General features: G+C 44.3%; 3 protein-coding genes and 2 non-coding genes across 12 annotated transcripts; 2 read left to right on the top strand and 3 right to left on the bottom strand.

Moving 5' to 3' along the window:
* Positions 1-200: 200 nt before the first annotated feature.
* SLC7A2 (solute carrier family 7 member 2) lies at positions 201-18,006 on the top strand. 2 transcript variants are annotated; one of them, XM_040965931.1, is made up of 11 exons: positions 201-576; positions 1,013-1,168; positions 2,969-3,134; positions 4,560-4,693; positions 5,628-5,850; positions 8,234-8,370; positions 10,715-10,817; positions 11,993-12,198; positions 16,033-16,199; positions 16,952-17,060; positions 17,810-18,006. In XM_040965931.1, the coding sequence occupies exons 1-11, from the start codon at positions 201-203 to the stop codon at positions 18,004-18,006; spliced, it is 1,974 nt and encodes a 657-aa protein (XP_040821865.1). The 2 variants fall into 2 exon arrangements, with proteins under 2 accessions (XP_040821865.1, XP_040821864.1); XM_040965930.1 differs by lacking the exon at positions 8,234-8,370 and adding an exon at positions 7,846-7,985.
* LOC121146945 lies at positions 14,886-14,992 on the bottom strand. Its single transcript, XR_005882304.1, has one exon. It is a non-coding gene; the product is annotated as a U6 spliceosomal RNA (small nuclear RNA).
* A 9,648-nt stretch (positions 18,007-27,654) lies between the features above and the next one.
* Positions 27,655-82,762, top strand: PDGFRL (platelet derived growth factor receptor like). The gene is made up of 6 exons (XM_040966099.1): positions 27,655-27,709; positions 37,379-37,676; positions 74,589-74,740; positions 79,676-79,969; positions 80,787-80,926; positions 82,574-82,762. Exons 1-6 carry the CDS (start codon positions 27,655-27,657, stop codon positions 82,760-82,762), a joined length of 1,128 nt encoding a protein of 375 aa, XP_040822033.1.
* Positions 62,288-62,394, bottom strand: LOC121146894. The gene has a single exon (XR_005882273.1). It is a non-coding gene; the product is annotated as a U6 spliceosomal RNA (small nuclear RNA).
* Positions 82,763-84,267: 1,505 nt separating the features above from the next.
* MTUS1 (microtubule associated scaffold protein 1) lies at positions 84,268-177,723 on the bottom strand. 7 transcript variants are annotated; one of them, XM_040966178.1, is made up of 14 exons: positions 175,558-177,723; positions 170,301-170,496; positions 153,175-153,336; positions 145,257-145,391; positions 141,614-141,652; positions 120,639-120,853; positions 110,730-110,796; positions 95,115-95,329; positions 94,311-94,416; positions 93,681-93,754; positions 93,446-93,541; positions 90,496-90,612; positions 87,338-87,435; positions 84,268-86,246 (listed from the first exon to the last, which is right to left on the bottom strand). In XM_040966178.1, exons 1-14 carry the CDS (start codon positions 177,625-177,627, stop codon positions 85,925-85,927), a joined length of 3,912 nt encoding a protein of 1,303 aa, XP_040822112.1. In that variant the 5' UTR covers positions 177,628-177,723; the 3' UTR covers positions 84,268-85,924. The 7 variants fall into 7 exon arrangements, with proteins under 7 accessions (XP_040822112.1, XP_040822114.1, XP_040822113.1 ...); XM_040966179.1 differs by having other exon boundaries at positions 85,969-86,250; XM_040966180.1 differs by lacking the exon at positions 153,175-153,336.
* Positions 177,724-243,793: the final 66,070 nt, after the last annotated feature.

Raw genomic sequence — 243,793 nt, 5'->3', positions numbered from 1 at the left:
TTTGCTTCCCGAGCAGGCCCTTGCCTGTATGCACCAGCTACTGGTCGTTTGTAGGGGGAGCTTTTGGAGCTTCTCTGATTGCTCTGTACCACCCCGCTGTTCACCAGGGCAGAGGTTTTGTCTAGGCCTGGAGACCAGAGGGTTCCGAATCCACCTCTCTCTCACTGGCTCCCTTCTCTCACCCAGGTCGGCCCTTCAGAATGATTCCCTGCAAAGCAGCGCTGACGTTCGCCCGATGTCTGATCCGGAGGAAAATCGTCACTCTGGACAGTCTAGAAGATTCCAAGCTGTGCCGCTGCCTGTCCACCATGGACCTCATCGCCCTGGGCGTCGGAAGCACCCTTGGCGCCGGGGTTTACGTGCTTGCGGGAGAAGTCGCCAAAGCTGATTCGGGCCCCAGCATTGTGGTCTCCTTTCTCATTGCTGCCCTGGCGTCTGTGATGGCTGGCCTTTGCTATGCTGAATTTGGGGCCCGAGTTCCCAAGACGGGGTCTGCGTATTTGTACACGTATGTCACTGTTGGAGAGCTGTGGGCCTTCATCACTGGCTGGAATCTCATTTTATCCTATGTGATCGGTATGTCTCAGAGAGGATCTGCCTCCCTGCAGTGGGGCCCGGGGTTGAGGCTGTGGTATTGCCTTGTGTATCTCCATTCTTTCAGCTACTGGATGAGCTTGGCTGCCTCTCATTCTTTTCGTCTCAGAAACTGCAACGTGATTCTGTTGTTTGGTTTCATCTTTTAGTGTCTCAGTAGGCTTGGAAGTCCTGGAGTTTTTTTGTAGCTAATAGTTTTTTAGTTCTTTACTGCAAACAATAAAGATTCTGCAGTTATGGACTTGAGCTCTTGAGCACTATTGTATAATTGTGAAACTACCCAAGAAATTTTATATGTAATTACCATTTTCACCTCAGCAAACTAACTCCTTTACTCAGCGGTGTGGCAAGTGGTGTTTGTTCTGTTAAGCTTCTGCCAATGGCTTTGTGTTTTCTGAATGTTCTTTGTCTTGGGAAGGTACCTCGAGTGTTGCAAGAGCATGGAGTGGCACCTTCGATGAGCTTCTTAGCAAGCAGATTGGACAGTTCTTCAGGACATACTTCAAAATGAATTATACTGGCCTTGCAGAGTATCCTGACTTTTTTGCTGTGTGTCTTATATTACTGCTAGCAGGTAAGAAAGCCGATTATGCTTCTCCCCATGAGCCAAGCTAACTGTCATGAGAAAATAGGTACCTACTAAATTAGATAATTGAGTTCTGAAGACTTGGATCAGTGTATTTTCACACTTCTGTTGGCTGTGAGGGTTTCCTCCCCCAACCCTTCAAATCATACTTCATTCATATGTGACAGCCATCTTTCAAAAATAAGCCTAAATTGTGTGGCATGATTGTGGCACCTGCCATGCACTAGCTAAAGGAATGAAAATATCCATTTTAAAACTGTGGTTACAGGTTTGCAGGAATGGTAAGTGGAATTCCAGTAAGGAATTTATTGACCTCGTTTCATCTTTTCAGTTACATTGAGGATACTATTTTTGGAAGGAATTCTGATCGTTTGCTGTGTTTTCATCTGAGTAATGGAGACATCTGGCTGAAAAGGAAGCATTCAAGTCACTGATTGTGTTTTGGTGGAGATAACTACTTAATACTAGAAGTTTTTGTAAGCAATGTTTAGTGATTTAGGAAGGCAGAGGAATAAGTGAGAAGCCAAGTTCTTATTCTGACACTTCACTGTCTTTGGGAACACTAAACAATTTCCTTGTTCTTTCCATCAGTTCGCTTATCCAGATCCATAGTAAAGGATTAATAGGGAGCTACAAACGGGCTTCTCAGAGCTTAGCAAAAGATGAACCCTAAGATGGCAACTAGTTTTATTTTGCAGATCTAAGTTAGTTCCTGCTCTTGCTTCTATTTGCTTTAATGATTTGAGCCCATTCTGTCTGGATTACTGCTCTTACGTGCAATGTGCAGTCCTCCTTAAGCCCATCAGGGACTGACCGACAAGAAGATCTGGGATGGTCACTTCAAAAAGGTGATTGAAAATGAAATGGAAGGGTAAGTTTGTTTTGGTGCAAAAAAATTTCTTTTGGAATCCATATGTGCAAGAGATCTTCAAACAATTCATGTATGTTATGAAAACATGAGTTTCAAATTTTTTTTTGCACTGAAATAAACTTGCCCCTTAATTCAAAATTTCCATGAGCATTTTGGTTTGTTCCCACTTTCTACTTGATTTACCCTATTTAACCTTCCCTTTCCCATGCAACCTTATCTCTGTTTTCCCCTTGGGTTGCAAGAATGTGACAGAGCTTTCTATTATGAAATGTTTACCTGCAGAATTACATCATTTAAAAAAATATCCTTACCCTTTAGAAAGTTAGTCGTTAAGTGTAGTTTATAAAGATAGGGATAGGATTGTCAACAAAATTTCTAAGTTTAAAATATTTTTGCTATTTTCTTTAAAGAATTATTTTACTTTTATTGGAAAGTCAGATTTACAGAGAGAGGCAAGACAGAAAGAAAGTTCTTCCGGTCTGCTTGTTCACTCCCCAAGTGGTTGCAATGGCCAGAGCTGAACCCATCCGAGGCCAGGAGCTTCTTCTGGGTCTCCCACGTGGGTGCAGGGTCCCACTGCTTTCCCAGCCCACAAGCAGGGAGCTGGATGGAAGTAGAGCAGTCAGGACATGAGCCAATGACCATAAATATAGGTTCCTGGTGCATGCAAAAATGGATAAATAGGAGTTAGATGCAAGGGAATTCAAAAAGTTTGTGGAAAGTGAACTTTTGCTTTTATTGTGATGCAAAATGTTTTACAATCCATGCATCGTTTTCTTTATAATGCATTCATTTTCCACAGATTTCTGAAGTCATCTTACACGTGAATGATTGTGAAATAATACTTCAAATCTTGTATTTACCGCAAATGCCTTTACTGAATTTTAGATAAAAACTGAAATGCTCTTTTTTTCTAGGACTTTTATCTTTTGGAGTAAAGGAATCTGCTTGGGTGAACAAATTTTTCACTGCTGTTAACATCCTGGTCCTTCTGTTTGTCATGGTGGCTGGCTTTGTGAAAGGAAGTGTGGCAAACTGGAAGATTAGCGAAGACTTTCTCAAAAATGTATCAGCAACTGCCAGGTAGAATATTTGTCTCGGTGTTCCCTTTCTCCCCCTCCTCTCTCTCTTTGCCTTTTAAATGAAATGAAAATAAGTAGCATTTTTGTAAATGGAGTAGGTGTTTGGCACATTAGTTAAGTCACGTGCTAGGATGTTGGAATTCCATATTGGAGTTTCAGGTTCAAGTCCTGGCTTCTCTGTTTCAAATCCAGCCTCTTGCTAATGTGCATGCTGGAAAGCAGCAGGTATGGCCTCAAGTACTTGACCCCTGCCACTCAGTGGAAACCCAGTTTGAATTCCAGGCTCTCAACTTCAGCCTGGCTTAGCCATAGCTGTTTTGGGTGTTGGGAGAATGAACCAACAGATGGGAGATCTGTTTATTTCTGTCTCTCTTTTTCAAATAATTCAAAAATAAAATTTTTTTTGAAGATTCAGTTTTTCCTCTCTTTCTTGTTAATGCTTTTTTCCCCCAGATGGCATAGGTGGCTGCTTTCCTCTGAACAATGGTGGTTAAACTTCCTGCTCCTGAGCCTTGCCTGAGGAGACTGCCCTATTGCAGGCTTCCTTCCTACCTCCTCCAGACATAAAGGCACAAGGATGCTCATGGTCGACCAGCCGTTCGAGGCCACAGATGCGGGTTCCTGACCTCAGGTTCTGCTCCTGCTTTTGGGAGAAGAACCAGGAGTAGATTCTAGTCATTGCTTGGGAACAACTTCATATGTTTTCCCCAGTGACTCTCCTCCTCTAAGTGGTGATTAAATCACACGTCCTTGAGTTCATCCTGTGGAACTACCATTCAGCTCGGTGTGTTCTTTGAGCCTTGTGGTAATTTCCAGGCCTTTTTTTTTTCAATGTTATTAAGCTGCATAAGCAAAACTAAGATTATGGGAAGTATCTGCTTCATAGAGTGAGGTGCATCGAGTGAGCTGTTTCTCTTTATGTTGTTTTTATTCTTAGGAGAAGGAAAAGTTGATATCCCCTGACTTTATACTATTTTTATTATAAAGTATTCCAATTCTGTTCTGTTAAGGAAGCCTTGCGAGTTTGGCTTCACTTTCTCAGGTGTCTCCCTGCTGAGTGTGAAGGATGTGTAGTCTGCCTTACTTTCTGCTTTGAAATCCTTGTGTTCTTACGAGAAAAAGCATCCCCAGGGAAAGCAGGGTTCCTGCATTATCTCAAAATGCAGCCCAGGAGTAGTCTCTGTTCTGGAAATCCTGTCTGCCTGAGTTTCTCACTGGCCTGGGTCAGGTGGCCTTCTGTGGATCTGTAGTGATGTCATCTGGGGATGCTACCATTTTCTCTAGAGAAGAATAGCAGGAGGTTTTAGCTTTAGTTTTCCGAATACTCATTCCAAGTATCCTTCCAAGGAAGGAGTTCTAGATAAGTCATTCCAAGGAGCAGCGTCCTATGAAAATGATTTTCCAATGCATTTGTTCTGTTCCTTAGGGAGCCACCTTCTGAAAACGGCACAAGTCTCTACGGGGCTGGTGGCTTTATGCCGTACGGCTTTGCAGGCACCTTGGCTGGTGCTGCCACTTGCTTTTATGCTTTCGTGGGATTTGACTGCATCGCGACGACTGGTAAGAGCAGTGTCTTGACCCAGGGTGGTGGGAGAAGGTACTCCTAGCCGTGTGTGGCAGCGGGAGTCCAGCAGAGAGGGATTTGGGTAAGGATACTTGCTCCATAGTCAACTATGATACCTGCTACATCCGATAAAAGGAAAGTTGACAAAGCTCGCTCATCCTTGCTTTCTGTATCAGTACAATTGAGAGCAGTACTTACCTTCAGGAATAATGAAGATGACCTCAAATACTGCATAAAAACACCACTGCCAAGCTGCTGAATGCAGTCTGGAAGTACTGTCACAATAAGTAATAAATGACGGTCATGTTCCTCACTTGTCTCTCCTTTAATCAGGGAAAAATGACATTGCGATAGTCCTTTGCCCTTTACAGGAAGCTCGCATGCCAGCATCTCTGAGCGTTTTTAGAAGCACAAGGCCTTCTGGTAGACCAGGCTTTGGGTACTTCAAATGGCAAAGTTTATCAGAAAAATAAAACATCTTTTTTCCATTGAAGCTACAGTTTCATATAACTATACACTATATAAATAGGTGGAATTTATCTGCAGCCTTCAGATTAAAAGATCTGTAAAAACACATTGATTTTAATCTCTCTGGATGAATTGTTTTCCCAGTGGATTAATGTTTGTTATCCCAAAACACTTGAGAGTGATAATTCTGTTATTTTTATTTGATGAGCTTTCCTCTTCTGGAAACCGGAAACCACCTGACATGACTTCTTTTCCCTCTGTGGATTGAAGTTTTATGTAACGGCAGAGTACCTTCAAGAAGAGAGGAAGCATGTCCTAAAATAACTGCTCGAGATCAGAAAGCAGAGGGACAGAAGCAGAATGGAGCTACAACGGGAGGGAGGGATCATGTGATAGAAATTTTGTGTTTTTTACCTGTTGATATCTTATTAAACAGGCACACCTTATTTTGTATTTCCTTAGGTGAGGAAGTCCGGAATCCCCAGAGAGCGATCCCCATCGGAATTGTGACCTCGCTGCTGGTGTGTTTTATGGCCTATTTTGGCGTCTCTGCAGCTTTGACACTAATGATGCCCTACTACCTTCTGGATGAAAAAAGCCCCCTCCCTGTGGCATTTGAGTATGTTGGATGGGGTCCTGCCAAGTACGTCGTTGCTGCAGGTTCCCTCTGTGCACTGTCGACAAGGTACATGGCTTCGACGGCAGGGTGCTGAGTTCTTGCCAAATGTTATCATTTGCTTTGTGTGTTTTAAAAACACCCTAACATGAGAAACCTACTGTGCAACTATGTGTTGCCTGAATAGTTTTCCCAGTACTGCATTTAAGATCCTAAGTCGTTGAGACCTGCCCTCCTCCCATCCCTGAGATTCAGAGTCCATTTTTCAGGACAGTGTTGGTCTAAGCTTCAGCACACATTTGTACACGCATACACACCACATAGAGGTATATCACACCTACACATATATTGGAGGTATTACAAACGCTAACATGTGTGTCCTAATATGTTTCTATATTGACCTTGGTTCTAATGTTATCACTACAGACAGCATGGGAAAATGGATGCAGATTTGACATTTCTTGCTATGTGTAGGAATAATGAGTTCATGTCAGCAGAAGCTGGGTGCACTGTCCTTAGCAGTATTATGTGCTTTTCATTGTGAAACTTGGACATTTGTCTCAGCGCTAAGCAAACTTGGGCAGGAAATAAATTATAATGCTCAAGTTAGCGATAGAAATTCTTAAGATGTGTGTTAAAAGAAAGGGAGGGTTGAATTTCAAGGGTTCAGATATTCAGTAGCTGCTCATTTTAATGCTTTTAGGCTTGCTACTTATGTTTCAAATTCACATATGAGCATAATAAAGATATTTATTCTACCTTTGTACAAAATGTAGACTGTTCTCAAAGAGAAAATTAATCTTTTTACACGGTCTCTAATTTAAAAAAAAATCCGAAGCCAGGACCCCAGAACCTTTTCTAGTCTCCCATGCGGGTGCAGGGTCCCAAGGCTTTGGGTTGTCCTTGACTGCTTTCCCAGGCCACAAGCAGGGAGCTCGATGAGAGGCAGCGGGGCCACCAGGATCAGAACCTGCACCCATATGGAATCCCGGTGCATTCGAGGCGAGGACGTTAGCTGCTAGGCTACCACACTGGACCCGATCTCTAATTTTTAAAGTGGAAACAATTGTCTAAATATCTGAAATTGGAAAAATAGATTTTAAAATATAATTTGTACTTTTAGTTTTGCCTTCTTGTCCCTTTAATTTTTCTACTAAAAATAGTATTAAGTGGCAATTAGAAATTCCCTGTTTCTCAATCATCAACTAGTGCTGGAATTTAAATGGCATTTTGTGGTCCCAGCATCTGGACTGGGAAGGCACCATGCCACCATGGTCCAGAGCAGGACAGAGATTCATGTGTGACCAGGTTCCACCTAGCTCTGGGAAAAGAGAAAGAAAGTGGATTTTTTTTTAAGTAAAATATTTTACATGGCTTTTTGGAAGTTTTTTGGTGATTCCTTTTTATAACTAATTCATGTATGGGATGGTACAGTCAGTAAACACAAGTAATTCAGAATATGTGAAGCAAAAAATGTCTTGGTAAACTTCACTGTTACTAACTTTTTCATTTTGATTACTTCTATGTACTAAATTTATAATTGATATTTTTTAACCTTTCTCTACTTTGAATGCCTTTATCATGCTGGGAATGATCACTTGTTTGTTAAAGATTGGGTTATGGGAAAAATTGATGAATACCAAATTCATAATTATTGAATAAATGAGGCAACTGCTACTATAAAATTAAATTATTTAATCTCTTTAATTGACCATTGATCTAGAAATTTTATTTTCTGAGTGTTTGCCACTAAAATTTTGTCAGTATTTTGCATAATCTTATTTGATTTTAATTCAGTAATAATCATGGGTACACATAAATTGTTGCAATATTGTGTTTAGTCTGATAATTTTTCTTTGTAGACATCTGCAACAGAATAATGAATTGCACAGTGGTCAATATTGACAAATATTTGTAACTGCCCAATCATACTGCATTTGGAAACAATAGGACTTTGTCAGCCCAACTACTATGCTGAGTTTAATTCAGTTATTTTATTTTAATTCTGGATGTAATCTTGCATGAATGTGTCTGCTCTACTGCATGTCTTTGCTTTTCATTCAGTCTTCTTGGATCCATCTTCCCAATGCCTCGTGTAATCTATGCTATGGCGGAGGATGGGTTGCTTTTCAAATGTCTAGCTCAAATCAATTCCAAAACGAAGACACCAATCATTGCTACTTTATCATCGGGTGCAGTGGCAGGTGAGAGAGAGTTGACTTTTATTGAGGAAAAGGAAATCTTTTTTCTCAGCAAGGATTTGGGGGGATAAACCGAAATTTAGGTATTTCTCTATTTTGTTTTATGTGATGCTCAATAACTATTTTGTGAATGTTTTTCGATTTTGAATTCTTTGGTTCTGCACTGTAGCGTGTTCAGGCTTTACCTGTGTATGCTTCTCCAGGATATTATGTAGCGTCACTCACATGGATTATGAATTTTTCTATTCTAGTCTTCTGGGCTCTATGTTTCCTTTACCTCGAATTCTGTTTGCCATGGCCCGGGATGGTTTACTGTTTAGATTTCTTGCCAGAGTGAGTAAGCGGCAGTCACCAGTTGCTGCCACGTTGACTGCAGGGGTCATTTCGGGTAAGCTGTACATTCACAGGCCTCTTCGGCACTGGAGTGGAACGTATTCCACACATGCATGGACTTACTAAGAGGGTCTGCATGCCGAGCATGTAAGTTCAGAACAAAATCACTGATAAATTTGTGTATGAGTCTTGGGATTAACAACTGAAAATTGTGGTGGTGGTGGCGATGGATGAAATTCATGCTTAATTGACTGGGATTTTTTGTTCTTACTACTTTGTTATTTTTAACCTTTTGGGATTATAATAAATGTGCAAATTATTACAATGGCTTTGCACACCTACATTTCTGATGAATGAATTGATGAACAAAAATTCCACTTTGACATAAATTTAATTAATAATTTCTGAAATACTCATTTTAAAAGTAGTCATATATTTTCTTTATATTTGTGTTATAAATTGAATATTGCTAAAGTATCACAGGGCTTTTAAAAAACTCAGTTTTGTTGTTCTTAATTAAGTAGAATAAGCATCAAAGATAAATTATCTTGACCCTTGAAATCATTACCCTCAGGGTTAGCAAAGAGATGCCAACATATATATCCTCTCAACCCTGTTAGAAATCTCTTGTTCCTTTCAACAGTTCTGGGATTAGTTGCCTGTATTTTGGTATATCTTAGTATAAAATACCTTTGTCTAAATTATTTCATGCAAATTGTTCCAGAGATTCCATAGGTTGAATTACCCTAAAAAGTACTGTGACAAAAAGCAAGAGAAACATTAGCAAGTGTTACAGATAAAACAATAAGTAATCTTGGCAATAGAAATCACCTCAAAATAATAATTTGATTGAGGTAATTGTTGGGATATTAGAGGATGCTGATGTTTTCATGACGTGTTAACTAGTTTCTTCCAGATCAGAAGGTATTTGCCTCAACAGTTTCACTTTGTAAATAATGTATAGTATATCTGGCATGTGTAGGACAAGTCACTTACTTTAACTAGGCATAAATTCCTACTCCTACCATGTAGTGAGGAGAAAATCCAACAGTTCATTGTGGTATTAAAAAGTCCATTAATATTTCTTGACGAAAGGTCACATATTTTATTTAATTTGGTGAAAATTTTATTTTTTTTAATCCAGTGAAAAACATACCCCAAATCCTCTACTTTGTATTCATAATCTTTAAACTGTTATCATCCTTTCCCATTTAGGAAGAAAACTATGATAGAACCCTTTTAAAATGCTCTGAAATGCTTTTGTTTTTTGTACCTTTAAACCTTACTTGGCTTGTTTTTAACTTACATCAGAATTTGTACACATAGTTAATCGTTTTCTTTGCTCTTGGCTACCTTATTTGGCTATGTGTGATCTTAGAAAGCATACTGAAATTTTAATAATCTAATGTATACATTTTTATATACTAGCAATAAAGAATTTGCAAAGTAAGCCAGACAGTGCACTTTATGAAACAATGGGATATTTGTAGAAGGAGAATGATGAGTTTGTTTTAGGTGGAAATCTGCCTGTATCTGGAAATTGTAGCTTTACCAAGTTAACCTGTTTTTAAGATGAAGATCTTAGGTCAATTAATATAAACTTGCTGGGTTTGGGGGGGAAGTCAATTATTAGTGAAATATATGGCTAAGCCTCCTACCCATGGACTTGAGTAATTGAGATCATAGACATAGAAAGTTTGCAGAAAGGATTGGAATATCACAAATGGAATGTGATTTTTTTTCTTCCTATGATAGAACTGCATACTAAATTGAGTTAATTCTACCATTGTTTTAATGTTTAAGTAGAGAAAACAACTGCTAAGCATTACCTCACTATTCAGTCATATAAAATATGTTTTATTCTCTGAACATCATTGGGATTTGGTAATGCAGGAGCATAAACAGATCTCTTGTAAACCTACCTGAAATTTAGAGTTTAAGTCAGAGAGAGTAGCATTTAGCCTGTTAGTTGTGAAAAACATTTTATAATATAGATGGATGTTAAAATGATTATGTAACATCTCTAATGAAAGTGCTCTCTTTAAATTTTTATAGTCTTAAAAAAAGGAACTAGTCAATATTTCCAGCAGTGTCAATAGGTATCAAAGGCTGATATTATATTAATATTCTCACTCTTGTCAGGACCACTGTTTTTTAAACAAAGAACATGTGTTCTGTACATTCTAGAAAATGGAAGGGTTTTGAAGTCTCACTACCAGTTTATATGAACAGAAGGACATCTTATGAACTCTAACATATGTATTTCCTGTACTTGTTTGACCTGCTGTTACTGGTACTAAAGGGAAAAGGGCCTGTCCCTTGTCCGTGCCGTGAAGGCACTGGCTGTGTGGGATTCCGCTGCAGGCGGTGACGTCACCTTCCTTTTCTTCTCCCTGCAGCTATGATGGCCTTTCTGTTTGACCTAAAGGCACTTGTGGACATGATGTCCATTGGCACACTGATGGCCTACTCTCTGGTCGCAGCCTGCGTGCTTATCCTCAGGTAAGTGGCTGTGGAAAGTGGGGAGTACTTGAAGTGGACTCAAGTGTCTCTGCTTTCACAGACACTGTGACCACAAAACATCAGTATAAAAGAGACAGAATTGTTCATTAGAAAAAAATACCCTTGATCCTTAGATCAACCCACTCTGTGAAAAGTAGTTTCTTATTATGTACTCATATAGAGATACTAATATATATATATAATAGTATATTCATATATAGTATATATATATTATAGTATACTGTACCTGTACTTTTTGTCTCCATGATGTAATTGGCAAGATTTTTTACAAAGATTTCGCCAAAGAAGAGCATGCACACACACACGCACACACACACACACACACCCCCAATAAATGATGTTCATGGAAAAGCTAAAGGAACTAACCTGAGTGTCAGTAGAATGATTAAATAAATGAGGGAACATCATTCAGTGGATTTGCATATAACACATAAAATGGCATTTAACCCTTTGGAGAAACATGTCAATTTTACAATATGAAGCTATAAATGGCATCTGAACTTCCTTAATAACTCATGATTTTGCATGAGAAATCACACACACACATCTGCGTCCAGGTGAATGGTATCAGAATGTTGTTACCTGGCAATGTTATTATGGATGATTGTCATTTTCTTCTGTGTATGTTTGTGAATTTTCTCACTTTGATGGAAAGGAAATGTTGTTTTCCAAAGTAAGTGAAGGCTGTTCGGCAGGACAAGAGGCCATGTTGAGGAGACTGGGAGCAGACCTAGCAGAGGAAGAGGATGAAATAACAGTGATGCATTGAGTGGAGAGTGGTGGAATGGCTGCAGGAGCTTAAGTGGGATGAATTCAAGAAGTCATCTAGAAAAGTGGCAGGAGCTGATGTCAAAGAGTTAGGCTGTGAGGAGGCCTGTGTCAGCCCAGCTGAAGGAATGCCTTACTCTGTAGCTGATGTTTAACCAGTTCCCTTGCTGTTTTTGTAAGCTGTGTTTCTCTTGAATACGCATGCTATTCAAAATTTAAACATCCTGTTGCATCTAGTCTATAATGAAGTGACTAGCAGAGGAAATTTGAAGTTGCTGCAGGTTCCTAATTGAAAAGCTCTGCTGGTTCAGCCAAATCAAGGATTGGGCCCTGAGAGTGTCTGCTGTTTTTTGAGGAGTTAACAGCACATCCTGCTTTGGCAATAGGTACCAGCCTGGCTTATGTTACGAACAGCCCAAATACTCTCCTGAGAAAGACGGTCTGGGATCCTGTGCCACTGCAGCCTCAAAAAGTGAGTCCCAGGTCACCATGCTGCAAAGACATGGCTTTAGCCTGCGGACCATCTACAGTCCTTCTGCTCTGCCCACGCGACAGTCTGCATCTCTTGTAAGCTTTCTGGTCGGATTCCTGGGTAAGTGTTCCCTGTGCATTTGGTAAAGACCCAGCACGTGTGAGAGCCATTGTGACATGAAAGAGGACACTTTTCTGTGGGATATAGTAACAGCCAGCCTGAACCCTGAAGAGTCACTAGATTTTTAGTTCACCTTCAACTTAGTGAGAGAAAGTCAGCACATCTTCATAACTGAAGAAGAAAGGAAATTCCCTAATATGCATGTAGCAGAAGTGCAAACTGGCACATTCTGTTAAGAGGCTGAGAGAAATCTCCCCTCCACTGATTTACCCTCCAAATGCGCATAGTAGCCCAGGTGGAAACAGACTGAAGTCAGGAGCAAAGATCTCAGTGTGGCTGTCCCATGTGGGTGACAGGCACACAACTCCTTCAGCCCCCTGGGTGTATAAGGACCAAACCCCAGCACTCTGCTATGGGAGGCAGGCATCCTAACCTGCATCTCAATCACCAGGCTGAATGCCTACTGCCCTCGGTGCAGAGCATCCTCTGTGTGCCAGGTACTCTGCTGAAGAAACCAGAAGAGAAGACTCACTCTCCGGGGAGTCTGTGTTGCAGGACAGTTGGGCCTGGGAAGTACATTTTCTGTTAGAGCAAATAGAACAGGTGCTCATGCAGGCTGTCATTCTCTACAATAGAAAAGATGCACGACCTTTTTTACATGAACAATTCATGTTGACAGCATGAAATCGATTGACTTGCCCTTTGTCTCTTGCAAGAGGGGAAATACCCACCTCTGAGAACATTCCATCCATTGGTGTAATTCCATCTAAGAGCAGCTAGTGCAAACACAGGTGGTTTATGGCAGACAAAGCAAGATGGCAGCGCCAAGAGAAGTTAGCTTCTAGGAGATAGTGATGAATGAGCAGTGTTTCACAAATCAGTGACGTCATTTGTCTTCCCCACAATGAACAGGAGAAAGCACAAAAGTTCTGTGTTTGGCAAAGTGTGACATAAATAACTTGATGTTATACCTCAGTAGACCTTTCAAAAAATATTTAGGGGCCAGAACTGTGGTGTAGCAGATAAAGTTACAGCCCGTTGTACTTGCATCCTGTGTGGGGACCAATTGGAAACCCTGCTGTTCCACTTCTGATCTTAGCTACCTGCCAATGTGCCCAGGTAGGCAGCTGAGGACAGTCCAGGTGCTTGGGCCTAGTGCGAAACACGGAAGAGGCTCAGTCCTGGCTTCATCCTGGCCCACCTCCAGCTGTTAAGCAATTGGGCAGTGATCCAGCAGATGGAAAACTTTCTCTCACTTACTCTGCCATTCAAATAAATAAATTTTTTTCTTTTATAAACATTAATTATTTTTATGATTTTTACATAGTTGATTAGGGTGATAAGGGTCAAGGGCTACAGGAAGGTGAGTGAGATTACCATTTCCACATTCTCTTTTTTTTCCTTCTTGTATGTGGGGGAAGTGGGGAGACAAGGAGAGAAGCTATGCCCAGCCTCCCAAACACCTCTGCATCCTGGGATGCAGAGCAGTACCCGACACCACCCCAGAGTTCCCAATGTGGGGCATGCTCTGAGGGTCCTACTCATGAGTTTTTGATAATAAAACAGTTCTGAATTACTGCTGATCTTGCCACTCCAAGCACAATGAAATCTCCAGAATCCACTGGTTGACATAGTTCACCTTAGAGTCTCTGTTTGCCCAGTTATTCACTGACAACACTTTGGTAGTTGATTTGTTCTGTCCTCCATCCTCTGTGATAGTACAAGGTATGCTCTGTAGACTCCAATGTACTGCCATATCCTCCATGTGCACCTGGATATGCTGTCCACTGCTCCATCTAAGCCACTGAGAAGGCATCCATCCCCTTGCTCCCCAACCAGGCCTTTTCTTAGCCACAGATCTCAAGCTTGCCAGTGATGGCTCTGACCCAGCATGGCATAGCCCTTCACCTGTCTTGGTCTTAGCCTTTGGATGCTGTGGCCTGGACTGACCTGGCCTGCCTCCAATCCCAACTCTCACAGCCTGGTCTTGCTCAGGCTGCTCCCATCCCTGGCTCATATAACAGCCAAAGCCAGCATGACCTGCACTCCAGCCTGGTTTTTGCACTTGCCAGTGAGCTAAGTTTTGCTCAGCCCTGCCCAGTCAGCCCCCTTCCAAAACCAACCCACATATTGGCCAACAGTTGGAGCTAGCTTGCCTAGCTTGCCCAACCCCAGGCCTGGACCACATGGTCACCAGTGGGAGTTATGAACCACTAGTGGAGTTTCCCAAGTTCCCTCACTAAGCCCATCCCCAGACCCAGATCTCATGCATGCCAGATGGTGCTAGGCCCTTGCCCAGCATGGCCTGCTTCTCCATCTTGGCCTAGTATGGGCTGATGAATGTTGCAGCCTGGCCCACACCCCACACCCTGTTTTAGGATGCACATGTAGGTGCTACAACCTGGACCTGCCCAGCCTATTTTCGGCCCCAGGACCTGTGAGTGTTGGCAAGTTCCATGGTCACGCCTAGCTCAGCCCATCACCACCCCAACTTTTAAGCTAACCAGCAAGACTTGCGTTTCCAGAGTTGGGCCCACTTATCCCACACAGAATCTGCCCCAGAACCTGGTTTTCTTGCGTGCTGGTTGGTGACCTGCATAATATGACCCATCCCCTGTTTGACATTCAGTAAGGTACTGGAATCCAGTCCTACTAGAAAGGCCACCGGGCCTACCTTTTTTTTTTTTTTAAATATGGAACACTTCACGGATCTGCGTGTCATCCTTGCGCAGGAGCCATGCTAATTTTCTCTGTATCGTTCCAGTTTTAGTATATGTGCTGCTGAATCAAGCACCAGGCCTAGCTTTTGTGTGGACTGGCGTGTGGTGGTCAGCAATGTTCCATGCTAACAACACCAACTCAGGATTCCCATGTGGGCTTGGTGCATGAGTCTGATTAATACAGATCTTCGGTCTTGCCCCTCCAAACCACCAGGTCTTAGTCCCATCACTTACCTGAAAGTATAGTGGTCCTGTTATTACGAACCCCTTAGGATTCATTCCTCACCTGCACGTACTGTGGCCTTATCCATGGGTGTCCTTTGGCAGTCATTCCATACCCCCAAGACCCCAGAGCTTGCCACCTGGGTAGCTAGGATCCCCAGCAGGAAGCCTGGATCAGCCTGTGGCTGGGAGATTCAGACACCCACACCTCTGAGCAGACTTAGCTGGGCTCTGCTCACCAACATGGCAGCAGAGCAGTGGGCAGAGCCATGATCCTGAGCATGCCCAGAGCCGTCCAAGATCCACCTGCAGCATGATCACTGTGGATAGAAGAATTCTCAGACTTTGGGCTTGGACAAGCTCAGGATTCACCCACCACTTAGCAGTGGTGGATGGGGAGCTAGGCTCCCCAGCAGGAAGCCTGGCTTGATACGGCTTCTCCCAGCCACAGCCAGGTAGCCAGGAGATTCAGACACCCACACCTCTGAGCCAAATAAATAAATTTTTAAAAAATCTTTCAAATGTTTTCAAAAGCAATGACAGATTGACATGTGGACAGAGAAAGGGAGAGAAAGATCTTCCATCCTCTGGTTCATTCCTCAGATGCTTGCAAAAGCCAGGGTTAGGTGAAGCAGAAGACCAGAGTTAAGATCTCTGTCCAGATCATCCACATGGGTGGCAGAGACCCAAGCACTGGTCCCATTCCCTGCTGCCTCCAAGGGTGCACTTTTACAGGATCAGAACCAGGACTCAAATTCAGGCACTCTGAGGTGGAATGCAAGAATCCCACACGGTACCTTAACTCTTGTGTCAGATGCCAATCCCTGAAGCAGCTACTTGGTCCCACAGAAAGTGTGACATGTGTTTCTGACCTACCTCATCCCTTTTGCAGCTTTTCTTATCTTGGGCCTGAGCATTCTGACCACTTATGGGGTCCGTGCCATCGTGGAGCTGGAAGCCTGGAGCCTTGCTCTTCTCGTGCTGTTTCTTGTTCTCTGTGTGGCCATCGTTCTCACCATTTGGAAGCAGCCCCAGAGCCAGCAGAAAGTCGCCTTTATGGTATGTGTGAGGAGGCTTGAGTGCCCGCAGGGCAGTGTGCTGTGCACCCTGTCTCTCTGTGTCAATTTTGTCTGTGGTTTCTTTAAAATGAGAGTTTCTGACAAAGTTCAGCCAGTGAGCAGGTGTGTCCGAGCTCCCGAGAGGTTTCTTGAAGTTTCAGCCTCATCACTGCATGAGATGTCTTTGTGCCTTTTTCAAAAACTTGAGTGTGCTACATCACAATATTGTGTGTTCACATGATACTGAACAAATTTCTCATTAGTCCATAATTTTAAAATATGCTAAAAATAATCAGTAAACCTTCATGAGGATGTGCTCCCACCTTAAGCCCTTGTTCTGCATAGTGGAGCATCCCTGTCCCATTTAAGCTCAGGGCAGGTTCCAGCTAGAGGAGAGCAGTCTGGCAGTGAACTTCCAGGTTATCTTTAGTGTCCAGTCTGTTAGTGCCTGGACCAAACCAGTGTCATTTAAATGAATCCCTAAAACTAATTGTATCCTGAGGGTGGTACAGCTGCCAGCAGCTTTGATAAACATCCTGATGTTCTGAGTTTCAGTTAATATCCTAATGTCTGATTCTCCTGTTGGTATTCTCCAGCAGACTGGCTTTTATTCAGATTGTCCTTTTTGTGAGAATATAACCTTACTGGTGTCACAAGGAAGTGTAGATGTCAAATCAGTTGCCACCATGCTGAAGTAATTTCAGGAATCTGTTCTCAAAATAGGAATGTGTTCCAATGGGTTTTGTCTCTTAGGTCCCCTGCTTGCCGTTTTTGCCAGCATTCAGCATCCTGGTGAACATATACTTGATGGTGCAGCTCAGTGCAGACACTTGGGTCCGATTCAGCATTTGGATGGCTCTGGGTAGGTCTTCCCACGTTTGCAGCTTGCTGAAACGGGCTCTCCCGCAGTCTCTTTCTTATGCTACTGCTCTGTGTCTAATGCACACTCTCCACATCCTGGAAATAAAGGCCTTTTTTTTTTTTTAAATTTCCTCCTTTCCCATTTCTTAGAGCATCCCATTGCTTGCTTTTCCAAATGTTTTTAGTTAGCTTTTAAAATTAAAGTCTCTCAGCATCCATGTAGAAGCATGTATGCTCAGTTTTCTGCAGGTTGTTAGGAAGAAAAGTGAAGCTCAGGAAAATCCACTTCAAAACTACTCAAACCTTTTCACCAGTTTTCTGAAATATAACACACTGCCCACATAGAGCATCACTGCTAATAAACTTGAGGCACAAGACCTGCTTCTTCCACCCATTAACCCTTTGTTCACACAGAGCATGCTTTCCTAATTATTTTACCGTGTCTCTTGTTCTCTACCACTTGCTGTTCATAGTATGACATTAAATTTTGTGTCTATAATTTTCCCCATGTAAGCATCATTTAAGAGAGATCTATTATACAAGAAAAATGAATTCTTAAAGTTTGTGTAAAATGACATGCATATTCTACAAGAATGATATTTATCAAGATATCTGCTGTATCTTGTATTTGCATTCCTTTCCTCTAATGTATCACAGAAAGAGGGGGAAATTCTGTTAAGTTCTATATTGAACTTTCTATATTCAGACTTTTCCTGACACATCTAAAACATTGATTTTTGCCCTCCAAAGGTTTCCTGATTTATTTTGCTTATGGCATTCGCCACAGCCTGGAGGGAAATCCAAGGGATGAAGAGGATGATGAAGGTGCTTATTCAGATAACGCGAAAGCAGCCACTGAAGAAAAATCTGCTATTCAAGCAAATGAGCATCACCCAAGACACCTCAGTCTGCCTTTCATATTCCATGAAAAGACGAGCGAGTGCTAATGGTCCTGGAAACAGGGCTGCTCCACAGTCCTACCACACATGCCCTCTGTTGAGTAAACCACATCATGGGTCATCATGGGGTTTGCTGCATACATAGTTCCCCCTGATTTATACTTGCTCATCTGAGTAGCATCTCTTCAGATGGTGAATTATGTGCTGGGGAAACTTCCTGAGCCCTCTCCTCAGTGATGGATTAGCTCCAAAACAGTGGGAATATGTAAAAGATCGTGTGTGAGTGTGTGTGTGTGTGTGTGTGTTTCAGAACATGACCTTTAAAAATCAGTTGTTATTGTATTGCTTTTGCATTGCATTCTCCCAGCCTTGTCTTTGTTTGATGATAGATATGCACATCCTAAAACAGAGGTAAATCACTGAACAGAAAATATTTTGTATGTACCCTTGCGTGGTTGGGGAAGGAATGCTGCTTCTTATTTCTTATTAGGCCTTATAAGTGTCAATTTAGAGCTTGCTGAAAAAGCAGGTCCCCTGCCTGGTGTCGGTCAACTGTCAGAGGCAGAGGGTGGATGGAAATGAGCCTTTTCTGTCAGCAGTAAATGCCAGCAGTCGGCTTGTACAGAGTTGCTTCCTAGGAGGTGTGACAGCCTGTGCCAACTTGAGCCAATGGGACTGTTGGCTTCTGGACCACACAGCGTAGGAACAACACTCAGTGTCACTCATTGGCATCCCTTTGAACTCTCCTTTTTGAGAGCAATAGCCCTTAAATATATGGCCTGCTGGGAAGGATATACCCACTGTACAGCCCATTGTTGGCTTACAGAAGAGCTGTGATCTAGTTGGGGTATTCAAGCTAGAAAGGGAAGGGATCCCCACAGCCTACAACTCATGTAAGTGGCAATGATGTGTGTATGTCTGAAGATTTAAGAGATGCTTGGATAATGGACACCAATCATCCTGTTTTGAAGTCACCCAGAATAAGCCAGTGCAATCTACCAGGTGGCACAGTTGGTGGTATGATTTATACTTTTCCCCATGACTTAGTAACTCATCACTTTAGTGTTTTGACCTCTTAAGGCACAGAATTCACTCCTTTGTTTGTCTTATTTTTCTTGTCCTAGTTTTACAATACACAAAAGAGGATAAGGTGGAGGAATTAAAAGAAGAAAGTATTCTTCTATTCTGATATTAAAGTGCCTGTTCAAATGTTGAATGGCCTTTGGCCTAATTCAAAAATGTTTTGGCTCCAATTTGCTTGGGAATGTTTCTTTTGGAAACATTTAGGTTTTTTTTTTTTCCTCCCTCATCCCGTAAATTGTTTAGCACTTTCTTTTTCATTTGCTTTTAAATGACCATATTGAGTTTATTAATATTAGCACAAATATTCCGCAATAACCCAGAACAACTGGGAAATAATAAAATGCTTTTTCTTGAAAACATGATTCTTTAAAGCCTTAAGCTAAAAGCATAATCAAATCTACATAAACCCAGTAATCTTTGTATATGAGTAAAGAACGTTTCACATGTAAGATTCTCTAGTTGCTCTATGTTACTATGGAGTTCTCTCTAAGAGCAGATTATTTGTCTTTATTGCATTTTGCTTCTAATGGCTTTGCTTTTGTTCTTCAAATGAAGCTAGAGCTAAGGCATTCACATGTGGTGAGTAGGATAGAAACGGATAAGATAGGATAGGATAGGATAGGATAGGATAGGATAGGATAGGATAGGATAGGATAGGATAGGATAGGATAGGATAGGACAGGACAGGATAGGACAGGATAGGATACAAGGGTGAATGTTCCAGACATACCTGATGACCTGTGTAATCCAAAGACAAGGAAAAAGCAGTACTTCTGAGAGCTTGGGTATTTTATTGATGTGTTGGAAGGCAGATTGTGCCTGTTTTGTTAAAGCAGCCAAGAGTTTAAAGTGATTAGGCTGTCAAGTCAGCAGGTGGAATGCCTGGGTTTTCCACTGTTCCTGTGGCAGCATCCCTGGCATACAACTCCTTACGACATTCCACACTTTCCAGGGTGCACGTAGTGAGACCTGAAGCTCAAAACTCTCAGACAAGCTGCTGTTTTTACTGGAGGGTGCAGAGTTGGATAAGCCAGAGGCAAGATATTTGTGTAAGAATCATAGGTGTGATCCTGGGAACTCCTCTGAGTCTAATCAACAAGGAATAGACCCCCTCGCAGGAAACAGACTGTTTACTGTAACAAAATCAAGAGATTTCCGTAGAACATAATAGGCAGCTAAAGTTACTATGCCCACTATGTTCAGTTAGGACAAAATTTTGATTAAAAGGATTTTCCACCTTGAAACACTTCGGAAACAAATGTCTATGAAAAAATGCATTGTTGGTCAGTGTACTTTTCTGTGAATACCCAAATGGATGTGTTGTGTCTATATGTGAGCAGACTAACTTTGTGCAGGATGAGTGTATATATTCATGTTCATATTGTATGCATATATTTTCAGATGCCAGTATGCAGGAAAGTTGGGTTTATGATGGGCTTTGGTATATCATGTAGATAAAAAACCCAACTGAAAGAAATGAAAATCAATGTTGTATATTGGTAGACATGCTGATGTATGACTTTAGGTTTAAAACTTACATATATTTTTTTCTATAGATAGATTCTTTAAGAAATATTTATCATGTTTCTACTATGAAATCACTAGACTCTGTACATTGTAACAGGTGCTTTATAATTAAGTGGAGTAAGGGTAGAGGGCAGGAGACCACTCCTGCCTGCTTGTTTGTGTTGTTCATTTTCTGACACACCTGTCATAGTGTGTGTCAGTAAAAGCCAGAACTCCCGTTTGAATCTAATCCTTTGAACAAAATTTTGTTTTCATTTTCTTTGGATTCCCAAAAGATTTCATATCAGTTTGATTAGTAGTTTCACTTTTACATAAATTCTTCTCCATAAATTAAAACAATATATATGTGTTCTCATTGATTGTGTAAAAGCAACTTGAATCACTTTCTTCTTTTACACTGGGAAATGTGTCAGTATTTTCAGTGAGAAATTATAATATCACCTCAGTTTTTTACTCTTAAATGATTTGTGAAGTGCCATATAAAGGCCATGCCAGCTCTACATTTAAAACTCTACATTTACAAACTCAAGATTCAGAACTATTTCTGGCAAAAATTCATATTAGAATATTTGACTTACACCAAAATAGAGATTTTTTTGCCTAATCACATTTTCTCTGGATTTGATAATTAAGAAAAATTTAAAATTAAGAAAAAGCATTAAGATAAATACATCAGTTGAAATATGTATACTTAAAAAAATTTTTAAGCACTTGTCTAAATAGTGTCTAAGTCTTGAGAGCTGTCAGGTTGCTACTAAATTCTTTTTAATAAACCACTTTGAATTAGAATTGTTTCGCCAAATTTTTTTCTACCTGTATTTGAATGCTTGTTGGCAGGCAGAACCAAGAGAAATAATCCTCCTTCATGCTGATGGGGGCAGAGAACGCTGGCAAGATTCTCTCCTGAATCAGGGTAGAGTCCAGAGTTAGCAGTGCAAGAGGTGGTGCTCAGGCCTGCCTCCCCTTCCCGTGCTGGTGCTCATGGCCCCTCCTGTGCTTCGCCTGAGCATCAGTTAACATCCAAAATACAAGCACTTCTGACTGCAAAACAGTGTTCAGTGGATTTTTAAATCTCAAGATCCATGCAATGTGGTGGGAGAACAGGTGGTAAAAGTTGTATTTTGCTAGTGCCAACACAGTGCCTTCTCTGTTCTGTTTCTGCCTTATAAAATTCTCTAATGTGTCCTTAACTCCTAAGGGGGAAAATACTGACATTGATGTAAAAATGCCAGCAAAGTCATTTTTGAGTCATGTATAAGTGCAAAAAAAAAAAAAAAACCACACAAAAAAAAGGTTGTGTGGTTCCACTGTTTAACTGAGTGTTTCTGTTGTTCATTATATAATTATATTTAAACACTTTAGCTTTGAAGGTGTTGGATTTCGAGAGGCCTGATGTGGTATTGTGACTGTTTTTGTAATGTCCGTTGTTGTTTATATATACTGTATAGCCTTGTTGGTTTTAAATGCATTTTGTTAAAGCTCAACCCAATCGGTAATACTATTTGCTGCGAGCACTATGCTTAACTTATTCACCATGTCTGAATGTCTGAAGCTGCTGCCACGACCCCCCGGGCCTTAAAGAGTCTGTTCTGGACCCTGTCAGCCCTGTGGAGATCCTTACCAGGACTCCAGGCTGATTCCAAGGTCAGGCAGCTAGCAATGTGAGAGCAGCTCTAGCTATCCCTGGTGTGGGGTCTTAGGATGACAGGGTAGGATACTGCTTGATGGACTTCAGATGAGAGTAAGGTGGTTTGGGGTTCTGGATTTCTGGTCTATCATGAGTTTTGTAAAATGAATAAGGACCAAGAAACTCAGTGACTTTTGGAAGGGGTGGCTGCCTCCTGGACCTGGCATGGCACGGCCTGGCCACGTGCCATCCTATGTATGCACTGATGTCATCCAAGTACACAGTCATAACCCAGGTAGTAAAGAGCATAGGTTTTTGTGTTTCTCTGACCCACACCTGTTTGCGCCCTTGATCCCTAGGATCAAGACATAATAGAAACTGTGGATAGGGCCGAAATGCAAAGAAATTCTGTGCCACTAAGCACGTACATTGGGCTTGTGCAAATGAAAAGGTTTCTGCTTCTGAGCTAATTTTAAAGTTAAATGTTTTAATAATAATCATTGTTCCTTTCTACTTCTAAAGTTGGATTATTTTTTAGAACTTGTAATAAAACTATTGCTGCTTTACTACTGTAAAACATGCTTTCTAATGTGACCATGTATTTTTTAAATAAATTTCATGACTTCTAATAATAACATAGCTTGTATATATCTCATACATATCAAAAGCCTACAGGTATGACTTAGCTAATTTAAACTCCTTTTTAAAGCTCAGAAGTAAAATTCATGTTACATTAAAGTAATTACATTGTTTGCAACACTCACCCAACAGCTTCCTGTGTGACTACTCTGTCCTATGACATGAGATGTCTCACGTAGTCTCAGTCCTGTGGCCCATCCCAGACATTACCACTTACCCCTGAAGTGTGCTTCCCTGGATCCCACAGCTGACACCTGCAGCTAGTAGACTGCTCACTTTGGCATCACTGTGATCTGCAGAGGGTACTTTGGGGTCACCCTCCATCCCCCACCCCCCACCAAATCCTGGGCTTCAGTACTTGCTGGGACTAAACATTTCAGTATGGTGAGTGAATGCTTACTAATTTCAACCTTTTGTATCTTACGACAGAGAGAAGTCAAGAGTTTTTAAACATGAGCCTAAATTATTTAAGATGATAAGTCACTTGAATGATCTTGTTTAATTAGAAATGTCTGTTTATAATTAGCTCAATTGATTTTAAACAAAAGGAATATATTGCATTTTTTAAAAAGATTTTTTGGTTTTTTTTTTGTTGTTGTTGTTGTTGTTTTTTGAAAAGGCAGATTTACAGAGAGGAGACGAAGATCTTCCATCAGCAACCCTAGGGTAGGTTATGATGCTGGTTGGGATGCCCAAGTCCCACACTGCAGTACCCAGATTTCGTTCCTATCCATGGCTCCTAACTTCAGTTCTCTGCTAAAGTGGATCCTGAAAGGCAGCAGTGATGGCTCAGTCGGGTTCCTGGCAATCAAGAAACCTGGACTGAGTTCATGGCTCCTAGCTCTAACTCTGGCTACTGTGGGCATTTGGACGCAAAACCATAGATGCAAAATCTCTCTCAAAAAAAATTCAAAACTTAGTAGAAATTCTATCCAACAATAACATTATTTCAGTCATCTACTTGGAAATGCCTTGCAACTGTTAGGTTGGTTTTCGATGTAGGCTAAATTGATATCAAAGTATTTCCGATGCAATGTAGGGACTGGTGCCATGGATTGCTACCCTAGGATTGCTTCTGTGGTACCTTGGATCCCATGAAGGAAAATACTGCCCAGGATCTGTGATTGGGTTGTGTCCAACAAAGAACCTCAGCTAGAGTGGGGGGGGGGGACACCATTTCCTATGTGGTGTTTAAATGCCACAGGTGGGCTTCCTTTTGGACCAAAGCACTCAGAGTTCACAGCTTGTCCAGGGATTGTGCCGAGAAGTCCGCATGTGTCTGTATGGAAACAGTGATTCATTTCATCCCAGAAAAATCTCAAAACATTCTTACAATCACACAAAAATAACTCCCATTAATTTACCATCATTTAAATCACGTCAAAGTATTAGGAAAGCAGAAGAAACTTGGCTGAAGATTTACTGTGGGGAGCCCCACAAGTAATAAAGTGGTTATTGTTTTAAGATTTATTTAGTTTTATTGGAAAGGCAGATATATATAGAGAAGGGGAGATAGAAAGATCTTCTGTCCCAGGTGGCCGCAATGGCTGGAGTTGAGCCAATCTGAAGCCAGGAGCTTCATCTGAAACTTCCATGCCATTTCAGGGTCCCAAGGTTCTGGGCCGTCATCTACTGCTTTCCCAGGCCACAAGCTGGGAGCTGAATGGGAAGAGGAGCAGCCAGGACACAAACCGGCACCCATATGGGATCCCGATGCATGCAAGGGGAGGACTTCAGCCACTAGGCTAATGTGTTGGGTGGGCCCTGGCCACTGTTTCTTAAATGCTTTGAGGCACCAGAGATTTCCAGTGGCAGAACCCTGGGTGAAAAGAGCATGTTAATCCCATGAGATTGTAGCAGTCAACTGGAAGAAGAAGACTCGGAGACTGCATTCTGGAAGAGCTCAGCAGCCCAGTGTGGGTCGTCTGGCCACGATGGAGAGTAGGCTCACTTGGAAGCCCTGAGCCCTGGATGCTGCCACATTGTCACGGTGCAGGAATCTGGGACTCCCCAAGGGCTGAGCCTCTGAGAAAGCAGAAGCCTCCCCCAGCGTGTCCACTGAAGCTTGAGAACACATTTTTTTAGTTCATTTTCATTTTGTTTGAAAGGCACAAACACATGAGATCCTCTCATTCACTCCCCAAATACCCACAACAGCAGCTGGAGTTAGGCAAGGACCCAAGTATGTGAGCTTTCACCTGCTGCCTCACACACTTCACATTAGCAGGATGTTGGATCATAAGCAAAGGAACCAGGAGTCAAATGCAATTTGGGTGTACCAAGTGTCTCTTACCTGTTAGGCCACACTCTAGCGTCCGCAGCCTGTTAATTCTTACATAAGACTCAGGGCTTTGCTGCCCTGGTAAAAACCGGGCTCAAAATTCCAACATTCTTGGGACAGAAACGTTGACTTATATTGGCGTAAGACTGAAACCAACGTTGGTTCTTTGAAGCCCAGTGAGATTGCTCAATGGCTAAGTCCTCACCTTACAGTCACCACTGAGATCCCATATGGGTGCTGGTTCGTGTCCTGCCTGTTCCACTTCCCATCCAGCTCCCTGCTTATGGCCCAGGAAAGCAGCAGGAGATGGCCTAGAGCCTTGGGATCCTGCACCTGCGTGGGAGACCTGGAAAAAGCCACTGGCTTCTGGCTTCATTCAAATTGGCTCAGCTCTGGCCATTATGGACATTTGGCAAGTGAACCTTTGGTTGGAAGATCTTTCTGTCTCCTTTCTGTAAATCTGATCTGTCTTTCCAATAAAAAACGAAAATCTTTTTTTTAAAAAAAAAGTAATTAACATTTAGAGACAGAAGGAAAAAACAGATGGGTAAAGAAATGTGAAGGGAGTCAGGACACCATTAAGTAAAAAGAGCAAAGGCCACAGAGGGTGATGTATGAAGTCTTCGGTTTCAGGTTTCACATTTTAGCTTTTGGCATTGGCCCCTTTTCGCTTAGCATTCAGAGGCCCTTACAAGTACACATTACGTGTGCTCATACCTGCTTTGTCCTGCAGCTAGGAAGTTAGTTGCTTTTTGTGATTTTGAAGAGACGAAGGTGGCAGAGTCCTCGCCTTCTGCTTTCACAGTTTTTCATGAGCTGCTCTGGGAGCATCTTGGAATGAGATTTGCAGTGAGTGCTAAATTTAAAACCACTCAAGCTAGTTCCCGCTAAAGCTTTGAAACATTTCAGTTTTGTAAAATCATCATCATCATCATCATCTTCTTGGTTGTACTTCTGTAGTTATGAAGAGTAGCTAGGGGAGTGAATGCCCGGGGGCAGACATTTGGTACAATGCAGTAATACTGGGTGGTATGCCCACATTGTATCTCAGAGTCTGGGTTCAAGTCTCAGCTCTTCTTAATTCCCTCTTCCTTCGGCTGTGCCCCCAGGAGGAGCATTAAATGGCCGAGTTAGCATGAGATGGCTGAATACCTGGATCCTTGCCACCCACAGGGGAGGCCTACGTTGTGGCAGGCATTTGGAGAATGAAACAATGACTGTTCAGAGCTCCCAACAGAATGGAGACCTGAACCTGGTTCTTGTTAGCTCCCGGCTGACTGCTCTCTCCTCCCTCCCCACTGTAGTCAACTGGCATGACAAGACTGACATTAGAGCTTGCCACAGAATGTAGAATTCTAGATCCCTCCTGTGGGAAGAGGTGAAAAACTGATTTGTCCTAAATTGTGGCACTATTTGCCTTGTGCCCCCTCCTTGTGACCATGCATTGATCTCTCCTTGGTTGTAAATGTTGGTGCTAAAGACAGTAATGAAAAGGGGCTGGAAGCCCAGGTGCTGCTCCCCAGCTGGGGAGAACACTCAGATTGCTTTGACGATATGAAGCTGTGGGCTCAGGCTACCTGCAGAGAGCACAAGACGCCGGAATCTTCTCCAGGACCACAGCCCTACCTGCTCAGTCTGCTTTTTCACTCTGCTCCCACTGTCCACAATGCCCCCTTCCCTCACCGTCCTCTGCTCTCCTAACCTAGGCCATGGACTTCGGATTTTTTATGGGTCTCCCAAGCCTGCATTGCTTCCTTGAGTGAGGAAATGAATCCAACATTTGCCAAGAGCGCAGACGGCTAATGCTGACTCCAACCCAGAGTGGGTAAGTGGGATTGCATGGGCCTTGTTTTTGCTTTGGCTCAGGCCTTTCCAAATCACTACCTAATGAGGCTTGCGTTGGGGGCCATTTGGCTTCTGCAGGCAGGAGGAATCAGCAATGGGGCCAACACCTTCCCCAGACAGGAGCTGGCTGGGCGGGTGCAGGGTCACAGTCAAAACCAACAACAAAGGTCCTGTTGGTGAAGGCAAGAGACCCTTTGGCGGGAAACACAAGTGCAGGGGCGCTTTTTATAGGGCAGCAAGACACCTCCCACCGCCTTCAGAACAGGTGGAGACGTGGGGGCGATTGTGGTGACTTGTGGCCGCTCCGTGGCTGCAGAATGTCGCTCGGCCTTCCTGAACTTGATGAATACTCCAGCTTTGGAGAAACTGAAGGAACGACTTTGCAACCAACTTTTGCAACTTAGCCCTGACTTGCCTCTCGGCGCTCCACGGCTCCGCCAGGGGGCAGGAGAGGTCATTCTACATTGACAAGGAATTTAAAACAAACAACCAAAAAAACAACTCCTTCCCCTCAAACTGCGTCCCTCCTCATGAAACCGAATCCTCCAGCTGTGGCGTCCCAGGCGCCCGCCCCGACCCGCCGAGGCTCCCGCCCGGAGGCGGTGTCCCTTGCCGGGAGACTCTGCCCCGCGCCTGCCATCGCCCTGCTCAGCCCGCAGCGCCTCCGGCCCGCCCGCCCTAGCCGTGCCTGACGATGAAGGTTTGGCTGTTGCTGGGCTTCCTGCTGGTGCATCAAGCCCTGGACAATGGTGAGTGACCCTGGGTCGGGGCTGCCTGGCTTGTGTCCTGAGTTTAGCCCCCTCACTCCTAGTCCCCGTCCAGCCGGCTCTTGCTCTAACGTCGGGTGCCAGGTGGCTTTTGCCCCCATGCACCTGCCCCTTCAAGTAGGGTTTCCTCTTTCCCTCTCAGAGTTCCCTCCCTGCTCTCGAGAGCATCTCGGGGTAAGGGGGCAGCTGCCCTAACCCTTTGGCGCCCACCAGGACGGCTGCTGCCCACCAGGTGGGAGAGGCGAGCATCCGCAGGCGGCGCCTGGTCCAGCCCCAGTGTCAACGTGTCCGCCCGGGAGCGGCTGAGCGCTGCCACCTCGGCGCCAGGGCTGGGTGGGTGCCACCTAGGCAAGGCGGTCATGAAATCCCAAGCGTCTCTCTCGTTTTGGCAGCCCGGGATGTGTTTTCTATACCATCACCTTGAACTTGAAATCCTCCCAGTTTCCTTGAGGCCAAAAATGTGTATGCATGAAACCTCTAGATGAATCTAGACTCTACAATTGTTACATTCCTTATCTGTTTAATGGGAAGAGATGAAGAAAAGACACTTGTTTCAAATGGGTGCTAGCCTGGGTTTATCGTGTGTATATTTATATAATATATTTAGATAGACAGAAACCCTGATAGATACAGATATACATCTGTTATGTCTGTGCTACTGTTGGCACCGAATCACCTTGTTTGTTCCACACTTTATGTGACTTGTGGGGGGATTCGGTCCAGCACAGCTGTCATCAAGTTGCATCCTGATATCCCCAAGCCTCCATTTGCAGCCACAGGGCTGCAGGGCTGCTGCGAGTTGGTTAAGAGCAGCCTTTGCTGTTATGCAACCTCATGCCAGAGCCAGTTTCACCTGACTCACATTTTCTCCACCGCTCCATCCTGACCCGCTCCTTTCTTTCCAGTGAAAGAAAGCGTTTGCCAGGAAAATACCACAGGCTTGTCTGCTGAGACCAAGTAGAGAGCCAGGCTTAGGAGAGTGTGAGCCACGCCTGCCTGCGGAGCAGCACTCCCCCCTGGTCCCAAGAGAGAAGTTGGCCTGAGTTGGGTTTAGAAAGTGCAGTTTATTTAAGCTCTCTTGGCAAGCCTTGTGTGGGACTGCTGAAATAGCAGAAATGTAGCATTTGATATTTTTTTTTTTTGAATAGGATAAGAGATGGACAGACAAAATAATTTCAAATAGTCCGTTAATTTGTTTTTACCTAAGATAGGCAGTTGTCTCAGAAGCGTAGGCATGCTGTCAGACTACTTACCTCCATAAGCCAAATCTCTGAATAGGTCAGTAGCTTTCTGCTAGCATCTGTCTAAATAAATTAGTAACTGTTGTTTCATATAAAAATAAACATTTAAAAGGAAGGAAAACAATTCTGAGCAGAGTATTGTGTGAAGAATAACTGATACATGTTAGGTGTGACAATAACAGTGGCTTGTGCAATAAACACTATTTATGGGTAAATAGGAAACACATAGTTGGAAAGGAAAATTTGCCTCTTTATGTCCCCTCTTTTTCTGCTTTGGGTTTGTGTGTGATTGGGGCCAGGGACAACCAATGAGAGTATATTATACAGAAGTCCTTCCAGAGAAGGTCTCTGATTGGCTAGCTAGGATATGCTACCTGTTGGGGCAGCCTCAAACACAAACTACAGACAGAAAGCCGTTTATTCCACTGCCTTTCAGATGGGGGGACCACATCAAGGAAACGTAAGACATAAAAGGCTTCCTGTGGGAGTGCAGGTCTACCCCAAACCAGTGATGTTGGCCTCGCTTGATTCTAACATGACCTGCTTTTTTTTATAAGTGATGTTATTTCTCCTGATGAAGAGCTGAAAGGCCAGAGGCAGGCACTGAGTGGAAACTGAGGCAGGAAAACAGTTAAAGAGCCCAAGATCTCCCAGCATGTGATAGTCATCCAGTTTATGGAATATGTGCCACTGTGCACTGTTGTGACCACATAAAATATAAAGTGACAGGGGCTTACCCACTTCCGATTGTCTTTATATTTTAAATCAATGCTAGAAACTAACAAAGGAACATCAGTGTTCATTTCTTACTGTGTTTTATTGAATCATACCAACCCCACAATCTCTGTTTTTGCCTTTGGTCTGACCTGGGTTAATTTTGGATTGCACAAAAGAATTTTCCTCCTGGGAAGGCCAAATAAATTGAATATGACATGAGAGCCACACAACCACATGGGCTAGTGTGAAAAGGGCTAGTCAGTGACCCTGAATCTCTGACCAGGACTTGGGTCACTTCTGTGTCTTGATTTAGTCCTTGGAAATAGAGGCAGAAAATTGTTCAAAACTCTGTATGATGAAGAAAGACTTTTAAAATTCCCCATTGTTTTTGAAGGACTTATAATGAATGCTTCAAAGCCTTTAGGATTTTAGTTTATGTGCTTGACATATAGAATAATCCTTACTGCACAGAGCAAAGAAAGAGAAAAACTTGAGGACAAGAAAGAGTGGGCATTCAGCGGAGCAGGCAAAGGCCCCAAGAGTGACAGTTTCCCTGGGTGAGGTTGTGATGCTTGTATCTGGTACAGAGAACAGACAATACATAAACTAGTGGAGACATCAGAAGCTCTGGAACCAATAGTTGGCAAGAATTCCTAATCAGGGTGTGTTGGTGTCCTTGGGTACATAACACAGCTCCAGGCCAAGTGACTTAAAGCAGTGAGGTTTATTCTCTTACAGTGCTGGAGATTGAAGTCCGAAGTCCGAGTGTGAGCTGGACCATGCTGCTTCTGAGAGCCAGGCTGGAATCCATCCTCATCTCCTCCTGGCTTCTGGCGGTAGCCAGCCGTGCTTGGTGTCCTGAGGCCTACCTGCAGCAATCTGGTGTTTGCTCCTGTTGCCACTTGGTCATCTTCTCCCAGTGTGTCTTTGTTTCCTGGGGCATTTTCCTCTTGGTGTGTCTTTTCTCTCCTTGTAATGACATTAGTGACACTGATGAGATGTGCAGGCCCAGTACATGGGGAGCCACGGCTCTAAGGTGAGCTTGCACAGTGGCCACTATGGCTGAAGGATTGAGAAGTGTGACAGCTGAGGAGGAGGCCAGGTGGAAGCTGTTGGAGGGTCTGACAAAGAGGAGCCCGTGATCAGATTGATACTATCAAAGGCAGGAGGGCTGGGGTGGCAGCTGGAGTCTCAGCTTAGGGAGCCTGGGTGATGGTGGTTGGAGGGAGAAGTCCAGTGTAAAGGGGAAGCCAGAGGATTGGCTGCTGGCTGGGCTGTGTCTGATGAGATCAATGAAAGATGGAGATTGGGAATTGTTTGTCCTGAGCATCCATGTAGACAAAGTTGCCATTTCTGATACAACAGCGAAGGAGCAGGTGTGAAGGAGCATCCAGAGTTCAGTTTGGGATGCGTTTAATTGGAGATGTTTGCTGCTTGTCCAAGGGGCAGTGCTGAGTCAACCACAGAATGTGCAGCCCTGGAATCCAACCACAACAACAGAGCCAGACAGGAAGTAGAATAGCTTTCAGTGTAGAAATGACCAGAGGTCACTTAGGGAGACTGGATGGAGACAGAGGTATAGGATGCGGCCTTTGGGGCTTGACTCGGGTGCGCTGGCACAAACAGGGTATGGGAAAGAGCTGTCAGTGAGTGATAGGAATACAAAGTGTACTGTTGTCCCAGGAGCCAAGTAGGTAATGTTTCCAGAAAGAATCACCTATTATTCTGAAGTTCTGGAAAATTCTTCACATTGAGGTCTTTATCCTGGAACAGAGATGTCTGATATTTAGGAATAGCTAATTTAAGAAAGTCGTGCTCAAGAGAGGGTGGGAAGTTTTTCTGGATTGGCATTTTTCTCTTTCTCTCTCACTCCCTCCATCACTCTCTCCCTCCTCTAATTTTTTTTTATAAAGGAAAAGTGACAGAGAGGAAGGGACACAAAGAGAAAGACACATATCTCCCATTTGCTGGTTCACTCCCCAAATGACCACAATGATCTGAGTCAGGTTGTCACCAGAAGCCAGAGCTCCAACTGTGGGTGACAGGGGCCCTCTTCCCCTGCCTTCCATGGTGCATTAGCAGGGAGCTGGATGGGAAGCAGAGCAGCCAGGACCTGCACCAGAGTGCCAGCACAGCAGGCAGTCCCTTAATCTGCTGTCACAACACTGGCCCATAGATGGTGTGTGCAGGAGAGGGAGCAGAGGCTCTGAGCCCATGTCACTCTCATACCTTTGTGGATGTTCTTAGAAAAGGGGTTCCTTCAGAAAGTTCATGACTAAAAGTTTACTGCAGTACGAAATCTGTTAAATCCATACATTCATAATGCACATTCTTATGCTTTTTTTGAAGTCCCATGTATGTGGCCTTCTGGGGGGTTCTGTGAAGAATGGAGGAGAGTGGATGTGAAAGTTAGAACCAACCAGGGAACACCTGCATACCTCCCAAAATGGACAGTGTGGTTATTTGGCTGCTGCCCCTCACGACTGGCCTCCCCTTACTGTTGAGAGGGTGTGAGCACCAACAGCTGTGACTCTGATAAGAATGACTGTGGGTAAGCTCGACTCCTCCTCTCAGCAGCTGTCAATATTCTTTTTAAGGAGTTTGTGTTCTCCTCTCACACCACTCTTCTGAACTCGTCTACTGAATGGGATTGGCTTATCATCCGCAGTTGAGATCGAGTCTCCATCCTTCATCCTGCTGACTTCTTGCTTTCACATTCGTTCTTCCTTTGGAGACTTGGACCGGTGTCTCGTCTCCTCGCTCGGGGAGTCTCATGTATGCCTTGGAAAGGCATCTCGGGCCCTTGCAGGGAGCTTGTGCAATCATCCCCGGCATCAAGTTCCGTTTGACTTGGATGGAACTGCTTGTCAAAGGCCAGGCCCAACAAAGAGCCCACTTACACAACAGGGCTTACATGAAATTTGTGTAAATAAAGTGAAGCGGCAACATTTTGCTAGTCTCTGTGAGTGGACAGGCGCTGGCCTGAGCCAGAGAAAGCTCTGGAGGTAGAGTCAGAGGGTCTAGCTTTTCATTATCTTCTTGTTGTTCTTGGGTCAACTGCTTGACATCTGTGTATTAAAGGAAAGAATTCTTTTCCTCCAGGAAGATCACATAGATCAACCAGAAAATGAAAAGCTGTGTTCCATCACCGCTCACAATGAGTTCAGATATTATTCTCAGCATTTTAGACGTGTTAATTTATTGAATTCCTACCATAATCCATGAGAAGGACCACATACTTCCTAGTTTATAGATGGGAAAGCTGAAGCAAAGAGGGCAAGTTAGTTCCCAAGGTCTCATAGTGAGTGCCAGGCCAGGGCCTGAAATCAGTTATTTATGACTCATGAGTTTCTCTGTAAAATACACTGTGCAGATAAGACCGGGTCACTGATCTGTGTTGGTGAGATGCATCGCCTGTAGGCAGCAAATAGATGAGTTTAGTTTTTTAATCCAGTGTCTAATCTATGACATTTGGTTGATAAGTTTAAGCCATTTATGTTCAGGGTTAATATAAATAGGTGGTAATTTGTTCCTGTTATTTAGCAATGGGTTGTTCATTAATTTAGTCTTCTGTTGTTACTTTACCGGGATGTTCTTTGCATTTGCCTTTGGTTTGGTGGGCCCTATTCCTTTTCTTTGTCAAGAGAACATCTGTAAGTATCATTTGTAGGGCAGGTTTGGAAGGGGCATATTCTTTGAGATCTTCTATACTGTGGAAGAATTTTGTTTCATTTCCAAAGACAAAGGAAAGTTTTGCTGTGTACGTTATCCTGGGCCGACAATTTTTTGCTTTTAGAATCTGGAATATGTCATTCCATTCTCTTCTGGCCTTTAGATTTTCCTGTGAGAGATCTCCTGTGAGCTGAATTGGCATTCCTTTATATGTCAATTACTTTTTTTCACAAGCACATTTAAGGATCTTTTTCTTATGTTTGACTAAAGAGAGGCTAATTATCATGTGTCGTGGTGAAGATCTCTTTTGGTCAAGCCTGTTGGGAGTTCTGTGCCTCTCCTGGATGTTGTTTCCCAGTTCTCTCTCTAGATTAGGAAAATTTTTGCTTATTATTTCATTAAGTACATTTGTAAACCTAGCTTCTCTTTCTGCACCTTCTGGGACTCCCATAACTCTTATATTTGGCCTTTTAATATTGTCTCTTAATTCTCCAATACTTTTTTTTAGCTTGACTCCCCGCCCCCCCAAATACACTGTGCAATAATTTCAAAGAAGTAGAAGACTCTAATTTTTACTTATTTTTAATAGAATTTCTTGTGTCTCACAGGCTTTTGGAAAATAAATTATCTTGGCTGAAGAGTCCTGTCCCTTTAAAAAGTTAATTTTGGGACTTGGGAGTGATTTGATCCAGGAGTGCAAAGTGTCTGTGGAACCATAGGCTGGCTTCTTCAACCATGCATCACCAACCCCAAACCATGGACCGTGCACATAAAGGAGCTGAGCCAACTGTGTGGTTAGATCCTTTAGTGTTTGATCAAAAGGTTGGATTATTGTGCAGGGATAATCACAGCTATTTGATGTGTGATATTTATCGTAGCAGATGGCCTGATGTTCCTGAGTAGCAAAGCCACACAGGGTCTCATGACTCAGATATCAGACACATGGCATTGGATGCCCTGGACTTCATACACGGTGGCTGCCATCATTTCTGACAGCCTGAATTTCTGCTATTTGGAAAAATAAATGCCAAAGTAGACATCAATCCATTGGTTCATGAATCTCATTGCCATTGCATAATGGGATTGAAATATTTATGGGCACAGATTACATGGACATCAGAAAGGTCAGTGTTTATTTTCGTTCCTAAGAAAAAGCATGTGATGTTTAACCCATCACAGAGCTGAAGTTAATGTTTTGCTGTTGATGCAAAATTAGTGCACTGAGCTTGGTCTGGTGTGTTCAGTGAATTACAAGGCTCTCCTTCCTGCTAGGGTGTGAGTCAGTTTCCCTCTAGTGCTATCCACCATGTATCATTGGTGAATAAATCAAACACGCAGGGTTGGGGTAAGTCTGGGTGAGAGCTGGTTCAACAGTAGATGTTGGGTTGGAGACTCCATCTTGGAGACCAAGGGTGCCATGACCCAACTCCTTTCCCTGAAAGGATTGAAAAGGCACAGCAGGCCCCAGAGGGAAGGGTGATGAGAAGGACTCAGGGAGTCAGGCCTGGGGAGGAAAGACTACTACAGATGGACCTCGGGGCTCAAGCTCCAAGTCCAGAGGACCTGCATTCTGGGGCATAAGTGTGGGCACGGAGCTGAGAGTTTTAAGAGAGGAATTAGGGGCCCGGCGCTATAGCCTCATGGCTAAAGTCGTCACCTTGCATGTGCTGGGATCCCATATTGGCACCAATTCTAGTCCCAGTGGCTCCACTTCCCATCCAACTCCCTGCTTGTGGCCTGGGACAGCAGTCAAGGATAGCCCAAAGCCTTGAAACCTTGCACCTGCATGGGAGACCTGGAGAAGTCTCCAGGCTCCTGGCTTTGGATGGGTTTAGCTCCGGCCATTGCAGCCACTTGGGGAGTGAATCATCAGACAAAAGATCTTCCTCTCTGTCTCTCCTCCTCTCTGAATATTTGACTTTCCAATAAAAATAAATAAGTCTTAAAAAAAAAAAAAAGAATGGAATGAGTTCTAGGGTCCAGGTCAGGTTAAGTGGCTCCCATTTTAGTGGTCTTTGGTGCAGTCCACATCCACTGGGCTTTTGATTATGATTCTCTTTGGTCACATCTTCTATTATATATACAAGTTCTGTCATTCCATCAACTGGCCAAAGTTTGTGTAGTTATTTTTTTAAAACACCTACGGAATATCTGCCTGTGTAAAGTAAAGCACACATTTTAGAATGAGTATCAGAACATTCTGCCATTGATCAGCTGAGTGACTTTGTGTGACATTTCTGTAACTTTTTAGGGCCTCCTTTGTTTTTTCAAACCTGCATGATGAAGACTTTAAATGACCTCTAAGGAACCTCTCTCTCTGGAAAGTTTTGCAATTGTGTGTGCATCTACAGAGGCAGCCTTTGAGCTCATGCAGACAAATGACCAAAGTGAGACTGTGTGTCTCCTTTTCACCCCTGCTGGCTGGGGACAACTGCACGCCTGAGGGAGGCTTGGTGGGAAGCGAGGTTTCCGACAAGGGCAGCAGAATGGATAGAGTGAGCAATACATTCTCTTTAGAAGAGGGAGTGACAATAAATCCAAGTTAAAGTAAGTCAACCTTTTATTATCACTGTGTGACAGCAGTTGGCAAAAACCATACATTTTGTCTAAAAGTATTTTGTTTGCTGAGTTCCAAACTATTGCTATAGTTGCCATTGAGCATAAGTAACTGATAATAATACTTCATAAAACTCATGGAAAGTACAGTTAAAAATAAGTTCATGTCTAAATATTTTATGTAACATTTCTGAAATGCATTCATCTTTTTTAAAAAAATCTATTTATTGGAAAGGCAGAGTTACAGGTGGGACGGGAAAGGGTAGGAGTCAAAGACAGACAGAGTCCATCTTCTGATTGAGCCACCAAATGGTTGCACCTGCCAGTGCCGGGTCAGACCACAGCTAGGAGCCTGGAATTCCACCTGTCTCCTGCATGGTGGCAGGGGCCCCAGCACTTGAGCCATCTTCTGCTGCTTTCCCAAGCACATTACCAGGGAGCTAGATCAGAAGTACAGTTGGGATTTGAAGTGGTGACCATGTTGGTATCCCAGGGAACAGCCTAACCCATTGTACCACAGTGCAGCCCCCTAGTTTTCTTTGTAACATGCTTTTCCACTGACTTTTTTGGAAAGCTGTCTGATGCATGGATGTCAACACTTTTTCACATTCCATGAACTTTTTGTAGTACTTCTAATTAGCCTATGTTTAGTGCTTAGTCTCCAGTGAGTATCGTGATCTGGATATTGTCAGGTCCAATTGGAGTTTGCAATGGTTTGAAGCCAAGTATGCATGTGGTGTATCTTGCGTCTTGAGTCTTTGGGGGACTACACCTTCCTGCATTTATCCAATACATTTCATATGAACAGTGAGAACACAGAGGTTGCCAAGACAAGAAAGACCTGCAGGGGCTTCGGGTCCACTCTTCAGTGTGTGCACTTGGAGACTGGGAGACAGAGTATGAACTGCAAAGAAGAATATTTTGGTAACTGCAAATTTTGGCTCAGACATGACATAGTTTGCTAAATTCAAATAATACATTTGAAACTGAACTGTTTTAATGACTAATCCTTTTAAAACTACAGAATGTAGGATAGTCAAATTTGACTCAAACCATTTGAGTCAAATGGTTAAGATGCCAGTACCCCATGTGGAGTCCCTGGCCTTAATATCTTGCTCTAACTCGTGACTCCAGATCCCTGCCAATGCACATCCTGCGAGGTGGCAGTGGTGGCTCGAGTTACTAAAGATTCCTGCCATTCAGCCTGAGCTCCTGACTCTGGCCCCAGCCCAGCCCTGGCTGTCGTATGCATTTGGGGAATGAACTAGCAGATCGAAACTCTTCTAACAATCCAAAACTCTCAAAACAATCCAAAACTAATGAATGAAATCAAGGTAATAATGATTGTTGCATGATTATGAGTGAAACTAGAAATTGAGGAGAGAAGTATGGAGACAGGATCTTGTGCAGGTAACACATGCTCAGGAGGTCATCACTGTAGCACACTGCTTTCTCGTTTGTACAGTGGCAGGCCAACACCCTCCAAAGAACAAGCGTCCAAAGGAACCAGGAGAGAACAGAATCAAACCGAGCAACAAAAAAGTGAAGCCTAAAGTGCCTAAAATAAAAGACAGGGACTCAGCTGATTCAGCCCTGAAGACGCAGTCCATCATGATGCAAGTGATGGAGAAGGGTCACTTCCAGAGACCTGCAGCCACCTTGAGCCTGACGGCAGGGCAAGCCCTGGAGCTCCGCTGCAAAGGGAGCAAGATTGAGTGGAGCTACCCTGCCTATCTGGACACCTTCAAGGACTCGCGCCTCAGGTAAGCTGGCTTGTTTTGTCTTTTCAGGGCTTGTATTAAATCGAGGATTTGGCTTACTCACCTTTTAAACTATTAGGTTGTTTCTGATGGCTACCATTTCACTCTAATAGATCTCTAAAATTGAGTCTCAATGAACAAGACTCAGAAGTTTCTTTTCTTCATCCAGTTAAAAAAAATTGTTGTGGATCCTTCCAACATTGGTTGAAAGCGATATTACAAGAAACCATATGAAAATTATATGGAAAACCACATGACAAGAGTGAGATTTTCTAGAAAGCTAGAAATTTTTTTTTTAAAGATTTATTTTATTTTTATTGGAAAGGCAGATATACAGAGAGGAGAGACAGAGAGGAAGAGCCTCCATCTGATGATTCACTCTCCAAGAGAGCGCAACGGCCGATACTATGCTGATCTGAAGCCAGGAGCCTCTTCCTGGTCTCCCACGAGGGTGCAGGGTCCCAAAGCTTTGGGCCGTCCTAGACAGCTTTCCCGGGCCACAGGCAGGGAGCTGGAAGGGAAGCGGGGCTGCCGCCAGAACTAGAACCGGCGCCCATATGGGATCCCGGGCGTGCAAGGCGAGGACCTTAACCACTTGTGCCACCGCGCCGGGCCCTAGAAAGCTAGTATTTTATAAGAACTTACAATGCACCGAAATGGATAAAAATTGATACTGAGGGGGAGGTTTTAATGCAGCAGTTAATACATCACCTGGCACAACCAAGTCCTGTGTTAGGTAGAGCCTGGGTTCAATTCCCAGCTCTGCTTCCAAATCAAGTTCCTGCTAATGAGCCCCTGCTCATCAGGCAACAGGTAACATTTCAAGTACTCGGGTCCCTACTTCCCACAAGGGAGACCACGATGGAATTTCAAGCTCTTGGTCTTGACCTGTCCCAGCCCCAGCTGTTTGGGCATTAGGAGAGTGAATCAATGAATGGCAGATCTCTGTCTCTCTGACTTTCATATAAGCCAATAAAGATTAAGGAAAAAATAATAATTCATGTTGTGAAAGGTGATGGGTTCATTTTTTTTAAAGCTTTATTTACTTTTAGTTGAAAGGCAGAATTAGAGAGGAGAGATTCAGAGACACCATCCACTGCTGATTGCTGAAGCACTTCAATACGCTGGCCTGGGTCAGGTGCGGGTCTCCCACGCGGATGCAGAGGCCCACGCATTTAGGCCATCCTCTGCTGCTTTCCCAGGTGCATTAGCAGGGAGCCGGAGTTCTTTTGATCATAATGATCATCATGAAAACTGAAATGATCTAAGAGTAGATTCCCACAAGTAATTTGAGCAGAGATGTACTTAAACTACTTCTCAATTTCCTCCGATAACGTTTATTTTCACAAATATGTAACATATTCAGAGGCCTCAACTTGTAAGAATGAAGTGATTTCTCGTGTCTGAATGAGTATGTGTAGAGGGCTGGATTTCTTGTTCAGAAAAAGTGGTTAAGATGATACTTAGGGAAACTGTGAAAAGTGAGAAAGCAGAGCCCCTTCAGAGGGTGCAGGAGGAGCCCTCGCACTGGCGAAGGGGTTACGGCAGGGGCTTGGTGATTTTCTGAGCAGTGTCCTTTCAGCTTTCTCATGCTTGGAATAAAGGGAGAAGGATGATCTGATTTCCAAGATTCTTTCCAGCCTTCATTTCCTGTGATTTATAATGGAGAACTAGAGACTGTTGTGTGTCTGGGATGTCTGGAATGAGTGGAAGGAAGAATGTGCATGGCAGGTTTCCCAACCTCTGAAAGTCCGTGACACATTCATACATCTGCACAGACATCCCACTCGGGGACAGCTCCGCTCAGTGGCTCCGCAGGACAGCGGCTAACAGCTGGACTTCTTCCTTTTTTTTTTTTTTTCCTTCTTTCCCCACATCTGATCAGCCACCCAGGAAAGTCCTGCTTAACTGCCATCAATCTGTCCCCTTTTCCACTCTCAGGTCACCACTCAGGCCGCATCCAAGTCTGCAGTAACTACCTCCAGGTTGTCGTCCTGTAGTCCCCTTTTTCCCACCCCAGCTACATTCTAACGTCTCACAACTCAGAGCTGATTTCCACTGACAAGAAGTCCAGCCTCCTCACAGGACCCATGAGGTCCTCCCTGGGCTCTGTCCTCTCTTGTGTGTGAGTCACTGCCAATTTCTAGAGCAATTCCTCAGCCTTGGCCATTGGCAACTGGACGGAAGCATCAGTTTCTGGAGAGTCGGTGTCTGGAACACTGCCTGGAGCACTTCCGGCTCTTCTCCAGGCTAGCAGCAGCCTTGGTATCACTCCCTCTGGGAATCCTATGGTGGGCCCCAGGCCAGCATCTTTGTGCCACCTGCTATTTCCTCTCCCCAGCACTCTTTGGACTTAAAACTGGCTTTCCAAAAGTTTTTCTATGGTTTTCATGAGACTTAACAGTTTGCTTGAAATTTAACTCCACCTATCCAATGATTGTACTCTCACACTCCCATCTTCTCTGGTGTTCTCTCTCTCTCTCTCTCTCTCTCTCTCTCTCTCTCGCACACACACACACATGCATATACATGCGCACACACACTTTGGGAAAAAAAAGTATATATGTAAGTAATGTCTTTCTGTCAGTCATCTTGTGTCTAGACTCCTTTGCCATTTTTCTCCTGACAGTGTCCTGATGGGTTGCATGAAGAGTTGGATGAAGAGTAAGGAAATTCTTTAACAACACGCTCCACATTTGAATTCTGTGTGTGTGTGTGTGTGTGTGTGTGTGTGTGTGTGTGTGTGTGTGTGTGAAAGAGAAAGAAAGTATACTCCCCTGGAATGAATCTGGAAAGATTCACTACCATATTTATGTGTTCAGGGGTGTTAGTGTATAACATGAATTAATGATTTGTGAGACTACTGTATAATGTTGCTATGTGCATGTATGCAGCAGATTCTAGAACATTCTCATCTTGAATGACTGAGACCACACTCACTGATCTTAACCCTACCTCCTGACCATCACTATACGTGACTTCTTTTAGTTTAACTAGTGGAATACTTGAGTTTGTACTTATATTTTTCTTGATGATTTATTTCACTTAACATAGTGGATACAGAGTTTATCAATGTTGTGGCACACAACAGGGCTTCCCTCTTGTTCAAGATGAAGTAGCATTCTACTGAATGCACAATAAGATTTTGAAAAGCTTATGGAAAATATAGTTAAAATAGTTTTATTTTTTAACAAAATGAAATTTAATTTTTTTAAAAAATAAAAATTTGAAGTCCATGCATATGAGGGACTCTTCAAAAAGTCAATGGAAAATGCAGCCTGTGAAAATACCTTGCATGAAGGACTATCAGCACAAGCACCAAGGACTAAATTCCAACTGCCCAAGAGACCACGGGGAATTGGATGCCTTCGGAGGCCGAGGACTCTGAGGTCACCCGTGTGGGATCTACCACACGGGATGGAAGAAACCCAAATCCTTCCTTGCCGGATCCAAGGTCATCGGAACAACAGCCAGGAACCCTGAGCAGTCCGCAGAAACAGAATAGTAAACTTCCTTTGGGACTAGAGAGAGGAGCTTTCTCTGGTCCTTAGTTCCAACTTTGGATCCCCATCCTCTCTGGCAATGACCATCAGGGTCGCTCCAGAGCCCCCCAAACAAACAAACAAACAAAATCAGAATAGACAGAGAACAATAGGAAAGCTTAGAACCAGACCAGAAATGGTCAGAGTGGATTCACATATACCTTACTAGGTAGGACACAAAGATTAGTTACTCCTCACTGGGGAATGGAAGATTTCTCTGCACACCCCTCCTAAAACTGTTCTGCACCTCAATTGCTGACATACGCCTTGCTTGAGTTATAAGCCAGTTTAGACTACCTGAAAATCTACCAGGTTCAGTAGAATTATGCTTCAACACTATGGAGTGCTAAATACTAAAATGAGGATAGTCACGAGACAGCTGAATAGTAACCTATAGCCACTTTAAGGTGTATAGAAGCCGGTTGTACATAAACTAAAATCAAAATGCTAATGAAGTAGTCACAGGATGTGGTTAAGAACTTGCTTCTTGTAACATATTGGTTACTCAGTACCATGACAATTAATTCCATAATGTTGTAAATTGTCACTGAAGTTAAGTTGGGGCTTTTAATTGATCGGGATGATGTTCTGCCAGCTCTACCTTCAGACCAGAGATGATCTCCCCAAGAAACCATTGAATTTATCTGGACAATAAAATGCTGGACTCTTTGCTTGGTATATGCTTGCAATGAAAGAATCTCAACTGAATTTGATCTGTAATACTGCAACAAGGTGGAGGAATCCACCAGGGGGGAGGGAAGGGAAGGGAAGGGGATGGGGGAGTCCCACAGTCTATGAAACTGTGTCACATAATATAATGTAATTAAAAAAAATACCTTGCATGGGCCCGGTGCGATAGCATAGCGGTTAAAGCCCTCACCTTGAACATGCCAGGGTCCCATATGGGCACTGGTTCTGATCCCGGCAGCCCCACTTCCATCCAGCTCCCTGCCTGTGGCCTGGGAAAGCAGTCAAGGATGGCCCAAGGCTTTGAGACATTGCACCCTCATTGAAGATCCAGAAGAAACTCCTGGCTTCAGATCAGCTCAGCACTGGCCATTGCATCCGCTTGGGGAGTGAACCATTGGATGGAAGATCTTCCTCTCTGTCTCTCCTCCTCTGTATATCCACCTTTGCAATAAGAAAAACTTTAAAAATAAAAAAATAGAAATCTTTAAAAATAATACCTTGCATGTATTCCACAAATCTTTTGCAAAATATAAGCTTATTAAAATACCTTCATGTAGAACACATCTTTAATTTATTCAGCTATCAGAGAACACGAACACTTAGGTTACCTTCCCAGTTTCGGTTATGAATAATGCTGCAGTGAACACGAATGTACATACACTGCGTGATTCTGTTTTCTTTTTATAAGATTTATTCTTTTTATTGAAAAGACAAATATACAGAGAGAATGGATACAGAGAGAAAATTCTTCCATCCACTGGTTCACTCCCAGCTAGCCACAATGGCCTGAGCAGGACCCTCTTCTGGGTCTCCCATTCAGGTGCAGGGTCCCAAGGCATTGGGCCATCCTCTACTGCTTTCCCAGGCCACAAGCAGGGAGCTGGGTTGGAAGTGGATCAGCTGGGACACAAATAAGTACCCATGTAACATCCTGGTGCATGCAAGGCAAGGACTTTAGCCACTAGGCTACAGCACCAATCCCCATGTTTCTGTTTTCAAGTCTTTTAGGCGCACACCCAGATATAAGATTTAACATATTCACTTTAAATGACTTATATTATCAAAGCCAGATGAACACACTCCCTTAAATTTTATTTGCTTGCGGGGCAGGCAGCCAGAAACAAAAGAGAGTTCTCCTCTGCTGAATCACAGCTGGGTCTGAGTTTGGTCTGGGGCCAGGCGCCAGAACCGACAATTCAAGCCAGACCTCCCATATGGGAAGCTAGAACCCATCAGCTTGAGGCATGAGCTGCTGTTTCACAGTGTTTACACTGCTGAGAAGATGCTGAAGGAGCTGAACCCAGAAACTAAAACCAGGCGTGTTAATGTGGGGTATAGAAATCTTGAACTGTAGGCCAAACACCTACGCCCCAGTCATTTAAAAAAGAGTGAGATAAATTTAAGATGCTCAGAACATTCAGTCATTGACTGATACAAAGTATTCTAAGCCTTGAGAATGCAAGTGCTTGGAGGTTTACATTTCTAAGAATATTTTTAAGTTTGAAAATATTTTAAGGACTCAAAGTAAGCAAGAATCCGAATTAAAAAGGAATATCCAAGAGCTGGGGGGAAACCCCCAATTTTCAAAAAAGATTTATTTATTTTCATTGCAAAGTCAGATATATAAAGAGGCTCAGAAACAGAGAGGAAGATCTGTTCAATGATTCACTCCCTAAGTGATTGCAGAGGCCAGAGCTGTGCCAATCGGAAGCCAGGAGCTCTTCCGGGTCTCCCACGCAGGTGCAGGGTCTCAAGGCTTTGGGCCATCCTCAACTGCTTTCCCAGGCCACAAGCAGGGAGCTGGAAGGGAAGCAGGGCTGCCGGGATTAGAACCGGCACCCATATGGGACCCTGGTGCTTGCAAGGCGAGGACTTTAGCCGCTCCAAAAATTTTAACAATAACTAATATCCATCCGAACTACAGTAAGGGCCTCGTAAGAAAGCAGAGACCATGATGGACCCCACGGATCACACAAAACAAGTGAAAAATGTGACAAACGTGAACAACTTCGAGTCATGACTCTACATCAAACACAGTGATAGCAACCTGATTTATTTGACACCAGAGCTTCAGGACCAGCCCTCTTGCTCTCCTTCCCAGGATGTGAGGCCTTTGGATGAGGGTGAGGTGCTGAGCCAGAACTGTGCAGGAGTGTGTGTGCTCCAGCATCAGGACAGATGTGGGGTGGGAAGGTCACAGGTGTGCCTGCTTCCAGCAAGGCTTGGGAGCATTCAACAGGTTCGGTAGCTTTCCGGAGCAATGTTCACATATGTTCCTGCATCTGTCCCCACTGGATTTCTGACTACCCTGTCTTCTCCCACTCAGGGGTGGAAAACATCCAAACCCCTGGAGCAACAGAAGGTCTACAGAACTATTTGGTCTGTCCCAGCCTAGCAATTGCGTGCAGGATTCAAAATTCAGTCCATTTGTAGTAAAATCTAATTTTTAGATTGGTAATGTTGTGTAGCCTGGTATTGACATTACACTTGTCCAAATGGCTCTAAGTAGAAAAAAAGGACCCCTGGGAGAGGTCCTTGCCACTAACCTATAACAGCAGGCAACCCAAGGGAATGCTTTATGGAGGAGGAGTCTGAATCAGTTATAGGGCTCCCCAAAATGAACACCCCCTGCAGGTTTTTCCAGCATATACTATAGCCACTTATGAAGGAGTTGAAGTAATATCTATGGATGCATTCATCAAGGCATAAAATATTTAGCTAAAAAGTTGAAACGTGACATCAAGAAAGGACAACTGATGTTACCAAATTGTAATTTGACTTCTCTTTTGGACTGGAGGAAGCAGCTCTCCATTGTCTGTGCCACCGATCTTTCATGCCAGAGTTTTAGCAACTATGACACTGTCGTGGCCTCTAGTAGGCATGGTCTCGAAGGAATCCCTCAGTTTCTAATTGAATCTGAGAACATGTATTTGTGTGTGGACAACGCTGTTTTTCCCTGAAAGTATAGTCTTCATTATTATTTTTCTGTGATATAGTTTTGTAGGTACAGGGATTCCTCGCTCTGTTTTTCTCCCTCCCCCTTTCCTGCTCCCGCCATTTTTTTTTTCAATATTATCAGGGTAGGATAGTCCTTTAGTACCAGTAGCTTTCTTTGAATGCTTTATCAGTCTCAGACATTGAAACAACAATTTCCTCAATCAAATCATAAGAAGAAACATTTTAGAAGAGAGAGTCCAGGTCAAAGCACAGCTGGATTGAATCCTGCCTTTTCTGTTAACCAGCAAAATAGTCTTCATTCATAATTTCCCTAGAACCTCATTTTCTGATCTCAGAGATGGAACTAACATTCCTACAATGTGAGGCCCACAGTAGGCATTCCAAAAACTGCAACTAATTGCTCTTAGGCAAAGCATCTTTCTTCAACACAGTAATCCAAACCATCTTGTGGGATACTTGGATTCACCAGGGCTAAAATGAAGGAAGGAATTGTGCCCCATCGATGCGGCTGCTGAGATCAGCATCTGAGATGATGTGTCCTCCTTGAACTGATTTGCCTGAGGTCTGTATCTGCTCCTCCCTGTGGAACTGCAAGACCTTGGAGGGCAAACAGCACATCTGTTTGGCTCATCATCAGATTTCTGGCATGAGAACCACTGTCTGAAACATGCAGCATCTGGGAAATATTTGTGGGTTGCCCTGGGGCCTTAGTGCCTACATCCAAAGGCAGTTCCTAGTTACACATGCAAGCATTTCACATTTTAAAATGTACAATAGTCCCTCCTAATCCACAGGGGATGCATACCAACCCCCTGGATGCCTGAAACAGCCCCAAACCATCATCACTCTCTAACCACAGGCTCTGCCTCTGCCTATTCAGCCTGTAAAAAGCTGGAAATATTAGGAGACAATTATACTGAACATGAGCAAATGTCATGGTTCCATAACCAGTTTAATCCAACAGCTATTTATATCGCATTTACCTTGCATTATATGTTACAAATAACCTAGAAATGATTTGAAGTATATAGAAAAGTGCCCACAGGTTATATGCAAATCCTACACCATTTTCTTTACATAGGTCCTTGAGTGTCCACAGATTTTGATATAGGAATCCTGAAAGTCAGTATGTTGACTGTATATGCTGGTTTTTTTTTACTATATGAAATGTCAACAGAACTTCACTAGAAAGCAATTTAAGATGAAAGGGAGACTTGAACTCAGGCAGCGCTTTACAAACTGGCCCTTAAATGTTAGTCAGTGAGCATGAGTGGCAGGTGTTGTGGCACTGCAAGTTAAGCTGTCTTGGTGAGCCAGGTATCCTAAATCCCAAACTAGAGTCTTGGCTGCTCCACTGCGATCCATCCCCTTTTAATGCCCCAGGGAAGGCAGCAGAAGACGGCCCAAGTACCTGGACCTGGCTACCCTATAGGAAACTCAGGTGGAGCTCTGGATTCCTGGCTTCAGACTGGCCCAGCCCTAGCTATCGTGGGCATCTGGGGAGTGAACCAGTGATTGGAGTAACTTTCTCTGTCCTCCTTTCAGTATGTGTGTGTGTATGTGTGTGTGTCTTCCTCTCTCTCTCTCTCTCTCTCTCTCTCTCTATCTATCTATCTCTACGATTAAAAGAAATAAAATGGGGGTGGGGTAAAGAGCATTCTTTGAAAGAGAGGGGCTAACCCACAGAAATTTGCTGTCGAGGTTCCGCCTTTGGCTCTGCTATGTACATGAGGGATGCGATCTTTCAGAGCAGTACTCTGTCTTGACTAGTGGATTTTTTAAACTGACCACATGTCATGGTCCGTTAGATGGCTCTGGCTGGTGAAACAGACCCTTTAGAGGATGTTTGTTTGGGCAACAGCTTGAGCAAGGAAGGGATGTAAGTGGTTTTTTCTAGTCAGCAAATTCCAGTTGGAATTTTAGTCCCATTTCGCCACTCAGGATCTTTTTTTTTTTTAAGAGAGATTTATTTTTATTGGAGAGACAGAGTTACAGGGAGAAGGAGATACCGAGAGAAAGATCTTCCAGCCACCTGTTCACTCCCTAAGTGGCTGCAAGCTGAGACAATAACGAAGCCAGGAGCCAGGAGTTTCCTCTGGGTCTCCCAAAGGGTGCAGGGTCCCAAGGCCTTGGGCCATCTTCTGCTGCTTTCCCAGGCCACAAGCAGGGAGCTGGATGGGAAGTGGAACAGCTTGGACATGAATTGGCACCCCATGAGATCCTGGCACTTACAAGGCGAGGGTTTTAGCCACTGAGCCATCATGCCAAGCCCATCAGCGGCTATCTTGAAGGTTCTGCTTTTCCCATGGCTTACAACGGATACCTAGGAAACAGGCACAGAAAGGATAAACAATAATTAGTAATAAAACAGAGTGATTGTAACAGTATACTTTAATACATTTTTCTTTCAAAATGCCTGGTTGTACTGTACTCGCTTTTTCTTCTTGTGATGCTATGAGATGATTCTTCGCTGGCATGAGGCGATTAAAAGGGGTCAGCAATATATAGGTGTGACACGGACCCAAGCCCTGCATGAGTGTTGTGGTTGACCTGAGAACTGAAAGGGCTGCAGTGAAGTGACTTCTGAGTAGGTAGCGTGTACGGCAAGAAAACGCTGGCCAGAGAGATGATTTGTGTCTCTGGAAGGGTGAAGCAGGGCAGTGTGAGATCTCATCGCGCTACTCATAGCTGAGCATAATGTACAATATTTGGATGACTTATTTCTGGGAAATTCCTTTTCAAGTGTTCAGATTCTGGTTGATTAGGAGTAACTGAAACAGCAATAAGGGAAGGCAGGGATAAGGTGTGATTGTTGCACTTACTGCTTATGTAGGCACTGCGTGGTTTGGGGAGAGCATTCAATAAAACCACGCAGTATTGTTTTACATTTGTCAGGCTGAGAATTTTGGATCCACCTCCTTGTCTCAGAAATTGTTGTTGCATGCCTTGCTGGAGTCATTGGTCAGTTGATTCTCTCCATCTTTCCATCTTGTCTCACCGTGCCCCCTTCTGTCTTCACTTCTCCCTCCATTCATTGTAAGTGCAAAGGTCTTTCATTTCTTCTAGACTTGAACACATCTGAATTTTTTTCTTTCTGCCTGATGTTTCTCTATTCCCACTTAGAACCTTCCTGCCTCCTTTCTGCTGTCGGCGCAGGGACACTGGATCCTGCCAGGGGACGGCGCGCGACTCCCCAGCATGAGTAAAGCTGAATGCAGGTCTCTGGAGGGCTCACTTGTCTTGTCCCCTTAAGCCTGGATATCCTCCACCTGTCTCAGTTCGTGGCGCCATCACCCCATTTATGGAGAAATCAGAGCCCTGGAGCTGCCTCGACTTCCCCTTCTCACATCTCCTTCCTTGCCCTTAGAATTACAGGGCAGAAAGGATCCTCCTCCCAAGGTGGGGACTGCTCGTCTGCCCCAGATCCATCTCATCTCTAGGTTCTATCTCGGAAAGGAACTCTACCGCATCAATATTGCTTCTCTTTCATTGTCTTAAACCTCTCCCCCTTCTCTGATTATCATTTCTGTAAATCTTGATGAAATTAAAAGCTCCTATCTGCTCCCCAGGCACCCTGCAGCCAGCCTCCTCTCTCTGCTGGCCTGCACAGCCAGAACCCTTGGATGAGTCCCTATGTTCCTGTCACCCCCCAACCCCACACTGCCTCTTTAACCACTCCACCTGACTGCATTACTTTACATGCATTGTGTCAGCAAGGTCCCTAGTCCCAGAGTTCACTGTCAGTCTGCATGTGACTCGTGTCGCTAGAACCGCTCGACAGAGCGGAGGGGCCTCTGGCTGCCCTGGCACCTTGCTCTCCAGGTTTCATGTCTATCTCATTGCCCTCTGTGCATACCCCCCCCCCCCAACACGAGCTGGAATCCTCTGATGTCCCAGACGTTGAATGCTGGTTTTGTGCCCATTTTGCATCTTGCAAAATTGCTACCAAGTGCCTTAAATGTGTTGTGATTATAGTTAAGCAGTCCTTCTGGGCTCCTGGTCAAACATGCTGATCACTCTATCCACTTGGGCCTTTCATATGGTTGTGTTTAAATTTGGTGCCGAATGTATGCACTGCTTGGGCGGTCTGCAGAATGTGTGGGTTCAAGTACTGCCACTGCCTTCAATGTCTGCCTCGTGCTAAGGCGCACAGTGAAGGGGAACGGGCTATGGCTCAGGGGGTTTGGCCCCAGCTTCAGCACTCCGGGAGCTGAACCAGTGCACAGTATGTCCTTTGCTCACCCACTCTCTCTGCCTCTTTGGCATAAGAAAGAAAGAATAATAATCTGAAACAGCTCATGATCTCCACACTCGACTCTCCTCTTGTGTCTTTTAGTTTTAAGAATGGTGTGAATTCCATGCAGGTACCCTGACCAGCAACCTGAGAACCACCCTGGACCACTGGCTGCATTTTTACCATTTCTTTGTACCCTATCAGGAAAGCTCTAATTTCTTGCCAGATGCTATGGATTGGGTAGGATGAATCTTCCCTAAACTCCTGCAGCTGTTCAGACTCTAATGCCTTCTAGTGGTTGATCGACCAGGAGTCGCGACTTAAGCTAAGGATGTTGTCTGAGAGGTGGAGCTGAGCGAAGGGCTTTGGGCCATTGGTGGCTACCCACGAGAGTGAGTCTCGCGAGAAGTTGGGTTATTTTACGCTCAAGTCCAACCAGGAGTCTGTGCTGCCAGCTTTACAACCTCCAACCACCAAGACCAGGCTCCGTCAGAGGCGGCCTCCTGGCCCCGCAACCTCAACTGTAAGTGGAAACAAACCTTTTCTGTCCCTTAGAGCTCCTCTCGCGTATTTTAAAGTAACAACAGACCGGAGCAGTATTTTGCCGTCTTTCCAGCACTGCGGCTGCTGAGTTTCAGTGAGTGAGTGGAGGTACTGGGGGTCCTGGACCCGTGGGGGTCTGAGGCCAGGTCCCTCACCTGAGGCTCTGGATCAGTGAACTTGAGAGCTGGCAAGCATGGAAGCGGTTGGTTTGCCCAAGCCCCTCTTAGTCTCTTGTCTAATTTGTTTTATGGTGGTAATGACTTAAATTCTTTTTTCCTGTTTGAAATTTTTACTATCTTAATTTTAACAGATTCAGTGTGATTTATAGAAAAAATTCTAAGAATATAATGATAATTCCTGCTTCCTTCCTTCATTAGTTTTTGAGATAACATTTTAAATTTACAGTGGAAAGCCTTTATATTTTACTAAGAAATTTAACAAGTCGAAACCAGAGACCCTAGTTCATAGATGTTGTATTCCCACTAATTGAATGGAAATATTTCACTCTATAAATTCTTAACCACAGAGAGATAAAACTTAATCACTAAGCATTCTTAACCATTGATGAATAAAGGTAGAAAACAAAAATTTAACCAAACTATACTTGCAGCACCACTGATAAATTAACAATCATTGAATATGTTGATAAGACAGGGTATAATGCTTCAATACATTACACCTGTGTAAAATCAGGCATGCCCATTGCCACAGTGATAATTTCTGAATGATGACAACATTCAAACAGCTGTTGAAACAGTTACTACAATAGCCTTGTGATAGTCAAGTGTGCACCTTGTTCTATGCAACTATAACTTGTTCCCATTGACAAGCTCTTCCCTCCCTCTCCTAGTCCCTGACTTCCCCAGCCTGGGGTCACCCCTGAGACAGACAGGACGTGTGGGTGGCCTGAATAACAAGCTGGAGAGTGGCAGTGGGGGGCTGGGCACTATGCCAGGTTCTGGGTGTGTCAGGTGGGATGAATTTTGGTGCAATCTACTCCTGGCCCGGTGGAGGGAGCTCCCGTGGAAGGGAGATGGCTTGCCTGCTTTCTCTAGCTTACAACTAGACTAAGGAGAATGGTTTCTGAAGTTAAATTCACAACAGAGATGAAAAGAATACATTTAGGAGGATGCATGTATTGATTTCTTGCTGAAATAGCATTGGATTGGAAATGGTTAAATTTCCACATTAATTTCAGATAACTTTTCAGACACCAGCATACGGAAGCACTGCTCCTGGTTATTTGGAAATCAGAGCTCAGAACATAAATAATCCTTCATCATGAAAATGGATTTCTAAAATTTTTATTTAAAGAATTTAAAAAATTTTAAATTATGTAAGGAGCAGCAAGAGAACCATAAAAGAAGGCACTGCCATCCTCTGGTTCACTCCCCAGGGCTGGGGCTGGGAGCTGTGGGCTCCAGCCAGACCTGGCATGGGTGTTAGGGACCCAGCTACCTGAGCCCTTGCTGCAGCCTCCAGGGTCTGTAAGAGCAGCAAGCTGGAATCAGGAGCGGGAATCAAACCTTGGGAGTAGAGTGTCCTAAGCATTAGCTCAGTGTCTGCCCTTAAGATTTCTGATTTGCACGTGGCACTTGAACATTTTATAGGGAACAAGACACTATGTCAGTACGCAGACACAGCATTACCAGTCCAGCCAGGCCACCTGCCTTCCATCTCCTTATTGGTACCTAAAGCAACTCTCTTCCAGAGTCACCCCACCAGGGCTTGGTTCTTGTATTATCGGACCCTCCCATTCTCTGCCTCCCTCCATTCCCAGCCCGTTGTAATCACTATCCCAAGTCCACATCCATCAAGTCTTTCCTAACCTCTGTGCATGTTTGACCATTCCAGAGACTGCAGGCTCAGCAAGGTCAGCTTTGGGGGTTCTCCAAGTCTCCCTCAGGGCTGGATGCTTGCATCCTTTGTGTTCGCAAGCCATGTCGTTAGACGGCCACTAGAGGGCGGTGTTCCTCTGTGTTACAGCCCTCTTCCCGTCCCCAGGGGAAGAAGCATTTCCAATGAGGCCAGATGAGGGTAGACTTGTGACTACCTGTCGCCTTACAGGCTGGGCACAACGTCAAGTGATATTTTAAGCAGTGTGAACAGTTTACCAACAAATGCCTTAAAAGAAAATAGCATTGGTAAACTTAGGTACTTTCAGAGGGATAAATTCATGTATGAAGGTTCTTCAAAAAGTCCATGGAAAATGCATGTGATGGATTTAAAAAATGCATTTAAACACACATCAGTCTAATTCCATTTTCCATGAACTTGAGGGACCCTCGTACCACTGAGCCTCTGAAATCTTTCTGGACTAATATCTCTTGGACCAGCACCTTCCCCCACCCGGCTCAGAGACTCACAGTGACATGCTGAAGGTGTAAGGCTGAAACCGATTCAAATTTAACTCCAGACTCACCCCAAACCAATGACTGCAGAAAGTCTGCTTCTGTGGCAATCAGAGCAAATAGGTTTTTAAAATTGTTTTTGACAATAGTTGTTACACTGAATCCTTCATTTTGTTTATTCATCTGTCCTAACTGTGTTTCCCAGTATTTTTTAAAGCATCCGTTACATTCAAGATCCCATAGTGGGGAGGTGTTAGCAGTAAGACGTCGAACAAAACGGACACAGTCACAGTGCTTTTCATCCGTTGGGGAGTCGGCTCCTGAGAGATTCTGATAGGTGGTGTGCCTGCCTCACTCACAGGAGCGCAGCATGAGGAAGAAGGGGGTTGAACATTTCCCAGTAAATGGGGTAAGGGAATGTAAGAAGACTGGAGAAGGAACAGCTCAGGGAGATGAGAATGCATCTAGTCCCAGGAGCAGGAAGGGTATGTGGGGAAGATAGGATGACCACAGAGGGTCTTGCTAGCTGCACGAAGAAACCGAGAGTGAGCTCTAGGGCAGGTCTGTGTGGAGCACGGAAAAGGCAGCCAGGATAAGCACCGCAGAGCGGGCGTCCTCAGGCCTGCTTTCAGGGGGAGGCGCCTCTTCTCAGCATCAGTCACCCACTGATGCTCTGCTTTCCTTCAGCTAGGGTCTTTGATCTGTTCCTACATGTAGTGTTCTCTTGCAAAAAAAAAAAATATATATATATATATATATATATATATACTTAATAAGACTTTTCCTTTCATTTTGTTTGTTATTTTTTAAAAAATAACACAAAAATATTCTGAATCCTTTGATCAACCCTGGCCAGATGATACACATGCCCAATGTTGGCATCTGTTTTGATGTGTCTTCAGTTTCATCTGGAGTTCAGAGCAGGCAGATGGATGGCATGCGGCTGAACCAGGGCAGGGAAGGAATGTGCCTGGAATGGGTGGCTGGCTGCTGGCTGGAATAAATCAGAGCTCCTTAGAGACTTCAGCTAGGCCGGTACCACCTTCATGGCCGGGAAAGCATACTGGGCTCCTGTGATAGTAAACCCAAGAAAACAAGGAGTCAGAAGACACTGTCAGTCCGGATGTTTCTGTGGCGTCTGGTCGGATGTCAGCATTTCTCAGTTCAGAGCTGAAGTTGGAGGAGTGGGTGTGGCTCTACCGCCCCCTTTGGCTGGTTCCTCAGAAAGCAATAAATAGCCGCTGCTACTCCACCCACAGACAGCACAAAGGAGGGCCACTGTTAGAGAAAAGGGAGACATTACCAAATGCTTGCAGGCAGCGGAATCGCGCTGTCGAGAAAGAATCTTCACAGAGTTGGACAAACGCTGTAGGCAAGTCTGGTGGGGACAGCACTGAGCGAGGTGCCTTTTCCCTGTCCAGTTGATTCTATTTTGAAAATGTGCAGCACATAAAACTGACCATTGTTTAGGAATATGAGAAGACCTTTAAAAACCTCATGGAGGGTGTAATGAAAGTCTAAGTTTATTTTGGTGCAAAATTACTTTTTGAAATCCATGCTCTTTTTTTTTTTTTCCCATAATCCACATGTTCTACAAACCTTTTGAAGATCCGGTTTAGGGTAGAACACTCAAAGGTGTTCGCATTGTTGTGCACATGTCTTTGTTTTTTTTTTTTTTTTAATTATTTGAAAGGAAGAGTGACAGGCAGAGCCGTTCAATGCAGTGATTCACTCCTCAAATGGCAAGTTGGAGCTGGACCAGGCCTAAGTCGGGAGCCTGGAATTCCATCCGGGTCTCCCGTGTAGGCACCAGGAGCGTGCGTACTTGAGCCATCTGCTGCTGCTTTCCCAGGTGTATGAATAGGTAGCTGGATCGGAGGTGGAGCAGCCAGGTCTTGAACTAGGGCTCCAATATGGGATGCCAGCATTGCCAACAGCAGCTTAATTCACTCATGCTGACCCCACAGATGTATTTTAAATTCTAACTTGCCTCCCTTCCAAGCTTGCTTTGCTTACTTTCCTAAGAACAACTGAAGCTGGTGAGCCTGCTGTGTGTCTGTATACTTACCTGGAAGCCCAGTTTGAATCCCATTAGCATTGGATAATGAAAAGCAAACACTGCAGCCAAACTCTGATGTTTCCCTTCAGATGAATGTCTCCTCCGGAAATTAAAGACAAATAACTTGGACAAGCCTGAAGGAAGAGCTCTGTCTTTGCAGACTCACTGGCACCACTGCCAGTCTGTCCCCACCTCTCTCCCCAGAGACAGATCGGTGGGGTGGAGCAGGATGCCAGACTCTGGGTGTACGAGACGTTCTGACAATGCTCAGGTTGTGGAAAAACACAGCTGCATTCCATTCAGGACATGGGTGTGGGGAGGGTAATAATGGAGCCAGCCTCGGGGTGCAGGGCGCTGGAGAGAGTCAGGTCACGCGTGGACAGTGATCACACGTGTATTTGTAAACATCGCAGTCAAGAGGAGCTATTTTTGCTAGCAATACCTTCAAATAGGACATGCAAAAGAGAGCCGGTTTTGCAGGAACGTTATGACAACATATTAGATGTCTGTCTCAATCTCTTGCTCACTATCTGATCATGATACTGCAGAGCAGTGATGGGTAACCACACCAGGAGTCCTACAGCTCTCCCAGGTCCCATGCTAACCTGGTCACAGAGAAGGGAAACATGGGTTAAGGCCAATATATATGTTGGGGGAAATGGTTGTTGCTCACTGTTACTTAACAAGAATGTTCTGAGGCGAACATTGGGTGCCGGAGCTAAGACCCCCATTGAGACGCATCCTGTATCATGGTACTTGGGTTCAAGGCCAGCCCTGGTCTCGATTCCAGCTCCCATTGCGCGCCCTGGGAGGCAGCAGGGATAGCGTGAGCAGTTGGTTTCCTCCACCTACATAGGAGGCCCAGATTGAGTTCCTGGTTTCTGGCTTCAGCTTGGCTTGATCCAGGGAATGAAGCAGTGGGTAGAAGATCCTTGCCTGTTCTTGTCTCCGTCTTCCTCCCTTCCAAGTAAATTGCGTTTTTAAAAAGCAAGGATTCACTGAACAGAATATTTTATTTCTTAGGCATTCTTATATTGGAAGTTCAGATGTTTAAGATACAACATAGCATTAGAATATCATAAGATTAGAAGAAAGCCAAGTTAATGCTTCAAAAACATCATAAAAAAATCACAGGACTATTTTAGATGACGGTTTTGAAGACTGTCAGACAATGGACCGTTGTTTGTGGTAGAACTTTAAATGGCCATATGTATTTCATAAGTTAAATCTTTAAATATATTTATGTCTATATATATGTGACATAAAGGAGGGACAGAAAAAATATATGTGGGCACATTTGGGTATTTAATATGCAGATATGAAAGTGAGTGTTACGGTAGCATGATGATTTACCGTGATCATTTTGCCATATATTTCAATCTGTAAAATGTAAGTGACACAATTTTCAAATGTACGTCAGAGGAGGGAACAAGGAAAGTGGAATAAAGACTAAGATACAAAATGGGAAGTGTTCTCCCCAGTGACCTAACAGCAAAACAAGGTGTCAGAACTTTCCTCTGGTGTCTGGCCTGAGCTGCCTTGCCCACACCTTCCCACCCACCTAGCCGGCTGAAGTGGGCAGGTGCTAAGTCCTTGCCCTGCAAAATCTTCCCAGAACCTCCCATTTCATGTCCCATCCTGCATTCCCAGCTTGTCCACTGCATCCTGGGGTCTCAGGATGCTCACCTCCCCCGTTTGGTGCCTTACAGCTTAAATTCTGTGGTTGGATTTCCTTTGGGCCCTGAGCCTGCCTTTGCTATGTTCTGCCTCTCCTGTTGACTTACCTCCTTTCTGCTGTTCACAGCCTTACCCTGCTCACCCCCTGCCCCGCCTTCTAGATCCCAGGTGAGATTTAGTGTCTTACTAGCAGTGGAGGGAAGCTCAGAAACACAGGTTTTCCCCTCCCAGTAACAACACTGCTTCTTTTTTATGACCTTAGCTGAGTCTCTGTAGCTATCAAAACTAGTAGGGGAGAAAATGCCTTCATATGTATTAACCCTGGTGCCTCAGGCATGGCACAGTCTGCTGGCAGCCACACTGGAGGCAGAAGCAGGGGGCAGTGTTGTCAAATGAAGAGCCACAGCAGTGACCATGTGGGTCTGTCACAGCTTGAGATAGATAGGCATTCAGCTGAGCTGGGCATTTGCCCATCAGAGTTACTGCTTGCCTAATTTACGTACAAAGCCATTCTGCTAGGTCAGAAAGGCTTTTCTAAGAAAAGCCCTGAAATCATCCCAAGCACAAACAGCTTAGGAACTGATCAGACGGAAGTCATACCGCAACCAATTCAGAGCTTCGCCAGACAGCTTGAGGTCAAGGGTGCAGGCATGGAGGCCTTCAGCAAGGAGAGTGACCCTGGCAACGGGCTGCAGGGACAACAGACTGATTCCCTGAGTGACTGAATGCTTACTTGTTCAGTACCATACATTGAAGATAGACTGGGGAGATATGGCTGGAACCTCCCCCGGGGGTTGGGGTCTGCTGACAGCTTGAGGAACCACTGATTTAACTTGAACTCAATTTCCAGAGATGTTTAGGTTGGACTCACTGAGGGTAGGAAGAGTTCCCAACTCAATAGCTGTTAGTAAAATAAGCTAGACTTAATCCTAATTTGCAACACCCTACTATTCCCTTACCTTAAGAAATATGTTCTATCAGAAGATTTGCCATCAAACTAGCATTTGTAGCACTGGATACCTTGCAAATGTTGACAGTTCCCTGTTTCCATGGTGAATTCGTTGTGCCAGGTGCAAAACGGCCCAGGGCCTATGGCCTCTGCATTCACTATTCTAACGTGGCTACAATGCCCTTACTGTGACTGTGTGTTTAGCAATCCACAGCTTGTTTTTCCCAACGAGGGTGGTAGAGGCTTGCTCCATTGTCCTCTGTCCCCCACTGCTCGTCCAGAGCCTGTTACTTCCCTGAATATGGGCTGAGAGCTGGGGGATCTTTTCTCATGCTGCCCACAGAGAAGTGCTGATGAATTTGCTGTATGGTAAGCTTACAACTGCCATAAATATAATCTCATGAATTTTTAGAATGAATGCCCCATACACCTGAATCATATGATTGCAAAGTTTGGAAGATGACTTCCTTGTCAAAATTACATGAGAGATCTGGTTTGCTATTTCTTTGAGTTTTTCACATGGTGAGAGATACTGCCAAGTCTTACCATCTTGCCATGATTCATAAACCCCCTCCAAGTCACTCACTGGGTCAGGATTCCATTATGGGATAGAGCGCTAGTCCGTCTCCCTACCCTGTGCTTAGTGTGGGAAGCACGCTGGGTTGTCTTTTCTCAGGCCTCCCCAGGGACCCTGTTCCAGTCTCGGAATCTGACTAGCTGTGTGACCTTTCATGAGGGAAGTGATCTCAAACGAGGGATCTGACAAGCTAACCTCTAAGGTTCCTTTTCATTCCAACATTACTCTTGGCACTTGCATTCAGTTTGTGCTAGATAAAATATGCGGCAAGGAGTAAGGGCCCCAGACAGGTTCTTCAGCTCAGTTTCACTGATTGACTTCTGCTCTGCTCTGCACACAGTCACCTGAACTTGTATAATTCAAGGTCACACAGCCAAGAAGTGTTGGTGGCAGGATTGAAACCAACAATGTCTGACTCCTGGGTGAATGCTCTAACAACTGCTTTACAAAGGCCAGTGCACATAAAAAGCCTCCTGGGAGTAATGCCTGAAAGAATAGCTACATGTTGGCAAAAGAACCTTTAAGAGGGGTGGAGATGGCTGGAAGGCTGTGAGGTAGAAATGAGGAGATAGGTGTGGGATCAGTGCAGGGCTTGGGTGAATGTTAAGGGTCCACGTTAGAAGTAATGGGAAGGCAGAGGGACCTTGAATACATGCAGAGATGGCCACAGTCACTGCGAACATTGGAAAACTGGAAATGGAAGTAAATGGTTTTTAGGATGTGTATCTGACAGTGCCACAAGAGAACCTGAAGGAGGGATGGAGGAATCCTATTTCCAGAGGGATCAGTTCATTTGAAAGAATGGACTGTTGTTATGTTGGTGTGCTTTCCATTGTCACAATGAAAACCTAAGATGAGCCACTTAGAAGGCAAGAGGGGTTTATTTAGCTGATGGTTTGGGAAGCTGAAAATCCAGACAGTGTGGTGGAAGCGTTATCCAGCACCCATCCGTGGTGGGTGGTGGCACACATGTGTTGGTCTATGTGTGCATGACCCATGAAGCCAACGGGATGTGTTCATAGGGACTCTGCCCTCATGACTCAGTTTGACTCAGTCATGTCTCAAAGGTACACCTCCACCCTCACATAATGGTGGTTTATTTTCAACTGTTAGTGTCACTGTTGTAAGATCTTGAAGCCAAACTGAGGGGGTCACACATTTCTGGAACACAGCAGGAGTCAATGGTGACATTGCCTGTGTGGCAGGTGGAATTGTGGCTTCTCTTACAAAGTTTCCAAGAGTGGGAACTGAGTAAGAAGGAAACCTCAGTGAGATCTAGGAATCCAGGTTAAGTCACGGGAAAGGAGCACAGACTTGGCAGGGCCATGTGGGTGCCGGAGCAGGGTGGTTTGAAAAGGTTACGCTAAATTCCTAATGATGTTTACACTTGAATTGGTTGTACTTTTATTAGCCAGAGAAAAATAATATTCTGGGTTTTCAGGCCTCCAAAAACCTCCCTGCTGGCCCAAACTGATGAAAATCACATTCTAAAGAACACCACATAGTTTCCAAGCGTTTAAAGCATGAATGATCTGCCATGGTTAACCTTTCATTGAGTGTTTCTTCTGCCGTTTGTTTTGCTTTTCTTTGTTACAAAACACCACACACTCTTTTGATTTAGTAACTGAAAAACTACAGATCAATGAACAACAAAGATACTAAAAATTTCAGCAAACACTGGTGTAGAATCCTCTAGGTCTATTTTTATATTTATTGGAAAACCTTGATCAAAATGGATAAGTTCTTTCATAGTGTTTGCTCATAATGCATTGTGAATGCTTTGCTGTGTTTTGGCGAGCATACCACAGTGCATTCACTTGGACTGTCACACTTATGGCTGTAGCTACCATCCAGGTGGCTCTGATCTGTTTCCGGAGTGGAACTGTTGGGCCCATGGCCACATGTTGTTCGGGCCATTACTCCTAGTGGCTTGACTTGCTCGTTGTCAATCTATGTTGTGGAAGGCCTGATTTTAGTCTGAGAGGTTTAATGGGGAACCTACTTCTCGTTTTGTCAGATTCTGGAATGTCTCTAGAGGAGGCAGAGGATATTCTGGACAGGACGGTAAAAAGAATGATGACATCAATGGACAGGCAGAGGTGGAATGAAAAACAAGATAGAGCATTCCAGATTGGTGGTCAGAGTCCAACCAGAATCAAGATAAGGGCATGGAGAGTAAGAGGCTGGCAGGGTCAGGAGAACATCACATAGGCAACCTCCTGTGGGAGAGAGGAAGGAGGCCTGGTGTTGCTTCTTTCTTACTATGAAAGAATCTGACAAAGTGAGAATAGAAAGTAATAAAAAAAAAAATACTGCACTATGGGATCCCGGCATATGCAAGGTAAAGATTTAGCCCTTGGGCCATTGTGCCAGGCCCCTGAAATTTCATGACAAGATTATTGAGTAGCTCCTTGGATAGAATGGAGAGAAGACAGATAACACAGAAAGTAGAGATGAAGATGATAGATATTTGTAAATCTTGTAAATGTTATATAAGTGCATAGAAATAGATTATAGATGGTAGGTAAGTTGAGAAGTAGAGAGTAGTTGGCTCAAGATGATAACTAGGGAGGTAGGTTCTGGCCTGGGATGGGAACTATCTTCACTGTGAGTTCACAGGATGCGGTTCTCTGAGTTCCTCATCATATTTCTTCTTTTTTGCTAAGACATAGATGGTGACAGCTTTCCCAGGATTTGCACACAGTTCATGTGGCCATGTACTCAGCATATCAGAGTAAGTTTGTGTCTAACACATCCTTACATGGAGCCTTACAGTAAATACGGAGCCTGCATAAACATTTAAGACATGCACAAACATATACAGTTGAATCTTTTGTTGATTGGCACTGTTCCTTGTTTGTGCTAGAAGCTAAATAACTCCTTTTTACAGAGTGTTTGGTGAGGAGGCTGTTTGCATCTTTTTACCTCACCCCCTTATATTTGTTGATTTCATGCTATTGAAGGCAATTGGCTGTCTAGAAGAAAATCTGGGTTTAGGCAGTCAGTGGCCCAGGAACGGCTCTCCTCATCTCTGTGACCAAAGTTTTTATCTAGGATAGAGGACAATGGTTGCACCTTTCCCCCTTAGGATTCGTGAAATCACAGTGGGTGAAATGCATACAATTATCCAAACCTCTTAAGTACCACTTAAGTTGTTAATTTACTGCTGAGCATCTCAGTGTTCTTTGGATACTATCACTGATGCAGTAGATGCTTAGTAACTTGGGTTTCCTGCTCTTGTTTCTAATTACTGGGTGGTTTTGTGTTGATTGAAATAGAAAATGAGTTATTGTTTTACTGAATTTCTTATACAGATACAGTTTAACCAGTTATTCTATGATTTTGCTTGGAATGTGTGTGTATACCTGTACAACCATAATTAGCCCTTTTAAAAAATGTTGTTTATATAAAGTGGATAAATTTCACTCATATCAGAATCCAGATTTAGGGGCTTGCTAATACTTCCCATTCCACCATCTCTTCTGCTCAAATTCTGCCCCCATTCCTTATTTATTTTTTCCAGTTTTTACAATAGTGTATTTTCATTTCACTTCACGACCACAGAGTTAACCATCCATTAACTAAAGATAAAGTAAAAAAAAATAGTAAAAATTCAAATTTAAAAAATTGATTCTTTGGATGTATAAGCAAAAGTTGTACAGAATACTCAAATCCTAGAATATCACTTTTACACATAGATTACATTTTTAATTTTGTATATTAGTGATAGATTAGGGAAAAGATGGTGTTTTTTCTTTGGGGACTGGCTTATTTCACTAAGAATAATGGTTTCCACTTGAATCCGTTTAGTTGCTACAGACAAGATTTGATTCTTTTATGGCTCAATAGTATGCCGCAATGATTCTGTGCCACACTTTCTTTATCCAGTCATCTGTTGAGGGGCATCTAGGCTGATTCTATATCTTAGTTATTATGAATTAAGCAGCTATCAGCATGGGGGTACAAATAGCACTCTTAAATGTTGATTTCATTCCACTTGGAACAATTTCTAAAATGACTGGGTCATATAGAAGATATATTTTCAGGGATCTGAGGAGTCTCTGTTCTCTCTTCCATAATGGTTACACCAGTTTACACTCCCACCAACGGTGGAATAGAATACTTTTCCCCCCGTGTTGCCATAATTTATTGAGTTTTTTCAGATGCCAGCAATTCTAAGTGGGGTAAGCTCAAACTTCAGTGTGGTTTTAATTTGCATTGTAAGCCTGAGCATTTTTTACATGTCTGTTACTGTTGGAATTCAATTCTTTGAGAAATGCCTTTTCATGTGCTTTGCCTGTTTCTTTACTGGAATGTTTTGTTGTTGAGTGTTTGAGCTCTTCATGAATCCTGCATATTTACTCTCTGTCAGTCACATAGTTTGCAGATATTTTCTCTGATTCTCTTGGCTGTCTCTTTACTTAGTTAAGTTTCCTTTGCAGTGTAGAGGCCTTTTAGCCTGATGTAATCTCATTTATTGTTGTTATTGCCTGAACTTCTGGTGTCTTTTCTAAGAAGTTTTTTCCTATCTCTATATCTTGTAGAGTGTCACCAATATTTTGCTCTAGTAATTTGATGATATCAGGTTGTAGATTAGATCTTTGATCCATTTAGTTAATTTTTATAAGAGGTATAAGACAACGGTCTTGTTTCATATTTGATGTGTAAATTCACTTTTTCCAGAACTGGTGGTTGAAGAGACTGTCTTCTCTGCTTGGGTTGGTTTTAAATCACTTGTCAAAAATTAGTTGGCTGTGTGGGTTGGCTGTTGGCTGTGTGGGTTAGTTTCTGGGATTTCTCTCCTGTTGCATTAATCTGGTCTCTTTTTGTGCCAATACCAGACTGTTTGGATTGCAACTGTCCTGGAGTACGTCTTAAGGTCTGGTGTTGTGATGCTTTCAGATTTTTGTTGTTAGAGATTGCTTTAGCTATCTGTGGTCTCTTTCCACATGAATTTCAGCATCATGTTTTCTGTATTTGAGAAGAATGTCAGGTGTTTTGATTGGGATTGCACTGAGTCTGTAATTTGTTTTTCAGCAATATAGATTTTTCATGAATTTGTGTGTCATTCTTGCACAGGCGCCAAGCTAATCTTCTCTATATCGTTCCAATTTTAGTATATGCGCTGCTGAAGCGAGCACAGCAATATAGATTTTTGATGATATTAATTCTAGAAGCCACATGGGAGGTTTCTTCATGTCTTGGTGTCTTCCAAGTGTTTCTTTTGTGTTTTGTATTTTCATCACAGACATCCCTCATGTCCTTGGGTAAATTTATTCCAAGGTATTTCAATTTTTTGAGCTATTGTGGATGGAACTGAACTTACAGGGCTTTTTCCCCCCTCTCTGCCGTGGAATTGTTTTTGTATGCAAAGGATATTAATTTTTCTGTGTTGATGTCACATCCTGTAACTTTGCCAAACTCTTTTGAGTTCCAGTAGTCTTTTGGTTCCTCTGTGTAGGGGATCGTGTTGTCTGCAAACAGGAATAGCTGGACTTCTTTCTTTGCAATTTGTATCCCTTTGATTTATTTATTTATTTATTTATTTTTAGTATTTATTTTTATTTGAAAGGCAGATATACAGAGAGAAGCAGATACAAAGAGAAAGATCTTCCATCTACTGATTCACTCCCAAGTGGTCACAATGGCTGGAGCTGAACCAATCCGAAGCCAGGAATGAGGAGCTGCTTCTGGGTCTCCCACATGGGTGCAGGGACCCAAAGCTTTGGGCCGTCCTCAACTGCTTTCCCAGGTCACAGGCAGGGAGCTGAATGGGAAGTGGAGCAGCTGGGACACAAACTAGCGCCCACATGGGATCCTGGCACATGCAAGGTGAAGATTTAGCCACAGGCTATATGCTGGGCCTTGGGTTTTTTTTTTTTCTTTTTTTAATAAATTTTATTTTTTCAATAATGATTACATGATTGATCAGGATGGGAAGGATTGAGGTTTAGGGAAAGTTAGGTTAATTCATTGCTTCCAAATCTGCTATTTCTTGTTCCTAGGGCAAGGGGAGAAACAAAGGGGGAACCACTCACAACTCTTCACACATCCCAGTATCCAGGGATGAAGAACCACCACCTCATATCAACACAGTCTCATTGTGTGCATATTCCGAGGGTTCTGTCCAAGTGGTTTGGATAGTTCTGAAATGCTGCCAATTTCACCATTCCGTTCCAAGGATGATGTCACCCTCCCAATGTCCATTGGCTCCATTCACTGAGTTTTTGGCTGTCACTGTTTGTTTGGGGTAGTTGTTCAGTTTGTTCTGTTCTCTTTCTTCTGCTGTAGCACTAAATGTGCTGCCATATTCTCCTTTTGCAGCAAGGCTTGTGTCCACTGCTCCACCTTTTTCATTAAATAGAACGTGTTCCTGCAGGCTAGTTCAAGAGCCCAGGCCAGGGATCCCAAGCATCACTATATCCCCCACCCTGGGGTTCGCAAACCCGTTACCCACCTAGAAGGCAGGCCCAGGGACCAGGGCTAGGAGCCCCATGCCATTCCAGATTCCCCATTCCCTGGGTTCATGAAACCAACATCCACCTGGAAGGCAGACCCTAGGATCTGGGCCAAGTGACCCAAACTCCACTGATTCTCCCATCCTCGTGGCTGAGGAATTCATTCCCCACCATACAGGTGGACCCCATGACTTGAGCCAAGCTACCTGAGCCCTGTCAGATCCCCAGTCCCTGGGATGCACAAACCTGGCCCCCACTGGGCCAAGGCTGACATGACTCATCTCACCTCAGTGTCCACAGTCTGACTGCGCAGCCTGGCCTAGTCTAGTCTGCCCCCAGTCCAGCTCCTCCTGTTGGTGGATCCTACAGCCTATCCCAGCCCAGCCTGATTCCTGTCCTGGTCCTAAGGTGAAGTGGCTGGTGTTGCGGCCTGATTTGGCTCCTCCTGCCCCCTATGCTGGTTCTCAGATCTTTCAGTGGGTATTATGTACTGGCCCAGACTGGTCTGTCCCCAGACCTGACTTATATATATGCCAGCAGGTACTATAACCTGGCATGGTCTGGGCTGCTCCTTGTCTTGCTTCTTGTGCTCACCTACAGAGGCAGCATTCCAGTGAAGGAGTTTCCCAAGCTCCTCCTTCAAGTCTCCTTCCAGTAGCAGTTCTCACGCACACCAGTGGGTCGTTGGCCCAGGTGACTTTGCCCACCTCCTGTCCTAATAAGAACAGTGGACTTGCTCAACTGGCTCATACCCATTCTGGTTCTTGCTGGTTGTTGCAGTCCAGTGATCCCTGGTCTGCACCCAGACACTTTCACGTAGTTCAACGTGAGTCAAGACCTAGTCTGGCCTGTTCTATACCCAACCTGGCTCTCACAAGTACCAGTGGGGCTGGGGTCTAGCCCAATCTGATGTGCCACTGTACCAGTGCACACCCACACACAGAGCAGTCTGTAGCCATTTACAGCCATGCCTGCTGCCCTCAGTCCTACTCTTGTTCTCATCAGTGGGTACCCCAACCCAACTTGGGCACCCCCACAGCTCCCCAGCAAGGCCTGACCCCATCCAGAGTTCTTGGGCAAGCCAGCAGATTGCAGTTCTGCAGGCGTGAGCCTACATTTCCCCTCACAGATTCTGCTATCAGACCCACTATTCTCACTCTTGTTCTCCCCTCCAAACCACTTTGGTGTCAGTTCCACACATACAAACACATATTGTGGGCTTATCTTTGGAAGTCCCTCAGCTGTAATTCCTAACTTGGGTATAAAAACCACAGGTCATCTCCCACTGCCACCTGTGCAATCTCATCATCTCCCTGTAAATCAAGTCCCTCGAACCATGAGGGCACTGCCCAGTGGCCTGAGGGGCTTCACCCAGCACCTTTGGCCGGGCTCTTCCAGGAGAAGCCACGAGGCCCAGCCCCAGGCACCCATGTGGGTCAAAAAACCTAGCCTCCAGGATGGGGTGGTCCTGAAGGCCTGTTGAGCTTCTCTCACCTGAGGGAGCCAGTGTGCTCAGCTGTATATACCTTCCCCAGGTTCAAAAAGCCCCCTGATTTATTTTCTTGCCTAGTAGATCTGGCTAGAGCTTCCAGGAGTGTATTGAAAAGCAGTGGTGAGACTTTTTTGTCAGACTGAGGGAACTCTAAGGTTTTATGTCCTACCTCTGCTGTTCCTTTTTCTATGTCCTCAAGCTTGTTATTGAGGCTTACAGCTGTATTTTTTGTTTGGCATATTGAATTCTTTATTTCTAGTATTTCTCTTTGATTTCTCTACAGAATCTCAGTCTGCTAACTCATCCATGATGAACAGATTTCTTTATCTCAATATTTTTTGTGTGCTTTTAGATAATTCTGTGATCATTTGTTCTATTTTCAGATATTTTTAATCAATTTTTTTTAAAAGATTGATTTATTTTTATTGCGAAGTCAGATGGGAAGATCCTCCATCCAATGATTCACTCCCCAAGTAACTGCAATGGCTGGAGCTGAGCCAATCTGAAGCCAGGAGCCAGGAGCTTCTTCCAGGTCTCCAATGAGGGTGCAGATTCCCAAGGTTTTGGGCCACAAGCAGGGAGCTGGATGGGAAGCGGTGCTGCTGGGATTAGAACTGGCACCCATATGGGATCCCAGCATGTTCAAGGCAAGGATTTTGGCCGCTAGGCCACCACACGTGGCCCTATCAATTTCTTCATCTTTACGCACTAATACTGAAGAATTGTGTCTTCCTTTTGTGAAGACATAATGCCTTCGTTGTTTCCTGTGTTTTTGGATTACTTTTAGGCATCTTCATTGATGATGTTTATTTTTAAATTATGGCTCTGTGGCTTGGCATTGTGATGGCTCCTTCAGTGGAAGTCCAGAGGTGTATTCAAGTTGAGGCCGTGGATTCTGGTCAGTGCTTAAGTGTGGGGTGAGAGTCCAGGATGACACCTGAGATGGACGTGGTGATATCCTCGTTTGCTGACCAAGGGGAGGGACTGATCGTGACTGTTAGCATAACCACCACCAAACCTCTCGTGGTGATCCATGCCTGGGTTAGCCTCCAGCAGCTCATGAACTACAGGGAATCTCAGTGGTGACCATGTAGGCACAGAATCCTTCTGTAAGACACCTCAGAGAATTAGGGATCTCTTTTTTGATGTCAGTCTGATTGAATGTTCAGACTCAGCTCCACCTGGGTCACAGAATTGCCGTGGTCTTGGTGCTCAAGATGCCCACAATCACCAGGAGCTGATGATAGCTGAGCACTGTGAGCCTGGCCTGCCCAGGAGTGTGCCGGCTATGAGTACTCGGCATGAGAAGGAGTTCCCCTCTGTTTATCACAATGTGAAGGGGGTACACATGCCTGCCTCCCAGTGGGCAATGCTGCATCCTCTGGCAAGCTACCAGCGCATTCTCAAAGTCTGTGGGGAGCCCCTGTTTGCCCTGCCTTGAAATTTTCAAAGTTTTATGCATACGTAGATGCCAGTAAATGCTACAGCAGCTGCCCATTTCACTGGCCTTCAGGTGGTATCATACCTCAATCCAGTCCTCCCTGTGGCTCATTGTGGAAATGAAGGGGACACTTCCCTCATGATTTGTGGACCTCTGTCCCCTGTCCTGCATTCAATCTGAAGCTGAAATTACCATGGTCAGTGAGATTCTTTATTGGGCAATGTTACCCACAATGCTGGGTTTCCGTGGTGGATGCACAAAAAGCTCCTTCCTGTACCCTCCCTGCCTTCAGAAGGGCACTGACTCCTCCATGACCCGGCTGCTCAGGCCGTGGCTTGAGAGAAAGATATGTGAGCCTCTCCAGTGGAGGTCTGGGGACACCCTGCCCCCGGCTCTGGCAGTGGTCTAAGCCCGAAGTTAATGCTGTCAGCTAGATTCAGTGCCACAAAATATCGATGGCAACCCTGGCTGTGACGTGGCTCAGCAACTGCGGTTTCCTCCAGTGTGGGACAGTGGGGCCACTGGTAGTGTTTCTGCTGGCCACTGTGTGACTGTCATGTTTACATGTCTTCACAATGTCTCTCTTCTTTCCACAGAGTGCTGCTCGTGCAGGATTCTCTCAGACTTTCCCTTAAGAATCTGCTTTTTCCACTTCTGCTCTACTAGCTTCCCTAGATCAAAATCCACAAGTCTACTCCCTATTTAGTCATCTTGGAATCACCACTTAGCAGATTTTATTATTGTGTTAGAGGCATCATCTTGCTTTGGTTCATTTTAATCAGATAGAAATTCATGCTCTTTTACTTAAAAACCTCCATAACCCAATCTTTATGATGTTAAGGTAGACATTTTGCCATTTATTAGCTGGAAGACCTGGAACAAGTTATTTCTCTAAGCATCTGTATCCTCATCCTCTATCCTAATGATGTGGCAACTAACGGAACCGTAAGAACAGCAATATCTAAAATGCAGGGAGCACCTGAGCAGTGATGGACACTGTTCTTACATTCTAGACTTACTTGAAGAGCTTAGTGCAGTGCCCGGTTCTCCCAGAGTGACAGCTGCCTTCAGAGAGCCAGAGCGAGCCTCACTGCGCATGGCAGGAGCTTGGAGGAGTTGGAAGGTTACGGGGCAGCTGGGATTTGAATCTATAACTCCAAAGTCCATTGTCTTATTAGGTAGGAAGTTAGAAATTAACCTGTGTGTGTGCACATGTGTGTGTTTGTGCACATGTGCGTGCGTGTGTGTGTGTGTGTGTGTGTGTGTGTATGAGAAAGCCTAAGGAAGACGAAGAACCTGTGGAAAGGAAAGCAGCAGTCCAGGACTTTGCATCACACAGTCCTGCTTAAACCCCAGTAACTTTACAGGTGGTTTTCAGCCTTTCCTCCGGGGAAAGCTCACGGGGACAATCCTCTCTCCCAATGCCAGATGGCCTGCCTGGCCTGATAACACTGGGCTATAAAACCTTCCCAGCCTCTCCAGGGAGGCACCTTTGGGAATTGCCTCTGCCTGGCGCCAAGTGGGCTGCCCAGTCTGATAATATTGGGTAATAAAATGTTGGGAGGAGTATTCCCTGTTGCACACAAGAAAACCTTTTGTCCAGGAGGAGGAGGTAGGGAAGGAGAAATGGCAGGAAGAACAGAGCCCTGTTCCCTTCACAGTCCCAGCAAGCGTGCAAGCCTGGCTGTCAGCCCTTTCCTGGGAGGCCTGCCTGGCCTGGCAGGTATATTTCATTCCTCAGAGATCTCTGCCCTTGGCTGGGATGCCCTCCCTGCCTGGTGGGTGTAGTCTCTCCTTTATACCATGTAACTTTGCCTTCCGCAGCCTGAATGGCTGGATATTCTCAGATTCTAACGAGGAACCCTTTCATTGAGATGGATGCCCTGTTCCATTAAACCTTACCACCTTACTTACCACTACCGTCTCTGCCTGATTTCCTGCCTGCGCCCAAACAGGAACCTCTCTATTCCATTCATCTCTGCTATATACAATCTGATGTTTCACATGGCTGCTGCCTCTCATCACCATTGTTAATCAGTTTGAGTGCCAGCCAGCCATCCGTGCTAGGCTCAGATCTGCCGCTCTGGAGATTGCCATCTCCTGGATTGCATTCCCTTCTCCCAAGTCACTCCCCAGATGCTGAGCTTATCCTGGTGATCCTCCTTGGAATCCTCATGGCACTGTGGATAGGGGAGCTTGGGAGTGGGAGATTCCAAACAGATTTTTATCTTCTTTCCACATCAGTGCTTCCCATTTAATTTGCACTCATTCAGTATTTGTGGGATTGATGGATAATTACCTTAGAACCCAGAGCTTATCTCTGCCCTTGGCCTACAGGATCTAGCATGGGAGGAATGGAGATATTGGTTCCTCCACTCTTCTGGGTAACTGTCCCTACTGAGGCATCAGCTTTCTCCTTAGTTCTGTCCCAGCATTTGGGCCAGCTCCAGAATAGGGAACAGGTTGGGCTGAATGCACGAAGCCTCTGGCCTTGACTGATGGTGCAGGACTCTTTGTAAAGGCCATGGAGCCCATGGGAAGAGTCGCACAGAACCTTACATTTCAAACAAATGCTCTTTGAATCCTGGAGGTGACCTTGAACCCTAGAGGGGCTTTCTGTGATGCATCTGTACAGGCCTCAATGAATCCTTGTGTCCTTGTCATGATACAGACTCGACCCCCAGTGCCTTCAATGGCATTCCAGCCCGCTACCGCCTGGGCTATGCAAGACCATTAGTAGGAATGGACATTTTAGATCCAGGCATTTAAATTGTAATCCTGCTGAATAATTTGTTTCCTGTTTCTGTTGTCTGCATAAAAGAGGGGGTGGGAAAATGCAGACGCGTTTTCCTTCCTTCCACCCCCAAACCTACTAAAGATATTGCATGCCAGCTTCACAGTGGCCTTTGAGTTGGACCCAAGTGCTTTGAAGTGTGCATTTGCTGTCTGGTAGGAATGGCAGAATCTTCTGTCACTGCTATGCGAGCCAACACTGGGCCTAGAAGAAGTGCTCGGCAAATCTATATATTTCCTAATGGTTCTGAACTCTGCAGGAGTGTGGCTAGAGACCAGGGGCTCCCAGGAAGACCGCCGCCTCCGTTTTCACTGAAACCCAGCTCCCTCCTTAAGAACAGTATTTATCTTTTGGTGGTTACCTGAGACTTTCATTCCTCCAAGTAAAATTGTGTGTGTGGTTGGCGGGGGGTCATGATTCAATCTTAAAGGCACACAGCCATTTCTGGAACCTCTGTGACTTTCTCATGTTCTTCCCTCATCCTTCCTTCTATTCATGTCATCTTTTTGTGCTGACCTTCAAGTTTTGAGTCTTCAAATTTTGCGCTTAACCTTATCTTTTTCTTTGTTAAATATCATTTACTTGTTTGAGTAGGAGAGATAGAAATTAACCAAGAGCTCCCTTCTGATGGTTCACTCTTCAGATGCTTACAACAACCAGAGCTGGCATGGGGCAAAACTGGGAGCAAGGCACTCTGTCTGTTAGCAGAGGCAACTAGAATAGAGATGCTGATCTCCCTGGAAGGAAATGTCAGGGGCTTGTGTGTTCTCATAGCATGCTAACGCATAACCTGCAAGCACCAGCATCCCATATGGGTGCTGATTGCATCTCATATGAGCAGCTGTCCTGGCTGCTCCACTTCCAACCTAGCTCTCTGCTTACCAGCTGAAACAGCAGCCTAGGATGGCCCAAGCCCTTGGGCCCTGTGCCCACGTGGAAGATATGGAAGAATCTCCTGGCTCCCAACTTCAGATCAGCTCAGCTCTGGCGGTTGCGGCCATTTGGGGGATGAACCAGTGGATGGAAGGCTCTCCTTCTGTCTCTGTAAAAATCTGCCTTTCAAACAGAGATAAATATCACAAAATAATTTCATACATGACACTGATGGGTAGTAAGCCAGCTAGTGATGCTGAATGAAGAGAATTACCTGGCAGGCCAGGAGAGTAACTCAGCCAAGCACCTCATGTCGTCTGTCTTTAACTGAAGTTCATATGTGAATGAGCCTATTGACTTCTCCCCTCCCGCTCTTCCATGCTTTCCAGGTGTGACATTCGTGAGATTTCTCTCAGAGCTTTATTGTCCCAGTTCTGGACTAGGATGAGTCCCCTGGGACATCTCCAGAAAAGAGGCTGGAACTCTACCCAGAGGTTATCTGACATGGGCAAGACTTGGGATGTGTACATGCCAAGTGTGCTGCTAAGGCTGCTGCCTTTTGTCCCACATGAACCTCCCAGGTTCTGCTCCTGTTCTGCACTTGGTCTAATGTGGACCTTCCCACGAACAGGTCAGTCTCCCCATGAGCAGCAGGTACATTCACCTGCACCAGGACCTGCTGCCTCCAAGGGTATGCTTTGGCTGGAAGCTGGATCAGGAGTCTGTTTTATCTCCTTTGAATCAGACCCGTGTTGCCAGCTTCCCACAGGATACACAAACTAAATGATCTATATTTCCTCCCAAGTTGAAGTTCCTCAGGCTGAATTCATCGTTTTTGCCTACCCAAGTCTACTTTCTGCTCCTAGCCATTCCATTGCTGCCAGAGAGACCATTACTGTGCAGACAACATGTACAAACCAAAGTACACACGGTGTGGTCATTCCTGATGTCTCTCTTCTACCCCCACACCCTAAGTCCCTGCAAAATCCTCCAAAAGTTCGTGCTTAGGTGTGCTCCGTTGCATCGTCCACACCCAGCCTGCACCCCAGCCTGCACCCCAGCACCCGAAGCTCCTGGCAGCCTCTTGGGCCTTTTCCTCTTCTTCCACTCCAGTTCCTTCTGTTCACACCCCTGCCAGGCTGGTCACCTCGCTTCCTGTCTCCAAAACTGAGGGTAGTTCCTCATGCTTGTTGAGTAAACTGTGAAGTCCTCTGCATTTTCTCAACAGTATGCCGTGACTCCCAGCTGCCTGTTTCTGTGGTTAATGGAGCAAGTCCTTAGCACCTCCCAGCCGCTGTCCTGAGGTCCCAGCAGACCAGGTCCCTCATTATCCTCACTGAAGTTTTCTCAGCAAGCCAGTAATGCTAGGTGCCTCTGCTTTGCCCTCTAAAGGCCCAGTTCACCTCCTCCTCAAAGCAGTCTGCAACCTTTTCAGGCCACAGTGAGGAAGCCTTCTCAGAATCCCTGTCATTGTTGTAAGAAGCCATCCAGTGATTCTGCAACCTGTTTGTGAATATTAGTTTTAACTCTTGTGTTCACCTGCTTTCCATTGTAATAGTATATGCCTGAAGCAGGGTACTTCTAAAGAGGTCTGTAAAGCTCAGTTTTGGAGGTTCAAGGGCATGTTGCCACCATGGGGTAGGCTCTGGTGGACGGCATGGCGACAGATTGTGTGGCAAGACAGGAAGTTGGAGAGAGAGGGGCCATGTCGTGGGAAGCGACTGACTGAAGCAGGTGCTGCGGCAGGGGAAGCATTCCCGGAGCACATGGAAAGCAGGGCCAGGGTTATTGAACATACTGCAGGGGCAAGTGGGCCAGGCAGGAGGTGACGATCGCTGCCGCACAGACCGCAGTCTCTGGAGTCCCACCTGCGGTGGCTGTCCCTTCTTAGAGTGACTGTTGCCTTATACTTGTAAGGGGAAGCCAGAGGTTGTCTATTTCAATACAAACTATGATGCAAGAGGCATACTGGTGACTGTAATATTTCCTCAGTTAGGATGAGTTTTCTGTGGTCCAAGAGATTTTGCCAGGGAGATGATTTGCACCTCTTGGTGCAGGGGGAGCTTATCTATGCTTTGTATTAGGGGACTCCACCAATTGCCCTGGGACCACCTTCCGCAGGGTGGTCTTGCTCTTGAATAACAGCCCTCCCATGAGAACTAAGTAGGGTTCTGTAAGACCTACCTTCAACTCTTCCGGCCTCCCACTGAGCCATGCCTCTTAAATGTCTCCCCTCTCTCATCCAAGTTGGAGATCAAGGTCCCACCATGTGGAACCTTGGGGGAGAGGGAAGGGAGCAGGACGCGCTTAACCACATCCAAACCACAGCAGTTTCTGCTAACTGCACTGTCATTTCCTGAAGGGCCACTGCTTTTTATCTGTTGTTAACCATCATCTTGGCACTGCATGCAAATGATTAGGCATTGTGGTAGTAGTGATCACTACTAACCTATAATTATGTGTAATTAAGTTATAGTGAGGATAATGCAATAAGCTAGGCATCATGCTAGGCATATGCATGTTCTTATCTGATGAGTGACTATTCAGGACACTTGTAATTGACTTAAGACTTGCCTACTTATTCACTAGCTCTGGGACTCAAGAGAGTCACTCCTGCTGGGACTCAATTTTCTCATCCACAAAGCAAGAGAGCTGGATGGGCCCCTTGTGATAGCATAGTGGTTAAAGGCCTCGCCTTGCACACGCCCGGGATCCCACATGGGCTCCAGTTCTAATCCTGGCGGCCCAGCTTCCCTTCCAGCTCCCTGCCTGTGGCCTGGGGAAGCTGTCGAGGATGGCCCAAAGCCTTGGGATCCTGTACCCACGTGGGAGACCCAGAAGAGCTCCTGGCTTCGGATTGGCTCAGCTCTGGCCATTGCGGCTGCTTAGAGAGTGAACCATCAGGTGGAAGATCTTCCTCTCTGTCTCTCCTCTCTGCATATCTGCCTTTCCAATAAAAATAAATTTTAGAAAGAGAGCACTGGATTCCTGCTTCTCCAGCTGGTTTGCGTTTTTAACTTCATAGTTCAATTGCAATGGACTCATGTTTGAGGACTCTGCTGTGTGCTCCGCACAGGCGTGTGCTCAGGGAATACTAAACCAGCATGGTGGAGTTGCAGCCTCTTGTGTAATGCCAGGAAGCCCAAGGTATCGCAGGGACAGAGAAGCTGGGAGCCGATGACATCAGTTGAAAGGGAGGAGACTGCTGGGAGTCAGGTCTAATCAGAAGCTTCCTGAAGGAGGAGGGATTAAAGGGAGCAGCTGATGGAGTGGGAGAGCAGAGGCACCTCTTGGCAGGACTGTGGGCAAAACAAGCTCTTCAGCGGTGACCCAGGACAGGGCTGTGTTTAGGACCAACCAGCCAGACATTTTGTCGTGTGCTAAATTTAGAGTGGTGACCTTATTATTGCTGCGAGCTAACAGGAGACTTGACTACATCAGGAAAGCATGTGGGTCTCTGAAGAATGAAATATTTGGATGTGTGAAATGAAGCCCTGTGCTAAAGCATTACAAATAGTGCTTTTGTCCTATTTCCACTGTAGGAATGACACATCCTGGTTCCTGTCACAATATAGCTAATTACCACTGCAACCGGCCCACGCTCCTGTTTAATGATCACCCAGATCTTTTGTCTCCTTACTGCAAAACTGAAGAAGTTTCCAAGTCAGTTTGCCAGACAGCAAGATAGAAATGTGAGAGAGAAAATAGAGAAAACCGTCTCCCTGGGGCTCAGTTGCCTGTGCATTTATCCCTGAAGGAAGCTTCTATTAATGTGACAAAGTAGCATCATCCATCAGGTCGCAGGCTTACATTCACAGAGCTGTCCTCACGGCCAAGGGGCATTTTGACAGCCGGAGGGACACTGCTCTGTGCTTCATTCATGTGGCTGGTTCTTAGATGGACTCCTTAGACTGCTGGGCGATGATGGCAAAACCAGCCCCAAGCTTCCCAGCTGAGCCACAGAGGTGCATGTCCCCCTGATTTTACCCACAGAAACCCCAGCTCTGAGGTCAAAGAGCTACCTCTCCTTGGAAAACACGATTGTGCCTCATTGCTTCTTTTTGGAAAGGCTTCTCTTTTTGCCTTCCCTTATACTCTTGTGTTCCCCAAACACCGTCCTGTGTAACTTGGTGCCACCGGAGAGAGGGCATGCCAGTCTGTCCTGCATGACTGGGTACTGACGTCTGAGAACAATGGAGCAGAGTGAGGACTAGAGGGCCCTGGCCTAGCCCAGATGTGCTCTGAGTTCCCGTCTTTCCTCTCTCTCTCATCCACAGTGTCAAGCAGCATGAGCGCTATGGCCAGCTGACCCTGGTCAACTCCACCGCAGCCGACACTGGGGAGTTCAGCTGCTGGGGGCAGCTCTGCGACGGCGACATCTGCAGGAGGGACGAGGCCAAGAAGGGCTCCACCTACATCCTCTTCCCAGGTGAAACGTTGAGTGCGTTAGGGGAAGTCTTCAAAGTTCTGGACCTGTGAGCAAACAGAAAACAATGACATCGCCAACATTCATTATTCACACAAGTGAATTCATGGAAACCTTCTAACAACCCATATTTTTTTTTTCTTGATAGAAAAATTGAGGCTTGAGAAAGAGTAAGTAGTCTTTAAGGTCACGCAGAAGGGAAGTGGTGGCGCCAGGATTCAAACACAGGGTCATCTCCTTCCAGGTTGTGTACATGCACTGTCCAATGTGCTAGATGCACGTGGCCACTTTGGTATAATTGAGAGTTAATTAAAATTAAGGTTTATTTCCTCTTCATACTTGCCTGGTTTGCAGGGTCATAGCCAGGTCCCAGTGCCTGGCTGGTGGAGATGGAACACAGCAGTGTGAGAACATTTCCACCATTGCAGCAAGCTCCACTGGAAAATGCTGCTGGTGACTTTTTAAATTTAAATATTTATTTGAAAGGGCAAGCAATGGAATGATTATCTATCTATCTATCTATCTATGAGAAAGGGAGAACACTTCCATTTGCTGTTTTATTCCCCAAATAGTCGTAATGGCCAGGGATTTGCCAGGCTAAACCCAGGAGTCAAGAACTCCATCCAGGTCCCCGAAGTGGGTGGCAAGGGCCAAGTCCTAGGGTCACCATTGCTGCCCTTCAAGGTGGGCATTGACAGGAGGTTGGATAGGAAGTGGAGCAGCTGGAATTTGAACTACTGCTTCAGTATGGGATGCCAGTGTCACAGGCAGTGCTTAACCCACTGCACCACACAACACCAACTCCTGCTGGCAATTTTTCATCACCTCGCTGCAGAACTTGTGATCATCTCCTTTCTGGAACGTCCACAATTAAAGAATGCTCTCCCAACAACTTCCTTCACATCTTCCTATGAGCATTGTGACCTGAGGTTTGGGGGCAGGCTTGGCAAAGGCTTCGGCCTGTGTGGCTCTAAAGTCAGTCCCAGCCCTCGGTGTGCGGGTCAGAATGGGGACCTCTTGCTCCCTGTGGTGGTGTTGCAGAGGAGTTCCCTGGCTGAGCTGCTCCGCAGGGCTCTGGGAAGTTTGGGACGAAGTTCTTGGAAAGCTTCAGAAGTCAGGCAGAGCGGAGGAATGCTGCCTGTTCCCCTCCCTCAGGCCTCTGTCAGCCAGGGCATTTCAGGTGAAGCGCTGGAATGTCAGATTTGCAGAGAGGAGAGACAAAGATCTTTCATCCTCTGATTCACTCCCCAAGTGGTCACAGTGGCTGGAGCCAAGCCAATCTGAAGCCAGGGGCCAGGACCTTCTTTCGGGTCTCCCACATGGGTGCAGGGTCCCAAGGCTTTGGGCTGTCCCTCTACTGCTTTCCCAGGCCACAAGCAGGGAGCTGGATGGGAAGTGGAGCAGCTGGGACATAAATCAGCACCCACATGGGATCTTGGCGCATGCAAGGTGAGGACTTTAGCCACTAGGCTACTGTGTTGGGCCCTGGGGCCAGGCCTTCTATGGGAATTATCTACCTCCCAAGTCCATCTGCCTTTCAGACCTGGTGTGATTTAGGACTATAATCCTAAAAAATAATGATTTTTTTTTAAAAAAAAACATTTATTTGAAATGTCAAGTTAGGGTGAGACACACAGAGCTCTTCTATCCCCGGGTTTACTTGCAGTGGCCAGTGTTGGGCCAGGCCATACACAGAAGCCAGCAGCTTTCTCTCTTACTTGGATGCAGGAGCTCAAGCACTTGGGCAATCCTCTGTTGGCTTCCCAGGCACATTATCAAGGAGATGGGTTACTGCAGCAGCAGGGACTTGAACCGTTGGCCATACGGAATGCTGGCATTGCAAGTGGCAGCTTGATCAGCAACCCATAATGCCAGCCTTGACCCAAATGTTCTTATGCTCTGAGCATTGAGGTTTTAGCAGGGTCTCATGTGGGAAGGTACTTTAGGAAGTTCATGGATGGGGCCAGCACAGGGCAGGCTCTTCCTCCACATGCAGAACCTGGCATTCCATATGAGCACGAATTCTAGTCCTGGCTGCTCCACTTCCAATCCCTGTTAATGTGCTTGGAAAGCTGTAGAGGATAGCACACATTCTTGAGCCCCTGCACTCAACATGGGAGACCTAGAAGAAGCGCCTAGCTCCCACTTCGGGTTTACCTAGCTCTGGTGCTTGTGGCCATTTGGGGAGTGAACCAGTGGATGGAAGAGTGCTCTCTCTCTTCCACTTTCCTACTCCCTCCATTCCTCTTTCTCTGCCTTTCAAATAAATAAGTTTTTAAGAAGTTGTTCATGGAAAATGGCATTTAAAAAGTAAATATATTCTAGCACAAAGTTTGAAGTCCATGTAGTTTTTTTATGTGTATTTGCATGAACTTTTTGAACCACCATTGTATTTTCTTCTTCTTTCCCAAACAGTTTGACAGAAAGATGAGGTAGCAGGGCCATGCCACAATTCTAGAAGCAGCTAAGATTCCATAATATTATTAGAAAATAAGTAGACACCTTTTTTCAAAACTTGTTTTATTTGAGAGGGAGAGTGTGTGAGAGATTGATCAATTGATCAATCTGTGTTCCATCTACAAATTAATTTCCAAAATGTCCACAAGAGCCAGACCAAAGTCAAGAAGCCAGAACTCCATTTGGGTCTGCTGTTGTGGGCGACAAGGCCCAAACACTTGGCCTGCCTTCTGCTGCCTTTACAGGTGTATTATTAGGGACCCAGATCAGAAGTAGAGCTGCTGGGACACAAGCCAGTACTCCAACATGGGGTGCTGGTCTTGCAAGTGTTGGGTTAACCCACTGTGACACAGTATTGGTCCTTTATTGAAGTTTGAGCTGATGGCTTCACTTGACCCGAAATTATTATTAGAGCCTGAGGTCCCTTGGAGTACCGAGGGCAGATCCTCTCTCCTGAAATCCTCGTGTGAACTAAAGGAAGGCTAGAGTCTATTTTGTGGCTCAGGGAAGCTGTGTTTTAAAAGGGAGGTTACATAATGTATCACTTTCTCATCTCTCAGCTAAGAACACATTTGGACGTTCAGCATAGGTTTCAGCAATGTGCTTTTCAAGCCAGGACAAGCTGTTAGAGAAGCTGAGATTCCTGGTGCTGGCTTTGGACTCTTTGAACATACGCTTCCCAGCTGTCCATGCAGAGAAAAGTCTGCTTTCATTATGTCTGTCTGTTTCCTAGAGTTTTTGGTTAAAACACTGTAGAGGCTTCTTTGGGGGAGCTGGCATTAATTTGTGACATTTTGGGTTGAGTAACTGCCACATGTATGCCTCTTTTATCTTTATCCAAGGGGATGTGAGAGGGGTTCTCTCCCTCTCATTTTTTATTATAGAATAGCATACATAGAGAAAACCACTCAAATGCTAAGCATATAGCTCAATAAATTATCCTTCAGTAAGCAAACAAAACAGCACCCAGACAGATCAAAGATGAGAACACAGCCAGCCACAGGGCTTTCTCCTGGGAAAAGGCTGGCGCTCTGATTGTCACATGAGGGAAAATGACATCAATACATATTTACTAAATATGGGGTTTGGTATAATTTGAATTTAAGATAACAGCCTACTAACTCGTTTTTTGGAAATCTGAAATCCATGTATTTAATTTTTCATCTGCAGGAGCACATATAAATATATTTGCAGATGACAATCTGTAATTTTTAAAGTGAATTTTGACATTTTTTCCCCCTCCAGATGGAAGCTAATTGTCAAAGCTACTAGTGTAGTCTCTTCAGGGCATGTGTTGCCATACAGGAAGTAGGGTGCCATGCTTGTGATCTGAAGTTTGATGAGTTCCTTAGCTTCCAGGCTTACCTTGCTGGTTCAAATTACTCTACTTATCCTTCTAATGGAGCCGTCAGAAAATTCTTAGCTCTTTTGCCAAAGCGGTATTTAGTAGGGGATGAAGCACACAGGGATGGTGTCACACGGCCATATGGACTTGGTATGAATAGCTGGGTGTCAGGCACAGTATGAATAAAGCGGCCTGAAAATCAGTACATTGGATAGTAGCACAAGTCACCTCTGATGCAGAGGCTGCAAAGCTGGCCACTTGAGGGGTGATGGCATTCCGTTTTCTGATCAAAGAACCAAGAGGAAAGGCCTCCAGGTTAGTGAGCCAGCTGCTCAGTGCTGAAGGACGTGGGGCCCATGGAGACATCTGACAATGTGTCCAGGTATTCTGTCCTCAACCTAAGACTTCACACACCTGGGATACAAAGGCAGCCAGTGCAGAAAGCCAAGAGTAACTACTGGTTTCAAGAAAACTTCAGAGAAAACATAGGAAATAGTATAACATGTATTGGGGCATGATTTGTCCCAGACATTTCTCTTACCAATTATGTAGCTCTCACAGAATGATCTAGAAAAAAGGAAAACATTTTAAGGAGTGTGTGATGCCTAAGCCATGAACAGAACATTCAAGAAGCTCAACCTAGAGTGTCTGGACTCTCCTAAATAGTCAAAATAAGTCACTCCTCCTTTCTCCAGTTCCTGAGACAAAAAAAATGCCTTCTTCTGGAGCTTACAGAACTAAGGTGGGATGAATGGCAGAGGCAATGGTGGGGGGGCAGTGAGAGGGTGGTCACATGGGTGTTGGTCATGTTTAGCCCAGAGCTGAGATCGGCAGGTTTCTCCTGCCCTGTTCCATTGCTTCCCACCACCCTGGCAGACAGGAGTCCCCTGGCCGTGAGGACCAGGAGTCCCCTGTCCCTGAGGACAGATGTCACTGAGCTGGGCGTCCCAGAGGAGCTGAGACCCCTCTAGCCTGAGAGTGACCTTCAGCAGCCTCTAGGGCTGCTTCCCCCAGCTGCTTCAAGGGTTTAAAAGCACTTTCCCCTTAAGGAAGTCTGTCTCCTAGCCTGCTTCCTCGTTGTGGATGCCCATCCTGTGCCCTGGGCACAGGTCCTAACCCTGTCTTTCTCTTCACAGAGAAAGGAGAACTCTTTGTGCCTTCTTCCAGCTACTTCGAGGTTGTCTACCTGAACCCAGACAGGCAGGCTGTGGTTCCTTGTCGAGTGACTGTGCTGTCTGCCAAGGTCACGCTCCACAGTGAGTTCCCCGCCAAGGAGATCCCAGCCAACGGGTCAGACATTATTTATGACCTGAAGAGGGGCTTTGTGTATCTGCAACCCCATTCTGACCACCAAGGGGTGGTCTATTGCAAGGCTGAAGCCGGAGGCAAGTCTCAGATCTCCGTGAAGTACCAACTGCTCTATGCGGAGGGTGAGTCTGTTAATCCTGGGGCTGCCTCTCCATCATTACCGCACACTGGCGTCAGCTACTGGCTGTGCCTACCTGTAGACCAAATAATGAGGCACAGAACACCATTCAGAAAGGCTCTGCTGCACTGCCTCTTCTAGAATGTTGTATATCTTCACCTGTGGCTCTGACCCAACACCCTCTGGATCCTTCCACATTCCCTCTTCCACCCTGACCAGCCAGCCCTCTGACCTCCTTGCAGGACAGACTCACAGCCACTTTTTAAACCAAAAACCTTTTGTCCATCTCCTCCAGTCCTAGAGACGGGTGCCGTTCTTGGGCTCGTGCCCTTTGCCCTGAGCTCCTGGTCCTCAGAGGCTGTGCTCCGGTGGGCCCACCCACACATACTCTTCTCCTTTCCCATCATGACACACACTGAAGGTCCTGGCACTTGGGCCACTGTCTTCCTCCTCACTCTGTGCCCTTCTGCCTTCACCTTTCCATTCACATCTGAGGATGGGGCAGCCATGTACCTCGGGCCATTGCTACTCCTTTGGATGTCATCTTCTTAGCTCTCTCCACTGCACTGGACTTGTTTTTCCCCCTAGTACCTTCTTCCCCCTCAGGTGACCCCCCTACAAGGCCTGCTAGACTCCTCCCTTACTTGCAAGCATAGTGTGAGGACCTGGGGGTCTGCAGGACTCCCTCAGCCAGGGTCACCAACATAGACACATCAGTAGCATCAAAGGAAATCAAAGCTAGTGAGGCAACAAGTGGACCAGAGAGCAGAACCCGTCAGTAGGGTGGTCTGTGTCATGCCCACGCTCCTGCTTCCTTCCAGTTCCCAGCGGCCCTCCGTCGACCACCATCCTGGCGTCATCCAACAAAGTGAAAGGTGGGGACAACATCAGTGTGCTCTGCACAGTGTTGGGGGAGCCTGACGTGGAGGTGGAATTCAGGTGGATCTTCCCAGGGCAGAAGGTAAGTGCCACATCCTGGTTGCAGCCAGCCCTTGTCACTCAGTTTGGACCCCTCCCGGGGCGGCACAGGCCCTGACTTTAAGGAGTGTGTGGGACTACCTAAGGGGTCAGCATCTGCTTGTTTTCTGCTCAGAGTTTTCAGAATGTGACCAGACTTGTTTTCAAAAGGCAAGTTTGTCCTTAGCAGAATCCTCTTCAAGTGCAGCTATCCCAACATCCTGAATGAGGCACTGGCACAAAAGGGAGCATCCTCCCACCCCAGTCCTCAGTTGATTCTACTGTGGCTCATCCACTCTGTCTGCAATCCTTCAGTGTTCTCCAGGCAACCTGAGGGCTGTGGGGAGCAGATGTCCCCCACGTGGGAATTTGAACAAGGGCCCTACCTCAGAGGTGCTATGAGGCTAGTTCTGTTTTTAAATAGACTTCCCATAAAAGCAGCTATGGCACATGCCCTGCTCACTAAATTAAGCAGCTTGGTCATCAGGGTGAAATAATCCCTTTGTGGCCAGAAGTTACCTGTCCTCCCAAGACATGTTCCGGAGTAGCCCATACAGCTGTGGCCTGGGGACTGTGACTGGTGGAAAATAACTCCCCTTGGAAATGACCATGTTGTAGCCTCCTGGGACTTTGTACTTGTCACACTTAGAAAACTAATGCTTTCAGCAGAGAATTGCTTTCCTCCTATTGCAAGTTGTTTTATGAAAAGTTATTTAGTAGTATTTACAATATTAGCTTTGTTACATAAATTCAGAGGCCATTATACCAACGTGGGTGGGAACATCTTGAAAGTGACCATCTCACTTTAACAAATAAGCAGTTTTTATCACCTAGGGATTTTTAAACAATTTTTATTTATTGGAAAGGCAAACAAGAATAGAGGAAAGGTGAGATCTTTCATCTGGTTCACTCCCTGAATCCCTGGGACTAAGCTGGTGGAAGCTGGGAGCCTGCAGCTCCATCTGAGTTTCACATGGCTAGCGGGGCCCCAAGTATTCTATTTTCTGATGCCTTCCTGAGCACTGTAGCAGTGAGCTGGATTAGAAATAGAACAGCCAGCATTCAAACCACTACCAGCTTACGAAGCCAAAGTCCCCGGTGGCTGGAGCGCTGTGTGCCCACGTCAGCACCCCCCAGGGTGTTACCTTCTTCATCCGGGTGCTGTTTTCCCTGCCACTGTCCTATGGCACAGCTGCCAGCTGAAACTTCTCATCCAGATCTGCACAACTTGTGGCTCTTACTGACTTGCACAGTGAGTGCGTGCTTCGGGCTTCTGATTTTAAATCCTGTTAGGATCATTTAGCTAAGGGACAAAAGTGGGCAATGTCCAAATGGGGTGGTGAAAAAGTTTCTTTAAACCAACTCTGCTTTCTTGGGGGCTCTAAAAGAATACATGGTATATTTAGTAGAAATGTTTAAAGGGAGGTGGGGCAGGCAGGACGTGTACCATGCAGCTTATCTGAAATTCTTGGCTGCACTTGAGAAAATGCATCCTCAGATGGAAAAGCTCCCACAGCCCATCAGCTGCACCATCTCTTGGGAGCATGTGCTTTGAAAGGTGCCCATTGGTGCTGGGGGCATGGGAGATGTTTATGCTGCTCATAACAGCATATTCATTGGTGTCTCATTCTGTGCTGGTGTCATTCAACAGGATGAGAGGCCAGTGACAATTCAAGACACCTGGAGGCTGGTTCACAGAGGCCTGGGCCACACCACCAGGATCTCGCAGAGTGTCATCACAGTGGAAGACTTCGAGACCATTGATGCAGGGTACTACATCTGTACTGCTCAGAATCCTCAAGGACAGACGACGGTGGCTACCACGGTTGAGTTTTCCTGAATGGGAAAGTTAAGTACAGTAAACTGCTAGAAAGCCTGTTTGTATCCAACCTACTGCTTCAGGGTTCTTTGTATGGAGTGCTTTGCTGGGGACTCAAGTGAATCAGACCCAGACTTCCAAGCTGGAAGGAAGGCATCAGTCTATAAGAGTGGTAACCTAACAGCATGCATTTTGATTTCTTACCTGTTTCTAGTTGGTATACGAAGAAAGCATATATATATAAACCTTATATAATCTATTAAATGAGCAAGATTTTGTTAAAAAGACATCTAGCTTTTTTTTTTTAGGTTGGCTCAAAATTCATCCATCGGATCTTGTTGGCATTCATCAATGGGTGGAAGTCTAGTATTCTGATGTAAAAGGCATAATACATGAGAACGTAAATATTCAGTGGGTGTGTGGTATAGTGGTTAAGATGCTGCTTATGTCAGCTTATCTCTGATGTGCTATTGAACCCAGCTTCCTGATGCATCAAAGCCTGGCAGGCAGCAGACAGTGGCTCAAGTACATGGGTACCTCGATCCACTTGGGAGACCTGAGGTGAGTCCTGGCTTCAGCCTGACCCAGCTTCTGCTCTGGCTGATGTCTGGGGTGTGAACCAGCGGAGAAGAACTTGCTCCACTTTACTTTCTGCTTTTCTAGATCTAAAAATGTTAGTTTTATTTCAAAGTTAATTCACTCATTATAAAATATACTTGAGAGGCAGAGTTAGAGGTCTCCCATTCACTGGTTCAGTATCCAAATGGCTGCACAATCAGATCTTGGCCAGGATGAAGGCAGAAGTGAGGAGCTCCTTTCTTGCCCCCTACTGGGGTGAGAGCAGCCCCAAGCCATCTTCTGCCTTCTCAAGTGTTAGAAAGCTGGATTGGAACTGAAACAGCCAGGACACAAACCCATGCTATGATATGAAATACAAATGTTGCAAGTGGTAGCATCACCTACCCTGTCACAATGCTAGCCTGTGTTTTTTGAACTTTTAATTATAATAGATGCAGAGGGCAAAGCAGACTTAATCTTGCATAGCCCAACTTCAAAATTACTTAGACTTCAGCTGTTATCTTCTGATGCCATAATAGAGCCAATATTAATTTTTTTTAAAAAAAATATCTATTTTAAGATTTAGAATAGCTGGTATCTAATTCTAACTTCATGAGCCAAATCTCAGCCCATGACCAGCTATTTGCTTCCCATAAATTTCAAACACAACCAATCTAAAGAGAACATAGCCTTTCTCATACCACTGCAGTTAAGGCCATCAAATGGGTAATGATTTAAAACATTGAATATTCCAGCATTATTTATTTGATCAAAGTAAAATACATTTTCCATCACTACAAACAGCACAACTACCGTTGTTTGTATTTCCATATTTTTATGAGGTGCCAACATGTTGCATCCTACGTGAAACATTTGGTTTGAAAAACATCTTAAAAGTTCTCTCGTTTGTTATCTTCTCTCCACCCTCTGAAGATGGTTTGCATAAATTGCTGTGAGGTTGGTTTTCCAGACACTTACATGGGATGAAGAACAGCAGGGAAGAGCACAAGACTTACCGAGTGCAGGGGAAGAACAGCTGACCCAACTTTGGCTAAAGTCCTTGAGAACTAGAGTGCATGAGCAGAGATATTCCAGGAGGGGGCAGTAGATCTACATTCTCATTTACCAGCAGTAGGAAGGGTAACATACAAAAGAAACTATGGGAGCTTAAAGACGGCAGATACAATCACTAAAAATCAGACAGCATGGTGGATATCCATTTGCTACATAGCATACATAGAAATCATGTCAAATACCCCCCTGTAGTAACCGCAATCTGCTTTACCACAGGGGTTACTTGTATGCTGATTAGTAAATACTGATGTCACATGCAGGGAGAGGGAGGGGAAGCCACGGGTCCTCCTCCAGTGCTCCGAAAGGCTTAGAACTAGGGGAGGTTATAAGTGAAGTTTTGAAAATAAATTGAAATGAACCTTGGTGAAGAGTTGTAAAAACCACAAATTCCCCTCAGTGGCTGCCATTCTGCTCGCGTCCCAAAGACAGAGGGTACCTGAAAAAAATCTTTTCCCCGACTGTTTAGGAGACCCAAACACTGGCTGAAGCAAGGTGCATCGACTCATTCGCGAGTGCCGAGTTCTGTCTGTCTGCTACAAGCCAGTGACCGTCTCATTCTTCATTTTCCAAAATGTTATCAGGTTCAGATCTCCATGTGTTTGAGAAATGATGTCAGCACCTTGATGAAGAGCTGGCTCTGGAGAAAACACTCCTTTAACCTCAGTCCAGAGAAGCAGGTGGGAAGTTGGAGGTTTGCTTTTGAGGCAGGGAAAAGCAGAGGGAGGAGAGGATACTAGGAGAGAAGACGAGTTCAGATCTGTCAAGATAGCTTAGACCAGGGTAAAAAAACAAGGTACAACAATCATTCATACTGCCCTTGTTTTCTATACAGATTTTTTTAAAAAAAGAACTAGGGCTCTACATTTGCTCATAGCCTGAGAAAATGGGTCATCATATAGTATTAGGTTCATGTGGATAAGAAAAACCTCTCAGAAAAAAAAAAAAGTCTAGCTAGATTCAACAGACATGGCTGAACATGGGAAAAACCACCAAGTTGCTCCAGAAAGAGAACTACAGACACTGACGGGCCAGGCATGTTCTGTCTCTTTCTGCCATGTCCAAGAGCTGAGCAAAGTTGGTGATGAGCAACTGTCATTCAAGCAACTATTGCTTTTTCCGCTATGGCTTTGGCTGAAATGTGGACACAAGACCATTCCTGGATGAGTGCATACAGACAGACTTGGCCTTCACTGTACAGCAAGGCCAGCTGTGTCAGACACAGAACACTCTTCCATCCATCTCATGCATACGCTCCCTGCACCTGCAGTCAGACCAAAGTAGAAATCACAAGAAGGTGTCTGTGGTGAAGGACATTATAAAGGTTATAAATCTTTATCATAATAAGCCCCTGAGAGTTTTTCCCCTTACGCTTAGGTGGAAAAGGCAATGAACAAGATTCTGTCATTCTCTAAGTGCTTTGTGCAACAATGTCCACGGCGATTCCAAAACCTTGTCTGGACCAGTCACTGGGTGGGAGCCTGCAGTCTTCCTGCCGAGTCTGTTTCCCCCAGAGCCGATCCCGGGGGAGGTGCCTTTCCAGCTATCCCACGGTCACGGGTCACGTGCCATGAGCTCACGCAGCTCTTGCTCCCGTGTCCATTTTTCGGGTCCTGCAGATCTGCCTCCAGACGCTCCCAGATGGCACTGCTGCTTTCCAGAAGCGTCATCTGGGGGACACGCTGGGGCTGGGGAAAGAGCCTGAATTCCTGGGTGACTGGAAGGGGATGGCTGAGGACGTGGGTGACCTCTTAGGGCTGCACAGGTCTCCGTTCTGCAGCTTCCACAGCAGCTCCTCGTTCTCCATGGAGAGCCGCTTGTTGACTTTGGACTCCTTCTCGAGCGACTCCTGCAGGACGGCCTGCTCTGTGGAGAGTTGCCTGGAAACAGAAAAGAGCCAGAAATCAAAGTGACAAAGTAACCTGAACAAAGTCTTCCCTTGAACTAGAACAGGATCTTGCACAGGGTGACGGGTGTTTGGCTAAAAAATTTCAAGGCAGGGAAGATGAGTGTGAGGTGTCCTCCCACCAATGAAAGCGGCTGGTTGCCACATCATGCAGGATGGGTGACGCTCCTCCACGAAGTATGATGTATGTCATTTTAAAAGATGTTATATTTTTGACAGACTGTTACAAAGAGGGGAGACAGTAGTCTTCTAAACATTGATTCACTCCCCAAATGGCTGGAATGGTCAGAGCCGGGCCAATAGCAAGACTTTCTTCCGGATCTCCCATGTAGGTGTAGGGTTCCAAGGCTTTGAGCCATCCTCCATTGCTTTCCCAAGCTTTCAGCAAGGGACTGGATCCCACTGGGCAGCTGGGAAACATACCAGCACCAGTGAAAGATGCTGGTGCTATAGGTAGAGGCTTACTCTACTGTGCTGTGGCGCTGCCTTCTACTACATAGTTAAGACTGTCTCGGGAATGGTGCTGTGGGTTAAGCATCCAGTTTGAGTCCAAGTGGCTCTACTTTGGATCCAGCTCCCTGGTAATACACCAAGGAAACCAGTGGAAGATGACCGAAGAGCTTAAACTCCTGCACCCACATGCGAGACCCAGAGAGAGGGCCTGGCTTGGCCCAACCCTAGTCACTGGGGTCATTTGGGGGGAGTGAGCCAGTGGATGAAAGATCTCTTTGTAACTCTTTCCCAAGTACATAAAGTATTTACCAAAAAGAATCTCTCATGTTTGGGACTACTTTCTATTTGCTTTTGTGTTGCTTTTTCTCTTGGTGTTCCCCGAGTTATGAAGTCAGGGTTTGGAGAAGGCTTGCTGGTGTAGGTGTCAGGAGACTTGGGTAAAGGCATGGCCTGCTGGAATGTTTTCCAGAGAGAAATGAGCATCTCTCCACTACCTGTGTCAATAGCACGGCCAGGAGGTTCATTTGGGGGAGTGTGGCAATAGGGTCCCACTAGATGGAGGTTCAAGGAAGGCAGGGCTCAGAGGAACCAGCACCCTGCGATGCTACCTGGAAATGGCCATGTGCTTGTTCATGCGTGCTTTCAGCTCCTCATTCTCCTGCTGGAAGCGCTTCAGTTTGTCAACCAATGCTGTGTTGTTGTCCACCTACGAGTCAACAGGAAGTCAAACAAAGAAAAAGAAAGAAGCCCTCGTTCCTTCAGTTACATTCCTCACACAAGCATACTTCAGAGAGACTTAACCAAAACAAATGTAATGGCCTAATGAAATATTTATGCAGAGAAACACAGAAAGCATCAAAGCAGTACATTTGTGTTTTTCCTAAATGTATGCTCTTTCCCACTTTGTAAGATGGTGGGTCAGACAGCTCCATCTCTGGACCTTAAGATGATATCCAGCCCAGGCAGGTGAGTCACACTGGTGGCAAAGTTCACAAGAGCCTCAAGGCTGAAAAGCCGCCAAACGAAGTCCCACTGTGGCCGCAAGCTGGTCCTTGTGAGCGGGGCTGCCACACTCCTGGTTTGCCCTGTGTTCCAGAAAGGCCTTCTGCCTGAGGAAGCATGTGTTTTCCTTGCCTGAGATTGAAGAGGAGATTCTTGCTACAAGAATGGTGGCACCTGGGTGCTTAAGCTGCACAAGATGCCTACTACGTTCTCACTGTGTCCCTAGAAGGCTGTTGCACCAGGGCAAAAAGCCCCTCCATCAGCAGGGGAGGAAGCTTCAGCCAGCATGTCCCCAGGACCATCCAGACCCTCCTCACTGAGGGAGGTGCTTCTGCAGCAGCTGAGCAGGGGTCCAGCTGGTGGCTGGGCTGCCTTCCCTCAAGCAGGTTCCTCTGCACAGGACACACCAGCGATCTCTCGCCACCACCTCCATGAAGACAGAATCCCCAAATCTCTCCCGAGTGCTATTCAAGCCGCAGCAGCTGTGCAAGTCCCAACACCAGGAAGAGAGAACTTTGACATGAAGCAGCAGAAATACAAGGTGGCAGAGCCGCACAAGGTTGACCAGAAAGCTGCGATTCTTCTGTGTTACCAGAAATCAAGGCTGTTCCACAGCTCTGGGGTGACCTGTGATCTGCTTTTGCTGTAATGAATGCAATTTACCCTCGCAGAATCTTATGGGAAGATCTGCTTGAATAACATTCAAAGGTAGCTCCACAGCAGACACACCCTGAGGGGATCCTACACGCCCTAGGTCAGGCTGCTGAAGGACTCCCACCTCCTACCCTGGGCGTGCAGCCTCTTCCCCTAGTATAGTGCTAAAACCAACACTCAAAGATGGACAGCCTGTGTTTACCAAAACCATGACATCTTACAGTGAATTTTGCAGGTGGAAAAAAACCCCATTTGATGTTCTCCCATAGGCCAGTGGTGTATTGTTCTTCACAATGCTGCTCATGGACTTCAACAGTCACCCACACTTACCTCTGTGTGTCACACACAGCAGCTCTGCCACACAGCTTTACAAAACATCCAGTGAAAGCTGTCCTAGTCCAGGCAGACCACCCTCCTCACTCTGCTTTCCTGCAGGCGTCTCCAGGCCAGACGTGCACGAAACAGACCCAGTGGAAGAGGAAAGGCCAATCCTTCCTGTGCTGAACAGCTGATTACGGCCCCACTCACTTCCTAACGTAATGCTTGGTTACCGGTCACCTTTTCAAGGTGAGCACACAGCTCCTGCACAGTCCTTCCGGTGCCTCACAAATCCACCCTGTTCATGCGGGTCCGTTTAGAGCCCTGTCGCTCCTAAGTCATCCGTTATTCATGATAGGCATAGCAAGCAGTTCTGAAAAAGACTCTTCTGGATGTGATCTAGACTATAGAAAAAGGGGAGCTCAAAAGGCTCATGAATTAGGAATTCAAAAGAAAATATGATTAAAAGATTTGGAATTAAAGATGCTATGACAATTGGCCTTAAAAGATTATTTCTCCTAATCCTCCACATCACACAGGAGGGAATAGTGTCACAAGACTAATTTTCATGCCATAGCTATCTTAGGTCAAAAACCTCCAAATGCCAGAATTTCTTCTAAAGCCCCAAACATACAAGTCCATCAGGAAAACCTGTCATTTCAATCCGTTCTTCCACATCTGCAGCAATGCAATGCTGACTGTTCCTTGGGCCAACAGAAATGCAGTGTGTGGCTCATGTTACAACTCAGTATTTTCACTGCAGATGAGCGGCATATAGAATAGCAGATCTTTGTTCATTGGGTGAGCTGAGCCATCATTCCTTTTCAGATTGCTGTATAGCTCGGTATCACGGACTGACCATTGCCAGGGGTGGCAGCTATAGCAGGCTGAGCCCATTAACAACCATGAGTTCCTGTCTGTCTCTAACAGCACCAGAATCTAAAGAGACCGTGTTTTCACACATGGGCTCAGTCATTTCCCTCATCATGGGAAAGTAAGGCCTCCAGGCTCCCAAGTGTCTCTATGAGGGTCTAAAAGAGACTCCTAATTCAATGGGGGCTACTTGCTTAGGGGCAAAAGAGGCGAGCAATGGTAGATGGCAGGAACAGGTAGGCAGCAAGCATGGCCTTGGTTAGGACGACTGAAGCTGCCTTGCCAAACCCGGCCAATTCGACCAGCTTCCTGTCTAGTGGCAATTGTGCTTGACCAAGAATGACATTGACACTGAGCACATCCAACAGGGTTCTGGCAAGACTCTTTACACATCAACACCAGTTCTCTGTGCTACAGGCTACCAACTTACTCTTATCCAGCTTTCACGACTGTTTCTGCTGCCTGTCCAGCAGAGCTAGCCTCATTAAAGCACATTTCTTCTATTGCATTACGATTCTCCTGGTGCATTTTGGGAGAAGCAAGATGAATTTAGATGGCCTAATTGCATACCTGCTGGGGACATGAGGAATCTGTGCAGAGCTGCTGGTCTATTAAAGCATGGATTTTAAACTGAAAGTTTTCCCATGGTGATGAAGATGGGCAGATCACTCAAGAGTATACCTGATTTGTCTGTCATTACTTTTCCAAGATTTGAAGACAACTTTACATGTTCCATGGGAAAACAAATGCTCCAGAAGGTAGCAAGAAATGAGCCATGAACATACTTGGAAAAGAAAATCTAGCCTTTAAGTAGCAGTTAATCCAACACCACAGTTCTAGGTTTGCAACTTAAACACGCTCTCCCAGGGATTCTGGGAGTTCTGGAAGTTTCCACACTTGCAACCCAGAGGAGACCTACCAGCTTCTCCATTTTCATTAACTTGACATCCTGTTCACGCAGCTTCTCATTCTTGATCTCTAGCACAGCTTTCAGGCTTTCAAGCTCTTGCTCCAGATACATGAGCTGAGGGCTTTTCTGCAAAGAGTACAGCCAGATATTGTCCAGAATTATTTCACATGACAGAGTGCAGAGTCTTCACAGAGAATGTCTGTACAGATGCAGACATTAACAAACAAGGATCCAGGACTTCCTTCTCTTGCATTTGTTCCAAAGAGGTGAAAGAAGACGAGCTGAAATAATTTCCATCTCAAAAACTCTGGCCATATATATTGAAAAAAACATTTTTGCTCATTTATGAGTAAATTACAATGGGAAAGTACTGTTCATAGAGAATATGTTATTGGAAACAAGTGAGAAGCCACTCCTTGCCATACGAAACAGGCTTGGCACAGAGGTTAGGCAACCCACAGATTCTGTACTGGTGTTTGGAGGAAGAAAGGGGAACTAGAGTTCTATCTAACCGGAGCCAGTATCTGTCCGGGATATTTATAGGGCTTTCTGGAAAGCAAGCAAAGTCACAATGCTGTTCTGCGTCTCTGGATATTTTCTGATACTGGGACTATGTTGCCTTGGCCATACTTAGGGCAATCACAGCATATTTATACTGAGGCATCCACAGCCTACACAGCACTGAGCAATATTCTACCAGAATTCTCTCTGGCATGGACTCTACCTAAGGGGCAAACATCCTTTCACTGTACACCACTCAGATGAATCCCTCAATCCCTGGGTTAACTCCTAAGTCCCTCTCCATTTATAATACAAATTAGCAGCACAAGCTTCATGGAGGGATTTCTGAGAGAAGCTGAGCTAGCCTGTGGGTTAGTGGCTTCCCTCTGGGCCAGTCCTTATGAGGAGTCAGGGAACAGGTCTCAGGGGATTGCCTGGTTTAACCCCTACTCAGTGGGAAGAGGAGACTGTTCTGTGGGCTCAGTGACTAACTCGGGAAAGATCAGGGAGGGTGCCAGAACTGGGAAGGGCTAAGGGTAAGAAATCATACCCACATCTTCAACTCTACGATCTTTTGGAAACTTTGTTATCCTCAAAATAAATCTTATTTCATTTTTGTTAGAGAACAATGATGTTGCTGACTCTGCCAACTTTTGCATCAGAGCTTTCACGGTTGTGTCTGTTTGGCCCTCCTAGTCCTCTGCATTTTACTTACATACTCAGTCCTCTTGTACAACCTGCACAGGGAGATGTCAGCTGGCACTGCTTCCCTCAGTAACCCCTAGCTTTTCAGAACTGGCCACCAACATGTGCCAGCAGCTCTGTAAAGCCTGCTCCTTGAGCTATTAATAAGGTGTACACTCTCCATGGAAGTTGGACTTATGCTGCAATTATTGACTGCCTATAAGTCTTCCAGAAATAACTGAAGATTCCCTGTGATTTCATTTAATTGTATTGAATGTTTTAGAGAGGCTCACTGAGGATCCATACTTGTACACTGAGCAGGCAGATTGTTTAACTTAAAAATACTGGAGAGGGAGATGGAGAGAGAGATACCTCACTTCTGTTCACTAATTCATTCCCCAAATGCCCATTTAGCCAGCCCTGGGCCAGGGCCAATGCCAGGAGATTGAAACTCAACCCAAGTCTCCTACAAGGGAACCAGAAACATAACTTAGCCATCACTCACTGTTTTCCAGGATGTACAGTAGTAGGAATGCAAAAATCAGGAGCCAAAACCAACTTGTAGCACCAAGTAGTTTGATAGGCTGTGGGCACTTTACCCAAACACCCACCCAGACCACAGTTTTTATATAATAAGGCTTTGCTGCTTTAGTCACAGAACACAAATAAATGGAAATAAAGACCAAAAACAGAGACAACAAGAATTTTTTTTCTCAAAGCACCATCACAGAAGAGTAACGATACATACTGCAAGATAAACACAAGGTTAAACAGGGAATTTACACTTTCCTAAAAATGACATCTATCCATATAATAAAATATTCATCCATAGAAAGGAACATAGTCCCAACATTCTACAGCATGGGTGAGAACGGAAAGCAGTATTCTAAAAGCAGCCAGTCCCAAAGGGCACATGCTATAGCATCCCACTTATATGAAATTTCCAGGGTCTGGAGAGTTACAGAAAGGTGATCAATGTGTGATTTTCTGATGCTGGAAAACTTAAGAGAAATGGGAAATAATTTGACAGATAAAGGTTTCTTCTCCGGGTGATAGAAGTATTCAGTTATGATGTGATTGAGGATGTCTACAACCCCTATCGGAAGGGCCTGGGTTCGGGTTGGATTCTGCTTCTGATTCTAAATTCCTACACACATGTACCAAGGGGCGAGTGGGTGACGGCTCGGCAGTTGGGTCCATCACAGCCACCACGGACAGCTGGATCGACTTTCTGGCTCTCAGGTTTGGCTCAATCAAGCTAAGACTGTTGCAAGCACTGAGGGTGAACCAGCAGATGGAAGATGTCTATCTCTTGTATTTCTTTCCTACCTTTCAGCTTGTAATTTTTAAAGAGCATTTTAAAATCAGATGTTGGATACTAATGTACAACTTTATGAACAGACTAAACACCACAGAATTTTACATTTTTAAATGAAAGAGTGAATGCTATGGTATATAAACTATCTCAAAAATAGCAGTTATTTAAAAAAAAAAAAAAGACATCTCCACATACAACCCTCATCCTGGTCATCCTGGTTCATCACTTCCTAGTTTTTTCCTGAAGGTATTTAGCTTAAACTACCCAAAATATTGGATTTCCATTGCAGATGAGACTTCAGGATGCAAAAAAGATACCAATCAACATGTTCTCTGTGCAGTTTCACAGGCACAGCAGAGGACACAGAAAGATGCCACACCTGCATCGTTTCTCTAATTGACTTCAGCAAACGGGCAGAAGAAAAACAGCAGTGATAATGGGGCATGCGCAACCTACCGAATTTGCCTTCTCCCTTGCGATTCTTTTTTGTTCTTCTGCTTTCAGCTTTTCGTTTAAAGCATTATTTTCATTCTTCAGGTCACTGATTTGCTTCTAGAATAGCAAGAAGTGCAGAAAGTAAGTTAATACATAGAACCAGAATCATAGCCAGTGTACACAGAATTGGACCCAAATCACACAAACTTCAAGAAGGATGACAGGGGGTCGGGGGAGGTAATTGAGATCCAGCCACCTCTAGAGATTCCTGCTTCTCGGTGAGCAAATCTTCCAGCGATTTCTTTTCCAATTCATGGCTCTGCTTAATTTCTGTGAAGAAAAGGATACTTTTTCAGTGAATACCACTCCACGAGATTAATGGACACACCCTGCCACCATCACAGCCCAAGGATGTACGAGTTGATTACAAAGTAACAGAACTCTGGTTTTATAGGTATCTGATGCTTCTATGTAAATGATGCCATTTGTTCTCAAAACAGCCCCCAAGGAGGGGAGAGCAGATTTCTCCACTTTCTGACCATGAGCCCTTAGCAAAGCCAGCTTCTGCATCTCAGGGCACATTCCCAAATACCGGCCCATATCTGCTCACCAGCAGCCCCTGAGCTCTTTCCACGGTGCTCCTGGTGCACTAGAGCATTCAGTTAAGCTCATTTCTATCAGGCAGGAGGGAGACGTGTCTACTCCACGCCTACTCTGAGCCAGCAGCTTCTGCACCAGATCACCTCTGACGTCACACAGCTGCTTTTCTGATGAAGGATGCCCTTGCCTTCTCTGGAGGAGAAAGTTAGTAATCTTTTCCACTTGAACTAGACGTCCTGGGCTCCGGGCCACCTTACTCTGTTTACGTGGGGAAAAGCATGCTTGCCTGAAAGGGAGCTTTCATAGGCCTTCTTCAGCAACTCCACTTTCTCCAAGTGGTTGGCTTCAATTTCCAACTTAGTGCTCTCGTGGGCAGCATTTAAGTTGTCAAACTATGAGAAACACATGAAGCAACAGTTTACCAGAGAAATCAGGGAGTTTTACATTGTACAAACAGGAAGCATTACACGACACAACACAGGTTTTCACACTCAAGTTTCGGGACTCCCTAGTACAGAGCAAACCTGCCAAAAACCTGACTTGGATATGCCACTCCTGACTTTCCACTCTCTCCCTCCCATCCAGTGTCCTGGGCTGCCTGACAGGATAAGCTGAGTCCATAAACAAGGACTGAGGGTGTGTTCCCTAGAGATGGAGCCACAGAAACCCCATGCCTGTTCCACTGATTGGCCACTGTATCTTCACACTTGATCTTAGTGATTTAAAGGCTGAGAAGTGCTGACCACTGTATCTTCATAGCTCCCAGTTCACACCCGATAGATCAGACACTCTACAAATATGTGCCAATAAAACTGGGTTAAAAAGGAAGCAGGGCTAAGAGGAGAAAGTGAGTTATTAAACAAGGGCCCTTTTACAAAAAAGATGAAAGAAAAATGGCTCATCAGGTCAAATACAAGGTTCTTGGGAAGGGATTATTTCTGGGATGTGGGATAAAGGGTTAATTGTTAAGTTTTTCTTTTCTTTGTTTTCTTCTATTACTTAACTTATAAGCATGTCTTTGGTTACAAGAGGAAAATAATCAGATAAAAAACACTTTTTCATGTATTAAGATTGTTCCACTAGCACAAACCTGCTCCTGCAATTGAGTCTTATACTTCTCAGCTTCCTCAATGTAAATGTTCTGCAGCTTCTCGCACTCCTTGGTGTAGAATTCCTTAAGCCGGTCCTCTAGCTCCGTCCGGTCGGTCTGGTGTTGCTGCTTGAGCTTCTGGACGAATGACTCGTACGCCACCTGTAACTCACTCCTGGCTTTTTCTAATTTCTCACAAGTGGTTGAAGCGGTAGCTGAAAAAGATGAACAGGGAAAGGGAAGATGGCATTTTAATGTGTTAAACGTCCTGACTGTGTAACCTTTGCGCACAGCTGTGAGGACTCCAGAAGCATGAACACTTCATGAACAGTTCTCTGTGGGCCACATTTTCAAGCAGCACAGACTCGGAGGTGAATGATAAAGCAAGAGGAAATGATGCAGCAAAAAACAGAACACTCCGCACCAAACCCTCATTGCTAAGCAGTAGGTACAGGACTCCAGAACAGCTAGGACCTCAAAGAGCTCGCCTGGTGTGGTGCCCTAGTGGTCATGAGAACCCCCATCGACTGACCGAGGGGGGAAGTCCAGGCCGAGCCAACCCCATCTCAGCCAGCCAGTGCAGGAGAAATCAAGAAGGGTCAGAGAGGAGAAACCCATGACCTTGAGCCTGTAGTTCCTTTGGCCTCATTTCAATGTTCCTTCCACATGTAGTACTAAAAACCCAAGAATATGCTGAACCAAATGGTCGGCGCATAAAAGCTTTAAAACCATATTTTAAAAACTGTACTATGAATATGTTAGAAGGTTACCATATTTAAAATAAATCTGAAAATGTCATTAAAAAACAACATACTAGCTCTTGTCTACCGCTGTCAAAATCGGAATTGCTGCAGCCTGTGGCATCAACATCTCAGTGAGAGCACTGACTCAAGTCCCATTGGCCTCACTTGTGATCCGGCTCCCTGCTAACGTGCCTGAGAGAACAGCAGAAGAATGCTCCAGGTGCTTGCGCCTCTGTACCCACGAGGGAAACCTTGCTAGAACAGCCCCAGCCACTGTGGCCTTTTGGGCAGTGAGCCAGCAGATACAAGCACTCTTGGCAGATAAGATCTGTCTACCTCTGTCACTCTGCCTTTCCAATAAATTAAAAACTTTCAAAATAAAGAAACCCAGAATTATCAACATTTGTAATACATTGCAGCATATACCTGCAGATACATCCACATACAACTTTATAGTAACTGCTCCATCTCGACTCTCAGGCAGCTTGTCTTTGACCTGTACTAGCCTTCCTTCATGGAACTGTGAATATAAAAAGTAGGGGGTGCTCCTGAAATGCACAGGAGGGTTTCTGTTCTCAGCAAACCCAGGGTCTGAGTTAACACATCAATCTCTAGCCAAGCCTGCTGTGTTCATGCTTACTGTCTGCCTGCTAGGAATACATATATGCTAAGGAACATTCCTGGAGTTTGGGGAGGAGGAAAGCATCCAGAGCTGAGAGAAGGACAGTTCAGATTGGTGGCTGTATCCCTAAAGAATGTGAAGTTGGCTGGTTCCTGGGACCAACTCCCTGCAAGGGTGAGGGCTGCATTCCTCCGGAAGACACCACACAGCAGTAGAAATAGCCAAGTCACTTCTCCCCAGTGAAAGGCCATCCTGAAATACAGCAAAGAATCCTACCTGCCAAAAAGGCACTGAAAAAAAAAATAATAAAATCAATTACATCTACAAATAGTCTTTGAAAGGGAAAAGAAGTGATATTTTAAAAAAGACCAGGAGACACTCAATGCCTGACACAGAATGGGCCCCATGCATTGCTGTGTGTGACTTTCACAGAGAACCTGTGCAAATCTTATTCCTAAATGGGCACATATGGAAGCCAACACTGAGAGGGTGGGTAATTTTCCCATAGACACAGAGCTAGTGAGAGGTGATGACTGGGCATGGTACGTTGTTCAGTTCCTGACTCTCTCAGTGCCCAAAGCCCATGGCTTCCCCATCTACCCGGCTGCCTCTTGTGCCAGTGGCTGCTGAAGCTCCAGATGGGCCTGTCCTGGAGAAGCTCACTGTGTAACTGAGCAGACAGGTGAGAGGCAGCAACAGGGGGTGGGCCCAGGGGCCCAGCGAGTGCCACATGGGGTGACTGACATCAGTCAGCATGGTTCAGAAGTTTGATTGAAAAAAAAATGTCATTGTGCTAAAACAGATGTAACAAAGCCTACCGTTTTAAGTGCATGACTCAGTGACAATAAGTAGCAGTCATATTAGGCTGCCATCATCCTCAGACTAAAGTTCCACACAGTTGAACAACAAACCGCTGCTGTTTAACCATCCAAATCCCCGTTTTTGCTTGTTTGACTCAACAACCCAAGTAGCTAGAAGCACGCAGCACTGTCCCTTTGGGACTGGTCATTCCACACAGCACAATATCCTCAAGTGTGCCTCACGTCATAGTATGAGTCTCAATTTCCTTTGCTTGTCAGCCTGTGAACCCGTCCCATTTTATGTGTCCACTTCTCTCTCAATGGACGCTTGGGTTGGCTGTGGTGAATGATGCTGCTACACACGGATGCACAAATGGAGTTCTCACTTCCAGTTATCCAGCATATATACCCAGAAGCGGAGCTGCTGCACCGTCCCCTAACTCTCCCTTCAGTGATCTGAGGGACTACCACATTGTTTCTCAGTGTCCGCACCATTATGCTCACCCAGCGGTACGAGGGCTAGCTTTTCTCCACATCCTTCATGACACCGACACCTTCATTGTGTTCACATATACATATAAGCTATCCCAAGGGTGAGGAGATATATCACCTTTAGGTTTGGTCAGCAGAACTTCAGACCGAGTCATGGGACATTAAACACCCTGGAGCTGAGGGTGAAAAGCACATTCCCTTGGAGCATGAGTGGGAGGCTGCACAGCGTGCCGTGGGGCCTGGAAAACCCAGAATAGAGATGAGAAGAGATGGAACCCAAGAAGGCCCAGGAAGGTCAGATCACAGGGGACATCATTGACACCTCAGTCCTCAGGGACCAAGTACTGGGAAGCTTTTTTCTTTCAAACAATTTAGTAGGGACTGGTGCTGCAGCCTAACAGGGAAAGTCACCAACAGTAACAGCATCCCATGCTGGTGCCAGTTCAAGTCCTGGCTGCTCCACTTCCTATCCAGCTCCCTACTAATGGCCTTGGGAAGCAGCAGAGAATGACTCAAGCTCTTGGGCTCCAGCAGCCATGTGGTAAACTCAGATAAAAGCTCCTGGCATCAACCTGCCCCAGCTCTGGCTGTTGCAAGCCATTTAGGGAGTAAATCAGGGGATGAAAGATCTCTCTCAATGTCTTTCCCTCTCCCTCTATTAACTGTCTTTCAAAGTAAACAAATGTTCAGTAAAATATATTGACCATCTTGTTCTCAAAAGAATGCCCCCTTCATATTCACTTTGCCTTTCACTATACTATTTATCTAAGGAGAACTAAAAGATGCAAGAAGTCCAATATTCATCAGATGCATTGACACAAGCTCCTTCCAACTCATGTTGTGTTGTCTATCCATCAAAGGATAGGGCTATGGGCTTTCTCTGAAGGATCCTTGTAGAAACCCCATATTAGAACTTTAGATAAAAGTAGGCAATAAAATAACGCTTAGCAAGCAATCAGTGATGACAGCTTCCTCGTGAGGGTAATCTTGGTTTCATGCAGTCTTTTTACTCACTTTCCTGGCAATCAGATGATTTGAGCCCACTCAAAACTCTCAGACAATCATTTAAGGGAGCCCGGCAACTCAGGAGAAAACAGTAGGTTCCTGTGCTTTGGGCTACAGGAGCTTCTCAGCAGGGGCCAAGAGCAGGCTTTCCCTGCTGGATCTGAACACAACTGTGAATGATCAGGCTGCCATCAGTTTAAACAGAAAATAATGCTGCATCAGATTAGAAACCAAATGGGATATACAGAAATCCTTTCACATTATTCACCGCACAGGGCTGCTTCCTTCTGTTTTAAAAATAAACAAAGCCTCAATCATGTGTGATTTTTGCTGGCCACTGTGAGTGAAGGGAAGGAAGGGCCAGGGGACAGGAGAAAGCGGGCCAGGCTGGGGAGCAGGTGGGAGCCTGCTGTGATCCCAGCAGTGCAGAGCACCAGCCCGGCCCGGCGGTGACGTCAGCCTGCAGCTGTGCACAGACCTTGGCTCTGGTGACCACCGGCTGTGCTGTGTGCACAACAGCTGGGCTGCAATGATCACTCACGAGTGGCTTTCGTTGGACAGAAATTGGCCTGCGCATCTCAACTAACATTTCTTTGGCATCAAGATTCAGGTTTTTGGTTTTTGTTGTTGTTGTTTTGTATGAGTGTAAAAGCAGGGATTCTTCGCACAGGGAGAGGCCCAAGTATCCTGAAGAACTTATCACAGGAACGCACAATCCACACCCTAACTACAGACCAAAGCGACCTTCTGTCCTTGTTGGCCTAATCATTCCATTACTTGATTTTAAACAACACAGTGTATATCATACACGTGCTTGTGAATTACAAAAGTATCTTGAAATAGAAACACACTTTTAGAACTTCAAAAGTTTACAAAATCACCTCTAAAATGTAGTCAAGTCACAGAGGAGCAATCGGTATTTGCATGGTGAAATACAACAGTTATCCCCGAGGCAGATGACAGAACAAGCACAGCTTTGCTACCTGCCCTTCTCAAATAGTTATTCGAATGATACCTAGCAAAGGCTCACTGTCACAGTCAAGTACAATCTGCTGGATGCGTCCCAGGCCCCGTGCAGGGTCCCTGGGGAGCAGGCAAGCAGCCATTACTTCGTTAGCCCTCTGCAGCCTTGTAGGGGGAGGGTATAAATTTATTACTTCCATCTCAGAGAGACTCATTTCCCTTTGTTGACTGCTAAACACACTGCTTACAGAGGAAAACATTACAACTGCCATGACCTAAAAATCGTCCATCTTCTCCATTCCCATTCTTTTGAAATAACACAGAGCTTCCTTCATGTTTGCATCTGTGCAGCTTGCGGCGCTCTGAGACAACTGCCGAGGAATGCAAACAAACATCTGCCTAGAACAGAGCCAGAACCCTTTGGTACAGAGCTCAACCACACCACTGACCTACTAAGCTCGCTAAGCCTGTTTTCCTTCGTTTTGAAGAAGGAAGCGTTAGAGCCTTCCACTACAGGAGTCAATCAAAGGGCACACACACAGCATCTGGAGCTGCACCCACCGGGGCAGGTGCATGGGGGGCGGGCACATGACTGTTACTCTCACCAGATTTCCAAGAGCCCATAGATTCAAAGGTGTTTCAAAGACACGCACGGATTTCCATAACAGAACAAAACAAAAAGCAGCACTGCTCAGCTAGTGTTCAGGCAAGATAAACATCACCCCCTCCTATTGTTCACCACAGTATGTCTGGGCAGTAGGATTTTTCTTGCCTCTGGGAAGTTAAAAAAAAATCTGTCTGGGGGCCCGGCGCGGTGGCGCAAGTGGTTAAGGTCCTCGCCTAGCACGCCCGGGATCCCATATGGGCGCCGGTTCTAATCCCGGCAGCCCCGCTTCCCTTCCAGCTCCCTGCCTGTGGCCCGGGAAAGCAGTCGAGGACGGCCCAAGGCTTTGGGACCCTGCACCCGCGTGGGAGACCCGGAAGAGGCTCCTGGCTTCGGATCGGCATAGTATCGGCCGTTGCGCTCACTTGGGGAGTGAATCATCGGATGGAAGATCTTCCTCTCTGTCTCTCCTCTCTGTATATCCGCCTTTCCAATGAGAAAATAATAAAAATAAATCTTTAAAAAAAAAAAAATCTGTCTGGAAGTATAAAAATAGGAGAAATAAAGCTGGGAGGGAGGGACACATGGGAAGTTAGGAAATTTCTTAAGGTGCCACAGAAGAGATTGTGAGATCAAGAAAAGACAAGTAGGGAAATAAAGTGACTCCACTCCCTCAGTTGCGCACACCCTCCTGGAGGCTTCAGGGGAGAGCCAGCCTTCTCCTGGTCCCTGGCTCTGCACCGTCCACAGGGAAGTGACCTGCTTGCATCCAGCTCTGCTTGCATACTCTGGATCCCTCCCTCCACCTCCATCTGGGCCCCCCAAGCCAGCCCTTCGCTCCTGGTTGTGGACTTCTTCACTGCCCTTTTCAACAGTGCAGGCCATCAATACATTTCTAATGGTGACTGTAATGTTATCTTCCTTCTGCACTCCCTACCAGAACCGTGAATGGAGACAACCTTTTAAGGTAGCAGTGTGATCATGCCATAATCTTCTATTAGGCGAAATTTCCTCATGCCATGGTTTTAGGGCATGTGACTATGTTGGCGAATCTTGTAAAGCAGGGTCTGATCTCTTTTAAGACTAGAGGCAGCAATGGAGTGGGCATTTGGGACAAAAGTTAAGATGTCACTTGGGTGGCACCTGTTGCATATCACAGTGCCCAGGGCCAAGTCCTGGCTCTGTTCCTGCTGCCAGCTTCCAGCTAGTATGTACCCTGAGAGGGAGCAGGACAGAGCAGGAGAGGCCCTGCAACCCACATGGAACACTCAGATTGTATTCCTGGTGCCTGGATCTTACCTAGACCAAGCCTGGCTGTTCTAGGCATTGGGGGATCTCTATTAAATATAAATGAAAAATACATTTAAACTTTTAAAGATATATAAAATTAGAGATGATAAAAGCATCAAAGAGTAATCAGAAAGCAATTTTTTTTTTCAAAACATAGTATGTGGAAAAATAGCCTATACGAGACAAAAAATGCAGGACCTTGGCTACCCCATAGATCAGCATTTCCAACATGCTGGGCTTCTGTGAACTGAGGTATGGATAAACACAAGAGTACTTCAGGAAGCTTGTGAGAAAATGCACTGAAAGACAACTCCCATTTTCCACAAACAGTTTGAAATACCCACATACCGCTTGCCCTGCCAACTTTGTTTGGTGACATTGACAAGAAGCAGAATTATCATGCACAGCAAATATTCACACGCTGGCTGTTGAATGACCACCACTCCTAAGAGCTCGACAAGTCTGGCCAACACGTGAGAAACAAGGTCCTTTTTGGAAATTTCAAACTCACTGCTAGAAATGGATCTCTGCTTGCCGTTGGGCATCATTTCAGTAAAACCCATATGAGCCAATTTCAGCTTCCCACTAATCCTAACATACTTGAAAGAGATTTTTTAAAAATGTCCGCACTACTGAATCAATTCTTCCATGAATCATTCCACCCTTTTAAAAAAATTAGTGCATACTTTATGGAAAGGCACAACTGGAGCTGGAATGCAAATCTCCTGAGCTGCACAGCAGAGATGGCCGGACAAGATCTCAATTTAAGATGTGCAAGAGGGAACCAGCATGATGGCTCAATTTCCATCTTGTAAGCACAGGGATCCATATTGGTTCCAGTTCATGTTCCAGCTGTTCCACTTCCCATCCAACTCCCTGTCTGGGGCCTGGGAAGGCAGTGGATGATGGGCCAAGGCCTTGGGACCCTGCACTCACATGAGAGTGTGAGAGACCAGGAAGAAGCTCCTGACTCCTAGCTTCAGATTGGATCAGTTCTGGCCATTATGGCCATATAGGGAGTGAACCAGCAGATGGAAGACCTTTCTCTCTGCAAATCTCTCGTAAACCTGATCTGACTTTCCAATAAAAAATAAACCTTTAAAAAATGCATGAGAGAATTCTCTCTCTCTCTCTTTCTCTCTCTTTCTCTCTCTCTCTCTCTCACACACACACACACACACACACACACACACACACACACACACTGGATTGACATTTGCTGGCATTGGGCTTAACTTTTGTAAATCAGACGTGTAAAAAACCTGATTTTTCCTCGCCTACAAAGGCAAGTTGCAATATTGTTTTATCCACAGACGGTATGATAATCTGACCCAGCCAGCCAATCTTTGCCCTTGGGACACACAGGCACCAGCTAGGCCTCCTCCAAGCCTTGAGCTTCTCCCAGTCCTTTCTCCCACCACTAAGAAAAGTGTGCCAAGGCACTGCTGATGTCCAGGTCATCCACTGGCCCATGCCAGCCTGCAAAGCTCTCCACCTCATAGCAGCACACATTCCCAGGACAATGAAAACACTTAGGAAGAAAAGTGGATCAGAGACAAAGCAGGCCTGAATGATGGACAGGATCTAAGACTCGGGCCTGAGAAAACAAGCTAGATTTTAAAGAAATCACCTCTCAAAGTAAGATATTTGCTGCTAATAAAAACCTGATTTAGGGGCCTGTGGTTGTGGTTTATTAAGCTTAGCCTCCACTTGCAGCACCAGCATGCCATAGGGCATGGGTTCAAGTCCTGGCTGCTGCACTTTCAATTCAACTTCGTGTCAATGGCCTGGGAAAGCCAACAAGGATGGCTCAAATCCTTAGGCCCCTGCACTCATGTGGAAGACCCAAATGAAGCTCCTGGTTCCAGGCTTCAAGCCAGGCCAGCCCAGCCCTGCTCATCGTGGCCACTTGTGGAGTGAAACAGGAACAAAAGGCCTCTCTCTCCTTCTCCTATGACTTTGCCTTTCAAATAAAAAATAAGCAAAATCTTTTTTTTTAAAAAGATGATTTTGAGTTAGTTCCTGTACCTCTCCTCCTTGATGGATCCTTTTTAGGGTGGAGGGGTCAAAACTTTCGGTGAAAAGTATGCGTAGCATTTGGAAGCCGCTCTGCAAGAATGGACTCAAATTGGCTGCAGCTACTTGATGTTACTCTTCCTGCATCCATTTGATGCTTACAGTTTACAGAAAAGAAACAACATTCTGGAGAGCTAACCTCATGCCCATGGTGGATACAGGGACATCCACATCAGATTCACCTGCATGGTCATTACAGGTGCAGAGTCCCTGGCTTCTCCCTAAGCCAACTGAATTGCAACACTGGGCGTGAGAACTGGGAATGCACGTGCTCACTATGTTATCACACAGTGAAGTTTGGGAACCACTCTTTAGTCAAAAGTTGTTAAGTAAGAAATAACAATTGATCACAAGCTGAGATTCTGGAATTAAGAAATAGGACAGGGCCCGGCGCGGTGGCGCAAGTGGTTAAGGTCCTCGCCTTGCACGCCCGGGATCCCATATGGGCGCCGGTTCTAATCCCGGCAGCCCCGCTTCCCTTCCAGCTCCCTGCCTGTGGCCTGGGAAAGCAGTCGAGGACGGCCCAAAGCTTTGGGACCCTGCACCCGCGTGGGAGACCCGGAAGAGGCTCCTGGCTTCGGACCGGCATAGTATCGGCCCGTCGCGCTCACTTGGGGAGTGAATCATCGGACGGAAGATCTTCCTCTCTGTCTCTCCTCTCTGTATATCTGCCTTTCCAATGAAAAAATAATAAAAATAAAAATAAAAAAAAAAAGAAATAGGACAAGGAATACTGTTCAACGGGCTTTCACAGACACCACTGGTAATATTTTGCACCTCTGTAGAAGAGAAATATGGCTTTTTACTTAAACAATACAGCCAAGAAAAGTCCAAATTTAGGACAGTCATGGATAAGAAAAGGACAGGTCAAGTTTCAGGGAATCATCAATTTCATATTTAATCAACTTAGTATTTTAAAAAAAATAAATCCTGGCTTTAATTATATTAATAAGCCTTATTGTGTTAAAGCCTACTTAAAGTCACTTCTGGATTCTGCAATTCAAAAGTAACTTAAATGCACAGCTTTAAAATTACTTTAAATATGCAGCCTTGTCAAGCAAGAACTCCAGACAAAATCAGAACAGTAAAAAAACACATTCCACAGGGTGTGAGGCAGTCTGAAGCTCACGGACACTGGCTAAGTGTGGCTTAGATAGTATGTTGTTGAAGGCAGCACACACTATTTTTGGCAGGTTACTTTTTTTTTTCCTTAGTAGATAAGACATACTTTAACAATACTGTAATTCTTAAACTTGATCTGAAGAAAAATATTCCAGCTATCAATGGAAATGATTTTTCAAATGACTTATTTCAAATGATTTTCTAGCATTTAAAAAAGTTCCATCAAACTGTCCTTAGCAAGTTCCTAGTCTAGTCACCTTGGAGTCTTGTTCAAGCTCTTTGTTTTCTAGCTTTTTGAGCTCAGGAAAATTACTTAACCCCCGAGTCTCAATTTCTTTTTCTCTTTATAACATGGAAATGACCAAGCACAGATCATTGCATCTTAGGAATGCATAGGCACCAGTAAATGTCACTGCTAAACTCATAACTTTTACTCTCAGAGGGCAAGATCAGCCAATCCTTTACATGATAATTATGTAAATGCCAGAAATCTTGAGAGAACTAAGATCCCTATTGTTTCATGAAATAGGAACAATGAAGACCAATGTATGAAAAAGATGTGAATTCTCTACTAATTCTAAATGACTAAAAGATAATGCTAAAATACAAAATGCTTTCATTATTTTAAATGGATTAAAAAAGGAAAGTGATCCCAAGGATTAAAGCAACAGGAATGGCCGGAATGGAGGCATAATCCGAAGAGTCCCTGTGGCTCTGGTTCCCATCAAGCTCCCTGCTAACACATCTGGGAAAGCAGGCGAGGATGGTCTGAGTACTTGGGCCCTTGCCACTTAGATCAGAGATGGTTTCAGGCTGGCCCAGCACATTGCAGGCATCTGGGAGTAAATCAGTGGAGGGAAGATTGATCGACTGATCAATAGTTCTGTCTGTCCCCCTCTGCTCAGCCCCTGCACCCCAAACTTAACAACCCCACTACTCTTTCAAATTAAAAAATCTTAAAAAACAAACAAAAAAAAACAAACAGGAATCCCCAGGGTTCATAATCCTGTCTGTTACACCTGCTTCCTTCTCAACATGACTAAAAAGTTAGGACACATCTACCCCTGCCTCAGGGTCAACTGTTTGCTTTGGAGGCAGACCATTAAGTTAAGTGGCATCTCTTTCAAAGGCTGCCACTTTCATGACCTGGAATTGTCAAGCATAACAAAATGTTTCCAAGAGGATCAAAGTCAACCTCAAAGGCAGAAATTTTATTTTTAAACAAATTACAGAAAAACATTTGTTCAAAGTTGAATATTTACATGTTATTAAGAGGAAGCAACTGTTACAAACCTACCAGAACCAGCCATAAAAATCACTCATTCACTGAGTCTAAGCAGCTGTAAATGGCAGAGCCACAAAGACAAAGGTGACACGGGCCTTGCCCTTGAAATGACTGTAGCTCTAGATAGCAAGAGGCCTACAGACACATGACTATATCAGTGTGTACAAAGTGTCCTGAAGGACAGGAAAGACTACACCACTAATTTACTTGTGAGATTTAGATGAAAAGCAACTGAAGACCCTATCTTTCAGAACGTAAAAAGAAAATGAGAATGCATTTGAGAGGCAAAAACAGAAGCATAGTGGAAAAATTACAGAACTGTTTAGGCAGAGAGGACAACATCTGCAGAAAATGCAGGAGAGGTCGGAATGAATCCAGAGCGAGCGCCTAGGAGGAAGAGAAACTATGATGAAATGAGAGCACCCAGATACCACGTGGGACTCCCCCAAGGTTCAATCACCAAAGGTAGGCTGGAGTGTCTGGACTTTTTTCCAAAGCCAAAATAAAATCATTTATGTTTGTTCAAAATGTCTAGTGGAGGATACGGGTCCGATTTATTAACATGATGGTCCTAGGAACACACGGAGAGGAACAGGGCTGCAGGTAAGGTGATGTGCTGGGCTGTCTCCGCACTGTCTTGCAGGTGAGAAGGTGTGAGAATTCACTCAGAGCAGGAGCAGCCAGAATGCTGAGAAGGCACAGATCTGACATTGGAGACCCAGATTGGTATGCAGGTGGAGCAAAGTGGTAAAAAGGGCTATGCCATCACTTAGCTGGTGTGGTCAGAGAACACCAATGTCACTGACTTGGAGGAACAGGTCTAAATGCAGACACACTGCAGGAGGGCTAAGCATGCAAGGGGTGGAGCACTTAGGAAGGAAAGAGTGCCTTACCAGGGGAAACACCTGCGAGCTTAGGCGGTGTGGAGAACAGATAAGTGGTGATGACTCTATCTAAAGTTGGGTGAAACTATTATGTCCACCCCCAGAGCCGTGAACCAGGACCGTAACAGACTATGAAGCAATAAGGAAATGTGCTTAGACTGCTACCTTAATAAGACTGCAGGATATGCACAACAATGCGGGTGAGTCACAGAAACTTCATGCTGTGAGAAAGGCCAGCCACCACCAAGCTCCTGCCTCTTCAAGGGCCTTTCGGAAGATTATGGGGGCAGGCTTTGTGGTGTAGCATGCAAACCTGACACCTGTCACACTGACAACCAATATGGCTGCCAGTTCTTGCCCCAGCCGCTCCATGCATGATCCAACTTTCCAATGATGGTCTGGGAAAAGCAGAAGACAGGCCCAGGTGTTTGGGCCTCTGCCACTCACATGGAGAGTCTGATGAGGCTCCTGGCTTTGGACTGGCCATTGTGGTCATCTGGGGAGTGAAACCAGCAAATGGAAAGTCTTGCTCTCTTTCTGTAACCCCATCAAAATAAGTCTTTAAAAAATAGTTTGTGGAGAAATTGGAAGGGATTTTTTTGGTGGAAAAAATTTTAAGGCCTATGCATATTTTTTTTTCATAATATGCACTTTCCATGAACTTTTTGAAAACTGCCTGAATATTCTCATTGATAAAGAATTCTAGATGAGACAAAACCTGCGATGACAAAAACCAGATCCCACTTTCATGGGAAAGTGCATGGAAGAATGTCCTGGCATCACAGAAGTTACATGCTTTCATAAAGGTACAGGCTAGAACAGTGTGTTCACTTGCCAAAATCAATGAACTTATAAGCTTGCCACAATATGTAAATTGCACCTTAGTTAAAAAGGAAATGAAGAGTCCAAAGTTGTGGAAGACACATAAACTAAAACAAGGAATTATACAACTGTAAAAGGTTTCATCAGAGTGGCAGAGCTATGGGCTCATTCCTACTCACTTTTCACATGTTGCTCCTAAAAGGGATGCTAAAAGCTTATGCATTCTGAAATATCTCTGTCATTTGTAAAAATGGAAAGCATATGCTATTTTTTATTTATTTATTTTTTGCCTGCAGGAAGCTGGAAAACTCTCTGTGGTTCAAGACTTTACTATGAGATTACAGGCAACCCCAGACACAGCAAATACATCCATGGGAAGTCATCAGGGGATCACTGGACAAGGGGACCTCATGGTTTTGTCAAAGAAGCTGCCCAAGATTTTGATGAAGAGTTTTGACAATGCAAATGTGAGCCAGGGAAGGCAGCAGGCATGGCTCAGCTAGCAGAACCAACCGGGCAGGCTGCAGCCCAGCCAGGGCGTCCTTATCCAGCAGAGGACAAGTGTCAGGGGAGAAATGAGCCAATGGAGAAAGCAGTCAATGGCGGCTGCACTTGGAGGTGATTAGATTCTGAAGGTCAAAAGCACAGGCTCTACTTGGGCTTCGGTGTTTCCGGGTTGATGACTTGTCCCTAATTCTCAGCCATTTTTAGTTGGGGAATCTTGTCTTCACCAGGAAGGTAAAGAAAACTTACACCCTAGGAGGTGACATCATGATTGCCCATAGTTTGGGATGTTTTGATGATGCTGGTGGTGGCAGCTCCTCCAGCTACCTGCACTAGTACGACACTTGATACTCTGAGCTAGCTGCTTCACAGGGGCCCCATGTGTGATCCTCAGAGCCACCCGGGGGCAGACTGCTACTCCTGCTGCTACACAGAACAAAACTGAGATGGAAGACATGCAACATGATTTCCTGCAGGTCCCCGCTCTCCAGGGTCTGATGTCAGACACGGTGACAACCCCACGCTAACCGCTTCGTCTGACTGCCTCAAACTTTAAAACTAAATTTTACATGATGCTGTATAAGCCTGTCTTTTTCCATCCTGGCTCGTGCTAACGTGAACAGCCCAACTGGCGGTGGTGAGAGCATTCTTCCCAGATTATTTCATCTGAAGCATTGGAGCATTTCTCTTCTCGTCCCTGAACAACCAAACCACACTCCCTCTCCAAAATGCATTCCCCAACAGTCAGGTTCTGGGGGCTGGAGGGGTAAGGCCAGGCCTCATACACTCCTGGCATGCTGACAGCCTCAGATAAAGCACACCAGGACAGGTCCTCCTATCACAAATGGAAAGGTGAGAGTGGATACAGACTGCTACACTTTCCCCTGACACCCCATGTGACCAACTGGACGTGCCGGATGGCTGGGCCCAAACTGTGATCCCTTATTAGTGTTATCCACCTAAAGGTGACAAGAGGATCCCCCATTCACACCTGGTGAATGAGCACAGTGTTGCAGCCCCACTTGGGTTTGTCCTGCGTGAGGAGCTGAAATGTGAAACAGCAGGAAGGCTGTCTCCATCTCCAGGGGACCATAACGGACTCCGGGGCACAGAGAAGGATCTGTGTCCGGATCTGCCAGCTGCACACCCACTGCATTGCTGGAGGCATAGCACAATGCAAACCAAGTTAGTTCTCTGGGTCATCCAAAGGCCACAGGCAGTCAAGAGTCAGGGCATAAAGCTTTCAAGGGCTTCAAGAGCTGGACTCTTTCAGTTGTGGTTTCCTTGAACTGTCTGCCTAGATTTCACAAGTCTTTGGGTTTTTGTCTGCCTTCAAATTATTTGCCCATGAAGGGGTCTTCATTTCTATGACCTGGCATCTGGTCAGGGCATACCCTTTGGCTGGCCAGCCAGGGGTTTGGTCTCTGGGAGGCAAAAAGTAAAAAGTCCTGCCCTCTCGTTTACTCCCTGCCCTTTCTTTGCCCTTTGCCCTGGGCATGGAGCTCAGGTGCAGCAAAGCAAATAGGCAAGGTTGAAACACTCTAATTTTTGTTCAAAGAAAAAAGAGTAGTTTCTAGAAGGGGATGAACACAAATTAGTTTCCTGACTGGCACTTGTGCAAGGTTTACATGCACACCCACTTCCCACGTAGCCCCTCTGTGGGGACAGAAAACAGCGTCCAGTGAGGCAGGCAGCCTTGGACCAACAACCCCGCATATGGCTGAAGTCAATTCTCAGGCAGAGGAGCCCGGGTCAGATAGCGGAGCTGGGGACAGCCAGTTCCCGCCAACACAACAGTTGAGATAGAAAAGGCACTAGTGGCTCTGATCCAGAGACCTTGAACCCTCCCAAGGAGACATTCCAACTACACTGGCAGCACTGTTGGGGTGACGGCCACAGTCACGAGGGCCCGTGGGGATCTGGGCCCTTATCTGGCATCAGTCCCATCTGAACTTCATCATTAGCCTAGAAGATGTCTTTGGGCTGCATGGTCACCGCTCACAAAGCAGCCCTTGGAAGTGTCCCATAGTCACTGGTGGCAGACAGGAAGGACACTTTCTTAGCACTCTTCAGTAAGTAGTTCAGAAAAATACACACACATACATATATATATGATGCACATTTTTAACTGGAATTGAGGCCATTGACAAAAACCTTTCCATCCCTCTCATCGGGAAGAGTAATGCTTTCGTCATCAGGAGCTCTTGGCTGAGCTGAGATCAGGGCCAGGAATTCTGTGAACCTGAGGTCAAGCTGCCAAGGCTACAGTGAGTGTATGTGCCGGTACCATGGCGCGAGAGCCTGGGAGCTTGCAGCCGCCAGCCCTCACCTCCGGCTGCCCGAGGAACCAACCTTCAGTTCACCCACCCCGCCCCAAGAAACAGAACAACACAAAACGCTTACCGAGCTCTCCCCGGAGGTTCACGAGTTCTTGGGATAGGGTTTTGTGTTGTTTCAGGGCTTCCTCTCGCTGCGGAAAACACACATCAGGTTACTGCCTGTTTTCAACAGGGCTCCTTTCAGCCAGGTACACGTTTGTTATCAGCAGGAAAGCCAGACCCACAATGGAGAAGCCAAAACCTGAATCACACAGGCGAACTGCGTTGTTAAAACACACAGCCGTCCCTGGGTTGTTAAGGAAATTCATGTCTCAAAAAGTCTGGTCTCATGTCCCACTGAAAGTTCCATTGGAGGAAGGGAATAGCTCATTTAAAGATATTTACTCAAAGCCACTACTCCTGCACAGACCTTGCAGCCTGAGCACACTGCTCAGAAGACGGAATGCAGGCTCCCCCTCCTCCCAAGGCAATAAAGGCCTAATCAGTTAAATATTTAATGTTCTAAACATAGGCACTTAGACATGCACGCTTTGTCCCATATTTGCTCATAATAATGCTTGATTTTAAGGCCAATCCTTTACTTCTAAGGGAAAGACAAAAAGTTTGTTCCAACGTGGCAGCGGGGGGTGTGGGGCGGCGGTTGATCTTTAAAGACAAAAGTAAATGAATTCTATTCAACCACATGTTGTTTTCTAAGGATTGTTTTGGATCAGCCAGAATTGCAACAACATGTTAGAGCAGCAAGCTAAAGGAAATCAGGCAGCCGACTCAGAATCTGAAAAGCCAGGATCAACCTTGACATCAAGAATCATTTTCAAGGGAACCACAACTCACAGCAATCACCCACGTACACAGTCGTCCACTGACACGATCATCGGAGTCAGTTCCCTAAGAGATGGATTCACTAGCACCCAAAAGAGAGCGAAGGAAAAGCAGGATTTCAAAGCTGTTTGAAATGCTCTGGCCAGGATCCCCGGCTCCGATCCCCCAGCCCATCGTGATCCGAGTAGCCTGGAGATCATGAGACTCAGCCTTTGCGGGCATAAGTCGCTTGTCATTCCCGACGCCTCCTCCCCCCTCCCCCCCACTGATTCCAGACAACCTGAATATCCTTCCCGCAAAGCACTTAGAAGCAAATACTCATTACCCTGGTTGCTGCACATGGAGAATACAGGCACATTTTGCTGCCGGAGCAGCCCATTTTCCAGCTTCTGTCTCCAACTCCCCCCACCCCCTGCACCGTCCAAGAAGTGCACAGGTGGCTGCACCACCCACCAGTGGCTCTGTCGACATTCAAAGCTTTACCAGGAGGCGCGCCATTGGCCCTCGGGCAGCCGCCCTGCCCGTCCTGCAGGTTACCGTAAGCCTTAGACTCGGCTCTCCCTACAGAAGCTGAGACTGCAGCTTCTGCCTTTGGCACAGGCAGCCTGTGATTACTTAAAGCCACAGACCTTCATTTGTGAAAAATGAGAGCCAGACATTAGCCTGATCGATGGCCACTTACTTAAGTATCAGCTGGTATGGTGGGAGGAAAAACGGGACCCTCTCAGCATGGATGATGGCGTTATTTTTAGATTTGTGAGCCTTTTTACTCTGCTAATTGAGGTCAGTGGATGATCATGCTTACTAATAGAAAAGGGAAACTTGCTCTTTAAAACCCATAGACTAAATGAGGTTATGAACTAGGTGAAGGGCAGTGAGAGGGGGTGTGTGCTGTGAAATGAATGATATTTCCCTCCAAATTGAATTTGAATGCTTACAACACTACCCATCAGAGGTTTCGAAACTCTGAAGTGATGATGCGAGATTTGGTCAGGATCACATCAAGGGTCTTTAAAAAGTCTGTAGAAAAGATACATTATGAAAAAAAAAATGCACTGAATCTTAAAATGTGTTGCACCCGCAAAAAAGGGGGGACTTTTAAATTCCATTTTCCAGACACACTTTACAGAACCTTGTATATTTTACAACTTGCACTTTATACTTGCTTTACTAAGCCAACAAAGTTCATTCTAAATATTAGCACTGTTTTGTGGACTCTTAACCATGACTGGAATTCAAGAAATACTTTTTTTCCATGGAGTAGATTTTGGTCTCCATGTTATCCCTAAAAGCTTGGAATTTAAATTCATAGTCTCACCATGTTCTGAAATCATAATCAGTTTAAGTTTTAAAAATTAATGGGTGCACAAAAAACTTGGATAATTAGTTTTTTCAAGAAAGATGAGTTTTTGGGGGAAAATCAGCCTGTATAATGGGGAAAAAAGTACAAATATAGCATAATTTTCTTAATTTCATGAATGTAAGCTTTAGTTTGTTTAGTCATCTAGTTCAAGTAAGTATTAGTAGACTGCATTCCTAAAGTGACAAGGAAACCAGGAGATGATTCTTTAGACACCTACATTTGACACTGAAACCCAACAGTGAACTTGCTTAAAGTTCCCTTCCCAGGGCTGGCTCCATGGCACAGTAAGCTAAGCTTCTGTCTGCAGTGCCAGCATTTCATATAAGTACCAATTCATGTTCTGGTTACTTCACTTCCAATATAACTCCTTGCTAGTGTAACTGGGAGAGTAACAGGGGAGGGCCGAATAACTGGGCTCCTGGACCCATGTGGGAGATCCAGGAGAAGCTTCCGGCTTCAGGCAAGCCCAGCTCCAGCTGCTTAGGCCACTTAGGGAATGAACCAGCAGAAGGAAGGTCTGTCTCTCTCTCTTGCTGTTTCTCCTGATTTTCAAAGAAATAAAATCTTTTAATTTTTTTTTAAATAGGACAAATGTACCCTTTATAATAAGAGGGTTCTTCAAAAATGCCCAACACGTGCACATAGACACACACTAAGTGCGAGCTTCTGTCAACTGTCCCTGGTAGCCTGCCCTTCCAATACACTTAGCATTTACTTAGTGATGATCACCTAGACACTGATTCACTGATTCTTTTCATTCAGCTTACCCTGGCTCAACATTTCTATCCTAGAAGACACTCTTTATAGATATCACATTCATTTGTTCCTCTTTGCACTGTAACATGCAGAAAGCCTCACAATATGAAAGCACAAAGGTGGGATTCTGGATAGAAAGATGCATTAATGCTCATGCATTAAATATATGGAGTGCTCCAGGGAAATTGGATTCACCATAATTTAATTAGAAGTCCCTGGGACGAGGGCACTTACTGGCTGGCTGTCATCCCATCAGCCGCCTGGGTTTTCCTAGCTCCTGCAGAGCATCCTCAGGACAGGGAAGGAGCAGCACAGAGCCCTGTCAGTCGGCTCAGACGTGTGCACGCCTGCTCTCCTGCCCAACCACCCACGTGGGGGCATTTTTTTCAGTGTGAATGCTTTTGTTGTAGCTGTTGTTCTGAGACAATTTTACTTTCAGTAAATGCCTACTGGCATTTAACATTCACCTTTGTTTAGGTGCAACTTAGGATTACATTACACTTGCAAAAAAAAAAAGAAAGAAAGAAAACCAAAAAAATCTGGAGGACTCAGAAGGATGCATTGGAGGATGGGAGGCAGGGAGCTGGGTCCTCTTTGGACATCCACCTGTCGGCCTTTTGCGTAGGCTCAGGGACCACCACCACCGACACCGCTGTTCACTTCGGCTGTGTGGGTAGAGAACTGACTGTGGCATCACAAATCAAGAGTTAGAACAAACTGAGACTGACATAGGCATGTCCCTAAACAGCAAGTGTGGAGTCGATGTCTACATGCTTCAGACATTCACTGGATCTTCTGCTATGTAATGAAAGAGGTGACCAAAGTGGAAAAGCTGCAGCTATTACATACACTTGCAGCAAAAGGGTAAGTGATAAATCCAGAATCCCTTATATAGTCATATTTCCCCTATAATCTAATCATTCAAAACCATTTGGAAAATTTTGACAAGAAAGATACATTCATGGGCCTGGTGTGGTAGCTTAGTGCCTAAAATCCTCACCTTGCATCTACCAGGATCCTATATGGGCACATGTTCATGTCTTGGCTGCTCTACTTCCCATCTAGCAACCTGCTTGTGGCCTGGGGAAACAGTTGAGGATGGCTCAAAGTCCTGGGACCCTGAATCCACATGGGAGATCCAGAGGAGGCTCCTGGCTCCTGGCTCCTGGCTTTAGGTGGGCTCAGCTCTGTCCTCACTTGGTGAGTGAACCAATGGATGGAAGATCTTTTTATGTAAAAATCTGCATTTCCAATAAAAATAAAGAAATGTTAAAAAATACGCACTCATGCGTGTGCATATCTATGTGTGTGTGTGTGTGTATATATATAATAATGTATGTATTCAGGGCTGACATTAAGGCACAGTGGGTTAAACAGCTGCCTGCAATGCCAGCATCTCATATGAGCACCGGTCTGGATCCTGACTACTTGATTTTTTTTTAAAGATTTATTTATTTTTATTGGAAAGTCAGATATACAGAGAAGAGGGGAGAGAGAGAAAGAGGGAGAGAGAGAGGAAGATCATCTGATGATTCACTCCAAGTGACCACAATGGCCAGTGCTACATCAATCCAAAGCCAGGAACCTGTAGCCTCCTCTGGGTCTCCCATGCAGGTACAGGGTCCCAAGGCTTTGGGCCACCCTTGACTGCTTTCCCAGGCCACAAGCAGGGAGCTGGATTGGGAAGAGGAGCTGCCAGGATTAGATCCAGCACCCATATTGGATCCTGGCACGTTCAAGGTGAAGACTTTAGCTGCTAGGCAGTATACTGTGCTGGGTCCAACTTTTCCACTTTTGAACCAAGTCCCTGTTAATGTGCCTACAAAAACAGATCATGGGCCCGGTGCGATAGCCTGGTGGTTAAAGTCCTCACCTTGCATGCCCGGGATCCCATATGGGCGCCAGTTCTAATCCCGACAGCCCTGCTTCCCATCCAGCTCCCTGCTTGTGGCCTGGGAAAGCAGTCAAAGACGGCCCAAAGCCTTGGGACTCTGCACCCACGTGGGAAACCCAGAACTCCTGGCTCCTGACTTTGGATTGGCTCAGCTCCAGCCGTTGCAACCACTTGGGGAGTGAACCATTGGACGGAAGATCTTCCTCTCTGTCTCGCCTCCTCTCTGTATATCCACCTTTCCAATAAAAATTTAAAAATCTTAAAAAAAAAAAAAAAAAGCAGATCATGGTTCGAGTGCTTGGACTCTTGTATCCATGTGGGAGACCTGGACGAAATTCTTCGTTTCTTGCTTTGATCTAGCCCAGCCCTGACCGAAACAGGCATTCAGAGATTGAACTAGTGGATGGAAGATCTCTCCCTCTTTCTGTAATTCTGCATTCCCAACAATAAATCTCACACACACAACATGCAATGTGTCTGTGAATACACATACTGTTATAACACCTATGGGAATCCTAAAGAGTTAAAGGTATTTAATGCTTCACTCTTCCCCTGGTTACATCTTTCCTTTCCAACTGTTTCACATTAGTATCCTGTACACATTAGGCAATCACTAAATATTTGCTGATTATAAAATAGAGACAGGAAGAACAAAGAACATTGACACAAGGCTTTATGTTCATTTTATACGGGGAGTCCACCTTCTCCAGTCACTTGTCCCTGCAGGTGTGCTGCGGTGGCATCGGAAGAACCCGCTGCAGATCCTGCTCTCACGGAGCCCCCTAACCTAAGGAGCTAAGTGGACACCTACAATACAGAGAAGAGAATGAAAGTATCGGAGTAATCACCCCGGGAATCAGAAGGTGGACAGAACTTGGAGCTGGAAGGCTCAGGAAAGTCTTCATTAAAGAGGGAGTTTTTGAGCTCTAGTCAGTGGGCCGCAATTACATATGTATTAGGATCTAAATTTAGGTATAAGGCAACTTTCACGTGCAGTGACAATATCCCTGAAATTCACTCTGGGTTTGCCATGATGTGGACTAACACACCAACTCTTAGTACATCCAACTTGATGATTTTTTTTCTGCTAGTGTTGGATCTGCATCTTCTGCACTGAGTACCTGTCACAGCATTTGGCTTAAGTGGAGGGGTCAGGTGCTACAGGGGGAAGTTGGGCAGGGGACTGCATGTAGCAAGCAATGCTTGTGCCTCAGGAGCACTTAGGAGAGTAATGGACACTGCATGAAGAAGAGACCTCAGGCTTTCATCAGATGCCGTTTCTGGGTCTCTGCTCTTGAGGGGCACAGGAAGGCCGACAGCCTTAGTTTGCCTTTTTCCTTGGATGGTTGTGCAGGGCAGCGATGCGATGCTGTACTCAGACATCTGATCAGACATCGTAGAGGGACGGTCACAGTATCTGAACAAAGAATAAAAGCTATAGGAGGTTCACGGGAAACCGAGTTCACAGTGTCCTGGGCTTAAGTCCTGGTCCTGCACTTGCTAGCTGGCTAATGGTGGCCAAGTCACTTAGTAACAGGCTGCTTCAATGTTTGCATTGGTGAACTCCAATTCACTGTGGTTTTGGTGAGGATTTACTGGGATAAATAAGAATTCCTGGTATTTAATCAACAACAAATTCTTCTCCTCCATCTCGCAAACATACAAGTGAACACCTGGGACCCAGAGAAACACTACGAAGAGCAGTTGGCGATGATTCAGAGACCCTGATGATTCCAGTTACAAACCATTGCAAAAATGAACACGAGACAACGCATCTACTGCTGGAGACCAGAGGAGTTCTGGGCTTTTACATTTTTTCCAGAGCTGGAATCTTTGAAACTCAATTCTAAACAAGAAAATTCATGTATGTTTCCAACATACCTTTTGCTCCTAGCCTGAAGATGATTTAAGCAATAATTTTTAGTATGTTTGCACATGCAACAAATTTACACGTGTGGTCTTTCCCACTGCACCCTCATGCTCATGCTGAAGAGGTTTTGGCTTTTGGAACATTTCAGATGCTGCATTTTTAGGCTACGGATACTCAATTCATAATGTAAGTTGTGAATGTAAACTTCAATTTCCCAGTAGCCATATGTTTAAAAGCTTAAAAAAGAACTCTAGGGGCCCAGCACATTGGCCTAGTGGCTAAAAGTCCTTGCCTTGAACAGGCCAAGATCCCATATGGGCACCAGTTCTAATCCTGGCAGCCCCACTTCCCATCCAGCTCCCTGCTTCCCAATCCAGCTCCCTGCTTATGGCCTGGGAAAGCGGTTGAGAACGGCCCAAAACCTTGGGACCCTGCACCCGTGTGGGAGACCTGGAGGAGGCTACAGGTTCCTGGCTTTGGATCGGTGTAGCACTGGCCATTGTGGTCACTTGGGGAGTGAATCATCAGACGGAAGATATTTCTCTGTCTCTCCTCTCTTTCTCCCCTTCTCTCTCTCTCTCTCTTATATATATATAAGATATATATAAGATATATATATATATAAGATATATATATAAGATATATATAAGATATATATATAAGATATATATAAGATATATATATAAGATATATATAAGATATATATATAAGATATATATAAGATATAAGATATATATATATAAGATATATATATATATATATATCTGACTTTGCAATAAAAATCTTTAAAAAAAAACAATATACTTAATGAAAATATTGAGACATTTTATACTTCTCTTTGATTCTAAGTTTTTCAGATTCAAGTGTTATACACTTGCCATACACCTGAATTCAGCCTGATTGCATTTGTGTTTGCACAAGGGCCATAAACCGGTGGCTACTGTACTAGACAGTGCAGCTGTAGACAGCGGAAACCAACAGAAGACTGAATCAGCAGCTGCAAAGTCTTGGTAAAAACAGAGCTGTTAGCAAGGCATGGGAGGGATACAGAGAACAGAAAGTAAACCTACAGCAGCTTAAGAAGCAGCTTTAGCAATCTAGTGGGCATGTATCCAGGGTCTGAAAGAAGATGATACTAGTAGGGATGGCAGAGACAGGCTGGAAGGGAGAGACCCTGGGGCTAAGGGTGCATGGGGCTCTGTGATTCCAGGGGGAAAGGAACATCACTAAAGATGGGGCCTTGAGTCTGGAGACAATAAAACAGGAGTTGATCAATCTCTAATCAGAAAACCTAACTGTTCACCACATTAATATATTACATGGTTTCTAATTTAGCTTACATGCTTCCATAAACCAACTCTAGAGCTTCTTTTTCACCTATTGAAGAGAAACAGTACCCAACAACTTACTCATTTTACCCTCCAATTTCCATTCACTCTCCGTGACACTGACACACACACCCCATCCATCACACATGGACAATCTCCAGTCTGTTAGTCCCCCAAAGTCACAGACCCAAGACTTGGTTACCCATGGGGGGAGGGGGAGGGGAAATCAAGTGCCTAAAAAACGGTGTCATATAATGCAATGTAATAATAATAATAATAAAGACTTGGTTACCTCTGTCTGCCCTGCCTAAACAGGCAGCTGTGGTGCAGTGGCCTCAGTATGAAGTCATACATTTGCTGAATTGAACTACAGAACAAGGTTTTCCTCTCTCCAGATGCCATGTATGCTATCTTTTAAACTGCACTTTAACAACTATCAAGAGGAAGATATTTAACCTAATACTTATGACAACCCCCATCCTCCCAGAGCCTGGGTTTAAATCCTGGCCAGGGCTTTGACTTCAGCCCTCCGGCCGCAGACCGTGGGAGGCAGGGGCCATGGCTTACATAACTGGATTCCTGTCCGCCATGCGGGAGAGCAGGACTGTGCTCCCTGCTCCCAGCTTCAGCCCCTGCCCAGCCTGGGCTGTTCAGGACATCTGGGGAGTAAATCAATGACTGGGAGCTCGGTCTCACAAATAAAGTAAAAAATAAAATCGGAGGCAATCCAGTTATAGTCTCATAGCAGATTTCCCAAGACAACACAGTTTGTCACTACGTCAGTGACATATGCTCATGAACACTTATTTTTCTCAATGAATTTTAACTAGTTCTTGAATTAACATCCCTGGGAACTACCAGGGAAAGCTGAGGAAACCACCAGATTGTGTTTTGGTTTTGTTGCGCCAATGACAACTTGAGGAATGAATGCAAATTCTGAATCATCTCCAGAGAACATTCTGGAGTTAGCATTGAGGTGTCCGATGAGTCATAAATACAATCAACCTCATTTTTCAAAGTCCTAAATTGAATGTTACACGGACAGCAACATATACTTAGATAAAAATTCAGGTGGAAAAAATATGTTAATGCAAACATAGGTTTGGAAGTTTAGAGAAGCACAATAGCCAATTATCTTTTTGGTGCTGGCATCCAATCAAGAGACGCAGGGGAGAAAAGGAAGTAGAGCTGTCCCTAAGGGTGCAGGACGGCAGGACACCTGCAAACACCAAGATCTGAGGACGCTGCAGGCTCTCACATGCAATGACATATGATTACATGCAACACCTGGTATAATATGAATTCTATGTCAACAGTTGCTGTACTGAGTTCAGAGAATGACAAAACTGCCTACAGGTGCAGTTCTCCCCCACCACCCAAGTTCACTGTATTCATTTGAGAGCCAGAGAGAAGAGGAATAGAGACAAGCAGGCAAAAAGAACTCCTGATTACTGGTTCATCGCCCCAAGTGCCCCTAACAGTCTGCAAGCCGGGAGCTATGGGATCAATCCTGGTTTCCCATGCAGAGGGCAGACTCCGATTTCCTGAGTCATCGTAGCTGCTTCCCAGGGTCCGCGTTAACAGGAACGTGGGATCAGGGAGCCGGAGTCAGAGTCAGGCATAAAATGCACACGCTCTCATATGGGACACAGGCCATTTTCGTGGCTAAATGCCCACTCTTCAGAACTTTCCCATCCGTGGTAAGCTGATTCCTCAGTTCTAACACCTCCCCACATAGTAACACTAGCTTCATGAAGTAAATGTTTCTAGCGACCAACTCCAGTATAGAGTTGACAAATGTTAACTGGATGAATATACCTGATCTTCTCAATGATTTGAAAATCTTGACAAGACAACAGTGGAGCCCTGTCCCACCCCTCCTGCCAGGTCTCCCTACCCCTCAACTATGCAAGAGATAATGAGAAAGTGCAGGGCCTTACCTCAGACAGGAAGTGCTGGATCACAACCGTCAGGGCTTCCAACTTGACATTGCCTCGGGACAGAAGCTGCCTGAGCTGCAGGATCAATCCACTTTGGTTTTCGCATTTTGTTTTATATTGTGCCAATTCGAGTGTTCTTTCAGAGGAAAGCACATCTGGAGATGTCTGTGTCTGGATGCATAAACTCCGGGAGTTTTTTTGCCTGCTCTTTTCAACTGCAAGAAGAATCAAAATAGGCAACAAGATAGGCGATGTTAATTTTTATCCTCGCCACCGCATGGGTTCTAAAACTGAAGAAACTCAAGTCATGTCATGTTTACATACGGATCACATATGAATGAGGACAGGAATTAACGAAAAACCTGTATGCTTGGAATCTATCCATGCACCACAGCTTTAGTTCTGACTCAAAAAAGGATGTGGAGCTGAGAATCATGAACATGAAGCAGACGGACTTAGCAACCCAGAAATGGGAAAGATGTGCAAAGTGATGTCGATTTATAACTTTGAACTTCCCATGTTAACTTGATAGAGAAACCGGACTGTGACCAGCAACCTGGCTGTTCCCATTGTGTATGCAGACAGAGAGCATGCATGCAACCTGATGTTAAATGCCTTTCCCTCCCCTGTACCCTTAGTGGGTTTCCTGCTGCCCCCTGAACATTTCAAAGACTAGACTGCATACAACGCATTTCTGACTACTCGTAGACCAGCACGAGCACTGAAATCCCGCCCACGTTGTCCCCTCATCTCTAAGTCCATTGTTACACATACTGTCCCTCTGACTACACTCTCCCATTTTCTGTCAAACACAAGGTTCCCTCAAGAGTCCTAATGACTTCAATATTTTGAAAAAGCAAATGCTAATACCCTAAATCCATCTAAAACGCTGTGCTCAGTAGTTATTCACTTCCTATGCCCAGGGAATTACTCTATTTTAAGTGGGGGAAAAAATGGCTCAGTTTTGGAACCGTTCCAATGTTTCAGTCACTTTAAATGTCCAACAGAATTAGAAAAACAGGAAACTGCTACAGTGCTTGAAATAAACAGGCCAAATAATCAGAACAATTCTAAATCTAAAAGAGGGAGAAAAAAAAAAAAAAGACAAACTTAAAATCACTTCCCTGTTCTGACAGGCACCTCAGTGATGGCCGGCTTTGTCAGCCCACCTTCCACAGTAGTTACAGTTCAGAGGGGAAGACACACACACTCCCTCCCACGCGTCTTCCATCTTCATCGGGGAGCATATGTTTTGCCCTCCACCCGGGACTGGAAAAGCATGCCATGATTTCAATCTTCTGCTCCATATCCCATGCTCCCTCGGGACAAAACTGTACCACAAAGCAATGGCCCAGTTTGCACATTCTCTCCCTCATTTCTGGCCCAGCTGAAGACCAGGATGCAAAACTCCACAGTGATGTTCAAAGCCCTAAGCCTGCTACATAGTGTGGATAAAGTGTGGGTCTTCTCCAAGCCTGGAGAGCTCCTTACTTACACTGAAGAGGCAAACCATGAGTAAATCATCCTTCCCTCCTGCAGAACCCCATTGTTTTGATAATGCAGCTTGTATTTAGAAGCATAAAATGTTTGATTTACTAAACCCATTAACAGGACATCCTCTGAGGTCAATGCACCAATTTAATCCAACACCTGTCAATGAAATGCTAATTCTACCCAGATGGAAGATCTCAAGAAGATCCTTTTTGCTATCACTCGTGTTCTAAGCTTCCTGTGATTCAGGTGAATGAAACTGAAAGCTCCATCACAGACAAAGGGCTCCTGATCCAGAGAAGCTCGCTCCCTGCATCACACTCTTCATCTTTGCTGTTTTTTATAAAGTACTTGGGTCAAGAGGTACAGGCCCCAGTTTCCAACTCAAGTCACTCGGGCATATATATGCTCATCTTAAAAACCATGCAAATTTTGTTTTGTTCTTGGAAAGGCGGGAGAGGGGGAGAGAGAGAGAGAGAGAGAAAATGAGCTACAGCTTATCTACTGGTTTACTCTGCAAATGCCTGCAACATCCTTTGGCCAAGGCCTGGCCAGGCCAAAGGCAGGAGCCCAGAACCCAATCTAGTTCTCCAACCTGGGCTACAGGGACCAAACTGCCCGAGGCATAACTACTCCCTTCCAGGAAACTGAATTTAGCAGGGCAGGGACTTGAACCCAGACACTCATATGGGATATTGATAATAGCCGATGTTTGAGGGAAAGACTTACCAGCACTTAATCAATTTTGGAGAGAAAGATCTCACAATTAAAAACAGACTAACTACTATGAACACATATTTGTGGCTCAGAACACACCCACCCTAAAGCCAAACAAATCATAAACTGGCTGAGTCTGCGAGTTTTCTAGATGATTAAAAACAAGGGCGAGAAAAGAACTAAGAGGTTGCCTTGGATACTACAAAATACAAACCTAAGCCTAGAGTATAGTAACTACCATCGCCTAGTTTTGTGTCCACTCATTGGCTTATTCATTCCATCACCAATTTGTTCTTCAGTCTACCGTGATGGCATTACCCTGAGCAGGTACCTCTGCCCCGGCGCCTTGCGAGGAAGGCACAGAGTGTAGTAGTGCACAGGGATGTGCAGGCACACCAAGGGTCTCTGCTGACAGGCTTCCTACCATCACCTCTCCCTGTCTGACTCTCATCATCTGCTGTATGAAGGTGAGTCACCGGGTGACATGTGCTTCCCATTACATGACACTGAGAATAACACTTTGGGGGTAATGAAATGTAACTGACAGACTCAGAAGTTGATGAGGGGCTCTGCACATGCACCAGCACTTTGGACAGACAGCCCATTCCCTTCTCTTGGCTTTAATTTAAACCCATGTAACTAAAAGCCTTAATAGGACACCTATGTCAAGTTCTGGAAGTCAGCATTGCTTCAGCAGCTGATGATGGGTGTTTATCCTGTTGTATTCCCCAAAATGAAGCAATCACAAAAACAGGAATTATTGGGATGTGTAGGAGATTGCCCCCCCGCCCCCGGATCTCTGCCTGCTAGCTGGTATGCATGACCCAGAGCCTAACTGCCAGCCTTGAGTGTTGTCCATGTCCTATGACATGGTTGGAGGATCTAGAGACAGACACACCTTCTAGCCAACTACAGTGCCGTTAGTCTATAGAAGCTTGCTTGATCACACTGTCTCTTGTCATTCTTGCTGATGAAGAACACTGTCGCCTCACCCCCTTGGTGGTTTCGGGGGCCTGCTGGCAGGAAAACCCCCAAGAGGGAAACATGTTTGCTAATAAAAGACTAACCAGATGTGAAATAATGGCCCAAATGACAACTGCCCATTCCACAAATGTCCATGGGAGGTTTTCCTAACAAACTAATCCTTGTTCTCAGGCAACTGTCATACAGCAGAGCCAGAAATCCACTGGCAACAAGGGCAATATGATGTGAAATTTTTCTATCACTGTGATGGGAAGATAGGCAAAGAAACACCTAGTCCAAAGGCAGCTAGGACAAAGTCCCCAGAACAGTTTGGATGGATGCCTGCCCATTTATCAGACAGGTAAGCTGATTCAAGGCATTCCAGGCAGGCAAAACCAGCCAATACATTAGCACAGGGGCACAAAGCTCCCAATGCCCAGGCATTGTAATGCACTGAGAGAGAAGGCAGAAATAAATTGGGTACAAGCAGGTGTGCTAGGCAGGGACTTGGGGACCAGAAAAGAAAGATGTCTCAGAGGGCAAAAGAAGAAGCAGAGAAGCCTGCAGAGTGGCCCAGCAAAGGCCACTATGAGGTCAGGTGCCATGTGAACAGGCCCGGAAGAGAATGTATCCGCAGACTGAACAGGACTGCAGAGCCATGCTGATCAAGAGGTGGCCGGGATGAGCCATCGGTTTGCAGACAGGAAGTAAATGGCATACAGATAAGTAGGCAAGTGTAGGGGGCTAGTGGTCAGGGCAAGTTGATGGAAGGTGTGTAGAGGAAACCATTAGGGCATTGTCTAACATTCCACCTTTTAAAAATGATCTATTTATTCCCTTAAAGGTTATAGGGAGATAGAAATTGCACACAAGAAAGACATTCCATCTGCTGGTTCACTCCCAAGATGGCCATGACAGCCAGGGCTAGACCAGGCCAAAGCCAGGAGCTTCATCCAGATCTCCCACGTGGGTTCAGAATCCAAGTACTTGTACCATCCTATGCTGCTTTTCCCAGGAGCATTAGCAGGGAAAAGTGGATCAGAAGTGGAGCAGCCAGGACATGAGCTGGCAGCCAGATGGGATGCGAGTGTTGCAGGCTGCAACTTTATCCACTACTCTGCAACACTGGCCGCCATACTCTGCTCCTAACTCTCCAATAAACTATTCTATAGTCACCTGCGTCTCAAATCTAATCTCTTCAATGGTCAGCTATTTCCCACTGTTTGCAACACTGCCCCTAACATATGAGATCTCTCTCTCTCATACACACACACACACACGCTTTCCAATAGTAGCCATGTTGACAACAATGCCATGGTAACCTGCGCAATCTCACCAAGATACTTATAGGATCATGATTACTGTCAATAATTAGCTGACATAAAGCTTTCTTGTGTTTCCTGTATCATTTGTTTGAAATAACCAACAGGAATCATAACTGGGACACATATAATGTTTTTGTAAGACAACATGACATTTACTTACTATGAACCATTTCAGGCTCAGGCATAGCCTTTAGAGCTCTGAGATAAGCTAAGCCAACCCCGTGTGGAGAGGGGGCAGTCCAGCACTCCAACATTTAAAATTTTACATTTCTGTAGCCATAGGATTTACTACAATGACTTGCAGCATATGCAAAAGGGCCCTGTACTTTTTGTTCCATTTTAAAAGCAGATTAGAAAATAGAAGCAATATTTTTTGTTTGGGGTTTATAATATAATGTTTTAAAACTTTTCCTTAGGAAGAAAAATCCAAACCTGTTGTTGAATCTTATTTACATAGTTGACAAAACAGAACAACAAAAATTAAGAGCTAATTTTCATGAATTTAAAATATATTACTAACTACAAAGAACACTTAATTAAAATATCACTGCATTCAGAAGTCATGTAAGAAGGTAGCCCCCTCTCTGTCATATGGCTTTCAAAATAACCAAAGGCACATCTTAATATGTTAGCTCTGGAGATGTGTTTCAAACTGGCCTTAAAGACACACCATTTATGTGGGCACTTGGGGGAAGGTGGGTTAGTACGTGGTTTGGGGTACCCACATCCCATAACTGAGTTCTTGGGTTCAAGTTCGGACTCTGCTTCCGATTCAAGTTTCCCATTAACATCCATTCTGTAATGGTTCAAGTAGTTGGGTCCTTGACACCCATGTGGAAGACAGGGTTGAACTCCCAGCTCCAACCCAGCCCAACCCTGGTTGTTGCAGGCATTTCAGGAGTAAGGCAGCAATGAGAAACAAAGAAAATATACCATGAAGCTACTACACAACCACAACAAAAATCACTACTGAGAAGATTTTAAATTAGCATTAAAGAATAGAAATATTTCCACTCTAAATATGTAATAAAGAAAAATGTCATGAAGGATAAGAATTATGTCAAAAATCTGAATTTTTACTTCAACTTAGCCAGGTCTTTTCTTGGAAGAGGGGGAGAACAAAATAAATATCCACCTAACTCCCAGATGTTGGCTGGGGATTGCTAGTAGCCACTGAATCTGGTGGTCCCCTCCCCAGTTATTACTACATAAATTATGAAGTTTCTTTTCCTATAATGCTAATCACCAGCTACATAGGGACCTTTATTCTTGGCTCTCAACAAGCATTTTGACTTTGCAATTCTGTCAGGTACCAAAACAAATAAAAAAAAAAACAAAAACATCTGCTTAATATCGCACAAAATGGAGGTATGCTTTTACAATAAACACATGGCAGAACAGGGTACTTAAGACAGTCCCACTATTAGGAACCAGTTTCAAAACAAGAAAAACGTCTACAAGAGCCTTCTTGCAGGTATTGCCTCTATTGGACTTATTATTTTAGAGCTTTGCATACTGTCGCTTCTTGCTATTAGGAAGTATTTATTTATATTTATTTGAAAAAAGTTTGATCTTTATATGTGGTCACATTCCTCAAGTGCCCGTGGTAGCCAGGGCTGAGCCTGGCAACTCCAAGAACCAAGAACTCCTCACAGGTTAGCACGTGGGTGCAGGGAGCCAGGTACTGAACTCGCACTGGCTGTCTCCCAGGATGCACATCAACAGGCAGTCGGATCGCAAGCAGCACTGCCAGGATTCCATGCAGACACATGGACATGGGATTCAGCCGCCCCAGGCGGTGATTCAGCCCACTGCTCCACAACCTGCTCCCTCTTTGCAGGCGATGCCACCACACTGCCCATCAGGCCATGCTCTGGGGTTGGTGAACCACTGGTACCCACAGTGGACCTCGTCCTTGCAGTCATGTTGCAACCAAAGTTCTTTTTATGACAGTACTCACAATACAGGAGCATGGCTGAATCATTGCACACTCAAGGTGTGTGAAAAATGCTTCACTATCATGTATTACAAAAAATAAACTGCTTTTAAACAGAAATTAAAAATGAATCAGAATATTGGCCTGCAGGAGCATCTACAATACAAGGGTAGTGCAAAAAGTTCCTGGAATTAAAATACAAGGTTTTTTTTTTTTTTTTAGTGAAAGATTTTGAAATCTATGCATACAGGGAGACTTCAAAAAGTTCATAAAATGGATATTGTAAGAATACTGCATGGATTTCAAAAACCTTTACCCCAAAATATACTTATATTTTACTTCTTTGTTTCTGTGAACTTTTGACATTTCATTCAGACAGAAAATAAGAGAACAACATTACTCTCACAACGCTGATCGCATGAAAGCAGGGTGCCTTGAACTCAGACCACCAGCGAGCAGCAGAAGTCCACCCAAGTCAAAAATCCAAAGGTTCGTTTTCCCAGAGCTATCTAAATTATGGTGGTGATTTAAAAAATAATAATCTGTTAAGCAACCCAAAAGGTCGCCTCAGAAAAATTCTAAAACACCATCTATAACAACAGCTTCTGTCTTTCTACCCAGCAAATAATGTGCATTTACTAGTAAAACATGTTCAGCATCAAACATAATTTAGAGCTAACAGAGCAGTGTAACAAATGCTATCCTGGGTTTAGCATTGACCTGGTATCCACCAAAACTCAACTAACTGGAATATTTCCGCTGTTCTCAAGCAGTGAGTATTTATTCTATGGACCTTGTCACATCCTTCCTGTGTCTCCCGAGGGTAAACACTACTGTGCTTCCCATTCCAAATTCACTCCAAATCATCATTTATAGAGCACTTTCCACTTCTGGGCAAAAACAGACATATTAGAACACAAGTGCGTGCAGTAACAAAACTTAAGCTAGCAGAAATCACAGACAGCAGATTGCTGGTCATCTCAACAACTAACATGTAAAAAGTTATCAAAACATAACCTATGACAAATGAATATACTTCCTGTGTTTTCTTAAATAGAATGCTTTAGGACCCAACACGATGGCTCAATTGACTAATTTCCTACTTGCAAGCCCCTCAGGAATCCCATATAGGTGCTGGTTCATGTCCTGGCAGTCCCACTTCCCATCCAGCTCCTGCTTGTGGCCTGGGAAAACAGCCAAGGATGGCCCAGAGCCTTGGGACCCTGCACCCGCGTGGGAGATTGGGAAGAAGCTTCCGGCTTTGGATCAGCTCAGCTCTGGCCATTTGGGGAATGAACCAGCAGATGGAAGGTCTTTCTACCTCTCCTTCTCTCTGTATATCTGCCTTTCCAATAAAAAGAAATAATTGTTCTTAAAAAATACACTCTGGGAGAAATGTGCTAGTTGGTTAGGCACCTGAGCCCCTCACAAGTAAGCAAAATGCTTGCAACAATGACAGGGCAGCCTTTCTCATCAGAGCAAAGCTGTTGCAGCAATATGGCTACAGTGTCTCTCCACCTCTCTCCCTTTGCTCTGCCTTTCAAATCAATAAAATAAATCTTTCCAAAAAAAAGATGCCTATAGCCACAGGAGGTTGGTACCAAGTTACAACAAAATATTTTGAGGCTTAATGCCATTCATAATATCAGTTCATACTAAATCTTTATTTATATGGCCAGAGCTGAAAAAGACTCAAGGATGCTTTGACAGGAGTTGAAAAGAAGAATCAGCATCTACGGTAACAAAGGCCTGTTGGAAGGAAACATCATCCACATTGTTCCTGAACTTGTCCTTTTGCACCTTTAAAATAATTGAATCATATTGTGACATACGAATTAAATATATATTATTCTACCAAAACTTTCAAAAACAGTTCCCGTGAGTTTTGTATATTGCCTTATGAAAGAAAAATAAGTGGAAGCTTATTTGCTGACACTTAGTGGTACATGAATACCAAGTCCATCAAACAGATACTAATAAATTATTAAATATGTGGAACCAGTGCTGTGGCTCAGTGGCACAGACACCACCTAGAGTGCTGACATCAAGGGCACCATTTGAGGCCTGTTTGGCTGCTCTACTTCCAATCCAGCTCACTGCTATTGCACCTGGGAAAGCAGCACAGGATGGCCCAAATCCTTGGACCCCTGCCACCCACACGGGATATGCAAAAGACGTTCCTAGCTTCAACCTGGCCCAGATTCAGTCAAGACAGCCACTTGGGGAGTGAACCAGTGGGAAGAAGCTCTTTCTCCCCTTTCCTCTATCTCTACCTTTCACATAAGTGAATAAGCTCTTTTTAACAAAAGTCAAAAGACACATCTAACGTTAAGAATATGCATTCCTGGGTTCGGTGTGGTGGACTAGCGGCTGAAGTCCTCGTCTTTAAACATGCCATGATCCCATACTGGCATCAGTTCTAATCCCAGTGGCCTTACTTCCCATCCAGCTCCCTGCCTGTGGCCTTGGAAAGCAGTCAAGAATGGCCCAAAGCCTTGGATTCCTGCACCCACACTGGAGTCCTGAAGGAAGTTCCTGGCTCCTGGCTTTGGACTGGCTCAGCTCCGGCCATTGCGGCCACTTGGGGAGTGAATCATGGATGGAAGATCTTCCTCTCTGTCTTTCCTCCTCTGTATATCTGGCTTTTCAATAAAAAGAAATCTTAAAAAGAAGAAAAGAACATGCCTTCTCATTGTATTTTAGAACACAAATCCATTTAAGAGAACAAGACTTGTATCAAAACAAAACATCTTGAAAGTTTGGTTGGGATATCTAAAAAATAGATTATCACCACCACAGAGCATTCATATCAGGGCAGAGAAGAAAACAGCCAGGCTTACTGCACAACTCAACTGAAGGAACACACTTCTCTCAACAATAAGCAGCCAACATCCGCCTCTGAGTAACGACTACCTGGCCTTCCCCATTGCGGGCACCAAGAACAGGCCCTACTCCCTTACACCTGCTTGTTTGCATGCTAACAGTCAGGTGCTTGACTTCCCAGCATCCCTTGCAGCAGAAGTGCCGTGTCACTGAGGCTCAGGCCATAAGCTTAAGTGATTTGGCAGGATGCATTTTCTGCTTTTTCCTTCTTCCTGGAGCAGCCACTCTGTGGCCACGAGGAAAGGGCCAAGGGGACAGCCAAGACCACAATCCCGACACTGCTGAGCCACTGAGTGACTGCACATCTGTGGCTTCTCACATGGGATAGAGGAGCTGCGGCTTGGCTAAGCCTTCTGCTATTTGCAGTTTGACGGTCTCAACAGTGAATACCAGATATAAGAACTTAAGTAGATGAGTTTTTCTTTAATTAGCCAAGTGGATTAACATCCTCTCACTGCACACTCAATTGAGTCGCCGCTCTTTGATGCTACTTCAGTCAACGAACATCTTCTAACATCTTGCCCTTCTGGAAGGCGTAATCTGTCCACATCGCTGCCTTCAGCTACAGTGGTTAGTTTTTATCGTCACCAATTCAGAAGAACTCTTAGTGTGTTTAACTGCATTTACTTGTTGAAGTTCTGGTGGTGCTGTTCAAGTCAATGAACACTGGCATTTCCTACTTACTTAAAAAAAGAAAAAGCTGAATTTTTTTAAGTGGCCAGGGGCACTTTTATTTACGACATTCTTTTCCCTCTTCTGACTCATCCAATTGGAACTGACAGGTAAAGGTAATAAACAGACTGAGCCTTCTATCTTGGCAAGGAAGAGTGTTGTTGCAGGTGGGCAGGCAAGCACACTTTGCGATCTCCTAGAGGATTGCTCCCTCATCCCGAGGTCTTAATCCACATCTGACATCTTGCAACAGCACACAAAGCAAGCGCATTCTTGCCTGGATGCAACAGCACATTTTGACAGTGGGTGTCACTGAGTGACAATATACCTGATGCACAGTGTATATTGCTATGAAACCGGCCAGGTTTTACATGTAAGAACCATTTAAAATGCTTCCTCTTCATAATGCCTCAATCCAGGTTGTGGCAGGAGTGGAACCAAGCGGGGCTTCCCAAGGGTGGGGCCCGGTGGCTGGCAACCGCGTGGGTATGAGCACAGCAGAATGGGTAATGGTTCCAATGGTCACTGAGGTTTAAGGACAGATAAGCGAGGGAGTGGTGTCACGAAGATGAACAGTTAAGGTGGGAGCATTACCTGGATTTAGGAGGTCAGGATGGTGAGTCTGTGTCAGAAGGACTTCTCAGATAAAACAAGACAGTCAGGGTGCCCTCATGACGGAACTTAAACACTCACATCCCTTGAGCTAAGGGGACTCTGGGAGCTCACCGGATCCCAGCCCTTAGCTCCACGGCCTGGGACGGGCAGGTGACTGAGGCGGATCCCTGCAGGACCAAGGCTGTGACTCACTCCAGGCATCCTTCCCTGAGGACGCCAACACTGCTTACAGTGCACTTAGATAAGAGCAAGTGCCACGGCTTCAGCATGTATCTTACTGGAGGATCTCTTAAAGTCACACCAGCTCACAAACAGGGCTTGCTGGAGAGGAACTGTATTCTTTCCAAAGTGTTAAAATACTTCTCTCCCTCACCCCCCCCCACACACACACCCACCTCTTTCCATCACCATTACTCTCAGGGCATAATAGAATGAGAGCAAAATTCACAGCTGGGAAAATGTGAGCCAAGGATTCTCCACAGAGCTCTCAGGCTAGCCCCACCTCTGCCATCTACTGTGTGGCTCTGGGCACAAGTGAATATACTTAGCTAGGCCTCGGGCATCCGGTCATAAAACCAGGCAGCCTAGACTCCTCACTAGGGCTAAACCTTATGGCTCCAAGTGCATTTTAAAAAATATTTTTATGTAAAAGACGACGCAAGGTGCCTAAAACATCACTATTAACTAAATCCTGGCACTTCAAGCCTTCTGTCTCTCGCTTAAACCTCCTTCAAAAGCTCTCTATTTCACAAAATGACTATTATAAACAACCTAAAATACCAACCCAGTGAAGATTGGCTAAATAAATCACACCTTGTTCAACAACAGAACCGAGACGGATGCAAGAGGCGTGTATTAAATCATGGAAAAATCCATGAAATAGCAACTTTAAAAGATATAACATGTGAGGCCGTATGTAACTGTGCAAAAGATCACGAGGCCAGCCAAGCCGCCAGGAGCACGGCTGCCTCCCCTGGGAGGCGTGGAGGCTGGGAAGGCGGGGGCCCGGTTAGAAACTGGCTCCCATGGGCAACCTTTTGCACCATGCTCTTCTCTTGGGCGTGCGGCTCATCATTCGATTTAAAAATACCACCTAGTTCAAAGTAAAAGCTCTGTGGAGCTATTTGAGATCTTACAAATCATTGCAAAAATAGAGCAGCCTTTGCTTTTTTTAAGGCGGGAGGAACGACAGCATCAGGACGAGGGGCAGGGAGGATGGCCATCTCCACCTCCTAGCTCATCTCCTGCATCCTTAGCTGTCAGCAAAGAGGCAGAACTCAACGACAGGTCAAGGCAAGCAAGGCTGCAGAAAGGGGCCAGGCACCCCGTGAGATGCCAGGAAAACCACAACAGTCAGCTGATAAGAACCCCCAGGGACCAAGGCGAGCAAGACAGAGGAGGACTCAGTGCCAGAGCATCATCACCTTAGTGACCCCATAACTGATGGCCACAGCCGAAGGTCGCAGAAGCCTGGCTTTTACTGCACGGAACCCAGCTATTCCACCCAGGTTGTGAATGATAAGCATTGTCGCTGAGAGCAAGCACTGAGGACAACCAAATCGTCCCCACAGCACAGCACGTAGGTGTCGGTGTCACTACAGCTGCCTGGGGTCCGGCAGGGGCCCAGGAAATGCAAAGCAGGGGCAAATATAAACATCCTGGGAGTGGGGGTTCTATGATCAGAAACATTTCCATCCTGAAGACTGGAAAGGTGGCTATGGATGCAGGTCCGGATCAGCTCTCCGGCAAGCAAGAAGGCACTTTATTTCCTAAGTGCTGAGAACACAGAAATCTTTAGGCGGGTGAAAACAACCCAGCATCACCTCCGTGAAACAAGACCGAACCACCGGCTTCTTACCTCCTCTCCCCAGAGAAAGGGAAGCATTGCCCTCGGGCGCTCCTGTCCCTGTTCAAGAGGCAGCAGAGACAAACACGGAATTTAACAGGTGGTGATTTACACAAATCTGGCTGATGACCAAGAAATGAACTTAGGATATGCCACGGTAACGGCCGTGCACTGCACAAACACAGCACGCACCTGCCTGCAAACGGCCACAGCACCACACGCCCGTGTGCCGAGACGCTGGAGGAAACTGCTGGGTTTCGTGAAGGCAGCCTGGGTCTTTCACTAAAGCCGGCTGTATTTTCCCAGTTATCCATCTGCCTTACAAAGCCACTGAAAAACACCTGCACGTTCAACCGGATGCCACCCCCGACCCCTGTGCCACACCAAACATAGATCCACACCTGACAAACCTGAGTGGAAGATAACGGCGCTTTTCCTAAACCCCGAGGGAAGGCGCAGGTTTCGAAGCAGTCCTTTGGCAGTCAGCCGGACGTGAATGGTGGACAGGGAGAATTTGGGAGACAACAGCATGTCTTCAGAACAGGTGGGAAGGTCTCGCAGCTGCCACAATTTCCCGGGACCATCACATGCTGCCTCCTCCACAGGGCGCTCCTCGGGGACCAAGCAGCGCAAGCCCCAGGGGTGAGCCTCCTGCCTCGGGCAGTCAGTGGATGCCCAGATGTTTCCAAGACGACGTCCTCCCTTGGAATAAAACCTCCTCTTAGCAAACCCAGAAGCCGCCAAGCTTGGGATTACATCACACTGTACATGCTTCTGGGGTTGTTATGGTTTCCAGCAGGGATGGGAAAGGGGAGGAGACAGTGGGTGGTCTCAAGAGCTTTATATAACCACCAATAATGTGACAGATCCTGGGAGGGCTTGGCGGAGCCTGCAGGGCAATTAACCGCTTCCACTCCTAGGCTTACCGAGTCATCCAAAAGGAAAGCACATTCAACCAAGTAAGATATGTCCCACAGTGAGATTTTGTAACTACTGACCCCCCACCCCTCCACGAATGACACAAAGAGTCTGTTGGGTTTCTAGATATTTCACCTGTAAGTGCATTTTAAAACCTGATACTTTTGAAAACGTACAAAACCTACCCAAACCGGTGCTTCCAGCAACAAAATACAAAATGTTATCACCCTCAATGTTCAGTGTAATTTCGATTCTAAAATGTTGCAGCATGATGAAAGGTTTTCGAGCTGGACTTGAGGCCTGAGGACTTCGCTAGCAACCAGCAATTGAAGGTTAAGGCCATTTCTGCCCCCAGGCACAGGAAGAGTCTGACACACAGGAGTGTGTGCCCTTAGAGTGCATGAACCCTGCATTTACACAGCACTGGACACCCTGGAAAGAGACCTCGGACGGGGACTCCCCAGGTTGGGAGCGGTTTCTGAGCAATATTTTACTGGGGTGTATAGAATTACCTCCAAAGAGGCTGCCACACCCCCAAGAATGTGAAGGATAAAGGCCAAAAGAAAATGAAGGTTGGTGATGCGCGCACTTAGCCCTAACCAATACCCCTAGAACAGGAGGAGCCTGAACTCAGTGTGCCAAGTTTTTTTCTCAATGCCAAGAAGTAAAGCTTGGAAGGAAACGCTGAGGTTAGTAACCATGCATAGCCCAGCTGCTGCTGTGTAAGTAACAGAAGGGCGATTCTTTGGGAAATCCTCCCATTGGCACAGAGAAAGATGAGAGAGACCACCTCTCTGTGTGCACAGCTGCGGCGTGAGCCATGCTGTGAGCTGGCCAGCGCGGTTATAAGACATGGCTTGCTCACTCACAAATGAGGAACCTGCTAGACACGTCACACCTATGGCAACAGAAGCACCAATAACCAAAGGATTACAACTGATGAAAACCGTGTCTACACACCGCCCTTTTGCTTAATGATGGCTTATTATTAACACCATTAACCCAAGACTCTGAAGATTAAAAAAATCTAACTTCTTCCTCCACCTCCCAAAACCTTGTGAAAAACAGAATCCCCAACAGTAAAGTGACAAACCAGAGTCAAATGATATTACTAAAAATAGACATGCCACCACTCTGTATAGAAGGGTTTTTTAGGGATATTAAGTCATAATAAACTATAAATCATTCTTGTTAAAAGGGAACTCCTACAGCCTGGGTGACCCAAAAGAAATTTGCATCTAGTCACCAATTAATCATTCATTAAAATCTGTACTTGCTATATATAAGTAAATGTTGCTAACAGCAGAGCAACAAACTATGAAGAAAAAGAAAAAGCGACAATGAGAATTGGGTTCTAATTTTTACAGTGAATTCCAGCAGGCCAGAAACAGAAGTCTAGGAATTGATCAAGTTGGGTTTCCATTCTTTCCAATGCAGAGTGTGCCCCCTGGTGGCCATCTGGCACAAGTGCACAAAAGCAGGACAGCCTTAGAATGGCTAAGCCACACACACTTTAATCTAGTGTTCCAGGCGCTCTCACACACTTTCCATTTGTTTACTCATTTAAATGACAGACTACATCACAGCAGTTAGTTTAAAGCTACTTTTAGAATCTATGTACTTCTGGGTAAGGAGAAAATAATGGGTTCCAAGAACTGATTCTTGTTCAGCTTTCATCACTTGATAACTATTTGTAGTTTCTGAAATCATACTAAATATAAAAACCTAAAGATAGGAGAGGAATCAGCCTTTTCTATTTTTAAGGACTTAATTTCAGAAAGGCTACCAAGGATACCTGGGGAAAATGTCAGCAAATTATTGTTGCTAAAGTAGTTTACAGTGATAAAAACTGGGAAAAGCTGGTGTAGTGGCTCAACAAGCTAATTCGTCACCTGCAGTATGAACACCCTAAAGGTGCTGGTTCTAGTCCCCGTTGTTACACTTCCAATCCAACTCCCTGGTTTAGGCCTCGGAAAGCAGCAGAGAATGGCTCAGGTCCCCGGGAGCCTGCACCCATGTGGGAGACCCAAAAGCAGCTCCCAGCTTTGACTCAGCTCAGCTTCGGCTGTTGCAGCCATTTGAAGAATGAACCAGCAGATGGAAGATCTCAACAATTCTCAAAAAGCAGCTAATAAGTCAATCAGTTGCCTTCCTAGAGTCCATTTGAGCAATGGGATTCTTAGGCAGCCTGCTTTGTTGCAGGCCACAGATGTACTCAGCAGTGTATATGAGGACCGCCTGCCGGGACCCTTATGAAACCTCCTATGAGACAAAGACAGAATGACAGAGAAAAAAAAGAAACTGAGTTATCTTCCATCGACTGGTTCATTCCCAGAACAGCTGGGGCTGGCCGGGCCTATGTCAGGAGCCCAGAATCCTCAAGGGTATAAGGCGGATCAGGCACCTGGTCCATCTGCTCCTTTCCCAAGCACATAGAGAGAGAGTTGGGATGGAAGCAGAGCACCTGGGACTTGAACTGTGCTCTGCTATGGGATGCCGGCAGTGAAGGCGGCAGCTTAACACACCGCTCCACCACACCGGTCCCATTGCACACGCTTTGAGTGACGCGTTTGTTTTTCTACTGGCCATCCTACTCCACTTTGGGATGCTTCATAAGCAATTACCTTGAGCATAATTTTTAAATACTTGATTTTTGAAATGTATTTATTAATGTGGGAGCGAGGAAGGGAGACAGAAGGCTACCACCCACTGGTTTATGCCTTAAATGCCTACGGCCACAGGGACTGGGCCACAGCTTAAGTCGAGAGCCAGAACATCACCCAGGCCTCCCTGGCAGGTGCAGAAACACAAGCACCTGAGGCACTATGACCCTCCCAGGGTGTGCGTGAGCCAGGCCAGGAGTCAAACGCCAACAAGCCCCTTATGGGATCTGTGGGACATCTTAAACCCATAGGCTGAATGCTCAGCACCGTTTAGCTTTATCACTGTGGCGAGCACTCCTCCGGCATGCACAACCTTTCCTGTCCCCCTGCTGTCCTTGCTGGTCTTTACCATGTTCTCACCAATCAAATCATGACTTTGCAACATAACAGCTTTTACTCATCCCAATCCTTACTCATCTCCAACACCCAAGGTCTGAATCACAGCACATCACACGAATTAGCAGTTGGGAAATACTTCTTATATGCTTATTAGCCCTCCACATCACATGGCTTTTCTATGTGCCCACTTTTTTTTTTTTTGGTGTATAAATTCATACACATATAAAACTCATGAAGTTTAACTTGAGATTTACTTTCTCAACCAGTATGCCATATGGTTAACTACAGGCATGGAGCTGTACAATAAACTCTAGAACCTCTTCACCTTGCCTAACAAACTTTGCTCCTGTTTAAAACAAACTTGCCACTTCCTGGCAACCGCCCTCCCATCCCCAACAACCACTACTCTCTGCTTCTACGATTTTGAGTTATTTCAGATGTGGCACGTCGGTGGGATGACCTGTGTCAGGCTCACTGCACCTAACAGAACACCCTCGAGGGTCACCCACACTGTGGCATGCAGCAGGATTTAAAAATACATCCCAAGGGATGTGAAAATCACATTTTCTTTGTCCTTTCATCCAATAACTGACATTTTGGTTATTCCCACATCCTGGCTGTTGAGAATGGAAAACAGGCAGTGTGCAAGAACCTGATGTCAATTCTGGCAAGTAATCCATTACCAGAAATGAGGTTTACAAATATGTTTCTCCCATGCCACAGACTACCTTTTTCAAGCTATTGGCTGCTTCCTTGGCTCTACAGAAGATTTTAGGTTTAAGAAAATCCCATTTTATTTCTGCTTTTGTTTGTGCTTCGGGTGTCACATCAAGCAAGCAGCACCTGGACTAGCATCAGGAAGCTCTCCTCCAGGCTTTCTTTCAGAAGTGTCATCATTTCGGGGCCTGTATTTTAGTATTTCCATATAGGTTCTTGTGTAAGATCCAGTTTCATTCTTCTGCTCATAGATTTTTCCAGTACCATTCACCCAAGCGAGTCCCCTTACCATTCTGCGTGGCACCCCTGCAGGAGGCCTGCACACAGACTGTGTGGGCATCTACTCCCACGCTGCCCAGGTCCTGTCTTCTAGGTATGTCCACCTTTATGCTGGTCCCACAGGATGTTTTAACTACCAGGGCTCTGTCCCAGCACCTGAAGGCAGGAATTCTCATGGCTCCAGATTTGTTCTCCTTTCTCCAGACTGTTTTGTACTTTTGGAATCCTCTGTGATTCAGCATGAATGCTGGGATTGATGTTTGTTTTTGTAAAACCTGTCATCTGGATTTTGATTGTCTTTGACCTGCGGATTTCTTGGGGGAGGGTGTCCATCGAGTTTCTACTGCAGAACTATCTTTTTCACGCTGATTTGAAAGCACTCTACTTCGAGCATTTGTTGAAGCTGACTCGGTCTGTTCTTTGCTCACCAGAACTGGTTTCTAACGGTTCTGACAAACAGCGGGCTTCAACTTCTGTTAACATGTTAGATGTCATACAGATCTTTTTCTGCTTAAGTCTGTACTTGTAATACTCATTATCTTAGATTTTGAGTCCAAAACTAATCCGCCTGGAATGCACTGGCACTCAGTGTTTGAAGAAAGGGCCTACCTGCTGCTACAATGGGAGCCCCTGTCCCAACAAGGCTTACCTTATGATCCATCTTCCCTCACCTCCTCCGTGAAGTGCCAAATTCACCAATCAAAACTGTATTTTTCCTTTTTCAATAAAAGAGGAATGTTACAAACATTAAAACTACAAAGCCCCAGCTCCACTCTGTCCAGCGCTATCTTCCTGAAACACAGTGAGCCAAGTTTCATTTGGTGTCAGCATTGACTAGAATCTCATAAGATCATAACCTTTCAATAAATCACAACAGACAGACCCTACAAAGGAGCCTCTTGACTTAAAAGTTGTCTTTTCTTGCATTAAAGATTTAAAATAATTCAACACCCTGGAAAAGATCTCCAAAACAAAGTCACAGAACAGCAGCAACGGAAGGGGCTGTCCTCTTGGCCGCCCACGGCAGCAGCGGGTGTCAGCAGCCAAGATGCTCCTGCCACAATTCTATGATGTCAAAAACACTCCCATGCAGGGAACGGCTCCCCAGGCCATCCACGCTGCCAAACGAGAAACCAGAGACCTGGAGAGGCTTAGCAAATAGCCCAAGGTCAGGACACAAATAGCAAACACAAAGACCAAGACTGGACAACACCCAACGACTCTGATACCCAATTTTTCCTCTTACTTCTTCACTGCTGTATGAGATCAGTATAGTTTCCTTCAAATATAACTGATTAAATGTTAAAGTAAAAGGATAGAGTGTCAACAACTACGTTGGTCAAATTATTTTAAAGTTAATGCCGATTGCGGATGAGGACCGGATGAAGCCAACGCCCTTATGTTATCGGTTGTAGCACAGACACAAAGCTTTTGGCAACCAAGTTGGTTACTTGAGTGATGGAACTATAAATATGCCTTTGTTCTGATTTAGCGAGACTATTTTATAGAACCTGCTACAAATAACTTCCCTGGCCTTGGACAGTGCTGATTTCAGAGGTGCTCATCATAGGTTCATTTGTACACAATGATTAGTACTCAGAAGTACTCAAATGTTACCACGTAAACTGATGGCTACCTCGGTAACCGGAGGAGGGTACAGTTTGCCTCCAATCAAACCCTGAAGGGATGGCAGAATTCTGGCGGGCCCCTCGGGCTGTGAAACCACCGTTACACCAATGAAGGGCACAGACCTATATCCCCCATTAATAAGGGCCTAGGCGACCCCTGTTTCAGCTTCCGCGTCAAGGAGAGTTTGAAAAGCCCCTTCTCTGTCTCTTCCACGCTCTTCTTCCTCTGCAGCCCATTCCCTCACATCTGTGTTTCTGCTGCACGGGGAAGGGAAGCCCGCGACCATGGGTCCCTGTAATAAAGGCCATCTAAATTCTTTTCATATATTCGGCTGAATTATTCTTTCCCTGGTGGTTGGTGAATATAACATTTTGGCAAATGGCGAATCTAACAAACTTGAACACAATGATTGGTAACTCAAGAGAAATACTCACATGTTACTACATGGGACAGGCTTTTTAAAAGTGACAAAATAGGATAAAAATTACCACAAACAACAAAACCCTAAGAGGTGCTTTCTAAACCTCTAGAGCCAAAGGGTTTTTTTTCTTTTTTTTTTTTTTTAAGGTTTTGGAATTCGGGAAACTGTAGGAAAGCTACAAAGACAAAAGCAGGTACTGGCAAGGATGTGGGCAAACTACTGCCAACCTACTGTTTCTGGACATCTGAAACAGCACAGTCACTTTGGAAAATGGTCTGGGGTCTCCACAGGGGTCACTCTGTGATGCAGCCTCCTGACAGCGATGACCTCACGTTCTAACGTAAACACTCTATACGATAGTGGCTCTTCAGTGTGAGACAACGTTGGGAAGTTAAAGGAAAAGGCCCCCAAAGCACAGCAGAGTGATTTTTGATTTCTGAGGTCAGAAAAACTTCCCTAGCCAGGCACCACAGTCACGCTTGTGCTACTGTGGACCTTGGACGTTAAATCATTCTGTAGGAGCGCATCTTCTCCAGCTCCACAGGCCTACAAAAGGTGAATGATTTTGAAGTAGCTCCCAGGTCCTGCCCTGTTAAGCCATGGAACGTGGAAGAAGGCAGCGAGCCTGCAGGATGCCAGCTAGCCCCCGTTCTTACACAGAACTGCTCTCTACCCTGTTTCATTTTCACAGGCAGCTCACAAAACCAGACACCTGCCTAGGTTTCCACTCTCAGGTCCTGTTCTGCCACCCAGACCTCTTCCACAAAGACATATGACTTTCTCTCCTAGAGCCCATAGAAACTGGTTTGCATGTATGTGTACGGTTCTTTGACCGTGCTGTGAGCACCATGGAGACAGGCCCTCGCTCATGTTCGACTCTCAGTGTATCCTCCACACCTGACAAGTCACAGTGCCGTGTTGTATTAGCACCTTTCTCTCTTCTGGTTTGCTCTTCAATACTGCATGACTGTCCTACTGCTGTATATAAAGCAACAGGAGAAACCAGACCAGCTATGTAAGTCTGGGATCTGCAGTGAATACATGCTATGAAGATCTATGGTTTCTTAAGAAACTTTTTGATTTTCACCTGTGATTCAAACATTAGGGCTTGTAGTTATCTCAAAGAAATAGGAGAATGTCTGATACATGTCCCCTCAAAAAACAAGGAAATTAAAGTCATTGAGCTGTAACCAAATGTTAAAACCATATCTTGGGAATATTTAGCATTTTACGTCATGTGAATTTTAAACACTTACATTGGGGAAAGCATATTTTCCATTTCATTTAGACCACATTAAAACAAAATTATTTCTTAAAGTCTAAATTTTATCCTGTATTAACAAAACGTCCTTTTATATATCCAATGGACTGGTTGATTATGCACATCAAATTTTTATGTCATGCTTTCCTATCTCATGTTATATTTACACTTCAAATCTATAATTTTATTTAAACACAACAATAAAAAAACACTGTACAGGAATTTAAATACTTCTTACAACAATACAACTTTACAAAAACAAAGATCTTCCCCCAGCCACAATGAAAGCAGTTTACTCACCCACATTAAAAGCTGTAAATATATTTTTCCTTGATGGACCTAAAATATAAGAGAAATATATGTAAAATATATACCAATGTTTAATTTGAAATATCGTATAGCAACCAGCAGTTTGGGGGCAGGTATTTAGCACAGCAGTTTAGTCACTGCTTGGGCTGCCTGTGCGCTGTACTGGAGCAGCTGCTTCCAGGCCAGCTTCCAGCTAGTACACACGCTGCAACACAGCAGGTGGCAGCTCAATAACCCGCGTTCCGGGGCCAGCGTGTGACAGAGCCAGGACCCCATGTGAGCACAGGGTTGAATCCTGGCTGCTCCATTTCTAATCCAGCTCCCTTCAAATGCACGACGGAAGGCTCTAACAGACAATCCAAGTACTTGGGCCTCCTGGTTTCCAGTTTCTGCCAGGCCCAGCTCCAGTTATTATAGCTCTTTGGGGAGCAAACCAACAGAAGGAAGGAAGATCTGTCTTGTGTGTAATTTTGCTTTTCAAATAAATAACTAAACCTTAAAAAAAAAAAAAAAACACCTCAGTCCCTATCACTTGCATTGTCAGAATCAGGTGGATTTTTGGGGTCGTGGCCCATTCTTGGCTTTTGTGGGCATTTGAAAAGTTAATCAGTAGATAGAAGATCTTTCTTTTTCTAGTAAAAAAAAAAACCAAAAAGAAAAATAAGAAATTTGTTTTATATTAGTTTATCATAAAAAATTTTTTCTAAGGCCTGGTTAGGAAACACCACTGAAATATGGTGTGTCCCCCTCCCCCAATTCCCAGTATTTTATTGGCAGACAAACAAAAAGAGGAAGACAGGTACAGAGAGCTCCCGTCCGCTGAGCTGCTCAACCGCTCACAATATACAAGACTGGGTCAGGCCAGACCTGAGAGTTCAAGCAGGGCCTGCTTTGCAGGTGGTGAAAACCCATTTCTGCTAGAATCATCACAGCAGGGGGTGCAGCAGTGAGAAGCGGGGACTCAAGGGTGGACTTGGAATTTCATCCTGAGCACCTTATTGAGAACAGAATGTGCAGTTCAACTTCATCAAAATCCTGCATTTATACTTTGCCCCTGCTGACAGAGCCAACGAGCCACACTCACTAACGATGGCCATCAGGGCATGCTTTCCCAAATAAAGGGCTTGTATTCAAGCTTGAAGGAAGTTGGGCTTAACCTTTTTCGTCTAATGCCACTGGGAGAGCTAATAGACACAGCGCTATAAGTCACTAGGAGGCAGTCGGGAGTGGTCCCCCTGCACATGAACCCACTGCTGGAAGTCCAGGCCTTCACGAGCGCTCACGGGGACAGCTGCCACCATCCACCTGTGACCTTTCACAGGGATGATCGTCTTGCTCCAAAGATGTGGTCATCATCCAGGAAAAGCACTGATCCCCACTCAGGGAAAACCTCTGCAACACAAAAATCTTACCAACTGAACAGGGAGGCATTTTAGCATACTGGAGTTCCTGGTGCCACACATCAACAGGGATACTTCTGAGTTGTAGCGAAGTTGGGCAGCTTGCATTCTCAGAAGCTACTGTGTGCACAGGGGCTTTATCGTCAACTCCCAGTACCAAACGAGGCAGCACTTGATGTCTAAGAAATGTATTTAACATCCCAAACAAGCAGGGCCTGGCGGCGTGGCCTAGCAGCTAAAGTCCTCACCTTGAATGTGCTGGGATCCCATATGGACGCCGGTTCTAATCCCGGCAACTGCATTTTCCATCCAGCTCCTTGCTTGTGGCCTGGGAAAGCAGTCGAGGACGGCCCAAAGCTTTGGGACTCTGCAGCCACGTGGGATACCAGGAAGAAGTTCCTAGATCCTGGCTTCGGATCGGCATAGCATCAGCTGTTGTGCTCACTTGGGGAGTGAATCATTGGATGGAAGATCTTCCTCTCTGTCTCTCCTCCTCTCTGTATATCTGACTTTCCAATAAATAAATAAATTTTTAAAAAACAAAACATCCCAAACAAGTGTGAGCCTTCTGGAACATTGATGAGGGGCTCCCCTAGGCACATGCCTACTTCCGCTTCAGTTCAGCAGAAGGAACACAACACTGGTAAACCTGCACTAGGAGCTATCTCAAGTCAACGCACGAGCTGAAATGGACAGGGAGCAAGAGGTGCTGCTCTGAGAGTCACACCTTCCTAGGAAACTACTCCATAACACAGACTGAGACTTTCCAAGAGATCTGCCCAGTTCAGCCCGAGAATTCCTGCTTCTGGGTGGGTAATAAAAATCATGAAATCACCATCAGCTCCAGAATTATGTACCCCAGTAACAGGAAGGCAGGCTTCCTCTACGCTGCTGTGTCTTCCCCAACTTTCTAGCGTAAGTGAATCTCGGGGCTGGCAGTTAGACTAGTGGTCAAGAAGCCAGTCGGGACACCCACATCCCACATCCCATATCAGGGTACTCGAGTCCAAGCTGCTACTTGGCCCTGCTTTAGTGTCCAAAGGTTTTCTCTGAATGCTTTCCCTGGTCAGCGGCCACGTCTTTGTAAAGAGACAACCATCCCTGTGAAATGCCTCAGGTGGACAACGGCCACTTTCTGTAAATGATGAGCAGCTTGGGAGGCAGGAGGTGATGGCTCAAGGAGCTGAGTTCCTGTCCCCTATGTGGGAAACTGCATTCCTAGCTTCAGCTTTGTCCCTGTGTGGCTGGAGGCACTCAGGGAGTGAACCAGTGGCTGGCAGCACCCACTATTGCTGTATCTCGTTTTATCGGTCAGGCTGCTCACTCACAGTTGTTACTCATGTTAAGTAATCCTTCCACTAAGCACAAAAACTAAAATGACTTGTGATAAAGTTGTGATGCCACACAGTTAGCAAACCTGGAAAGAATTCAGAACAGCCAGGGAGATTCTGAAGTCAGTGATGCCAAGAAGCATTAGTGGTAAAGAGCAGGGGTGGGGAAGAAAGAAGGAAAAAAAGAACACCTTGCAGCAAAGATGAAGACATGAGTACGGTCATAAGCATAAGACAGCTAGTCTGATGGGAAGCAAATCACACATTCCTACTGCTTACCACTTCACTACTCTAGGACACGAATTCAGAATATTGAACTCCAGCAGTTATTTTCCCTTATGCATGTGTTCTGCCTGATGATTCATACGCAGCACGTTAAGATAAACCACAAAACTCAAAACAAGAGCAATCTATTCCCTCCATGTGAAACTGTATTTACCACCTTGCTTAACAGACTTCTATTTATTTCTTCAGATTTATTTTAATCATTTAAAATTGGCAGGAAGAGGAGAGGAAAGGAGAGTGAAGGGAAGGGGAGAGACTGTCCAATCTTATACTTTCTGGTTTATTTCCTAAACGGCTGCAACAGTCATGGCTGGGCCAGGCAGGAGGCTGAAACAATACTCAGGCATCCCAAATGGATGGCAGGGGCCCAAGCACTTGGACCAGCTTCTATAGCTTTCCCAGGTATATTATCAGGGAGCTGGATAGCAAGTGGAAAAGCTGAGACTCAAACCAGAGCTTCAATATGGAAACCCAGTGTTCCAGGAGGTGGCTTTAACCTGCCACACCACAATAGTCCTGAGACTTTTAGGAGTGACTATTAAACATACCATACAGATAACTGTCAACTCCCTCCAAACCACAACTCCTAGTGCCTCAGCCCCACTCTTCTGCTCATACCTTTGGGCGGAGTCTTCAGCAGGTGCGCATGAGCTCTGGGGACCAAGGGCTTCAGGTACAAGGATGCTGAGGAGGTCTTCTGAAATGCTGGCTTGGAAGGGTTCTCCTCATACTTGATGGCAGCAGCATTCCCAGCTGGAACAACACCAGAGGACATTTGATCAGTCTCCCACATCTATCCCTTCCTCCTTGAATCAGCAGACATTAAGCATCAATTACGTGCTTGGCACTGCTGAGAGTCACAAACACCAAGACTGACAATTGGTGTGACTGCTCACTCCCCACCCTGGTAACAAGATGGGCAGGTGCTCAAGTCCTTGATACAAAATGACATGCATATAACCCATGCACACCTTCTGTACACCTGAAATTAGTAAATGCTACGTAAATAGTCATACTGTTTGAGGAACAGCAAGGGGAAAAGCCCAACAGTGTTCAGCATAGATGTAAGTTTAAGTGTTCACATGCATCTTTTTGACCACTAGTTGGTCAAGTCTGGGGAAGCAGAACTTGCAATGTGTTGGGTGACTGCAGCACATGTCATCAAGGGTGGCATTACATCTGAGCATGACAGGGTACAAGCAATGAGCTCCTTCCAGGACATGGACAGTAACGTTCAAACTCCCTGGAGGCCACAAGGAGGAGATCAGCAGCCAATATCCATGTTCCTGCAAGACATTAGTAGGCACACCTAGCCTAGCACCAAAGGAAAACCAAGAGGGAAGTTCATCAAAACAACAAATATCACCTTTTTTATTCCCTGTCAAAACTCCTCCACCAGCCTGGACTAGATTTTTTTATTGTCTGCTTCCAGAAACCCCCAACACCATGTTCTAATCAGTTTTTCTTCCATTCAACTCTTATAATCATTATAAACTTCAAATTCCTTTTCTCACCTTACATTTCCAGCAAAAGGCAAGATGCCCATCTTGTTTATGGACATAAATCAGCTAGAAAACATTCATCAGGATAAACTTTTCTGAATTCTACACCAGTGTGCCCAGGTTCACAGTCAAACCTTGGAAGGACATGCTGTTACTCTCACTTGATCCATGGGCGTCCAGCACACCGAGCCATCTGTTCATTCTTCTGGTGCCCAGATAAAATTTCTGATACTAGGTCAAGTCCACACAGGGCCTTCCTTCCTGCTGGCCAGCTTCTGTCAACTCCCCATCCTTCTTTCCAATTCTCACCTTCCCCACAATCCTAGAGACTTGTTTTATCCAACACTGGTGGGAAGCTATTGTGCTGACTGGTCTAATACCTTGCTCCTGCAAAACTCAACATAACTTCAAAGGGAAGATGAGGAATGACTTCAGAGTCTTAATGTAATAGAGTATATTTTTCTAACTTTTTCTCCTTTTTAAAGATTTTATATGCTCGAAAGGAAGAGTGACAGAGAGGAACAGGTAGAGGACAAAAGAGCCTTCCACACACCCGTTCACTCCCAGATGATAGAAACAAGGCTGAGCCATGCAGAAGCCAGCAGCTTCATCTGTGATTCCCGCATGAGTGGCGACACTTTCCACTGTTTTTCCAGGGTGAATTAGCAGGGAGCTGGGTTGGAAGTAAAGCAACCAGGATTTGAACCAGCACCTCCATGGGATGGTGATGCTGCGGACGATGGTTTAACACACTAACAGCATCCCCAGATTTTCATATAAAATTGATATTGGAATTCAATTGGCATTTCAGCTTTGGCTGACTCAATGACCCTGTGACTGCCATGGGTCTTAACCACATTTTGAGGCAATCTGGACTTTACATTTTTCTTGAGCCAATTTTTCATGGAATTCAGCAGCACATAAACCACCTATTCAGATTTTGGAAATTGAGTTCAGCTTACAAGCATAATAGCAACTTCTCTGATTCTAAATTCATACCTTTCCTTTCTAGACCTCAGACACAAAGACCTTCAGGTTACAAGCAGCTCAGGAGCTTTTCCAGGGAAGCAAAGGACACACTGCTCACAACAGCCACCCCTCCCCTCAGCTTTGTCTCAAATACAAGAGAACCTGTTGTCCTGGAAACAAACAGTCTCCATGTCTTCCCTCCGGCTCAACACAACATGAGACCCACCAGCAATGCAGGAACACACCAGAGCGGGGGAAAAAAAAACCCATGTCTCTAAAATAAAACCACCTAGGCACTTGTGTATTTCTACACACAGACTTACATGAAAACATGAGGGTTCTTCACAAAATGCACAAAAATGTATACTACGCAAAAAGATGCATGGATGTATTTTTAAAAATCATGCCCAAGCATATCTTTCACTTCCATTTTCCCTAGAACTTTGTGAAGCTCTGCCATGTACAGGCACAGGCTCCACAGCCTCATAGCCTCCGATCAAGTATCGTGTATGCTCCTGCCTCACCCACGATGGCACCACCTCTGCTGAGCTGAGCACCCTGAATCACCAACACTAGATATTTTGTCTCTTCCCACTTCAGTCTGGACCACTTGCTTCCTAGAAAACCCCACTTGAAGGCTATCTGTCACCAGGACACATGGTGCCCTTCAGTATTTCTCATGCCTTCCATTTTGACTGTTAACATGGCAGCTGGTTGTGTATCCTCAAGATACCCACATTTCCCTCATGCAGGGTTATTACATATGCCAACGATGAACTCTTTGGTGGCGATACCTGAGAAGGACAGAAGCCTAACAGTTGCAAGCAGTGGGATCCTACAAGACACAATTTGTGCTGACTCAGCTATGGCCTAGCAGTGCTAAGCCCTCTATGCAGAGACCCAGCTTTATCATATATTCAAAGAGTGCACAGGCTGCCCCAGGAACCTACTCTGCCACTGCCCTCAATCCCGTGAAGCCCAGCTGCATCCTCAGAATCTTCCTAAAACACAAGGATCCAGGGCATGCAACCATCCCGTGCAAATGGTCTGTGGGATCACCAAGGTCTCAGCCAGCTCTGACATGCCATTGGAAATTGCCCCTAATGCACTGACATCTTTGGTTCTACTCGTCTTAATTAGCCTAGAAATACAGTTTCTCTAGAAGGCTTATTTCCGTTCCTCCATTGCAAAAATGTAATTCAGGCCTAATAAGTGTAGTGAATCAAAAAAAGGGGGGGGGGGAATCTCAGAAATTTTGAAATACTTGATTTTCCTCTAAGAGAAAGGGTACTCATTCTACCATACTTTTATTGGCTTTTTATACTTTTCTCTAGCCTGTAGTTAAAACTATGTCCTAGTTTATTTACTAACGTAGGCTTACCAACACAGAACCAGCATTCTGCTCATTTCTTAGATTTTTTTGTGAATCAGTTTCACATCAGCCACTGTGCCAGAACATCTGCCCACCTTGTTTAAAGTCAAATCACCACTGAACTGTAGGCTTTCAAATCCCTAAAGGAAAATCACTCAACTTGGTAATAACAAGAATGTCCCTTACAGACCCCAAGTAAAGAAGAGAAAGAACAAAATTAATACTGGCCTAAACAATTATTGCCTTATTAAACGGAGGACTTGAGGATAGGCCTGGTGGTACAGAGCATTCCAAGGAGTTTGTGGGGCAATGGAATTAAAGGATAGGTTTTAAGGCACAACAGGTGAAACTGCCACTTGCAAGGCCAGCATTCCACATACCGGCATGTGGGTCAAGAACTGACTGCTCTGCTTCCTATCCAGTTCCCTGCTACAGCTTCTGGGAAGGCAATGGATGAAGGCCCAAGCACTTGGGCCCCAGTAACCCATACTGAAACACAGATGAAGTTTCCAAGCTTCTGGTTTTGGCCTGGCCCAGCGCAGAAATAATGGCTTTTTGGAGAACACGAACCAGCACATGAAATAAATCCTTCTCCCTCTCTGTCACTGCGCCTTTCAAATAAATAAATATGGACATATTTATTCATGTCTTTTTTGCAAAAACAATCCTTTGAAATCCATGTGTATTTTCCCATAATAAAAATTAAAATCATCAAAAATGTCCATGAGCTTTCTGAAGTGTTTCCCCACATATCCCACGTCTCTTCACTTCCTCATCTATGACAGACATCATCCATCAAACATAAAACATCTCACAACCTGGAAGCAGCCCTGGAAACCTTCGGTTCTGCTCTTCTGATGATTCCTACTCGCTACCCACAGCTGGCAGGTGGACTAACATCTTTCCTGGCATGCGTGAAAAAAAATCTGAGGGTAGGCAACATGCACCTTTGTATGAGCTCAATCGCTGAGCAAATTAACCATCTCTCCCCCAAATATCAGGCATCACCTTTTTGCTTATTTTCTTCAGGCAATAAAAAGGTGGGGCAGGCATGTGGCACAGCGTGCAAGCCGCCACAAGAGGCACAGGTCTGGCTTTAAGACCCAGACCCAAGTCTGACTTCCTACCCAGGCACACTCTGAAAGGCAGCAGTGACACTTTGGATGAGGCGAGGCCAAGGTGGCACAGCCACTGCTCACATGGTCCCACGTCTGTTGGAGAACCAGGATGGGTCTGAATTCCCTCCTCTCTGCATCAGCCCAGAGGGCTTGTACTTAGATTCCTCTGAGTTGAGGCTCTGTTTCCCAGAGAGCGCAAGTCCCTTCCGTTTGCATTGTTTACATTTTCCCTTTCGCTCCCCGCCCCCTCCAAAAAAGGAAACCGGTTTCTGTGGCCCAGGACCACAAAGGCCAATGCCAAAGGACGCTATGGAATGTGGCAAAATTACACATTCCACCTAAGTTGCACATGATTCCCAAACCTTCAACTCTACAACCTACAGTGCTCATATATAGGTCCCTGTCATCCACATGCTTTAATGTGCTTACACCCTGGACGCCAGGTATTGTTAGGTATTGAAGTCTTCCTAATGTTAACCCTCATAAATGAGCATTTAGTACAAACTACTCTGCAAGGCTCTGTGCCAATATGCAAAAGAAAATCCATGTCTGAACATTTTCTATGCTTAAGAGGATACACACAAAGCCAAAAAATTGCCCCAAAGGAAAAATAAAATGATTGTCTTCTGATTCAGTCATTTTAAAATTCGGCTATTTTCACAACATACCAGTGTATAAAGAACTGAATTCTGATTTTACAACAGCTTTCTGCTGTCCCAGAAGTTTCTCAGTGTTGCCACTAACAAGGAAACAGGCAGACAATTCCAGAAAACAATACTCGTTAGAAGAGTTCACACTGGTACACCGATGTGAATGACAGTGAAAAAATACGGTCATTTCCTAACATGACCCTTCATTATCACAGCTGGATAATTTCAACTCAAAAATTATTCTTTCTTACTTGGAGATAACATTTCAAAAAAGCACATCGGAGTTATAATTTAGGAGATTAACCAAAGACGTGATATTCCAAATTTACTTCTGGGGAAATATTTTTAATTTGCACAATGCTAATCATTTAATCAGAAATTGAAACATCAAGTAGCCTTGGATAGTAAGATAATTTCATTACCAAGAACCTTGTTAATGCTGAATTGCATTCAGCAGGAGTGCCGAAACGCCTAAAACGTACAGTGAATGTGATTCTTTACAGAATCATTCACATCTTAAATAAATACACCCAAGAAATACTGCAATTAACATAAAGCACAAATGAGAAAACTACCAAGAGATTCTTAATGAAATCCTTGAATAAAAATCCAAGCATGCTCACAAACAAAGGAATCAACCAAGAAATCATTGACCTACTTCTTTTCCCAGTGAACGTGGCTAACAAAGGAATTATACAAAGGCTGTAGGATCCCACGACCAGCAGTGTTAATAAGGTGGCATCATAGTCCCTCTCAGAACCAGGCGGCGGGGTGAGAGTAGAATTGATGAAGATGTTGGAAGAAATATCAGTTTCTGTGCAACTGCGAAATCCTCCTGGTATAGTCATTTAAAATGATCAAAGCAAGCTTAAGCAGGAAAAACTGCAGCCATGTTCCCTTCTCATATGCCTCATGCTTGCTCTTAGTGAATTTGAATGGAGGGAGGGAAAAAAAAAAAAAACCCACGTAAGCTCCAAGGCACTACACACAACAGATTTAACCAGCTAGCAAATCAAACAGAAAGAAACTCATTGTCAATGCCACAACTATGATGGGGACACACTGCTACTTGACAGGCTCTGTGGGTGCACGGTAAACTCCTTTGTCAAAAAACAAAAAGCCACGAACAAAAGCATTTTACAATCTCTTTCGGGGTGTCAGACACAGCAGTGAAACGGTGGTCATGTTAACATGGCTGTCGACAGAAAACACTGGGTCGCAAAAGCACCAGAAAATGTGTCTGTTCCAAGTGTCAGAGTCCACAGCCAGGGCAGTCCCTGGAGAGCACACTGGGGAGTCTGTTTCTGGCACTTCACTTTTTAAATGCACATTGCAAAACAGAAAGTCAGAAGAGAAATAACTGTAAATACACACGTGTAGATTTCTCATGCAAATTCAGAGAACTGCTACATTCAAATCCTTCTGATGTTAGCACAACTTTCAAATTCCAACACTAACAATAAATAATCCCATTTAAATAATATATTGCTAGTGTGCCCGTATGCAGGTCTTACCATCAGAAACTAGCTGCTGCTTGCAAATGACATGTCAGACATGTGTGCTCGTTAATTCAGCATTCACCCAATGCCTGTCCTCCATACGCAATTCTGTCCTGTACTTGCTGTGTGACTTGGAGGGAGCGACAGCATCTCTGAGCCTAACTCCGCAAGTGAAATCGGGGTCACCGGAGCACTTAAGCCCTAACCAGAGAGGAATGTTTCTGACCTTTTATTTTTTAAAAATTGATTTATTTTTATTGGAAAAGCAGATTTTTGTTCGTTTGCTTTTACAGAGAGAAAGACCTTCCATCTGTTATAATGACCAGAACTTAGCTGAGACAATGCTAGGAGTCAGGAGCCTCTTCTGGGTCACCCACGTGGGTGCAGGGTCCCAAGGATGGCTTTGGGCCATCCTTGACTGCTTTCCCAGGCCACATGCAGTGAGCTGGATGGGGAGTGGAGCAGCTGGGATACAGACTGGCACCCATATGGGATCCTGGCACTTGCAAGGCGAGGACTTTAACCACTAGGCTATCATGATGGGTCCTTCTTCTGACCTTTAAGTAGCAGAGCCAATCATCTTCTGCCCACATGCTTGTACCCAGTCTATCAGGTGTTCTGGTCATTGTTACTACTTCTGAGAGTGAGCACTATTCCTCCACGCGCGGCTTCCTGCCCTGTAACTCTGAATTCACTCAGGTACTTCTGAGGAGGACATTCAAGAGAAACATGAAGTACTTAGTCAAAATACAATTTTTAAATGAGAAGGACAGTTCTTTTAACCTACCCAATTTTATACAAAGCAAATCTGCCTTAAGTGATAATTTTAATGTAACAGTTGAAATCTTTGAGACTGGTGTTATGGTCAGCGTTAAGCCACCACTTGCAAACCATATCAAAGCCCCATTCTGGAGCCTGATTTGTACTTCTGATCCAGCTTCCTGTTCGTGTGCCTGGGAAGGCAGCAGAAGACAGCCTATTGCTTAGGCTGGCACAATCCACATGGGAGACCCAGAGGGAGTTTGAGGATCTTGGCTCTGGCTTGGGGTTTCAGCTACTTGGGGAGTGAAACAGGTCTTTCCATCACTCTGCAATAACTAAAATCTTTAAAAATAAATCATTCACAATTCCTTTTCAAGTTCTAATTCACAAGCCACATTACACGGATTCACAAAGTACAGCCGCATTCCAGGTGATGTAGTTCAAAATCCTTCATGCAAAAAGAGAATACTGAGTGCCTTCAGCCCAGAGTTTCACTGGTTGTTCAAGGGAGAATGTGTTTTTCCTGTGAAACTTTCAGAACAGTTCCCCGGAAAGTAACGTATTTCCCTAAGCACAGACACAGAATGGCTACTAACTCTGGCACAGCACGCACTTGTGCCTGCTGTACCAACGAGCCCCAGAGTTCGGCACGAGGCGGACTTACAGTTACTGCTGTATGTGCTGAGCTCACTGTGGGAGCTGGCGATCGAATGGGTGCTCCCCGTCTTCCGCAACGCTGAGCTCTTCAACGATGCTTTGGATTTGGGGAGCGGCCTAGGCAAGTTCATCCAAGAGGGCTGTGCCGTCTTCGAGGATGTAGGTTTTCCTTAGGATAGCAAAGAAAAAAAAGTTTTCCACTGCTCACCATCTTAAAAGTCAGAGCTTCAAGTCTCGAAGCTCAAACTTCTATGCCAACAACTGAGTTCAAAGGCAACACTAGCACTCCACAGAAATTGAGGCAATTAGAATATGACAAGTGTGACACAAAAACACAAGTAAATGAAAAACTGGAAACAAAAAACTAGTAAAAAAAAAATTTTTTTTTTTTTTAATCAGAGAATGTTGAAAAACATCCAAAACGTAACACCAGGTGGTGCTATCCTAATACTTTTTTTTTTTAAATCTCACTTTGGTTTTTTTGTTACTTGCCAAACTCAAATTGTCTTTGCTCAAATTCCCAACTCCTTCTTGTAGCACAAAGTGGTCCACTCAGAGAAAACACAAAACAAGATAGGTGCACTGTACCCTCTGCCACCACTTCAGCCTCATGCTTACAACTGCCACCCAAACTCTCCAATTTTCATTTGCCACTCTATTTCACAACTCATTTCAGAGTTTTCCCCTTAGGGACTCTATGTAAATTCCTTTAAATACTACACTGTGCATAGATGAATCCCAAATTCACACATGCACCCCTAGCCTCCTCCTGAATCCCACTGCCGCTCACATTTTAAAGCTTTGTTTTCCTATTTGTATTAGAAAGACAGAGAGATAGAGACAGTAAGAGCTCTTTTACCCACTGGTACAGTCTCTAAATGCCCACTGTGGCTGGGGGATTGGGCAGTGAAGAACTGGGAAATCCTATGGGTTGTCTGGAACCCAAATACTTGAACCATCACCTGTTGCCCGTCAGGTGCCTTTGAGCAGGGGGTCGGCAATAGGATCGAAGCCACCACTCCAATCCAGGCACTCTGACACTCCATTTGAAACTCCTTGTTGAGCTTTTTACCCTTAGGAAGATACTTCCTTCTCTACTGATGCTAATTAAAGCTCCCATCCTCCTTTTTTTTCATTCTGAAAATACCTCTTCTCGCCTTCCCCAGATCACATACAACTAGCCAGCAAATGTCTCAGTGCTACTGGCATCACACATCTCAGGGCTATCGGCAAGTGACAAGGACCTTTGACTGTACGCCTTTTGGACTGGCACTGGGAGTGACAAGCTGCGGCTGGACCCCAGCACTCCTGGCTCTGTCCTATGATGACTCCACCTGTACAAATCCCATCTGGAAAGAGGGAAAAGGCGCACATGTCTCGGTCTGTCCACTGCAGTCAGCGGCAGCATGGCTCTCAGCGGCTGCAGCCTGTCCTTTCACATCAGTGTGTACACTGCACTAGGCAGCCTAGGGCTACCTCTGATATCAGCCATATTACACACTGCTCCTCTTCATATCTAATGTCTTCAACAGCCATCGTAAGGATAATTCCGCTGTGTCATGCCCTGCTCCAACTCCCAAACACATGCACGAATGCACACACATACACACTTGCATAGCCTTCATTTGTTTTTCGCTGGGCTGTGTTACTGTCCTGTGTATGCTCCTCAGCACTACTCCACTGGTATCCTTTTCATCCACACCCTCTTTCTGTCCAGGAAATTCATAGCTGCTTGACGATTCTCTTCTAAACCCTCGCTACTCATCTGAAGCTCCACCAGAGCTACTGGATCACCACCTGTGTCCTAAAGAAGATCCCCTTCACTTTCAGCAGCACTGCGGGCTGGCCCTCCGAGGGCACCCTCACAGGCCGCAGACCTGCTCCTGTCATTCAACTTCTGCTCCCATTCTGACTTTTGGATCCAGCCACATTCCTGTTACAGAGTAAGGCTCACAAAATTTGGCTGAATGAATATTTTAATGATAAAACTAAATGACATTTGGATAATATATCATTATCAAACACTAAGTAACTAACTAGTAAGTAACTAGCACTAATAACACATTTTTACAAGCTTGTTCAACTCTTCAGTTAAACCAGAAAAAAGGAGATATTCTTGTTTATGGCCTGCTTTCCAATGGTGAACAAACAGTAGACATCCAATTAGTCACGTGATTTTTCTATTTTGTCACCAGCTTTGCTTGCTTTCGGAGGAAATGAAACAAAGGAGGTTTCTAAAATAGAAACCTACTGAACGCTTGCTCCTCAACACCAACACTAACGAGCATTCAACATGGGAACAGATCAAGATTTCTGGATCACAACCATGACTACAGCCAAGGCTCCAGAAGTTCTGTAAACCATCCTAGCATGACTTCTGAAGGCCTCACAGGTCTACAGGATGTTCCTCAGGGAGCATTGAACAACCAACACCCAGTCTTCCCTGGAAGCAAGCTTGCCCTCACGCCCACACGCCACTCCCATGACCTTGCCCAGCCTCATGGTCATGCTCCCCCAGCCCCACGCCCTCTGTCATGGGGCCAGATACAGTCCTTGCCAATGTCTTCCCCATTCCACTTAAACTTTTGGCTCTTGAGCACTAAGGCCATGAAAGTACATCTATATTTCAGCAAAAAATGTGCTCTGACACTCAGCATGAAACCCGAGGAAGGATTACTATGATGACGCCAGTTTACAGAGAAGAAAACTAGTTAGTGTTTCAATGATGAATTTAAGCCACAAACCTCATGGGAAGACCTAGGAGACAGGCACCTAACCAGCAACTCCAGGTATTCTCCTGTGTGTCACTCAAGGGGGGCATGACTCCAAATTCCCACACATTGAAATCACCTGTCACCTCTAGCTCACTGATCTGAAAGGCGACGTTGGCCAGTTTACACCACATGGTGTAACACATCCCAGATATAAAAGATTCAAGTTTCACTTGCAGAGATATTATTGAATGGAGCAGCTTATGTTAAGCATATACATTTAGCACAGGCATACACAGATGCAACAGATGTGGTTCACTCCCCACATGCCTGCAATAGCCATGGCAAGGCAGGGCAAGAAGTCTGGAGCTCAGGACTCAGTCTGGTTCTCCCACACCGGTGGCAAGAGCCCAGCCACGGGAGCCATCAGCTACCATTGCCAGGGCACATATTAGTAACAACACTGGAATACATAGTGGAGCTGGGTTCCCACCCAGCACTCTGACATGGGAAACAGATAAGCCAAGAGTTGATTTAACCACTGCCCCAAATACCTACCGCTGGGTCATTTTTTTAAAATTGTTTTATGATACAATTCCATAGGCTGTGGGATTTCCTGTCCTCCCTGCAAAAGACCACTCTCTCTTAATTATTTCCCCTCTAGTATTACAATGGGTGGTCCTTAATCAGCAGTCATAAGTCCATCATTTCACTACTGATGTGTTTCCTGACACTGTGTGCATGGATACCAATCAGACAAAAGACCCCCTAAGTCAAAGACACCAGGAAACAACACACTGGATCATTAAATATGATCTAACAAACTGCTGGGTTTCTACATATTTGTTTTCTTCAATTCTACTTCTATTAAGAAAAAGAAACATCGACAGAAGTCAATGCTGTCACTGACGCTTCTACATGGCCATTTTGGTAGTAGTCACCTCACTACTGGAAAGTTCTTCCTGATGCCATTAAGGAGATGTCTCCTGGGACTGGAAATTTAACAGAGACTGAACTCCTGAATAGCATCCCTTTGTTCCGGTACATAAATGACCCGTTTCCCAGAAGTAATCTCCTAGGCCCTTCACAGGTAATCAGTGTTGCCTGTCAGCTCCAATTGGCATCATCCATTCTTTAAGAAAGGGCCTGAGAAAGCTGGTGGGTCTCATGACGGCCCTGGAATGACCATCCAAGTAACAAGAGCTATTTCCACAGATGCAGAAACATCTACGAGCCAAAGAAACTTATCTTCTCTCAACTATCAACTATGAGCACATGAGGTCAGTTCTTGCGTATTTTTCACAAGACTATTCAGCACTGAGGAAATGACACACCATTCTTTACAACTGATAAAGCTCAGGGCTTTAAAGATGAGTTTCAATCAGTTAACAACAACAAAAAGACTAAAACATTAGAACACATGCTAGGGGTCCTTGCGTGGTAGCCTAGCAGGTAAAGGCCTCGCCTTGCATGCACCAGAATCCCACATGGACACCGGTTTCTATCCTGGCAGTCCCACTTCCCATCCAGCTGCCTGTTTGTGCTGCTTGTGGCCTGGGAAAAGCAGTCAAGGGCAGCCCAAATTCTTGGGACTCTGCACCCACGTGATACCCGAAAGAAGCTCCTGACTCCTGGCTTCAAATTAGTTCAGCTCTGGCCATTGCAGCCACTTGGGGAGTGAATCAGCGGACGGAGGATCTTCCTCTCTGTATATCTGACTTTCCAATAAAAAAGATTTATTTATATATATATATACATATATATATAAATGCAATTTTTGAAGACTCCCTGATTCCAGAATGCTGGGTACCAATATAGCCATACTTTAATTTCATTTTCCATGCACTTATTGAAGTTGCTTTGTGTATTATTATAATAAAAGTCCAGACAGCAGATTCATATTAGGGGACGTGCCACGCAAGTGATTACTTGCTTCCCTAGTAAGTCAACTACAAGTAACCATGAAGCTCACTTGGATGATACTATGAACACTTGACATCTCACTTAGCAATCATGAAATTGGAAACCAGTAGAGAAGACATAGCATTCTATCTTAATAAGGTATACTGTTTTGTGACTGGCACTTCTTACAGAAATAGAGGTATTGTGGGGAGGAAAAAGAAAATGAGGCTGGAGAGATGGTAGTTTAGACTTGGGTAAGAAATGTCAAGCTAGGTGGTAGACATGTGATATAGCAGTTAAGACACTGCCTGGGACACCCACATCACATATGGGAGCACCTGAGGTGAGTCACAGCTCCACTTTCAATTACAGCTTCCACATTACGTGCACCTTGTGTGGGAACAGTGACAGGTCAAATACTCAGGTCCCTAAGATTTTCAGAGGAGATCCAGCTTGAGTTCCTGACACCTGACTTCAGCCTGGCTCGGCTGTTGCTGTCATTCTGGGAGTGAGCCAGCAGATGGATGTGTTCTCTCTATAATAAATGTGAGACACACAATTTTTGGATCTTCACTGCCGAGTGTAGATAACAGTGGGGAGATGAAGAGAGCACTGCAGCTTTGTCATCATTTGCATCAGAACCTGAACCCTAGTGGGAACATACGGAACTGACTGAAGAATTTGCAATCAGGAAAACAAGCAGGCTATTGCACCTGCCATAGCTGCAGGCGTGAGGACCTTAACCAGACCATGAAAAGTTTACTGAGGTCTGATTGTAGTACATAAACAGTAATAAGGCAATCAGGTGGCAGAATCATTAACTTCTAGACTTGAGAAGAGTTAAGTGCCAAATTGACATAGTTAAAGTGCACAAGATGAGACTATGTTTACAGCTATAATTATAACTTGAGTTTTTTAAATGCAGCTACATAGAGTAGGCGACCTTTGGAGTCATTATCTACAACACCCAGGAATTATTTTAAAACTAAATCTAAATCTAAGTTTGCCCACAGCAATAAAAAAAAAAAACTGACAATAACTTACAGGAGAGATAAATTGCACATACTACAACTGGCTGCTCATTTATTTCCAATTAACTTTAAATAATTAATTTCTCTAACATTAGTAGGCACTGTATACATGAATTTTAAAATCCTGGACACCAGTATAAACATACTTTAGTTTCATTAGCCATGAGCTTTTGAAGTTCCTTTGCATATTAATAAAAACTGGGGCAATCTGGAGTTAAATTTGGCTCTGATAGTACAGTATCAGTGTAAATATATTAAACAAACATGATAGGATATTTGAGAAGTCAGGACAAAACAACATCAACCGTTTTCCCATGCAGCCAGACACAAAGGCCTTTATAAGCACTTTAGTAACAAAAAGGAGCTGCATAGATAAACACATGCACACATACTTGGCTTCTATGAATAAATTTGGGTAAAGTGCCAATTTTTTATGCAAAAACAAATGAGAGAAATGAAGATTTCAGTAAGTATACACATATATTATTCCCTAAATTCCTATCTTAATTGCATTACACATGTGAATACTTTCAAAGGGGTAAATCTGGAGTTAAAAAGAAACTTTAAATCATCCAAAATAATTAACATGCAAAATTTTCTAGAGCAAAAAAATGATGGAAGACTACAACTCCAACAACAAAAATCAATCTCATCGAAAGGAACAAAGGAACTGAAATGACATCTTCCCAAAGAAATAAATAGTAAATGGGAGAATGCAAATGAGAACCCCAACGATACCAATTTGAACATTCTAGGATAGCTATTATAAACTTTTAAACACAAGCACTACGAAGATGTGGATAAATCGGAACCCCTGAGCACTGCAAAATGGAGCAGCCAGTCTAGAAAGTAAACTGGAAGCTCTTAAAAAAAAAAGATTCATCACTTGATCCAGCAACTCCACACCAGGGCTTCTACCCCAAAGAACTGAAAGGACTCCAACACCCAGATAGAGATATGTATATAAATATATATACATGTAATTTACATAAGGCATGGGAGCTACCCAAGTTCACCTGGACAGATGAATGAATCAACAGAAGACCATACAAACACACAACAGGCATATCATAAAACAGTGTCAAATCAACACAATCACATGATCCCAAAATACTAATGGGTCAAAGATGTGAACAGAAGAGTAAATTTACAAAGCTGATATAACTTCAAAAATGTTCAACCATTAAGTCTCTGGCCAGCATAATCTTGCCTGACTACCCATTTGTGCCTTCCTCATCCCCATCCAGGCAGGTGCTTGCTTCCCAACCTTTCTTGATGTTGGCAGTGACCATGTGATCCAGTCTGTGCCAACAAGACGTAAGGAATGCAGTGCTGGAGGGTGAGCTGCCGGGTAAGGCTCCTCCTCCCTGCCAAGGGGAGACAGGCATGCCTGGAGAAAACCTCTCCTGGACGACACTGTCCTTAATTTCCAGCTTGTGTACACAAGTAGCAGATGGCTGAGGTATGTGGAACCCTCAGCGACCATATTTTAACTGAAAAGTCAACGACAAAAGAAACAGAGGCAGCAGCAATTCAGGTAAAGACATAGGGTTATGACTGCATGCCACAGCTGCAGGTACCTACCTCTAGACTTTCCGTTAAACACACAGCCTTCTGCTGAGGGCAGGCAGGCAGCTTTTCTGTCACCTGCTGCAAATTGTGTTGCTCACTGCCCTAGGGTCCTGGCAGCAGACTATGGTACAGCTGTTTCCTACTCTGTCCATGAAACACTTCTCTGCCTTGGTTTCCTCCTGGCCGTCTTCCTCCACCCTTCCAGGCTGCTCCATCTTGGTCTCCTTCATGGTTTCTTATTTTCTCAGTCCCTTAAGCTTTAGAGTACCCTAGACATACTTTTGAGGACTCCAGCAAGTTCTCCAGAAGTTTCCTGGACCCATTTCTCCTCCCACACATAGTGGCTTGGTGATCCCATTCAATTTCCAAGCTTTTAATCACATATATGTCCATGAATTCCAAACTCAGGTCACTAGGCCAGACTTTGCGCATGCAAATTTCTACTCTGCTGCCTCCTCCAATACACCAGTTACTCATCTCTGTATCACCAAGTTCCTAACATTCACCTTGACACCCTGCGTATGCATCAGCTTTCACACCTCCATTTAGAGCATCACTAGCCTGCCATAGCCCACCAAGATGACCAATCTTCCCTGGCTCCACTTTGTTCTCATGCTTTGCGCAGTCTAGGAAAATCCAATTGGCTTTATTTTTGGCACCTAACCAGAATACAAGCATGCTCCACTCTACAATCTCCGTCAATGAAACCATAATGTGTAATGTTGAAAAATAATTTTCCCTGCCCCCACCCTCACCTCACAGGTATCACAGTGACCTTATTAAAATTGGACTCCCTCATGACAAAAGCCAAGGACCTTACAACTTTAAATAACACTTGATGTAGCTCCCGCTGTTTCTCAAATCTCATCTAATTCCCCTAACCTCACCTTATTCCTTGGATATTCTGGAACTAATCAGATGAGCTGAGCACTTCAGGTCTTTCCTCTTGCTATTCCAACCTGAAATGGTTTTTACACAACTACTCACATAGATGGCTCCTTCAGGTCTACGTTCAAAAACCACCTTTTTGACCACAATAATTAAACTCAATGAATCTCTCTTCTCCACTTGTTCCCTCACTCCCTCCCTCTGCCCCTTCTCATTTAATCTCCCTGTACTCTGCTGTAGCATTTTTGCCTCTCCTTTTAGCATATTTCACACCAAACATACAATACACTTTCTTCTCGTACAGACTGTCCTCAGAACATATTGTCAAAATGGGCAAGTTTTGGACTTTGTATTCAGTGTCACACCCCAACCTTCAATACTTTAATCTACAGTTACTCAACTGATACTCAAGTGCCAAGGATATGCCAATCTGAAATATGGTACCGCTTTGTACTTTCCTCAACAGTAAATATTTGGAGAATGTATTAGAAATGTCAAAATACTGGCAAGGTTCTGGGAAATGTTACATATTCAGACTGGGAGTGCAGACTTGTCTGCCATTCCTAAAGGGCACCTGGCAACATATACAAAGGCCTCACAAAGGGACACACCCTTTGATTCTGCACAGCACAACATGCCAAGGAATTCATCCGACCAGCTCATGTATTTATACACACAGTAGTTTCTTCCATTATCTCAAGTACAGAGAAACTAACTGAAAAAAAAACTACTTAAACAAGTTTCATGAAATGGTAAACCACCAGCACATTCAGATGATGAAATGCAATTATTATTGTAACTTAAAACCACACCATTAAAAAAGGGAAGAATCTGAAACACAGAGGCACAGTGGTTTACATGCCAGTTGGAATGCCCACCCCCCATAACTGCAGTGCCCAGGGGGGGAGTTTCCCGCGTGGCTTCCAATTCCAGCTTCCTGCTGAGGTACATCCGGGGAAGCACAGGTGAGGGCCAAGCTGCTGCATCCCTGTCTTCCAATTGGGAAATCCACATGGAGTTCTCTGCCCCTGGCTTTGGCCTGGCCCAGGACCAGCCCCCGTAGCAGCAGGCTTTCAGGGAATGAACCAACAAATGGAAGATATGGCTTTCTGTGCCTTGAGTTTCAAATCAAAAATTCAGTTAGTAAGGTGCCTATGATCAGAAACCTCAGTAGGATCACCAAGAACTCGTAAAAATTATATAAACATGTGCATGATGAGCAAACAGTGAATAACTGAACTATAGTGATACAGATGATTTCCTTCTCATTTCTCAAAACACTAAAAAAAAAAAACTTGTTACACTTTTTAAATATCCTACTGGAAAGGGAGCAGTGGAAACTGAAGTCATTCAAATTGGTTGGATTTGATATAAAAACAGGGTAGAATAAAGCATACCTTACTTGAGACAATAGCCTTAAGTTCCTTTCTTTTTTTTTTTTTAAAGATTTATTTTATTATTTTTATTGGAAAGGTGGATATACAGAGAGAAGAGACAGAGAGGAAGATTTTCCGTCCGATGATTCACTCCCCAAGTGAGCGCAACGGCCAATACTATGCCGATCCGAAGCCAGGAGACTCTTCCAGGTCTCCCACGCGGGTGCAGGGTCCCAAAGCTTTGGGCTGTCCTCAACTGCTCTCCCGGGCCACAGGCAGGGAGCTGGAAGGGAAGCGGGGCTGCCGGGATTAGAACCGGTGCCCATATGGGATCCCGGGCGTGCAAGGCGAGGATCTTAACCACTTGTGCCACCGCGCCGGGGCCCAACACTACTCTTACATTGCCTTTTTCTATCTATGTAAGAGTATACCTGTATCACACTGTAAATTACTGGTAGACAAAAGAATTTACATATATTTTTGAGTTTGTAGCCTCATCATCTTCTGAAATCCTACAGCCTTTTCAATTTTTTAAATATTAAAAAGGGAAACATGATGTGAGAAGAGCTCGCTGTCTCTTGTTTGGCTGTGAATGCACTGAAGAAGCACATGTATCCATCCTACAATTGCTCAGTGGCTGGGTGATGTCCTGTATAGTGTACGCAAACTAGCTGTTAGTGAATGAGTTATCCTCCAGCTGTAGTTTCCATACCACTTTACATTCATACGCAGCAAAATGTGATTTCAGTATTTCACATTCCTGAGTTGCCCAGGGCTGTACTACCATAGTGGGGTATAAGCAACTGTACTGTGTCTAACCAATACCATTTCACTAAATTCAAGGTGAAACTCACCCAGAAGTACAGGTGAGTCACAACAACAACAACAAAAACACAGCCAAGTGCTAAGAAAGCAGTTTGAAAGAAAAACAGACACTCCACAAGGTGAGGTTCTCACAATGACTTGAACTGCTCTGCAGTACAGGGTTTGCTGCCTCGGAAAGAATGCTCACAAGATGTCTGACACCGCAGGTAGGGATTAAACAAAAATAACTCCCTTAGTCACAGGTCTGCGAACGTGCATGCCACAACTGAGAATGTCTAAAATACAGACTGTCGGGACAGGCATTAGCTTGGGAGTCAGGAGACGCTCACCCCAGGCAGGCGTAGGTGAGTTCAAGTCCCAGCTCTCACTCCTGACTCTGGCTCTTGTTCATGCAGACGCTGGGAGGCACCTACGATGGCTCAAGGAGTTGAGTGCCTGCCATCCCCATTGGAGACTTGGCTTGAGTTCCTGGCTCCTGGCTTTAACCTTCTGGTTGTTGCAGGCACTGGGGGAGAGACCTAGCAGATGGACGCTTCCCACATGTCGTTCTGCCTCTCAAATAAATGAAACCAAAATTCAGAGTATAATAAACCTAAGGTTTGAACTGCTGTTTCCTTTCCCCAGCTAGCACAGAGAAGATGAGTAAGGATCTTCATATGTCCACCTGGCTATTGACTCACCAGCAGGCACTCCTGCTGAGAATTCCTGATAAGAGAGCGAGGCACACAGTGAGCTTCCTGCTTCCTTAGAAGCCAAGGTTCCTCCCTATGGAATTCCCAGGGGTCCACATTCCTGTGTCTGTCCATGTATGAGAGACACTGGATCGCTGGTCATCACAGCTATTCCTGCCACTCACATCTCTACCAGCTGTCTGACCTGAGGCTTCTTTAGCCTTGACACAATTTGCTGCCTGACACCTCAAACACATGCACACCCCTCGGTGAGGTATTTCCCAGATTCAAGTCTTCAAATTCAACATGTCCCAATAACCCCTTCTCTTGCCTGAAAAATCTTCTGGCTACTCCTCTTTTCTGATTTCACTTTATTGCCTCACCATCTGCACAAACAAGATGACCACAGACACCCACCATCAACAGAGATGATCAGATCTTTGGCCAAAATATTTAAAGTATGTGCTCTGTTTTCTACCTGCAGAGCACTGTGGGGCTCCAAGTCTACTGCTCAACTTAGAACTTATCTGCACAACCCTGATGGGGGTGGAGGCGCATCACTCCTTGACCCTGACCTCAGCATTCCCCAGACACACCACATTTTTTCCTAACTCTACAGCTACTTCTTAGGGAATGTTCACAACCTTCTCTGCAGGCAAACACCTATGGCACATTCCAAGTCCAGTTCAAACACCAATACCCCAAGGCTGTTAGTGCTGTTCCCTGTACTACTATACACAGGGCTCTGTCCCATCTCCACTCACATCAAGCCAAGCAACATTTTTAAATGTGTATTGTGCAATAGGTAAACTGTCCTGAGCACTGCAAAACAGAAAATGAACCATGACCTGAGTTCTATCATTATGGGTGTCCTTGGTCAAGGACAAGGCTCACAGAGGTCAGGACAGTAGAGCTGGAAGCTAAAACATGAGGAGTTTGCAATACAGTGATTTTCTTAGACCCCATTCCAGCTCGTCACCTACTGATGGCTTCAAGGGCATATCTGCTTAGTCATGTTCACATTTTGAGAACCCAACAAACTTCCCAGTACATAATGGGTACTCCAAACATTTCTTGAATCAATAAGACTCTAGAGGGACACACTTAACATATTTTATCTGTCACTCCATAAAGCCAGCTTCCCCCCAATTCCTGCTAGGTAAGAACAGTGCAAAATGCCTGGAACAGATCAAGAATCCACAGTGGGAATGTCAGGGAGGAAGAGAAGAGATGATGCTTCTGGCTCACGTACACATAACAGCCTGCTTGGCCCAGCTTCACCTCCTTGTCCCAACTATTCTGACACGAGCACACCCAACAGGCTGCTCACTGTTCAAGGACTCAGTCCTCCCAACAAGTGCCAAGATCTTGCCATGGCCCAGATCCTACTGTTCTCTGCCCAGGGAAGCTCCCTCCTGCTTCTTCAGGTCTTTGCACAAATGTCACTCTCTTGGGGAGGCCTTCAGGACTACTCATTTAAAACATAACCCCTTCACTACTTTAGTCTTCCTGTCATTATCTTGCATACCAATCATTTTTATTTCTTGATTGCCCTGGTTGGAATGAAAGCTCTCTAAGGCCAGGAATGTAGCTCTTTGGTGTATTTGTCAATTCCTAGCACATTGGACAGTCCCAAGCCAGAGCTCTGGAGCCTGCCTTTGCATGCATGTCCTGTAGTTCATGGGTTCTGCATGTGCCTTAGTGAAGACAACAGTATGTCAGGGCTTTATGGGTCTGAAGGGCCAGAGAAAGGTATATAGACTCGGGGGTCAGACAGCCTGCACCCTTTGTCTCCACCAGTCCTCAACTGTGCAGTTAGACAACTTAAACTTTCAAATCCTCAGATTCTCATGTGCCAAATGGGGACAATTACAGTAGCCATAGCTCAGGAGGTATGAGAAATGAATGAGGTTTTATATTTAGAAGAACTTAAAGTAGCATCTGGCAGGAACATAGCACACACTCAGACCCTGAAAGTTGACAGTATTTTACTGGAAAAAAAGAAATCTGAAAATATTTTAAAGAATGGGTTTTAATGATATATAAACAAACATCTACTCGCTTTTAAAACTTAGCACTTAACCTGATTTTTAAGAATTAATGTACAAGTCCTGAAAGTTCTCATAATTTCCCTTACTATCTCTCTCAAACTCTTGCATAGAAAAGTAAAAGGACATAAAAGTAATTGGGAAAAAAATGTCTTTAAGACTAAAAAAAAGAAAAAAAAAGAAAAAAATTCACTTTAATGAAGAAGGAAATAACTTCACAGAAAAAAAAACATGAGGACAGGCAAGTTATTACAAGTTTCAGATGTACAACTGCCTCAGAATGAAATCATCTTATGAATTCACAGGAAGCTAAAACAAAAGTTTACTCCTTGGAGATACTATTTCTCTTTCCCTAAAAGAAAGCCAGAAGTCATTTTGTTCATGAGAGCAAGGCCTCTTCCCCACCCCACACACAACACTGTGTGGCTTTGTGGTTGTCACACAAAGAAACTGGCTTCAGATAAGAAGGATCCACGGGGCAGGGAGGTGTGTCCTGCGCCACCTCCGCCTGCCCACCCCAGCTCAGGCAATGGCACAAGTGCAAGGAGGAACACAGGCGTTTGTCCTCCAAAATCCAGGAACCAGCCGTGCCTTCCAAAGGCAGGCCAGGCAAGCTCTGAAGATGTCAGAATCGTCAGACAGTAGGTACTGAGCAGTTATTTTCAGCAGCATTAATTCTCAATAGCCATGTAAAGTCACTTACATCAAGGTAAACTGACATAGAACCCGCGGGGAGAGGCACCACAGTTTCTAAACACCACGTGTTTTTTCCCCAACTCCTGATCATGTTAATGGTGTTTCTTCAGACTAATATGAACGTTGATACCACAAACTGCAGGGCCTCACTTACACCAGGTCTGATTTCCGCCCCCACCATTTCCCAGCCTTGTGACCTTGGACAAACTTCTCAGTGGTGGTGGTTCTGCATTTATCAAACAGGGTTGGGTCTCCCAAAGTTATCATTAAGATTAAATGATTTGAGATATAAAATGAGTAAAACAGAACCTGGAATCTGATATTCACTTAATGGTGGGAGCTTTTACCCCTGGTACTATAATTCATAGAAATGATTTCTATTACATCTGATCATATTTGTATATAAAAACACATTTTTTAAAAGCAAAGGTACTTTGCGTTTTATTCAGTATCAATGCTTATAACCTAGTTTCATGTGCATTTCCAGGTTTTGAACAGCAGAATGGCAGAACCCATGAAGTTTCACTTTAACTCCTTTCCACACTTACTTTAAAGCCTTAAGAAAATGGCTAATTCTGGGTCTGGTTTTGCATCTGGCTTTCTGAAAGGATTTATTGAAAATCCTGACTTGACTGGAACATTCTTGCTGCTTACCTTGCAAGACAGAAACTTTGTATGAGTGCAGTGGGTAGCCACGGGTTTCAATTTTCTAATCCACAAACGCTTCATTGTTTGGTAGGTGGCAACAGGCTCTCCACCATCTGAAGGCACATTGTTTTTGCTGCTTGATTTTTCTGTTCTACATTTAACTCTGTAGTGATTAACCTTCCTGCATCCCACAACAAACATCTCTTAATGTGCTGAGTATTTGGACAAAATTGCTGCTACTAATTAAAAATAAAATCTAACAGAGCATCACCAGGTCAACCTTTAGTCCTGGTCAGCAAAAACTGCTACAGAAACATCATGGTGTGGCTCGCTCCAGTCAGAGATGTATTTTCTTATAGTCCTAGAATCCACAAAGTCCAAGATGGAGGTGTTGGTCAATGTGGGTCTAGGTGAAGACCCCCTTCCTGTGTGGCAGGTGGCCATCTCCTGCGGGGTCGCACACAGTTGAGAATGAGGTCTAGGGTCTCTCTTCTTCTGGTCATGTTGCTATAGGGACCAACTTATGTGTCCACTTTATCCCGTTTATCCACTTTTTCCATCTTTATCCTCTCCTCACAGGCCCTACTTCCCAACATGGTCACATTGGGAATTGGGGCTTCCACAGATGAATCTGAGGTAACCCCAACATTCTAGTCATTAAAGCTTTCTAGCTATTAAATACAAAGCTCAAGTCAAAATCCTTAGGATTTCTTGTTTCATCAGATTTTTCTCTATTCATATATGGAAAATCACCACAGAACGTTTCTAACTCAAATTGGAAAGAAATCCTGAATGTATGACTTAGGTGTCAAACTCACTGACACAGAATAATAAAAACTCAGTAACTTTCTCTGAACTTTCCCCTAGACTACAAAAGACATATTTTCCCACAAGACACAGTGTTAGTACAGAGTGAAAGGCTTAAAAAGTTTTCACCTGCACTAAAGAATTCTATCTAAAGTCCTATGTTATTTTTCTGAAAGGCAGAGTGAAAACAAGAACAGAAGAGACAGCTTTCAACTCCTGGTTCACTGCCTCGAATGACCACAACAGTCAGGGCTGGAGTAAGACAAAACCAGAACTTGGAATGTCATCCAGGACTCCAACACAGGTGGCAGAAACCCAAGGACTTGAGCCATCGCCTCCTGCTTTTCAGCAAGTGCACTAGCAGGAAGCCGGGTCAGAGACAAAGCAAAGGCTTGAACTCAGCACCCTGCTTGGGATGCAGGTAAGATGCCAAGTCATCTAGCCAGACTTAGATCTTTTTATGTGCTCTGGATATCATCCTTATTTCACATGGCCCAATCACACTGGTGGCAGCCATTACTGGGCAAATCAGGTGGGCTTTCACATTATTTCTTTAGTGCTATGAACTGCCAGAGACAACACAGCCCTAGTTTCCTAAACCCTGACACGTCAGAGACACGAAGGCTGATGCCCAGAGTAGACCAAGGACCTGCCCAGGCAGCTCACTGGGGCGAGTGGTGCCAGGAGGCAGGAGCCACAGCTCCACAGGCCACCAGGCCAAAGCTGCTCCCAACACCCAGCTACGAGGCAGCCCCTCCCCCACCTCTAGGGAATACAAGCCTTTGCTGGTGGCAGCCTCGCTCTCATTCCTGCCTGACTCCAACTGTGGCAGCCTCCTAAATAAAGATCACTGCTTCACCCTGCTAGTTTCCCTTCTACTTTTCTCCCGATGAAAAAAAAAAAAAAAAAAACAGTCCTAGTCATCTCCTCCAGGCAACACGAAAGCAAAATGCACTGCAAATATTTCTCACACTCCTACCGCTTTGCGGATTGGCTCCCCCAAACGTAACCTTGACCAAAATCTAAACGGATGTACTTCAGTGCACGACAGGTTTCTCAGACTGGAGGCTTCATGACAGGATTGGAAAATAAAACCTAAGAATGCTAAACTGAAGAGAGGGAAGGAGAGGCTCTGGGACTGGGCAGTTTTAGGAATTTGTGCACAATGTTCTCACCTGTGTGGACAAGTAATTTCAGAGACACACCCTCGCGGGACCAGTCAGTAGCAGTCACCATTTTTGTAAACGAACCTACCACTTCTACTAACTCTATCCGACCTGTCTTTCATTTGTCTGTGGAAACAGACTGTGATCCCAGTGCAGCGCACAGGAGCAGCTAGCCGACTTTTCCTCTGAGCCTCCAACAAACAGGGCTGACTCTTCCATTTCCTACCCTGAGTTGTAGCACAAAGAGATCCACCTTCTGCCAAAGTTACTGACACTGAACAAGCATGCCTGGAGCGCTCCGATTCCAACAGGACTTTAAAACCACCAAGCCCTAAATGCAGGCTAACAAGCAGGAGCTCACATTCGCAAAGTTTCACATTTTTCTCACTCTCATGTCTCCAGAAACCTCTCTATAAAATGTAAAGGGAAAAAGTGATTCTCACATGAGGTGAAGAGCGCATTGTGAATCTACTCTGCAACAGTGAAGTACTGTGAATCATCTGTGAGAGATGTGTAAGCGAAATGAATCATTTACAAGAACCATTTGGGTGGTGTACCCTTCCAAGTAGCTATTGGTGGATGCCCAGTTCTCTTGCCGGCCGCTCCCACTACTGTGGGAAGGCCGTGTCCTTGTGTTTTTCCATCTTCCCCATGCAAGAAAGGCAAATAGCTTCAAAACAGAATGCTTCGCTCCTGCAATCCAAATTCAGTTCTGCACTCAGACCCAGCTTGATCATGCATCGCAGTCATCCACCATGTGCTGGAAGCCCAACCGAAATCTGCAATTCTTACCCGAACCGGACACCCGCCTGATCCTCTGTGGGGACAAGGCCCGCTCCGAACCCAGGCTCCTGCCCTCGCTGTTCCGCCTCAGGCAGGAAACAGAAGGCCCCCCTTTGGATTTGGGGCCAGGTGTTTTCCTCAAACCGCAGGAGTCTGGCTTGGATATGCTCCTCCCCGAGGGGGTTGCAGATTTTGAAGCAGAACCCTGTGGAAAAAAGGTAAGACCTTAGCCTGGCTAGCACCTTCCCCATACCATTTCCTGGTGGCTTCAGCTCCATGTAAGCCAGGCAAGCGTTCCATTTGCATTCGTACTCTGAGACAATAAAAATTGTACCATGTCGCTCATCAACTCATCAGAGCATGATCAGGTTGGATCCAGAGCACTGGAGCCACGAGTCAAGTTTTACTCTGGGGGCCATGGCCAGGGCATCTGAGGCTGGCGACCCTGTCCTCCTCCAGTCTCCCCGACAGACTCCTGCCCATTTTCCTTTTGACTGAATGGACTTTTTTCTGTGAGTCCTGCTCTTCGGCATCTTCAGGCAGTGGTCTCACAAGGCCTTCACTGGGTCCTGTCCTGTCTCACCATAGATTTACTCTCTGTGGATGAGTCTGACCACCATTTCGATCGCCACCTATACGCTGGAACATCCACAACCCAACACATCAAGCACACGCTCTCCTGAGATTCCTGAGCACTGAGCTTCCTCTCTACACGCTGACACGGCACCTGCAGGTGTCTCCAGTGGGCAATGACAACAGGACACCAGCTCAGTTTCTCCTCATTCCATTACTGTAGGAGGAGGCTTTGACCACACCCCTTTTACAGACCAGGAAGTGCTAAGCCTGATCTTATGCACCCACCCACTGCACTAGGTGCCAGGTTAGTCCAGGAGCTTGGTCTTGCTTGTCTGCCTCCTAACAATCACCACTCAGATGCAGCACACTGTAGGTTCCCATCTTGCAGTCAGCTGAGACATGACTGAGCTTTACACAAAGTCCAGCACCATGAGCTAGTTAATCTTCTCCCTTGATGCTAAAAAAAAAATTTTTTTAAGCTCCATAGAGAGTAAGTAACTTGCTCTAGGTCACCAGGCCAGGGAAGGAAACAGCCACGTTTGAACCAGTCTGCCTTTCACCTCAATTGTTACGCTTCTTTAATAGTTTACAAATTTTTTCTTTTTTTTTAAGATTTATTTATTTACTGGAAAGTCAGATATACAGAGAGGAGGAGAGACGGAGAGGAAGATCTTCTGTCCAATGATTCACTCCCCAAGTGAGTGCAACGGCCAGTGCTGTGCCAATCCGGAGCCACGAGCCAGGAACCTCCTCCACTAATGTCTCCCACACGGTTGCAGGGTCCCAAAGCATCAGGCCGTCCTCGACTGCCCTCCCAGGCCACAAGCAGGGAGCTGGATGGGAAGTGGAGCTGCCAGGACCAGAACTGACGCCCATATGAGATCCTGGAGTGTTCAAGGCGAGGACTTTAGCCGCTAGGCCACACCGCTGAGCCCTACAAATTATTTTCAATACACACACAAAAGCACTTGCGCTGACAGGAGCTAAATTCATACTCTTAGATAAAAACAGAACATATGTGCGAGAGAACTGCTGGAGCTCATGTGCTAACCCTATAGAACAGAACATTAAGGCCAAGAAAAGCTGGAGATGGCAAACAGATTAACAAAGTTCTATCTATACCTTAACACTGGCTAGGGCCCAGCACAGTGGCCTAGAGGCTGAAGTCCTCACCTTCAATGCGCTGGGATCCCATATGAGCACCGTTCTAATCTTGACAGCTACGTATAGGTGCTGGTTCATGTCCTGGCTGCCCCCCTTCCCATCCAGCTCCCTGCTTGTGGCCTGGGAAAGCAGTCAAGGACGGCCCAAAGCTTTGGGACCCTGCACTCCTGTGGGATACCCAGAGGAAAGTTTCTGGATCCTGGCTTCGGCTCTGGATAGCATTGGCCATTGCGCTCACTTGGGGAGTGAATCAATGGATGAAAGCTCTTCCTCTCTTTCTCCTCTCTGTATATCTGACTTTGCAATAAAAATAATTTTTTTAAAGAACTAAGTTAAACCTCTCTGAGCTAAACCTTTTAAAAAATATAAACCCTGGGAGCTGGTGCCATGCCATAGCATGTTAATCTTCTGCTTGTGGTACTGGCATGCCATATGGCTGCAGGTTTGTGCTCTGTCAGTTCCACTTCTGATCCAGCTTCCTGCTTATGACCTGGGAAAGCAGTGGAAGTACACGAGCCCTTGAACCTATGTGGGAGACCCTGAAGAAACTCTTGGCTTCAGATCAGCTCAGCTCCAGCCTTTGCAGCCATTTGGGGAGTGAACCAACAGTTGAAAGATACCTCTTTATGTCTCTCCTTATCTCTGTAAACCTGCCTTTCAAATAAAAATAAGAAATTTTTATTTTAAAAAATGTAAACCAACCTACTTAGTAACCTACACAGGCAAATCTTCAGCAAATTGTTTATTTTGCCTTTCAGAAAAACAACATTCTGCAACATTTTGAAGCCTTCTGGTGTGCGCCTGGCAGAAAGAGGCGGGATCCAATAATGTGACCACTGATGAGCAGGGTGAATTCCAAGTCACTGCTCTGAAGGACTCACATGGAAGCAACAACTGCTCCGTTGTTACTGGAAAGAATGAGCAGTGTATATATAACACCTGGGCATTTCTGGGAACTATGTGACATAACATAAAAAAAGGCCTCTGGCTCCAGAGCAGGCAGCAAATAAAGATTAATTCCTTTCCTCGTATGTAATGCAACTCTCCCAAGATGTAACAACACATGATCATGAATCCATGACTTCTACAATAGGTGACTTCACTTAACCTCCATGGCCAAATTCCTTCTGCCTAGTAAGAATGCTTCCAACCACCCAAAAGCCATGGGGTTGTAAGAAACCCAAGGACTCAGTTAAAGCAAAGTCCAATTGAACTCAAGACCAATAGAGTATATGTTGACACATCCTTCCAGGCCTGTCTCATCCTGTGACCCAGGGAAGTTGGAGCCTTTGGGTGCTGCAGAAGTGAACATCCACACTGGCCTTTGAGTAAACACTGCAGCCAATGTCCATGCACTCAGCTCTCTACGGTGAGTACAAAGCCAGCAGTGACTTATCCAGTACCATTCCCTGGGACAAGTGGGAACTGATACCAATCAGAGGGCACTGTGCTCAAGACATGATCATGGAAGAAGAGTAAGAACACGGGACAGTCCTCCAGGACTTGTTAAACACAGCACTTGCAACTACAAATTCAAAGTGAGATTGTTCGGATGCGAAGTGCTGCTTCTCCAAGAAGTGCTGGTTTGCATTTCAACCTGAGGATCCCATTACCCAACTCCAGTATTCCATTATGATCCCAGAAAATGATCTTTTCCACACTGCATGTGGGAAACAGAAGGCTAAATCTGGGTGCACACAGCAGAAATGCTCATAGCTCCAAAATCCCATCACCAACGTACACTTACATGCTGTTAACGAAACTTTATGCTAGGTGTTCTAGTAGCTGGGGACTGACATGCAACAAAAGCTTCCCATAAATTGTGAGGGAATAAACATCTTTCTAGGCATGTAGATCTCAACATCAGGCTAATCAAGTTGATTATAATGAAAAGACCATTACAACTTAAACTTAGCCCAATATTAGGATTATAAATGATGTCAAATGAGTTTGACTTCATGAGAACAACTCAATCTGAGTTGCGAAATAAACAAACTCATTAGAAACACCTGTGAGGTGCCAGCCTTCTCCCACAAGCAGGATTTATTATTGAAGCCAAAACACCTCTAAACTGACTCCACCGAAGACTGTGTCTTCATGGTGGTATGGAGACCAAAGAACAGCAAATCCATGGTGCTGACAGCTCTGTTGGTTCTGCCGACCACCTATCAGGACCTTCACCCTGTCGGGAGCTCACCTGTTCCCTGGCCTTCCTCTGGCTTCTGGTGAGATTTGACAGTGTTCCTTTCTCTCCCCCTTCAAGGTCATGCCTGAAAGTCTGTATCACCCCTACCCTCAGCAAAGGGCCACAGCCCCTGGCTGGGGGTCTTCAGTGGTCCTCTCCAGGAACTTCTTATTCCAACAGGATCCTTGACCTGCTCCATTCAGGTCTAGCTTCAACATGGAAACAGTCTCTTCTGCAATTACTTCTCCAAATGCTGCCCACATCTTTGCAAGCAGCACTTTTTCTCTCAAATCCCCCCTCGCTACCTCCCCCACAAAAACAGTATCCACAGTAATCTTTCCTAACATCACTCCCTAGAAGGACCCAGGAGGGACAGCCTGTGGCCCCCAGTGAACCCTGAAAACACTGCCAAACAGTCCTGTGGCATGGGACGATCGTGTGGGCTTCATCCCTCTTAGAAGTGCTCCAAGGGACAGGTGACTGGCTCACTCCTGCTTCCCTCCGCACACAATTCGCACCGTTCCCGACCTGAGCACAGGCACCCAAGGACAGCTTGTGTGGGGCTGAAAATACAGCAATGCCCCCACTGCCAAAAATAGGTACACAGAGCCCAGAATGACCTGATTTTTGGTACTAAGAAAATCAGTTTCTTTGCACTGTAGTAAAAGATACATGCTTGCTTCAAGAAAAATAACCTCCGAACTCAGAAGAATTCATTCTTTAAGTGGAGGACATATTGCCTTTCTGCTCAGTACAAACAAAATGCAATGGTTTATTCTGTGTACTGGAAGTTAACATATTTAGAAACCTGACACGTTCGGTAGCCCAATCTTTTCACCTTTGGGTCTCAAACACTTCCTTTCCTAAAGTGACATTTGCTGGTCATGGGCAAATGCACTGCTCCCAGGAGAAGGCTCTACTTCCTGGGGCTATTTTTGCGTTGCTATGTTTACCAGCACTCCCTAGCATTTCTTAAATGGAGTACATTTTAAGTATATAAACAAACCTTTTTTTCTCCGCATAAACAATGAAATCTAGTCTGATCATAGTAGCTCTAACTAATAACTAATTAGTCTACAATATTAAGCTTAGTTATTCAGCACGCTAGTAAAAGAAACATGGATATTTAACACAAAACACTGAAAGAGAACTTTTTTCAGTCTGTGGGTTTTTATACTGTGATCTGTTGACACTTTCACATGCACTGACAAGACATATGCTACCTGCACACCAACATGCACACCCAGTTCTGCAATATTATGGAATTCTCATGGAGAGCTATTGGCTAATACAGCTCAGCTTACTCCCCAACCCTGGAAGCACTTCCATAGTCTCACTTACCAAAAACAGAGAGCCATATTCAAAAGTCTTATTCAGGATTTCCTTTTTCAGCTCTTGTTTCTCCTTAGGTGTCTCATTTTCTTTTTCACCCTTCTTTTCAGGGCTAATCCGTTCGACATGGGAAACATACGTCACTTCCGGACATTCCGCACTTTCCATGCCTTGCATCTTTTGGAGAAAAGCAGCCACAGACCCAGTCCCACATGCTGGGTTAGAAGAACTTGCTCTGTCAACATCTTCCTGATTCGATTTCACAGCAGATGTTGTTCTTGGAACCTTGTGCAAGGCATTTTTAGAATGAGTTGTGACATGCACAGCCTGGCTAGTAATGAGCTTATTAAACTGCTGCTTATGCATCTTGTTAATTAGGATTCCTGCTTTTGTGTTCGTACTCAAGTCAGATCTCGGGGCTTTGTTCAGGACTGTCAACGGTTTTGAGGAAGACCCTGATGAGGGAGATGAACCACTGGTCAACTGAGGCTTAAGTGTGCCCTTCGGTAAAGCAGGGTCCTTGGGAGGCAACACCGATCTAGATACAACTTTGGCTTTTACATTCTTGAAGTTTGGTCTTGGGTAACTTATAATTTCAGCCTTTCTAAATTTGCTGCCTATAGGCATATTTGTTTTGGCTGTTGATCTTCCCAGACTACATTTAGATATATTCATGGTTGTCTCCTTCAAGTCTGGTAAATGTTTAAGCTCACGGATATTCTTTCCCGCTTTATTACAGTTCTCTGTTGCTGTGATAGGAGAAACACAAAATCCTGCATTTGTGTGTTCCAGCACTGGTGTTGACACATAGACAGAGTTATCTGGGCTAATGAGCATATCATTTGCATCCCAAGTCAAGTCAAGTGATGAAATTACCTTCTGTGCCGGTGGGCTACTCAGCATCAATTCTATGGTCTGATCTTGGAATCTGGAATCCTTCTCATTGGAGGCACTTTGTGCATCTTCAGTCACAATGACTTCATGCTCCGAGTTCAACACTCGGGCTCCACTTTTACCAAAAGTTGGCACCAGGACAGGGCACTCATAATCAATGCAACAATTAGACACTGTTTCTCTTAGAGTTTGGTCCATTTCCTTCTGCCCATATGAGCTCACTGAATGTATCTCACCATTTGGCTCCTTTTTAGGTACACAAAAACACTCCGGTAGTACAGACCCGCTGGGGACTTGTGTGCCATCGGAGGCTGGTGCTACAGTGTGTATCTCTTTTTCTGCAGAGAGCTGATGCTGTGATCCAACTGTGTACTCACTGGTGACCATTCCTGAAGAATACTGACACCCATTTCCAAATTCTGGAACCACAGCCTCAGTTTGCATCAGCACATCAGAGAACACGTATGCCGCGTCTTGGGTCGGTAGTGGTTCAGCTTGAGTGTTTGCCAAGACTTTTTTTTCATAACTAGCTTCTCTCACATGCAACCTATCAGATTGGGAAGATGTCCAAGTTGAAGAGAATGAAGATGTACCTCCACTTCCCCTTCTGGTCTGCTGCAGGCTTCCAGGGGTGTGCAAAGACTGAGGATTTTCAATGGCATGATGAGTTACAAAGGTGCAGTTAGTCTTTTCCACTTGAAGGTCAAATGTCTGGTTTAGCTCCAAGAGGGCAGAGCAGTCTGTACAATTCATGTCACAGTTAGACTTCCACACAGAGGGTGGTGAGGACTCAACACTGTCCTGAACTGCTTCCAGGGGGTGACAGCTGTCATGCAGGTACTGGGGAGCTCCTGTGTTCCCCAGGACAGAAGACGGACACATGGAAACCTCACGCCTCTGTGACATCTGATTCCTCATGAAATCACGTGAGGATTTGGGGTGATCAAGTATTTCAGCACACTGATGGCGGAGAGAATGATTTTCACCACTGTCCACAGCAGGACTGGTTTCACAGTCTACCACCATGTCATCCATGCTGGTACAACCCCAGGTCACATGGTTGCTTGGGGATTGCTGCAGAGAAGGCGACCGCTGGCTGTACACATCTGTAGTTACACTTTCCTCACTGGTAAGCTGGGATCGTGGTTCATCTTCTGTCTTATCACCCAAACTACCATCATTCATTCTGGATGTTAACTTTAAACCTCTGCTCTTTTAGGTCTTCTTCAATTTCTTCTTGCAGAAGAGAAGGAGAAATGGCCCATTTCCAAAGTTCTCAGCACATTTGAATATTTTGAAGTCTCATATGTAGCAATGTCGAAATGATCTGTTGTTCCCTGGAAGAAACAAAATGCTTAACTCAAATACATATTATGAAAATTAATGGGTCACACCTTGCTAACTACAATCACTATTTCACATTTAAAACCCACAACCATTGCTAGAGGTAATTCAGTTATCACTAAGTAATCTACAAAGCCCTCTGACACACACCCACTTGTGGGAGCAACACAAAAAAAGAAAATGAAGACATGGCTAAAGTTGTCCGTGTGATTGTCTTTGCAACCTAGAGTCCTCCTCACCACTCCCACGGACTCTTATAGAAGAGAAGGGAGCGGGCCTGGCGTGATAGCCTAGTGGCTGGAGTCCTCGCCTTGCATGTGCCTGGGATCCCATATGGGCACCAGTTCTACTCTAGGCAGCTTTGCTTCCCATTCAGCTTTCTGCTTGTGACCTGGGAAAGCAGCAGAGGACGGCCCAAAGCTTTGGAACCCTGCACTCATGTGGGAGATTCGTAAGAGGTTCTAGGCTCCTGGCTTCGGATGGGTGCAGTTCCGGCAGTTCTGGCCATTGCAGCTGCTTGGAAAGTGAATCATCAGATGAAGATCTTCCTCTCTGTATATCTGACTTTGCAATAACAATAAATAAATCTTTAAAAAAAGAGAGAGAAGGAAGCTAAGCCTGCCACCTCATTTTTCCTCTCAATTAGTTGGCAAGCAGACTCTGGGTTCTCATTTGCCTGGAACAGTCTCTGGGACACTCATGCCTCTTGTCCCAGCATAATCAGTAGCAGTGTCCTTTTCATTTGCAGATGGACCCCCCCACATCCCAATTTCCATGGACAGCAACTGTCTGACAGTCAGCAGTCAGCAAATAAGCTGAAAGTCAGTGAAATAAGTTAAAAGTTAGCATTCTGCTTCCTTATTTCCCTAACTTCAACATATACAATATCCAAGACTAAAGGGGAAAGAAATGGTGATTGGAAAAGTAGAAGGAGTACTGTGTTAGGCGTTCCTCAGAATTAGTTACTACGGGCCAGGAATTGAGCCGCATTTGCACTATGCAGGTGTTGAAGCACTAACCCCCATCTATAACTTTCCCAAAGACCACACCTTGAAAGCAGCGATTCCCACTAAATGAAGTTACAGGATGGACGCTGATCAGACAGAAGTGGTGCCCTCCAAAGATGAGAACAGGTTCCTCTCTCCAGCCCCACCCCTGGCTAGGACACAGTGAGAAGGCAGCAAAAAAGATGCTTCCGGCAGAAGCCAAACACAGAACTGAAAAAAAAAAAAATTTCATTATGGCAGCCTGGGCCAGCCACAATACCACATGATCTAGAAATTTTACTCCAAAGTACCTACTAGAGATAAATGAAAATGTATGTCCACATGAAAACCGGTACACAATTACACACAACTCAAAGGCACCGATTGATAATGGCCCAAAAGTAGAAGCAAACTCAAATGTCTATCCATTGGTAAACAGAAAAAAAAACCATAATACAAGAGGGATATTTCTTTGGCAACTGAAATGAGTGCAATATTGATACATGGTATAACAAGGATAGTGTCACAGCTTGAAAACAGGCATTAAGCACAGTCACAAGACTGCATGTCACATGATACTTGCATGACACAATCTACTTGAAATGTCCAGAACAGGCAAACTGAGTCAGACATATGAGGTTTCCCTAAGGCTGGGGAAGGGCAGAGGGGAGAGGGATGGAGAGTGGCTGCTAACGGGGCTGATGATACAGAACTAACAAAGACTATTTCACAAGGCTGCAAATATATAGCAAGAACCACTGTAAGAAACTTAAACTTCGAAATACCAAAGTTTTCAAATTAAGCATTTTTTTAAAAAAGCCAAGATCATATTATGCTTTTGGTCAAATGGAAGTACTTGAGAAAAGATCCAGATATTCAAGAGTGGATGCCTGTAAGACCTACAGAGACAGTCGCCAACACCGACTTGCTAATTCCAGAATTCAGTGTCCATCAGGTGTCAGTGCGTGCTCCTAAGCAAACTACCCCGAGGCAGGGGAATGACACGAGGCGGGGGAAGGTATGTGACCTCTACATTTCTCAATACAGAGTGGCTCTTGCTTTTGTATTTCATAATATTTTCTCTATCAAAATTTCAGTGACGTGAGGATAAAACCAGGAAAATACCAACTATGATAGCACTTCCCAGCTCAGTATACTCCTGCTCACGGTGTGCTGTGTTTCTGGTCAAGCTTCGGGAACCGCCCCTGATGGAGATCAACAAGGGCCACAGTGCTTGTCTCTACAGTGTGTGTGCATCTGATGCATACACACATACACACAGAGATTCTGAGTTCTAAAGGAAGTGTTGCATGGTTTATATGTTGATGGAAACTATAAGTCAGGCGATTGTATCACTTCATAGCTAAAAGGAATTTCTTAATTAAAAATAAACTCTGGGGCCCATCACAGTAGCCTAGTAGCTAGGGCCCTCGCCTTGCATGTGCCAGGATCCCATATGGCACTGGTTCTAATCCCAGCAGCCATGTTTCCCATCCACCTCCCTGCTTGTGGCCCGGGGAAAGCAGTCAAGGACGGCCTAAGGCCATGGGACCCTACACCCATGTGGGAGATCCGGAAGAGGATCCTGACTCCTGGCTCTGGATCAGCTAAGTTCTAGCCATTGTAGCCAATTAGGCAGTGAATCAATGAACAGAGTATCTTCCTCTCTATCCCCTCCTATCTGACTTTCCAAAAAAAAAAAAACAAAAAAAAACCTTTAAAAAAAGTTAAAAATAAATCCTGAAATAATTGTTTACTGCCAATACTAAATGGTTTGAGATTTATTTACAGGTTGATTTGGCAAAGTGACCAAGAGGAAGGAAGGGAGAAAAAGAATCTTCCATTTGTTGGTTCACTCCCCAAATGCCCGCAGCAGCATGGGCTGTGCCAGCTAAAGCCAAGAGCCTGGAACCCACGCCAAGCAGTTAGCATCCCAGCAGGAAACTTGGCAAGTGCAGTAGCAGGGACTCACTCTGGCACTCTATTATGGCACGCAGGTGTCCCCGGAGATGGCTGAACCCCACACGGGGCCACAACTGCACACCCTTCTTGCAAAATGTCGAACTCAGAAGTACATTTATTTGAGTTCTGTGAATAGGGTATATTTTCCAGAAGCATTAAATAGGCTGTATTTTCAGCTTCCATGAAGTTCAATACTCATTTAAAAGATCTGGGAATAAGCAGATGAGAAAAGCACGCTGTCCCTATAAGCACTCGGTATAATTGTAGAAATGATTTTTCTCCATAGTCACTAGATTCAGTTAATAATAAGGTCTCTCTTCCAAAGTACATAAAAGATGATTTAAAATGTGTGTATACACACCGAGTAAATGGCTCTTCCCCTTAAAGCACTTTGAAATGTCTTTTAAACAGATGTCTAATAAGGCAAATTACACTACCATTCCCATGCCATGTAACGGTGATTTCCAGTTTCTTTCTCTTAAGTAACACTAAAAATCTTTGCAATGTTTGACTTCTGATGATTTCTCTGGAAAAATCTGCTTGGAATAAAAGCAGTAATGAGTCAATGAATATGACTATTTTGAAGGCTTTTTATACAGCGAGTCAAATTTTTAAATGGAAAAAGTGGCAGTGCCCATATATTTGCTGAGATACTAAACACTTGCTTGTGACCTGAGTTTTGCTTTGAAAATGTATAGCTTTGTTCAGTCTTGTCTCAAGTATTTTTCATGTCATCACAGTATAAAAAATGTTTAGATTGCTTTGAAATGTCACTAAGTTAAGGCTAATTCTATTTGCCAGAGTAATAGAAAAATAAAGAACCCAGGAACCACTCAATTTTCAAGTAACTCCTTAAGACACTTGGGTTTATGATTCTTTTGGGAGGCGGGGGGAGGGTGGTTACAATTTTCAATTCACAAAAAGAATTCCAATTGGTGAGTGAAGTTATTTTTAACATCCCTCCCCAAATGCATACATAGGAAATACTTGACAGTTTTTGATTTAAGAAAATTAGTAAATTCTTTTGGTCTTTCTAGATAAGAGTGAAAACAGTACTACAGATATTTGGCCACCAAAAAAAAATTCTACAATTACACTATTGGCGGAAGATTCCTTACACTGTTCTCTACAAGAAAACAACGGCTTCCAGTCACCATCGCCACCATGGTAAAAACACAGACCAGAAAAGGTTTGACCAGTCCACTCTCAAAAGTTTGCCAAGAGCGTTAAAAGTTCCCTATTTTGTCTCTGGGCCAATTTCAGTCCTCTCATACTTCAGATATGGCATTCAGGGTGCACTGTGTCACATGCTCATGAAGAAAATGTATTTTACAAAATAGCTATGCAGGAATTTCAGAACTGCTTTAATTTTAATTTAATTAAGATAAGCTTATCTCAATCTCATTTTCCTTGATTTTCCAAAGTACTCTTGATCTATCTTTTGATTAAGAAATGTTTTTATGTTCTTTAGTTATAATATGTGAAATGCTCAAATGAACTGCCCTGAACACATTTTGTTAAATAAAAAACAGAACATTAAACAGAGGGAGGGGGAAAGGAAGGAAAGAGAGGAGAGGGGAGGGAAAGGAGGAGAGAGATAAACTTGAAATCATTCTCAAGTTTCCTTTTAGTACCTCTACCTACCAGAACAAAAATATTACCAAGTTTCCTTTTTAAGAGAATCATATGGCTAGGTCCAGTGCAGTAGCCTAGAGGCGGTGAAGTGCTCGCTTTGCATGCGCTGGGATTCCATATGGGCACTCATTCATGTCCCAATGGCCCTGCTTCCCATCCAGCTCTCGGATGGACAGCCCAAAGCCTTGGGACCCCACACCCATGTGGGAGACCTGGAAGAAACTCCTGGCTTTGGATTTGCTCAGCTCTGGTCATTACGGTCGTTTGGGGAATAAACCAGAGGCCAGAAGACCTCTGTCCCTCCTCTCTGTGAATCTTCATTTCTAATATAAATAAATAAATCTTCATATGTAAAAAAAGAGTGTGCACTGTTGTTTCATTTCCCAAATGGCTACAACAGCCAGGACCAGGCCAGGCCAAAGACAGGGGCTTCATCCAGGTCTTGCATGTGGGTATAGTGGCCCTAAATCTGGGCCATCCTTTGCTGCCTGCTTTGCACATTGGCAGAGAGCTGCACTGGGAGTAGAGCAGTCAAGACTTAAACTGACACTCATAGGGGATAATGGCTTTGTAAGTGCTGGCTTAATCAGCTATGCCACCACACTGAACAAGTTAAAGATGAGGTGCTGTTTTGGATTTTAAAGCCTGGAGAGTTGAATTGCTGTTGCAATGGCTAGTTCTTAAGAACTTTTACATAGAGTGATAGGATTTTATTATTTGGAAACTGTAAATCCTAACTATTTTTATTTACATCTTACAGAGATTCATGTCCTGTATGTGGCCATTAGTAAGGAGTAAATTGAACTTCTGCATCATTATAAAGTAGTGAGGCTACTTTTCACTTTTGTTAAGTTCTTTATTTCACAGTTATGATGTAGCAAGTTGAGCTGTGTTGTTTGATATAGGTTGCAGCTGTTAGGAAAATAGAGAAGATGCTGATCTGAGAGCCTCTGCCGAGTCTGTAGCTCAGTAGTCCAAGCCTTTACTTGATTCTGTTACTAGCAGATTCCTAGTTGGCAATCTGATGGCTAACAATGGACCTGGCCGTGTCAGGCACTTTATGTTCCAGAGGTGGCTTTCTCCTTTGTGAATTGGATCTCTACGATTTTTTCCAGCAACTATAGGATAATGACCAATTCCTTCATAATGATTTTAATTAATCTGATATTCAAGCTTTTTGCCATAAGATGTAATAACATTTTTATCTTTGGAGAATAAACAGTTTTTCTTTGGCTAAGATGTAGAAAGTCATCTTAGTTTTCTCCAAAGATGGGCCATCCTCTGCTGCTTTCCCAGGCCACAAGCATGGAGCTGGACAGAAATGGATTTGCTGAGACATGAACTGGCACCTATACAGGATGCCACCTAGGAGGTGGAAGATTAGCCAGTTGAGGCAACATTCCGACCCCTGCACCCTCCTAATTCTGCCTTTTTGATGAATAAACATCTTCTTAAAAAAATAAAAATAGAAAAAGACAACATTGGCATATTACCTAAGCTGTTAGTGCCTTCTTAAATCATAAACAAAGTAATCAAAGGACGGATGGTTTGGCCTTGTCATAAAGATGCTCTTGAGTCACCCGTGTCCCTTATCAGTATGTCATGGTTTGAGGCTCTGCTTCCAAGTCCAAATTTCAACTACTGCAGACTCCAGGAAGTGGTGGAGATGACTCCAGTATTGGGGCCCAACCACCACACAGGAGACCCAGATGGGCTCCCCACCTCAGGGCATCAGCTGAACTCTGAACCAGTGATTGGGATCTCACATTTGTCTCTGTACCTCTCACAGAAAATAATTAAAAATCCAAGTAGCTGAACCACAAAAACTGTCAGTATATTACTAATATTGTAAGGTTCTGTGACCTATTCGACCATTCTAGAGCTAAGAGTTTTACCCTAAGCCTCAGCTTTTCCTACTTTCACAATCCAGGCTTAGTTTCTTCAGTGGGCTCCTGCATCACCATTTTCATCAAACACAAGCACTGAGTTCAGTAAGGTGAGTCTCACACCTAGGAACACGGTAGATACAAGCACACCTAGTAACCCACTTCCAAAAATGCATAATGGATTTTCTATGAGGCCATTTAACAGGAGGTAGTTGTTATGTTCTGCTTTTTAATTTTCACTTCATTTGAAAAGCAGGAGAGGACAAGGAGAGGTCTCCCATTTGGCTTACTTCCCTAACACCCTCTGTTGCCAAGGTTGAGCCAGGCCTATACCACGAGCAAGGAGGGCAATCACATGAGTGACAGGAATTCCACTACTCGAGCTCCTTGGGCTGTAGGTTCCTCAGAGGCGCCTTAGACTGTAGCTAGGTCAGAAGGGGAGGGGCTGCAACCTGAACCATGTAAGCAGGAAGAAGCCACATTTAATCTTACTAGATTGCAAAATGGAAGGCAGTAAGGCCTGAGAGTCTGCATTTCTAACTCCTTGGCCTCTGGTCCTAGGACCACTTGGAATAGTAAGGGAGCAGCAGAGCTTCAAGAAGAGAACTGACCAGATTTGTGACACTGACAGGTGTCACAGCCAGCTGCCTTCACATCCAACAGTACAATTTCTGACTAATTAAGAACTAGAACTTCCCTACCTGTGAATCCTAAATTTGTGCTTTTGAACTTCAACTCAAAAGCGTTAAAATATTCCTTCCTCTCCACTCCACAAATCATAGAGATTAGCTGGACACATTCATATGCTGGACAGTGCTGCTTTTAGTCCATGTAGATTTATTTCTTTTGTGCTGAGCAAGCTTCATTTGAGCAACACTTCTGCTCTTATTTTACTTATTCCACCCAGCGGTAGTGACATAAGGCAACAGGCAAATCTAGGAAGAATGAATTGCACTAGCACTGGGCAGTATGGCACCCTTTTCCTCTTGGGAATGAACTGCCCACCAGGGCCTAGACTAGGGTCTTGAGGCAGGTAGACACGTCGGCCAGGGCCAGTAACAGGTCCCCATCAGGACATCCTGGAAAGCTACAACAAGCAAATTGTGAGCGCCTGTGACTCTCCTTCATTCACACTTGTGACATTTTTTTATCGTGGAGTTTGTTTCCATTAAGGTTTAACATAATGTATTACCCCATGTTTGGTTTGCACTGTTGATGTTTTATCTTGATTTCTTTTGCATTTGTTTTATTTTTTAATGATGTATTAAATATTAAATCAACCACTCCGGTTCTGGGTACACCCCTTGTATCCCAGATCCGAAGGTGAGTGACTCTCTTGTCTCTTCCTAGTCCTGCCCCTGCTGCCCAGAGAGCACGTACATGCCTCACTCTGCAGCTCTCGGGCAGCTCCGGGCACGGCAGCAAGGCCCCCAGGGGAGGGGCCCTCCGCCACACAGTTCTGTCCCTCAAGTTACCTCTCTGCTGGAACCTATCTATAAAAGTAGTCATGCATTCTATAGTTACAGAATCTGTAGCTAGAACTCTACCCAAACCAACTCCTTTTAGCTCTCAAAAAGTTTCAAGCTGAGAGAGAGAGGGGAAAAGGGAATCACATTCACCAACCCATCCTGAAGGTTTACCGGCCACAGCACTGGAATGGCCCCTGAAGGCCAGAACCCTGCTGGACCAGGCTTATATCCTGCGGGGGTCCAAGGAGCAGCCCAGCCCTGGGCTTCCCATCCAGGAAATCACACACAGCTTGGGGCTGCTACAGGACAAGCCTTCAGGGAGAGATCAGGCGGGGAGCATTTCTCTGTACCAAAGTCCCTCCCCCAGTCCTGGGAGGAGTGTACAAAACAAGTTCTCAATAAACATTTGCTGAAAGAATTTGATGTTAGACATTCACTCCTCCGAATCTTAATCCATCCAGGGGCTTTACCTTGCAAAGCGATTCAATCCCAAAATTTTTTTCCAGGGAACTTGACAATGGTCAAGGTTTTATTCCAATTTAGGGCATCTCCCTATTTCTGGCACCTTAAGTTTGTCACCAGATCTCATTGCAATTCTCTAATTAGCTACAAGGTATGATATGGCCACATAAAATGAGAGTGGAAAGAGACAAGACAGCCTTAAAACCGATTTCATTAGTGCATCTGTCTGACTTCCAGGATACAATCTCAACTGGCCTCAGAGAGGTACCAAGAGCAGGGAAAGGACGGTGGCTCCCCTGGGAGACGGCGTCCCTGAGCAGCGAACATGCAGGAATGTTAGTGCTGAGGGTTTCTTCCCTCTGCCTGAAGTCTCCTTTTATGTGGAGGCTCAACTCACACTTCGGGGAAAATCCCACTAGAAACTGGGAGGAGTCAACCAGGCCAGCTTGGCCAAGTTCCTCCCTCCATCTACCCCGGACAAGCACATCCTTCACACCTCCAGGAGTGGCCCTGCCAAACCCAACCAGGAGGACCCACTCCTGGCTCTCCCTCCCCCACACCCTTGCCCAGTCACTCTGCCTTTCAAATAAAAAAATCTTCATAAAAAGACATTTGCAAGTCTTAATCTAGCTCAAAGGCCTGGCAAACTATTTTTGTGAATGGTAAATACTAAGTATCTTAGGCTTTGGATATGCAATCTGTTGCATTCATTTGATTCTACAGTTGTAGAATGAAAGCAGCCATAGAAAGCACGTAAATGGAGAAGCATGTCTGTGGCCAATAAGACAACTTAAAAAGCAAGCACAGGCCAGATGTGGCCTTCCAGCTGCAGTGGCTGACCCCTGAAGTAGTCCAAATGCGTAACATTTGTTGCCAGCTCTACATCATCATCACTTACACATTTTTTTATTTCCTGACTCAGAGGTTAACTCACTGAAAGTACAGTATGTTCACAATTCCATGTGAACAGTCTTAGTATCTGCCTTCTTAAACAATACCAGTCACAAATTCAGGTACCAAATAGCTCCCAAATTATGAAAAAACAAACATGAAAAACAGGGTCAAACATTGGCTCCTAATTTTCACAAATCTTCCCACCAACTGTGACATAAATTATGATAAAATGATTTTTAATTCAGCATTTAGTGCTGGTACTAGTTTACCTTTGTACACACACAAATCACCTTTGCTGTGGCTTTAGCCTCACTTTCATAACAGTTGACATTTGGCGATCATTTAGTGAATTATTTTTGACAAGTTTAGAATCACTATGGGAGATCGTAAAACAAAGTAGGTACAGACATTTGCCACGGTGGGAAGACACCCACAACCCACTACAGGAATGTCTGGGTTCATTCCTGGGTTCCCAACTCTAGCCCGAATTCCAGCTTTTTTCTACTAACGCAGATAATGGCCCAAGTCATCAGGTCCCCTCCACCCACGCCAAGGCACAGACTGTGTCCCCAGGGTCAGATGGCAGTGTGGCTCAGATGCAGCTGATGTGCACGCTGAACCAGGGCAGAGAAGATTCATCCTCATTCTGCCTTTAAGTACTACTCTAAATCTGAAAACACACTATTAGAAAAGGCCTCTAAGGACAAGACCAAAACCTTGGCTACTCATACGTAATTCGATCCCCGCAGAGTTTCAAATGTGAGTACAGAGTATGCATACAGGACACAGCTAATCATTGTCCTTGACTAGACACTAAAGAACAGGATGCCACGGCCACCCACACTGAAGGCCACAAACACATCCCGTTCCCCAACTTGGCCTCTCCCTGCTGGCTCCTTCCTTCACTGGTTTTCTATGCCTTCCTAGAGCAGAAACAAGCAGGTGCCTCTCTTCCCGACTAATGCAAATCTAATTTTGTACAGATATTCACAACTTCTCATGATAATAAAGGTACAATTGCTACCTTAGGGGTAAATTCCAAGTCATGACATCTTGATTTGCTTGCTGGCCACAGAATTCAAGAAAATAAAAAAACTGATCTATTATTTTTGCAAGAATTATGTTTTCACTACTTCAGCTTAGACTTTCAATGAATATAAATTTACACATGAAAACAACAAGTCAGAATACCAGACCACTATTTGTACAAGGGGAAAGAATCTGTTTCCATGTGAAACCTTTTCACTGCTATGAAGAAACCAATTTTATGGTTTTGGAACACTAATAGAGAGTATATGATGATCAATAGTTAATTGCTAATAGCAGCCATTACATGACTGTTACACCCAGAGAAAAAGCTACTGTCAGCGTCACCCCATAAATTCTCCAATGGCAGGTAAGTGACTCTTCAGTGGAATAAAGCATCAATATCCCTGTTTTTTAGAGGACGAAACCACAGCACAGAGTTCAGTGATCTGCCACTGCTGCCCACCACTCCTCCTCGCTGCCACCTCCCAGTCAGGAAGGAGTGAGGCTGAAAGCTGATTTTTGGCCCTTCCTTTAACTGCTACAGCTAAATAATTTTTCAAGGAGACAAAAAGGACATACAGAGGACCCCCCATCAGAAGGACATACGCCACTGCATTAGCCCTGAAGCCAGAAGATAGGGAAGCAACGTCTTCAGATTTCTGAGGCAAGAACTTTTAAATTGGAATCCCCTGCTCTGCTGAGCCATGACTCCAATGCCAGTGTGGACAGAGAACACATAAGAATGGGAAAATCCTCAAACATACCTCTGTAACTTTCTCAGGAGACATGGAAGGTGAACCCCACTACAATGAGAAGGGAAATCATGACAATCAACTACCATCAATTACTACACAGGGATTCCAAGCAAGGGCAAAGGGAGGAGGGAGCCCCAGAAATGAGGGTCATGGTGGAGTTGCCCTGAAGCCCCCAGGGCATGAGGAAAGCACAGAGGTCTCATAAGGATAATTCCAGAAAACACCAAGAACCCAACAAACACTGGAAAATTTTGGTAATGCTGCTGAAGAATGGGAGCCATTTCTGCAGGAGATTAAAGCTCTCGATGGGCTGAAGGGAGTGATTCTTAAATCTTCATTAGCAGCTGCACAAGAATGAACACATAATCCTAGTACAAGGTAAGAAATACATTCATAGCATACCACTTGGCTCATCAAAGACAGTGCTGACATAGCAATACTAATAGAAGCAATAGGACTTCACCAAAAATTGAGAGAACAGCTATATTTGAAAGATTTGAGATGATAAAGGGTATCAAAAATCCTTGAGTAGAGGCAGAATTGTGGCACACTGGGTTAGGCTGCCATTTGGAGTGCTTACACCCCACATCAGAGGGTCCGTTGCTCCACTTCCAATCCAGTCTCCTGCTAATTCTTCTAGGAAAACAGCTGAAGATAACCCAAGTGCTTGGGTTCCTAACACCCACGTAGAAGACCCAGATGGAGTTGCAGGCTCCTGGCTTCAGGATGGCCCAGTCCCAGTCACTGTGGCTGTCTGGGGAGCCAAGCAGCTGATGAGTATTTTGTCTGTGTTACTCTGCCCGACTTTAAGTACTTTTGTTGAGATTCGTGGTCCATGAAGATCAAATGTTAAATTTTGCAAAACTAGCAAGCTAAATCAGAAACCACATTCAGAGACATAACAATGTAAAAACATGTGTCTTATTTAAAAGATACTGAAACAAAGCCAAATACCACAAAGACACTGACTCTCAGGGTTAGAATCAACCTGGCAAATGAAGATTAACATCCGTTCAACATTTAAATCCTTAGACTGGAGTCAACACAATCTCAGTCCACTTCAGGGAACATACTACGCTTGAAGCACTGCTTCTCCCCTGTCTAGACACTCTTTGGCCTAAGTCCTAAAACACACTACTGAGATGAGGATTTAAAGTCCAATTACAAGTGACAGAAAAGCTCAGAAAACTGGCAAAAGACCAGCAAAAGCTTATTGCTGTCTCATAGAAAAGTTTGCAGTGTCTAACATGAAGGGGTCTTCACTTTTTTCTCACTCTGCAATGCATGACATCAATCTCCAGCCCAAAAGAGCACCATCTGTGTTCGCTGAAGAGTAAACAGTGTGGACATTATCTTCACCAACAGGACATCACTTCCAGGGGCCACAGCTCAGCCACATGACTGCACCTGCCTAGAAGCTAGTTTGGGAGGCAGATTCCAAGCATGCATTCCATAACCAGAGAAGAGGAGAAACGGGGAGGCTGCAGGACAAAGAGCTGTCTCAGGCCACTTCCCATAAACCCAAAGTGTCAGGCCCCAGAACATGGTCTGCACTAAGCAGAGATCCACTTGCATTTAGATCCTTGTGGCTATCACATGTTCAGAGACATTTCTAGAAATCGGGAGCACTTAAATTCCGACTCTTTCTGAAGATATCCCATCAAACTCAGTGGACAAAACCTCTGGGAGGGCCGTCCCTGAGTGACGACAACCACACCGAAAGACTTGTAGACTCCAAGGAATGCTCCACGATCATCTTGATTCATTCTACTACAACAGGAAAACTGAGTTTTTCATAAAGAGGCTTCATTGTCTAGTTATCCAAAGAATGCAAGTCCTTGGATGATTCACTTCTTGTGATTAATGAAAGTTACGTTTTGGGATTAACTAAAAGCTTTGTGCAATCAAAAATTGTGGACTGATAATAATGTACAGTGAATACAATCCAAGTTGGCATTTGAAATATGGACTTGACGTCTACAACATATCAAACATCATTAAGTTCTATAGCGGCTACAATCCACATGAGGAACACATGTGTGTAAGAATAAGCCACAACAAATATCTAAAATGCCTTACTGGATTAAAGATCAGCAGATCATGGAAGTATTGAAGAGACCATAATTGACAGGATCCTAAGCAGGCATGGTACAGCATAGTAAGTTGCCACCTGCAACACTGGCATCCCCATGTGAGCACTAGTTTAGTCCTAGCTGTTCCATTTCCAATCCATTTCCCTGCTAGCGCAACTGGGAAAGCAGTCAAAGACGGTGCATGTGCTTGGGTACCTGCCACCCACAGGGGAGACATGGATGAAGCTCCGATCTCCAGGCTTTTTCATCCCAGGTCATTGAGGCAACTCGGAGAGGAACCCATGGATAGAAGATATCGCTCTTGTATGTTCCTCCCTCTCTCTCCATTCTGCCTTTTAAAAATAAATTAAAGGGCCCGGCGTGGTGGCGCAGTGGTTAAGCTCCTCACCTTGCACGCCCGGGATCCCATATGGGCACCGGTTCTATCCCAGCAGCCCCGCTTCCCATCCAGCTCCCTGCCTGTGGCCTGGGAAAGCAGTCGAGGACGGCCCAAAGCTTTGGGACCCTGCACCCGCGTGGGAGACCCGGAAGGGGTTCCTGGCTTCAGATCGGCATAGCATCGAGCATCGGCCGCTGTGCTCACTTGGGGAGTGAATCATCGGATGGAAGATCTTCCTCTCTGTCTCTCCTCTCTGTATATCCGCCTTTCCAATAAAAAAATAATAAAAATAAATCTTTTTAAAAATTAATTAATTAATTAATTAAAAAAGAAAAATGAGAGGATACTGATTAGGAAATTAGGGGACAATCCACAGGACTCTGTTAAGTTGAAATGGAAAGAATCACACTGGCTCCAATTCGGGCAGCCATCAGAAGCGCCATGTGGTCAGTGGGTGGAGTGTGGGTCAGCAGCCAGTGCAGTTCCAGCATCAGGATCTATCCACCTGCTGGAACTGTGCAGCAGAAGGAAGCTCATACTTAGGCAGGGCTGAGACACAGAGGTGCTCCAGCAGGGAGAGAAGGAAGCTGTGGGATGACAGGGAACTGCTGAGTCTGAGAAGGAAGGGGAAGAGCTGCAGAGGCCTGGGCTCTGTACCACCTGCTGGGAGCAGCAGCCATGGGACACAGTAAAGGCTGATGAACTGCAGGTCCTTTGAAAGGGCTGTTTCACTTACATTAATACTTCAAGAAGAACGCCACTGTAGACAGCAGAGGAAAACTGCATCAATAATCTATCACATTCCAGACAAGGATTTCAGCTTTTGTTCTAACAAAGTAGGCCAGCTCTCTGCTTTAACCTTTCTTTAACATGCAGATGAATGCTGGGTGCATTAGAGGCTAAAAGAATTTTTAGCCTTTTCAAACACAAAACAGAGGTTCAAAGAACAAATGTTAAGATCTGTGTTCAAATGAATAATTGATCAAGCATAATTTATTAAAATCCTATTTAGGTTAATTATCCAAGGGAAATGGAATCCCTTTCTCAGACAATACAAATTAAAATATATATACATATATGTTTTTTAGAGATAATACAAAAGGAAGCTATCAAACACCATGTTTTAAAAAGTTAATATGTTGCCTCCTTTACTCATCCACATATAGAAACAATTTGGTTTATATTCAAAATGTCTTAGGGATCTTACATTCACTAATTAGAATATTTTGTTGGAATCAGATTATACCAAGTATCTGAAAAAGCAAGACAGAAGTCCTCGACTTCCCCAACCAGCCCTCCATAATTAAACCATTACAAGGGGGTGGCAGTATAAAACACACACCTTCTCCTGTAAAGCTGAGAGAAAACTCACCAGAAAAACGCAAGTATCTCAAAAAACCTTCTTACACTAATAAGGATTAAACAATTAACTAATGTTGTTTCAACCTCAATTTTTTTTTTAAAGTATGTTCTCCATTTAAATGAGGATGGGCTTCAGAAACTGATCTATTCTGTTAACACTATGTTAAGGTCAGTGAGTCCGGGGTAAGCCAAGCCATACAAGAAAAGCCAGAGGGAAGGAGGGCCCCAGGACTGTGCCAAAAGACACCACCCCTGAGCAAAAGCTCAGGGCAGGTACCTGCTCCAAGAGGGAGGCCCAAGCACAAATCCCTCACACTGGCTTGAGAACTCTGCTTCCACTCTCTGCCAATCTGCTTTTACTTCACAGTGTTCTGGCTCCAGAACTGCCTAAATCCACCAAACCAGCGTAGGGAGACCCCACACCCTCACAAGCTCTTAAAACCACATTCCTGAAAGCTTAGTAAGGTTACTCAGTCAAAGGTTTTCACATTTCCTTCTTACCCTTAACTCTATTTCCTGTATTCTTTAAACATGTCATGAAACGCAGCATAAAGGGGAGTTACATTGAGTCCTCATTTCTTCCTGCTAACATAGTGTGAAATCCAAATAGCTAAGGTAAACCTGCTGACAGCCTTTTATATTACAAACACCCACGCAGTTCTAGCTTTCTTGGATCCCTCCCACTCACTTGGCCTTGTACCCTTTGTTCACACACATACAGTTCCACAACCAGAACGCCAACTCAGAGTTGATCCAATAGCAAGGTTCTAGACACTTTAAAAGACAAAGTATACTAAGTGAATAGGTAATGGTTTCCTACTCTTCCTAGTACTGTCATGGTAACCATGAAATTATCACAGTTGACTATAATAACACATGTTTATACGCTGCTTAATGAGTTTCTGTGTTTGACAATTTAGGTTCAAAGCAGAGCACCACATTTGGCTGTTCACCATCACTTGGCTGGTGACCAGATCTGCTTGCCTCTTGTTCCAAAAAAATCAATACACATTCATAGGTGCTCACAGTCATTTTGAATTTTCACTTTTTCTAGAATTTATCCTGAAGTAGTGGATAACTGAACAACTGAACATGGCAGACATTGCAAATCAGTTGAAAGAAAATCAAAAGTAAAATTCAAAACACAGCTATTAAAAAACAGGGTTGCTTTAAAAACTTGAGTTTAGGGGTTTTGCTTATAGGTCCAAATCAACTATGTACCTAGCTAGCTTACCTAGGTTCCTTAGAACATTAAAATCAACAAGTACGACCTAAAAGCAAGATGGTTTTACACATCCAAACAAAGTCTTGTTCAAGTTATTTGTCCAGAAAAACCTCTTAGGGTTGTATGGAGCAGACTGTCCTTCATACCACGAGGCACAAACTACACCAAACTCAAAGAAATCCAAACACCAGCCCAAACACTGACTCCTCCCTGGAGACCTTGCATGTTCACAGGCCAGCCCAACCTTGCAGCTTTAGGACAGCTAGCTAGTAAGACTTCTTCCCACCCCCAAACTAGAGTTTTCCTGGACTGCCTGTCAATGACACATCAGACTTTTCTAAAGTTTTATAGGCACCAACTTGTTCGCAGATGTTTCTTGGTCATACTGTAGATAACTGACAGTAAACCTCAAAACAGAAGCGGCTAGTTCTATAAAGTAAGCAACACTCTAGCCTATCAGGACCATCTCTGAAAAGGGGAGGGTCTTTTGCCTGTCAGATTAAGTCAGTACTCACTGTTGCTGGGTAACAGCTTCTAGATTAAAGAAATCAGAATATTCCAATGACTTGGATAATACAAAAAGAAGAGTTTTGAAGCAGAAATGTGAAATGTATATACACAATTGGAACTTAGATTAATGAAGTTTATGCCTTACATCCACGTACAATTTACACATTATTTTCTGTACAAATACGTTTTAGGAATTCTGTATCCTTCAAAGAATTGAGGGCTCAAATTCTCAGTAATAAATAGATGTCCAGGAGGCAATTCTAAAAAGCCATGTACCCAATTATTAACGGCAGTTCATCATGTCAGGCAAAAGGGTCTTGGGGATCTTTCCCAGCACACATTTCTATTATTACTTAAATACAATGACTGTTTGGAATTTAAATACAAAGTAATAAAATATATTACTGCTCCAATGGAATAAAACATTTTTTATGGATTGGTCCTCTTTGGCCAACATTCCTTTCACAGAAAGTGAAAAAAAAAAATCTGAAAATCACCTACTCCGAATCTTGGGCTTTTCGCTGCTGAAATACAAGCACCACCAAAGCTGCTACTTTACAAAATCCTCTATGTAGTCCCTAAGCCAAAGTCTCAAAAATCCAACAGATTCTGACTCAGACACCTGAAACTCATGCCAAGACATCTTTCAAGCAGGCAGTTTGCACATCAAAACAAACACAACATGCAGATTTCTCCTGAAATAAAATACTACTCTAACAGATATTTTATTATTTTCCAATAAAGAAATCCCACTCACAAATAAAAAAAAATGAACCAACACTTCCAATTATCTTCCAGTGTTTAGCACCCCATAATCCATTTACTCTAACCTATTCATTCCATACCCAAGAAAACTAAGGTCTAGAGAGAAAAAGTTATGCCTTCCAGAAGTTTTTCTGCATAACTCTAGGAAGTACCCATTCATCAACACACAGAAACCCCAGGGTTCCCTTTAATTTAGAGATGGTGATAATCAGGGTACCCTTAGATTTGTTAACTGAAGCAGCCCTGGCAGCTTTCAAGTTCACACAATTAGAGACAGAATCAGAGATAAAAATTATCTTCCACCTATTCTTTAGCTCATCATCACCTGGCCTCACTCAGTTCAGAAGAAAAACTCAGTGGAGCACTTATGATAAAACCCTAATCTTCTTCCTCCTTAACTCTGGACATCCAGCTGCCTTGGGTAAAATGGCATAAATCCCAGATACTAATCCTGCATAAAAAACATCACTATCTCTCTACAGAAAAGCCTACCAAAGTGCAGAGAAGCCTACAGAACAAAACAGCTTAATAGAAACACACACACACAAGACAACCACATCAATACGATGTATTAAACAGTCTGTATCCAAAAGCTACAGATGCAAACAAGAGCAAATATTATACTTGTAGTATCCAAACTGAAATCCATTGTTTTCAATACTGTAACTGACTGACTATACCACAGAAGATTTAAACAAAGAGCCTCATAATTATGGTTGTCACATTGCATCTGCTAAAACAAAATTATCAGCAACGGCTTCCCAGGAGAGAGGCCAACTGCATCTTAAGTCATACCGGGGAAGCACTCTTGGCCACAACCACTGATGCCAATTAAGATAAGAACCAAGTACATTTAGTACTCTACTGGCTCACAAAGTAGATTAAACTTTGTCACAAAGAAAAAAACATGCCAAGATCTAGACCTTATTCATAACTCATTATCATTCTAAAGATGATCTTGGGCCCCAACTAAAAATGCTTCAGACCATGGCTCAGTCATCACCCAGGGTCGCTTTTCCATCTTCTGGAACTGCACAACATTCTGTGACTCATCACAAAGAAACACAGAGAGACAAAGGGTAGGAAGAAGCACAGCAGACCCAAGGTGCCCTTGAAAAAAACCGACAGGAGCACTCTCCGCGATTACATCACCCAGCTAATTAATTCATATTAGGGAATCAAAAAGAGATTAAATCTCCAAAGATAAGTGTAGAAAAGAATCACTGGGGCCCGGCGCGGTGGCGCAAGTGGTTAAAGTCCTCGCCTTGCACCCCTGGGATCCCATATGGGCGCCGGTTCTAATCCCGGCAGCCCCGCTTCCCTTCCAGCTCCCTGCCTGTGGCCTGGGAAAGCAGTCGAGGACGGCCCAAAGCTTTGGGAACCTGCACCCGCGTGGGAGACCCGGAAGAGGCTCCTGGCTTCGGATCGGCATAGCATCGACCCGTTGCGCTCACTTGGGGAGTGAATCATCGGACGGAAGATCTTCCTCTCTGTCTCTCCTCTCTGTATATCCGCCTTTCCAATGAAAAAATAATAAAAATAAATCTTTAAAAAAAAAAAAAAAAAAAAAAAAAAAAAAAAAAAAGAATCACTGTTATGCACTAAATTATTCTGGTCTCTGAAGTTTGTGCAACGCACTCAACACACAACTTTCCTCTCCTTTCACCTCGTTAGTTTGAAAAGCTACTTTAGACTGAACAGCCATTATTTTTCCCTTAAATGACCTACTAGTGAGTATCCAAGTAATAAAAAGAGCAGTCATCCACGCCTGACTCCCACCATACAGGAAACAGTGGCTCTAGAACACCCCATGGAGGCCTGAAGTGAGAACAGTACTGAACCTTGTTTTACACTGTGTGTTGTTCTGTACCACCATCTCCATGCTAGAAAATCATTGAATAGGAAATTAACAAGAGGTTAACAATAGCCAGAATAAATTTAACACTTGATTATAGCAATATACTGTAATAAAAATTACCTACTGTGTATGATTTATTTCTATAGTTTCCATTGAATATTTTCAGACCTTAGTTGACCGTAAGTGAAATCACAGATAAGGGGAATTGTTGAGTAAAATCCAAAACCTGAGAATCAGAACCCAAAAAATAAGATCACCTATTAACCAGAAATTAATACCTTTGCACCAAGCTTTAAAGCTTTCTGCAATGCCTCAAGCCACCAAGTCCAATTACAGTTTGGGGGCAGTGTCTTCAAAAGCCATGCCAGCCACACTCATTAGTGGTGGCCTGGGGGTGATCCAAGGTTACCTGAAGCAAGTCAGAGCCCACTGTTCTTCTGGGGACTCTCCCTTCCCACAGGCAAATGCACAGGAAGATGCCTCACTGTGTGACCCAGTGCCGAGATCAGAACTCAGGAAAAATGCCACCTCCCTCCAACACCGCTGCTGCTTCTTTTTAAAAATGTATTTATTTTTATTGAAAAGTCAGATTTACAGCAAGAAGGAGAGACAATGATCTTCTGTCCACTGGTTCATTCCCCAAGTGGCCACAATGGCCAGAGCTGAAATGATCCAAAGCCAGGAGCCAGGAGCCTCTTCTGGGTCTCCCACATGGGTGCAGGGTCCCAAGGTTTTGGGATGTCTTCAACTGTTTTCCCAGGCCACAAGCAGGGAGCTGGATGGGAAGTGGAACAGCTAGAACACAAACTGGTGCCCATATGGTACCCCGGCAGCTGCAAGATGAGGACATTAGCCACTAGGCTACCATGCTGGGACCCCAACACTGCTGCTTCCATCAGGCATCTCCCACACGCTATCACACACTCCATCAGCAGCTGGCATTTTCCAGTTGGAAATTTGGGCCAAAAGCACACAACATTCTAGTGGCCCTGAGATGCAAGGCTGGTCAGTCCAAAGGCCATATATTACCCCACTTTAGAGCCCTCACATTCACGTGCCTTCTTAAAACTGCACCACCTCATTACACAACCTTAAAGACCGGGAAAGGTAGTGCCCAACCCACAAGCATGGAATATTTCCAAGTGCACTTGCACACTGATGTTAACTTTCCTTGAGAAGTAGTATTAACAGTGTGAGGGTTCCTAGGTTGAGCCTACATTGGAACCCATTTCATTTACAGTGCAGCCACCACCAGTTTAGAAAAAGCTATCTTGCATAGAATACCTGTGTAAAAGGTCAAGAAGTTGAACCCCAGTTACAACATTGTTTCAATGGGAGAAAAATGCATTTCTAGTCAGAAAAGACAAATGAAGAACTACTTTTCTTAGGATATGGCTTCCACCAGCTGCGTCTCAGAAGTTGGCAGAGGCACAGTAGGGAAGGAAAAGCAATAGTGCCAGTCATTAGGGTGGATTCCAGGAAGAGAAGCCTAACATCCTAAGTGTTTCAGGAAATGCAAATCACAATGAGATACCACTTCACGCCCATTAGGAATGGCTATTCCCAAAAGGGTGGAGAGGCTGCAGAGCCACTGGAAGCCTCCTGCATTGCTCCTGGGGAACAACAGTAGAAACCAATGCTGTGCTGTCTCAAAAACCTAAGGGAAGAATTCCCTTACAATCTAAAGAGCAGGGACTCCAAGAGACATTTCTATACCCATGCCCATAGCAGTGTTATTCAAAATGAATGAACAGGGGAGAAAGCCTGAGTTCCACTGACAGATTAATGCGTGAACAAAATGTAGTGTACAAGAGTATTTGAAAATATCAGTGGGAAAGGTGCATTGTTTTTTTATTCCATTTTTCTATGGGCATTCTGAAACAGCCTCTTATGAAATACAATGACGTATTTAGTGATAGCAAGGAATAAATTCTAATACATTCCACAACAGAAATGACACTTGGGTACATTACACTACATGAAATACATCAGGGACAGAAGGACAAATAACACGTGGCTCCAACAGTATAAGGTACCTAGGAAGCCAGCTTCACAGAGACCAAAAACAGAGCCACATCTACAAGGAGTAGGGCAGAGAGACTGGTAGTTAACTGTTACACAGGTATGGAGTTTCTGTTTGGGATTATGAAAAACTTGTAAAAGTAGTGGTGGGGCACAGCAAATTAAGCTACCACCTGCAGTGCTGGCATCCCACATGGGTGCTACTCTGCTTCCATTCCAACTCCCTGTGCCTGGGAGAGCAGCAGAGTATGACCCAAGTCTTTGGGTCCTTGTTCCCTTGCGCCAGACCCAGAGGAAGCTCCTGGCTTTGGTGTGGCTCACCCCCTGCTATTGTCATTTGTGGAGTGAACCAGAAGAGGGAAGATCTCTTTCCCCTCTCCTTTCTTTCTGTAACCCTGCCTTTCAATTACAAATGAACTTTTTAAATATTATATAACACTAGTATGTACTCTGTCATTTGAAAAATATGATTAAAAAGCTACATTTTATGTTATATGTGTTTTACTGCAATTTTCAAAACAAGGCACCAAAAAATTCAAGGTTCAAAGCAAATGGCTCCTTTTCATCAGTTTGCCCAATGTACAAGAGAAAAACACCATGTGCATTACACCTACCCTGGAACTTCTTGCTGTTTTACATCTGAAACCTCAAATGTTAACCATCAAGTGCAAAAGTTCCACCTTATAGCATTCACCATCTTTACTGAGCATTTCGACACTGCACCTGCTAGGCACAAGCTATATATATTTTTTTAAAGATTTATTTTATTTTTATTGGAAAGGCGGATATACAGAGAGGAGAGAGAGAGGAATATCTTCCATCCGATGATTCATTCCCCAAGTGAGCACAACGGCCAATGCTATGCCGATCCAAAGCCAGGAGCCTCTTCCGGGTCTCCCACACAGGTGCAGGGTCCCAAAGCTTTGGGCCATCCTCGACTACTTTCCCGGGACACAGGCAGGGAGCTGGATGGGAAGTGGGGGCCGCCGGGATTAGAACTGGCGCCCATATGGGACGTGCAAGGCGAGGACCTTTAACCACTGCGCCATCGCACCGGGCCCCCACAAGCTATATTGTACTAGAAAGTCACACAGATAGAATTAGAAGCCTGCATTGTGTTGTAACAGGTTAAGTCACAGCTTTGGGAAGCCAGGCACCCATGAAGGAATTACAGCATGAGTCACTTCCAATTCAAGTCTCTGCTAATGTGCCTGGAAAAGCCACAGATGCTGATCCAAGCCCCAGGTGGAATTCCAGGTTCTTGGCTTCAGCCTGTACCAACCCTGGTTGCTGTGAACATTTAGGAAGCTAACCACTAGAACAGTATCTTACAAATACATAAGGTATGCACAGTAGGGTTAGGCCGCAGTACTTGCCAGTGAGTGTCCAAATTCAGGCAGTCAGGACTAGGAGGCTAGGGGAACCTGGTGAACTACCTCACTAGGCTGCAGCTCACACTGGCGAGCACAAGAGCTGGGATCAGAGAAAGGCCAGGATGGGCTGCAGCACCTGTTGGCATACGTGTAGACCAGGTCTGGAAACTGGCTAGGCTAAGCCAAGCTGCAGCAACTGCCAATGAATGCCAAGACTAGGGTCAGGCCATGCCAGACTGAGTCACAGCACTAGCTGGCATGTGCAAGACTTGGGGCTGGGAACAGGCCTGGTAGAACTTCTGGAACTCCCCTGCTGGGCTGCTCCCGAATTCAAGAGCTTGAACTGGGGGCTAGGCTGCCGTACCTTTTGGCATGACCAAGAGCCAGAACAGGTATGGATCAACTAGGCCGGGCTGCAATATAAAATTTAAAACTTTGTAACTAGAAGTTCAACCCTTCTTAACAATGTTTTCATTAATTTTTATGTTTTATATATGTTATTATATTCTTGAACACCTGCTCACAAGTGCTAGGACTTGGATGCAAGTCATATCAAACTAGACCACAACATCCCCCGGCAAGCACAAGATCCGGGGCTGGGAGAAGGCCTGGCAGGAAACTATGGGCACTCCTGTTAGGTTGCACTTCCCATTGGTGAGCACACAGGGCTGGGTACGGGGCAGGCTGGGCAAGGCAACAGCACCCATTGGCATACATGTGTGCCAGATTTTTGGAGTAGGTTTTGCTGAGCTAAGGACAGCACCATGGTATGCACAAAAGCCAGATGGGATGGATGCTATGCCCCAACATATGCCAGCATGTATAAAAACTGGGGCAGCAGGCTGACCTGGTGGGGGTTATTGGGAATCATCCCAACTTGGCTGCACTATGTACTGGGATGCATGAAGACTGGGCCTGCGGCAGGCTGTGCTAGACGGTCACAGCACCCACCAGCTTAGGAGATGGGGCTGGGACAGGACTGACCAGGTACTGCGTCTTCCAATATGTGCATAGGCTGGTGCATGTGAAGGACCAAACCTGACGCTGTACTAGTTCATGCAAGCAAGAGTTAAGTCTGAATCACCCCAGGTGAGGTTTCTGGGGGACTCCAACTAAATCCCTGCACTCAAAATGAAAATCACAAGACATATGGCCCCGCCTTGGAGTACATGTATTTGGTCTGGGCCTCCTCAGCTGCTGATACCTGTGCTGTGAACAGCACGCCCAGACGCACATGTGGAATGTGACAGCCAGCTCATCCTGGCCAGTAGAGGACATGGAGTGCCTCAGAGGATGTAAAGTAGAATAACCCAGACAACTCTCCTAACCAAGCATTACAGCAAGTGTCTGGGTCTGTGGATGCACTCAGGTGGACTTGGTCAACCAACAGACCTCAGGTTGTCCCAACTCTGGTGCAACCAAGTCGATGATGTTCTCAGAACTACCAAAACCATCTAAGTAACACCCTTGGAATATTCTTCTCCACATCTGGCATCTAAGGCATCATTAAAATGAGCATCTCCCATCCCCAAATGCTGATGTAGTATGACAGCAAGAAGCAGCCCTCTTTACCCCTGTGGATGCAGGCGGAAAAAAAAAAAAATGTCCCACCCACATTCCTCCATACCTTGACCTTCCCCATGGCAATACGAGGCCCATGTGGGCATGCATTCCTTTCAACTTTGTAAATAATATTTTTAAAAATTATATTTAAATTAAAAACAAGACAAGCAATTTCCTGATCACTGTGACTTTGATGAATGTGCAAAGATATTCCATCTGTGACCATTTCAAATCCACATGGTCTCAGGATGAGCATAAGGACCTGTCGCCATCCCGCAGCGATGGACTTGGTGCACGGAGCCAATAGTAACACACATGGACCCTGACTGATGGTCAAAGCCGGAAGTTTATTAGTGGCACCAGACTTTATACACTGAGGGTCATATGGGATAAGGGAAGAAGTATTGAGCTCATCAACAAAACCCAGTAACAGTTTCTATGCTTTTGTTTCGAACTCCTTTTGTCTTGTATATTCCACCAAGTGTTCTCACACACATACTGTCCATCCAACTGTTCTTATACAAATGATATTCAATCAGGTATACAAAAGGTAGCCATTCGGTTATTGTCATGCAAATATCCAATCAACTGTAATCCTGTGCTCGCTGACCCTCTAGGGTCACAATGTCCTCCTACAAGGACCTACAGCCAACAGGCCCCAGGCAATTCCCAGGAGGGCTCACACATACATTACAGAGGAAGCAGCCTGGCCAACCTGGGCAACTCCAGCTGGGACCCGAATCAAAATCAAACCACAAGACACACCACCTAGCTCTGGCAGTGCAGTGTAGACTCCATGGAGCCCCAGGCCACAGTGTTGCTATCTCCAGAGAATGGATGGCTGAAATTCCATCTTCATGGATGGCCCACTTAAGGAGCTCCTCCAGGCTTAAATAAGTCTTAGGTAGGATGCAGCCTTCTGAGAATGACAGCCATCTTGGAGGAATGCTCTGAAGTCCACCTTCACAAAGTACACAAGATGAATTAGGATTTCTTGCCTTATCCTTGCCTTATTATCACTCACGGATATTAGCTCAAAATTAAGAAGTGGAAAACAGCAGTTCTTAGAAATAGATACATGTAATGCTCCTCTTACATTCTCTTTGAAGATCCAACTATAACAGTCCATTAAAAATTATGTATTTACTTGAAAGAGTTACATAAAGAGAGGAAGAGAGAGAGAGATCTTCCATCTGCTGGTTTGCTCCCCAGATGACCACAACACTGGGAGCCAAGCCAGACCAAAGCCAGGATCCTGGAGCTGCATTCAGGTCTCCCACATGGGTGACAGGGGACTAAGCACTTGGAGTATCCTCTGCATGTCATGAGCAGAGGATTAGATTAGAAATGAAGCAAGCAGGACACAAACCGCATCCATATGTGATACAAGCAGTGGCCTTACCCACTCTATCACAATTCCGGCTCCCTGTAACAGCCCTTTTGAAATGTACTTCTAACAGCTATTTTAAAAATGGATGTTATCAGGCCTGGCAGCGTGCCCTAGTGGCTAGGGTCCTCGCCTTGACCATGCCAGGATCCCATATGGGCGCCGGTTCTAATCCCCACAGCTCCACTTCCCATCCAGCTCCCTGCTTGGGGCCTGGGAGAGCAGTCAAGGACGGCCCAAAGCTTTGGGACCCTGTACCCGTGTGGGAGACCCGGAAGAAGTTCCTGGATCCTGGCTTCATATCAGCACAGCAGCGACCATTGTGCTCACTTGGGGAGTGAAGCAATGGACGGAAGATCTTCCTCTCTGTCTCTCCTCCTCTCTGTATATCTGACTTTTCAATAAATAAATAAATCTTTTTAAGAAAATGGATGTTATCAACAAGGTGGAGAAATGCACCATGGGGGACGGGCTAGGGGAGGGGCAGGGGGAATCCCAGTACCTATAAAACTGTCAGATAACACAATGTAATTAATTTAAAAAGAAATGGATGTTATAAGGCTTGACACAATGGCTCAATGACTAAATCCTTATCTTGGAAGTGCAGAATCCCGTATGAGCACTGGATTGTGACCCAGCTGCTCTACTTTCCATCCAGCTCCCTGCTTATGTCCCAGAAAAGCAGTGGAGAATGGTCCAAAGCCTTGCATCCCTGCACCTGCGTGAGACCCAGAAGAAGCTCTTTGTTTCAGATCAGCTCAGCTCTGGCCATTGTGGCCATCTGGGGAGTGAACCAGTGGATGGAAGATCTTGCTCTTTGTTTCTTCTCTGTAAATCTGATCTGCCTTTCCAATAAAAATCTTTTTATAAAAAAAGACTACACAGTTTACCAAACCACTAGGGATAGTATTTATTTTGTGATTAAAGGTATGTAAAAAACACACAGACCATGGGAAAATTATGACAGAAGTGAAAGGAGGTAAAGGGGCTGTGAGTTATTGATGTTGTTTTGCATATTTGAAACAGCCGGGGCTGGGCCAAGAGTTCAATCCAGTTCTCTCAAATGGGAGGCAAGGACCCAGGTGCTGGTGCCATCACTCCCAGGAGATCCCAAAAGCAAGAATTCGGAATCACAGAGTCAGGACTGGAATCCAGGGACTCAGATGTGGGAAGTAAGGATCCCAAAAGGCAATTTACATCTATGTTAAATGGCTACTCCATAAGACTGTTTCTTGGCATATATTAAGTAAAACTAGGAAGAAAATGCTAACTGCCAAAAACTTGGAAAAACCAAAATGCCCATTATTAGTAGATAAATTAAAACCACAAAACTGCAACAATTCCAAACTATGAAACACTGAGAAATGGAAAAGTAAACAGCTGATATACTGATGTTATGTGTCATGCAGATCTGCCAAAGACAAAAGACTAGGTAACTCCATTCAGCCAATATTCCAGAAAGAGAATGGGAAGAGGACCGACAGGGACACAAGGAAGCTTGATGCAAATCTCTATATTTTCAGTGCAGTGGGTTATGCAATCACACAAGTATGTGTTTGTCAAAATGTGGTGAACTCTATGCCTTAAAAGGGCAACTTCTGCTATCTGCTTTTAGATCCCAATAAATCAGACATATTTAAGAACAACAACAAAAAGCTTGGAAATTGAACCAAAGGTACTTGGGATTAAATTTATCATGACAAATTTACCACGTTTTCCTGAAGTTTATTCAAGGTTGTAAGTGAGAAAATCTTTGTCTCTCATTCACACACACACACACTCACGTACACCCCACCCACACCATAAAATGAACCCAAATTTTTTTCAGTTTAGTAACAAAGTTCTTCACACTGTAGGATCAAGGGAATACCTTCTCTACCTGGCTTCAGAGGTTCACCCTATTTTGACTTTCCTTCTAAATTCACTTTTCCCTTTGGCAAATGCCTCTGCTGGATTTTTTGCTAAAGCATCTCCCAATGCTGGGAGCAAGCCATGTCGCAGCCCTTCCCTTCCCATACTCATTACCATGTTTCTGACATTTTCTCTGATACTATACAAGCATCATTTCTAGCCCTGATCTTTCCAGCCACCCCCTAAGCTCCAGATTTGAATAACCAACTGTCAATCTGATATTCCACTTGCACACTTAACAGATATCTCAACCTTCCAAGTCCGGAAGAGACACTCCAGGCTCCCTGATGCCTGGCAGCTTCCCTCTTGTTCCAGCGCTGTTCTTCATGCTCAGTAATGAGGCACCACTCTGCACCCAATAGGTTGAACACCCAGCAGGCAGCCTTACATCACTTCATTCCCTTTCACCAGACATGATCTTCAAATTACATCCCAAACAAAAACAGGTGGCACCTTTATTGTCAGCTCCTGGTACCAGCCCCCATGGTCTTTGTCCTGAACTAGTATTTGGCCCAATCCTGAGATCCTGAGTCCCTTGCCTCCTTACAATGTCCTCTCCCTAGAGCTACCAGCGTGATCTGACCTTGGTTCATGCCACTCCAAGCCTCTCTCCTACTTAATCTAAAAATGGGACCTACTGAGCTGTACCAGTCATGAGCCACAGCTTAACCTTTACATCAAGAAACATCAAAGCCTCACCACAACCCCCAAAACTGGGGAGACTGCTGTTGACCCAGAGATGCTGGGGAAGACACCTTGAAACCCAACACCCATCCGTGCCTGAGTCAATGGTTTCTAGAACACTCTCCTTGTACCTCCACACCACAGACTGTTTCATTTTCATGAGCTCTGAAGTGATCTGGTTTCGTCCTCAACAGAACAAGATCTCTAAAAGAAACACTATTTCAAATATATCACATTCAAGCAGAAGACAACAGCCGTGAAGAAAAGATTACCTGACATCTCAATTTCTGAAGCTTCTTGTAGCCATATGACTTTGGCATAAAAATTGTCCCATGTTGTAGTCTGACCAGTCTTGGTAAGAATGCTAAGTAACCCTCCCACAAACTGTCAATGTTAAATGCACGGATCTTTGTCTCAATGTCCTGTTGTTGGCAAGTTCTCCGACAATGCTCCCCTCTGTTCCGGGCAGGGTAGGAACAGGCCTCGCTACTGTTTACACTTCTCAGGCTGACCATGATTAACATCAAATGCAAAAGCACTTTTGCAACTGAGAATCATCTAGAAATGTATGTTAGCAATCCACAGCCCCTTCAAAAGTATAACCTCAATACTTACTTTATAGTTTCTGAAGCCTTCTCAAAGATAAGCCATCAAAATTGAAGCCACCTCCCACACAAGCCAGGGAAGGGGACACCCCTGTCCCCCAGGCCACACACCCTGTCGACTGACTCCTCTCCTCCTTATGTCACTGTCCTCTGGCAGCAAGAGGTAGCCATGGATTTGTGCCACCAAGGGCCCTCTCTGTAAGCTCTATTTTTAGTCTGAGAGCCCTGTCCAATTCCTAAGTTGGCCCCAGATAATCATGAGGCGTGCTTCAGAGAGAAACCTTTCAGAAGCCAAGCAAGCAATGGTAGGATTAGCCATATTCCTCTGCTAACAGAGCAAGACTTTCTTTTTTTTTTTTTTTAAAGATTTATTTTTATTATTTTTTCATTGGAAAGGCGGATATACAGAGAGGAGAGACAGAGAGGAAGATCTTCCCTCCAATGATTCACTCCCCAAGTGAGTGCAACAGCTGATCCGAAGCCAGGAGCCTCTTTCAGGTCTCCCACGCGGGTGCAGGGTCCCAAAGCCTTGGGCCGCCCTCGACTGCTTTCCCAGGCCACAGGCAGGGAGCTGGAAGGGAAGCGGGGCTGCTGGGACTAGAACCGGCATCCACATGGGATCCCGGGCGTGCAAGGTGAGGACCTTTAACCACTTGCGCCACCGCGCCGGGCCCCAGAGCAAGACTTTCTAAAGGACTTAGGAGAACCCCCTCCACAGACACCAGGTTAAAGGACAGACACCTCTAACCTGGTTGCTTTCTGACCCCAAGCTGAGCTTGAATTGTGGACGTGCAGTGCGAGGCACAGCACCTTGATTTAATCAGTGTTAGCCAAGCCAAGATGAGAGAGATTGACTATTCACGTTTTAACCTCAGGGCCAGGAATTTAAAAACACGTCATTAGTGAGATGTTTTTCCCTGAAATGTCTCATCCATCAGCAGCTACAGATTTCAGCTTTGTTAACAGTCTGGGAAAGAAATATTGATAAAAAATATATAAAGAAAATTTCAGTCACTCTTCAAAAAAGATCAGCATACCAAGACGGTGTTGTAAGTTAAATATCCCCTTGTGCCATTTATAAATACAGCCGTATACTATGTCATTTCTAATTGGAACAGACCTACCAGAAACACCAGCTACATCTAATGCTGAAACCATCCAGTCTACTGCTACACCTTTACCAAAGATGCCTGCATTGCCAGGGATTTTAGAACCTCCAACACAGCTGGTTGATTCTTCTAGCTCACTACTAAAGTGAAGCATTAAGAACCTCCAGCTAGGTTGAGAAGCTTAACCACTGAAACTTTTGACATACTGTATTGCCGCAAAAGGATAAATAACTCATAGTTTCCACATTGTATCTTTCCTCCAAGCACATCCTGACATACCAAAATTGACCTCTTTAACTTGAATTGTATAGAGAATTATCTTTTCTGAACCCCAAAAAGCACAATGTCACAAACTCTTGCTCCCCAAATTTCTACTCACAACGCCAAATGAAAAGCTTCTGGAAGCACTGAGGACACCACATTGGCTATCGTAGCAAAGACAAGCTGGCTTGCTCAGAGCTGCAGAGACATCCACAGGCCAGGCTCCAGCAGTCAGCATTGCATCTTGAAGTCTCCGACCCTAAAAGCGAGTTCATGTCTATCCTTCAGGTGTCCTCTCTTCCACCAGCCCTGAGGTTGTGATTTTCCAGGGAACAAAGGGATCCAGCACAGACCTCAGGAAGCTAAAGATCCAGCCAAGTCCCATTCCTTTCCCTCCTAAGCAGAACAAAATCTCTTTGCTGCTTTCTGTATTTCTTCAATGTGAGAGTAGGAAGAGGGAGCTTATTCAGTCTTAGAATTGATCTTAAGTAGATATGGAAGAATAGGTGGAGCCTTTAAGAGAGAAAAGACATTCACTATGAACATCATTGTCCTATAAGAAGAACTTGGAAATTCACAAGTTGGGCTGTGCTTAGCTTCTATTTCTAAGCCTAAGGTTTCTAACTCAAGACCTTTCACTCCATGAAGGCAGTCTCAAAGTCTAGCACCCAACTCTACTTCAGTGTTGAGAATCATCTGTAACAAAAGCTCTTCAAGGCAGAAACCTACACAATTACTTCCCAGCAATAAATCCTGAATAGTAACATTTCAGTAACATACTATATACTTCTGCAAGGTTGTCTCAGAGGCAAGGACCACTGTTTCCATCAGCCACCAGTCTGTGGCCATGGATAGCAACCACAAGTTAGCCTGAAATTCACAGGCAGATGTGGATACAAAGATTTTCCCTTACACACAGTAGATACTGTACCAAATTAATTTTTTGTGGGATTTTATAGCCCAACACCTTTTTTTTCTCTTATTTTTGAAAGGCAGAGTTACAGAGAGGAGTAGACATAAAGAGCTTCCATTTGCTGGTACATTCCCCAAATGGCTACAACAGCCAGAAACGGTCTGGTCCAAAGCTAGGAGCTTCTTCCGGTCTCCCACATGGGTGGCAGGGGCCCAAGCAATTGGGGCATCCTCCACTGGATCCCAGGCCATTAACAGGGAGCTGGCTTGGAAGTGGAGCTGCCAGGCCTGGAACCAGTGCCTAGAGGGAATGTTAGCACTGCAGGCAGGGGCTTCATTTGCAACACCATGGCACTGGCCCCCTAGCCTAACACATTTTTAAGTGAATAATTCCAGGATCCACTCATGCTTTTCTTCAAGTCATGTCAACCCCATATTAAGCCTTTGATCAGAGATCAAATAAAATAACATTGCTTCTTTGGGATACCAACTGCCTAGCAGACCTAGGCAAGTTTTATCATAGGCAGACATGGCTAACAATCCACATTTCCAGGCAAGAGGATTCTTCCTCACCATTATTGTACATGTTTGAACCTTATCCATTTTACTACAACTGCAGCCACACTAGACTTCCAAGAATAAAACAATCACTTAGTTTTCTATGAAATGTGGAGCTGCTGTTCACTACAACAGTGCGGTGTAAGGAGAATTTCCGCACGGCGCTCTGCATAGTCCTTGAGAAATAAGGATAACCCATTACTCCAAACACAGTGTCCTCGTGGTGTGTTCACAAGCTCTCACTCATTCCATCCCCAACCTTTACCTCGCTGGTTGAGGGTGACCCTATGGAGAACAAGGAAGACCCTGCTCCCCAGAGCCTTGAAGAGCTTACAATTAGTATGGGATTGCAACCAAGATTTGTAAATGCTACAAGAAGCAAGCATGGCAAGAACCTGTGGGGTGGCAGAAGATGGGCCCCACCACTACTGCCATCACTAGAGAGCTTAGCTGCATGGCTGAGCCAAGGCAAAGAAGTGCTCCCCAGACTTAACAGACCTCACAAATCTGCAGTGGCCACATGGGGACACCAGCTTTAAACTTCACCATTCAGGGCATACCAGATGACAAGTACCAACACATTAAAAGAAGACATTTTAAAGCAAAATAGATATTGCCTTTAATTTTTGTTAGAAGGATTAGCCTTATAAAACTGTTAGTACTCAGTGTTTTGCTTCCATTCCACTGGATCTTGGCATATGTTTGGTCCCTCAAACAACCCTGTTTCCTAGACATCCCCAACCTCTGAACTTCTGAACTGGGTGAAAAAAGCAGTGCAGGGAGGGGGCAAAGCAGGCAGTGCAGATCAGAGCAAGAGAGATGAGCACACAACAAAGTCCTGAGGAGCCTGGGTCAGAGGATACCTGGACCCCTTGGAGAAATGCTTCATCTGTGCCAGCTCCCCAGGAGAGACCCACTCACGAGCACCCAAAGCCCAGGGGGACCCACTGTGAAGACGAACCCAAAACCCAATGTGACGAGCTTTCTCAGCGGATGCCCATCAGTCTTCTCCTGCCCACATGACAGGACCAGGGTGCTCCTGGAATCAGGCCCCCCTCCAAAAGGGGTGTCTAGGGAGGGAGGAAGACAATCCTCCAGAAGGGAACCCAGCCAGGAAGGGTGAGCTGACCAAATGTAACTCCCTAGTGGACAATTCCCCGATTTTAATGTGTTCCCTGCGAGTGAAAAGAAAACAAACTTGCCAGGTAGTTGTGTTATAAAGACAAAGCTCCACTTCTGAGTCATGTGCAAGCGTTAACCTACCTTTTTTTTTTTTAAAGATTTATTTATTTATTGGAAAGTCAGATATACAGAGAGGAGGAGAGACAGAGAGGAAGATCTTCCGTCCGATGATTCACTCCCCAAGTGAGTGCAACGGCCAGTGCTATACAGGGTCCCAAAGCTTTGGGCCGTCCTTGACTGCTTTCCCAGGCTACAAGCAGGGAGCTGGATGGGAAGTGGAGCTGCCGGGATTAGAATCGGCACCCATATAGGATCCCAGGGCGTTCAAGGCGAGGACTTTAGCTGCTAGGCCACACCGCCAGGCCCAAGCGTTAACATACTTCTGAGTTGAAGGACTAGCTGGGGTACAAATACTGAATCCACCTGAGCAATATGTGTAGAATAAACTGTATTTGAGAGAGGGTAAACTCGTTTCCACTGGTTCCAGCCCCAAATTTCGACAACAGCTCCTGGCTGGGGCCAAAGCTGGCAATTCAACTTGGATCTCCCATGTGAGTGGCAGATGCCCAACAACACGTACTGCCTCCGAGAGTGCATTAGCAGGGCGCTGCTATCAGGAATCCAAGCCAGGAATCAAATCCAGGACATGGCCATTGTACTCGCTGTCTGAAGTGCTGAGCCAGATACCTGACACCATGTGACTGGGATTAAGGAGCTGGGCTGCATTTCACAATCAGTGTGACCATCAGCACTTGCACTAAGGGAGTAGCTCATCTTCAGAAACAGGAGGGACACACAAGACCATGTCATTCAGGTCTATACCAGAACACCACAGCACTTAGGACCTCACCACCTAAAACCAAAAGACTCTGCTTCATATCATGCATATCCTTCTCAGAAAGATAGAATACTTTTCTTCAAAACATTTTCCTGTTATAGTTGACAAGGACAGCGGAGCAAGGCTGACCTAACAGCCAAAAACGCTCCAGTGATTTCAGACGTCAGAAGGATTTGCGAGATATCTGTGCAAACCCAGTGTTCAGCACACCCAGGAAGCCGCAAGAAATCACCTCTCTGACGCTGGCAGTGCCACTTAGCTGCCACAGGCAGCAGGGCACGTGAGGGCAGACTGAGACGTAGGCAGTTACTTCTTCCAAGGATTAAGATAACAACAGCACACAGCTCCTCCAAGCCACAAACACTCATGCTGGCAGTCCCATGGGACAGGCAAGTCACATGACAGTCACTTTTCTGAGGCATTAAATGTGATGTTTCCCAAAGTGTTGTCTATTGCCCAAGACACACAGCTAATAAGTGGTGGTGATGGACTTTAAAGCCGGTTCAGCTGTGCAATCTTGATCTCTTTCCATCCTCCTACCCACAAGAACAAATCAACCTAACCTCTGCCAGCTCTGCGCAGCTACAGACCCACCCGGTCATGGAGGGCATGCATCAGCCATGGAGCTCCCACACTCAGAAACGGCTAACTTGGACAATGCAAAAGTAACCCTGGCCTCATTTTCCAAATCTCTAAGAACTGACCTGAGAGTAACAACCCATCTCATAGGGTTGCCCTATAGTTAAACCAAATTTGTGAAAAATCTAATCCACAAATGCAGTTGCTATTATTGTAACACTGACAACATTGTGAGACAAACTTTGCTATAATTCCCACTTTCCTAACGTTCTCATGCAGCCAAGCAGGAAATTCTGGTGCAGTGCTGCACAAGTTCCTATTATTATTACTATTATTATTATTACAAAGTCAGATTTACAGAGAAGGAGAGACAAAGATCTTCTATCTACTGGCCCACTCCCCAAATGGCTGCAATGGCCAGTGCTGAGCTCATCTGAAGTCAAAGCCAGGAGCTTCTTCCAGGTCTCCCACATGAGTGGAAGCTCACAAGGCTTTGGGCCATCCTCAACTGCTTTTCCAGGCCACAAGCAGGGAGCTGGATGGGAAGTGTAGGAGCCAGGACATGAAACAGTGCCCAAGTGGGATCCAAGTGCATGCAAGGCAAGGATTTAGCCACTAGGCCAGCGTGCCAGCCCCAAGTTTCATTTCTTTGAGGAAAAAAAAAAAATACTTACTACTTGTGAGGCAGATACACAGAGAGAAAAGGGGACATATTTCAATCAATGGCTCATTCTCCAAAACGCCCTCTGCAGGGCTAAGACCGGCCAAGTCAAAGGTGGGAGCAGAGAACTCAAGCCATGTCTCCCAAGTGGGTCACAGTAATCTAATTACTTGAACCATCACTGCTATCTCCCATAGATCACATTAACAAGAAACCAGAGCAAGGAATTAAGCCCAAGAGCTCAGATATGTGGGCATCTTAAACACTAGGCTAAATGCCCACTCCCCAGTGTTCTTCCCTGATTTAATATGGTTACACAGACACATAGCTTTCAAAACTCATACAATTCAGGTAGGCATTTCTCATCATGAACTTGATTTTATGTCAACTAAAATGTTTTCCTCCAAAGAGCTTATGGACAATAGTAATGAGTACTCTGGAATATCCCCATAAATTCATGTTGGAGTTTCAGGTGTTTATCTTGACTTCTGTAATCCACTTTCTAATCCTTCCCACCCTATCAATACCTCAGCAGGTGACTAAAATTTTATTGTACTGACGTTTCTAAACATACCCAATTAGATCCTCCTAAGAGGTACATCTCTGGTCACAACCCTGTTAAGCACTACAGCCACAGACTAGGTCATTACCTAGAAAAGCAGGCCAGGACCGCATATATTCCACTGACTGCAGTCCCAAGTCAACACACTTCTGAGAATCTAAGGTTTAGTTCTCAATCCAGGTCAGATTCAACAATTTATTGAGCAATAACATTCTAAATACTGATTGGAAGGCGACTTTTAAAAAGTTTGGTTTTTTGATACTATATAAGGGTAATTTGAAAGTTTATGGGAAATGTAATTGAAAGGTATGTTTATTTTGGTGCAAAAATTTTAAAAACTATACACAGGACATAATTTTTGTAAATATCTCATATTACAGATGATTCAGAATCCCAAATTGTTTTTTTTTAATGAAAACCGTTAAATCACTGCAAGAGTCAGATTAAGAGATTAAGTTCTAGCGTACTGAGCCAATACAGATTGATTATCAAGGTGCCGCACTTTAACGATTGTACACTAAACGCAAAGAAATCATTTGTGGTAGTGGCAGCTTCTGTGGCACAAAGAGTGAAGCCACTGCCTGTGAAGCCATCCCACATGAGCACAGGTTTGAGTCCCACTTGTTCCACTTCTGATCCAGCTCCCTGCTAATGCGGTTAGGTAACAATGGAAAACGGCCCATGTGCTTGGGCACCTGCCACCCTCATGGGAAACCCAGAGTTCCAAGCTCCTGGTTTAGACTTGGCTCAGCTCCACTCACGGTAACCATTTAGAGAGTGAACCAATAGATGGAACATCTGTCTCTCCCTCCATTTCAAGCAAATAAATTTGTTAAAAAAGAAGATTTTATGTACAGACTCTCCACGCTTTTGCTTGTTAAAGATGGGTTGTTAGGTAAAATGCATGTAGATATCAGGTGAACAAGGCAAAGTTAAAGCTAACAGAATATCCTTCCCTGAACGAGTTAAGTGACCATGAACAGCTCCTTTTTGGAACCTTCAGACAATTGTCCTATCTCTTCAAAGTCCACTTGGCTAAAAGGAAGTAATTTTCCATCTGAATCATGCCAAGATCCAGTTGAACAATGTCAGTATATGTGGGTGCTTACGTAAGCTGGCACCTTTCCTTGTACTTCCCTACCTTTACTAAACATCAACTTCCTGCACCCTTTACTCGAAAATCATTACCTAACATTAGGCTTTCTACTGACTAATCAAAGCTCTTCAACAGAAGGCTGGGGCATGTACACATTGAACTCCCAGCTACAGTCAAAGGCCTACTTTTAGTCCTTACCTTGAGTATTCCTAAGTAGCACCTTGGCAATGGAGAAATGGTGACTGTTAAGGATAGAATCAATGCCTGATACATGGGTGTAACTGCAAGATTTCCTGGCATTCATCTCTCCTCAGTTCTGATGGACACCAGGCCTTACTTCCCAGCTAAATTTCTGAGACTACCCCAATCTGTCCTACCGTGTAGGTTAACAAAGAGAGACATGATCCAAGATTTCTACAGAAAAAGCTTCATAAAAACAAGCTTAATATCTATTCCACATATAAGACTTTGGACTGTTGATAGGAAAAGCCAGCTACAAACGATGCAGATGATTGTTCTTTTAAAAATGTACTATGTCAGGCCCGGCGCGGTGGCGCAGTGGTTAAGGTCCTTGCCTTGCACGCCTGGGGTCTCATATGAGTGCCAGTTCTATCCCGGCAGCCCCACTTCCCTTCCAGCTCCCTGCCTGTGGCCTGGGAAAGCAGTCGAGGACGGCCCAAAGCTTTGGGACCCTGCACCCGCGTGGGAGACCCAGAAGAGGCTCCTGGCTTTGGATCGGCATAACATTGGCCATTGCACTCACTTGGGGAGTGAATCATCGGACAGAAGATCTTCCTCTCTCTCTCCTCTCTGTATATCCGCCTTTCCAATAAATAAATAATAAAAATAAATCATTAAAAAAATTTTTTTTTTTTAAAAAAATGTACTATGTCTTGGGCCTGGCGCACAGTGGCCTAGCAGCTAAAGTCCTCACCTTGAACGCGCCAGGATCCCATTGGGCACCAGTTCTAATCCCAGCAGCTCCACTTCCCATCCAGCTCCCTGCTTGTGGCCTGGGAAAGCAGTCAAGGACGGCCCAAAGCTTTGGGACCCTGCACTCCTGTGGGATACCCAAAGGAAAGTTCCTGGATCCTGGCTTCGGCTCTGCGTAGCATCGGCCATTGCGCTCACTTGGGGAGTGAATCAATGGATGAAAGCTCTTCTCTCTTTCTCCTCTCTGTATATCTGACTTTCCAATAAATAAATCTTTAAGAGAAAAATGTACTATGTCTTTTTGAAAAAGCAATCTGAAAACTAAGGTCCCATATAAACTATATATTATAATGTTCCCTGTCAATTTTCCACCAATTAAAACATTTAACATTTGGTTTTATGTTCTATGGTTAGAAAATGGAAAAAAAAAACAATAAGCTGCCATTTGAAATTTTACACATCCACACTACTGCATGATTCCGATCCGTTTTAACATGACTGTTGTAGGGAATCATTACTTCTATTGCTTTTGAAATCACTCATGTGGGCAATGTATTTGGCCTAAGAATTAGAATGCTAGTTAAGATACCCAAGCAGGGGCACATGCATAGTGTAGCTGCTCTACTTCCAATCCAGCTCCCTGCTCATATCCTGGGAAATGCAACGGAAGACAGCTCAAGTCCTTGGGCCCTTGCTAGTCACATAGGAGACCCGGATGAAGCTCCCGGCTTTGGCACAGCCCCAGCCATTGCAGCCAACTCGAGAGTGAAGCAGTAGACAGAAGATCTGTTTTTGTCTTTGTCTCTCCTATTCTCTATATAACTCTTTCAAATAAATAAATAAAATCAGCCAAAGAAGGAAAACAAAAGGTACAAATGCTCACATCAGGCTGCCTGGATTTAATTCCCAGCTCCACCTCCTGACTAGCTTCCTGCTTAAGCAGACCTTACAATGTGGCAGTGATGACTCAAGAGGCTGTGTCCCTGTCACCCACATGGGAGACCTCAATTGAGTTCTGGCTCCCAGCCCTGATTGTTGCAAGCATCTGGGAACATGAACCAGTGAATATGAGCACTCACATTCATTCTCATTAGTCCCTCTCTTCCTCCCCCATTTGCTCTCTGAAAGGCAAATAATCAAAGCAGTCAAGGAACAGTATCACTTTGGGAGTCCAGAAGATTCTGGTAAGAGCTTTGGGCAGTCATCCCAGTTCCATAACTGACTTATCATATGGCAAAACATCTACACAAACAGTCCCTAATTTCCCTACATACACAAGGGTTTCACAAACTCCTTTGCCCAACAGGGCTGATGTGATAACAAAATGAAAACAACTTGAATGTCCTATTTACAAAGTGCAGTCCAAAATCAAATGGGGTAACTCACTTTGCTTAAAGATGAATATTTTCCACTGCCCTCGGACTGATACACATGAAAAGCAGTTTGCAAATGAAACACTTCACTGTGATTTTTTTTTTGGGGGGGGGGGTGGGAGACTAAGTTATAAAATTAGAATAGAGGATATCAGCGCTTTAAAAGCTACAGGCTTATTTGATCAAAGTAATGACTCAATTCTAAGTGCCTTCAGAATGTTCTGATAGCAAAGTGGCAACATAATTAACACACTTGAGCAAAGATGAAAGTATCTTTGATTTTTAAAACTACAGCTCAAATACAACAAAGCAACAGCCTCATGAAAAACAGAGGTGACAATGCTGGAAATCAAGAACAAGTCACCTTGAGCATTTACTGGGACAAGTCAATTCTAAGGAGGAAGGAAAATTATCAGGTTCCCAAGTCTAGAATTTAATTCCCAGCAGAAAGCAACAGCAGATCCAAGCAACACCTCCTCCCAAAGCTGCATCCCAGAAACTAAATGAAACTCCATCAACGAGTTTAAAAAGGGACCCGAGCAGACTAAATAACACCTACTGACCATCCTTTATACACCTGGCATGGAGACAAATAACCCTAAGAGACCAGTAATTCCCCCTTCTGAAGCAACTGGGATCCAAGGTACAATAAAGTACTTGCCCAGGGTCACACAGCTAGTAAGGAAGATTGCAGACATAAACTCAAATTTACCTTGTGCTCTCCTGTACCAAATGGTTGATGTGTTTTTTTTTTTTTCCAAATCTTGGTAACAAAGTGTTTCCAGAGCAAACAAAATCCAGCCAAATGTTGAAGTACTTCTATTTTCTTACTCTAAATTCAGTGAAATGGAGAAAAGACAGAAGCAAAACAAGGCTAGAGTTTGGAGATGAAAGTAGACCAGTCAAGATTAACACAGCTTCCATCATGTCAGTAATATGTTCCTCTGATTATCTACCCACAAGTTATTAAGGTTTAAATGCACACTTTAATAACCTATAACCAGCATTTTTCAACAATATAGTTGGATCAGCAGCATAAAATCATTTTCCCTAAAACAATAAATATATACCATTTTCCCTTTCCATTCTTTCTGCATCAATTGGATCCACTCTTTTCATATTGGAATTAAAGAAGCTAGTAAGCCCTCTACATAGTAGCCATTAATATTTCCATGAAGGAACGTCAGAAAGCAAAACAAACACTTTCCAAACATTCAGAAAAAAAAATTCCCAATTGACCCCTCAAGAAGCCAAATGCCAAACTATTTTGAAACAAAGCCTATGATGTGGAATGAAAGAAAGAACAATCTAGACCGAGAAGCCATCTGCACTCCTGTTGGGGTTGTAGATAGCCATTTCTCTGAACAGAAAACAGCCCAAGTCTGAAGAGCTGCTGTCAATTTGTGATTGCACAAATGGGGAATGTGGTCCATCAGCACAAGCAGAATTAGTTCTAAGTACTGCACACGGATACGCCAGATGTTCTGAGAAAGGGCTCTGTGATGGCACAGCAGCTCAGAAGGAATGGGAAGCTCCACAGCTATCAGAGCGCCTGGTGAGGTATGCTGAGCTGTCTTCGCTCTCCTGCCTGGAGGGCAAGAGGTCAGGTGACAAAATAGAGAAAGGCAGTTAAGGAAATTACTATCTCAGGTTTATAAGGACCTCCTAGTAGCCATGACTAACTGAAAAAAGAATTTCGAGTTCCCATGCTATCACAGCACTACATGAATTAGCCCAAGCTACATCTGGTGTGCATTATAAAAACACAAAATACAACCAGCACTAAAAGGTTTCAATCCTATTCTAAAGTAGCTTGCAAGAGTAAGAAAAAGACCTGGGGAAAGGTAAAGGAAAATTGTCCAGGAAAAACTAAGGGAAGCCATGCATGTCATATGAAGTACCTTACTTCTCAGCAATTTTGGAGGGGGTGGGGCCAGGAGGGAGTGTAGCTGTGATAAAGGATATTTTAGATAACCAAGAATGTCCATACAACTTTAGCTAAACTGGTCACATAGGAGGCATCATTTCCAATGGATGCCACAATGTTAACAACCTGGGGGAATATTTCTAGCAACACAAGCACTAACATTTCCCAACCTGAACTTTTCACACTTTTCACACTGGTTTTTCTCTGACTTCTCCAGAAACTGGGACCAAATTCTTCTTGTATCTTTGCCCTTCTTCCTTACTCGGCCTTTAGCCCATAGAAAGTGCTCAAAACAAAGTCTGAACTGATGAAAAGTGAATATAATATTCTAACAGAAAGGCTTTTATCCATGCCTTTTATTTTCCACAATCCTAAGTATCAACTATGTACAAAGGACTTGGTTCAACAGGTGGTGATTAGATGGAATTCCATAAGCGCTTTTTTTCTTGGTAAACAGGTCCCGGCATAGCTTCGTGCTTCCCAACCCAAATCTGGTTTCTTTCATCCTTCACTCAATCACCAAAAGAGATTTTTGTAATCCTCACTTCAATTAAAGTCTACTATGGAAGCTTGGCACTATCATGCATTTAAGGCCGAGTACTGTAAGATGCCTAACTTTATACCATGGGTGCTATAACCAGTCTGCTGGTAAATGCATGTCAGCCAACTTGACAGAGGGCGGGGCTGAGTCTGTTTGAATGCCACCTCTTGGACTGCTTATATCCATACCGGCTTCTATTTTAGCTCCATAAAGCCAGCCAAGAGAACTGTGTTTGAACAGGACATGCAGTTTCCACTTGATATCGTTAACTAAGAATGGCCCCCAAAAAGCTGAAACACGTAGTCTCTCACTTGTCAATGAACACTGCCAGATACCTCAGGTGAACTACTTATCTGCCATCAAGCAAAGAAATGTTGACTTTTCCTCCCAGATTGGTATATGGGTAAATAAAGCTTAAGTTAAACTTTACCAAGTTTTCACCACAGGGAAACAGTATGAAACATGAGCTAACCACCTGCTACGCAAGACCCGGTGAATACTGCCATTACATTATTTAAACTGTATATTATTTACACAAGAATTTTTTTAACACCTCTCCCACCTACTTCTCTGGAAAGTGTGAACGTTTCCCTGAAGGATTCCTTTCTCAATACCAATTTAGGTCATAAAATTCCCTGAAATGCTTTGGTTCATTATGAAAACCAGGGTAATCATGAAGGATTGGCCCTCAAACACTTATTTTCCTTTAACCTGCATTCAGCTTAAAATGTAAAATACAGAGATGCTAATAAGGCCATTCAATGGAATCCTTTCCCTGTCTGTCCTTCCCTTAGCTGGGTGGGCACTATAAGAGCAGCACCAGGCCTGTCCCTGCCCTGGAGCACAACCCTTGGTGGACACGAATCCAGGACCCTGGCAAGCCACAGTCCCACTATTGAGGAGCACATTCCACTCTGCCTCGCAGAGCTAGTGGGGGGAACGTACCAACCTACACTGCACCTTCTCCCACTGCTCAAAAAGATGGCAGGCTGATGCACAAAGTGAAAGGCTTGCCAAAAAGAAAGACTTTTGGACTTCAAAATCATCTAAATGGCTTTTTAAAAATTGCTTTGCCACTTCTAGATAGAAGTTTGCTCATCAGAATGCAGCTGAACATGTGGGTTTTTGTACTTTTCAAGCACCTGAAGTGTACACAAGAACATTCTTAAGTAGAGAATGCAATTGTGGTTACCAGAGCCTGGAAAGATGGTGTGGAGGAAGGAGGAATGGAGCCTTGGGTTAATGGGCACAGGGCACAGCTGGACAGGATAACTCCTTTATTGAACAGCAGCAAAATGTAGATTGTAACACTTAACGACCATTTCAAAACAGCTGGTAGAAAGGATTTAATGCTGTCAATGTCCAAGGTGACAGACAGCTCTGCCAGTGACTGATCATTACGCACTATGTGCAGGTGTTGAAATCACACAGGGTACCCCACAAACACGCACAACTACTGTGTGCCAAGTTAAAACAGAAATACAGGTAAGTTTTCAATAACAAAAAACAAAGTCAATTATCATCCAAAGTTAACTCAGGACAGTATATGGCATTTCCAATTTGTGTGTAGTTAAGTCCCTTGGTATCTGCAGAGGCGATTTAAAATTTCTTTTTGAGATCAGAGTTATACAAGTAGGTTTAGCTTAACTTACAACATTAATGAGTTGCATTAATAATGTCAACCCACACCATGTATTCTAGGAATAAACTATCATTATTCTTACAGATAAAATGCTATACAATATTTAAATTTCATGATCAAAGATTATGCATCTTGAGATCAAAACAAACTAGTTTTGAGTTTTCTTACTTCCTGTCTTCACCTCATTTGGGTGACAGTGTTAGGAAAGAATGAAAAAACACTACTTCTTTAGCTCAAGCCTTCAACCCATGGCAACTATTATCTGTCTTAGATCAATTTTACTTAGTTTTGCAAATCAATAGTAATTATTTTTTTTTAAAAAAAGAACATTCTTAATTCAGATATAAGCATGCTGGCAAGATTCAAATGTAGTTTACTCATAAATGAATGCTTTTTATTTATATAACTCTTCAATATAGGCCTCAAGTCTAAAGAAATTTTGCTAGCTTCAAGGAACATGGTCATTTTGTAATAAGATTTCTATGCAAACATGTGCATCTGAAGTACTCCAAAGCTATTCACTTGGAACACTTTTATATTCAACACTGTTTACACTCAGAATTGGATGGGTAAATCCCGCCTTCCTTGATTATGCAAATCCAGATTATCAGGGAAATCAACTTGCAAATTAGCTTACGGTATGTAAAAAATGTGGCTTTTTTTTTATCTACTCACATGCTAAAAATCAACTCCCAAATCAGTCATCCCCCCAAATCAAAGTCTTTTAATTTTTTTCATCTTGAGCCAAATTAAACAGAAGGCCATGGAAAACCACCCACATAAAAGAGAAGTAACTGCCTGATTTCAAAAAACACTGAGATCATTAAAAAAAAAATTTGGTTGAGGAATAAACCTTTAGCAAGAAAAACCACTGTTCACACTCCATTCCCGGAGTACTGAGGCTGATGGCAAGCTGGCTGTGGATCAGTCCATCCCAGACCCGGCCCTGTTCTTGAAGGGTGGGACCACTCATCTTTCCTCCCTGGTGCATAACTCTTCAGCAACCCGCATCCACCAGGGACCCGCCAGCTAGCTGGCCACCTTCTCCTGGGCCACCAGGGAAAGCTCAGCAGCATGCTTAAGTGCCCCAAAGACACACAGACCCTGAAAGTCACCGTCCCGATTCAATTAAGGGCCTGCAGTTTATTACTCTTGGAACCAGAGGATTCTCACTCATGAGGCCTTTAGAGGGCTTCATGGTGTATTTACGCTGCCACAGGACATAGAAAACTGACTTTGTTTTACCAGGAAGCCCTTTAGCATCTCCTCTTCAAACAACCACATTTCTATAAAGATGCACCAATTTGAAAGGCAGAGACATAGTGAGAGAGAGATGAAGAGCTCTTCCATCGGCCAATTCACTCAAGTGTCCTTGATGATCAATGTCTGGCCAGACCAAAGCCAGAAACTTCATCCGTGTTGCCCACATGGGTGACAGGAACCCAGTGACTTGAGCCATCACCTTATGCTTCCTAGGTACCTTTATGGGCAGCCACATCAGAAGAAGAGTAGCCAGTACTCAAACCAGCACTCCGATATGGGTGTCATAAGTACTGGCTTCACCTGCTGCACCTCAATGCCTACCCACCAAATAATGTCGTCAAAGAGTAGGTTGGAAAGGGGCAAGAATGCTAAACTATGTATATTTTTGTCTAATAAAAATAATTTAGTATGAAACTGCAACAAGGATTATAAAAACAGCAACCAGTAAAAACAATCACTCTACAAATGAACAACTGAAAATAACTCATTTTAGGCCTCATTCGCGTTTGTAGCAGAACAAAAACTTAGACATTCAATTCTTGGGATTCAAAATTTTCTGCCTGGGCCAGCATGATAACAAGCTAACCTTCCACCTCCAAGCATTGGCATCCCCTATAGGCACCTATTCACTTCCCATCCAGCTCCTACTGGAGGCCTGGGAAAGCAGAAGAGGATGGCCCCAAAGCCTTGGGACCTGCACCCACACGGGAGATGCACAAACTCCTGGATCCTGGTTCCTGATCAGCTTAGCTGCGGCAATTGCAGCCACCTGGGGAGCGAACCAGCGAGGGGAGAGTTTCCTCTCCATTTCTCCTTTCTGTGAATCTGCCTTTCCAATAAATCTGTGCCTTAATTTTGAAGAACTGCTATTCCTGATGGCTTACACCAATTACAATGGTTTTTTAAAAGAGTTTTATTTTTTACTGGAAAGTCAGATATACAGAGGAGACAGAAAGATCATCCATCCACTGGCTCATTCTCCAAGCGGCTGCAACCACCAGAGTTCAGTTGAACTGAAGCCAGGAGCTTCTTCCAGGTCTCCCATGTGGGTACATGGTCCCAAGGTTTTGGTCTGTCCTCCACTGCTTTCCAATGTCAAAAGCAGGGAGCTGGAGGGGAAGCGAAGCAGCAACGACACAAACCAGCACCCATATGGGATCCCAGCTCATGCAAGGCAAGGACTAGCTACTAGGCCACTGTGCCAGGCCCTACAAGTTGTTTATGAACAAATGCAACAAGTTATCTATATCTATGCAAGAGCACAGAAATTCTGTTGATAGATGAAAATCACCTAATTCAGAATATCACAGAGGTTCTTTTAAAAGTCACTTAGAGTTCTTAAGTTACAAGTTAAGAGGTATTAGGCATTCTCCTGAGGGCCAACTGTGTTACAGTGGTTAAGTCGGCACCTGGGGTGTCTGCACCACACATCACAATGCCTGATGAGACCCAGCTTTTCAGCTTCTGATCCAGCTTCCTGCTCCCGGAGGAGGCAGCAAATGTGGGTCAAACTTGTGGGTCCCTGCCATTGTGGGAGACTTGTGGGAGACTCAGTTTCCAGGTCCCAGCTTTGGCCTCATCCAGTCCTGGCTATTGCAGGAATAAAGTAGTACATGAAAGATTTCAGTCCATTTTTTTCCATCTGCCTTTCAAAAAAATAAACGGGGAAAAATTTCCCTTTTGAGAAAGTCAACAAATTGAGCAACATGATAGTACTTCTGTAAGTCAAGCCATTTTTAACGCAAAGACAAGATAGACCAGGAAAACATCTGAAATGTGAATAGTAAAAGTTCATTTTTAACCCCTAAAGGGTTCTTAGCAATTAAACTAACACAACTTTCAATTAAAAGGGAATAGAAAAAAAGAAGTATCTAGATTTTCTGCAGTTCATTCTTGTATCAGAATCAGAATTTAAATTCTGAGGTAAGATGGCTCTTCTACAAAACTAGTAAAAGTCATGTTTTTCTTGTTAAGGATGATTATGTTGACAAGACTGTAGGAACACAAACACTCAGCACAGGTAGGAGAAAGCTTCAGTTAAACACTATTTAGTAAGCAAATGGCCACTGTAGCAAATGAGTCTGGAACCATCAGCCCTATTTCAAGCACTCTATCCTATGCAAATCCTATGCATAAAGGGCTCAGGAGGTTGTTTGTTGCAACTTGCATACTTAGTATCAGCAATTGGAAACAAATGGGAAGCTGAACCACAAGAAAGTAGTTAAGCAAACTGATACATATATAGCCTAACCGCCAAAGTCCTCCACTTAGGCGTGCTGGAATCCCATATGGCTGCAGTTCCATTTTTTAAAAGATTTATTCTTATTATTATTTTTTTTATTGGAAAGGCAGATATACAGAGAGGAGAGACAGAGAGGAAGATCTTCCATCACATGATTCACTCCCCAAGTGAGCGCAACGGCCGATACTATGCCGATCCAAAGCCAGGAGCCTCTTCCGGGTCTCCCACGCGGGTGCAGGGTCCCAAAGCTTTGGGCTGTCCTCCACTGCTTTCCCGGGCCACAGGCAGGGAGCTGGAAGGGAAGCGGGGCTGCTGGGATAGAACCGGCGCCCATATGGGATCCTGGGCGTGCAAGGCGAGGACCTTAACCACTTGCGCCACCGCGCCGGGCCCATGGCTGCATTTCTAATCCTGGCTGCTCCGCGTGGGCGACCCAGAAAAAGCTCCTGGCTTCGGAAAGCCTCCGCTCTGGCCATCAGGGCTGCTTGAGGAGTGAACCAGAGGATGAAGGATCTTTGCATTTTCTCCTCTCTGTATGTCTTCCTTTCTAATAACAGAAATAATAAAAAATGTTTTATTTTTAAAAAAAAGCATAATCTGTAAAACAGCAGCTAATAATCATTGATGAGATGATTTAACTTTTTCTGAATCTACCAACTTGCATATGGCAAACATGCTTTACTTTTAAAATCAAGATATGGTTAACAGAAGAGGATCAGTAACTGATAATCTTTCCAAATGATTAAGTCTAAGAACTGCATGGGGTTGGGTTTTTCAAGAAATATCGTATGAAATTCATCAAACACTGCAATTTTCAAAAATATCCAAAACACATCCTTGAGTTATTGATAATTTAAAAGTGCAGGTCTTCCAGCAAGTAGGATTTCCTCAACATAGACTTGGTTTTTAAAACAGGTGGGAAAAGTTTGTGTACGTTCCATAAAAACTTTACCTGATGTGAAACTGAACTCCACTCCTAAGGAATTTTATTTTTTTAAGGGTTAACAAGGTGATTCTAATCTTTACCTTGTACAACATTTCTTATGAAGTGTGGTATGTAAGAAAACATCCATTAAAACCTTTTCTGCCCTGTACAAATAGAGCATCATTGTTTCCACTGAAATTGTTCACCACCACCTGCCCTAAACATCCCTAGAAATAAAAAAAAGTTTGTCTGGAAATGCAATTCCCATTTCGCAGTTCCCCTTAGAGTTACGCATACTAACTGTTATCTGGGTGTGTTTAGACTCCTTGAAGAGGTCACAAATTCCCGGAGAGCAATTCCTTTCATTTCCTTTTTATTGCCTTTTCTGCTAAGTTGCCTCTCTTCTCCCCAGCACCCACTCCCGGGCACCACAACTCCCCTGGCCCCAGGCGCAGTGATTTAGGATGACGTTGATCGGATTCCATTCACCTGGCTCCGCCGGACGGGCTCCAGCCCCCTCCCCGTGCCTTGCTAAGACTAATTCAAAACAAACGGAACCACCGGGTTTCCTTTCCTACAGCACTGACCGGTAAAGAAAAACAGTAGGCTAAATGATTGAATCGCTTCATTCCTACTTGAAAAGTAACTGAAGAGGCAAGAAGGGGTCTGGAAAACGGCACAGAGGTCCGCTTAAAGTAAGTAAACTCTGAGGTTTACTCATTGGGGTAGCCCAGGAGGTGTCCTCAGACAGCTCCGGCGACCCGCAGGAAGGGCGCGCGGGGCAGGAGGCCTGGGTGGAACTGCGGCAGTCACCACCTCTTAACTTGGCCCAGATTGCTTCTGCGGAGCCCAGCTCGAGTGCAGAGCCCAGCTGCAAGGCTGAAGCCGCCGGGCCCCGGAGGGTCATCCAGCGCCGGATGGGCGGCTTCCGGCCGAGAGCTCCCGGGGAGCCCCTCCGGTCACTTTCAAGGTGACAGCCGCCGGTCAGCACGCGTCCCTTCCGCAGCAGCGGCGCTAACCCCACGTGAGACCTGCCTCGTTCTGCTGCCGCCGCCTGCCTACAGCCTCCGCTGACTTGGCGCCCAGGCACCCCTCCGGGAAAGAAAAGGAGGGGAGGTACCCGCCCCCACCCCCAAAGCTCGTCCCCTCGCCACGTGCCAGTCTTGGCCACCACGTCCTCACCGGGCAGCTCCTGCTCCGCACTTACCCGCAACGCCTCCGAGCCAGCTGGGAGCTCTCCCGGGAGCCAGGACGCAAAGCAGAGAGGCGACGCTCGGGTCCCGGTGCACACTTCGGACCTTTGGCGTGGGCGCTCCAGGCTACCCCAGAGAGGTCGTCTGGGCTGCGTCTGTACCTGCGGGCGCGCAACTCGGTCCGCACCCCACCCGCAGCCCCGCGGCGGCTGCCAGGAGCGAACCTGGATCCAGGAACACCAGGTTCCCCGCCTCCCGGGCCGCCAGAGGGTGGAGCCTGGGCGGGGAGTTGTGGAAACTTGTAAATAAAAAAGCTCCGTGGCCCCTTCGGAATACTCGGCTCCAGCGACTCGTGGCCGGGCGACACCGGCAGAGGCGGAGTCCAACCGAGCTGCGCCGGGAGGAACTTGACAGCCGTGCGAGGGGCTATTTTCTGGGGAAGGTCTCGCAGAACTCCGCTCGCTTCTTCCTAGCGCTCCCGGGTTCCAATCCCGAAACCCCGCGCGCTCCCGGGCTAAGTACAGACCCGCCCCATCCCCAGGCGGGGGCCCAGGACCGAGCTGCACCTGTTGCCACCGGTGTTGTAGCTGCGGCAAGCGCACCTGGCCGAGCCCCGCGTTCGTACACTATCCGTGTTCCCGCGCGCGACCCTAGTGCTGGGACCCCAAACCAGGTCGGGGGTCCGCTCCCTGCTTCCCTGTGGCCACCCTTGTTCTTTCAGGCTCTGTCTGGCTTCCCCGGAGTGAAGGCCGGGCAGATGGGAGGTGGAAAGATCAGAGAATTAATCAAGGCGGAGGCTTGTTAAGGAACCCGCCGTGATTGTCGCCTGGAGCATGCAACCGGCAGTGTTTTCGCGCTTCCAAGAGGTTTACTTGCAACGTCTGTTAAAAGTTTAAGACGTGAGCACCACAGCTGTTACATCTTAAAAGCAGAAAGCAGGATGAAGCCCGACCCACTTTTCTCTGAACAGACTACCTTTTAGCTTTTTGCTGAACTAAGCAAGTTTCTTCCAGAGCCATAATGATACCCCTACTCTACTTCCCTCCCCCACCCCCCCGCTTTATTTTATTTTTTATTTTATAATAAAATGCCATAGGCTCCGGGATTTCCCTTACCCCCTCTGCAAATTTCTTCCCCCCCCAACTGATTTCCCCCATATTATTATAATAGTATAGTCCTTCATAAACACGTCATAAGTCTATCACTCTGCTATTTAAGTGCATCTTGACATTGCAGGTACAGACAACAGCAGAGTCCAGCATCCTGTTGTCAAGATATATACAAGAGCTTCATTGGAAATCCATCTTTCTTTCTCTTTTCCAAAGACTATCTCCCACCTGTGAGAGATATGCCATCACTGAACCATTAACTGGCAAACTACTTGAGCCCAAAATATTGAAAAATACATATGTATCTTAATTATGCAAAGGATAAAGCATTTGACAGGAGAGAAGTTTGTGAGTACGCATCTGAGGATGTTGCATTCTGTAGTTTTTTTGTACCAGGAATATTAGCTCAACTACAAGGTGCACTGTCATCTCCACTTGTACAGTCTTGGTGCAGTACAGGGACCCCCAAGGCCAGAGCCAGGTATCACTCAGGTGAGAAAGCTGAAGCTCAGGAGGGTCAAGTGACTTAACAAGGACACATGATTGGTGAAGGAGCAAATAACCCAGCAGGCTCAACTGCTCATCTTTTTATTCCATCATGCAGTACCTCTCTTGCTTGTTTTTGAAGTCCCCGCAGTAAGGACAGACCCGGAAGAAGCAAGATCCATGACTTTAATAAAAGGCATGTGATTAATTTAAGAAGATTCAACTTTAAACGTCACTGGATGATTCTCCCTTATGCAAAAGCATACACACAATCCAAACAAAATGAAAAGCACCGCGGACATTGTTTCTGTAAGTCACGAGATAATTATGCTAATTAGCAGCATGCCTTCTTCCAAAGTAGAATATTTCTCATGTGAAACATATCATTTAATCTGCATAACCTTCCTGTGACCCATGATTTGGTCCAACCCCTGACAGTCCTATTGTGTGGCTTCCTTCTATCTATAAATATAAAACCTGTTTTACTTCATTTTTCTATGGGACAGATGAGAAGGGAAAAAAAAGCAAGAAACACATTCTGCTAAGTAATTAGAGCTACTTTTGTGGGCCTTGGGAAATCTGAAGCTTAGCTTCTAATCGCATCCACATAAAAACAGAAGTTATCTTCCAAGGACATCCTCGGGGACTGTCAAGACAAATATTCTTGAAATGAGGCCTCTTGGTTTTTTCTTTCCATCTTAATTCTGGGCATGTTGCCATGTTCCTGATCTCTGAACTTTAATGCTGACCTGCTGCAAACTCCAGAAACATTATTACGGGCCATCAACTCCACATCAGCTTGGGGCCGTTTGGATACTCTTTCTTCTTTAATGAGAACTTAGCAACCAGAAAATGAGATTCTATTAAGGCTTAAAAACAAAATATGAAAGCAGTTTGTATTATGAAGTTATGTCAGATATATCATATACAAATTTTTTGTAAAATACAAAACAATTATCTAAGCATAAGCTGCAGTTCCTATTAAGTCAGGGAAGTTATATGTATGTATACAAATAAGGGGTTTCAAAAGTTCATGGAAAATGCACATTATTGGGCCCGGTACGGTCGCTTTGTGGCTAAAGTCCTCGCCTTGAACGCACCAGGATCCTATACAGGATCCGGTTCTAATCCTTACACAGCTCCATTTCCCATCCAGCTCCCTTCTTGTGGCCTGGGAAAGCAGTCAAGAACAGCCCAAACCCTTGGGACCCTGTACCCATGTGAGTGACCCTGAAGAAGCTCCTGGATCCTGGCTTCGGATTGGCGCAGCACCAGCCTGTTGTGGTCACTTGGGGAATGAATCATTGGACATAATCTCTTCCTCTCTGTCTCTCCTCCTCTCTGTATATCTGACTTTGTGATAATAATAAAATAAATCTTTTTTAAAAAGAAAATGGACATTATTTAAAATTTGTTACAGCTGTCATAATTTTTTAAAACAAATAATGCCACTTTTCCACAAACTTTTTTTAAAGATTTATTTATTTTTATTGGAAAGGCAGATTCACAGAAAAAAAGGATGTGGAGAGAAAGATCTTCTATCCACTGGTTCAATCCTCAAATGACTGCAATAGGTGGAACTGAGCCGATCCAAAGTTAGGAGCCAGAATTCCCTTCTAGGTCTACCACAAGGCTTTGGGCTATCTTCTACTGCTTTCCCAGGCCACAAGCAGGGAGCTAGATGGGAAGTAGAGCATCCCTGACAAGAACTGGTGCCCATATGTGATCCCAGCACTTGCAAGGCAAGGATTTAGCCACTGAGCCCTCAGATTGAGCCCTCCACAAACTTTTCAAGAACTACATAAAGTATTAGTGTAAATCTTGGTTATGTCTTGGGAGGAGAACCGAAGAGCTGGAGCAGCATCGGAAGAGAAACTTTTTAGTAGAGTTTTTTGGATTTTGAAAAGTTTTGATGGACATAGTTTCAGGATTTTGAAAGTTCCCATCCTGCCCTACAAAACTATTTACCACTTGAAGTTTGCAACTAGGAATAGTTAAATTCTTTGTCTACTAATTTAACTTATAAATAAAACAAATGATCAGCCTTCTCATGCATGAATGGAAGAGAAGAGCAAATCTTGGCCCTTTTTTCTCTGTTCATGTTAAAAAAAAAAAAAGACTTTCGTATTTGAAGCACGAACAAACACTCTGTGAGTATAGTAAAAATGATGAGCCAGCAAATTCCTCAGAACTGTAGGATCACTGATACCTCCCTAGGGGAGAGCTTCTAGCTAACTTTCCCAGGTCATGTTTAATCAGAAAAGGGAAAAAAAAATACATCCCAAGAGGGGCAACTCCAGTATATTGATTTGAGTGGTGAGAAAAATAACTCCATGGGAATTTCATGGAATCATTTTACTTTGTTCCCAATCCAGGTTCCTATTTAGTCTGTTACTTATTTTTATGTATTTATACCACTATTTCTTTGAAAAGGGATTTTAACAACTCTAAAAGACAAGTACAATACATTAAAACCAAATTTAGATATGTAAATGTTTTTAATATAAAATTTGATGCAAGGAAAAGCATAGGATTAAGAAACACACACACTGCTGAGCAACAAATAAAAACACAGTGTTTCCTGCAAGCCAAGTGCCCCAATTGCTTACATGGTTGACATTTTCAAAGGGGTCCAAGGGATCCTCAAGAGAAGCCAAACTTATTCTAGCAATGAATTCAAAAAAAATTTTGGTCTTGCACTTTGCAGTTTGACTGCTGAATGGAAAAACATATACAGTGTCAAAACACCCTAAGGAAATTTTTATGACCATTTTTCATAATGGCTTTTATTAAAAACCAAAAGTGGCATAATACAAGTTGAGGATGGTATTCACTCACTCAGTGAGGAACAGGTTAATAGCATCCCACGTTTGCAACAGCCTAAGATCAAAGACTGGCTATCATGTTGCGATAGTCAATCACTCTTGCATATAGCTCTTGAAAGATATATCTCTTTAAAGTTGTTTTTCTTTACAATGGTTGACCAACATCTAATATATGTACATTTTTATGGGGTATAGTACAATATTTCAGCATGTGTGTTCAGGGTAAACTGATCAAATCAAGTAATTAACATTTCTATTTCCTTATCTTTAGTGTATGGAGCCCCAGAGATACTTTTGGAAATTAGTTGGGCTCAGGACAAAATCCTAACATTCCAAAAATTTTGTACTCATCATGACATCAGATAGGTGCTGGGGAATTGTCCACAAATTGTTGCCAACTCTGACAGGGACCAAAGAGGACTATAATTTTGTGGTACAGTTGACAACTCTTTCCTATTGTTTGTGGACAGCAAATGTACATTACAAAGAGCCAAATGACTTTGAATTCTTGAATCTCCAAGACAGGCAGATGCAGTCAAGTCACAAACCGACCCAGCAGAACAATGACTACATAGCAAGAACAAAAGAGCACCAGAGTACTGGCTCGCCCTGACTTACTTACTAGTAACTCTTGGGTTCCTGATGAGTTGTTTCGTTAAGGCAGCCTGGAGACTCAGACTCCCCACTGAGTGTTACACTCTCTGCAGAGTGTTTCAGCTAGGACACAATCAGAGTAGGAGTATTCTCAGGCAGAAGTCTGCACACTTGTAAATAAAGCATCTCAAGAAATGAGAGGCAGTAGCAATAGGGAGGAAATAGAACTTCCTCTAACAAAATGACAACAGAACATTGTAGAAACTCTTTCATCTCTCCACAAAGTGGGAGGTGCCTCCAGGCGCTTTTATTCCATTTTTAGAGTTCTTAGAAGGAATTGTCCTAATAGCATGATACCAAATTTATTTTAGTTCACACTCAAACAAGTTCTGTAATTCTGCTGTGGCTTCATATTAGGAAATAATTAAGAAAAATATAGCACCACCAGTTTGTTATGCAACTGCTTTGAAAATGTTTACTTTGAGTGCTTAAAATGTCATGACTAAAGAAGCAACTGGTCTGTGTAATCCACTCTTGACAATGAATCATAACTGTGCCACACTTGGACTTGGTTGGGCTTTGCTCCAATCAAATGGAGTCTTCCCTTAAAAAGGGGATATGTTTTCGATTTCAAAGTACTTACAGCTTCATGAAAAAAAAAATTACTAGTAAGTCTGTAGCTTTGAGGTCTCATACCTTTGAGACTTCACAGTCTACCTAGACTCTTGAAATTTGCCTTTAGTTTATGCTGGTTGCCTACTTCTTCTGACCAAATGTAAGCCCTGTGACTTTTGGAACCACCCTTCACCTGTAAATAGATCAGCCATCACCTAGGATGAGGGCAAAGCACCCAGAAGTCCAGTGGGTTCAGGGGATTCACTGGGGCTGGGTTGGAATCCAGGACTCGTCAAACAACTGCGTTTGATTCATTAGATGTGCAATTTTTGGTGTTGATTCATGGTTCCCAATCCATGGTTGACTCTGAAATCCTCTTCGCTTGTAAGTGCCATTCCATTGGGTGATCCAAAATGCTCTAAGGCCTAACGAATGTTTCCAAGTTAAATTGACCTAAGAATAGCCACAAAATAAATGGACATGCTTGTGCTGTTGCAGAGGCCTTCCTCAGAATATCCTCTTCTCCTCTAAAATCAGGTAATTCAGCAAACAGCCACTGAAAATGTTTTTAATCATCATTTAATCCCTAATCAGTGAATCTGAATTAGCAACATGTTTATCTAAATTACATTACTTGTACCAGCATTGTAAATTAACACTTAATTAATTGCCTGAAAATAAGACAGTCTTATTTTTGGACATCTAAAACAGTAAGTCCAGTGGTTAATTTAATCCAGAACAGTAGCTTAACACCACTAATGATTTCTCTATTTTAATAAAAATGTTTCTCAACTTCTTTTTGAGTATCTATACATTTATAATTAATTCTCACAAATTTAAAAAACTGGTTCTCTACAAATATTAAACAGTAGAGTTAAACATGAAGATTTCCATGAACTGAGTATGGAAATTGGAGTGGGAAGATTTGATTTTGACATATAGTTTTGAATTGAGTTGATCAATCCAGATCCCAGAGTTGTTGCCCTTATACAGTGAGTCCTTTAAAGCTCATGGGCTCATTTTGAGGAAAATATATAATGTATTTATACAGTATACAAAACTATCTCATACGTGGAAGTACCAATAACACTGATTTCCTTTCCTGTTGTTCTTCAAATTGAGGTGACAGAAAAATTCATCCTTCTAAAACATCACTCCCTCAAATTTACCCAGGCCTATCATCCTTCCTCATTTCAGGCTTTCACACTATGCCATCTGACCCAAGTGAGTAGACCAGAGGTCTATGTAATCTTTAGACTTGTACTCCCCCATCTATTAAAAAAAAAAAAAATTGAAGAGCGAATACTGTGGTTGCAATGGGTTAAGTTGTTACCTGCAGCACTGGCATTCCATAATGCTGCAGATCTGATTTGTGTCCTAGCTGCGCTGCTTTCCCAGTTAATGCTTGGGAAAGATGACCTAAGTAGCTCAAGAATAAAATAACACATTTTTGTTCCAAATAATCATAAAAATCTGTTATTTTTAAAAAGAAAATCTCTTGGGCTTGGTACCTAGAGATGGCTCAGTGGCTACATTCTTGCCTTGCATGTATCAGGATTCCATAGGGCACCAATTCATGTCAAAAGGGCTCCATTTCCTATCAGCTCCCTGCTTGTGGCCTGGGAAAGCAGTCAAGGATGGTTCAAAGCCTTGGGAATCTGCACCCATGTTGGAGACCCAGAGAAAGCGCCAGGCTCCTGGCTTTGGATAACTTCAGTTTTGGCCGTTGCATAGTGAAACAGTAGATGGAAGATCTTTCTAGCTCTCTTTTTTCTCTATAAATCTGCCTTTCCAATAAAAATAAATAAATCTTTCAAAAATCTCTTACTAAACTAACATTAGATTCAGAAAGATTTGAACCACTTTACTTTAAAAACAGAACTACAATGACAATACTCCTACCAACACCGCTAACAAACAATGTAAATGCATTTTAATTCATTTTACAACTTGCCTAACTGCTTCTGTAATTTGGTTACAGGTTTGTATGTCCCCACAAAAGCCTATGTTTTAGGGGCTAGATCCCCTTAGTCCTGTTAATGGTGAAAGTACTGAGAGTGGAGACTTAATCCAACAGTGGTGTCTGAAGAGAGAACTCTTGAGCAGTGATTATGTGGAATTAGGTTCCTGGGATGGAACCCCTTCACTGAATCAGGTGGCTCTCTAGAGACACGTGCAGCCTGAGAATGAGCACCTCCTTGAGTCTCTACTTAAACCTTTTCAGACACCAGCTCAGTGAGGCCACTTAAATTTGTACAAGGAACCTCCAAAACGGTTAACCAAAATAGACTGCTGCTTGAGTGATTTCTCTAAGATAGTTGTAATAATAAGGAAAAGCTAACTAATACAGGTGCATATTTAAATTTTGAGAGAAATAGTTTTATAGCACCAGAAATACAAAATTTACCGTATCAACAAATGCATAAGTACCTAGGAATATATTTAATTTGGAAATGAAATGAAATTAAAGTCTTTGTTTTCTTGAAAATGACTGAATTTCAATAAAAGTTTGAAATGCGTAAAGAACTAAACTGTATTCTTTTTCAGAGACTCTAAATAAAATTTTGCCTTTTTAAAAAATATAGATTTATGCTGGTAACTAATAAAACTGTGAGAATTAATAATGAAAAATGCAAATGTTGGAACTAATATTGTGGCACAGCAAGTTAAGCTGCTGTTTTCAGATGCTGCCTTCCCATATAACTGCTCCATTTCTTGTCCAGCTCCCTGCAGGGAAACTCGACCCAAGTGTTTAGGTTATTGCCACCCATGTCAAAGATCTGGGAGGAGCCTGGGCTCCTACATTCATCTTGGACCAACCATCATTGCCATTGAGGAATGGACCAGCAAGAGGAGGCTCAAGCTCACTAGTTCTGTCTCTATGTCTTTCTCTCGCTAAAGGTTTATTTATTTATTTAAAAGGAAAAGTGACAGAAAGAGGAGAGAGAGATCTTTTACCCACTGGCTCCCTTTCCAAAAAGCTACAACAATCCCAGCTGGGCCAGGACAAAGCCAGAAGTGGGAGCTGAATTAAAAGTGAAGCAACTGGCACTTGAATCAGAGTTGTATGCTGTAGCTTTAACTCACTAAGTCACAACACCACTTTCACTCTCCTCTCTCTTCACTGTGCCTTTCAAATAAAAAGCACTTCTTAATTTGGAAAGAAAAACAAGTGATGACAATATGAAAATATTTTCATAGATAGTAAGAATGGATTCAGCAGACTTGTAAAACTGAACACAATGCAAAAAATGATAAAAATCAAATAGTGTGAGGTTATTGTAGTTTGAAATAAGAATCTGACCTCTAACAGAATAAAATACATAAAGTAGAGGAGAACATCTTTAAAAGATTATCTTTCAAACAGTTAGGTAATAGATTGGAAGGAAATCAACTTAGATACATAAGTACATGAGGCCAAACACTACAATAAATTCCAGCTGTATCAAAAAGTAAAAGCTTTAAACACACACACACACACACACGACTGAAGAGTGGCTCATTTACCCCATGTGTAGAAAATGTGCACTTCTAACTGTTTAAGAAAATTGAGGGGATTGCCAAAAACAAGAGGAGTTAATTGAATGTAAAGTTTTTTAGGTTTCATGTAATATTACAGAATAATGTTCTAGTATAAATAGGCATACCTATTAATATTAGATAGATAGATAGATAGATAGAGAGATAGATAGATATAACCCAATAATACCTTTCCACCCAAAATAAATGGGGAAATAAATGATGATGTAAGTCCATAACCACTTTCTACTTGATGAATTGTCAGAAAGTTTATAGTAGATAAAATCAGACTTAATATTGCGTTGCTAAAATCATAATTTTAAAACTAGGTGGCTGTGCTAAACATTGACACTGATTCCACCTCCGAGTACCTGGATACAATACCAGCCCCCAGTTCTTTTATTTTTTTCAAAGATTTATTTTTATTATTTTTTTTTTATTGGAAAGGTGGATATACAGAGAGGAGAGACAGAGAGGAAGATCTTCCGTCCGATGGTTCACTCCCCAAGTGAGCACAACGGCTGATGCTATGCCGATCCGAAGCCAGGAGCCTCTTCCAGGTCTCCCACGTGGGTGCAGGGTCCCAAAACTTTGGGCCGTCCTCGACTGCTTTCCCGGGCCACAGGCAGGGAGCTGGAAGGGAAGCGGGGCTGCCAGGATAGAACCGGCGCCCATATGGGATCCCGGGCGTGCAAGGCAAGGACCTTAACCACTTGTGCCACCACGCCGGGCCCAAGTTCTTTATCCTAACTTTTAATTCACATACTTGAAGGCAGCAGGTGATAGCTAAAGAAATTGGCTGCCAAGTCTCCCACATGGGAGACCAGAATAGGGTTTCAGGCTGGGGACACAGGATTTTTGGGAAGTGAATCAGTAGATAAGAGTGCTCTCTCTCTCTCTGGCTGACTGACTCATTCCCCCAGATTTGCCTCTCAACAATTTTTAAAGTTAGTTTTTTAAAAATTAAAATTAAGGTAAGTGTATAAGAAGAATCTATGAAGATTCCTATACAGACATATTAAACTTGAAGAGACTTAAAAAATTTAAAACCAATTTTGACAAGTCTTTCTTGATAATGAAGTGTTTCTGAAACATGTTTTTTGATCCATAACTTGTTCCTTTTCCCTGAGAGAGGAAGATTAACTTAGATAGCAATATTTTTTTGAGTATTAAATGTATGGGGAAACAGTTTTATAGTCCAACAATATTTAATGTTTAAGTAAATCATATTATATTACCATATACCAGTTAATGTATAACAGGTAACATGTTGATATCTCAAGAAGTTTATAGAAAGTAGAATGTAAAGACAAACTTATTTTGGGGCCATAACTATAGAGCCTATCAGGCTAGTCCTCCTCCTGCAATATTTGATCCAGTATGGACTCCCAGTTATGTCCTGGCTGCTCCATTTCCAATCCAGCTCCTTGCTTGTGGTCTAGGAAAGCAGCAGAAGATGGCTCAAGTTCTTGGAACCCTGTACCTATGTGGGAGACCAGGGGAAGCTTCAGCAGATGGAACATATCTCTCTCTCTCTCTCTCTTTCTGTCATTCTTTGTCTCTCTGTAAATCTGCCTTTCAAATAAAAATAAATAAATGAATTTTTTCAAAAGAGATAAACTTGGGCCAAGCATTATAGCCAATGGCTAAAGTCCTCACCTTAATGTGCCAGGATCCCATAGGGATACTGGTTTGTGTCCCAGCTCCTCCATTTCTCTTCCAATTCCTTGCTTATGGCCTGGGAAAGCAGTCGATGACAGCCCAAAACCTTGGGTCCCTGCACTGGTGTGGGAAGCCTGGAAGAAGCTCCTGGTTCCTGGCTTTGGATTGGCTGAGCTCTGGCCATTGTGACTACTTAGGGAAAGAACCAGCAGATGGAAGATCTTTCTGTCTATTCTTCTCTCTGTAAATTTTTCTAATAAAAGTAAAATAATTTATTTTTAAGTTTCTTATATTTTAATTGCATTTTCCACACTCTTGGAAGGACCTTTGTGTGTGGATATGTTTGTTTGAAATAAAGTGATCAAAGCAGCTTGGACCCTTGATCCTATTACAGACTTATATGATTATTGGGCCCAGTGCGGTGGCGCAAGTGGTTAAGGTCCTCGCCTTGCACGCCCGGGATCCCATATGGGCGCCAGTTCTATCCTGGCAGCCCCGCTTCCCTTCCAGCTCCCTGCCTGTGGCCCGGGAAAGCAGTCGAGGACAGCCCAAGGCTTTGGGACCCTGCACCCGCGTGGGAGACCTGGAAGAGGCTCCTGGCTTTGGATCGGCATAGTATCGGCCATTGTGCTCACTTGGGGAGTGAATCATCGGATGGAAGATCTTCCTCTCTGTCTCTCCTCTCTGTATATCCACCTTTCCAATAAAAAAAAAATAATAAAAATAAATCTTTAAAAAAAAGAAACATATGACTATTGATCAAGATTGAAAAATGATTTCAATTGGTATAAATAATGTAACAATGCTCATTAGGCTTATTTCTTAAAAGATAATATGGACAATTACGACAATAATAGAATAACTGCTATGTGTCAGACACTCTTCCAACTGCTTTCATATATATTCACTTCTTAAAAACAGATTTTCTTTACTTTATTGACTTATTAATTTATCCATTTTATTTGAAAGGCAGTGAGAGAGAAGCAAGCAGAGATGTTTTGTTCATTGATTCATTCCCCAAACGCCTACAAAAGCCCGAGCTGGGCCAGGTCCAAGGCGGGAGCATGTGCTGAATCCAGAAGTTCTGTGTGGGTGTCAGGAACCCAAGCACCTCAGTGATCACCTTCTGACCCCACAGTAAGTGTTAGCAGGAAGGTGGAGGTAAAACCGGAATTGGGACTTGAATCTGGGCACTCACATTTGGGGATACAGGCATTCCAACTGGATTTCCTTTTTTTTTTTTTTTTTCATTTTTACTAAGATCTATTTATTCATTCGAAAGTGGAAGAGAATCTGCCACCCCCTGATTCATGCACCAGACGGCTGCTACAGCCAGACCTGAGTCAGGCTGAAGCCAGCAGCCAGAAGCAACTTCTAAGTCTCCCGTGCGAAGGTGCTTATGTTATGGACTATCTTTCCCTACTTTCCCAAATGCATTGGCAGGGAGCATGATCACAAGTGTAGCAGCTGGCACATGCACTGGTAACCATATGCCCATACTGGATACCAGTTTCAGGCAGTGGTTTTAGTCACTATGCCACATGCTGGTGCTCCCAAACAGCATTTTAACCATTGTGCTAAATGCCTGCTTCAAATGCTGTTTATTTAATTTAAAAAAAAACACTATGTATTGAGTCCTATTTTAATTCTTCATACAACAAATGAAGAAACTGAGGCAGAGTAGTCAGATAAAATACTACAGGCTAACTATCCAAACTGACAATGCATTTCTTAAGAAAAGCTAAGATGGCTTCTATTGACTAATTCCTGTAGAGGCCCCCAAATTCTGAGCTTCATGTCTCTTTTTTATACCCATTTATTTCTTTAGCATGAGAGAGAGAGAGAGAGAGAGAGAGAGAGAGAGAGAAACGAACCAGGTGAGATGGCCCAGTGGCTGAATCCTTACCTTGCATGTACCAGGATCCCATATGTGTGCTAGTTCCTATCATGCCTGCTCCACTTCACATTCAGCTCCCTGCTTGTGGCCTGGGAAAGCAGTAGAAGATGGCCTAATCCCTTGGGGCCCTGCACTCACACGGAAGATCAAGAAGAGGCTCCTGGCTTCAGAATGGCTCAACTGCAGCTGTTGTGGCCACTTGAAGAGTAAACCAGCTGATGGAAGATCTTTCTGTCTCTCCTTATCTCTGTATATCTGACTTTCCAATGCAAATAAATAGATCTTGACCAAAAAAAGGAACTGAAAATCTCCAGAGGATTCTATACAATAAATTATCAAACAATTTGAAAAAAGAAAATAGAATTACACCCTGAGAAAGTATTTTAGGTGGATGAAAATAATAATGAGGGAGGTTAGTAAAGCAAAACAGACATAATTGGGGACAGGGAACATATGGGAAAATCTCTATATCTTCCTCTTAATTTTGTGATGATTTTAAAGCTGATCTTAAAAGAAAAAATCTCTTGGAAGGTAATAATGAGATAATGAAGCTTCTGGGGTTATGCAGAGAGCCCAGAGACCAGCATTCTGGCACAGTCAGGTAAGCTACCACCCACAAAGCTGGCATCCCATAAGGGTGCCAGTTCAGGAGCACCCATTATAGCACAGCTGATTAAGCCACTGACATCCTGTTCCAGTCTCAACTGCACCTGGGGAAGCAGTAGATGATGGTTCCAGGTGCTTGGGCCCTTGTTACGTGCATAGAAGACCCAAGTAGAGTTCCTAGCTCTTTTCTTCAGGGCAGCCCAGCCCCAGATGTTATGGCTATTTGGACAGCAAATCAGCATTCTCTCTTTCTTTGTAACTCTACCTTTCAAGTAAATAAATTATCTTTATAAAAGAGAGCTGTTTCATTCTGCCTCTCCCACTACACACAGAGAGAGAGAGAGAGAAAGAGAGAGAGAAAGAGAGAGATTCAACTCTTTTCTCCTTCCCTGACTCAGCTTGCTTAACCACTCTGGGCCCTCATAATTCTAACTTTCAGATAAAACCAAATTGCTCCCTTTCAGAATAAAATGAGAATCCTCAGGAACAAAATACTAAAAGAATAACACAACTGGCAATTTAGTTCCCCAGGAAACAGATGGCTTAACCCACCACTTTTTTTTTTATTTTATTTTGAATTTTATGGTACAATTCTGTAGAGTCTGAGATACCTCCCCAACAAAATCCCACCCCCTGACTGATTTCCCCCCATATTATTACAATAACATATTCTTTCATAAGCAGGTATATTTCTAGCAGTCTGTTATTTGAGTGTGCCCTGACATTGCTGGTACAGACAATGTCAGTCCAGTATCCCATTGTCTAGATATGTCCAACAGTTTCACTGGGAGTTCCATCTTTGATTTGGAAGAGGACTGCATATTGCAATGTGCCTTCACATCTGGATATGGTATTTTCTATTATCCTATCACTATACATTCCCTTAAATGAGAAGACATGAAATAAGGTCAACAACAGGTATGAAGTTAAAACAACAACAATGACAAAAAATTACAGCACCATGGAATAGAAAAAGATGTGCCACTGAATAACCAATGCAAAAACACAAAAGCCTAATGTACATCATGGTTTCCTTATATTAGAGAGAACAAATGGTATTTGTCCTTTTGGGATTGACTTATTTCACTGAATATAATTGTCTTTAGTTGGGACCATCTAGTTGCAAATGGCATAATTTCATTCTTTGTAATGGCTGAGTAATGCTCCTTGCATATGAGAAGGAGATCTGTAATCCTGTATTTACAACAGCACAATCTATAATAGCATAGACATGGAAATAATTCCGACACCTGTCCAAAGAGGAGTGGTTAAAGAAAACTGTGGTACATCTCTTCCATGGAACATCAATCTACCACTTCTCAACAATTCCTAAATTGATGAATTCTAAACCATCCTCGGGCATTTTTATTAATGCTTGATTTGATTTCTTCTTTTCATTCCTTCAGAGATCAAGATGAATAAGAAGCCAGAAAATGGGCCCAGTGCTATGGCCTAGCGGCTGAAGTCCTCACCTTGAACAAGCCGGGATCCCACATGAGGGCTGGTTCCAATTCTGGCAGCCCCACTTCCCATCCAGTTGCCTGCTTGTGACCTGGGAAAGCAGTTGTGAACAACCCAAAACCCTGGGACCCTACACCCACATTGAAGACCTAGAAGAAGCTCCTTGTTCCTGGCTTCAGACTGGCTCAGCTCCAGCCATTGTGGTCACTTGGGAGTGAATCATTGAATGGAATATCTTCCTCTCTGTCTCTCCTCCTTTCTGTAAACCTGACTTTCCAATAAAAATAAAATAAATCTTTTTTTTAAAAGCCAGGAAAAAATGAAATAGACTAGATTGTTGACATCCCTTCTGGTTTGTAGTCCCAGGTAAAAATGAGAAGAACGTAAAATTAAATTCAATCCTGGGTTCAGCATGGACAATTACAAGTATGCATCTGCATGTGTGACATAAAGCTCTAAGGAACATGGAAAAAGAATTTAAAAAGCAAAACAAACGTCAAAAACCTTGACTCTTCTTTTAGGATAACAGCCAGAAAAGCAAAGCTTTCATCATTAGACTAATTGTAATTCACTTGATCATCAGTGTGACAAAATCCTTCAGTCTACTTTCCGAAGCCATTATTCCTTTCATTCAGCATATTGATTTGTCTACTCATTAACTATTCATTTTCCACAGTGCTTTTAGGAAGGCATTTAAAGCAGCCACTTCCTATTCTATATTGATTGCTGGGTTCTCATTGCAAATAGCTTTCAGAGTTTCATAGTTTTGAATGATGCCTTGGTTTACTCCATGATTAGCAAATGTGCTTTCTTTCTGCCTTCACCACACAACATTTGAGTTTAGAGCTTTCTTTTTGTGTCAAGTATATGTTGTCATTATTAATGAAGACCTCAAGTGACATGTGTTCTAAACTGTAACTGATCTCATTAGAAGAATAGGAAATAGGAAAAGAGGCAACTCACTATACATGGTTTCCCCAGACATAATTTCAATGACAATATGTTGTATTTATTTGAATGATAAAATCTGTCTCTCTCTCTCTCTCTCCCTCTATCTCTCCCCCCCCCAACCCCACCCCCCGCCGCCCTGCTCTCTCTCACACACACACACCATAAAGACCTTGACTGAGCCAGGCCAAAGTCAGGAGCCTAGAACTCCAAACAGAAGCCTGAGATTTTGAGCCATCTTCTGCTGCTTTCCAAGGCATATCAGTAGGAAGCTGGATTGGAAGTGAAGCAGTCAGGACTTGAACTGGCATCCATATGGGATACTAGCGTTGCAAGCACAACTTCACCCCACTGCCCACAACATTAGCCTCCAGATGAGATTTTGTTCACCTTAACAGGGAGTCACATAACCAACGGAGAGGGGAGTCTTTGTGGAAGCCTGAGGCTAAGGGCTTGCTTCTTTTCAGATAAAATTAATTTGTTCTATGTAGATAAAGGCCATGTATTAAAATTTACTAAAGCGTGTTTAAACCTGAGCTTGTTATTTATAGGATTTGTCCAAGCAGACTCAGTGCCCTTTTAAAGCACAGTTATCCATGTTGTTATGCTAGCTCTCTTTGGATCAAGTGCATGATACACCTTGTCTTCCAAAAGGAAGACTTAAATAAAACAGGATACTCTGCTGTCTCGGGGATGTGACTTACATGCTTGACGTGGTGACTGTTTACGAAGGGACAATTATTATTATGAAAAATTACATGATGATTATTTACCTTTTGCTACAGGTAATTCAAATATTCTATAAAAAGTCTTCAGAAATAAGTCATGCATGCTATGAAAAAGCTATACATGTATTTAAAAATTTTCTGCACCAAAATATGCTTTAATTCCATTTTTCCATGAACAGTTTGAATTTTCCTTGTATTTTTTCCTATATGTGCAAGTTCTCACAAAAAAATTCACTGTAGAAAATGAAGTAAAAATACACTTTCTGCCCTTTAAACAAAGTATGCAATGTATTTTATAAAGTAAAAAAAAGTATAAAACATAGTTTTGACCCCCCCAAAAGAAAAAAGGCCATAATTATTTGAAATCCATATAAAACAATCTCCTGTTTATTATTTTGCATTGTTTGTTTTCTGTTTAGACAACACATATCCATTTCCTCATGTTGGTTGTGATCTGAAATAACAACGAGCCTTGAAATCTTCTTCATTTTTTTCTCTTATTACATTTCCCCTAAGAACTTTGATAAATTATTTCACTATAGAACACTGCTTTAAGTGTTCACTTTTCTGAGCTGATCATTCAGAAATTGTGAGAATAATAGTGCTCAACAAGGAACAGTTGTTCACTCTATTTCAGCGTAGTCATCTGAGGTTGGTGGCAAGCTTTTCTAATTCTCTGCTTCAGACATGCATCAGTGATTAGAAAATCAGATTATTTGTAAGCAATGAAACAATTCACTTTTTTCAGTGCTTTATAAACTGCAGTAAACACATAGCATTTAAAAAAATTATGTGGAGTTTCATTTTCACTAATTATATCAAACTAAACCTCCTGCATAAAACAATTAGGCACTATGGAAAAATACACCAATATTATCTACAGGGAGTCACTGCGAAGTGACAAGAAGTGAACAAAAACTGGGATATAGTCAACCCTTAAAGCAG

This window comes from Ochotona curzoniae, unplaced genomic scaffold (genome assembly GCF_017591425.1).
Source record: "Ochotona curzoniae isolate NIBS_2020 unplaced genomic scaffold, NIBS_Ocur_1.0 scaffold_4505, whole genome shotgun sequence".
In the NCBI taxonomy this organism is placed as follows: Eukaryota; Metazoa; Chordata; class Mammalia; order Lagomorpha; family Ochotonidae; genus Ochotona; species Ochotona curzoniae.
The sequence above is the reverse complement of the archived record's forward strand: the minus strand, read 5'-3'. Positions and strand labels throughout refer to the sequence as shown.

Excerpts from the sequence above, each read along its gene's own strand:
- SLC7A2 (XM_040965930.1), top strand. The coding sequence starts at position 201 with ATGATTCCCTGCAAAGCAGCGCTGACGTTCGCCCGATGTCTGATCCGG. Across the intron at positions 3,135-4,559 it reads AATGTATCAGCAACTGCCAG|GGAGCCACCTTCTGAAAACG; the intron begins GTAGAATATTTG and ends TCTGTTCCTTAG. Across the intron at positions 5,851-7,845 it reads CTCTGTGCACTGTCGACAAG|TCTTCTTGGATCCATCTTCC; the intron begins GTACATGGCTTC and ends CTTTTCATTCAG.
- PDGFRL (XM_040966099.1), top strand. The coding sequence starts at position 27,655 with ATGAAGGTTTGGCTGTTGCTGGGCTTCCTGCTGGTGCATCAAGCCCTG. Across the intron at positions 37,677-74,588 it reads TTCAAGGACTCGCGCCTCAG|TGTCAAGCAGCATGAGCGCT; the intron begins GTAAGCTGGCTT and ends TCTCATCCACAG. Across the intron at positions 79,970-80,786 it reads CCAACTGCTCTATGCGGAGG|TTCCCAGCGGCCCTCCGTCG; the intron begins GTGAGTCTGTTA and ends GCTTCCTTCCAG.
- MTUS1 (XM_040966178.1), bottom strand. The coding sequence starts at position 177,627 with ATGAATGATGGTAGTTTGGGTGATAAGACAGAAGATGAACCACGATCC. Across the intron at positions 93,755-94,310 it reads CTATGAAAGCTCCCTTTCAG|AAATTAAGCAGAGCCATGAA; the intron begins GCAAGCATGCTT and ends TTTTCTTCACAG. Across the intron at positions 86,247-87,337 it reads AAGCACATGGCCATTTCCAG|CTCTCCACAGAGCAGGCCGT; the intron begins GTAGCATCGCAG and ends GTTTCCAGGCAA.